The sequence below is a fragment of the Physella acuta genome, unplaced genomic scaffold (assembly GCF_028476545.2).
Source record: "Physella acuta isolate Inbredline_101_S28 unplaced genomic scaffold, ASM2847654v3 ptg000457l, whole genome shotgun sequence".
Taxonomy (NCBI): domain Eukaryota; kingdom Metazoa; phylum Mollusca; class Gastropoda; family Physidae; genus Physella; species Physella acuta.
The window spans coordinates 630,990-888,868 of NW_026731976.1; the positions used below are offsets into that span (position 1 = coordinate 630,990).

Consider the following 257,879-nt stretch of genomic DNA (forward strand, 5'->3'; position numbering starts at 1 on the left):
ACTAGAACATTTTTTTATGCTTGTAATGTAAATTATTGGTTTCTCTGTTTTACAGACCGCATATTCATTTGGCATTTTTGCATTGCATTTTTTTTACATCATAAATATGCAATTTGTGTGTGTGAATACTGACATTTGAGATGTACATGTCAATCTAGACTTTTTCTGGACAGTTGGATAACTATGGTGTCAGTGTTAGTATCAGCTGTAGTTTATGGCCAATAGTGGTGACATAAGGTCACAAGATGGCCAGTAGTGGTGACATAAGGTCACCTGATGGCCAATAGAGGTGACATAAGGTCACGTGATGGCCAGTAGTGGTTACATAAGGTCACCTGATGGCCAGTAGTGGTGACATAAGGTCACTTGATGGCCAGTAGTGGTTACATAAGGTCACCTGATGGCCAGTAGTGGTGACATAAGGTCACCTGATGGCCAGTAGTGGTGACATAAGGTCACCTGATGGCCAGTAGTGGTTACATAAGGTCACCTGATGGCCAGTAGTGGTTACATAAGGTCACCTGATGGCCAGTAGTGGTTACATAAGGTCACCTGGGGTTTATTGATGTTTAAGTTGACAATAAAGAAGACAGTCTTTGGTCATTTAATAACATTGACACAAAGCAAAACTGTAACATACACGACTTAAATTTTTGAAAACATTGTGAGTGTACATTAAAATACTTTTGTTGTTGAACCTATGTATCCATCCCCCCCCCCCCCCAGGTCTACCAGCCATTTGGTCCTGATCTTAATCCCAAGGTTGTGAACTACATACCCATGGTCAGCCTTTGATGGCTACAATAAAACAAGTGCTCTCTCATTTCACTAGGTGGATTGGGTTGAACTTAAAACTGTATTTACTTAATGAATCAATCCAACTTTTATAACTTCATGTTATCATTTGAATGTAGTCATTTGTCTGTCTCCCTTGATAATTGTGCAGAGTTTTGTCCCTTGTAAAGTGGTTATGTACAGCACTGAGATTTGAGATATACTTTGATCTTGTGGCATTGTGTAATTCTACTCTAGAGAACACATGAACACTGTAGCTAAACTATTCAATCAACATTACTGACTCAATTACTCTTCAAAAAGATCAATCTGATGCAGCCATTAGAAATTAAATCCTAATCAATGATGAAAATGAACAATTAAGTTAATAGAATGTTTAGATGAAAAGACTGACATTTTATCAACAGTTTCTAGATTGGACTAGGCTGGAGATCCAGTGGGCTGTCTTCTTACAGTGGTCTAGCAGTAGAAAGCTGGACTGCTAACCCGTAAGTCTCGAGTTCGAATCTGGGTTCAAGTCAGTAGACTGTCCCTAAGTCCACCCAACTCTGATGTAAAGGCGGCTGAGCATAGTACTGACCACACTATCTCTTCATATGCCGAGGTCACAGAAACAAGTGAACTGTACTTCACTTGCCCTATAGACCGTCAGGTTTGAAAAAGGGAATTTTACTATTTACATTATCGCTTTATTTATTGAAAGAACTCTTTGTATGTACATAGTGTACATTTTAAAATGATGTTAAAATGTACTGGTTATTGGTCTGGTGAGAAAATGTTTCTGTCTAAATCAAATGGCAGAAATATATTTGTTGTGTAACTTACAGGTGTAGGTAGGTGAATTCTTGTAGCCATACCACAGGTGGTGTAGATTGGTGAATTCTTGTAGCTATACCACAGGTGGTGTAGATTGGTCAATTCTTGTAGCTATACCACAGGTGGTGTAGATTGGTGAATTCTTGTAGCTATACCACAGGTGGTGTAGATTGGTGAATTCTTGTAGCTATACCACAGGTGGTGTAGATTGGTGAATTCTTGTAGCTATACCACAGGTGGTGTAGATTGGTGAATTCTTGTAGCTATACCACAGGTGGTGTAGATTGGTCAATTCTTGTAGCTATACCACAGGTCAACACAAGGTCATTCCATATGTAAACCAGAGCTAGTGTAACCAGAGATTGAATTTGTTGCCCACATTATTTGTTGCCTGTGTTTTTGGTATGCTTTATTTGTACAGGTCATTGAAAATATATTAGCCAGTAACGAAGGAATAAATGTTTATCAATCTGAGATTGTTGTTTCATTTTGTTTGGAATTTGCTAGTCAGTCACAACCTTCATCCCTCCTCAAGTCTGAGCTGGATCTAACTGGAAATTGTTGAGTCAGGCCATCCAGAGCTGTCAGAAGGATAGCTCAGAATGAAACAAATTGCATTGCTACATACAAACCTTCAGATTATTCCTATGTTGGCTTAGGGTCTGTAAAAATAAATATGATAAATAAGTCCTAATTATTCCAATTATTGATTCGCTGAAGTAAACTTTGACAGAATATGATCTTGCAGAAATCTTTTTTTAACATGTACACAATTATCATGTAATTGTTTGCTATCTAAAGAACTATGCACCAAATTATTATAAATTTGTAGGTATATTGTTTAGGTTTAAATGAGGAATACTTATGGAATACTGAAATGAAGTTGTAGAAAAGATTTTTGTTCTCCTGAAACTGAGTAAATAAAAGGAAGTCAGTCAAAGTGCCATAAGAGCCTAGCACTTGTCAATCAGCATTAGAAACATGTTGGCCTTATGACTTGTTGTGTTAGATGCAAACTATTTAAAAGTTGCTTTCCCAGAAAGTTTCTGGTAATTTTTAGTTATACTTATAATAGCCTGGAGATCTATATGTTCATTCTGGCTTCTGTTCTATGATTGTAACATCAGAGGCTCAGTTTTTTCTGGCTTCTTTTGTTAACAATAAATAGAGGTTTCATTCGCAACACAAAGTGATATTAAGTCTTTAAACTTTAAGAGTCAAAAACTTTTTAAAATTCAGATGGAGGCTCAAAATTTCTGGCTTCTGTTCTATGATTCTAATAACAGAGAATCATTGCATAAGAATTTCTTTTTAAATGCACTACATGGTGAGGTAAAAGAAAAATGTAAGCAATCTAATGATTCTTAGGACCCTGGAAAAGATGATTAAATATCAAGTAATTTACTAAGGCCAGCAGTGCTGTCCCTATATCAGCATCTGGTAGCATTTTGGGCCATCAGCTATTCCTAGATACTAAATGTACAAGTTTCTCTTAATTAGCACTTATTTAACTGATAAAAATGTCTGCACTACATTTTTAGGATCTTAGTTTTCGGGGTGTGAGTTTGTCCACACTACTTGATTACTTCCCAGATTCACTGGTAAGTGCAGTGTGAAAAGTGCACACCGATCACACTATGTAAGGGTGAGGCAGAACACACCTCGTTGACAGCCAAAGTGTAAGTGCATCACAAGGCACTAATGGGATCCACTGGTTACACTTCAGCAAGGGAGCAGAGTCACCCCTGGTTCGGTGTAATCATCTATTGAACTTGTAGTTGTAGTAAGGCATTCTTAAAAAAATCAAATGATCACATGTGCAGGACACCCAATCAGCAGACCCCAATATCCAAGGTAGCAGCTGTGGAAATAAGGACCCTCACATGCCACTATGACCAGAGCGCCGCCCCTCTGGTAAAGAAATACTTATGCCAGAAACCTTGGCGCGAATATAGGAGTGTATATTGGACAAAGGGGAATAACTTGATATTTTCCAAACATAATCTAAGCCTGGTTATAATTATATCCAATTATGATTTTTAAAAAAACATTTTTTAGAAAAATATTAATATAGGCAACAGGCCTAGATTTAGATTTGTATATCCTAATATATAAAAGCCCATGTGCACACTTCTCTCTCTCTCTCTCCGCAAAATATTTTCGCAGGATATCACGTCAGAATCTTCAGCAATATATGGAGAACTTGCTACGGACTTTTGTTGAAAATAATATGGTAGATGTTTTAAATGTATAACCACAATTTTATTTAAAGAAGAAAAATAAAAAATAAATGCGTATTCGAATGTAAAAAAAGTTTTAATTATGCAACCGGAAAAGCGTTTACAGTTGTGAAAAAGAATGCATAAAACAGTGACGTCACTAATGTTTATACATCAACTAATGAAATCTTAGGCTTAACAATGCATCGCGAGTTAACTCTGCATCATAAAATTCATATATAAAGTCTTCTGTGAGCCGCGCGTCCCGAGTTAACTTGTCTTGATACGAAAAAAGCATTGGAAATTAATAACAATGTAGAGGGAGGCTAATCTAACAGCAAGTTCAACAGCGGATGATAAAAATAGGTCATTACATGATGTCAAAAGTGAAAGTGAGAAGGGGACATGTACGACTTGTATGAAAATAAATGTAGGAAAGAAACAAATACTTTTTATTATGATTATAATTTGTGCATAGTATAGTTTGTGTAGATTTGAATAATGCATACAAATATGCGTAGGTAGGCACATTGGAGAAAAGCAATTTAGATACAATAATTGCAGCAAAAAAAATACCAAAAAATTACCTTCTTTATACTTTTCTCATTAATTCTAAAAAATGTCAACTCATTTTCACTCACAATAACATTTTATTTCGTCTAGACAACATAACAAATCAAATTATGAAAGAAAATAAACAGGGAGTGATCTCCCCTAAACTTTCTTGAATATTCTTATATAACAATACTGGGGATGGCACCTCAGGATATAGTCATGCTTTTTAATACTTTTTAATTAAACTTTTAAAAATGGAATAGAATCTCGTAGAAAAAAGAATTGCGCACTAAGTAAACGCCAAAAAACCTGTGTATAATAGAGCGGGATATTATTAGTACTAGGTATTCAAAATGAGCCGAAAAATTTAAGCCGGTTTTAAAAATTTTTGGTCGCGTTGCGGCATCGCGCGGCGGTCCGACCTCATAACACATACGCAATTAGAAACCACTGATTTTGAAAGAAGAATGGTAGCTCTGTAAGATGGTATAACTTTACCAGCTGTATAATATAATTAAATGCTAAAAATGTTCAATTTAAAATTTTAAAATTATTTTTTTCCATGAAAAAATAATTTTACAGCCGCCAAAGTTGTATATTCCGAAAGGGCATCCAATTTGCCATAATAGTACTTTATAAATTCACATGCATTTTTTGAAAAATCGGAAATAGAGAAAATTAAGGCTAATTAGTAATTAATGTGCATCCGAATATGCATTTCCACTAAAAATATTAGTAAATTTTGATTGGTAACTAGATCTAGATCTACTAACTATTGTAACTAGTAACAGTAACTATCCATAACCAGCTCCAGTCAACTGTCAAGCTTTTAATTTTAACTTTTACATATATTTTCTATTTGGAATTTATTTGCTCAGAGTTTATTTTTGTTGTTGTTGAGATTTTCATCAATATGCCTACTCGTCTTTTTTTAAATTTATAAATTTTAAACTGTGCAGATCTTGATTCTTCATTCTTTCTACTCTAGTCACTACAGACTACAGAATCCAGACAGATCTAAATCTAGATCTAGCTAATTAGTAACTAGACTAGATCTATTAGAATCTAGTAATTATTTATTAGGCCTACTAATTTTACTAATGGACACCAGGAAGAAAAGTCTCAAAGGTATTTGAGAGGTCCATAAATTAATTTAAATTTCGGTAACTAAATAAAAATAAAAAAAAAAGCAAAAACAATTTTGGTTTTCACGTGTAATGGCGACATAAACAATGGCATCCTGCTATTGGATAGGCCGCCATAAATTTTATTGTACACATTGTAAGCTAAAAATAGAAAACTAGGTCATGGGGTTTTAAATTTGCATTGTTATTTAAAAACTTGATCTGCAAAGTTTTGTAAACAAATCGTTATCGATCACTAAGTTACTGTACAGCCAATCAATATTTGTCTTACGAAAGTGAAACATCCGGTTATAACTTAGGCTTGATGAAAATAAATAGAAATGTAGCCTTAAACTCAACAAATTATTTTCAAGTTCTCTGGATTTGCAACTTTTATAGAATTTATTCTAAAAATATAAAATTTCTAAATTAATTTTAGGCTTAAGTTTTTATTTTTTTACGGTCTAAATCGCACGTTTTTTATTCCATGTCAACAACATTATGGAAGGAATCTCGTCAACTCGCTGGTGTCCATTATTAAAATGTTCATTAAAAGAGTAAAAGTAAAAAGTAAAAGAGTAAAAGAGTGATCTAGTTTATAATATAAACTAATATAACTATCATGTTCTTTAGCTTGTTATATTAGTTTTAAAAATCTAGATTCTAGAGTGCTAATGCTAGAATCTAGAAATAGATCTAGATCTAGATATAGATTTAGAAACTAAATCCAGAAATTTAGAATAAGTTTCCATTTCTAAGCTGCTGAAACTCTTGTACTGTTGGAAACTACTTTTTATGCTAAGCATGTTTGGGATGTGCCACAAAGCCAGTTTGTTTGAAGTGAAATAAAAATATTGCTAATGAAATACTGAATCATTTGATTAAACTCATATTATAAAAACTAACAGTTACCAGTTGTTTATTTGTAGAAAAAATGGCATGAAAATTTATTACAAACTGTATTCAATTTAAAATTCTTTTGTGTTAAAAATACAAAATAGCTCCAAATGTTAGCAAAGACTGGCAATCAAATATAGATCTAGAATTGCAATATGGCGTCTTTAGGCTAAGTTCTGCATAATTTTTCAATGTTGTAGAACTTTTCTACAGCGCAAACACGTATATCTTTAAGGTATTGGTTTTACTTGTTTACCTGTTTATTGAACAATATGGAAAAACTGTACTTACATTTTTATCTAGATCTAGTCGTCACGTTTTTGTTCTGAACTTCGAATTGTTTTGTGACCAGTTTTCAGAGTTTTGTGACTAAAGATTTTAAGAACTTCTGTTCTGGGATTAAAAAGTGGATTAAAATAATAAAATAAAAACTCAATTCCATCAATATTTTAACTAGTCAACTGAGAGTAGGCCAATATGCCTTTTCCCAGTTGAAACTGCTACTGCTATGAATAGGTTGAATATAAAAAGGCCAATTCTAGCCGGAATAAGATATGCATGCGATACGCATGCGCAATGGAGAGAAACTACGACTTGCCTTAGCGGCGATGATTTTGATGGTACTGCGCATGCATGTGTTTACAACCGCAGAACCCTAACACCAACCCTAATCCTATCCTTAACCCTATCCCTCATTCTAGCCCTAACCCTAGCCATAGGTCACTGCGCATGCGCAGAGCTATCTTTTGCCGACTAAGTGGAGACTTTGGGGAGAAAAATCTTCTTCCGTGTAGACACTTCGATATAAAAAACGAAGTGACTACTCAGAAAAAGATTTTTTGCCCCAGCATCTCCACCTGGTCGGTAAAAAGATAGTTCTGCACATGCGCAGTGACCTTAATAGCTGAGCTAGGGTTCTGCGGTTGGTAAAATTTCGATAAAGCGTCTGTTATTATTCCGGAATTGTACAGCAGCAAAAAAACAAACCATGGCGTATTCTGTCGAGCAGTTCTGGAAACCACAGAAATTACTGTAAACCATCATTTATTTGCTGCCATATTATTTTAAATACATAATGTTTAAAAATGTGCATGGATTGATTTTAGTTGCATTTTAAATACTGTTTTGCTAGGCTCTAGGCCTAATTATTTTGTATTTCTAATTATTTTAAGTGTATGTGCCAATTAGTGCTGCTACTAAACATTGTTCTAGTTCTTCTTACTACTTTTAACTTTATTAAATCTAATCATCTTATTTTACAAGATCTAGATCTAGTTGTTGCATATCTTCTGCAAGTTTTTTTTTCTGTGTTTCTTAAAAAAACATTAATTACTACACTCAACTTTATTAATAATATTTAGATTTAGGCCTACTAGGCCTAATTGTTGCTTATTTTCTGTCAATTAAACATTAAATTAAGTTAAAAATTTAATGTAATGCACTTGACTTTATTTGTATTACACCAGTCAAATAAACTATGGTTTACAGTAACGAATGTTACCGAAACTCAACAAAAATTACCAGATAATTTCCTTCGCTATATCGTGAGATTACCCTGCGGTTGGTTTGTAAACACACACATGCGCAGTACCATAAAAACATCCCAGCGAATGCAAGTCACAGTTTCTCTCCATTGCGCATGCATATCCTTTTCTGGCTAGAATCTGCCTTCTAGTTAAGTCTGTCAATTAAGAATTGTCAGGTGTTCTTTAGGACCTCATTTCTTTGTTTGTCTCGCAAGTGGCACTTTAGTATTAGTATCTCTCTGTATTCTTTTTTTCAAATCTTATAATTCCTATATACCATTGCTATATAAACTATATTAACCCTGGGTATGTGGATAATTTGCAAAAATCAAATCATTTGGCTAGATTTATGAATTTTTTTAGTGTCATATCTAAAAATAGAATATGCTTTACGCATTCTAATTATTCATTGGTGATCATTTTTATCTTAAACCAAGCAATGGCGAGGCAGGATATTTAAAATCAATAACCTGCTCCAGTCAACCATCTTCAAACTTTTAACTTTTACAAATATTTTCTATGAGGAATTTATTTGCTCATATTTCCCATTACATGCCCTAAATATTTTGAAAAAATCACCTGACGTGAGGTACACTGCTAGACATGTATTTGATCTTGGTTGGCTTATATTTGAATGGGTGGTGTCAGACCCACTTTCTAGGATTTTTTGGCCAAAAAATGAGTTAACAAATTTTAAAACTGTATTTTATAGAAATCTAAGTAGTGGTTCTGATTCCACTAATTTTTATCCCCACCCTATATAGCTGCACATTGTCATAAAAAGCTAGAAAAACAGAAAGACAAAAACTGCTTCTTCATTTGCTGAGAATGATACCTAATTCGTGCACTAGTTGTAAATCTAAATAGGAAAGTATGCCATTGTAGGTTCTGATAAATTTCTATAAATATTTCTTATAATCCTTCTCAGCTGAAGTATTCAAAAGCAGATTCTTTTGTTGTTATAAACAGAAATTAACATAGATCATCATGGCCACTGAGCAGTACAAACCAGGGGACAAAATATTCGCCAAGATGAAAGGCTATCCCCATTGGCCAGCTCGGGTAGGTTGCCTCTCTTTGTCTTCCTATTTAGAGGTGTTTGATCTTACTTACACTGTCTTCTGTGAAATTATATTAGGCTGAAAATATATTTTCTTATATTGAAGATAATCAGTTAAAAATATTTATCACAGTTTTAAAATTTATATTTCAAATTATTTCTATGTTTTTATTAATTTTTTTTCTGTTTAGATTGATTACATACAGGAAGGGTCGGTGAAGGCACCAAAAGGAAAATATCCCATATTTTTTTATGGAACGCATGAAACGTAAGTATTTAAAAATATATTGAGGCAATCTTTTTGGGCATATTGATCTGCACTTAAAGACAATTGACTTCTGAGAGATTAAATACTTAAAGAAATAACTTGAAACCTTGATTACACACTACACAGCCATTCTAATGGGGCTGGCACATGACACACTACACAGCCATTCTAATGGGGCTGGCACATGACACACTACACAGCCATTCTAATGGGGCTGGCACATGACACACTACACAGCCATTCTAATGGGGCTGGCACATGACACACTACACAGCCATTCTAATGGGGCTGGCACATGACACACTACACAGCCATTCTAATGGGGCTGGCACATGACACACTACACAGCCATTCTAATGGGGCTGGCACATGACACACTACACAGCCATTCTAATGGGGCTGGCACATGACACACTACGCAGCCATTTTAATGGGGCTGGCACATGACACACTACACAGCCATTTTAATGGGGCTGGCACATGACACACTACACAGCCATTCTAATGGGGCTGGCACATGACACACTACACAGCCATTTTAATGGGGCTGGCACATGACACACTACACAGCCATTCTAATGGGGCTGGCACATGACACACTACACAGCCATTCTAATGGGGCTGGCACATGACACACTACACAGCCATTCTAATGGGGCTGGCACATGACACACTACACAGCCATTCTAATGGGGCTGGCACATGACACACTACACAGCCATTCTAATGGGGCTGGCACATGACACACTACACAGCCATTCTAATGGGGCACACTACACAGCATCTTTCAATGTGTTCTTGAATTGACCATCTAAATGTATCTTTATCTTTCAGTGCCTTCTTGGGTCCCAAAGATATTTACCCGTATGAAAAGTTTAAAGAAAAGTATCACAAGCCCAACAGCAGGACAGCTTTCAATGCTGGCCTGTGGGAAATCATCAACAACCCAGATGTGGTGTTTCAACCAGCGGTCAGTAGCTTCATCATGTACCCATGTCTTATCCAGCCAGTAGTCCCGTCAGATTGTTATATTGCCATCATGTCACCTAGCTCTCCCTACTCACAAAAATGTAACTAGAGGCCAGTGCAGAAAGAAAGCTCCGCTTTAGGCCAGTGTAGAAAGAAAGCTCCACTTTAATGTTTTGAAACTTGACAAGTTCCCATTAGTTTCTTGAACGATAGGGTCAAATAGGTTACAAAAAGACTGTGAAATAAAGATTGTAAATTATAGTTTTCTTGGTGGCTTGATCACCAGCAGAAATATTATCTGAACTAATTGAATGTCAATTTTCCCTTAGGGATTGCATGTGACAAGCCCAAACTCTTGATGCACTGTCGCCTAGAGTTGCATTCATGGCCTAGTCAAAGTGTAGTTTTGGTGAAAGTTGAAGATTGGTGACTGAATCCAGATGTTGGAGGGGGGGGGGGGGGGGCAACACTTTGACTAGTAGCCATGCTCTGGTGGGGAGAGTTGTGTGGGCCCCCTATTGGCTGCTGTTGTTTTCACAGGTAACAAACATTGACTTGACCCAACCTGTTGATGATGTCGTTGTTGATGATGATGTTGTTGATGCTGATGATGTTGACCACCAGGCAGATGTTCCCGTTGTCAAAGGAAAAAAAGTAAATACTTTGGACCAATCTTCTCGTTACATTTTTAATCATGTTTTTCTATTAGTAAAAAATTATTCAGAATACATTTGTGTAGGACCAATTGTGTTGGCCACATAACCACACACACCATAAAATATGACTTGGTAATTTCAGATCTTTAACACACACTACATTAAAAAATGACTTTGTATTTTCAGACCCCAAAAAAAGCACAGAGCCAGAAACGAAAAAGAAAAGAAAGCACATCTTCTCTGGTAAAATGTTTCACCATTCTGCATGTCATTTTGTTGTACAACTCTTAAGCATTGTTGAGTTTTGTTTTATTTTAACTCACAAACCTTGATAAAAATAGGCAGCAAATCCTGTTCCATATTGTGTTCTGGTCCTGGTGTGGCCTTCTGATTGATCAAACAGTAATAGCTAATTTTATTTAACACAATTTTAAATAACTTGCAGATCTGAGTTCAAATCAATAAATAAAATGAACAAATTATGCAGCAATATAAAAATAGAAGTAGCAAAGATCTTTGTTAGTACATAAAGGCGTGTGGGACCGGTATATTATTTATTGGATTTCAGTCACTAATAAATCTGATTTATAAGCCAAATTTCATTAAAAGTAATGTCAACAAAAGATAATTTAGTAAAAGGGAATCAGAATATTATAAATTATAATGCAGCATAATTTTTAATTATTTCTGAACGCTAATGCGCTGTTTTTGTGTTTAAGGCTGAAAAACCAGCACCTAAGAGAGCTAGAGCTGGCCCCACCCCTAGAGCTAAGAAGAAAGCCCCAGGCTCCACCCCCAGCAGAGGTTCCAGCGTAGCATCATCAGTCAAAGCTGAGGAGGAAGAGGAAGATTTTGATGCCAGCGCACCTCCCACTGACGACTCTGGTGATGAGGTTAGAAGTGCTCTGGTAGTATCATTGGGGTAGTCAGGTAGTGTGACGTCATTGACATGGTCAGGTAGTGTGACATCATTGACATGGTCAGGTAGTGTGACGTCATTGACATGGTCAGGTAGTGTGATGTCATTGACATGGTCAGGTAGTGTGACGTCATTGACATGGTCAGGTAGTGTGACATCATTGACATGGTCAGGTAGTTTGAGGTCATTGACATGGTCAGGTAGTGTGATGGCATTGACATGGTCAGGTAGTGTGATGTCATTGACATGGTCAGGTAGTGTGACATCATTGACATGGTCAGGTAGTGTGATGGCATTGACATGGTCAGGTAGTGTGAGGTCATTGACATGGTCAGGTAGTGTGACGTCATTGACATGGTCAGGTATTGTGAGGTCATCGACATATTGTTGATTAGTTCTCTTTTCACTGGCCTCCTCTGACAGGATTTTGAAATGGAGTCTGATGAGAGAAAAGCCTCTGGTGGGAAAAAAAAGAAAAAAGGCAGCGATGATGCAGATGATGAGCAAGAGGAAGAGGATGGTGCTAGTGGGAGGAAGAAGAGGGTCACCAAGGTAGCAGTCAGGAGGCGGATACCAAAAGGTAGCAGATATCTGGTCTTGGTGATGGATGACATTTAGAACATGTTTTTATCCTGTGTTTGACAGTGTGAAACATGTTTTTATCCTATGTTTGACAGTGTGAAACATGTTTCTATCCTGTGTTTGACAGTGTGAAACATGTTTTTATCCTTCATCTGTGATTACCACGTAGAAATGACAGTACACACCTAGATGTCAGGTAGAAATGACAGTGCTGACCTAGATGTCAGGTAGAAATGACAGTGCTGACCTAGATGTCAGGTAGAAATGACAGTGCTCACCTAGATGTCAGGTAGAAATGACAGTGCTCACCTAGATGTCAGGTAGAAATGACAGTGCTGACCTAGATGTCAGGTAGAAATGACAGTGCTCACCTAGATGTCAGGTAGAAATGACAGTGCTCACCTAGATGTCAGGTAGAAATGACAGTGCTGACCTAGATGTCAGGTAGAAATGACAGTGCTCACCTAGATGTCAGGTAGAAATGACAGTGCTCACCTAGATGTCAGGTAGAAATGACAGTGCTCACCTAGATGTCAGGTAGAAATGACAGTGCTGACCTAGATGTCAGGTAGAAATGACAGTGCTCACCTAGATGTCAGGTAGAAATGACAGTGCTCACCTAGATGTCAGGTAGAAATGACAGTGCTGACCTAGATGTCAGGTAGAAATGACAGTGCTCACCTAGATGTCAGGTAGAAATGACAGTGCTCACCTAGATGTCAGGTAGAAATGACAGTGCTGACCTAGATGTCAGGTAGAAATGACAGTGCTCACCTAGATGTCAGGTAGAAATGACAGTGCTCACCTAGATGTCAGGTAGAAATGACAGTGCTGACCTAGATGTCAGATATAAATGACAGTGCTGACCTAGATGTCAGTTTAAAATCATGTCTCTGGTTTTGTCCCTAGCTGCTGGAGCCAACAAGTCCAGGGACATAAAGAAGGAGGAGGGTGAGGACAGCCTTGGTTCAATAAGCAGGTAGGGCCATGTACCTGTACATTTTGTTGTCCAGTCCTATTTCTTTATTCTTGCTTCATCAATGTCAATGTTTTTGGGAGCCGGACGTTTTCCCAAAAAACACTTGCCCTAATGCCGTTTGCCCAAAGACTGATTTCCTGAATGGACACTTGCCCGAATGCAACAAATGACCAAGGCCATTTGCCAGAAAAAAAAATGCTAATATTATATGATAAATCAAAATACCAGATAGACATTCTTTATCAATTCAAGTTTGACATTTTGATAATCAACACAATTCTAAGCATAAAAAGAAATTTGTTTATGTTTTTTAAAATTTAGCTTTTTATTTCTTGAAAATTGATATATAGCATTTATGACACTGTGTAGGCAGCATGGCACCTACCAACATTGAACAGAGGTGCGTTTGTTTGATTATCTTATTCTGCTTAACTCACGGGTTCCCAACCTGGGGGTCGCGACCCCCAGGGGGGTCGCGAAGGTCTTTCTGGGGGGTCGCCAACTGGTATACTAAACCTTAGTAATTTGAAACAAAACATAAATATTTAGAAGAATTTTTAAAATTCGGCTTCATTAACATCACTGGAAATGTAATAGAGAAGAAACAAAGCGCACTGTACAAAGTTGTTCTCAGTCACGAATCTATGAAATCTTCAAAACTAAAACGTCATTTGAGATGAGTCATTCGGAACACACAAAACAATATATGGAGTTCTTTCGTCTGTAAGAATCTAGATGCAAACGCCAGAGACTTGATCGAACAGGAAGTTTTCACCAGCATTAGTGCAAGCATCAAATGAAGTCGCGATAGACAATGCCAAGCAAAAAAAAAAACAATAGGAGAAAATCTCATCAAACGCTGCATGTACGTAAATGCTAAATAACACATTTTTATTGAAATTAAGCTTTCACCATTGTTTGCTTTTCAAGTTGATAAATCAACAGACGTGAGTTCGTGTTCGCAGTTGCTGGTCTGTGTCTATATTCATGCGGATGATAGCAAAGATAAAAGAGTTGCTCTTTTGTGAAGATAGCATGGAGAAAATAAATATCTTTTTTGAAACTGGATGATTAAAATGGGTTAGAACGGCTGTGGGGTTTGTACGGATGGTGCGCCATCTATGTTTAGCTCAAAATCGGGCTTTCAGAAAACAGAAAAGATTTAGCTCCCTAACCACTGCCCTAACCAATCGACATCAAGAGTCAATTGCTAGTATAAGTCGTAAATTATATAAAATCTGGAGCCTTCAAAGAACTAAGCAAAAACATTAATAAAGATCACGAGGTTCTGCTCTTCTACACTACAGTACGCTGGCTGTCAAACGAAATGTTGTAAATTGTGTTTTTGAATTGAAATCTAAAATCAAATTGTTCTTGGGAGTGCAAAGGAAACAAGACTTTTTTGGTATACTTTAAACGACATAGAATGATTGGAGAGAGTATCATATCTAACAGATGTGTTCAAACATCAAGATAAGCTTAACCTGAAGCTTCAGGGAAAATGAACGAATATTATAACTTTCCATGATAATATCGGGGCATTCTTATCAAAGCTGCAAAATCGGTAAAGAAAACAAATCTTGGAAATATTGTAAATTTGAGAAACTTTGCGGTGTGGTAGATGAATCTGATTGTGAGATAATTAAAATTTTGAAAGAAGCGATTTCTGGGCATCTTGAATCTCTTGAAAACGAACTGCATCGCTATTCCTCTGAGCTGAAAAAAGAAGAATCTGCATTTACGCATTACCCATTCTTTTCTTCCCTTGATGTTGCCAGTATTCCCGATGAATTACAAGATGAATTATTTGATTTGCAAAATGATTCTGTGTAAGATGAAAAACTGCAGACACAATTTTGGTGTAGTATTCACCATTCATACCCAAACGTAAAATTGATTGACTTTTCGAGAATATATTTTCAACACTATTCTTCGTTTAAAAACAAAATTAAGATAATTATAATGACATAGGTTGGCGTTAACAGTTTTTTTTTTTAAAATTAAAAACTTAACCACGAAGGTTTAGTGAATAGTATGCAATTTAACTCATGCTATTAAAACAGTTATCAAGAGTAGTTCATATTGAAAGTCTACTAGAAAATCTTATTTTAGTGCTTATTAATTTCCATACTAATTTCGGCTTTTTAATTCTATGGGGGGTCGCGGGTCACTTACTTTTTATAAAAGGGGGTCGCCACTCGAAAAAGGTTGGGAACCACTGGCTTAACTAGTGTGGTGGTCAATTCACAGAGATTGAGGCATGGTCTAGGCGGCGAATTTAAAAATTTAAGTTAGTCAATTATATTTGATCTTTATTTAATGCACCTTGTTTAGACAATGTGTTGGAGCGATTACTTTCCATTCTGGAATTCGACATTCAGGCAAGTGTCTTTTGGGAATAAGTCGTAGACCCAATGACCTTTGAACTTTGTTTCTGTAGTGACAATGATGAAGAGGAAGCTGAGGATGAAGGTGCTCTTAGCTCCTGGAAGAAAAAAGAGGAAGAACGTCAGAAGGAGATAGAGAAAAAACAAAGAGAAGAGGCTGCCAGGTAGCCTGATAATTTGGTCTACACATGTCATCTCTCATTCTTACTTTACCTGTCATCTGGGACCACCATTCTTACTTAACCTGTCATCTGGGACCACCATTCTTACTTTACCTGTCATCTGGGACCACCATTCTTACTTAACCTGTCATCTCAGGGACCACCATTCTTACTTTACCTGTCATCTGGGACCACCATTCTTACTTAACCTGTCATCTGGGACCACCATTCTTACTTTACCTGTCATCTGGGACCACCATTCTTACTTTACCTGTCATCTGGGACCACCATTCTTACTTTACCTGTCATCTGGGACCACCATTCTTACTTTACCTGTCATCTGGGACCACCATTCTTACTTAACCTGTCTTTGTACACAGAAAAGAGAAGGAAGAAAAAGAGCGCATACAGAAGGCTAAAGCTGAGCTGAAACTGGAGCGACAGAAGAAGCAGGAGGCTGGGGGGGAGGAGGAAGAGGACACGCCCAACAAACACAGCAAGAGGGAGAGGAAGAAGAAAAAATTTGATGACTTTGTCTTGGCCAAAAAGGTGAGATGATTCTTGTTAATGTGTTAGGCATACTCCCTGTGTGTGTGTGTGGGTTGTGTGGACCACTTCAGCTGCCATGGTGGTGTGCACTGTCCTCATATTATCTGTATGCTAAACTGTCCCAATTATTCATATGTTAAACTGTCCACATTATCTGTATGCTCAACTGTCCTCGTATTTTGTGCAGGCTACTCAGGATGATAGGGAGAAATCATCAGAGAGTGATAAGAAAAAGAAAGAGAAGAAAACAGAAGAGAAAGAAGTGAAAACAGAGAAGATTCAGCCAGTAGCTAAAGATAGCCCAGACAAAAAAGAAAATGATGAAGAAAAGAAAGATAACAAAGTGAGTGATAAAAAAGAAGAAGTTAGTGACGTGACTAAAGAGGCAGCTGAGGAGAGACTGAAAGAGGAAGTGAAGGAGTGTGTGGAGGAGCAGGCAGACAAGCCCGGCACACCTGTTGTGGCAGACAAACCCGGCACACCTGTGGTTGACAAACAGGACACTGCCAAACGGAAGCATTCCAAGGTCAGGATCTTTTTCACTGCTTTTTTAAAATCTGTTTTTTATCTACATCTTTGTTAACTTTTGTCTGTTTCCTTAATCATTTCCTATCATCAAAACTGTTTAACTTCCCCTACAGTCAGGTGTAAGGCAACACATTTTTCAACTTCGGCACTTTTAAAAAAAATTATTTACAATAATCACTTACGGTAAAACAAGGTAAAAAAGCTTTATGTATGAAGTAAAATAGCATCTTAATTTAATTATAATAAATATGAATTACACTAATCGCAAATATGCGTAAACAAACGCTAACTCGATTATTATTTCTGTAAAAATAAGTTACTTTAAAAGGCTACAAAAAAATTCACCATAGTCACTTAGCTAGGCCAATGCCGCTGCCGAGAAAATCGGACAAATCGGCTTTTCCCTACCCCCTGCATGTTTAACTCTGTTTTTTGCATGCTTTTATTGTGTTTATGTTAACATGTTATACATCATTCTGTTCGTAATTGAATAACCTTTTACACTGTATAAGTTTGATTTCTGTATTATTTCAGACGTTGAAGAAATCGCCGATTTAATCGCATTTTTTACCCCCCGCGGCGACGTGCCGATTAGGGGGAGGCTTTTTCACCTTTTTAAAAGAGGGGTGTTACTTAGAGTCTATAGACTCTTTGAGTTTTCGTACTACAACAGTGAAACTTGGTAGAAGAATAGATTAAATGTTCACGTATAACGCTCAAGGTTCTTGGGGAAAATATGTTAAATACTTTTGGAGATATCGAACGGCAAAGTTGAACTAAGTTATTTGGGCTATTAATGAACCGATTTTTAATTTGAACCTTGAGCTGTATTCCTGAAATCTCGACGTTTATTAATATGTATGATTTGTCATATTAGGCCCTATAATAAGGACGTCTATAGACTTTGAAGTGGACCGAAAATCAAAACATGACGCGCCGACCGCTGTCCGACTGAACCGCTCGGCTGTGCTTCGAATCGCTGTTTTAAATATGACGCGCTACAGTTTTTTTTATAGACTTATCGAGTTTACGTACTACAACAATCAAATTTGGCAGACGAACAGATTAAATGTAGACGTACAACGCTCAAGGTTCGTGGTCAAAATAAGTTAAATACTTCGGGAGATATCGGACCGCAAAGTTGAACTAAGTTTCCCGGTCTATTATTTGGCCTATTTTACATTTGAACCTTGAGCTGTATTCCTGAAATCCCGCCGATTATTTTAATGTATGACATGTATTATAACACCTCATAATAAAGCCGTCCATACATTTTAAGACGGAACGAAAATAAAAATTAACGCGTCGGCCGCCGTCCGACTGAATCGTGATCTACACATCGTGTAGCACAGCGAGTGTGTGGTCACGTGACGCTAGGCGGTTGATCCGATTGGATGAGACTATAATAAACAATTTCTAAAGATAGATAGGCCTACATGTGTTCCCGTGTTTGACTCGTCGGGTATTGCTATTTTATATTTAAGTAGACAGGCATGTTTCATAACTTTGTTTTAAACCATTGAAACGGCAAAAAAAGTCGTAATAGTATTTACTAATCGTCAAAATTAATCTTCTTTAGAAATTAATCCGGATAGCTGCGACCCGACCAAACAATGCTGACGTGATTCGTTTCATTATTGTGTACATTACTTTTTAGTAAAAATGGCTTTAAAAAATAAATTAAATTTTACCCCGGGCTCTTTTTTTCGGTTGACTAAAAATTTTATTTTTAAAACCCTTAACAACGTGGAGGTTACTAGCTTGCCAAATCGACCAAAATGGGATGGGGTGGGTATGGGGAGTCACTGACCATCCTACACGGTATGTAACTATTGTAACACCGTATGTAACATCCATAGCCTCACCCCGCCCCCACTACTCCGTGACGCGACAAGCCGAGGGTCGGCGCCTTTGATGTTGTGTAACACCCGTACGGTACCCGAGCGGCTCGCGGTGGTTTCATACCCCACCTCCCTCCCCCTTCACTTTGTGGAGTTGATGTTACTAACCCTCGGGCATAGATCAGGAAATCTTCCCAGACTTTTGTCTCTAAAATTACATAATATTCGTCTGACACGTTCATCGGGTTGGCCGACTAGCCTATCTAGCCTCGTGTTTACGTAATACGGCAATAAAATTCGTTGGTCAGAAAACCTGGTTACCCACGTCTGATTTCACTAAATCTAGGCAAATGCTGATGGTGATAAACGCCTCCGTGTTAAGCCAGACACGGGAAACTTAAAAAATGCCTAGCATCTGCTACACACAGTCAAGCACTCAAACACGTGCTTTTTTCCCCCAAAATACACAAGCTTACTACTAGCATAAACATTGGGCATATATAAATCTATGTTATAGACCTATAACTTACACTACCTTGTACAAGCTAAAAAAAAAACAATTTTCCTCCAATGTTTATGTTATTAAATTTGTAAAAATGAGCAATTTTTTTGCGTTTAAAAATATTACAAAATTGTCTTAAAGCACACTGATTCTGATAAGACACATTTGTAACAAGGCTAATTCTATAGAAGAAAGTTGTATCAATGGTATGACATTTAAAGTAACAAGAAATATAAATATAATAAGATATGCCTATATTTTTGGAATAGAGTAGGCCTGTAGGATTGCACATAGATTACATAACATATTTTAAGAAGTTACATCATCACAAATATACTGTTGTTATAGCATCCTTCTCTTTGTATTAAAACTGTATTAGTTATCTTTTCTTTAAGTAGGCTATTCACTTAAGTTAACTGACAATGAGCAAAAGAGATTTTAAAATAAATACATGGTAAATTATGAGCAAAAGGTGCGAATTACATAACCTGACCTTTATAGTTTTGTAATAATGTTCGACCATTTTAAATATCACCACTAGCTTCAGCATATACAAATGTCATATTATGGTTTAAAACAGTGTTTAATTTAAAGAATGACTTCTTATCACACGGATTATCAGATGTTGTAAAAAAAATTGAAGGGGGGTATTACATAATCCATGAAATAAGTCTGTTATGTAATCAAAAGACACTTTTTAAAATAGCATCATTGGATTCGGCATACAAAAATCTACAAAATATCATAAAATGACATCAATTGGTGAAGTCTGCTTACTTTTATACCACTTTTAGTGAAAAACTCTTAAAAATTTGGTCCATACCCTCCCAGTATTTTTCCTCTTTCAGGGTCTACCCCGGTTGTCTGAAAAAACTGCTGTTTTTTAATGACTAAAAAATTCATAACTTTTATGTTTATGGTCAGATTTTGAAAATTCAAACTGATCTGTAATCAGATTGACAGCCCCTATCTAAATATGTAACTATTATATTGTTTTACTGAAATTAAATTTTTGCATTGGCCTAGCTAAGTCACTGTAGCAACTTCCTGTTTTTGATATCACTGTATTAGTTTTATGTTTTGTTATCACTGTATTAGTTTTATGTTTTGTTATCACTGTATTAGTTTTATGTTTTGTTATTACTGTATTAGTTTTATGTTTTGTTATCACTGTATTAGTTTTATGTTTTGTTATCACTGTATTAGTTTTATTTTTTCTTATCACTGTATTAGTTTTATGTTTTGTTATTACTGTATTAGTTTTATGTTTTGATATCACTGTATAAGTTTTATTATAAATACAACTTGAATCAACTGCAGAAGTATTTTAATTAGATGTAATTTCACTTATTATAATATTGCCTGTAATTTCAAGAAAAAAAATTCTTAACTGTAGAAAAATCGTAGAAAACTAACGACAATGGATAGAACAAGGAAACAATGTCAATAAAATGTATAATTTCCCGCTTTGAACGATACTTTTAAAATATCGTTACCATTGAGACGTCCATTATTACACGTAAATAAATGTACTATACAAAGTTTGGGCAACTGCTGGCACACTGGACTCTACCACACAAAAACATTCTTGGGCGACCGAGGTGCATAGGACTGTAAAGGGTTGTTTACTTTCAGTTTGTGTCTATAAGCTGTTTACTTTTAGTTTGTGTCTGTAAGTTGTTTACTTTCAGTTTGTGTCTGTAAGTTGTTTACTTTTAGTTTATGTCTGTAAGTTGTTTACTTTTTGTTTGTGTCTGTAAGTTGTTTACTTTCAGTTTGTGTCTGTAAGTTGTTTACTTTTAGTTCGTGTCTGTAAGTTGTTTATTTTTTGTTTGTGTCTGTAAGTTGTTTACTTTTAGTTTATGTCTGTAAGTTGTTTACTTTTTGTTTGTGTCTGTAAGTTTACTTTTTGTTTGTGTCTGTAAGTTGTTTACTTTTTGTTTGTGTCTGTAAGTTGTTTACTTTTAGTTTGTGTCTGTAAGTTGTTTACTTTTAGTTTATGTCTGTAAGTTGTTTACTTTTTGTTTGTGTCTGTAAGTTGTTTACTTTTTGTTTGTGTCTGTAAGTTGTTTACTTTTAGTTTGTGTCTGTAAGTTGTTTACTTTTTGTTTGTGTCTGTAAGTTGTTTACTTTTTGTTTGTGTCTGTAAGTTGTTATTTTTAGTTTATGTCTGTAAGTTGTTTACTTTTAGTTTGTGTCTGTAAGTTGTTTACTTTTTGTTTGTGTCTGTAAGTTGTTTACTTTTTGTTTGTGTCTGTAAGTTGTTTACTTTTAGTTTATGTCTGTAAGTTGTTTACTTTTTGTTTGTGTTTGTAAGTTGTTTACTTTTTGTTTGTGTTTGTAAGTTGTTTACTTTTTGCCACCAGGAGAGGTCAGGCCATGAACACAAGTCTGAAGAGGAAAAAGTGAAAGAGGAGAAGAAAAAGACACACAACGAGGAAGAGAAAAGGAGAAAAGAGGAGGACAAAAGCAGAAAATTTGAAAAAGAAAAGAAAATGTAAGAAAGTATCTTGCTAGATCAAAATGTAAGAAAGTATCTAGCTAGATCTCTAGAAAGACTTGAGCTGCCTGAGTAGGATGATGATCTAATTAGAGAAGATTTTACATTTGTTGACACAGTGGGTGTATCCAATAGAATGTAGTTTTTGGTAGCTGACTTTTAAAATGTTAATAGCAAACAATAATGATAAAAAAAATATCTTATTACAATCACATTTTTTCCTAGACAACAAGAAAAGGAACGCAAGAAACAAGAAAAGCTGGAACAGAAAAAGCGAGAAAAGAAGGAACAAATATCCTGTAAGCTTTGATATCCCCATCATTTAGTGCTAGCCCCATCATTTAGTGCTAGCCCCATCATTTAGTGCTAGCCCCATCATTTAGTGCTAGCCCCATCATTTAGTGCTAGCCCCATCATTTAGTGCTAGCCCCATCATTTAGTGCTAGCCCCATCATTTAGTGCTAGCCCCATCATTTAGTGCTAGCCCCATCATTTAGTGCTAGCCCCATCATTTAGTGCTAGCCCCATCATTTAGTGCTAGCCCCATCATTTAGTGCTAGCCCCATCATTTAGTGCTAGCCCCATCATTTAGTGCTAGCCCTATCATTCAGTGCTGACCCCTTGTATTTGGTTGTTTACTGCCCTTGTTGTCATGGCAACAGAAAAATGTACTGATTCGTTTAGAAATGAATCATTCAGTTTCATCAGAAGTACATTCATTAAACTTTTTTTTTTTTTAAATTTCCATTTTGTTTTTCAGTTAGTTTAGCTGAAAACACTCTCATTAAAAATATTATTTCTTTAAATTGCCATTATGTTTTTCAGTTAGTTTAGCTGAAAACACTCTCATTAAAAATATTATTTTTTAAAATTTCCATTTTGTTTTTCAGTTAGTTTAGCTGAAAACACTCTCATTAAAAATATTATTTTTTAAAATTGCCATTTTGTTTTTCAGTTAGTTTAGCTGAAAACACTCTCATTAAAAATATTTTTTTTAAAAATTGCCATTTTGTTTTTCAGTTAGTTTAGCTGAAAACACTCTCATTAAAAATATTTTTTTTTAAAATTGCCATTATGTTTTTCAGTTAGTTTAGCTGAAAACACTCTCATTAAAAATATTATTTCTTTAAATTGCCATTATGTTTTTCAGTTAGTTTAGCTGAAAACACTCTCATTAAAAATATTATTTCTTTAAATTGCCATTATGTTTTTCAGTTAGTTTAGCTGAAAACACTCTCATTAAAAATATTATTTCTTTAAATTGCCATTATGTTTTTCAGTTAGTTTAGCTGAAAACACTCTCATTAAAATAATTTTTTTTAAAAAATTGCCATTATGTTTTTCAGTTAGTTTAGCTGAAAACACTCTCATTCAGATGGATGCAGAGATCAAGAAAGCCCTGAACATTGAGAGCTTGGTAAGTGGCTGTAAGGACTAATTTGATTGGTTTATAGTCAGGACTAGTCTGTCACACCTTACAGTGGATTGGCTAGCCTAGTTCATTGTGTGGCAGTTGGGAAGCCATGGATAAAAACTCTCTGCTTTCTCAATTAAATAACACATCTGTCTTATTAGATAATAAATGTCATAGATAACACATCTGTCTAATTAGATAATAAATGTCTTTGATAACACATCTGTCTAATTAGATAATAAATGTCTTAGATAACACATCTGTCTAATTAGATTATATGTCTTAGATAACACATCTGTCTAATTAATAAATGTCTTAGATAACACATCTGTCTAATTAGATAATAAATGTCATAGATAACACATCTGTCTAATTAGATAATAAATGTCTTTGATAACACATCTGTCTAATTAGATAATAAATGTCTTAGATAACACATCTGTCTAATTAGATTATATATGTCTTAGATAACACATCTGTCTAATTAGATAATAAATGTCTTAGATAACACATCTGTCTAATTAGATAATAAATGTCATAGATAACACATCTGTCTTAGATGAACATTTTTTTTTAGATATAATAACTTTAAAAAATAAATAAATACAAAAACATTTGGAAGCTTTTACTGAGGAAAGAAGAAATAGGGAAAATAGTGTTGTTTAGGTATTTGCATTAGTGATTTGGCAATCAGTTGAACGATCTACTATCAGTTGTCAATTCTACTATAGTAGGAAGGGTTTAGGTGTAGGCCTACTTAGTTTTTGTTTGATGTAGATCTTGATTAAATAATAAATAGGTCTAGTCCAGACACTAGCCGTATTGCACTAAAGACTTACAGAAATTGCTCATATTAAATAGTTTTGGTTGAACAAAGTAGCAGCAACTCTAATGGTCCTCTTTGATGCTAAAATTTCATGGTCAAGTTTGACTGTTTCTAGGGCAGGCATGTCTGGTCAATGTATGTCTATGGTAGCAATGATTGTGTTGAGTGGGAGCAATGATTGTGTTGAATGATAGCAATGATTGTGTTGACTGCTGGCAATGATTGTGTTGACTGTGACAATGATTGTGTTGACTGACAACGATTGTGTTGACTGTGACAACGATTGTGTTGACTGTGACAATGATTGTGTTGACTGTGACAATGATTGAGTTGACTATGACAATGATTGTGTTGACTGTAAAAATGATTATGTTGACTGTGACAATGATTGTGTTGACTGTGACAATGATTGTGTTGACTGTAAAAATGATTGTGTTGATTGTGACAATGATTGTGTTGGCTGCTGACAATGATTGTGTTGACTGTGACAATGATTGTGTTGACTGTGACAATGATTGTGTTGACTGTGACAATGATTGTGTTGACTGTGACAATGATTGTGTTGACTGTGACAATGATTGTGTTGACTGCTGACAATGATTGTGTTGACTGTGACAATGATTGTGTTGACTGCAAAAATGATTGTGTTGACTGTGACAATGATTGTGTTGACTGTGACAATGATTGTGTTGACTGTGACAATGATTGTGTTGACTGTAAAAATAATTGTGTTGATTGTGACAATGATTGTGTTGGCTGCTGACATTGATTGTGTTGACTGTGACAATGATTGTGTTGACTGTGACAATGATTGTGCTGACTGCTGACAATGATTGTGTTGACTGTGACAATGATTGTGTTGACTGTGACAATGATTGTGTATCCGCAGGACATAGACAAGTGTGTTGCCATCCTTGAAGACCTGGCAGCCATCCCCGTCAACCCGCCACTGTTGCGCAAGAATCCCAATATAATGGCCACGATAAAAAAATGTCGCAAGTTTAAAAAAAGTGCTGCCATCCAACAGAAGGCAGAAATTATTTATCATAAATTTAAATCTTTCTTCTTAGCAGAGGAGGCTGGAAAGGTAATGGTTGTTTGGCTCTACACATTTTAGATTTTAAACATTTAAAACTTTAAAAATACAGTTGCGTCATATATAGACACTATCTAACAGAATGTTTTGTGACTCCTAGAGTTTCTAACAGAATGTATTGTGACTCCTAGAGTTTCTAACAGAATATCTTGTGACTCCCACAGTATCTAACAGAATGTATTGTGACTCCTACAGTATCTAACAGAATGTATTGTGACTCCTAGAGTTTCTAACAGAATATCTTGTGACTCCCACAGTTATCTAACAGAATGTATTGTGACTCCTACAGTATCTAACAGAATATCTTGTGACTCCCCCACTATCTAACAGAATATCTTGTGACTCCCACAGTTATCTAACAGAATGTATTGTGACTCCTACAGTATCTAACAGAATATCTTGTGACTCCCCCACTATCTAACAGAATATCTTGTGACTCCCACAGTATCTAACAGAATATCTTGTGACTCCCACAGTATCTAACAGAATATCTTGTGACTCCCACAGTATCTAACAGAATGTATTTTGACTCCAACAGTAATCTAACAGAATGTATTGTGACTCCCACAGTATCTAACAGAATATCTTGTGACTCCCACAGTTATCTAACAAAATGTATTGTGACTCCCACAGCTCCCTGAACCCAAGTCCAAGTTGAGAGAAAACAAAGAGAACGAGCTGTCATCTAGTGGTAGTGTTCCATCCTTGCCTGCTGTCAATGGGGACCCCAGGAACAATAATCTGGCAGAGACAACAACAGACGCTGGACACCCCAGTCCATCAGGAACTCATGCAGCAACAGATGCTGGATGTAACAGCCCATCAAAAAGTCAGTCAGTGCCAAGTGCAGGCTGTAATGGCGCCAGTCCATCAACTCCTCCTGCAAGCAGCACATGCAGTCAGAGAGTGGCCAGCACTGACCAGTCCTCTCCAGCCAACCCCTCAGACCTCTCATCTGTTCAAGTGGACGACTCCCTGGTCACGCAGACTTCGGACCCCACGCTTATACCAGGCTTAAATTCTATCTTTAGAGATGGGCTGGACACTGGAGCTGACTCAGCCAGCCACGGGACTCAGCCTGAGTTGGAGAGTGCTGGTCTCAAGAAGGAACTGAGAACATCTCATGGGGAGCCAGTGACCTACGACCCCAGGAGGCCTCTGAGTCTGCCCCTGCCCCCAACAGTGGGTGAGGATGAGGTAGAGGAGGATGAAGCAGTCCCTGGGGGTGAGGCTGCCAGTCCAGTTATTCCTCACGTGGGTGGAGCGCTGGCTCAAGTTGGTCTCTACCTGTCCAATATGGTGACTAATGCTGTCAAGTAGGTCCAGTTGCTTACAAACTTTTCATTGATTCATCTTCATTCTTCTCACCTTTTTTGTCTTTTTCATTCAAGTCTTGCAATTTTTCACCCATTACTCCTTCTACAGGTATTTAATAACAATATTCTGTATATTTAGTGCTACTTAGATTTTTCATGAGTTTTTAGAAATCAATTATATATGGCTATGTACAGAAGTAAAGAAGGGAAGTAACTCAACTATCTTAGCCCAGAGTTTTCTTTTGACAAGGAGTCAGCTTTTATAAAGGGATGATAATTCTTATGACAAGTAAATTTTAAAAAGTTATAGTTGTGTTTATACACATAGATTGCAGTAGGCTAGCTGCAAAATGTAATTCTCCATTACATATAGGGCACTTATCCCAACTGGGCAAACATTTTTTGGTGGGAGAGGTTTTGACTATAACTTTTAAATTAACTTAAATAGATGAGCAAATACGTGCATATCTTTTCAAATCAGGGATTACACTAGGGCAGATGGTACTAGGTAAATATTATATCTAGGTCAAGATTTTGAATTTTTTCAAATGCACATTTTTAGTCTGAATTTTTCACTGACATTTCAGCAAAATATATTCCCAAAAAAATAATAATAAAATGTTGTAGGTCTTTAAATGAGGTGAATATCTCCCAGTCCTGGTTTCATTACAGTTAATCTCGCCATCATGTTAGTCAAGCTATAGCCTAATTTACTACCAGTACTTGAATTCACACTGTTTGTTAAAAGCAACCCCCTCTACCAGTTCTCTTTGCCTTACATTTATTTAGCTACCTCAAATTAATTTTGAAATCCCTGCAAAAGTTGACTATGAGGAATAAACTACCCGTCCCTCCTTGTAGCAATGGTCCCCATTGTATTTGATTCTACTTGTTTTGTCACCATCTCAAAATGTTCCTGCTATGACATAAGATATAGGCAGACTGGATTTCAAAACTAATTTGAACTCACCATGACCACTGGGCCTGTCTTGTTTGCAGGAGAAAATAAATGATTGAGACAATTTTTAATAGCAGCCCAAGGTTATTCTTGAAACATGAAGATGTGGCTTGGCTACAACTATGGATATGGTCCATGTTTTTACAAGTTCTAAACCTGTCTCACTGAGCTAATCTGGGCAATCAGATCTGGACTCTTTACTGTTGAAAACTTACCTTGCCCATCTTTAAGCCATAATATTAAATTGGAAACTAAAGTCTAACTAGATCAATAGTTTAACTCAATGATAAAACATAGGGTCCATGTTAGAAACTTCCTTTTTCTATGATCTGTTCACATCCTTGTGCTTACAATGTGCTTGTTCTGTTCAATTTATAACTAAAGTCCAACTGTGACATGTGCATGTGACCCAGTGACATGTAGAGCTTGCTTGTACCTATCTATCCTACTTTATTTGCCAGACAAATCACAGCACTGGACAGACTAGCCAACACCTACGGAACCTCCCCACCCCCAGCCACTAGATCCAGCACCTACAGCTCCTCACCCCCCAGTCACCAGTCTCCTGTGACTGGCAGCAACCACACAGTTGTTGGCCATGAAGACACGGCCGTACTCGAGTTGACCGAGGATGATGATGAAGAATTGTTAGAATCAAAGGTACACTCTAGTCTCTTTTTTAACTCGGTCAATATAGTATCTTCAAGTTGTTGTCTGTCTAGCAGAGAGTTAATTTGTTGTTGTCTGTCTAGCAGAGAGTAATTTTTTGTTGTCTGTTTAGTGAAGAGTTAATTTGTTGTTGCCGGTCTAGCAGAGAGTTAATTTGTTGTTGTCTGTCTAGCAGAGAGTAATTTTTTGTTGTCTGTTTAGTGAAGAGTTAATTTGTTGTTGCCGGTCTAGTGGAGAGTTAATTTGTTGTTGTCTGTCTAGTAGAGAGTAAATGTGTTGTTGTCTGTCTAGCAGAGAGTAATTTTTTGTTGTCTGTCTAGCGGAGAGTTAATTTGTTGTTGTCTGTCTAGCGGAGAGTTAATTTGTTTTTGTCTGTCTAGCGGAGAGTTAATTTGTTGTTGTCTGTCTAGCGGAGAGTTAATTTGTTGTCTGTCTAGTGGAGAGTTAATCTGTTGTTGTCTGTCTAGCGGAGAGTTAATTTATTGTTGTCTGTCTAGCGGAGAGTTAATTTGTTGTTGTCTGTCTAGCAGAGAGTTAATTTGTTGTTGTCTGTCTAGCGGGGAGTTAATTTGTTTTTGTCTGTCTAGCGGAGAGTTAATTTGTTGTTGTATGTCTAGTGGAGAGTTAATTTGTTGTCTGTTTAGCAGAGAGTTAATGTGTTGTTGTATGTCTAGCAGAGAGTTAATTTGTTGTTGTCTGTCTAGCGGAGAGTTAATTTGTTGTTGTATGTCTAGCGGAGAGTTAATTTGTTGTTGTATGTCTAGCGGAGAGTTAATTTGTTGTTGTCTGTCTAGCGGAGAGTTAATTTGTTGTTGTCTGTCTAGCGGAGAGTTAATTTGTTGTTGTCTGTCTAGCGGAGAGTTAATTTGTTGTTGTCTGTCTAGCGGAGAGTTAATTTGTTGTTGTCTGTCTAGCGGAGAGTTAATTTGTTGTTGTCTGTCTAGCGGAGAGACCTGAATGCCAGGATTGAAGAGCTGATGAGACAGGAGCAGGAAGGTGGGGGGTCAGATGAGGAGGTCTCAGGGGCAGGAGTGGCGGATGAGGTGATGGAAGAGGCCAAACAAGAGGAGGAAGAGGAACCACTGATTGATGATGATGAGCTGCATAATCTACTGGGGGTTTGACTGGTCAACAAGTTTGTGTGTGCATGTGTCAGACTGTGTGTGTGTGTGTGTGTGTGTGTGGGAAGAGCCTGTTGAGAGAGTTCTTTGTTCCATCATCAATTCGTTATCTCCATGTATGTTATTTTAATATGAACCAAATGAGGTTAGAAAATATTTCAACTACACCTATGTACCTAGTAGACATTATTCAGTTATATTTGTAATAACATTTTCCTAGTAAGAGTTTTTCTGCCCAACTCATTTGTACAAGTGTTTAACATGGTGGTGCTACTGTATGCCTGTCACATGGTGGTGCTACTGTAGGTCTCAGTCACATGGTGGTGCTACTGTAGGTCTCAGTCACATGGTGGTGCTACTGTAGGCCTCAGTCACATGGTGGTGCTACTGTAGGTCTCACATGGTGGTGCTACTGTAGGTCTCAGTCACATGGTGGTGCTACTGTAGGTCTCAGTCACATGGTGGTGCTACTGTAGGTCTCAGTCACATGGTGGTGCTACTGTAGGTCTCACATGGTGGTGCTACTGTATGCCTCAGTCACATGGTGGTGCTACTGTAGGTCTCAGTCACACGGTGGTGCTACTGTAGGCCTCACATGGTGGTGCTACTGTAGGTCTCAGTCACATGGTGGTGCTACTGTAGGTCTCAGTCACATGGTGGTGCTACTGTAGGTCTCAGTCACACGGTGGTGCTACTGTAGGTCTCAGTCACATGGTGGTGCTACTGTAGGTCTCACATGGTGGTGCTACTGTAGGTCTCAGTCACATGGTGGTGCTACTGTAGGTCTCAGTCACATGGTGGTGCTACTGTAGGTCTCAGTCACATGGTGGTGCTACTGTAGGTCTCAGTCACATGGTGGTTCTACTGTAGGTCTCACATGGTGGTGCTACTGTAGGTCTCAGTCACATGGTGGTGCTACTGTAGGTCTCAGTCACATGGTGGTGCTACTGTAGGTCTCAGTCACATGGTGGTGCTACTGTAGGTCTCACATGGTGGTGCTACTGTAGGTCTCTGTCACATGGTGGTGCTACTGTAGGTCTCAGTCACATAGTGGTGCTACTGTAGGTCTCTGTCACATAGGTGGTGCTACTGTAGGTCTCAGTCACATAGTGGTGCTACTGTAGGTCTCACATGGTGGTGCTACTGTATGCCTCAGTCACATAGTGGTGCTACTGTAGGTCTCAGTCACATGGTGGTGCTACTGTAGGTCTCAGTCACATGGTGGTGCTACTGTAGGTCTCAGTCACATGGTGGTGCTACAGCCACAAGGGGTAGATGTTTTATTTCAGTTACTGTCACATGAACAGGTGTGTTAGACTGCTCATTTAATCCAGGGCACAAGGTGCACAGGAGGGGGGGGGGGATATAACATCACCATTGACAAAATTGTTTGTGACTTTCACACGGCTTACAGTTCTGGAACTTTTCTACATTGGAGAAGTTCCTGCAACATTTCATCTGTTGGTCTACTGTTATGTATCACTTAACTGTTTGCTAGTTTCTCCAGGTCATTGGGTGCTGTACTTTCACATGTAAATAAACATTTTGCTAGTAAAATAAATTTGATGAAAATAACAAAGCCTTTCCTTTTTAACCATAAAACCCCATCTCATTATAAAGGTAGTTGGTGACCAGTACCAAACCCCATCTCATTATAAAGTTTAGTTGGTGGCCAGTACCAAACCCCATCTCAGTATAAAGGTAGTTGGTGACCAGTACCAAACCCCATCTCAGTATAAAGGTGACCAGTACCAAACCCCATCTCAGTATAAAGGTGACCAGTACCAAACCCCATCTCAGCGTAAAGGTGACCAGTACCAAACGCCATCTCAGTATAAAGGTGACCAGTACCAAACCCCATCTCAGCATAAAGGTGACCAGTACCAAACGCCATCTCAGCATAAAGGTGACCAGTACCAAACCCCAGCTGATACCCCAGTGTTCACCCCACTTGCCTGCCTGTACATGGCACCCTTACTGTTAAACCTTGTCCATTCTATCAATATATAACAAAAACCTGAGCAGTTCTTCCTTCAACATTTCTAAAGACTTCACTTAACTGGTGTAAATGTGTTTATAACTTTTTATTATTTGATAATACAAAAACAACAGAATATAATTCATTCCTCGCCTATACTTCAAAATGAAAATAATTTTCATCCCCACCCTCTGGTAAGTAAATCAACAACTAGTGGCAGGGTTAACACATGTACCCTTTGTACATTCAGATAGAAGTGGACACATCAACTATTGGCAGGGTTAACACATCAACAACTAGTGACAGGGTTAACACATGTACCCTTTGTACATTCAGATAGAAGTGGACACAACAACAACTAGTGACAGGGTTAACACATGTACCCTTTGTACATTCAGATAGAAGTGGACACATCAACAACTAGTGACAGGGTTAACACATGTACCCTTTGTACATTCAGATGGCAGAAGTGGACACATCAACTAGTGACAGGATTAACACATGTACCCTTGGTACATTCAGATAGAAGTGGACACATCAACTAGTGACATGGTTAACACATGTACCCTTGGTACATTCAGATAGAAGTGGACACACTGGCTAGGGATCATCCATTTAAAACATTCTCAAAACTACAACCCCCCCCCCCCCTTGCATGTGTACTTTTTATATTTCTAGCTAGGCTACCTTTTATGCTTATGTACCAGTTCATCTTTTCCAAACTGTTAATGGACCCGGAGGTGCTGGGTTAAGTTTTTAATCAGCCCAGGAGCTTAAAAAAAAATCAGGAGTGTAAAGAGATAGAAAACATATTTCATGGTCTGTGGCCATTTCTTATCACTGTGTAAATAACATTAAAAGATTTTCATCCTTACCCACAATAAACTAATATACTACATCCATTTTTGGTTGATATAGGGCTAAAAATTTCATTCCATAAAACTAGCACTACTATATTTTATAGTTAAAAATTATTGTATTCTACATGTAATATATTACCAAGCGTTCTATATGTAGTTCTTCTTCTTCTTCGTTCTTAATTATTAGTGTTGAAGGGGATCGAGATTTATCTGCCAGTGGGTTTAAACTCGAGACTTTGTTCGAATTTATCAACCATGAGCTTTTTGCCGACTCGACCACGCCTCCAACACAATTAAGTGTTACGTGTCAACTGGTTATGCGCCATTGAGGCCATTGACTCCGATTTCAGCCTGCTTTTCTTTTTGGATTTGCTTCCATAGCCTTTGTCCAACCAAGAACAAACTACAAGGCAGCAGTTGTTTAATTTTGGAGTTGTCTCTCCTAGAAGAGTGGCTGTCCCCAGCTAACGAGCCTCATCTGCCCGAGGGTTCGAACTCGAGACTTTTCGGTTTAGCAACCATGAGCTTTACCGACTCGACCACGCCGACCCCTTATATGTAGTTAAATTATCTTATATTCTATTTAATATTAAAGTATTTTGAAGCTAAATAATGGCAGTGGACTTGAACTCTGACCCCCTCCCAGTCTACACAGGTTTGTGAACATCATAAATGGATGATCCCATAACAAGGCTAATTGCAATTAGATCTAACCAGGCACCCAGACATGGCATACGTAACATGGTAAATAACAGACCTACTTGGGAAAGGGCAGTCATGAAAAAAAAATTAGCTTATTAAATTAGAATAAAAATAATACATTTTTAAAGATTTAAAGTTTTAAGAATTTTAAAATATGTAAATAGTAATTTCAAACAACAGTTATCTCCTCTTTAAAAAAAGCTGAAATAGTAGTGATCATGGGACCCATGTTACTGATTCCTAGTGAAGTCAATACTAGCATCAAGAGAAGTTTACTTGACATCAAGTAAAATTACATAAGTAATAACGACATCAATCAATCATAGCACTCTGGGAATAATGACATCAAGTAAAACTTATTAGTTACTTAAACAATGGCATCAAGTAAAACTTACTAGTTACTTAAACAATGATGACATCAAATGACACAATGCAATACTTCCAGTCACTATTGACCAAAGTTTGATTAGGCTCACCTGTTTGATTCACTCTAACAAATTCTTTCAATATTTCTAGTGGCTGTCCTCACACAACTTGTAGATCCACAAGTGTTAAAATGGCATTGTTATATAATACATAGACAGAATTGTTAGATTCTACATCAGGTTTTACTGTATGTTTTTGTTTGGTACTTAAGATGAAGTTCTTAGATATAAAAACATAAAATTTTAGTCCCAGCACTCAAATCATGACATCTTTTTTTCTCATCCTTCTAGAAATGAAAAATCTTTGTGTCTAGATGTATATAAGTTGTGTGACAGTGTTGAGGCATTAGTTTAGGTTGTATGATGGTGTGTTAGGTCCCTCATTGTCTGTCTGGCACATCTTTCAAAATGTCTTGCTTTCACAGGCATCAACAGCTGATCCTTGTCAACTGTTGATGTTAGATGAAATTGATGGGGGAAAAAAATTCAGTTAAAACTATCTAGGTAAAAAAGCATGCTGGCCCTTGCTTTTATAGTTCATCTGACCACTGGCCACCTGACCACTGGCCGTCTGACCAAGCAGTTAATGCAAGAAAGCTGGATATGTACATAGAAGAGGCAAGCTGGGAAAGAAAAAAACCAACCAAAAGTAAACCCACAATTTGATCAAGACAACAACTCAAGTTTGAGGGCAGGGAATAACCTAACATTAGAATGAGGTAACATTAATAACAAAACCTTTCAGTGATGGAACTGGTTGGGCTGCCGTTGGATTAGAACAGTGTAATACAGAGAGAGCAGGGTTGGCTCCTTACAGTTGACTCTCACAGTTCTTTCAGTACAGGCTTTGTTTTCACGTCCCAGCTATGTAATTTACACTACAAGTCTCATGTGGTTTGACAAGCAAGAACCTGACTGAATGGAGTAACACAGACACCACTTGCCTTCACACAAATAAACGTAAATCTCCGCAACCAAAATTAAAGCTATCAAATAATTTAAGGTTAAACCTTTAGAATTGTACATTATATACATGCAAGTTATCAAAAAGATTTGTTACTTGTTAGACTTCAAAAAGCAAGAGAAAATATTTTTCTTTTATGGCTTTGAAATAATGAACAGAAAAATGTCACAAATTGTTGGTCAATTTTTTCAATAGTAATGATCAACATTTGTAGACTTAAGAACAGCACGCAGCTTTTTCAAGTGATTAAAATTCTAATTCTATTAACTAAGGTCAATTAAATGAGCTTTGTTTACATGGCTAATTAGGATAATAAGGAGGACTCATGCAAGATGACCCCAGAAAACCAAAAAAACATTTAGGGCAGACAGACACGGGCACAAGATTTGATATAGACAGACACGGGCACAAGATTTGATATACTCAACTGCCAGCCTCCCTTCTAGGAAGCGCGGACACTGCAAGAAAGAAAACAAATGTTGACATGGTTTTACTTAGGGACACTGCAAGAAAGAAAACAAATTGTAACATGGTTTTACTTAGTTTTAATAAAGGAAAAAAAGGGAAAAATTCATTCAAATTGACATGAAATGTGATAATACAACTTTTAGAATTCTTAAAAAAAAAATGACACTTAAAATGTCAGCCATAGCAGATCAAAGTATAAAGTCATAAGCCAATACAAACACAGAAATAAGTCATAAGTCAATACAAACACAGAAATAAGTCATAAGCCAATACAAACACAGAAATAAGTCATAAGTCAATACAAACACAGAAATAATTTGATCTTTGACATCCACCTTCAGCTACTGCAGAACCATTCTGGGTGGGCAGCTGTTGGCATATTGCAACTAAAGAAGCAACTACACACCTTGCTGGTACAACACACACAACTACACACCTGGTTGGTACAACACACACAACTACACACCTTGCTGGTACAACACACACAACTACACACCTGGTTGGTACAACACACACAACTACACACCTGGTTGGTACAACACACACAACTACACACCTTGCTGGTACAACAAACACAACTACACACCTTGCTGGTACAACACAAACAACTACACACCTTGTTGGTACAACACACACACCTTGCTGGTACAACACAAACAACTACACACCTTGCTGGTACAACACACACAACTACACACCTGGTTGGTACAACACACACAACTACACACCTTGCTGGTACAACACACACAACTACACACCTTGCTGGTACAACACAAACAACTACACACCTTGCTGGTACAACACAAACAACTACACACCTTGTTGGTACAACACACACAACTACACACCTTGCTGGTACCAACAAAGAACTACAAAAAAAAATTTTTTAAAAGAAAAAGCTTTCATCACAAGAATACACCTCTCTCACAAACAGACAGACAGACAGACAGACAAAGAGCAGCCCTGTCCTCACGTTGAAGCTGATGTCTTGTGTGTGTTTGTGAAGAAACTCCGCAGGACTAGAATCTGACCAATACCAATGAGGATGACCACTAGGGACTCCCCTATGGACCAATACAGGACCCTCTCATTCAGGTCCTCAGCAAACGCCCGCCCCTGGGCCTCGCGCAGCCGGTGGTGCGTCTGGAAGTCCAGCACCACCTTCAGACTTTCAAAGATGGACACGCTGGACGTCTCCATCTGGTGGTCAAAAGAAAATGGATAAAAGCAAACTATCCATCCTACTGTTCTGCAGCCAAGGTGAGCCTAGGTGGTAGGGACCTATTGTCTGATGCATCCTGACTCTATCTATTTGTGTACTTAAAGTATTATTGTAAAGTTAGTGAAATAAAAAACAGATGCTGATATTTAAAAATAATTATTGAAAAAAAAAAGTTGTATCTTGCTTGGCTGTACAGGAAGTAATGTCTTACAATAGGAAAGGGGGATCAATGTCATGGCCGTCTGATGGTCACCACCCTCAGGACTTACCAATGTCAAGGCCGTCTGGTGCACCCCACCACTTACCAATGTCATGGCCGTCTGATGGTCACCACCCATCTCCTCCACCGCTGGTTTCTCCTCCCCTACGGTCAGGTCAAAGTAAACAATCTTGTGGGTAAAGGTGGAGAATTCATTAGAGAAACAGAAGGTGTGGATCCCTTTGGTCTGGGCCGTCCATGTGAAGGTGTCGTACTGCTTTTTGATGTCTTTGTACAGAACCTGGGGCAGGGAAATTATGGGATACATAGAGAAACAGGGAAATTATGGGATACATAGAGAAACAGGGAAATTATGAGATACATACAGAAACAGGGAAATTATGAGATATATACAGAAACAGGGAAATTATGAGATACATACAGAAACAGGGAAATTATGAGATACATACAGAAACAGGGAAATTATGAAATACATACAGAAACAGGGAAATTATGAGATATATACAGAAACAGGGAAATTATGAGATACATACAGAAACAGGGAAATTATGAGATACATAGAGAAAGAGGGAAATTATGGGATACATACAGAAACAGGGAAATTATGAGATACATACAGAAACAGGGAAATTATGAGCTACATACAGAACCTGGGACAGGGAAATTATGGGATACATACAGAACCTGGGGCAGGGAAATTATGAGATACATACAGAAACAGGGAAATTATGGGATACATACAGAAACAGGGAAATTATGAGATACATACAGAAACAGGGAAATTATGGGATACATACAGAAACAGGGAAATTATGGGATACATACAGAAACAGGGAAATTATGAGAAACATAGAGAAACAGGGAAATTATGAGATACATACAGAAACAGGAACATTATGAGATAGGGCCTACATACAGAAACAGGGAAATTATGAGATACATACAGAAACAGGAACATTATGAGATAGGGCCTACATACAGAAACAGGGAAATTATGAGAAACATAGAGAAACAGGGAAATTATGAGAAACATAGAGAAACAGGGAAATTATGAGAAACATAGAGAAACAGGGAAATTATAAGATACGCACAGAACCTGGGACAGGGAAATTATGAGATAAAGACTAAACACTCTACAAACAGACAAACACAGAAAAAAGACTGAATGTAACCCCATGGTTAAAACTGACCTGCCCATTTGGAGCTGTCAATTCCATGTCCACATCATAATTGCCTCCTGTAATGACCTAAAACAATTCTCAGTGTTAGTTGACTAAAAAAATGATCATGATATACACACATGATATAACATTTATCATGATATACACACATCTATCATGATATACACACATCTATCATGATATACACACATCTATCATGATATACACACATCTATCATGATATACACACATCTATCATGATATACACACATCTATCATGATATACACACATCTATCATGATATACACACATCTATCATGATATACACACATCTATCATGATATACACACATCTATCATGATATACACACATCTATCATGATATACACACATCTATCATGATATACACACATCTATCAAGATATACACACATCTATCATGACATAATATTTATCATGATATACACACATCTATCATGATATACACACATCTATCATGATATACACACATCTATCATGATATACACACATCTATCATGATATACACACATGATATAACATTTATCATGATATACACACATGACATAACATTTATCATGATATACACACATCTATCATGATATACACACATCTATCATGATATACCATCTATCATGATATACACACATCTATCATGATATACACACATCTATCATGATATACACACATCTATCATGATATACACTCATCTATCATGATATACACACATCTATCATGATATACACACATGACGTAACATTTATCATGATATACACACATCTATCATGATATACACTCATCTATCATGATATACACACATCTATCATGATATACACACATCTATCATGATATACACACATGACGTAACATTTATCATGATATACACACATCTATCATGACATAACATTTATCATGATATACACACATCTATCATGCCCTAATATTTATCATGACATATCACATCAAGGCATCTAATGTACTAATACAGTGGATGCTAGGAAAAAGTCTATGTATTGATGTTTGGGTTAGTGAGCTCAAGGCCTGGTTGTAAATATTTCAACTCAAGAACACAACAAATAATGGAAGCCAAAATCCTTTTATTGAAGGTATATCACCTATAACTCTGAAAAAAAAGGCTAAGTAATTGACTCCAAGAGCCCAACTGAGAAAAGCTATGTCCTGTATTATGACCAGTTTAAGTTTAGTTAGTAGTTCACATAGCTATTCAACTGTCAATTACAATTTTAAAATTCACACAGAATAGGCACTAAATAACACGTGGAATAGCATGTCCTTTATTATTCAAGTTTTTCCATTGCAATGGGTAAACATTTTGATGAAAATCTAAAAAAAAAAAAATTTTTTTAGGAAAAAAGTATCAGTAATAGCTAGCAAACAAGTAAACTAAGTCAATTTAGCATATATTAACTTTCTGTGCAAGCCATTATAACGGAATTTTTTTTCCAAAGTCAGGTTCAGCCTATTATGAGCTAATGAAGAAAAAACTAATAGTACAGTGACCTGATTTCATGGGTGGATTTCTTGATTATTTTTAAAGAATTTTCAATAAAACAGCACAGAAGCATATTTAAATATCTTAGAAATGAATTTAGATAGCTAAAATTTAACACAATCAATAAACAATTTTTAAAAATATAAATTAATGCCTTTATAATGTATAGGCATAGGGGTGGCGGATAGTGCGTATAGTGGTAGTAAAAAAAAAAAAATCGATCTGGTATTTCTGTGTTTTATGACAATATTTGTACATAATTAACATGCCATGCTTTGAACTTCTTAAAATATCGATATTTTTCCAAAATCTTGTCAGAACTCTGTCAACATAGAGTATTTCGATCAATTCCTATTACAATTTATTAAAACCCTTTTCTAAAACTCGTTTTCTAACATTTAATAATGCAAAAAAATGACGTCACACCATCTAACCCCCCCTCCTCCCCCTCATCACACACCGTCACAAAATTACAGACCCCCTCCACCCTACAAGTGTGACGTCATTTATGGACGACCCATTCATGTTTATGTCGTTTCTTAGAGGTACCTGAATTTTGTAAACTTAAATGAGCTTAATAGTAATTTTAACATTTTAGTTACATAAACAACTAGATCAACCGGAATAACTGAAACTAGATCTAGGGCCTATTTTTTTAATTTAAATCGTATTTTGAAGAGAAAAAAAAACCTTTCAAGCTAAGCAGACCCATACTTATGACAATAGTAAACACACCAATATGTATGATTTTCAAACAGCCTTGGACTGCAATTAAAAATTGAAGGTATGGCATCCCCCCCCCCCCCCCCCAAATAGACAACGTGGAGAGGTCATTGGGAAGGCCTATAGCATACCTTATAACATGAATAAATTGCTATTTGAGATAGCTGATAATGTCACTACTTACCCCCCCCCCCCCAAAAAAAAACCCACCACCATGCTGTATGAACGTGTGGGCCTACTTGGGGTCACATGTGTTCAAGAAAGCCTTATTTACTCCAGTTGTTAATAATTTTTTTTATCTCCCCTCCCCATGAAATAATTGTAGTTGACCCATACGCATTTAACATTGTTGGTGACGTAAGTAACCTTTAATTTTTTTTCTTCACAAATGCAAAAAATGCTGACTTTTGCAAATTTTTTTTTTTAAAATCTGTGTTTCTCACAAATTCAGTAGCGCTGGTCCGTGAAATAGTCTGCTAGAACGGTTATCATTAACATAGGTGATAATATTAAACAAGACTTTACTCGCGCGCGATCCTAGTCCTTCAATAAAGTTTATTTAGGTCCATCTCTAGACTACACTGCGAGTTCAAATAAGCCAAAAAAAAATAAGGTCACGCCAATGGTGGGTAACCCTAAGCTAGCATAGCAGTAGATGTACCATGTACGCTTGCATGATGGGCGGAAAACAGATCAATGGTAAAGAGGCACCACGAGAACCGGTGAGACTGGCGATTGGATAGGCCTATACCCGGTTCAAATCTCGCGAAACCCGAAAGGAAAAAAAAACTCTGGAAGCAAGATTTCCCGTTTTTTAAAGATATTTCCCAGTTATTCATCAAAATTCCCAGTTTTCACGCATAGAACTTTAGCTATTCTTGTTTTAGTGACTTAGGGGTCCTTACATGTGCGCGAACATTTTTTTTACATGTGTTCGGACACCTTTACCTGTCATTGAACATAGCATGTTTTGATCATTTAGAATAATTTATAGTCAATTTAATGAATAAAAACATAGGCCTATATTATATGAATTTATATTGTGTTATTGATTGTTTGTGAGGTAATTTTAATAGTATAAAACCTTTTTACGACACTCCCAAAGTTCATCCCATTCAGCTACTGCGGCTCAAGCAGTTCGCTGCTAAGCCAGCCAGGTCACATCATTTCCCCCACTCTTTCGCCTTCCACTGCCTTCTTGACATTATTTTGACCCTTTCCCTTCAATAACCAGCCCCTTTTATGCTCTAAATTCTTATTTAATAATATTTTTGTGTTGCTGTCCGCTCCCATGTAAGGCCAAAAAAGTTAGCCAACACCCCTTTTTTATTATTCAAGTACAAAAAAAACCCATTAACCTTGACATTTACGATGTTCCATACATATATATATAAGCTATTTAGGCCTATAGTGTAACCTTTTAGCTAAGCTTTGATTGGTTCAAGTTTTGCCCCTAAGTCCAACCCTAGGTCACTTCATCTGGCTGGTGTAAAATTAAAGTTTTTATGAGCCAAAAACTAAAACCGACAAAGTGTCTAGAAATCTAGACTAGATCTAAATAAAATTATATCTAGTTTTACCTGAAATTCTAAAGTAGCTTGCTCTCCCTGCTCAACACTTTCGTAGAAACACATTTTTTCATTATCAGGAAGCTCAAAAGTCAATTCACCACACACAGATAATTTAATGAGACAAAACAGCAGTATGTAAACAATGCTGCAGTGATCCATTTTAAAAGAGTTAAATTAAGTAGTTACGCTAGATATAAATAAAAATTTCAGAGAATATGTTTACAAATTGATTTAGAAAAACAAATACACTCGAGTCTAGATTATGACGTGGAGGAACCGGTGCCTTGGATCCTCAACAACAATAATTTTTCCGTTTCCGGTTGAAACGCAAAGTAAACTCTAAATACCGAAAACTTATAAAACAAAAGCATGCTCTAAAATAACTAAATACTAAATAAGGCGTACGATTTCCTTGGATTGGTTTTGTTTACAAACCTGTAACACCTAGTACAAATTTTGAATAATTTTAATTTATTCACAAAAAGTAAGTAAATATTCTTCTTTAGACCTAGAGATCCAATGGGAAGATGAAGTAGAGTTAGGTTTTTTTACCTCGATATACGAAGGGATTGTGTGGTCAACACTATACTCAGCCTCCTATACTTTTCCTAACGTTAATCAGGTACCCGTCAGAGCAAGGTTGCCTCAGCGACGACCTACAGTCACAAGACATCCGAGCTTACCCTTCAGACTAGCAGCCAAACGCTCTACCATTCGACCATGCCATCCCAATAATTTCTCCACATGCAAATGTAAAAAAAAAACCAATCTTTAAACATTTGAGTTACATATCTTAAAGCTTCTTTTTCTGTTTCTTTCAGGCATAGGTCCTAGAGAAGGCGACACTGCCCCCAGAGCATGTGTCCACCCCCTGCCGACATAATATAAACAATTTATATTATTTATAGAATATATATACTTTAATCAGTATCTGCTCCCGAAAGTTTCAATGCCGCATCCTCCCCCCTCACACAACCGGAAAAAAATGACTTAAATATATCGCCTGTAATATATCGAGCATCTATTTAAAAGCTGTAAAATTTGTATGCTCCGTCAATAATTTAGTGTATGTACGACTAAAACTTATCAACTAGCGTCTATATATTATGGACCTATATATGTGTCTATGTGTGTGTTCTATACACTTAAGCCTAGAGGTCTACTATATAAAGATCTAGACCTATATATCTGCCTTTGTGTGTATTCAATAAGGATATTAAGAACCTTATATTTTGGTGTTATGACATGAAATATTTTTAAACTAGGCTGAAAGCGACACCAACAGTTGCCAATAATCTCATTTTTTTTTCATTCAGTATGCCCTCCCTCCACCTGCGAGTGCAATAAGACCAAGACTAGTTATCATAGATGTGCTTTTATTCTCTGTTAAATATCAACATTGACTACATCTGTAACAAATCAAAGCACCTGAAGGCAATTTGCTAACAATATATTATGTAACGATTGTTTGACAAATTCGTTAATAAGAATAAACATTGTAAAGTTAACATTGTTGGCATTCGATTTAATACCACTGATGTAAGCGCAAACATTTTCTATGTCTGGCGGTAATTAATTAACCAACGTCTTTGGATATGTTCTGCCAACGACGTTAGCTTTATCGCAATAACTTTGACAGCAATGGACTTGACGATAACACATTTTCCCCCCTGTCATTCAATTGGTTTTATAACATTGTACAGCTCTCTCTCATGATGACTAGTTACATCACACCGACAGCTTTATATGCTGCTGGTGATGACTAGTTACATCACACCGACAGCTTTATATGCTGCTGGTGACAGCTTTATATGCTGGAAGTGATCACTAGTTACATCACACCGACAGCTTTATAAGTTGATGGTGACGTGCTTACAAACTCGAACACATCCGACTATTGTGAAATCTAAAAATACTGGGCTCCGCTACCCTCCACCACATCCTTGACATTGATGTTAATCACAATGCTACCACAGGTGTATGTAAGCTGTGAATGGTTAAGCTTTGAATGGTGTAAGCTGTGTGATGTAATCTGTGAATGGTGTAAGCTGGGAATGGCGTATGCTGTGTGTGTAAGCTGTGAATGGTGTATGCTGTGTGTGTAAGCTGTGAATGGTGTATGCTGTGTGTGTAAGCTGTGAATGATGTAAGCTGTGACTGGTGTAAGCTGTAAGTAGTGTAAGCTGTGACTGGTGTAAGCTGTAAGTAGTGTAAGCTGTGACTGGTGTAAGCTGTAAGTAGTGTAAGCTGTGACTGGTGTAAGCTGTAAGTAGTGTAAGCTGTGACTGGTGTAAGCTGTAAGTAGTGTAAGCTGTGACTGGTGTAAGCTGCTACATGCAGAACTTGCACACACAGCAACACGCGACGAGCATGATGATGGCGAAAACTACGGAGACGCCGGCCGCTATTTTTGGCGTCAGTTTCTCCATGGCCGATTCGTAGATGTCCTTGTACGAGTTGACCTGGGTGGTGCTGCTGGCTGACCCTCCCGTGGTCACATCTCCAGGGGTCGGGGCGGTTGACAGGGTCGGTTCATCCACCTTGGCTGGGGACGGTAGAGGCAACGTCGTCTGGTTAGTTTGGTGTGGTAGGAGTTAGGGTTAGCATAGGATTAGGATATGGGATTTAAAAAGATGACGACATACTGATGTCAACAAAAGAAACCTCGCATCGCCAAGTTGACAACTCCCCCCCACCCCATGCTTCACACACACACACTACACGCTCCATATACGGCCAACACACACACCACCCGCCCCACTCAGCCCTGACCTCCATAGAGTTTGATGTTACAGATTTCGACCCTGCCCACGGACTTGCTGACGGAGATGTCTGAGACGTGCGCCAGGAAGGGTAGGTTGGTCACCTGGTCCCCCAGCTCCAGAACCTCCTCGAAGATTTGCTGCGTCTGCTTCACGACCCCCTTCACTGCCAGACTCGACTTGTTGGAACCTGAGACGTGACGTCACATTGGTTCCACTCCAAGCTTCCACATGATTTTGTAGCTGTCTTTGTTTAACTGTCTATATAGCTGAGTCAGTAGCTGTCTTTGTTTAACTGTCTATATAGCTGAGTCAGTAGCTGTCTTTGTTTAACTGTCTATATAGCTGAGTCAGTAGCTGTCTTTGTTTAACTGTCTATATAGCTGAGTCAGTAGCTGTCTTTGTTTAACTGTCTATATAGCTGAGTCAGTAGCTGTCTTTGTTTAACTGTCTATATAGCTGAGTCAGTAGCTGTCTTTGTTTAACTGTCTATATAGCCGAGTCAGTAGCTGTCTTTGTTTAACTGTCTATATAGCTGAGTCAGTAGCTGTCTTTGTTTAACTGTCTATATAGCTGAGTCAGTAGCTGTCTTTGTTTAACTGTCTATATAGCTGAGTCAGTAGCCGTCTTTGTTTAACTGTCTATATAGCTGAGTCAGTAGCCGTCTTTGTTTAACTGTCTATATAGCTGAGTCAGTAGCTGTCTTTGTTTAACTGTCTATATAGCTGAGTCAGTAGCTGTCTTTGTTTAACTGTCTATATAGCTGAGTCAGTAGCTGTCTTTGTTTAACTGTCTATATAGCTGAGTCAGTAGCTGTCTTTATATAACCGTGCCTATATAGCTGAGTCAGTATCTTATATAAATGTGTCGATATAGCTGAGTCAGTATCTTCTTATATAAATGTGTCGATATAGCTGTGTCAGTATCTTATATAAATGTGTCGATATAGCTGAGTCAGTATCTTCTTATATAAATGTGTCGATAAAGCTGAGTCAGTATCTTACATAAATGTGTCGATAAAGCTGAGTCAGTATCTTACATAAATGTGTCGATATAGCTGAGTCAGTATCTTACATAAATGTGTCGATATAGCTGAGTCAGTATATAGCTGTCTTAGATCAGTATCTTATATAAATGTGTCGATATAGCTGAGTCAGTATCTTACATAAATGTGTCGATATAGCTGAGTCAGTATCTTATATAAATGTGTCGATATAGCTGAGTCAGTATCTTATATAAATGTGTCGATATAGCTGTGTGTGTTTAAAATAAAAATAGTCTTTACGTCGTGAGGTTCCCTTTCGCGATAGATTGAATCAAGTACTTGAATGGAATCGATACTACCTTTTGTATAGAAGACAAGACGTTCCATGCTCGTGTAATCGACTGTGATGAAGACGACGTTGGTATCGACACTGACACAATTGTTGGGGTCGACCCTCTCCTGTAACAGGTGACTGGGCTGGGCTGAGGCCGCGTCTTGACCAACCACAACACGTGCTGTCTTTATGGCGGTACCTGGGGGGGGGGGGTTGCTTCTTCATTACAGGGGAAAATCTTGCCAATTCTTGAGTTTTTAAGGGTTAAATTATGACTAATTGTTGACATTTCTAAAAGGTTTAACAAACTGTTTACATCCTTTCCCGCCATCACTACAAGAACTATTCGTGCTCCGGGGAGGCGGGGGTATCGCCCCGGGTGAGGTTCCCCTCAACGACACCGCCACGGATGTTGATGGAGCAGCCCCAGCTCCTACCCCACAACGATCCCCTCACGTTCTGAAAACGACCCCCCCCCCCCAGAAAGGTGTACCCAAACACAACGACCCCCCCCCACACACACACAACGAGCCCGCCCCACCTCCGTTGATGTTGATGGAGCAGATGGTGAGGTCGGGGTTGAGGTGGAGAGTCAGCTCAAAGCCTTCAGTCACCAGAGGACTTTGACAGGTGATGTCGACTTCCTCCTTGTTCATCGTCACCACGAGGTTGGTGCACCCTTCCTGCTGCTCTTGGCCCGTGTTGACCATGGGACTCAGCGCATCGCCGTGTACTGCAAGCAGAGACAGCATAAATCTACTGTATGGCAAGTAGAGTCAACATAAATCTACTTTATGGCAAGTAGAGTCAACATAAATCTACTTTATGGCAAGCAGAGTCAGCATAAATCTACTTTATGGCAAGTAGAGACAGCATAAATCTACTTTATGGCAAGTAGAGACAGCATAAATCTACTTTATGGCAAGTAGAGTCAACATAAATCTACTTTATGGCAAGTAGATACAGCATAAATATACTTTATGGCAAGTAGAGCCAGCATAAATCTACTTTATGGCTAGTCACCGTGAGAATAGCCTGTTACTGTTTACTGATACAAAAGATATGACGGTACAAAAACGAGGCTGGTGTAATCAACACATTGCTACAAATGTTCCCAAAAATTTGACTTTTTAAAACCTGACCCTCTTGGTTGAAGGTCATCCTAATCGCGGTCAAGGTGATGGTGCCCCTGAAGAGAAATTTGATTGGCTGTTCTCCCATGGGCGCGCAGGTCTCCCTGTTGTTGTCGTAGAAGACTGCAGGCTCACACCCCAGCAGTAATAGGGCAAGGTCACCTGGAATAGATGTCAGTAATATGGCAAGGTCACATGGAATAGACGTCAGTAATAGGGCAAGGTCACCTGGAATAAATGTCAGTAATAGGACAAGGTCACCTGGAATAGATGTCAGTAACATGACAAGGTCACCTGGAATAAGGGGACCCCCCCACTAGACAGACGACTTACCCCCTCCCCCCTACCAAACAGACTAGACTTACCACCTCCCCACTAGACAGACAAGACTCCCCCCCCACTAAACAGACAAGACTTACCCCCCCCCCCCCACTAGACAGACAATACTTACCCCCCCCACTAGACAGACAATACTTACCCCCCCCACTAGACAGACAAGACTCCCCCCCCCCACTTGTCAGACAATACTTACCCCCCCCCCCCCCGCTTGTCAGACAATACTTACCCCCCCCCCCCCACTAGACAGACAAGACTCCCCCCCCCCACTAGACAGACAAGACTTACCCCCCACTAGACAGACAAGACTCCCCCCCCCACTTGTCAGACAAAACTTACCCCCCCCCACTAGTCAGACAAAACTTACCCCCCCCCCCACTAGACAGACAAGACTTACCCCCCCCCCCACTAGTCAGACAAAACTTACCCCCCCCCCACTAGTCAGACAAAACTTACCCCCCCCCACTAGACAGACAAGACTTACCCCCCCACTAGTCAGACAAGACTTACCCCCCCCCACTAGACAGACAAGACTTACCCCCCCCACTAGTCAGACAAGACTTACCCCCCCCCACTAGACAGACAAGACTTACCCCCCCCCCCCCCACTAGACAGACAAGACTTACCCCCCCCCCCCCACCAGACAGACAAGACTTACCCCCCCCCCCCACTAGACAGACAAGACACCCCCCCACTAGACAGACAAGACTTACCCCCCCACTAGACAGACAAGACTTACCCCCCACTAGACAGACAAGACTTACCCCCCCCCCACTAGACAGACAAGACTTACCCCCCCCCCCCCCACTAGACAGACAAGACTTACCCCCCACTAGACAGACAAGACTTACCCCCCCCCCACTAGACAGACAAGACTTACCCCCCCCCCACTAGACAGACAAGACTTACCCCCCCCACTAGACAGACAAGACTTACCCCCCCCCCCACTAGACAGACAAGACTTACCCCCCCACTAGACAGACAAGACTTACCCCCCCCCCCCCCCACTAGACAGACAAGACTTACCCCCCCCACTAGACAGACAAGACTTACCCCCCCCACTAGACAGACAAGACTTACCCCCCCCCCCCCACTAGACAGACAAGACTTACCCCCCCCCACTAGACAGACAAGACTTACCCCCCCCCCCCCCACTAGACAGACAAGACTTACCCCCCCACTAGACAGACAAGACTTACCCCCTCCCCCCACTAGACAGACGAGACTTACCCCCCCCCCCCCCCCACTAGACAGACAAGACTTACCCCCCCACTAGACAGACAAGACTTACCCCCCCCCCCACTAGACAGACAAGACTTACCCCCCCCCCCCCACTAGACAGACAAGACTTACCCCCCCCCCCCCACTAGACAGACGAGACTTACTGATCTCACATGAGAGCCCATAGTAGCCCAGATCACAGCTGTGAGTGTAGCACGCGCTAGAGTGCCTGCACGTCATGCCCTGTTGACACTGACATAGCTGCTCACACGTCTCTCCGTACATGCCGGGCATACAGACTGGGGGAGGGGGGGGGAGGGAGTAGAGTACAATACTTCCTCTATACTTCTTATACGGGAGAGTAAAAATAAAGTTGATAAAAACGTTTTTAATAACAATATTCTGTCACTTGACCTACTTTTTTTACCGTCGTCATGGTAATGATGGCTACCGTGTTTAAACAATGTTTCATGGTCATTCCATAAATATATACTTATAATCGTTATTTTTGCGATACTGATCTAGTTTTAACAATAGACGATACGTGTTTCGAGATTTGTACATTTTTTTGGGGGTCTAATCGCTGAGAATATCGAGCAGAACATAATACAAGTAAACAAAACGCGAATTGCTGTATTTAATCTTGTAAAAATAATTTTAAAAATTGTCTAAACTAGTGAAAATTATATATAACGTCCATATTTTATTAATTAAAAAAATTGCGCAGGGTAAAACAAAAACCTTCTAAAAATAACTTTATCGAGACAACAGCTAACTAAGCTTTTTCTTCTTCTTCTTCGTTCTTAATTTTTAGTGTTGGAAGGGATCGAGCCTTATCTGCCAGAGGGTTTGAACTCGAGACTTCTTTTTCGAAATTATCAACCATGAGCTTTTTGCCGACTCGACCACGCCTCCATCACAATTAAGGATACGTGTCAACTGGTTTTCTTTTTGGATTTGCTTCCATAGCCTTTGTCCAACCAAAAACAAACTACAAGGCAGCAGTTGTTTCATTTTGGAGTTGTCTCTCCTAGAAGAGTGGCTGTCCCCAGCTAACGAGCCTCATCTGCCCGGGGGTTCGAACTCAAAACTTTTCGGTTTAACTTTACCGACTCGACCACGCCGACCCCACTAAGCTTTTTAAGCCAGCCTATTTCACCCGCCGTGTATTTGAATGGGAATAAATCTAGCAGACGACACATTTCTGCTCAACGGCAGTGATAGGTCAATCGCGTCACAACAACTATCAGTCATATCATCGTAGCCATTAAAAAACAAACGCATTTTTTTCACAAATCATTTTCTAGACTGCCGATTAATTTTGATGATTAAAATGGGTATCAAAATAAAGGTAAATAATTTTTTAATTGTTTGAGTCATTTTGAACAATAACAAAGTTTAAAATCTTAGGCCTCACCCGACATTTGGACTGTGAGCTAAGACAAAACAGACCTTAGGACTGTGAGCTAAGAAACAACAGACCTTAGGACTGTGAGCTAAGAAAAGACCGACCTATGGACTGTGAGCTAAGAAACAACAGACCGACCTATGGACTGTGAGCTAAGAAACAACAGACCTTAGGACTGTGAGCTAAGAAACAACAGACCTTAGGACTGTGAGCTAAGAAAAGACCGACCTATGGACTGTGAGCTAAGAAAAGACCGACCTATGGACTGTGAGCTGCACTGGGATGTCGGAGCTAACTTGATTGGAGCTTGGGTGGTTACTAAGCTTGACATCACCTGGGAATAAGTAGAATTACATGGTCAGTGATGTTGTGGTCAGTGATGTTGTGGTCAGTGATGTTGTGGCCAGTAATGTTGTGGTCAGTAATGTTGTGGTCAGTGATGTTGTGGTCAGTGATGTTGTGGTCAGTAATGTTGTGGTCAGTGATGTTGTGGTCGGTGATGTTGTGGTCAGTGATGTTGTGGTCAGTGATGTTGTGGTCAGTGATGTTGTGGTCAGTGATGTTGTAGTCAGTGATGATGTGGTCAATGATGTTGTGGTCAGTGATGTTGTGGTCAGTGATGTTGTTGTCAGTGATGTTGTTGTCAGTGATGTTGTTGTCAGTGATGTTGTTGTCAGTGATGTTGTTGTCAGTGATGTTGTAATCAGTGATGTTGTGGTCAGTGATGTTGTGGTCAGTGATGTTGTGGTCAGTGATGTTGTGGTCAGTGATGTTGTGGTCAGTGATGTTGTAGTCAGTGATGTTGTGGTCAGTGATGTTGTGGTCAGTGATGTTGTGGTCAGTGATGTTGTGGTCAGTGATGTTGTGGTCAGTGATGTTGTGGTCAGTGATGTTGTGGTCAGTGATGTTGTAGTCAGTGATGTTGTGGTCAGTGATGTTGTGGTCAGTGATGTTGTGGTCAGTGATGTTGTGGTCAGTGATGTTGTGGTCAGTGATTGTCATGGAATGTTTAGAAAAGAACCTTGACCTCTGACCTCTATAAATTGAAACTTGGCGGGGACTATGTAGACCGACTGGGTGTCGTCAAGTTGGGCCGGCCCAGAGCCGTAGACGCCGAGTTGGCTCTGCCGGTTGCTGGAGGTGACGTAGGCCTTGGGTGAGTCCAGCTTGACCTTGGCCACTGAGTAGTCGCTGGCTCCCCCTATTTCCTCCACCTGGGGCCTGGTGGGTAGAGAGACACGTGAGACACGTGAGATATTAAGATTTGAATGAAGACACGAGACTGGACTATCTACTGATTAGCCAGCCTAATTAAGATTTGAATGAAGACACGAGGTTAGACTATCTACTGATTAGCCAGCCTAATTAAGATTTGAATGAACACGCGGCTAGACTATCTACTGATTAGCCAGCCTAATTAAGATTTGAATGAAGACACGAGGCTGGACTATCTACTGATTAGCCAGCCTAATTAAGATTTGAATGAACACGAGGCTAGACTATCTACTGATTAGCCAGCCTAATTAAGATTTGAATGAACACGCGGCTAGACTATCTACTGATTAGCCAGCCTAATTAAGATTTGAATGAACACGCGGCTAGACTATCTACTGATTAGCCAGCCTAATTAAGATTTGAATGAAGACACGAGGCTGGACTATCTACTGATTAGCCAGCCTAATTAAGATTTGAATGAACACGAGGCTAGACTATCTACTGATTAGCCAGCCTAATTAAGATTTGAATGAACACGCGGCTAGACTATCTACTGATTAGCCAGCCTAATTAAGATTTGAATGAACACGCGGCTAGACTTACGCGAGTTGGCTTAACGGCTGGCCGTTGACCAAGATGTTGTCGTTCTCAGACGTTTGGTAGATGATGTGGAGAAACTTATCCATCGCCAGGGTCGCGATGCTGGCAGTAGCAGTGGGGGGGGGGGGGGGTTACATAGATTAGCAGGTGTTTAATAGGTGAGACACTCTAAGTTGAGACACTCTAAGTTGAGACACTCTAAGTTGAGACACTCTAAGTTGAGACACTCTAAGTTAAGACACACTAAGTTAAAACACTCTAAGGCGAGACACTGGAACTTATGGTTTATATGTTATGTTGAGAAACGTACGCCAAAATGACAACATCCGAATACAACTCTCTAGCAATGGCTGCCGTGTAGACCGAGAAGTTCCCTTGTTGAGTTTTACCCAGACAGCCCACAGAGACGCTAAACGAGGCGAGGTATGGCCCTTTTGTAGGGGGCATCTGCGGGCGAGAACAATTCAATGGGGCTTTTGTATAGGGCACATTGGGCATAAATATAACGATTTATAGGGCTTTTAGAGAGGATGACATTGAAAAAAAAAACCCAGACATAACCATTTGAATGATATGCTTGATTTGTAAAACAAAAGATGTTTTTTTTCTGATGGGATAACATTAACAAAGATGATGATCACAGAACGATGTAGATTTTGACAGTATGAAGATGATGTGACAATATGATGATGATGTAGCAGTATAATGGTGATGATGTGGCGCCACAATGAAGACACTAACATCAATGACGTAACCGTCGGTTTGGAGATAACCGTTGACAGAAAAACGGACCGAGATCCCAGGCGTCGCGGCGATACAGCGCAGCGATTGGATCGGATTGATCACGTGATACCCATTGCCAAAATACTTTGTGGGGAGGGCCATGTCTGAAATAGACGGGGATATAAATGGGAACTTAAAGTCTTAGGACAAACAGATGAACAAATGGGAACCTAAACAGATGAACAAATGGGAACCTAAAGTATTAGGACAAACAGATGAACAAATGGGAACCTAAAGTCTTAGGACAAACAGATGAACAAATGGGAACCTAAACAGATGAACAAATGGGAACCTAAAGTCTTAGGACAAACAGATGAACAAATGGGAACCTAAACAGATGAACAAATGGGAACCTAAAGTATTAGGAAAAACAGATGAACAAATGGGAACCTAAAGTATTAGGACAAACAGATGAACAAATGGGAACCTAAAGCTTAGGACAAACAGATGAACAAATGGGAACCTAAACAGATGAACAAATGGGAACCTAAAGTCTTAGGACAAACAGATGAACAAATGGGAACCTAAACAGATGAACAAATGGGAACCTAAAGTATTAGGACAAACAGATGAACAAATGGGAACCTAAAGTCTTAGGACAAACAGATGAACACTTTCGGGTTAAAATCTTCATTAAAATTTATTGAATACCACGTAAATAAAGCCTATTGCATCAGGCAGATATGCAAGCCCCAAGCCAACCTGTTATATAACAAGCCCATCAGTCACATAACAAACCCAAAGCCCACCTGTTATATAAAAAGCCCCAAGCCCACCTGTTATATAGTAAGTCCTAAGCCCACATGTTATATAACAAGCCCACCTGTTATATAGCAGGAACTGGCCTCACAGACACGGGTGATGACGCCAATCGGATTGCCGGCCTTGATCAGCACCCCTGTCAGAAGAGTTGTCGGTCCTACATGTTGTGTTTGTTATATGTCGAGTTGTCGGTCCTACATGTTGAGTTTGCTGTATGTTGAGTTGTCGGTCCTACATGGTGTGTTTGCTATATGTTGAGTTGTCGGTCCTACAAGTTGTGTTAGCTATATGTTGAGTTGTCGGTCAAGTTCTGTTTGCTATATGTTGAGTTGTCGGTCCTACAAATTGTGTTTGCTATATGTTGAGTTGTCGGTCCTACAAGTTCTGTTTGCTATATGTTGAGTTGTCGGTCAAGTTCTGTTTGCTATATGTTGAGTTGTCGGTCCTACAAGTTGTGTTAGCTATATGTTGAGTTGTCGGTCCTACAAATTATGTTTGCTATATGTTGAGTTGTCGGTCCTACAAGTTCTGTTTGCTATATGTTGAGTTGTCGGTCCTACAAGTTCTGTTTGCTATATGTTGAGTTGTCGGTCCTACAAGTTCTGTTTGCTATATGTTGAGTTGTCGGTCCTACAAGTTGTGTTTGCTATATGTTGAGTTGTCGGTCAAGTTCTGTTTGCTATATGTTGAGTTGTCGGTCCTACAAATTGTGTTTGCTATATGTTGAGTTGTCGGTCCTACAAGTTCTGTTTGCTATATGTTGAGTTGTCGGTCAAGTTCTGTTTGCTATATGTTGAGTTGTCGGTCCTACAAGTTGTGTTAGCTATATGTTGAGTTGTCGGTCCTACAAGTTGTGTTAGCTATATGTTGAGTTGTCGGTCCTACATGTTGTGTTTGCTATATGTTGAGTTGTCGGTCCTACAAGTTCTGTTTGCTATATGTTGAGTTGTCGGTCCTACAAGTTCTGTTTGCTATATGTTGAGTTGTCGGTCCTACAAGTTCTGTTTGCTATAATTATGTTGAGTTGTCGGTCCTACAAGTTCTGTTTGCTATATGTCGAGTTGTCGGTCCTACAAGTTCTGTTTGCTATAATTATGTTGAGTTGTCGGTCCTACAAGTTGTGTTTGCTATATGTTGAGTTGTCGGTCAAGTTCTGTTTGCTATATGTTGAGTTGTCGGTCCTACAAGTTGTGTTTGCTATATGTTGAGTTGTCGGTCCTACAAGTTCTGTTTGCTATATGTTGAGTTGTCGGTCCTACAAGTTCTGTTTGCTATATGTTGAGTTGTCGGTCCTACAAGTTCTGTTTGCTATATGTTGAGTTGTCGGTCCTACAAGTTCTGTTTGCTATATGTTGAGTTGTCGGTCCTACAAGTTCTGTTTGCTATATGTTGAGTTGTCGGTCAAGTTGTGTTTGCTATATGTTGAGTTGTCGGTCCTACAAATTGTGTTTGCTATATGTTGAGTTGTCGGTCCTACAAGTTGTGTTTGCTATAATTATGTTGAGTTGTCGGTCCTACAAGTTCTGTTTGCTATATGTTGAGTTGTCGGTCCTACAAGTTCTGTTTGCTATATGTTGAGATGTCGGTCCTACAAGTTGTGTTTGCTATATGTTGAGTTGTCGGTCCTACAAATTATGTTTGCTATATGTTGAGTTGTCGGTCCTACAAGTTCTGTTTGCTATATGTTGAGTTGTCGGTCCTACAAATTATGTTTGCTATATGTTGAGTTGTCGGTCCTACAAGTTCTGTTTGCTATATATTGAGTTGTCGGTCCTACAAGTTCTGTTTGCTATATGTTGAGTTGTCGGTCCTACAAATTATGTTTGCTATATGTTGAGTTGTCGGTCCTACAAGTTCTGTTTGCTATATGTTGAGTTGTCGGTCCTACAAGTTGTGTTTGCTATAAATATGTTGAGTTGTCGGTCAAGTTCTGTTTGCTATATGTCGAGTTGTCGGTTGACACCCCCACCCACCCGCCTGTCTTTGGCAACGGACGCTTTTGCTTTGGTTGCCTAGCAACAGCAGACAACAGGCTCACCCTTGACGTCCGTGGAAGCGAACTGGCTCTCTACTTTTATGAGCGTGGGTTCCAGACTGCAAGAAATGAAAACACCAGTGTTAGTTTCCTGGTTAATTCATCTCAGATGACAACGTAAGAATATCTCATTTTTAAAAATCTAAGTTGGGCATACAATTGTCAGGTTACTGATATGGTTTAAATTCAAATAATTTTAGTCGGGTGTTGGTTTGATGAACATCAATGATGATAGAGAACATCGATGATGATCGAGAACATCAATGATGATAGTGAACATCAATGATGATAGAGAACATCGATGATGATAGAGAACATCAATGATGATAGAGAACATCGATGATGATAGGGAACATCAATGATGATAGAGAACATCAATGATGATAGAGAACATCGATGATGATAGAGAACATCAATGATGATAGAGAACATCGATGAAGATAGAGAACATCGATGATGATAGAGAACATCGATGATGATAGAGAACATGAACATCAATGATGATAGAGAACATCGATGATGATAGAGAACATCGATGATGATAGAGAACATGAACATCAATGATGATAGAGAACATCGATGATGATAGAGAACATCAATGATGATAGAGAACATCGATGATGATAGGGAACATCAATGATGATAGAGAACATCAATGATGATAGAGAACATCGATGATGATAGAGAACATCAATGATGATAGAGAACATCGATGAAGATAGAGAACATCGATGATGATAGAGAACATCGATGATGATAGAGAACATGAACATCAATGATGATAGAGAACATCGATGATGATAGAGAACATCGATGATGATAGAGAACATGAACATCAATGATGATAGAGAACATCAATGATGATAGGGAACATCGATGATGATAGAGAACATCAATGATGATAGAGAACATCAATGATGATAGAGAACATCAATGATCGCTGGACAAGCGACTTACAACTCCTGGACTGGAACAAATGCGCCAAGCCAAGCACATGACAAACAAATGACAAACAAATGACAAACAAATGACAAGCATTTCTTTGTTTAGATACATCGTCGAAACAGTTGATGGCGATCTGACACAGAGCGATCAGTGTATTGCAAGAGTAGCACAGCCCTAAAGTGTCTTGCAAGAGTAGCACATCCCTAAAGTGTCTTGCAAGAGTAGCACATCCCTAAAGTGTCTTTAGTCCTATGCCGTGTATTCCATTGAAAAAGCTTAAAATGGTAAAAGTTTGAATAATTTTAAAATGCCATTGAGAAGTGACGTCACTAGTGGTGTTACCGACTTAGCGTGAGGGTATTTTGCCCTTGGGGTGAGGCTTGGTCTGTCAACAGCTCCACCCTTAGCTCCGTCTGTTCCAGGGACAACACCAGCAGGTATCTGAGCTCTTGGCTGCAACACATCGAGAATACACAGTAGGAGGTGGGGCTGGGGCTGAGGGTGGGGTGGGGCTGTCTGTGGGGTGGGGTGGGGCTGTGTGTGGGGTGGGGCTGTGTTTGGGGTGGGGCTGTGTGTGGGGTGGGGCTGTGGGTGGGGTGGGGCTGTGGGTGGGGTGGGGCTGTGTGTGGGGTGGGGCTGTGGGTGGGGTGGGGCTGTGGGTGGGGTGGGGCTGTGTGTGGGGTGGGGCTGTGTGTGGGGTGGGGCTGTGGGTGGGGTGGGGCTGTGGGTGGGGCTGTGGGTGGGGCTGTGGGTGGGGTGGGGCTATAATGGGGTAGTGGGTTAAAATATTAGACTCGTGTGAACGAGCAACAAATCCACAAAAACTCAACACACAAAAAACCACCTGGATAAAAAATCTAGTGTCAACGATAGCGTATAAAACAAGGACCGATGGACAAAAGCTTCACGGTCGACTTTGTTCCTAATGTTTGTAAGACTGTCGAGTTTGTTCCTAATGTTTGTAAGACTGTCGAGTTTGTTCCTAATGTTTGTAAGACTGTCGAGTTTGTTCCTAATGTTTGTAAGACAGTCGAGTTTGCTCCTGAATACAAACATTAGCAAGCACAGCACAAAACATTTGAATACCAAACACAACACATTTGAATAACAAACACAACACATTTGAATACCAAACAACACATTTGAATAAAAAAATGAGCAAGCAACTGCAGAGCGGCGTGGTTGGGTGATAGAGCGCAGACTACTACAGACTGAGGCCAAGAGTTCCAACCTGAGTCTGTAGGACGTCCTTAAGTCTGGCCAGGCATAAAATGATGAGCACACAATCCATTCATATCTCGAGGTCAGAGCAACAGCTGAGCTCTACTTACAGCGTTGATCATGTGACCGTCAACTTACAGCATTGATCATGTGACCGTCAACTTACAGCGTTGATCATGTGACCGTCAACTTACAGCATTGATCATGTTACCGTCAACTTACAGCGTTGATCATGTGACCGTCAACTTACAGCATTGATCATGTGACCGTCAACTTACAGCATTGATCATGTGACCGTCAACTTACAGCATTGATCATGTGACCGTCAACTTACAGCATTGATCATGTGACCGTCAACTTACAGCGTTGATCATGTGACCGTCAACTTACAGCATTGATCATGTGACCGTCAACTTACAGCATTGATCATGTGACCGTCAACTTACAGCGTTGATCATGTGACCGTCAACCTACAGCGTTGATCCAAACTTACTTTGGAGCCACCACGAACATTGATCCAAACTTACTTTGGAGCCACCACGAACATTGATCCAAACTTACTTTGGAGCCACCACGAACAAACTTACTTTGGAGCCACCACGAACATTGACCCAAACTTACTTTGGAGCCACCACGAACATTGATCCAAACTTACTTTGGAGCCACCACGAACAAACTTACTTTGGAGCCACCACGAACAAACTTACTTTGGAGCCACCACGAACATTGATCCAAACTTACTTTGGAGCCACCACGAACAAACTTACTTTGGAGCCACCACGAACAAACTTACTTTGGAGCCACCACGAACATTGATCCAAACTTACTTTGGAGCCACCACGAACAAACTTACTTTGGAGCCACCACGAACATTGATCCAAACTTACTTTGGAGCCACCACGAACATTGATCCAAACTTACTTTGGAGCCACCACGAACATTGATCCAAACTTACTTTGGAGCCACCACGAACAAACTTACTTTGGAGCCACCACGAACATTGACCCAAACTTACTTTGGAGCCACCACGAACATTGATCCAAACTTACTTTGGAGCCACCACGAACAAACTTACTTTGGAGCCACCACGAACATTGATCCAAACTTACTTTGGAGCCACCACGAACAAACTTACTTTGGAGCCACCACGAACAAACTTACTTTGGAGCCACCACGAACAAACTTACTTTGGAGCCACCACGAACAAACTTACTTTGGAGCCACCACGAACAAACTTACTTTGGAGCCACCACGAACAAAATTACTTTGGAGCCACCACGAACAAACTTACTTTGGAGCCACCACGAACAAACTTACTTTGGAGCCACCACGAACATTGATCCAAACTTACTTTGGAGCCACCACGAACATTGATCCAAACTTACTTTGGAGCCACCACGAACATTGATCCAAACTTACTTTGGAGCCACCACGAACAAACTTACTTTGGAGCCACCACGAACATTGACCCAAACTTACTTTGGAGCCACCACGAACATTGATCCAAACTTACTTTGGAGCCACCACGAACAAACTTACTTTGGAGCCACCACGAACATTGATCCAAACTTACTTTGGAGCCACCACGAACAAACTTACTTTGGAGCCAGCACGAACAAACTTACTTTGGAGCCACCACGAACAAACTTACTTTGGAGCCACCACGAACAAACTTACTTTGGAGCCACCACGAACAAACTTACTTTGGAGCCACCACGAACAAACTTACTTTGGAGCCACCACGAACAAACTTACTTTGGAGCCACCACGAACAAACTTACTTTGGAGCCACCACGAACATTTCTTTCGCCCAATTTTCGGCGGCAATCAGCGGCATGACCTCCACGACGTCGTCTGCCTTCAGCATCAAGGCCACGAGGTGAACATGTCGCTCACACCTGACCCAAACCAAGGTCAAGGTCGAGTTGGTATTCGGCATGATACTGGATGTCAAAGATTAGGTGACACTTGAAGTGAAGTGAGACATGAAGTAAGACTTGAAGTGAGACATGAAGTGAGACATGATGTAAGACTTGAAGTGAGACATGAAGTGAGACATGAAGTGAGAAATGAAGTGAGACATGAAGTGAGACATGAAGTGAGACATGAAGTGAGACATGAAGTGAGACATGCAGTGAGACATGAAGTGAGACATGAAGTGAGACATGAAGTGAGACATGAAGTGAGACACGGAGTGAAGTGAGACATGAAGTGAGACATGAATCGAGACATGAAGTGAAGTGAGACATGAAGTGAGACATGCAGTGAGACATGAAGTGAGACATGAAGTGAGACACGGAGTGAAGTGAGACATGAAGTGAGACATGAAGTGAGACATGAAGTGAGACATGAATCGAGACATGAAGTGAAGTGAGACATGAAGTGAGACATGAAGTGAGACATGAAGTGAGACATGAAGTGAGACATGAAGTGAGACATGAAGTGAGACATGAAGTGAGACATGAAGTGAGACATGAAGTGAAGTGAGACATGAAGTGAGACATGAAGTGAGACATGAAGTGAGACATGAAGTGAGACAAGAAGTGAGACATGAAGTGAGGCATGAAGTGAGACATGAAGTGAGACATGTAGTGAGACATGAATTGAGACATGAAGTGAAGTGAGGCAGGAAGTGAAGTGAGACACCACCTTGAAAACTTACCCTTCATCAGGAAAGATTTTGCTCTCCATGGCCTCAATGGTCAACTCCTGGCTGGAGTTTGTGTTCACTCCCAGCTGGTGAGGTACAGGTATAGGTTGTCATGGTACAGGTGTAAGTTGTCATGGTACAGGTGTAAGTTGACATGTACCAGGTGTAAGTTGTCATGTACCAGGTGTAAGTTGTCATGGTACAGGTATAAGTTGTCATGTACCAGGTGTAAGTTGTCATGGTACAGGTGTAAGTTGTCATGGTACAGGTGTAAGTTGTCATGGTACAGGTGTAAGTTGTCATGGTACAGGTGTAAGTTGTCATGTACCAGGTGTAAGTTGTCATGGTACAGGTGTAAGTTGTCATGTACCAGGTGTAAGTTGTCATGGTACAGGTATAAGTTGTCATGTACCAGGTGTAAGTTGTCATGGTACAGGTGTAAGTTGTCATGGTACAGGTGTAAGTTGTAATGTACCAGGTGTAAGTTGTCATGGTACAGGTATAAGTTGTCATGTACCAGGTGTAAGTTGTCATAGTACAGGTGTAAGTTGTCATGGTACAGGTGTAAGTTGTCATGTACCAGGTGTAAGTTGTCATGTACCAGGTGTAAGTTGTCATGTACCAGGTGTAAGTTGTCATGGTACAGGTGTAAGTTGTCATGTACCAGGTGTAAGTTGTCATGTACCAGGTGTAAGTTGTCATGTACCAGGTGTAAGTTGTCATGTACCAGTTGTAAGTTGTCATGGTACAGGTGTAAGTTGTCATGGTACAGGTGTAAGTTGTCATAGTACAGGTGTAAGTTGTCATGGTACAGGTGTAAGTTGTCATGGTACAGATGTAAGTTGTCATGTACCAGGTGTAAGTTGTCATGTACCAGGTGTAAGTTGTCATGGTACAGGTGTAAGTTGTCATAGTACAGGTGTAAGTTGTCATGTACCAGGTGTAAGTTGTCATGGTACAGGTGTAAGTTGTCATGTACCAGGTGTAAGTTGTCATGTACCAGGTGTAAGTTGTCATGTACCAGGTGTAAGTTGTCATGGTACAGGTGTAAGTTGTCATAGTACAGGTGTAAGTTGTCATGGTACAGGTGTAAGTTGTCATAGTACAGGTGTAAGTTGTCATAGTACAGGTGTAAGTTGTCATGGTACAGGTGTAAGTTGTCATAGTACAGGTGTAAGTTGTCATGGTACAGGTGTAAGTTGTCATAGTACAGGTGTAAGTTGTCATGGTACAGGTGTAAGTTGTCATGGTACAGGTTGTCATGTACCAGGTGTAAGTTGTCATAGTACAGGTGTAAGTTGTCATGTACCAGTTGTAAGTTGTCATGTACCAGGTGTAAGTTGTCATGTACCAGGTGTAAGTTGTCATGTACCAGGTGTAAGTTGTCATGTACCAGGTGTAAGTTGTCATGTACTAGGTGTAAGTTGTCATGTACCAGGTGTAAGTTGTCATGTACCAGGTGTAAGTTGTCATGTACCAGGTGTAAGTTGTCATGGTACAGGTGTAAGTTGTCATGTACCAGGTGTAAGTTGTCATGTACCAGGTGTAAGTTGTCATGTACCAGGTGTAAGTTGTCATGGTACAGGTGTAAGTTGTCATGTACCAGGTGTAAGTTGTCATGGTACAGGTGTAAGTTGTCATGTACCAGGTGTAAGTTGTCATGGTACAGGTGTAAGTTGTCATGGTACAGGTGTAAGTTGCCATAGTACAGGTGTAAGTTGTCATGTACCAGGTGTAAGTTGTCATGTACCAGGTGTAAGTTGTCATAGTACAGGTGTAAGTTGTCATAGTACAGATGTAAGTTGTCATGATACAGGTGTAAGTTGTCATAGTACAGGTGTAAGTTGTCATGGTACAGGTGTAAGTTGTCATGGTACAGGTGTAAGTTGTCATGTACCAGGTGTAAGTTGTCATGTACCAGGTGTAAGTTGTCATGGTACAGGTGTAAGTTGTCATAGTACAGGTGTAAGTTGTCATGTACCAGGTGTAAGTTGTCATGGTACAGGTGTAAGTTGTCATAGTACAGGTGTAAGTTGTCATGTACCAGGTGTAAGTTGTCATGTACCAGATGTAAGTTGTCATAGTACAGGTGTAAGTTGTCATGGTACAGGTGTAAGTTGTCACGGTACAGGTGTAAGTTGTCATAGTACAGGTGTAAGTTGTCATGGTACAGGTGTAAGTTGTCATAGTACAGGTGTAAGTTGTCATGGTACATGTGTAAGTTGTCATGTACCAGTTGTAAGTTGTGATGTACCAGGTGTAAGTTGTCATGTACCAGGTGTAAGTTGTCATGTACCAGGTGTAAGTTGTCATGTACCAGGTGTAAGTTGTCGTGGTACAGGTGTAAGTTGTCATGGTACAGGTGTAAGTTGTGATGTACAAGGTGTAAGTTGTCATGGTACAGGTGTAAGTTGTCATGTACCAGGTGTAAGTTGTCATGGTACAGGTGTAAGTTGTCATGTACCAGGTGTAAGTTGTCATGGTACAGGTGTAAGTTGTCATGTACCAGGTGTAAGTTGTCATGGTACAGGTGTAAGTTGTCTAGGTACAGGTTGTCATGGTACAGGTGTAAGTTGTCATGTACCAGGTGTAAGTTGTCATAGTACAGGTGTAAGTTGTCATGTACCAGGTGTAGGTTGTCATGTACCAGGTGTAAGTTGTCATAGTACAGGTGTAAGTTGTCATGGTACAGGTGTAAGTTGTCATGGTGCAGGTTGTCATGGTATAGGTGTAAGTTGTCATGGTACATGTGTAGGTTGTCATGGTGCAGGTTGTCATGGTATAGGTGTAAGTTGTCATGGTACAGGTTGTCATGGTATAGGTGTAAGTTGTCATGTACCAGGTGTAAGTTGTCATGCACCAGGTGTAAGTTGTCATGGTACAGGTGTAAGTTGTCATGGTACAGGTGTAAGTTGTCATGGTACAGGTGTAAGTTGTCATGGTACAGGTGTAAGTTGTCATGGTACAGGTGTAAGTTGTCATGTACCAGGTGTAAGTTGTCATGTACCAGGTGTAAGTTGTCATGGTACAGGTGTAGGTTGTCATGGTACAGGTGTAAGTTGTCATGTACCAGTTGTAAGTTGTCATGGTACAGGTGTAAGTTGTCATGGTAAAGGTGTAAGTTGTCATGGTACAGGTGTAAGTTGTCATGGTACAGGTGTAAGTTGTCATAGTACAGGTGTAAGTTGTCATGTACCAGTTGTAAGTTGTCATGGTACAGGTGTAAGTTGTCATGTACCAGGTGTAAGTTGTCATGGTGCAGGTGTAAGTTGTCATGGTACAGGTGTAAGTTGTCATGTACCAGGTGTAAGTTGTCATGGTACAGGTGTAAGTTGTCATGTACCAGGTGTAAGTTGTCATGTACCAGGTGTAAGTTGTCATGTACCAGGTGTAAGTTGTCATGGTACAGGTGTAAGTTGTCATGTACCAGGTGTAAGTTGTCATGTACCAGGTGTAAGTTGTCATGTACCAGGTGTAAGTTGTCATGTACCAGTTGTAAGTTGTCATGTACCAGGTGTAAGTTGTCATGTACCAGGTGCAAGTTGTCATAGTACAGGTGTAAGTTGTCATGTACCAGGTGTAGGTTGTCAAGTACCAGGTGTAAGTTGTCATGTACCAGGTGTAAGTTGTCATGTACCAGGTGTAAGTTGTCATGTACCAGGTGTAAGTTGTCATGTACCAGGTGTAAGTTGTCATGGTACAGGTTGTCATGTACCAGGTGTAAGTTGTCATGGTACAGGTGTAAGTTGTCATGGTACAGGTGTAAGTTGTCATGTACCAGGTGTAAGTTGTCATGTACCAGGTGTAAGTTGTCATGTACCAGGTGTAAGTTGTCATGGTACAGGTTGTCATGTACCAGGTGTAAGTTGTCATGGTACAGGTGTAAGTTGTCAAGTACCAGGTGTAAGTTGTCATGTACCAGGTGTAAGTTGTCATGTACCAGGTGTAAGTTGTCATGGTACAGGTTGTCATGTACCAGGTGTAAGTTGTCATGGTACAGGTGTAAGTTGTCATGGTACAGGTGTAAGTTGTCATAGTACAGGTGTAAGTTGTCATGTACCAGGTGTAGGTTGTCATGTACCAGGTGTAAGTTGTCATAGTACAGGTGTAAGTTGTCATGGTACAGGTGTAAGTTGTCATGGTACAGGTGTAAGTTGTCATGTACCAGGCGAAAGTTGTCATAGTACAGGTGTAAGTTGTCATGGTACAGGTGTAAGTTGTCATGGTATAGGTGTAAGTTGTCATGTACCAGGTGTAAGTTGTCATGGTACAGGTGTAAGTTGTCATAGTACAGGTGTAAGTTGTCATGGTACTGGTGTAAGTTGTCATGGTACAGGTGTAAGTTGTCATGTACCAGGTGTAAGTTGTCATGTACCAGGTGTAAGTTGTCATGGTACAGGTGTAAGTTGTCATAGTACAGGTGTAAGTTGTCATGGTACAGGTGTAAGTTGTCATAGTACAGATGTAAGTTGTCATGTACCAGGTGTAAGTTGTCATGGTACAGATGTAAGTTGTCATAGTACAGGTGTAAGTTGTCATGTACCAGGTGTAAGTTGTCATAGTACAGGTGTAAGTTGTCATGTACCAGGTGTAAGTTGTCATAGTACAGGTGTAAGTTGTCATGGTACAGGTTGTCATGTACCAGGTGTAAGTTGTCATGGTACAGGTGTAAGTTGTCATAGTACAGGTGTAAGTTGTCATGGTACAGGTGTAAGTTGTCATAGTACAGGTGTAAGTTGTCATAGTACAGGTGTAAGTTGTCATGGTACAGGTGTAAGTTGTCATAGTACAGGTGTAAGTTGTCATGGTACAGGTGTAAGTTGTCATGTACCAGTTGTAAGTTGTGATGTACCAGGTGTAAGTTGTCATGTACCAGGTGTAAGTTGTCATGTACCAGGTGTAAGTTGTCATGTACCAGGTGTAAGTTGTCATGGTACAGGTGTAAGTTGTCATGGTACAGGTGTAAGTTGTCATGGTACAGGTGTAAGTTGTCATGTACCAGGTGTAAGTTGTCATGGTACAGGTGTAAGTTGTCATGTACCAGGTGTAAGTTGTCATGGTACAGGTGTAAGTTGTCATGTACCAGGTGTAAGTTGTCATGGTACAGGTGTAAGTTGTCATGTACCAGGTGTAAGTTGTCATGGTACAGGTGTAAGTTGTCTAGGTACAGGTTGTCATGGTACAGGTGTAAGTTGTCATGTACCAGGTGTAAGTTGTCATAGTACAGGTGTAAGTTGTCATGTACCAGGTGTAGGTTGTCATGTACCAGGTGTAAGTTGTCATAGTACAGGTGTAAGTTGTCATGGTACAGGTGTAAGTTGTCATAGTACAGGTGTAAGTTGTCATGTACCAGGTGTAAATTTTCATGGTACAGGTGTAGGTTGTCATGTACCAGGTGTAAGTTGTCATGTACTAGGTGTAAGTTGTCATGTACCAGGTGTAAGTTGTCATGTACCAGGTGTAAGTTGTCATGTACCAGGTGTAAGTTGTCATGGTACAGGTGTAAGTTGTCATGTACCAGGTGTAAGTTGTCATGTACCAGGTGTAAGTTGTCATGTACCAGGTGTAAGTTGTCATGGTACAGGTGTAAGTTGTCATGTACCAGGTGTAAGTTGTCATGTACCAGGTGTAAGTTGTCATGTACCAGGTGTAAGTTGTCATGGTACAGGTGTAAGTTGTCATGTACCAGGTGTAAGTTGTCATGGTACAGGTGTAAGTTGTCATGTACCAGGTGTAAGTTGTCATGGTACAGGTGTAAGTTGTCATGGTACAGGTGTAAGTTGCCATAGTACAGGTGTAAGTTGTCATGTACCAGGTGTAAGTTGTCATGTACCAGGTGTAAGTTGTCATAGTACAGGTGTAAGTTGTCATAGTACAGATGTAAGTTGTCATGATACAGGTGTAAGTTGTCATAGTACAGGTGTAAGTTGTCATGGTACAGGTGTAAGTTGTCATGGTACAGGTGTAAGTTGTCATGTACCAGGTGTAAGTTGTCATGTACCAGGTGTAAGTTGTCATGGTACAGGTGTAAGTTGTCATAGTACAGGTGTAAGTTGTCATGTACCAGGTGTAAGTTGTCATGGTACAGGTGTAAGTTGTCATAGTACAGGTGTAAGTTGTCATGTACCAGGTGTAAGTTGTCATGTACCAGATGTAAGTTGTCATAGTACAGGTGTAAGTTGTCATGGTACAGGTGTAAGTTGTCACGGTACAGGTGTAAGTTGTCATAGTACAGGTGTAAGTTGTCATGGTACAGGTGTAAGTTGTCATAGTACAGGTGTAAGTTGTCATGGTACATGTGTAAGTTGTCATGTACCAGTTGTAAGTTGTGATGTACCAGGTGTAAGTTGTCATGTACCAGGTGTAAGTTGTCATGTACCAGGTGTAAGTTGTCATGTACCAGGTGTAAGTTGTCGTGGTACAGGTGTAAGTTGTCATGGTACAGGTGTAAGTTGTGATGTACAAGGTGTAAGTTGTCATGGTACAGGTGTAAGTTGTCATGTACCAGGTGTAAGTTGTCATGGTACAGGTGTAAGTTGTCATGTACCAGGTGTAAGTTGTCATGGTACAGGTGTAAGTTGTCATGTACCAGGTGTAAGTTGTCATGGTACAGGTGTAAGTTGTCTAGGTACAGGTTGTCATGGTACAGGTGTAAGTTGTCATGTACCAGGTGTAAGTTGTCATAGTACAGGTGTAAGTTGTCATGTACCAGGTGTAGGTTGTCATGTACCAGGTGTAAGTTGTCATAGTACAGGTGTAAGTTGTCATGGTACAGGTGTAAGTTGTCATGGTGCAGGTTGTCATGGTATAGGTGTAAGTTGTCATGGTACATGTGTTGGTTGTCATGGTGCAGGTTGTCATGGTATAGGTGTAAGTTGTCATGGTACAGGTTGTCATGGTATAGGTGTAAGTTGTCATGTACCAGGTGTAAGTTGTCATGCACCAGGTGTAAGTTGTCATGGTACAGGTGTAAGTTGTCATGGTACAGGTGTAAGTTGTCATGGTACAGGTGTAAGTTGTCATGGTACAGGTGTAAGTTGTCATGGTACAGGTGTAAGTTGTCATGTACCAGGTGTAAGTTGTCATGTACCAGGTGTAAGTTGTCATGGTACAGGTGTAGGTTGTCATGGTACAGGTGTAAGTTGTCATGTACCAGTTGTAAGTTGTCATGGTACAGGTGTAAGTTGTCATGGTAAAGGTGTAAGTTGTCATGGTACAGGTGTAAGTTGTCATGGTACAGGTGTAAGTTGTCATAGTACAGGTGTAAGTTGTCATGTACCAGTTGTAAGTTGTCATGGTACAGGTGTAAGTTGTCATGTACCAGGTGTAAGTTGTCATGGTGCAGGTGTAAGTTGTCATGGTACAGGTGTAAGTTGTCATGTACCAGGTGTAAGTTGTCATGGTACAGGTGTAAGTTGTCATGTACCAGGTGTAAGTTGTCATGTACCAGGTGTAAGTTGTCATGTACCAGGTGTAAGTTGTCATGGTACAGGTGTAAGTTGTCATGTACCAGGTGTAAGTTGTCATGTACCAGGTGTAAGTTGTCATGTACCAGGTGTAAGTTGTCATGTACCAGTTGTAAGTTGTCATGTACCAGGTGTAAGTTGTCATGTACCAGGTGCAAGTTGTCATAGTACAGGTGTAAGTTGTCATGTACCAGGTGTAGGTTGTCAAGTACCAGGTGTAAGTTGTCATGTACCAGGTGTAAGTTGTCATGTACCAGGTGTAAGTTGTCATGTACCAGGTGTAAGTTGTCATGTACCAGGTGTAAGTTGTCATGGTACAGGTTGTCATGTACCAGGTGGAAGTTGTCATGGTACAGGTGTAAGTTGTCATGGTACAGGTGTAAGTTGTCATGTACCAGGTGTAAGTTGTCATGTACCAGGTGTAAGTTGTCATGTACCAGGTGTAAGTTGTCATGGTACAGGTTGTCATGTACCAGGTGTAAGTTGTCATGGTACAGGTGTAAGTTGTCAAGTACCAGGTGTAAGTTGTCATGTACCAGGTGTAAGTTGTCATGTACCAGGTGTAAGTTGTCATGGTACAGGTTGTCATGTACCAGGTGTAAGTTGTCATGGTACAGGTGTAAGTTGTCATGGTACAGGTGTAAGTTGTCATAGTACAGGTGTAAGTTGTCATGTACCAGGTGTAGGTTGTCATGTACCAGGTGTAAGTTGTCATAGTACAGGTGTAAGTTGTCATGGTACAGGTGTAAGTTGTCATGGTACAGGTGTAAGTTGTCATGTACCAGGCGAAAGTTGTCATAGTACAGGTGTAAGTTGTCATGGTACAGGTGTAAGTTGTCATGGTATAGGTGTAAGTTGTCATGTACCAGGTGTAAGTTGTCATGGTACAGGTGTAAGTTGTCATAGTACAGGTGTAAGTTGTCATGGTACTGGTGTAAGTTGTCATGGTACAGGTGTAAGTTGTCATGTACCAGGTGTAAGTTGTCATGTACCAGGTGTAAGTTGTCATGGTACAGGTGTAAGTTGTCATAGTACAGATGTAAGTTGTCATGTACCAGGTGTAAGTTGTCATGGTACAGATGTAAGTTGTCATAGTACAGGTGTAAGTTGTCATGTACCAGGTGTAAGTTGTCATAGTACAGGTGTAAGTTGTCATGTACCAGGTGTAAGTTGTCATAGTACAGGTGTAAGTTGTCATGGTACAGGTTGTCATGTACCAGGTGTAAGTTGTCATGGTACAGGTGTAAGTTGTCATAGTACAGGTGTAAGTTGTCATGGTACAGGTGTAAGTTGTCATAGTACAGGTGTAAGTTGTCATAGTACAGGTGTAAGTTGTCATGGTACAGGTGTAAGTTGTCATAGTACAGGTGTAAGTTGTCATGGTACAGGTGTAAGTTGTCATGTACCAGTTGTAAGTTGTGATGTACCAGGTGTAAGTTGTCATGTACCAGGTGTAAGTTGTCATGTACCAGGTGTAAGTTGTCATGTACCAGGTGTAAGTTGTCATGGTACAGGTGTAAGTTGTCATGGTACAGGTGTAAGTTGTCATGGTACAGGTGTAAGTTGTCATGTACCAGGTGTAAGTTGTCATGGTACAGGTGTAAGTTGTCATGTACCAGGTGTAAGTTGTCATGGTACAGGTGTAAGTTGTCATGTACCAGGTGTAAGTTGTCATGGTACAGGTGTAAGTTGTCATGTACCAGGTGTAAGTTGTCATGGTACAGGTGTAAGTTGTCTAGGTACAGGTTGTCATGGTACAGGTGTAAGTTGTCATGTACCAGGTGTAAGTTGTCATAGTACAGGTGTAAGTTGTCATGTACCAGGTGTAGGTTGTCATGTACCAGGTGTAAGTTGTCATAGTACAGGTGTAAGTTGTCATGGTACAGGTGTAAGTTGTCATAGTACAGGTGTAAGTTGTCATGTACCAGGTGTAAATTTTCATGGTACAGGTGTAGGTTGTCATGTACCAGGTGTAAGTTGTCATGTACCAGTTGTAAGTTGTCATGGTTCAGGTGTAAGTTGTCATGGTGCAGGTTGTCATGGTATAGGTGTAAGTTGTCATGGTACAGGTTGTCATGGTATAGGTGTAAGTTGTCATGGTACAGGTGTAAGTTGTCATGGTACGTGTGTAGGTTGTCATGGTGCAGGTTGTCATGGTATAGGTGTAAGTTGTCATGGTACAGGTTGTCATGGTATAGGTGTAAATTGTCATGTACCAGGTGTAAGTTGTCATGCACCAGGTGTAAGTTGTCATGGTACAGGTGTAAGATGTCATGGTACAGGTGTAGGTTGTCATGGTACAGGTGTAAGTTGTCATGTACCAGGTGTAAGTTGTCATGTACCAGGTGTAAGTTGTCATGGTGCAGGTGTAAGTTGTCATGGTACAGGTGTAAGTTGTCATGTACCAGGTGTAAGTTGTCATGTACCAGGTGTAAGTTGTCATGGTACAGGTGTAAGTTGTCATGTACCAGGTGTAAGTTGTCATGTACCAGGTGTAAGTTGTCATGTACCAGGTGTAAAATGTCATGTACCAGGTATAAGTTGTCATGTACCAGGTGTAAGTTGTCATGTACCAGGTGCAAGTTGTCATAGTACAGGTGTAAGTTGTCATGTACCAGGTGTAGGTTGTCAAGTACCAGGTGTAAGTTGTCATGTACCAGGTGTAAGTTGTCATGTACCAGGTGTAAGTTGTCATGTACCAGGTGTAAGTTGTCATGTACCAGGTGTAAGTTGTCATGGTACAGGTTGTCATGTACCAGGTGTAAGTTGTCATGGTACAGGTGTAAGTTGTCATGTACCAGGTGTAAGTTGTCATGTACCAGGTGTAAGTTGTCATGTACCAGGTGTAAGTTGTCATGTACCAGGTGTAAGTTGTCATGTACCAGGTGTAAGTTGTCATGGTACAGGTTGTCATGTACCAGGTGTAAGTTGTCATGGTACAGGTGTAAGTTGTCATGTACCAGGTGTAAGTTGTCATGTACCAGGTGTAAGTTGTCATGTACCAGGTGTAAGTTGTCATGGTACAGGTTGTCATGTACCAGGTGTAGGTTGTCATGGTACAGGTGTAAGTTGTCTAGGTACAGGTTATCATGTACCAGGTGTAAGTTGTCATGTACCAGGTGTAAGTTGTCATGGTACAGGTTGTCATGTACCAGGTGTAAGTTGTCGTAGTACAGGTGTAAGTTGTCATGTACCAGGTGTAAGTTGTCATAGTACAGGTGTAAGTTGTCATGTACCAGGTGTAGGTTGTCATGTACCAGGTGTAGGTTGTCATGTACCAGGTGTAAGTTGTCATGTACCAGGTGTAAGTTGTCATGGTACAGGTTGTCATGTACCAGGTGTAAGTTGTCATGTACCAGGTGTAAGTTGTCATGTACCAGGTGTAAGTTGTCATAGTACAGGTGTAAGTTGTCATGTACCAGGTGTAGGTTGTCATGTACCAGGTGTAAGTTGTCATAGTACAGGTGTAAGTTGTCATGGTACAGGTGTAAGTTGTCATAGTACAGGTGTAAGTTGTCATGGTACAGGTGTAAGTTGTCATGGTACAGGTGTAAGTTGTCATGGTACAGGTGTAAGTTGTCATGTACCAGGTGTAAGTTGTCATGTACCAGGTGTAAGTTGTCATGTACCAGGTGTAAGTTGTCATGTACCAGGTGTAAGTTGTCATAGTACAGGTGTAAGTTGTCATGGTACAGGTGTAAGTTGTCATGTACCAGGTGTAAGTTGTCATGGTACAGGTGTAAGTTGTCATGGTACAGGTGTAAGTTGTCATGGTACAGGTGTAAGTTGTCATGGTACAGGTGTAAGTTGTCATGTACCAGGTGTAAGTTGTCATGGTACAGGTGTATGTTGTCATGTACCAGGTGTAAGTTGTCATAGTACAGGTGTAAGTTGTCATGTACCAGGTGTAGGTTGTCATGTACCAGGTGTAAGTTGTCATAGTACAGGTGTAAGTTGTCATGGTACAGGTGTAAGTTGTCATGGTACAGGTGTAAGTTGTCATGTACCAGGTGTAAGTTGTCATGGTACAGGTGTAGGTTGTCATGGTACAGGTGTAAGTTGTCATGGTATAGGTGTAAGTTGTCATGGTACAGGTTGTCATGGTATAGGTGTAAGTTGTCATGGTACAGGTGTAAGTTGTCATGGTACATGTGTAGGTTGTCATGGTGCAGGTTGTCATGGTATAGGTGTAAGTTGTCATGTACCAGGTGTAAGTTGTCATGCACCAGGTGTAAGTTGTCATGGTACACGTGTAAGTTGTCATGTACCAGGTGTAAGTTGTCATGGTACAGGTTGTCATGGTATAGGTGTAAGTTGTCATGGTACAGGTTGTCATGGTATATGTGTAAGTTGTCATGTACCAGGTGTAAGTTGTCATGCACCAGGTGTAAGTTGTCATGGTACAGGTGTAAGTTGTCATGTACCAGGTGTAAGTTGTCATGGTACAGGTGTAAGTTGTCATGTACCAGGTGTAGGTTGTCATGGTACAGGTGTAAGTTGTCATGTACCAGGTGTAAGTTGTCATGTACCAGGTGTAAGTTGTCATGTACCAGGTGTAAGTTGTCATGTACCAGGTGTAAGTTGTCATGTACCAGTTGTAAGTTGTCATGGTACAGGTGTAAGTTGTCATGGTACAGGTGTAAGTTGTCATAGTACAGGTGTAAGTTGTCATGTACCAGGTGTAAGTTGTCATGTACCAGGTGTAAGTTGTCATATACCAGGTGTAAGTTGTCATGTACCAGGTGTAGGTTGTCATGGTACAGGTGTAAGTTGTCATGTACCAGTTGTAAGTTGTCATGTACCAGGTGTAGGTTGTCATGGTACAGGTGTAAGTTGTCATGTACCAGGTGTAAGTTGTCATGTACCAGGTGTAAGTTGTCATGTACCAGGTGTAAGTTGTCATGTACCAGTTGTAAGTTGTCATGGTACAGGTGTAAGTTGTCATGGTACAGGTGTAAGTTGTCATAGTACAGGTGTAAGTTGTCATGGTACAGGTGTAAGTTGTCATGGTACAGGTGTAAGTTGTCATGGTACAGGTGTAAGTTGTCATGTACCAGGTGTAAGTTGTCATGGTACAGGTGTAAGTTGTCATGTACCAGGTGTAAGTTGTCAAGTACCAGGTGTAAGTTGTCATGTACCAGGTGTAAGTTGTCATGCACCAGGTGTAGGTTGTCATGGTACAGGTGTAAGTTGTCATGGTACAGGTGTAAGTTGTCATGTACCAGGTGTAAGTTGTCATGTACCAGGTGTAAGTTGTCATGTACCAGGTGTAAGTTGTCATGTACCAGGTGTAGGTTGTCATGGTACAGGTGTAAGTTGTCATGTACCAGGTGTAAGTTGTCATGTACCAGTTGTAAGTTGTCATGGTACAGGTGTAAGTTGTCATGGTACAGGTGTAAGTTGTCATAGTACAGGTGTAAGTTGTCATGGTGCAGGTGTAAGTTGTCATGGTACAGGTGTAAGTTGTCATGTACCAGGTGTAAGTTGTCATGGTACAGGTGTAAGTTGTCATGTACCAGGTGTAAGTTGTCAAGTACCAGGTGTAAGTTGTCATGTACCAGGTGTAAGTTGTCATGCACCAGGTGTAGGTTGTCATGGTACAGGTGTAAGTTGTCATGGTACATGTGTAAGTTGTCATGTACCAGGTGTAAGTTGTCATGTACCAGGTGTAAGTTGTCATGTACCAGGTGTAAGTTGTCATGTACCAGGTGTAGGTTGTCATGGTACAGGTGTAAGTTGTCATGTACCAGGTGTAAGTTGTCATGGTACAGGTGTAAGTTGTCATGTACCAGGTGTAAGTTGTCATGTACCAGGTGTAAGTTGTCATTTACCAGGTGTAAGTTGTCATGGTACAGGTGTAAGTTGTCATGTACCAGGTGTAAGTTGTCATGGTACAGGTGTAAGTTGTCATGGTACAGGTGTAAGTTGTCATGTACCAGGTGTAAGTTGTCATTTACCAGGTGTAAGTTGTCATGTACCAGGTGTAGGTTGTCATGTACCAGGTGTAGGTTGTCATGTACCAGGTGTAAGTTGTCATGTACCAGGTGTAAGTTGTCATGTACCAGGTGTAAGTTGTCATGTACCAGGTGTAAGTTGTCATGTACCAGGTGTAAGTTGTCATGTACCAGGTGTAAGTTGTCATGGTACAGGTTGTCATGTACCAGGTGTAAGTTGTCATGGTACAGGTGTAAGTTGTCATGTACCAGGTGTAAGTTGTCATGTACCAGGTGTAAGTTGTCATGTACCAGGTGTAAGTTGTCATGTACCAGGTGTAAGTTGTCATGTACCAGGTGTAAGTTGTCATGGTACAGGTTGTCATGTACCAGGTGTAGGTTGTCATGGTACAGGTGTAAGTTGTCTAGGTACAGGTTATCATGTACCAGGTGTAAGTTGTCATGTACCAGGTGTAAGTTGTCATGGTACAGGTTGTCATGTACCAGGTGTAAGTTGTCGTAGTACAGGTGTAAGTTGTCATGTACCAGGTGTAAGTTGTCATAGTACAGGTGTAAGTTGTCATGTACCAGGTGTAGGTTGTCATGTACCAGGTGTAGGTTGTCATGTACCAGGTGTAAGTTGTCATGTACCAGGTGTAAGTTGTCATGGTACAGGTTGTCATGTACCAGGTGTAAGTTGTCATGTACCAGGTGTAAGTTGTCATGTACCAGGTGTAAGTTGTCATAGTACAGGTGTAAGTTGTCATGTACCAGGTGTAGGTTGTCATGTACCAGGTGTAAGTTGTCATAGTACAGGTGTAAGTTGTCATGGTACAGGTGTAAGTTGTCATAGTACAGGTGTAAGTTGTCATGGTACAGGTGTAAGTTGTCATGGTACAGGTGTAAGTTGTCATGTACCAGGTGTAAGTTGTCATGTACCAGGTGTAAGTTGTCATGTACCAGGTGTAAGTTGTCATGTACCAGGTGTAAGTTGTCATGTACCAGGTGTAAGTTGTCATAGTACAGGTGTAAGTTGTCATGGTACAGGTGTAAGTTGTCATGTACCAGGTGTAAGTTGTCATGGTACAGGTGTAAGTTGTCATGTACCAGGTGTAAGTTGTCATGGTACAGGTGTAAGTTGTCATGGTACAGGTGTAAGTTGTCATGTACCAGGTGTAAGTTGTCATGGTACAGGTGTATGTTGTCATGTACCAGGTGTAAGTTGTCATAGTACAGGTGTAAGTTGTCATGTACCAGGTGTAGGTTGTCATGTACCAGGTGTAAGTTGTCATAGTACAGGTGTAAGTTGTCATGGTACAGGTGTAAGTTGTCATGGTACAGGTGTAAGTTGTCATGTACCAGGTGTAAGTTGTCATGGTACAGGTGTAGGTTGTCATGGTACAGGTGTAAGTTGTCATGGTACAGGTGTAAGTTGTCATGGTACAGGTGTAAGTTGTCATGGTACAGGTGTAAGTTGTCATGGTACAGGTGTAAGTTGTCATGTACCAGGTGTAAGTTGTCATGGTACAGGTGTAAGTTGTCATGTACCAGATGTAAGTTGTCATGTACCAGGTGTAAGTTGTCATGGTACAGGTGTAAGTTGTTACAACTGTTTAATTCCCAAATTTAAAAACTGTTCAGTTTCATCCTATATATAAGTTTACTCTGACCATCATCCCCACTGCGTTAGGTCCCATACCAATGGACGTGTGAGTGACTAATGGACGTGTGAGTGACTAATGGACGTGTGAGTGACTAATGGACGTGTGAGTGACTAATGGACGTGTGAGTGACCAATGGACGTGTGATTGACCGATGCACGTGTGAGTGACTAATGGACGTGTGAGTGACCAATGCTAGTGTGAGTGACTAATGGACGTGTGAGTGACTAATGGACGTGTGAGTGACCGATGGACGTGTGAGTGACAAATGGACGTGTGAGTGACTAATGGACGTGTGAGTGACTAATGGACGTGTGAGTGACTAATGGACGTGTGAGTGACTAATGGACGTGTGAGTGACTAATGGACGTGTGAGTGACTAATGGACGTGTGAGTGACTAATGGACGTGTGAGTGACCGATGGACGTGTGAGTGACTAATGGACGTGTGAGTGACTAATGGACGTGTGAGTGACTAATGGACGTGTGAGTGACTAATGGACGTGTGAGTGACCGATGGACGTGTGAGTGACTAATGGACGTGTGAGTGACTAATGGACGTGTGAGTGACCGATGGACGTGTGAGTGACTAATGGACGTGTGAGTGACTAATGGACGTGTGAGTGACTAATGGACGTGTGAGTGACTAATGGACGTGTGAGTGACTAATGGACGTGTGAGTGACTAATGGACGTGTGAGTGACTAATGGACGTGTGAGTGACTAATGGACGTGTGAGTGACTAATGGACGTGTGAGTGACTAATGGACGTGTGAGTGACCGATGGACGTGTGAGTGACTAATGGACGTGTGAGTGACTAATGGACGTGTGAGTGACTAATGGACGTGTGAGTGACTAATGGACGTGTGAGTGACTAATGGACGTGTGAGTGACCAATTGACGTGTGAGTGACTAATGGACGTGTGAGTGACCGATGCACGTGTGAGTGACCAATGGACGTGTGAGTGACTAATGGACGTGTGAGTGACCAATGCTAGTGTGAGTGACCAATGGAATTGGGAGGGACTAATGGATGTGTGAGTGACTAATGGATGTGTGAGTTACTAATGCTAGTGTGAGTGACCAATGCTAGTGTGAGTGACCAATGGAATTGGGAGTGACTAATGGATGTGTGAGTGAGTAATGGACGTGTGAGTGACTAATGGATGTGTGAGTGACTAATGGATGTGTGAGTGACTAATGGAGGTGTGAGTGACTAATAGACGTGTGAGTGACTAATGGATGTGTGAGTGACCAATGGACGTGTGAGTGACTAATGGACGTGTGAGTGACTAATAGACGTGTGAGTGACTAATGGACGTGTGAGTGACCAATGGACGTGTGAGTGACTAATGGACGTGTGAGTGACTAATAGACGTGTGAGTGACTAATGCTAGTGTGAGTGACTAATGGATGTGTGAGTGACTAACGGACGTGTGAGTGACTAATGCTAGTGTGAGTGACTAATGGATGTGTGAGTGACCAATGGACGTGTGAGTGACTAATGGACGTGTGAGTGACTAATAGACGTGTGAGTGACTAATGCTAGTGTGAGTGACTAATGGATGTGTGAGTGACTAATGGACGTGTGAGTGACTAATGCTAGTGTGAGTGACTAATGGATGTGTGAGTGACCAATGGACGTGTGAGTGACTAATGGATGTGTGCGTGACCAATGGACGTGTGAGTGACTAATGGATGTGTGAGTGACTAATAGACGTGTGAGTGACTAATGGATGTGTGAGTGACCAATGGACGTGTGAGTGACCAATGGATGTGTGAGTGACTAATGGACGTGTGAGTGACTAATGGACGTGTGAGTGACTAATGGACGTGTGAGTGACCAATGGACGTGTGAGTGACCAATGGACGTGTGAGTGAGTGACTAATGGACGTGTGAGTGACTAATGGACGTGTGAGTGACTAATGGACGTGTGACTAATGGATGTGTGAGTGACTAATGGACGTGTGAGTGACTAATGGACGTGTGACTAATGAACGTGTGAGTGACTAATGGACGTGTGACTAATGGATGTGTGAGTGACCAATGGACGTGTGAGTGACCAATGGACGTGTGAGTGACTAATGGACGTGTGAGTGACTAATGGACGTGTGACTAATGAACGTGTGAGTGACTAATGGACGTGTGACTAATGGATGTGTGAGTGACCAATGGACGTGTGAGTTACCAATGGACGTGTGAGTGACCAATGAACGTGTGAGTGACCAATGAACGTGTGAGTGACCAATGGACGTGTGAGTGACCGATGCACGTGTGAGTGACCAATGGACGTGTGAGTGACCAATGGACGTGTGAGTGACCAATGCACGTGTGAGTGATCAATGGACGTGTGAGTGACCAATGCACGTGTATCTCTACTCACCACAATTGTTGTCTGTAGCATGGAGAAAGCGTTGAACCTGGGCTGAGTGACGTCAGCATTTGCCCAAAACAGGTAGTAGGTCACCTTATTACTGGGTGGGCTTTCGGCGTCGGTCAACTCATCTTTGGGCGCGGCTTGGGTCACCTGATCACCGGGCGGGGCTACGGTCACGTTACCTGCGGCCTGCCCCACGTCGCGGGTCAGCCTGTCTCTGGGCTGGTATTCGGATTTTTGCATATATATGTCTGGCAAACGGATGCGGTCACGTTAAACATGTATGATTAGGTTGGTTTCAAGCACGTACTAATTAGATTATAGGAAAAAAAAACTCATAGGAAAAAACAAATCAGAGAGGAAAAAACAAAGGAAAGTCATAATTGTGTATTAGCATGGAATTCGATAATATTTTTATGATTTCAGAAAGACGAATCTGACTTTTTTCCGAGCAAAAAGTGACTTTTTTCTGGGGTTTTTTTTCTTTTGACTTTTCCCATCCGCACACCACTAACTATACAGTATACCAGAGGCGTAGCGACCTTTTCGATTTGCACCCACCCCTCAAGATTTGGATTTGCACCCTCCCCCCCCTCAAACTTTCGATTTCCCCTCCCCCCACCCCTCAGCCTTTCAATTTATTTTTCCAACCCATTTTGGCGCCCCCTATGGTCGGCGCCCGGGGACGTATGTCCCCACCCCCTCTCGCTACTGCAGTATACACTATACTGACAGTATACACTGCACTAGGTGTGAAAACAAAACGTCGTCTATTATTACAATGTTGATAACTCAGCTTCTTTCAACATTGATCTAGATCTAGATTAGATCTAGCTGTAGCTAGATTTACTTCTATATCCAGTCATCTTCTTTCAACATTGATCTAGATCTAGCTGTAGCTAGATTTAATAGATCTAGATCTAGATCCAGTCATCTTCTTTCCATCCCCCAACTGACCTGTGGCTCCCAGTAGCAGCAGACCAAGACACAGATGTATCAAGTACATGATGTCAACTCTAGCTGGGGTTGGGTTCGTTTCAAAGATGTTCACACAAAACCCAACAAGCTGACAGTCATCATGTGAAAGACGTTTGAAAACAAAGTTAGCCAATGAAGTAGAGAGGTACCTACTCCATCTTTTGCTAAACTTTGTGACGGTGGTGTATTTTTGTCCCGACACGCTATTTTTAGTGCGCAGTTTTTGGTGCGCAACTAGTCTTTAAAAGGACATCGAATTATAATTTGGTTTATTGCTTCATGCATCAATAAATGTATCTTTCATTAGCGCAATTTCCATTCTGGAGAATTGCGTTTATTAACCCGTCATTTCTGGATGTATGAATGTATGAATGAATGGATGTGTGTCCGCAGCTTTAAGTCGTATCTCCTCCTCAACGAAGCAATATCGATGACTAGTTCCAAAAGCAATTATGTTTAGCAAGTTACTAGGATGAACATAGGCCAAAACAATTCCGGGTTTCTTTCATGGATTTTCCGGAAAAGCCAAAAAAAAAAACTCGAAAAAATGCAGTTTTTGGCCCATATCTCGGCAACTAGACCACTTAGCGACTTGAAACATTTACCAATCGATTTTCCATAATTTAGAACAATATTGCCGAAGAAAGTTTTCAAAAATATCCTTTCGTTCGGTCACAAATTTTTTTTTGAATTAATTAAAATTTGGACCGAATTAGTAGGCATTTTTATCCAACCACACCACACGCGTCATCACGTTCAATAGCTGCGCCATCATGTTCAGTGGCTGCGACATCACGTTCGGTAGCTAGGCGCGCAATGGTTTTTAGTCATGTTACTCTATTGTAAATAAAACATGTAAAATACTGAAAAAAAAAATTGATAAAAAACGTTTTAATAACTAACCAATGGTTTTACTAACCCTGCTCTTGATTTACGCTACGACAGAGCTATTTTTAGATAACATAAGGAAATTGCGCTAAAATTGTCACTAGACTTTTTTTAATTACTTGTTTTTCTTATTTACTACAATTTGCACCAACATTTTCCTGTTTTATGTTGACATTCGGTGGCCCAGTGTTCAATTCGTTATACGGCACAATTTTGAGTCTGTCGTTCTATGGACAGTTCGTTCTACAGACAGTTCGTTCTACGGACAGTTCGTCCAGCGGGGTAGCATAGTTCCTTATTTAATCCTATTGCTGACTTTTAATCACGACTGACATTGGCTGACTGCAGTGTTTCTTCCAGACTTTTTTCTCCGGGGGGGGGGGGGGACTTGATATTTTCAGGGGGGGGGGGGAGGGGGGCGAACACTGGTAAAAGTATGTTTTCTATATAAATTTAATTTCTTTCGGGAGGGGGGAGGAGGAGGTAGACTTTTTCGGAGGGGCGGAGCTCCCCCCCCCCTGAAGAGATGCCTGGAAGAAACTCTGGCTGACTGACGCTTAGCCACGACTGACATTGATCTGACTGACAGTGCCACACTTGACATGTATGGAGTTTCTCAAGTTTTACCCAACAAGTTTTTAGTCTCAGCTTCTGCCTCACCAAGAATGTCTACAACCCAGAGGCGTAGCGACCCTTCCCGGCGCCCGGGGACAAACTTTTCGATTTGCACCCCCCCCCCTCGAGATTTTGATTTGCACCCCCCCCCCCTCAAACTTTCGATTTGCCCCCCCCCCTCGAGATTTTGATTTGCACCCCCCCCCCTCAAACTTTCGATTTGCCCCCCCCCCTCGAGATTTTGATTTGCACCCCCCCCCCTCAAACTTTCGATTTGCACCCCCCCTCGAGATTTTGATTTGCACCCCCCCCCCTCAAACTTTCAATTTGCACCCCCCTCAACCTTTCAATTTATTTTTCCAACCCATTTTGGCGCCCCCTAAGCTCGGCGCCCGGGGACATATGTCCCCCCCCCCTCGCTACGCTACTGCTACAACCTCACTGCGCTCTACGGCGGCTAATTTATCCATCCCTCACCCGAAAATGACGTCACACTTAAGTACCCTCTATTATTTTTGTCTTAATGGGACTACGCTAGGAAGATTTTCCTGAAAATATTAGTCGATTATTGGCTTTTGGTGATTTATAAAAACGTTTTAATAGCAAGCTTTTATGTAATCTATATACTACTAAAAGTCAAGTTTGTTTACATGTTTGAATATTTTTTTTTTTTTGTTTGGCTGATTGACTATTGTACATGGTTGCACTCATCGTGGAGAGCTGTAAAATAGTATGTAGGTAGAGAAAATTTTTTTGTTTTAAGACAGACTGTTAATCACACATTTATTTAAAGACGTTAATTAATTTATTGATTGATTCATAGGTAGATTAACCCTATTTTTTTAAAAAAGATTAGAACGACCACTACATTCGGCGGGACCGTGACGTCACAGTTTTTTGTTTACTCTTTAGTACAATAAAATGGCGGCGTCTATCGAAGAAAATTGTGTTCCCATTCAAAAGTTTAACGCGTTCTAAATCTAATTTTCTGTCGGTCATAACTTTAACAATACGTCCGTTTGCTGTATTTATTATGTTCCAACACTTATATCAATTTTCAACTCTCTTTTTCATTTAGTTTTACGATAAATTTCTCTAGATCTACAATCTGTCGAAGAAAGTTATTTATAGATCTAGATCAAGATCTAGAATCTAGGTCAAATCAAAGATTTATTAGTTGTAAATACAATAAAAAAAAACGAGACTTAAGCAAACCAGTCGTAGATCTAGAATATAGATAATTCTATCTAGATTTAGATAATAAAATGAGTTTCTATATACTAAACTATTTTAGACCTTTATTATTTTGTATAAATCTTTGTTTGGAATATGGTAATTTTGAAATGCTGGATCCGGGCCTATTTGCGTAGCTTAAGATTCATACGCGGCTTCGATGCCGGTAATTTTGCTAAATTATAAACGTAAATTCTAAATATAGCTCAGTCGTAGATCTAAAATATAGATTATTTTCTATCTAGATTTAGATAATAATGATTTTCTATATACTAAACTATTTTAGACCTTTATTATTTTATATAAATCTTTGTTTGGAATATGGTAATTTTGAAATGCTCGCTCCGGGCCTATTAGCGTAGCTAATGATTAAATCTAGATCTAGATTCCAGATCTAGCAAGAAAAACTAAACTTAAGACTTAAGCAAGCGAGTCGTAGAATCTAGATCTAGATAATTCTATCTAGATCTAGATAATTTCAGACCTTCTTTATTTTATATAAATCTTTGTTTGGCTAATTTAAGATAAAAATTTAATTTGAAAGTCACTGCTACTAGACTTAGTTCTAGATCTATGCGCGTAAATCAAGTTGCATAAGGAGACTCAAAGTATAGTATAAAAGTTCACTTGTGACGTCACGAGTAAATAGCTAAGTTGGTAGTGTAGTCGGCTCTAATGCGGGTGGCACAGGTTCTAGACCAATATGTCAATGATATTTTTTTTCAGTTTTTTTTTTAGATGTGAATGATAAAGTTGCCTATCTGAACTTGGCAGGATACAGGGCAGGTGAAGTAGAATTAATCTGTTTCTTTGTCCTAAGCATATGAAAAGATAGTGTGGTCAGAGACATGCTCGGCTGGAATCGTTTTTTAAACGATAAAAACATGTTGTCTGAGACTTGGCGGGACACTGGGCAGGTGAAGTAGAGTTGAGTAGGTCACATGTGACGTCAGTATATGAAGGGATAGTCCGAAATCGGTGTTTTCGGTGTTTTTAAAAGAAAAAAAAAACATATTTTTGAATGTGGGGTTGGTTTTTTTGTGGGGGGTGCAAATCGAAAGTTTGAGGAGGTGCAAATTGAAATCTTGAGGGGGGGGGTGCAAATCGAAATCTTGAGGGGGGGGGGGGTTCAAATCGAAAAGTTTGTCCCCGGGCGCAGGGAAGGGTCGCTACGCCTCTGAGTGACAGACGTGATGTTTTTTGATGGATGACCCCCGAAACCCACAGTTATCCAACGGATGACGGGTAGTCTAGTAATGCACTAAAAAGGAGAAAATAAATAATTTTCTTTCTTTTGGTGATTTATAAAAACGTTTTAATAGCAAGCTTTTATGTAATAATGCACTAAAAAGGAGAAAATAAATAATTTTCTTTATATATATATATATATATATATATATATATATATATATATATATATATATATATATATATATATATATAATTCTCTTCTGGGAGACGCTAGAAAACAAGCTGTAAGCGCGCTCCCTACCATCCCACCCCTACATGGTCTGGTGAGCTTTGGTTCACGCTAAATGTTTACCGTCGTAGAGCCGGGTTTAGTGACGGCTATTAGGGCCAGATAATTTAGTTTGAAACGATTTTATACTTAGGGGAGGTAACTAAGAGGAGGTGTAGGATAGGGGTTGGGGGAAAGGAGGGTGGGGGTAGTATCGTCCTTAACGACCTACATTGGTACTGTCGAATTCACAAATTATGAATTACTGAAAAGTAAAAAATAAAACAACTAAATAGCGGCGAATGATATGCCGCGGGTCGGCTCGTATATAATAACACTCTACGGTTTCAGTAACTATAAAGAAAAGCGTTGGTCGCTAAAATTAAGTATTGAATACTTTTAGTAGGATTTTAAAAAGCTTCCAACGTATTTTAAAAATAATTTTTTTTTACTGAGAAAAATTATTTTAAAAAACATTTAAATAACAAGCTTAATGCACTAAAAAGGCGAAAAGAAATTATTGCCTGCAAATATAGTGTACTACTTAAGAAAAGTGTTGGTCGCTATTAATTAATATGTATTGACAACCTTTACTAGAATTTAAAAAGCGACCCACGCATTTTAAAATTTATTTTTATACTGATTTTTTCCGCACTCAAGTTGCTTGTGTATAGACTCAAGTGAAGTATTGTAAAAAAAAAAAATGGTTGTAAAAATTGATCAATTTGACGATTACCTTATAAAGGGGAATTACCCAATTAATATATTTGGCAAATATCCAAAGCTTGATTATGCCCCTTAGCCAAATGAATAATATATCTATAATATAAGCGGGCTGTGTCTGTCCTTCCTTCCTTCCTTCCTTCCGTCCGTCCGTCATCGCTATAGATTTTGGGACTATAAAAGTAAGCTACGCACCATGCTGTGCTTTTCAGTGCACCGCAGTGTCTTATTATAAGAATAAGAGTAGGGTTTGTTTATATAGCGGCATAGAGCTATTTTATAATTTCCACTGTTTGTACAATTTTGCATAACGTAAAGAGAATATTAAATACACGCACATTGCTAAAACATATTAAAAGGATCAATGTCAAATATAGTTTTCGTTAATATTCCTAGAAAAAGTGGATACATTTTAATAACATAATAACTGTAGGTTAGAAAAATCAAATGAATTTAACTCTTTTCTAATTTTGGCAAAGGAGGTAATTTAAAAATACATTAAACTCACGCTAATAAAAAATGTGACTGCAAATATACGTTCGTCATAGAAGGAATTAGTGTTGCAATAGTATAATTAGCAAAATGTGAATGCAAATTATGTGGATGTGTAAGAGGAAATTATTGTTAGAAAATTATAATTAGCATGGATTGATAAAAGGCAATCTTTTATTTATTTTATTCACTGAATGTAGGCCCTACTGTTTATTACTTATAATTTTTAATCAACTATTCAGCACTATTATAGACGCGTCATTACGTTCATTAGGTGCGCAATGGTTTTAGTTATGAAACTCTATTGTAAGTTTTTAAAATTTAAAGCACTGGAAAAAAAAATGCGTGAATGGATAAAGTGAAATATTTTAGGTAAACTACGGATATTTTAAATACTGCCTATTATTTATACTGTTTACTAATTATTATTCTATCTTTCGGTTTGCGGATTTGCGGACAAGCTAGGGGTTTTATAGGAGAGGCTTAGCGAGGGGGGGGGGCATGTGTCCCCGGGTGCCAACCTTAGGGGGCGCCAGAGTGGGTTGGAAAAAATTGCGCGAGGGGGGGGGGGGTGGAAATCGAAAGTTTTAGGGCGGGGGGACAGGGGTGCAAATCGAAAGTTTGAGGGGATGCAAATCACCGGAAAGGGCGCGATTTGGCGCTACGGGCTAGACTGTGAGCAATATGCCTATATGATTGCATTTAAATTGTGTTTGTTATGAGTGTTGTGTTTGTTTTTTCGTTTGTGTTTTTTTTTTGCGTTCGTTTGTGTTGTGTTTAGTTTTGTTCTGTTCCCAAGTTGGTACATTTAAAAAAGATTTACCGTGGCGGAGCACGGGATGCAGCTAGTGATAATATAAGCGGGCTGAGCGTGTCCTTCCTTCCTTCCTTCCGTCCGTCATCGCTATAGATTTTGGGACTATAAAAGTAAACTGCGCACCACGCTGTGCTTTTCAGTGCACCGCAGTGTCTTATTATAAGTATTAGAGTAGGGTTTGTTTATATAGCGGCATAGAGCTATTTTATAATTGCCACGGTTTTTACTCTTTCGCATAACGTCAAGAAAATATTAAATACACGCAAACTGCTAAAACGTATTAAAAAGATTAATGTCAAATATCATTTTAGTTTATATTCCTAGAAAAAATGGATACATTTCCATAAAAGTAGGTCGAAAAAGCTAATTAATTCCACTTTTTTTTGTGGTAATTGTTTCAAGGGAGGTAATTTGAAAATATATTTAACTCAACAATAATTTAAGTTAATCTTTTTTTTATTACTACCGCATTGATTAGTCTATGTTAAGGTTCATAATTAAAAGAGAAAAATGTTAAGATTATTTATATTATTTTCTAATTAGTCTATGATTTCTCAAAATCACTATTTTTTGTTTTTGTTTTTTGGTGCTAACAGATGGTGAAATTTTATAATTATAATATAGAGAATGGCGGAAAGACTCTCTCTGGGCGCGGACGCCTGGGAAAAGCGTGATTTTCGGTGGTAATTCTAATTACATTGCCAATGTGTTTTCTTAGAACCATAAAAGTAAACACCACTTGCCGTACATTCATTTGCATCGCATTGTTTTATTGTAAGTTATGGAGTAGGATCTATTTATGTGACTTAAATGTTTAATGTTGGAAAGGGTCTCTTTGGGCGCGGACGCCTAAAAAGCGTGTTGTTTGGTGGTGATTCTAATGTTGTGGTTGTGTTGTTTTTTTTTTTTTTGGTTGTGTTGTGGTTGTGTTGTGGTTGTATTGTGGTTGTTTTTTGGTTGTGTTGTGGTTGTGTTGTGGCTGTGTTGTGGTTGTGTTTTTGTTGTGGTTGTGTTGTAGTTGTGTTGTGTTGTGTTTGTGTTGTGTTTGTGTTGTGGTTGTGTTGTGGTTGTGTTGTGGTTGTGTTGTGGTTGTGTTGTGTTTGTGTTGTGGTTGTGTTGTGGTTGTGTTGTGTTTGTGGTTGTGTTTTTTGTGTTTGTGTTGTTTTTGTTTGTTTTGTTCTGTTCCAAAGTTGGTACATTTAAAAATGATTTACCGTGGCGGAGCACGGGATGCAGCTAGTATGATTTGGGTCGGCTGAAGTATGGCGTCATCTCTTGGGAAGGGTGGGAAAGATGCGTTTCTTTTGCGACGCCTTCTGGGGTGGTGAAAAAAAGTGTGGCGTCGTTAATGGCTCAGAGTTTCTTACAGCTTCCCTGGGGGGGGGGGGGGGGGGGCAAGAAAGTCGACCGCCCCCCCCCCCACCGAACAAAATTGTATTTATATAGAAAACATACTTTAACCTGTGTCCGCCCTCCCCTCACCCCCAGGAAAACAAATGGTAGCTGAATGTGCATATAAATACAGTAGCCCTATACAGGCTGGTGTAATTGTAATCGCAGACTTTGAGGTCTTGTTTGTAGCAACTAGATTCTATAAGACTATACCTAGATCTTGGGTAATATAGCTTAGAGATGACAGTTACACACACACACACACACACAAATACAAGTATGATTCTATTTTTGGAAAGGTGCATTCACAGTCACAGGGTGTGTGACGCGTTTGTAGTCCTAAAAATGGGAGGTTTCATTGTTTTAGTTTTAGTTAGTTTTACATATTGAGAAAAAATACATTACGTTTAGCTTGCTGTCATAACTAAAATATTCATAGAAGCAAAATTAATTTAAAAGTAATACAAATAAAATTAGTAAAATGTCTTTAACACTTGAGCAGCATGATTTTTATTTTAATAACACTGACAATAAAATAAATAAATAAATATGATATCATCCCGGAAGTCAACAGGACTTCCTGAATGAATTTTGTAAACACAACAGTAATATTTTTTATCAACCGGAGTTCGTCATCCGTCTTTTTGTCTCCAATTTAGATCTAAATTTTATTCTAATTATTTTTATTTTCTTTTTAACCAAAACCTGTAAAAATGAATCGTCTTTTCGGAAGAGGAAAGCCCAAAGAACCTCCACCAAATCTAAATGACTGTATTTCTAATGTAAGTGTTGGTACCCTAACTGTTAGTAACTGAGCCTAACTCAACTGAAAATTTGAACTGATGAACTCATTCATTGATTAAACTGAGCCTAACAACTCTAGATCTAGATTCTAGATCTATATTATATAATGGTAAAATCACGTTATAGCGTCGGAAATTATTGGGTAATGTTCGTTGAGTTTCGGTAACATTCGTTACTGTAAACCATAGTTTATTTGACCGGTGAAATAAAAATAAAGTCAAGTGCATTAAATTAATGTTTTAACTTAATTTACAGTTTAATTGACAGAAAATTAATAACAGATAGAAAATCTAAATATTATTAATAAACTCGAGTGTAGTAATTAATTATTTTTTTTTAAGAAACAGAAAAAACCTGCAGAAGATTTGCGACAACCAGCTCTTGTTCTGTTAGTAAATAAGACGATTAGATTAACTAAAGTTAAAAGTAGTAAGAATAACTAGAATAATGTTTAGTAGCAGCAATAATTAGCACATACACTTAAAATAATTAGAAATACAAAATAATTAGCAAAACAGTATTTAAAATGCAACTAAAATCAATCCTTGCACATTTTTAAACATTATGTATTAAAAATAATAATTTAATATGGCGGCAAATAAATGATGGTTTACAGTATTTCCGGTGGTTTCCGGAACGGCTCGACAGACTACGCCATCGTTTTACTGTTTTTTACTGCTGTACAGTTCCGGAATAATAACCGACGCTATATCGTGATTTTACCTATGGCAGGAAACAGATTCAACCCTCAAGCATCTACTTTTAGGGTCGATTTTCGCCAATTTTCAAAGTAACAAATATTGACATATTATATATCAATTTTGTTGCTTAACAATCGAGGAATTCAAAAATATAAAAATTAATAGCACTAGACATTTACATCACGTTCAAAATGTAGATTAACCACACTCACTCAACTGAGATTTTTTTTTACATCTTAATGTAGTGAGGTCCAAAAATCCACGAAATTCACAAAATTAACGATATAATTACACAGAAATGTCACTTAGGCATACATTTATTTGTAATTATGTCAAACTTTACAAAATATACCAGTTTATAGCTTATTTCTATAATTATTCTTGAGAAAAAAAACGACCGCCCTCCCCTTTAAAATTCTGGCTTTTAGAAACACTCTGGGGAAGAAAAAAATAACAGAGTTAAATATAGAAGGTCTATATAAAAAACATAATTAATAAAATATGTCTATATGCCAATTTTTAATATAGTTGCAGCATTTACATGGCTAATTATAATTGTTTAGTACTTTGAACATTAATTTAAAGTTACGACTGTCTGTGGCGTCATTCAAGTGTAGTGTCAGTGTAGGTGAACAGGGTGTTAGGGCCTGATACGATTTCATTAGAATTGGTAATGAACAGAATGTATAATTAGAACTGGCATATAAAAACAATGTTGATAATAGATGCAGTTGTTTTAATGCTACTTATAATAGATCAAAATGACAAACATAATTAAAACCTAAGAATCTGGAAGCGGTGACCTCATTTTACTGACACGGTTGTCAAATAGTAAGTAAATAGATCTAGATTTAGAATCTACGTAATTTTGAAAATACGCTAGTTCTAGAAGCAAAATCACTTTTAAAAACTGAAGTTAGTGATTAGATCTATAATGAAATTGAAATCAACAACTGATATGTAAGTATCTTTTGATTTTAAAAAAAAATACGCTTAGTTCTAAGAAAAAAATTCTATGGTGTACTCGATCCCTATCCCAAAACGTGCCAGCCATATCGCATGCGTAGTCAGCTACTCAGCTGCTTATCAAATCGATGAATTTTAAAATTATATAATAAAAGTAGGTCACCCTAAAAAAAAGCGTAAAATGGCTCCCGTTTTCACGACAGCCGTCACTCGATTCATAATTTACAGAGTTATAAAGTTCTACTTTCTTTTGGCTATAGATTTAAAGAAATATTAATTTGTTATTTCTCATGCGTTCCAACAATTGTACCTAATTTTAATAAACATTAGATTAGTAAGGACTCGATTCTTTTTAGAATTAGCCCTCGACACTAGTGACTATACAGACTATTGCGAAGAAACAGACTCGCGCGAATGTCGTGCGTAGGCTGGTTCAGTGGCGAAGGTTAGAACCCAATTTGCGACGGAAAACTTTTACTTTGAAATAATTACATTATCAATTAATTTCGATTTAAAACAAATGGCTTAAAGTCAAAAGTAAACTAACATTTAAAAACTTTGTTATTCGCAGTGTACTCAAGATTCTCGTGTTTTAAAGATAAGTCTAGTTTTACTACGTGTGCGTGCATGGTGCGAATACCGATTTTCCGCGACAGAAAATCATTAAAAATATAAAAAAAAGTATCTACGGCAAAATAATAATTATATTTTACAGAATTAAATAGATTTAACTCAACTGTTATTTAAATACATGCTTCGGAGTAAAAAAATACAATTTTATATCCGTAAAAAATTAACTGAAATTCCCGCTTTCAGCGACGCCGATGTGTCGTAATTTTCGGCAGTCATTTTGTTCAAATTAAAGTAAAAAACGCATTCAAATATACTTTTTTTTACTTTCATAATTTACAGCAATCATTTCTAATGAAAAATCCATAAAAAAATAATAGTTATTTTTACAAAATATTATTTCTTACCTCATTAGTGCAGTACACGTACTTTCCAAGTAGATCCATTCCGTCTAGATTTGCATACTTCGCATCCTTCGCCGCGGCACAAAATGTCATAAAAAACGAATTCCACAAAAATGTTGCTAACGAAGCTTGTAAAAACCTTGCTCTATTTATCAGTATAAACAAAATCCCCGAACGATGTCTGGTTAGAAAGTTTATGAACTTCGAAGACCGAATATGCATTTTGCGGTACCAATCTGTTTCCTGCCATATATAATATATTACTCTAACACTAACTTAAACTTAATTAATAATTAAACTCTTAAACTAACTTAAAAAAAACTTCTAACCTAGATCTAGTTTTTAGTAAAACTCCATTTTTAGGCATTTTAGCTTATTTTATTCTCCGCTTCTTGTTTACCTCCAGTTGAGCGTCCGAAACACACCAAAACATTAGGAAAACACGTATTTGTATTGTATTTTTGTTTTAACAAATGAATAAAAAAACAAAGAGACTAGATTCTAGATCTAACTTTGTTTAAGATTTTGATAATTAACTTTTGTCAAAACTTGAGAAAAATCCAAATTTAGAGTATTGAATGTGCTATGTACTATGTATACGTGTGTCAGAATTTTCATGGCAATGGGTGAAGTACGTAAACGTAGCTCACAATTGAAAGGCAGTTAAGTTTGTATTGTTACAAGTATCTCCCAGGCATGATACTATAAATAAACATTAATGAACTGACAATGACCCCAAAACTGAGGCCAACACAATTTCAAACAGCTATTGCCCGAGCTATGACATATGCTGATAATTAAAATCAATGTGAACTCATGGTGAACCCTTGACTGTGTAAGGATTTTTCTCCCGCTGACGATCACACCCTATGTAATTGAAAAGTTCTAATGCTTTTTAAATGTTTTTACCTTTTCTAATTAAAAATCACATTCATAAAAAAAATAAGTAGATCAAGTTTTTTCCTAATGTTTTTGTGTGTTTGGTTGTGTTAATAATAATATACGCTCAACTGGAGGTGAACGTGAAACGGGGAATAAAATACGCTAAAATGGAGTTTTATCCCAATAAGTACTACTAAATTGTGAATTACTAGTATCAGTAGATAGTATCAGACTATCAGTAGACCGTTTGATTCAACGCTTCCGGGTTTGTCATTTTCATGGCATCTCACGACTCATGCGCTTACTAAAATGGCGACCAGTTTCGCTTTCACTAAGTGGTAGAGGGATAAAACTATTGATTACGATCCCATCGTTAATTTTAGAAAACGGAACTATCCGTTTCTATTTCAGTCTGTTATTTAAGAATTCCCAGAATTTCTTTGTTTGTCTCGCAAGCGGCGCATAAGTGAAAAGAGCTCTATGTATTCTTGTCTTTTAAATCAAATAACTCTGAAATATCGCTTGGCCCGCAAACCAGCTTATGGGGTTTATGAGATGTGTTCATGGGTAATGATCACCCCTCAATAATGCCATTTTATTATAATCTTTTTTGGTGAAAACGAGGCGCGGAAAAATAATTGTGCTGTGCAAGAATCCAATCATTTGGCTAGATTTATGACTGTTTTTTATGTCATACCTAAAAATAGAATGTGACAGATGACCATGTGTGGGGTGACAGATGACCAGTTGTGGGTGACAGATGACCAGTTGTGGGGTGACAGATGACCAGTTGTGGGGTGACAGATGACCAGCTTTGGGGTGACAGATGACCAGTGGTGGGGTGACAGATGACCAGTTGTGGGTGACAGATGACCAGTAGTGGGGTGACAGATGACCAGTTGTGGGGTGACAGATGACCAGTTGTGGGGTGACAGATGACCCTGTGTGGGGTGACAGATGACCAGTAGTGGGGTGACAGATGACCAGTTGTGGGGTGACAGATGACCAGTTGTGGGGTGACAGATGACCAGTTGTGGGTGACAGATGACCAGTTGTGGGATGACAGATGACCAGTTGTGGGGTGACAGATGACCCTGTGTGGGGTGACAGATAGCCAGTTGTGGGGTGACAGATGACCAGTTGTGGGTGACAGATGACCAGTTGTGGGTGACAGATGACCAGTTGTGGGGTGACAGATGACCAGTTGTGGGGTGACAGATGACCAGTAGTGGGGTGACAGATGACCAGTTGTGGGGTGACAGATGACCAGTTGTGGGGTGACAGATGACCCTGTGTGGGGTGACAGATGACCAGTTGTGGGGTGACAGATGACCAGTTGTGGGGGTGACAGATGACCCTGTGTGGGGTGACAGATGACCAGTTGTGGGGTGACAGATGACCAGTTGTGGGGTGACAGATGACCCTGTGTGGGGTGACAGATGACCAGTAGCGGGGTGACAGATGACCAGTTGTGGGGTGACAGATGACCAGTTGTGGGGTGACAGATGACCAGTGGTGGGGTGACAGAATGAATAGATGTGAAATTTTGTGATCAACAGATTGACAGTAGGGGTGAGTCTATGGATAAAAAGATTGCCCGACTGGATGCAGAGCTGAAGAAATACAAGGACCAGATGAAGAAGATGAGGGAAGGCCCAGCTAAGGTGGGTAACACTTACAGTAGATATGACACCAATGGTATACACATCAGGGAAATATCACAGTAACTATGGCATAATTTGACACCAATGGTGGTATACACATTAGGGAAACATCGCAGTAACTATGGCATAATATGACACCAATGGTGGTATACACATTAGGGAAACATTGCAGTAACTATGGCATAATTTGACACCAATGGTGGTATACACATTAGGGAAACATCGCAGTAACTATGGCATAATATGACACCAATGGTGGTATACACATTAGGGAAACATTGCAGTAACTATGACATATGACACCAATGGTGGTATAAACATTAGGGAAACATCGCAGTAACTATGACAGATATGACACCAATGGTGGTATAAATACAGGGAAACATCGCAGTAACTATGACACGACATTTTACAAGCTAGTCAGCAAAGTTTGAGAGTAACACAGTAGTAGGTATAACTTGACCTGTGTTATTTTTTACCCATCAGGAAATACATAATTATTTGATATTTAAAAAATGTCATTTGCCTGCCTCTAACAGAATCTGATATTTAAAAAATGTCATTTGCCTGCTTCCAACACAATTTGATATATAAAAAATGTCATTTGCCTGCTTCTAACAGAATCAAGTGAAGCAGAAAGCCATGCGTGTATTAAAGCAAAAGAGAATGTGAGTATCAGACTTTTGTTGTTTGGTTTCTTTGTCTGTCTGGACTGGTTTTGTTCCCAGATTCTAGCTGTTGTTTGGTTTCTTTGTCTGTCTGGACTGGTTTTGTTCCCAGATTCTAGCTGTTGTTTGGTTTCTTTGTCTGTCTGGACTGGTTTTGTTCCCAGATTCTAGCTGTTGTTTGGTTTCTTTGTCTGTCTGGACTGGTTTTGTTCCAAGATACTAGCTGTTGTGAAGTGACCCTAATGGTCCTGTTGTAATTGGGGGGGGGGGGAGAGAATGACAGGGGGGGGGGGAGACTATTGGATTTTTCTGCTTTCTGTACTAAGCATTGTGGTGAAAGATTTTATTTTCTCAGTCTGTGACCTTTGCCCATGTTGACCTCTGCCCCCTGTTGACCTCTGCCCCCGTTGACCTCTGCCCCCTGTTGACCTCTGCCCCTGTTGACCTCTGCCCCCTGTTGACCTCTGCCCCCTGTTGACCTCTGCCCCTGTTGACCTCTGCCCCCTGTTGACCTGTACAGGTATGAGAACCAGAGAGACCAGCTGAGCCAACAGTCCTTTAACCTGGAGCAACAAAATTACGCCATACAAAGTCTCAAGGACACAAAAACCACAGTGAGTTAATTGCTCAAAGATATACATCAGTAGCGTAGCGAGGGGGGGTTACATGTCCCCGGGTGCCGACCTTAGGGGGCGCCAAAATGGGTTGGAAAAATAAATTGAAAGGTTGATGGGGGTGCAAATTGAAAGTTTGAGGGGGGGGGGGTGCTAATCCAAAGTTTGAGGGGGGGGGTGCAAAATGAAAAGTTTGTCCCCGGGCGCCGGGAAGGGTCGCTACGCCTCTGATATACAAAGAGTTATTTCCTTTTAAAATATCCAGTTATTGCCATATAAAATAGTCAGTGATTTCCTTTTATAAAACTTCGCTTTGAAATGTTGTTTAGTGATCTCACTTATGTTTACTACACAAATTTATGTTTTAAAAAGAAATTAAAATGTGTATAGGCAAGTTATTAAAAAATATTATTAATGCACCTGAATTTTACTTTCTCTGTGAACACGATAACTTGAGTACCGTTGCATCTAGGTTGATGAAATTTCATATGCAAGTATTACATCAAATTTGTAGTTCTATATAAACGTTTCAGCAATTTCCAGTAACCGGAAGTGGAACTTATTCTACTTTAAATTTTTCGAAATCCTATAACTTGAGTACTGTTTCAGATAGATAAATGAAATTTCACATGTAAATGATCTAAGTAAATGATCTAATTATCTGCCTTCTGTCAAATTTTGAGTAATTTCTGTTGACCAGAAGTTCTAATATACGCTAATTCTGATTTCTCAAAAAAACGCAAGTGAATTTATAAAGTACTAATAATATTCCCCACTATTATACACATCATTTGGTGTGCAATTATTTTTTCTACGAGATTCAATTCTATTTTTAAAAAGTTTAAGTATATAAAATGAATTAAAAATCATGTCTATATCCCGAGTTGTCATCCCCTGTAGTGTTATATAAGAATATATATATATATATATATATATTAATATATAAGAAAATTAGGGGAAATTACTCCCGTTTTATTTTTAAATGATTATTTCATCGATTATGTATTTTTCTCAATTTAAACATTTTTGTTTTTAATAAATATTTTGGGCAGTTAAATTTTAACACTAAGGCCCCACAGTTCATGAAAAAATATGGCGGGGGGTCTCACAGCTCACATTTTTTTATCTTAGGCCAATACAATAAAAAGAAATGATAAGCAACAGACACCCAAACTCATCAAGTTTTTCCTGCCCTATAGTCATTGTTTTGTTTCAACCTGAATTAGATTAAATGTAGATTTTCCTGTAGTTTTCTTTCAACTTATCAAGGTGATTCTGTCAACCTGTTTCTGTCAACCTGTTTCTGTCAACCTGTTTCTGTCAACCTGTTTCTGTCAACCTGTTTCTGTCAACCTGTTTCTGTCAACCTGTTTCTGTCAACCTGTTTCTGTCAACCTGTTTCTGTCAACCTGTTTCTGTCAACCTGTTTCTGTCAACCTGTTTCTGTCAACCTGTTTCTGTCAACCTGTTTCTGTCAACCTGTTTCTGTCAACCTGTTTCTGTCAACCTGTTTCTGTCAACCTGTTTCTGTCAACCTGTTTCTGTCAACCTGTTTCTGTCAACCTGTTTCTGTCAACCTGTTTCTGTCAACTTGTTTCTGTCAACCTTTGTATCGCTGGTCCAGTTTTGATTGACCTGTTGTGTGTTTCAGGTGGATGCTATGAAAATTGGGGTCAAAGATTTCAAGAAAGCTTACAAACATGTCAATATAGACCAAATAGAGGTGAGTCTGTGGCTCCTATAATTATTTGCTCAAGATGCTTTCTGAAATTGTAAACAGAAAGCACACCTTAGTCAGCCTTTTAAATTAGTTTTAACGTTGTTCATTATAAAGTGTTAAATAGCTCTATTTATTTCTATCATTTTTCTTTGTTGTCAAAATATTTGCAGTTTTCTGATTTTTTTTTAAGCTTAAAAATTCAAAGCTGTGTTTGCTAATTTGTTGCCAGAGTTGGGTTGGGCTAGCATAGTTTATACATTTATCATCCTATAATTTGTTGCTACAGCAATGTTGGGTAGGGTTGGGTTGGGCTAGCATAGTTTATACATTTATCATCCTATAATTTGTTGCTAGAGTAATGTTGAGTAGGGTTGGGTTGGGCTAGCATAGTTTATACATTTATCATACTGCTATTGATCGTGTACAGACCTTTGACCTTTTTCTAGTCATAAATTGGCATAGTTTTGTAATTCTACAGAATATGCAGGACGACCTTGAAGACCTTATGGAACAAACAAATGAAATTCAAGAGGTCATGGGGCGGAGCTACGGCATGCCTGAACTTGATGATGACGAGCTGGAGGCGGAGCTTGATGCCTTAGGAGATGAGCTAGGCCTGGATGAGGACGCCTCGTACCTGGATGACGCGGTGGCCGCGCCTTCAGCTCCAACTAGCGAGCCTGGCGGGGAGAGTAGTCGGGTAAAGGCTCCGCACATGTCTCATGTTTTCCTCAGCACATGTCTCATGTTTACCTCAGCACATGTCTCATGTTTACCTCAGCACATTCAGATATCTCATGTTTACCTCAGCACATATCTCATGTTTACCTCAGCACATATCTCATGTTTACCTCAGCACATGTCTCATGTTTACCTCAGCACATGTCTCATGTTTACCTCAGCACATGTCTCATGTTTACCTCAGCACATGTCTCATGTTTACCTCAGCACATATCTCATGTTTACCTCAGCACATGTCTCATGTTTACCTCAGCACATGTCTCATGTTTACCTCAGCACATGTCTCATGTTTACCTCAGCACATGTCTCATGTTTACCTCAGCACATGTCTCATGTTTACCTCAGCACATGTCTCATGTTTACCTCAGCACATGTCTCATGTTTACCTCAGTACATATCTCATGTTTACCTCAGCACATTTCTCATGTTTACCCCAACTAACATGTTCCCTTGTTCCCCCAGGGCGATGTTCCCGTGGATGAGTTTGGGCTGCCACAGATTCCTCAAGGCGCCAAATAAAATTAGCTGCTCCACCATTTCATCATTAGCCTGTCCTCATTAGTGGCTGTAATTATCTCTATTGATTGCTCTATCCATCCCTGATCATAAATTATTTTGTATTTATTGTCATCTGTTTTTTGTTGCAGTAGTGTGGGTGTGTGGATGTTCTCTGTGTGTGTGGGGGGGGGGGGGGAGTCAACTGGCATGTCTCTCATTGTGTGTGAGTGGTTGTGTGTGTGTGTATGACATAAGGGCAGGAGTAACCTTGACCCACTAACCTTGACCCACTAACTTTGACCCACTAACCTTCAACTTGACCATCCCAGGGTTCAGGAGGCTGGTACATTTCTGGATGTCATGATGACATTTAGCTGGATGACATTTATCTGCATGGCATTTAGGTACCTCACATTGTTTTAGCAATCAACCCCCCACCAGGTGTGGTCCAGTGAGGCCCCCGGGAGGTGGGGTGGGGCCCAGTGGGTAGGGTGGGGCCCAGTGGGTAGGGTGGGGCCCAGTGGGTAGGGTGAAATAAAAATTTGAATCTTAAAATTGTTCTTCAATTTTATTGTGTATGAATTGGGTAAAATTGTAGGGTAACATTAAAATTGTAAGGTAACATTAAAATTGTAAGGTAACATTAAAATTGGAACAACATAAGGTAATTCAAGGAAGTTAACCCAGTGGACATTTAACTTTGTTAAGCTGAATGTTTGTAACTGAATACCACTATCATAATTAAGGGGAGGTAACATGTCACTTGTCAAACTATTATTAGTTGTCAGTGATCTCCCTTAGGTTATGGCTAAGCTGGTCTAAAATAAACATAATAAAAACCTTTAAAATAACAATTTTTTTAGTACACTGAAAGAACAAAAGAAAATTAAAGCAGTTTCTTAAATAAACGCTTAGGTCGCTTGTAAAATCTCTCAATACATTTTTGCGACCAAAGCTTTTGTTAAAGATCTCAAATTATTTCAATATTTTCAGTGCAGTTGAAAGCTTTTTATTAATTATTATAAAGGTTTTTTGTTTTCTTCTTGTTTTATTTTCCACTTCTTAGTGATTCGTTCTTAAAAAATCGACACCACCTAGGCTACGACTGAAAATATTTGAGTTAAAACCCGATCAGTAGCTTGCAATCTCTAAAAAAAAAAATATTAAAAGAAATCACTGCATTAGAAGTAGGTCAAAGTTGAGTTCTGAGATTTGTTACAAACCCACAGACAGACATGGTGAACTAAAAAAAAAAATAATTTTTTTTTATCTTTAGATAAAAAGTGAAACAATGCTAACTAGAAGAGCGGTTTAAAGAGTTGATAGTGAAACATTACTAGAGAGCGGACTAAAGAGTTGATAGTGAAACATTACTAGAGAGCGGACTAAAGAGTTGATAGTGAAACATTGCTAGAGAGCGGACTAAAGAGTTGTTAGTGAAACATTACTAGAGAGCGGACTAAAGAGTTGATAGTGAAACATTACTAGAGAGCGGACTAAAGAGTTGATAGTGAAACATTGCTAGAGAGCGGACTAAAGAGTTGATAGTGAAACATTGCTAGAGAGCGGACTAAAGAGTTGATAGTGAAACATTACTAGAGAGCGGACTAAAGAGTTGATAGTGAAACATTACTAGAGAGCGGACTAAAGAGTTGATAGTGAAACATTGCTAGAGAGCGGACTAAAGAGTTGATAGTGAAACATTGCTAGAGAGCGGACTAAAGAGTTGATAGTGAAACATTACTAGAGAGCGGACTAAAGAGTTGATAGTGAAACATTGCTAGAGAGCGGACTAAAGAGTTGATAGTGAAACATTGCTAGAGAGCGGACTAAAGAGTTGATAGTGAAACATTGCTAGAGAGCGGACTAAAGAGTTGATAGTGAAACATTGCTAGAGAGCGGACTAAAGAGTTGATAGTGAAACATTACTAGAGAGCGGACTAAAGAGTTGATAGTGAAACATTGCTAGAGAGCGGACTAAAGAGTTGATAGTGAAACATTACTAGAGAGCGGACTAAAGAGTTGATAGTGAAACATTACTAGAGAGCGGACTAAAGAGTTGATAGTGAAACATTGCTAGAGAGCGGACTAAAGAGTTGATAGTGAAACATTGCTAGAGAGCGGACTAAAGAGTTGATAGTGAAACATTACTAGAGAGCGGACTAAAGAGTTGATAGTGAAACATTGCTAGAGAGCGGACTAAAGAGTTGATAGTGAAACATTGCTAGAGAGCGGACTAAAGAGTTGATAGTGAAACATTGCTAGAGAGCGGACTAAAGAGTTGATAGTGAAACATTACTAGAGAGCGGACTAAAGAGTTGATAGTGAAACATTGCTAGAGAGCGGACTAAAGAGTTGATAGTGAAACATTACTAGAGAGCGGACTAAAGAGTTGATAGTGAAACATTGCTAGAGAGCGGACTAAAGAGTTGATAGTGAAACATTACTAGAGAGCGGACTAAAGAGTTGATAGTGAAACATTGCTAGAGAGCGGACTAAAGAGTTGATAGTGAAACATTACTAGAGAGCGGACTAAAGAGTTGATAGTGAAACATTACTAGAGAGCGGACTAAAGAGTTGATAGTGAAACATTACTAGAGAGCGGACTAAAGAGTTGTTGATTCTATTTTTGACGTGCCATGTGGCAATGACTTACAGTAGCCCTAAAACAAAATACATTTGTGCTACGTGTAGCTAGTGCTACCAATAGATAGCATCCACCACACGCCCCCACACACCCCTCTCACACATGACGAGATTCCACCTTCAAGACGAGAAGTGCATTATTAGTAACGCCTTTAGATAAGACAGGTCATTGAACGGGGCGGGGGACTGTTAACAGGGGCGTCGATCATGGGAGGGGGGGGGGGGGGGTTAACGTCAGACATTGAAAAAATTGTTACAGGAGCAGACGATAGCTCATGTCAGCTCTGCTAAAAGGATATGTAGACATACAAACAATGTCTGTAATAAATCGGGAGTGATCTCCCCTAAACTTTCTCGAATATTCTTTTATAAAAAAAACAGGAGATGGGAACTCGGGATATAGACATGAATTTTAATCCATTTTAAATACTTAAACTTTTTAAAATAGAATAAAATCTCGTAGAAAAAAGAATTGCACACCTGTGAACGCCAAATAAAACGTGCATAATAGCAGAGGCGTAGCGACCCTTCCCGGCGCCCGGGGACATACTTTCAATTTGGCGCCCCCCTCGGGAGCAAATTTTCGATGAAATAGCGTAAATTAGTACTTCCAATCAACGGAAATTACTCAAAATTTGACAGAATGTAGAGAATTAGATCTTTTACTTACATGTGAAATTTCATTTATCTACCTGAAATAGTACTCAAGTTATAGGCTTTTGAAAAATTCAAAGTAGAAAAAGTACCACTTCCGGTTATCGGAAATCGCTCAAAAGTTGATACGGATCTACGATTTTGATAAAATACTTATATATGAAATTTCATCAACCTAGCTGTAACGGTACTCAAGTTATCGTGTTTACACACAGACAGACACACAGACATACGGACAGAATTGCAAAGTCCAGTTTTTACGACTCGATAACGCATAAAACGCCAAAATGTTTATATTTATATATTTGTATTTATAATTTTTGTCTGATTAAAATAAGTCCTCTATACTCCGGATGTGATGAAGGACTGAGGAGTAAAACGGTGAAAACTGTCAAAATTTTTGTGCACGATAACAATACTTTCTCTATACTTCGTATATACGAGAAAGTAAAAATACAAACATATGTAAACAATATATGTGAACGTACAAACAATATATATGAATATACAAACAATATATGTGAACATACAATCAATATATGTGGTGGTGAGACAGTTTATATTTGTGTACACCTGTGGTGATGTGTACACCTGTGGTGATGTGTACACCTGTGGTGATGTGTACACCTGTGGTGATGTGTACACCGCTATGATAAGGCGAGTGAGATGACGAGAGATCTGACAGACGAAAGATTAAGGGAGATAACGATGGAGCCAACAGGTCAGTATATTGTTCTAGTAGACTTGTGGTCCTCCTGTAACCAACTACTTTGTAACTTTAACCGTAGTACTCTAACTGCGACTTTTGTCAAGCTTGAGGTTAGGTGTAAGTTTTAGGGTTATGACTACGACATTATTTAATATCAATGGGTAGTTACCAGAGACATGGAAATTAAAAGCCTAGTTTTAATAGTCTAATTTTAGAAGTGAATGTAGATATAGAGTCTACAAAACAAATACCGGAAAAGTAACCAAAATATAAAGCTCAAACGGATTCTGTGTCACTGTATGTGGCGGACAGTGGAAGGATGGACACTTGGCAAAAGAGCCACATAGTAAAAGAAAATAGAGCTTTTATTATCTAAATGAATGGTTAAAAAAACAAGTAATGTGGAAGATTTCGTAAAACAAGTTTCATTTTCCAAACTTACCATTTTAACTAACGTCATAAGAAATGAACAAAGTCAAAGAAAATAGTATCATCTTTCACAAATGTTTTAAAAGTGTGCACATTATTCCACTTTGTTCTTTTATTGTCGATTACTTCCCTTGATAAATCACACATTTTTTACTTCCCTTTAAAAAAATTTCATCGGGGGAAAAATCTTTTTATTAGTTGGTTTTGGTGTTGGAAAAAAAATAATGATGTAATTAGCGTGAATTGATAAATTGCAATTTGATAGGTAAAACACGGATATTTTAAATACTGCCTTTTTACTTTCTCGTATACGAAGAATAGAGAAAGTATTGTAATCGTGCAAAAAAAAATTATTTAAAAATCGAGATTTTTGCAAAACCTCGACGTTTTACATCTTCCCTGAGTTGCAATGTTTTTCGTAAGTCAGTGTGTGTATGTTTGTGTGTGCTTGTGTGTGTGTATAAACACGATAATTTGAGTACCGTTACAGCTAGGTTGATGAAATTTCATATATATATGTATATATATATATATATATATATATATATATATATATATATATATATATATATATATATATATATATATATATATAATATCACATCAAATATGTAGTTCTGTAACAGTTTTTTAACGATTTCCGGTAACCGGAAGTGGAATTTACTCTACTTTCAATTTTTCAAAAGCCTATAACTTGAGTACTATTTCAAATAGATGAACAAAATTTCACATATAAGTAAAAGATCTACTTTTCTGCCTTCTATCAAATTAGGGTAATTTTCGTTGACCGAAAGTAGTTATTTAAGCTATTTTCGATTTCTCAAAAAAAAAAAAAAAACAACGCTTGTGAATTTATAAAGTACTAATATTAATTATTATTCCGCACTATTATACACATATTATTTAGCGTTCACTTGGTGTGCAATTCTTTTTTCTACGAGATTCTATTCTTTTTTCAAAAAGTTTAGTAATTTAAAATGGATTTAAAATATGGCCGATTCTAGTCGGAATAAGATACGCATGCGATACGCATGCGCAATGGAGAGAAACTACGACTTAGCGGCGATGTTTTCGATGGTACTGCGCATGCGTGTGTTTACAACCGCAGAACCCTAATACCAACCCTAATCCTATCCTTAACCCTATCCCTAATCCTATCCCTAACCCTAGCCCTAATCCTAACCCTAACCCTAACCCTAGCCCTAATCCTATCCCTAACCCTAGCCCTAATCCTATCCCTAACCCTATCCCTAATCCTATCCCTAACCCTATCCCTAATCTTACCCCTAACCCTCATTCTAGCCCTAACCCTAGCCATAGGTCACTGCGCATGCGCAGAACTATCTTTTGCCGAAAAATCTTATTCCGAGTAGACACTTCGTTAAAATATTGTCTATATCCTGAGTTGCCATCCTCCGTAGTGTTATATTAGTTTACTAATTATTATTTTAAATCAATAACAGTTTAGAAGCCGCTCCTAAATGTCCTCTATCTTTCGGTTGGCGGATAAGCTGTGGGTATTATAGTCGTTCACTAAATTGAATCAGGCACGTCCGCCGACGCTCCGGCAGGGTTTGATTTGGCGCCCTGTGTTATCCTGTGAGCGTTCTGTTGCATACGTTCGTGTTAAACAGTGCGATAGACTAAGGATAAGAAAGGTTACTATAGTCCCGTGAGCGCTATGGCGCCTTCGTTCGGTTTAGTGAGTTCAATAGACTATGGATGAGATGGGGTATTGTGGTCGTTTACTAAGTTGAATCAGGCGAGTTGACGCCACGGGCTATACTGTGAGCACTATGTGTTTATGTTTGCATTTAAATTTGAGTTTATGTTCTGCGTTATTGCTTTTCTAATTGTGTTATTGTTTGCGTTTTTTGTGTTTGTGTTTCCTTTGGTGTTTGTGTTTGTTTTTGGGTTTTAGTTTGCGTTTGCATTTGTGTTATGTTTGCGTTTGTTTTTGTGTTTCGGTTACGGTTGGTTTTTGTTAAGTTTAATGTTAGTGTTAAGTTTTGGGTTGTGTTCTTTTGTCAAACGTCCTTGTCGGGTATATGCTGCTTAATAAACACACAAGTCATGTTCCTTTAACGATAAGTTTTTTAATTGTAAGCGTTAGTATCAGGATTACAGTTGGGGTTATTAGGTGTTTTATTTCAAGTGTAATTTCCGGATCCGGTTAAAATGCCGATTCGGATGAAAATCTGTTTTCATCGCCGTTTTTCGTTTCCAGTTAAATTTGAAGTTAAGGTGGTGCTTTTGGTTTCGGTTTAGAGAAAAAGATAACACTATCAACCTAGAGACGGTTGTATGTCTCCCTCAACGGCCCATTAATCTAGTAGGGTTAGAATTAGGATTAGGGTTGTTTAGGATTTGAGATATGGAGCTAGTTATGAAGGTAGATAGGAATAGGTATAATTTATACTCTAAAAGGGTGATGGGTGGAAGGGGGTGGGGCATTACACGTGGACATGACAGAGAGATACTTGACAGATTGTAGTAAAAAAAACCCAGAAAACAAAGCGGGAGTGATCTCCCCTAAACTTTCCCGAATATTCTTATATAATACTACGGGGACGGCAACTCGGGATGGAGACATGATTTTTTGATGTGGTGACCCTGGCACCACTCCGCTCCCACCATCTCGTCACCCTCACTAATTCCATCAATTGAGTTGCAACACACAGCGGCACCGTGTTAAGATTCGACACAGTCAACTTGACACACTTTAACTGCCCAACGTTGTGGAAACAGTTCTTGCCATGAAGGGCGACCACTCAGTCTCGTCAACACACCGGAGCAGACCGTGTACACAGCTAGAGATACAGTGTCTGGTCGTGGAGATATGGTTCAACATCGAGTTTAACATTTTGTTGTCTTGGTTTAACTCTAGCCAGCGTTTAACTTGCTTTAACTCTAGCTAGCGTTTAACTTGGTTTAACTCTAGCTAGCGTTTAACTTGGTTTAACTATAGCTAGCGTTTAACTTGGTTTAACTATAGCTAGCGTTTAACTTGGTTTAACCATAGCTAGCGTTTAACTTAGTTTAACTCTAGCTAGCGTTTAACTTGGTGCAGTAATTGTGCCAAGCTTTAGTCAGCGCAGGGTAAGATGTCTTTGTGTTTGTAGATGTGTTTGTAGATGTGTTTGTAGATGTGTTTGTCGGTTTGTTTATGTTCATTTTTGTAAATGTGTTTGTATTCATGTGTTATAATTATTAATTTGTGTTTTTAGACGTGTTTGTGTTTGTAGATGTGTTTGTGTTAATGTGTTGCGGTTCTGTGTTTATGTGTTTTTGTTTACATGTTATAAATCATTGATGCGAGAATTTTATTCATGCAAAGTGTCACAATTTTTATGTAAACATTTTCCATTTACATATATTTGCGAGGGGGTAGGGGCAATAATTTAATTTAGATTTCAGTACAAATATTGTGAGAAGCCTTAAATGTAGCTGTTGGCACATTACCGTGAACAACATTATTTCTAAAAATTGTTTTGGATTCGTGAGAATAAAAAGTTAACCATCTACATTCGACAGACCGACTGACCTAATTAGGCTACCGACAGCTGGTTCAGTGTTACATATGCACACGTAATGCACGAGAAATGCATCGGGAAAACTAGGTCAACCGTGACGGGAAATTACCTTGTCGTCTGCCGGCTGGTGTGTGTGTGTGTGTATGTGTGTATGTGTGTACTCACAGAGCTGCATCAAACATGAGGGAGGGGGAGGGGTGGTGTGTCACTTACCACGTCCTTGACCCCATGGTAGAATGTGCTCCAACTAATGTGACGTGAGATGTCTGTCATGCGGCATCCAACATGCGGCATCCAACATGCGGCATCCAACACGTTAACAGATGATTGTTAACTGGCCATGTGTACACTGCCCGTTAAACTTCACCTACCCAACGGTTGGGTCTCAGGTTCAACACACCACTGAACACATAACTGAACACAACTCACCAACTGAAAACATAACTGAACACAACTCACAAATTGAACACATCACTCAACACAGGTCACCAACTGAACACATCACTCAACACAGGTCACCAACTGAACACATCAACATAATGTAGCGCTTCTCCGTTGTCTTCTCCCTGTTAGTTAATTAATTAGTTCATTAATACAGTTATCCTTATACTAATGTTTTATGTCTAGTTACATTTCTAAGTATATCATAAGAACAGTTCCCCTTCCAAACCTGACGGTCTATGGGGCAAGTGAAGTAGAGTTCACCTGTTTCTGTGACCTCTGCATATAAAGAGATAGTGTGGTCAGCACTATGCCCAGCCGCCTTTACTTTCCCTAACGTGAGTTAGGTACCCATCAGAGTTGGGTCGACTCAGGTCTACTGACTTGAACCCGGATTGAAACTCGAGACTTACGGGTTAGCAGTCCAGCTCTCTACCCACTGGGGCCCAAATAAAAGTTTGTAAATTTTTGCCTTTCATTTTCTGCAGACAACCTGCCCAGCACAGAAGGTCGACCCCCACCCCTCACAGAAGGTCGACCCCCACCCCTCATAGAAGGTCGACCCCCACCCCTCACAGAAGGTCGACCCCCACCCCTCACAGAAGGTCGACCCCCACCCCTCACAGAAGGTCGACCCCCACCCCTCACAGACGGTAGACCCCCACCCCTCACAGACAGTCAACCCCCACCCCTCACAGAAGGTCGACCCCCACCCCTCACAGACAGTCAACCCCCACCCCTCACAGAAGGTCAACCCCCACCCCCAATGGCACCACCCAGCAGACGATTCAAGATATTTATTACCGTGTGGGCGTTTTTCGAAAACCTCCTCTTTTCCGGTCTCCGAGCCGGCTGGCCGGCACTGACCTACATTCTCAAACAGGAGAGGATCTACTCACACCTGTGCACGTCTGCTGACAACGAGACGACCGTGACCTTGGCCGTGGAGAAAAGAGTTCCGATAGACCCGGGGTTCGTGGATGTCAAGGTCAACAGTTTGAACTTGACGACAAGCTACACACTCGACCACCCGTCTTCCGCGGGTCTGAACGGGACTCGAACCTGCGCCGAGCAGGACGCGGTGTTCCACCAGTGTTTCACGGTGGCCACAGCCCTAATGGCCCTCAGCGCCCTGCTCTACGGTCAGCTCAACTACAAGTACGGCATCCGCACCCCGCGTCTAGTGTCTGTGTGAGTAGCACTTCATGTAGGTCTGTGGGTCTGTGTGTCTGTGTGTCTGTGTGTCTGTGTGTCTGTGTGTCTGTGGGTCTGTGTGTCGGTGTGTCTGTGGGTCTGTGTGTCTGTGTGTCTGTGGGTCTGTGTGTCGGTGTGTCTGTGGGTCTGTGTGTCGGTGTGTCTGTGTGTCTGTGTGTCTGTGTGTCTGTGTGTCTGTGGGTCTGTGTGTCGGTGTGTCTGTGGGTCTGTGTGTCTGTGTGTCTGTGGGTCTGTGTGTCGGTGTGTCTGTGGGTCTGTGTGTCGGTGTGTCTGTGTGTCTGTGTGTCTGTGTGTCTGTGTGTCTGTGGGTCTGTGTGTCGGTGTGTCTGTGGGTCTGTGTGTCGGTGTGTCTGTGTGTCTGTGTGTTCTTATGTCTGTGTGTCTGTGTGTTCTTATGTCTGTGTGTCTGTGTGTCTGTGTGTCTGTGTGTTCTTATGTCTGTGTGTCTGTGTGTCTGTGTGTCTGTGTGTCTGTGTGTTCTTATGTCTGTGTGTCTGTGTGTCTGTGTGTTCTTATGTCTGTGTGTCTGTGTGTCTGTGTGTTCTTATGTCTGTGTGTCTGTGTGTCTGTGTGTCTGTGTGTCTGTGTGTCTGTGTGTTCTTATGTCTGTGTGTCTATGTGTCTGTGTGTTCTTATGTCTGTGTGTCTGTGTGTCTGTGTGTCTGTGTGTCTGTGGGTCTGTGTGTCTGTGTGTCTCTGACTGTGTGTCTGTGTGTCTGTATGTCTGTATGTCTGTATGTCTGTGTGTCTGTGTGTCTATGTGTAAGTACCACATCATCCGTCGCTTCTGTTACTTTCCCCCTCCCCCACCCATAGACTGTGTACCAACTACATTGTGTGTAAGCTGTAGCCAATGTATGGTAAAGTTATGCTAGACCTAAACCTTGCATATCTAATTAATTAATTAATTAATCACACACGATATAGTTGCTACCCAGTCTCCGTAATGGCTCTCAAATGCAAGTCAAGGTCAACAATGTTAGATTTGAATTTTAAAAACAATTGGATAAAATAAGTCAAATACAGACTTATTCTGTAAATAAACTTGTTCAAAAGGATTCCAACACATATAAAATACCTTTATAATAAATACAACAAATATAACATACCTTCATAATGTTTAACTTTTTACTGCCCTGAAAATAATGGAACTTGATTTCTTGAAATAAACCAGGGGACGCTCGAGGTTGTTGGTGAGACTTTTGAGATATTCTACCGGAGTAACTCCCCCCCCCCCACCCACCCAACTGTCTTCTCCACAGATTTGTCTTCTCATCGGGATGTCTCTGTATAGCTTTCATCCAGCCAGGTACGTGACACGTGACAGTCAGGTACGTGACACGTGACAGTCAGGTACGTGACACGTGACAGTCAGGTACGTGACACGTGACAGTCAGGTACGTGACACGTGACAGTCAGGTACGTGACACGTGACAGTCAGGTACATGACACGTGACAGTCAGGTACGTGACACGTGACAGTCAGGTACGTGACACGTGACAGTCAGGTACGTGACACGTGACAGTCAGGTACGTGACACGTGACAGATATGTTACGGAGACAAACCTAGTTGACCTTGTTAAGAGAAAGTTTTGGCCTTATGAGGACAAATAGTTGACCTTCTCCTGGCAAATATTTGACCTTGAGAGAACGATATTTGACCTTGAGATAACAAATATTTGACCCCGAGAAAACAAATATTTGACCTTGAGAGAAGGATGTTTTGACCTTGAGAGAAGGATGTTTTGACCTTGAGAGAAGGATGTTTTGACCTTGAGAGAAGAAATATTTGACCTTGAGAGAAGAAATATTTGACCTTGAGAGAAGAAATATTTGACCTTGTCTCCAGACAGCGCCTGGCTGATATTCCCCGGTTACCTGCTCATCAGTGCTGGCGGGATGGCGCTTTACCTGACCAACAACCAGGTGGGTTGTCTGTCTGAACGCCAACCACCAAACACTAAAACACCACACTACCACCAAACACCAAACACCCCACCCAACACCCCACAAAACACTAAAACACACCACCACCTACAACCACCAAACACCACCACCAAACACCAAAACACCCCACCACCACCAAACACCTAAACAACCCGACCACCACCAAACACCAAAACACCCTACCAAACATCAAAACACCACCACCAAACACAAACACACCCCCACCCAACCCCAAAACGCCCCAGCAAACACCTGACCATCACCTGGCTCACGTGCTCAAGTTTCCCGCCAGATTTCCTACCTGTACTCCACCGGAAGTGCCGGAGTTGTGGGTCTGTTGTGTGGAGCTCTGGAGGCCTCGTCCTTCATACAGACTCTTATCAAGGTAACGGTCAAGGTCATGGGGTGGAGGGTCATCAAGGTCATGGCGGTGGTGTGGGTGTGTATGTGTGTGTGGGGGGGGGGGGGGTCATCAATGTAACAGTCGAGTGGTGTGTGTGTGTGGGGGGGGGGGTCATCTATGTAACAGTCGAGTGGTGTGTGTGTGTGTGGGGGTCATCAATGTGACAGTCGAGTGGTGTGTGTGTGGGGGGGGGGGTCATCTATGTAACAGTCGAGTGGTATGTGTGTGTGTGGGGGGGTCATCAATGTAACAGTCGAGTGGTGTGTGTATGTGTGTGTGTGTGTGGGGGGGGTCATCAATGTGACAGTCGAGTGGTGTGTGTGTGGGGGGGGGGGAGGGTCATCAATGTGACAGTCGAGTGGTGTGTGTGTGGGGGGGGGGAGGGTCATCTATGTAACAGTCGAGTGGTGTGTGTGTGTGGGGGGGGGGTCATCAATGTAACAGTCGAGTGGTGTGTGTGTGTGTGGGGGGGGGGTCATCTATCTAACAGTCGAGTGGTGTGTGTGTGTGTGGGGGGGTCATCAATGTAACAGTCGAGTGGTGTGTTTGATGGTCTCGTGATGTGTCTATTTCTCCCCGCCAGATGGCGTATGAGCATGACGTCAGCCTGCGCGTGTCCTACCTGACCCTGTCCGCTCTCTACCTACTCACGTTGGTCAGCACCTTCTGCCTCCTCCCCAAAAAGTTTATCCCCACCCCAGGGGACTCGGCCACGCCCTCTACAGCCGAGGAGCAGCAGTACATTGGGGCTGACGTCATCAGAAGTTTGGACAGCCCGCACGACTGTTGCCAGGGTAACCGACGCATGGATGACGCGGCGTCAGGGGCTGACTCGCCTCAGTCTGGTTTGGTCCAGCACGTGATCGAAGGAAGTGACGTCACCAATCCCAGGCCGGCGCGCGAGGGGTCAGACAAGACGGCCCCACCCACACCTGACCGGCCAATCCTCCCCGGGACCCCCATCAGTCACGTGACCGACCCCAGCAGCCCGACCCCGGATTACTGCCAGCTGGAGGACCACGTGACCTCGCTGACCCCAGGCGACCCCCAGAAGAAGACGCTGCTCCAGTGCCTCGGGTCAAGGACGTTCATCCTGTACCTGTTCTGGGCGTCCGTCGTGCAGGTCATCCTGTCCATGTGTCTGGGGACCTTTAACCCCTGGCTCGAGTTTGTCACCCACAACAGAGGCGATCAAGGTCAGTGGCACAGTCCCCTCTCTCTTCATGTTGACCTCAAGTTGACCATACTGACCTTCTTTTGACCTTCTGTTGACCTTCTGTTGACCTTATGCCCCGACCCTCCCCGCCCCAGTACATTGACTTATGTTGATCTTATCTTGACTGTTGACACAGTTCTGCCGCTTTGAGTAAGGTCACTGACCATTAATGACCGATGATGACCTACCGTTGACCTTTTGACGCCCCATTCACTGATCTATTATTGACCTTCTGTTGAAATAATACCCTTCTAGCCCAATGTTGACCTAATGGTGACCTACTGTTGACCTAGTGTTGACCTAATAGTGACCTAATGTTACCTAATGTTAACCTAATGTTTACCTAATGTTTACCTAATGTAGACCTAATGTAGACCTATTGTAGACCTAATGTTGACCTAATGTTGACCTAATGTTGACTTATGTAGACCTAATGTTGACCTTATGGTGACCTAATGTTGACCTAGTGTTGACCTAATAGTGACCTAATGTTACCTAATGTTGACCTAATGTTTACCTAATGTTTACCTAATGTAGACCTAATGTAGACCTAATGTAGACCTAATGTAGACCTAATGTAGACCTATTGTAGACCTAATGTTGACCTAATGTTCAGCTAATGATGACCTAATATTGACCTAATGGTGACCTAATGATGACCTAATGATGACCTAATGTTGACCTAATGTAGACCTAATGTAGACCTAATGTAGACCTAATGTAGACCTATTGTAGACCTATTGTAGACCTAATGTTGACCTAATGTTCAGCTAATGATGACCTAAAATTGACCTAATGGTGACCTAATGATGACCTAATGATGACCTAATGTTGACCTAATGTTGACCTAATGTTGACCTAATGTTGACCTAATATTGACCTATTGTTGACCTATTGTTAACCTATTGTTGACCTAATTGTGATCTAATGATGACCTAATTATGACCTAATGATGACCTAATGTTGACCTAATGTTGACCTAATGTTGACCTAATGTTGACCTAATATTGACCTATTGTTGACCTATTGTTAACCTATTGTTGACCTAATTGTGACCTAATGTTGACCTAATGATGACCTAATGTTGACCTAATGATGACCTAATGTTGACCTAATGTTGACCTAATGGTGACCTAATGTTGACCTAATGTTGACCTAATGATGACCTAATGTTGACCCAGTCAGCAGGTTCACTGACCTACTCTTCTACTCAATGCTGGCCAGTCCCGTCCTGTCGCTGCTAATTGGGCTTGGGATGGACGCCATTAAGAGGAGGAAACAGAAAGGTTCATTAATTTGGTAGTTAATTAAGTTAATGAAGGCTTGGTATCACGTGACCACTACCCCCTCTCTCCCCCACCAAAAAAAAGGGAATACACGTGATAAACGGCATTAAATTTTAATGGTAAGGGAGGTAATCAGAAAAAAACCAATTGTTTCATAATTTCTACGGTAACCTCCCCTGTGTTGTAAACCGTTGATGGGATCTTGAAATCAGGGGATCGTCTAATAAATGGGATCAGGCAAGCAAATGGGATCGTGCACGTATTAGGGATCGTAAAATACACAGTCATATAAAATAAAACAGCACACCATGTAATATGTGGGATGATACCCCCCCCCCCCCCGCCTGATATCCCCCCCCCCCCCACCCGCCTAAAATCAGCCAGTGACTGACACGTGACTGTCCCACATTGCAGGCCACAAAGACGCGGGAACTCTCTACACGTCAATCATTTCCCTGGCCGCCACCAGCGTCCTGGGCGTGGTTATGTGTGCTCTTGTCATCACGTGCCAGCATGACGTCATCATTCTCGCCAGCGTTTTCCTGGTTATTTTTAGAACAGCTCTCTACAGCTGCGGCACCGCCTTCCTTCGCATCATGTAAGTTGTGACGTCACATGAGCATCATGTAAGTTGTGACGTCACATGAGAACAATAGAAAAATGTATGTTACGTAGCCTCTAACACCTGACGTTTATCACGTGACGTCCCACCTGTTACAGGTATCCCACTGAATACTTTGGCATCCTGTGCGGCATCATGTCTGTGATGTCTGGCGGCTTCAGCTTCCTCCAGTACCCTTTGTTTCTGTGGGTGCAGGTTCGAAACCAGGCCTGGATGGAGGTTTGTTTTACTTTTACTCTAGTATGTCACACTGTGACAACACTGTGACAACACTGTGACAACACTGTGACAACACTGTGACAACACTGTGACAACATTGTGACAACACTGTGACAACACTGTGACAACACAACACTGTGACAACACTGTGACAACATTGTGACAACACTGTGACAACACTGTGACAACACTGTGACAACACTGTGACAACATTGTGACAACACTGTGACAACACTGTGACAACACTGTGACAACACTGTGACAACACTGTGACAACACTGTGACAACACTGTGACAACACTGTGACAACATTGTGACAACACTGTGACAACACTGTGACAACACTGTGACAACACTGTGACAACACTGTGACAACACTGTGACAATACTGTGACAACACTGTGACAACACTGTGACAACACAACACTGTGACAACACTGTGACAACAGTGTGACAACGCTGACAACACTGTGACAACACTGTGAAAACACAACACTGTGACAACACTGTGACAACACTGTGACAACACTGTGACAACACTCTGACAACACTCTGACAACACTGTGACAACACAACACTGTGACAACACTGTGACAACACTGTGACAACACTCTGACAACACTGTGACAACACTGTGACAACACTGTGACAACACTGTGACAACTTTGTGACAACACTGTGACAACACTGTGACAACACTGTGACAACACTGTGACAACACTGTGACAACATTGTGACAACACTGTGACAACACTGTGACAACACAACACTGTGACAACACTGTGACAACACTGTGACAACACTGTGACAACACTGTGACAACACTGTGACAACACTGTGACAACACTGTGACAACACTGTGACAACACTGTGACAACACTGTGACAACATTGTGACAACACTGTGACAACACTGTGACAACACTGTGACAACACTGTGACAATACTGTGACAACACTGTGACAACACTGTGACAACACTGTGACAACACAACACTGTGACAACACTGTGACAACACTGTGACAACGCTGACAACACTGTGACAACACTGTGAAAACACAACACTGTGACAACACTGTGACAACACTGTGACAACACTCTGACAACACTCTGACAACACTGTGACAACACAACACTGTGACAACACTGTGACAACACTCTGACAACACTGTGACAACACTGTGACAACACTGTGACAACTTTGTGACAACACTGTGACAACACTGTGACAACACTGTGACAACACTGTGACAACACTGTGACAACACTGTGACATCACTGTGACAACACTGTGACAATACTGTGACAATACTGTGACAAAACTGTGACAACACTGTGACACCACTTACAACACTGTGACAACACTGTGACAACACAACACTGTGACAACACTGTGACAACACTGTGACAACACTGTGACAACACAACACTGTGACAACAGACAACACTGTGACAACACAACACTGTGACAACACTGTGACAACACAAAACTGTGACAACACTGTGACAACACTGTGACAACACTGTGACAACACTGTGACAACACTGTGACAACACAACACTGTGACAACACTGTGACAACACTGTGACAACACAACACTGTGACAACACTGTGACAACACAAAACTGTGACAACACTGTGACAACACAACACTGTGACAACACTGTGACAATACTGTGACAACACTGTGACAACACTGTGACAACACTGTGACAACACTGTGACAACACTGTGACAAAACTGTGACAACTTTGTGACAACACTGTGACAACACTGTGACAACACAACACTGTGACAACACTGTGACAACACTGTGACAACACTGTGACAACACTCTGACAACACTGTGACAACACTGTGACAACACTGTGACAACACTGTGACAACACTGTGACAACACTGTGACAACACTGTGACAACACAACACTGTGACAACACAACACTGTGACAACACTATGACAACACTGTGACAACACAACACTGTGACAACACTGTGACAACACTGTGACAACACAACACTGTGACAACACTGTGACAACACTGTGACAACACTCTGACAACACTGTGACAACACAAAACTGTGACAACACTGTGACAACACTGTGACAACACTGTGACAACACTGTGACAACACTGTGACAACACTGTGACAACACTGTGACAACACAAAACTGTGACAACACTGTGACAACACTGTGACAACACTGTGACAACAATGTGACAACACTGTGACAACACTGTGACAACACTGTGACAACACTGTGACAACACAAAACTGTGACAACACTGTGACAACACTGTGACAACACTGTGACAACACTGTGACAACACTGTGACAACACAAAACTGTGACAACACTGTGACAACACTGTGACAACACTGTGACAACACTGTGACAACACTGTGACAACACTGTGATAACACAACACTGTGACAACACTGTGACAACACTGTGACAACACAACACTGTGACAACACTGTGACAACACTGTGACAACACTGTGACAACACAACACTGTGACAACACTGTGACAACACTGTGACAACACTGTGACAACACTGTGACAACACTGTGACAACACTGTGACAACACTGTGACAACACTCTGACAACACTGTGACAACACTGTGACAACACTCTGACAACACTGTGACAACACTGTTACAACACTGTGACAACACAAAACTGTGACAACACTGTGACAACACTGTGACAACACTGTGACAACACAACACTGTGACAACACTGTGACAACACTGTGACAACACTGTGACAACACTGTGACAACACTGTGACAACACTGTGACAACACTGTGACAACACAACACTGTGACAACACTGTGACAACACTGTGACAACACTGTGACAACACTCTGACAACACTCTGACAACACTGTGACAACACAAAACTGTGACAACACTGTGACAACACTGTGACAACACTGTGACAACACTGTGACAACACTGTGACAACACAAAACTGTGACAACACTGTGACAACACTGTGACAACACTGTGACAACACTGTGACAACACTGTGACAACACTGTGACAACACTGTGACAACACTCTGACAACACTGTGACAACACTGTGACAACACTCTGACAACACTGTGACAACACTGTGACAACACTGTGACAACGCTGTGACAACATTGTGACAACACTGTGACAACACAACACTGTGACAACACTGTGACAACACTGTGACAACACTGTGACAACACAACACTGTGACAACACTGTGACAACACTGTGACAACACTGTGACAACACTCTGACAACACTGTGACAACACTGTGACAACACTCTGACAACACTGTGACAACACTGTGACAACACTGTGACAACACTGTGACAACACTGTGACAACACAACACTGTGACAACACTGTGACAACACTGTGACAACACTGTGACAACACTCTGACAACACTCTGACAACACTGTGACAACACTGTGACAACACTGTGACAACACTCTGACAACACTCTGACAACACTGTGACAACACTGTGACAACACTGTGACAACACTGTGACAACACTGTGACAACACTGTGACAACACTGTGACAACACTGTGACAACACTGTGACAACACTGTGACAACACTGTGACAACACAAAACTGTGACAACACTGTGACAACACTGTGACAACACTGTGACAACACTGTGACAACACTGTGACAACACTGTGACAACACTGTGACAACACTGTGACAACACAACACTGTGACAACACTGTGACAACACTGTGACAACACTGTGACAACACTGTGACAACGCTGTGACAACATTGTGACAACACTGTGACAACACAACACTGTGACAACACTGTGACAACACTGTGACAACACTGTGACAACACAACACTGTGACAACACTGTGACAACACTGTGACAACACTGTGACAACACTCTGACAACACTGTGACAACACTGTGACAACACTCTGACAACACTGTGACAACACTGTGACAACACTGTGACAACACTGTGACAACACAACACTGTGACAACACTGTGACAACACTGTGACAACACTGTGACAACACTCTGACAACACTCTGACAACACTGTGACAACACTGTGACAACACTGTGACAACACTCTGACAACACTCTGACAACACTGTGACAACACTGTGACAACACTGTGACAACACTGTGACAACACTGTGACAACACTGTGACAACACTGTGACAACACTGTGACAACACTGTGACAACACTGTGACAACACTGTGACAACACTGTGACAACACTGTGACAACACTGTGACAACACTGTGACAACACTGTGACAACACTGTGACAACACTGTGACAACACTGTGACAACACTGTGACAACACTGTGACAACACTGTGACAACACTGTGACAACACAACACTGTGACAACACTGTGACAACACTGTGACAACACTCTGACAACACTGTGACAACACAAAACTGTGACAACACTGTGACAACAATGTGACAACACTGTGACAACACTGTGACAACATTGTGACAACACAACACTGTGACAACACTGTGACAACACTGTGACAACACTGTGACAACACTCTGACAACACTGTGACAACACTGTGACAACACTGTGACAACACTGTGACAACACTGTGACAACACTGTGACAACACTGTGACAACACTCTGACAACACTGTGACAACACAACACTGTGACAACACAACACTGTGACAACACTGTGACAACACTGTGACAACACAACACTGTGACAACACTGTGACAGTGTGACACCTGATGACACCTGCCTGTGACAAAACTCACGTGTGTTGCAGGTGTTTGGATTTCTCGGTATACTGGGTCTTGTCTCCCTCATCCAGCCCGCCTACCTGCTGTGGAAGTATAAACAGCTGAAGCAGTAAACAGCTGAAGCAGTAAACAGCTGAAGCAGCAAACAGCTCAAGCAGCAAACAGCTCAAGCAGCAAACAGCTCAAGCAGCAAACAGCTCAAGCAGCAAACAGCTCAAAAAATAAAGACAGCATTGGCTGTCTGAACTGGAACTCTGTGATTGATCTTCAGAAAACCCCAAGTTGTTGTCATTCGTTCTTCAAACTTTTCCGTTTTATTTTTTTAAATAAAATGATACTTTTTAAAAAATCACCTGCTAGTTATGTCATGTTTATTTACTTTTTGAGTAATGAAATGTAAACAACCTAATTGTTTTTAAATTTTGTTGCCGAAAATACTTTAAAGAAATGCATCTTAGATTCTAATAGACCGACAAAAGGCAAACAGTCACGTTTTTCTTACACTGTTTATCTTGAATCATCTTTCACGATTAAAAGTGGTGCCCATTAAGGAGTTTAAAACACCCTCATTTCCTACACAACTGAGCTGTAGGTTGCGCACCAAACTTTGGTGCAATACTGTGTGCACTGTCGGCAACTAATCAGTCCGACGTCACAAAGATGGCGGATTAGCTCACGACATTGTTCCCGCTACATCAGGTGCCAATGTTTGTAGTCCTGCTCGCATTCAGCTGCCTCGTCGTGCTACCCACACACGGTGAGTGGGGGGGGGGGGGGGCTACCCACACACGGTGAGTGGGGGGGGGGGGCTACCCACACATGGTGAGTGGGGGGGGGGGGGGGGCTACCCACACACGGTGAGTGGGGGGGGGGGGCTACCCACACATGGTGAGTGGGGGGGGGGGGGGCTACCCACACATGGTGAGTGGGGGGGGGGCTACCCACACATGGTGAGTGGGGGGGGGCTACCCACACATGGTGAGTGGGGGGGGGGGACTACCCACACACGGTGAGTGGGGGGGGGGCTACCCACACATAGTGAGTGGGGGGGGGCTACCCACACATGGTGAGTGGGGGGGGGGGGTACCCACACATGGTGAGTGGGGGGGGGCTACCCACACACGGTAAGTCGGGGGGGGGGGGGCTTCCTACACACGGTGAGTGGGGGGGGGGCTACCCACACATGGTTAGTCGGGGGGGGGGGGGGGGGTTACCCAATGAGTTAGAATGTTACCACAGGTGGGGGAGGGCTATCCCTATAACCAGGTAGTGACATCCAACCCCCCCCCCCCCCCCCCCCCCCCAATAGAGTAGAAAGGAATTTTCCGGAAACATGGAGTGACAATTGAAAAAGAAAAAGATTTAAATTGCATAAACTATTTAAAACGCCAACCGGCCGAACGGTCGACCGAAAAGAAATCAAGCAATTCTCCATCCCCCCCCCCCCCGGCATTCTTCCTCCCAGCAGGCGAGCATGACGTCAGCAAATACTTCATCGTCTGGAAAGATCCTCCGGATTTACCACCAGTTCATAGAACTTGCGTCATAGCAACCCAGTCGCAGACACTCGTCAAAGTTAGTATCATCGGCCCATCCATCACTCCACCCATCCACCCATCCACACACACACACCCATCCACTCATACACCCACCCATCCACACACACACACCCATCCACCCATACACTCACCCATCCACACACACACACCCATCCACCCATACACCCACCCATCCACACACACACACCCATCCACTCATACACCCACCCATCCACACACACACACCCATCCACTCATACACCCACCCATCCACACACACACACCCATCCACTCATACACCCACCCATCCACACAAACCCATACACCCACCCATACACCCATCCACACACACCCATACACCCACCCATACACCCATCCAAACACACACCCATACACCCACCCATGCACCCATCCAGATTTCCACCCATACACCCATCCACACACACCCCCATACACCCCCCCCATACACCCATCCACACACACACTCATCCACCCATACACCCACCCATCCAAACACACACCCATACACCCACCCATACACCCACCCATCCACACACACACACCCATACACCCACCCATCCACACACACACACCCATACACCCATACACCCACCCATCCACACACACACACACCAATACACCCGCCCATACACCCATCCACACACACACCCATACACCCACCCATCCACACACACACCCATACACCCACCCATACACCCATCCACACACACCCATGCACCCATCCAGACTTCCACCCATACATCCACCCATCCACACACACACACCCATACACCCATCCACACACACACACCCATCCACCCATACATCCACCCATCCACACACACACCCATACACCCATACATCCACCAATCCACCCATCCACCCACCCATCCACACACACACACCAATACACCCGCCCATACACCCATCCACCCATCCACCCACCCATCCACACACACACACCCATACACCCATACACCCATACACCCACCCATCCACACACACACCAATACACCCGCCCATACACCCATCCACACACACACCCATACACCCATACACCCGCCCATACACCCATCCACACACACACACACCCATACACCCACCCATACACCCATCCACACACACACCCATCCACCCATACACCCACCCATCCACACACACACACACCCCCATACACCCACCCATACACCCATCCACACACACACCCATCCACCCATACACCCACCCATCCACACACACACACCCCCATACACCCGCCCATACACCCACCCATACACCCATCCACACACACACCCATCCACCCATACACCCACCCATCCACACACACACACCCATCCACCCATACACCCACCCATCCACACACACACCCATCCACCCATACACCCACCCATCCACACACACACACCCATCCACCCATACACCCACCCATCCACCCATACACCCACCCATCCACACACACACACACCCATACACCAACCCATACACCCATTTACCCATTCAACCAACTACCTACTAACACATTCACCCACCCACACATCCACCCTCCAATCCACCCACTCATCGATCCACCCACTCATCCACACATCCACCCACACATCCACCCATCCACCCACCAATCCACCCACACATCGATCCACCCACTCATCCACCTATCCACCAACACATCCACCCACCCACCCATTCACCCACCCACACATCCACCCATCCACAGCTCTGCTCCTATGTGTGGGGTATAGAAATCGTGGATAGACAATCCAACATAAGTCGCACCGTACACAAGCATGATTGGTGTTCATTACACAAAAGGTAATTTTCTACATGTAGGCAAGGATGATTGTGAATTACACAAAAGGTAATTTTGTACACACTAGCAAGATTCTTGTACACACTGCATATGTTCTAGTACAGGGGTCGGCAACCTGCGGCTCGAGAGCCGCATGCGGCTCTTTTGATATCAAGATGCGGCTCTCCAGCTCCTTGCACAAATTTTAATAATCTTAATAAAAAAATAAAGTATTTGAAATAAAAAAAAATGTTAGTGGCTCTTTAAAACCAGGGAAATTTTGAAAATTGTAACTTTTGGCTCTTCCGCTTCAAAAGGTTGCAGACCCCTGTTCTAGTATACAGTTATTATTAGCTGTCATCGCTTGTCCTGAGATCCCTGACTGTGACCGTGACCTGAATGACGTATTGACCTTGACCTACAGGGAGAGCTGGAGCAACGCGTCAGTAAAGCTGATCAAGCTGGAGTCGACGAACCCCGTGACTCTCAGCGTCGTGCTGAGGTTTGGGATCGTCCTGGGTTCGTTCCTGGTACCTCCACGGGCAGCCTGGGACAACACGTACTACACAGTGCTGACCGCGTGAGTACACAGTGCTGACCGCGTGAGTACACACATCGTGTGTACACACAGTACACACAGCGAGAGTACACACAGTGCTTATATATATATATATATATATATATATATATATATATATATATATATATATATATATATATATATATATATATATATATATATATATATATATATATATATATATATATACTAGACTACCCGTTATCCACGGATAACTATGGATCTCGGGGGTCATCCATAAATGACATCACGTATGTCACTTATCGTCACAAAAAAACATACCACACATTCAAAAAGACGTCACACCTCAGACGTTTTTGTCTTTTGAAAACATCTATTTCGGTTGAGCATGGGTCTGACCACACTATCCCTTCATACGGTGAGGGCACAAATACAGGTCAACTCTACTTCACCTGCCCAGTGTCTTCCCAACTCAGACATGTTTTTGTCTTTTAAAACACATTTCGGCTTAGCATGGATCTCACGACACTATCCTTTCATATGCTGACGTGAGCTCTACACCTACCCAACTCTACTTCACCTGCCCAGTGTCCCGCTAAATCTCAGACATGTTTTTATCGTTTAAAAAAAAACGATTTCGGCAGAGCATGTCTCTGACCACACTATCCCTTCATATGCCGAGGACAAAGAAACAGCCAAACTCTACTTAACCTGTCATGTGTCCCGCCAAGTTCCGATAGGCAACTTTATCATTCACATCTAAACAAGTTAATAAAAAGTCTAGTGACAATTTAAGCGCAATTTCCTTATGTTTCCATAACAATTTTAAATCCAGATAAATCATATATTCAGCAAATAAATAATGCAACACAAGTAGTTTTAATAATTCAAAACAAAATAGAAAAAATATTTATTAACGAGATTTAAAAAAATATGCGGACATGTAGGGGGTATTTAGTTGTCGCGCTCTCTATATTGCTATATAGTACTGTAGTGTATTATGTATAATGTAATTTTAAAACAAAATAGAAAAAAATATTTATTATTTAATAGGGTACAAAAATAACGTTTGAATTAATAAGTAAAAAATAAAGACAACTATATTAACATATATCAACGGAAATAGTTTTATTTTAACGAGTAGGCCTACACGATGCTCATTTTAAACAAGTAGACGTTACCTCTCACTAGCGACTGCCTCAGCCGGTGTGCTTGGTTTGTAACTTCACCGCTTCGCTTCTTCTAGTGGTGAGACGCGAAGGGATTAGGGTGGTAGAAATATTTGTATATTCTTAGTAATCTTAGCCAATACAAATTAGAAGAAATTAATTTTTTGTGACCGAACGAAAGGATATTTTTGAAAACTTTCTTCGGGAATATTGTTCTAAATTATGGCAGGAATCGATTGGTAAATGTTTCAAGTCGCTAAGTGGTCTGGTCGCCGAGATATGGGCCAAAAACTGCATTTTTCCGAGGTTTTTTGGCTTTTCCGGGAAATTCATGAAGAAATTCCGGGAATTTTTTCGGCCCACAATCATCATCGTAACTTGCTTAACATAATTGCTTTTGGAACTAGTCCTCGATATTGCTTCGTTGAGGAGGAGATACGACTTAAAGCTGCGGACACACATCCAGACATGACGAGTTAATAATCGCAATTGTCCAGTATGGAAATTGCGCTAAATTTTTTTTAACATTGACATGTTTTGTTTCGAACCCATGCCACCCGCAAGGTAACATATATACTAACATCTCAGCTAACTGGTTAGGCTTTATCTATTATATGTAAATTTAGTGGTATTTTACTTTGAGTCTGCGTAAGAAACTTGATTTACGCGAATAAGCCCTAGTATTATTTCAAATAAAATTATATCCCAAATTAGCCAATACCATAGCTAAACAAACAAAGATTTATATAAAAAAATTAAGACCTGAAATAGTTTCGTATAGAAAATCATTATTGGCATACATTCTAGATCTAGATAGAGGTATATCTATACCTAGATGTAGAATCTACGGCTTGCTAAGTCGAGTTTTTCCGAAACTAGATCTAGAACATTAGAAAGATAAATCCCATGTATTTTCATATTAGATGACCCTTAAAGCTAAAAATCAAAGATTTATATCGAATATTTAAGGACTAACATAGTTTAATAAAGAAACTCAATAATTTAATTTGATTTTATAATGGTTTTTATTTTTAGCTCATTAATTTTGATTTGACCTAGATTCTAGGTTTTAGATCTAGGATTCTTTCTCTTTGGCTGACCGCTGACCTCTAGACCTAGAGAAATGTATTGTATACTCAAATTAGAAGAAAAGCTTTTTTTGTCCATTCAAAAGTTTAATGCGTTTTTAAGCTAACTTTCTGTTGGCTCTAGCTTTAACGATACGTCGGTTTGCTATTTTTATTAGGTTCCAACGCTATTATCAATTTGAAATTAATCACGTCAGTGTCGGCCTGTACTGGAGGTCAAGGTTAAGTTAGTGAGGTCAGTGTCGGCCTGTCCTGTAGGTTAAGGTTAAGTTAGTTAGGTCAGTGTCGGCCTGTCCTGTAGGTCAAGGTTAAGTTAGTGAGGTCAGTGTCGGCCTGTCCTGTAGGTTAAGGTTAAGTTAGTTAGGTCAGTGTCGGCCTGTCCTGTAGGTCAAGGTTAAGTTAGTGAGGTCAGTGTCGGCCTGTCCTTTAGGTCAAGGTTAAGTTAGTGAGGTCAGTGTCGGCCTGTCCTGTAGGTCAAGGTTAAGTTAGTGAGGTCAGTGTCGGCCTGTCCTGTAGGTCAAGCCCCAGCCTGCTGTTACTCAGTGATGACGACATTTTGGTCAACGTGGAGGAGCTGGAGAGAGATGACGTCATACAGCAGGACAAAACGTCAACCACTAGTCTATCGAGGTAAGCAGTGCTGGGGGTTGGGTAGGGCCGGGGGGGGGGGTGGGGGGAGCTTGGTGGTGGAGTGGAGCTAGAGGTGGGGCTTGGTGGGGTGGGTCTAGGTGTGGGCCTTGGTGGGGTAGGTCTAGGGGTGGGAGCTTGGTGGTGTGGGGCTAGGTGTGGGCCTTGGTGGGTAGGTCTAGGGGTGGGCCTAGGGGTGGGGCTTGGTAGTGGAGTGGTGTGGGGCTAGGGGTGGGGCTTGGTGGGGTGGGTCTAGGGGTGGGCCTAGGGGTGGGGCTTGGTGGTGGGGTGGTGTAGGGCTAGGGGTGGGGCTTGGTAGTGGAGTGGACTACACATTGCAGAGTGCTACAAGTGTGTGGGGGAGGGGAGATGGGCTGGTAAGAGAAACACAAGATGTCATTTTACACACAGAAAAAAAATGACCAAAATTGTATGGACGAAGAAATTGACTACATTTTTTTGACAGAGATATTGACCACATGTGTTTTGACAGAGATATTAACCACATGTGTTTTGACAGAGATATTAACCACATGTGTTTTGACAGAGATATTAACCACATGTGTTTTGACAGAGATATTAACCACATGTGTTTTGACAGAGATATTAACCACATGTGTTTTGACATACATATTGACCACATGTGTTTTGACAGAGATATTGACCACATTTGTTTTGACAGAGATATTAACCACATGTGTTTTGACAGAGATATTAACCACATGTGTTTTGACATACATATTGACCACATGTGTTTTGACAGAGATATTGACCACATTTGTTTTGACATGGATATTGACCACATGTGTTTTGACAGAGATATTGACCACATGTGTTTTGACAGAGATATTGACCACATGTGTTTTGACAGAGATATTGACCACATGTATTTTGACAGAGATATTGACCACATGTGTTTTGACAAAGATATTAACCACATGTGTTTTGACAGAGATATTGACCACATGTGTTTTGACAGAGATATTGACCACATGTATTTTGACAGAGATATTGACCACATGTCTTGCTCCGTCCAGGTATTTGCCGAGTGAGTTAACTTTCACGAACGTGCAAAAGTTGGGTGAGTAAAGTCCGTGTAAATATTTACATGACATCACTATGTTTAGAAGGAAGGTAAAAAGCCGAGACGGTACAAAGGCCGATATTGACGCAAAACGTCAACAATTTCATATATAAAATACATTTTAGTTTAAGAAATTATTTTTCCAATGTAGCAAGTTTCGTGGTGACGCTGTCAATTATATCTTGATTGGGAGATGGGTTAACGAATTACTTGAGCTAATGATGTGACGTAAACCACCTGGCGTGACCCACCTGACGTGACCCACCTGACGTGACCCACCTGACGTGACCCACCTGACGTGACCCACCTGACGTGACGCACCTGACGTGACCCACCTGGCGTGACCCACCTGGCGTAACCCACCTGACGTGACCCACCTGGCGTGACCCACCTGGCGTGACCCACCTGACGTGACCCACCTGACGTGACCCACCTGACGTGACCCACCTGGCGTGACCCACCTGACGTGACGCACCTGACGTGACGCACCTGACGTGACCCACCTGACGTGACCCACCTGACGTGACGCACCTGACATGACGCACTCGACATGTGTCCATCTATTGCTATCTCTGCTCAGTTGTGTCGCTCAAGTCTGAAGGTCAGTTCATGGTGGCTGCTGTTAGCTGTACCAAGCACGACAAATACACGGGATGTTACACCTCAGGTCAGTCATGTTACACCTCAGGTCATGTTACACCTCAGGTCAGTCATGTTACACCTCAGGTCATGTTACACCTCAGGTCAGTCATGTTACACCTCAGGTCATGTTACACCTCAGGTCATGTTACACCTCAGGTCAGTCATGTTACACCTCAGGTCATGTTACACCTCAGGTCAGTCATGTTACACCTCAGGTCAGTCATGTTACACCTCAGGTCATGTTACACCTCAGGTCAGTCATGTTACACCTCAGGTAATGTTACACCTCAGGTCATGTTACACCTCAGGTCATGTTACACCTCAGGTCATGTTACACCTCAGGTCATGTTACACCTCAGGTCAGTCATGTTACACCTCAGGTCAGTCATGTTACACCTCAGGTCAGTCATGTTACACCTCAGGTCAGTCATGTTACACCTCAGGTCAGTCATGTTACACCTCAGGTCATGTTACACCTCAGGTCAGTCATGTTACACCTCAGGTCATGTTACACCTCAGGTCATGTTACACCTCAGGTCAGTCATGTTACACCTCAGGTCAGTCATGTTACACCTCAGGTCAGTCATGTTACACCTCAGGTCATGTTACACCTCAGGTCAGTCATGTTACACCTCAGGTCATGTTACACCTCAGGTCAGTCATGTTACACCTCAGGTCATGTTACACCTCAGGTCATGTTACACCTCAGGTCAGTCATGTTACACCTCAGGTCATGTTACACCTCAGGTCATGTTACACCTCAGGTCAGTCATGTTACACCTCAGGTCAGTCATGTTACACCTCAGGTCAGTCATGTTACACCTCAGGTCATGTTACACCTCAGGTCAGTCATGTTACACATCAGTTCAGTCATGTTACACCTTAGGACATGTTACAACTCAGGTCAGTCATGTTACACCTCAGGTCATGTTACACCTCAGGTCATGTTACACCTCAGGTCAGTCATGTTACACCTCAGGTCATGTTACACCTCAGGTCAGTCATGTTACACCTCAGGTCAGTCATGTTACACCTCAGGTCAGTCATGTTACACCTCAGGTCATGTTACACCTCAGGTCAGTCATGTTACACATCAGTTCAGTCATGTTACACCTCAGGTCAGTCATGTTACACCTCAGGTCATGTTACACCTCAGGTCATGTTACACCTCAGGTCAGTCATGTTACACCTCAGGTCATGTTACACCTCAGGTCAGTCATGTTACACATCAGTTCAGTCATGTTACACCTCAGGTCAGTCATGTTACACCTCAGGTCATGTTACACCTCAGGTCATGTTACACCTCAGGTCATGTTACACCTCAGGTCAGTCATGTTACACCTCAGGTCAGTCATGTTACACCTCAGGTCAGTCATGTTACACCTCAGGTCAGTCATGTTACACATCAGTTCAGTCATGTTACACCTCAGGTCAGTCATGTTACACCTCAGGTCATGTTACACCTCAGGTCATGTTACAACTCAGGTCAGTCATGTTACACCTCAGGTATTGTTACACCTCAGGTCAGTCATGTTACACCTCAGGTCAGTCATGTTACACATCAGTTCAGTCATGTTACACCTCAGGTCAGTCATGTTACACCTCAGGTCAGTCATGTTACACATCAGTTCAGTCATGTTACACCTCAGGTCAGTCATATTACATCTCAGTTCAGTCATGTTACACCGCAGGTCAGTCATGTTACACCTCAGGTCATGTTACACCTCAGGTCATGTTACAACTCAGGTCAGTCATGTTACACCTCAGGTCATGTTACACCTCAGGTCAGTCATGTTACACCTCAGTGTATATATATATATATATATATATATATATATATATATATATATATATATATATATATATATATATATATATATATATATATATACATATATATATATCCACCCACCATGTGTCCAGCTAATGTTCCTTCCATCCAGCAGAAGTGTATCTAGGCCGGCGTCACTACGGCCTGAGTCACGTACTGCTCGAGGCGTCAGCTGACACGGAGTCATTCTACCTGACATCCCCCACCCGGGGTAACTTCCTGTTGGACCGTCAGGTCGTGGGCCATCTGACGCAGCTGGTGAGTCATGGGCGGCCATCTGACGCAGCTGGTGAGTCGTGGTCGGCCATCTGGGGTCAGGTGACACGCAGACACAAAGACACACGTGCTGACAGAGACACATTGAGACACATCCACACAGACACACAGGACACAGACACACAGGACACATAGACACACTTGACACATAGACACACAGGGCACATAGACACACTTGACACATAGCCACACAGGACACATAGACACACTTGACACATAGACACACAGGACACATAGACACACTTGACACATAGACACACAGGACACATAGACACACAGGATACATAGACACACAGGACACATAGACACACAGGATACATAGACACACAGGACACATAGACACACAGGATACATAGACCCCTGACTCTCCACAGACATGGAGTCAGACCCACAGCGTCATAAGCAGGGAGCTGAGTCAGTGTATGCTCCAGATCCCACGGGCCGCCCTCGATCTCTGCACCGTCATCCCCGTCAGGCTCTGGTCCATGCGATATCTAGTCATGTAAGTTACACAGCTTACACACAGCTTACACACAGCTTACACACAGCTTACACACAGCTTACACACAACTTACACACAGCTTACACATGACTTACACACAGCTTACACATAACTTACACACAGCTTACACACAACTTACACACAGCTTACACACAGCTTACACACAGCTTACATATAACTTACATACAGCTTACACATAGCGTACACACAGCTTACACACAGCTTACACACAGCTTACACACAACTTACACACAGCTTACACATAGCGTACACACAACTTACACACAGCTTACACACAGCTTACACACAACTTACATACAGCTTACACATAGCGTACACACAGCTTACACACAGCTTACACATAACTTACACACAGCTTACACACAGCTTACACACAGCTTACACACAGCTTACACACAGCTTACACACAACTTACACACAGCTTACACACAGCTTACACACAACTTACACACAGCTTACACACAGCTTACACAGCGTACACACAGCTCACACACAATTGCAGACAGACAACACAACAGACAACATAACAGACAGCATAACAGAACAGACAACAGCAGGCGGACAGATAACATGACAGACAACACGACAGACAACACGACAGACAGACATCACGACAGACAACACGACGTAGAGATGATGTTTGTATGAATCCCCCAGAGTTCCAGTGGTACCGGAAGCGGACAGTCAGGCATTTCTCCACGTGACATTCAAAAAGGGCTGCCAGGAGAAGATCATTTTAGGGACCAACAATATAACCAACATATTGTAAGTGTTGGTGCTTTCATTGTTACACCAAGAAAATAACCAACATATTGTAAGTGTTGTGTGTTGTCTGGTGTTGTGTTGTCTGCTGTTGTGTTGTCTGGTGTTGTCTGGTGTTGTGTTGTCTGGTGTTGTGTTGTCTGGTGTTGTGTTGTCTGGTGTTGTCTGGTGTTGTGTTGTCTGGTGTTGTGTTGTCTGGTGTTGTGTTGTCTGGTGTTGTCTGGTGTTGTGTTGTCTGGTGTTGTGTTGTCTAGTGTGGTCTGGTGTTGTCTGGTGTTGTGTTGTCTGGTGTTGTGTTGTCTGGTGTTGTGTTGTCTGGTGTTGTGTTGTCTGGTGTTGTCTGGTGTTGTCTGGTGTTGTCTGGTGTTGTGTTGTCTGGTGTTGTCTGGTGTTGTCTGGTGTTGTCTGGTGTTGTCTGGTGTTGTGTTGTCTGGTGTTGTCTGGTGTTGTCTGGTGTTGTCTGGTGTTGTGTTGTCTGGTGTTGTGTTGTCTGGTGTTGTGTTGTCTGGTGTTGTGTTGTCTGGTGTTGTCTGGTGTTGTCTGGTGTTGCCTGCTGTTGTGTTGTCTGGTGTTGTCTGGTGTTGTGTTGTCTGGTGTTGTCTGCTGTTGTCTGCTGTTGTCTGGTGTTGTGTTGCCTGGTGTTGTGTTGTCTGGTGTTGTCTGGTGTTGTGTTGTCTGGTGTTGTGTTGTCTGGTGTTGTCTGGTGTTGTCTGGTGTTCCAGCCTGCCTGTGGTCCCCAGGTCGGACAGGTCCGAGACACCAGAGCTGGGCATGGTGTCCGGCTTCCTGAAGCTGGAGGAGCCGTCAGTGGATGTGTACACGGAGGAGCCCGGCTGTAACTTTATCGTCTACCTATTGGGCAAAGAGGACAACAACACAGTCTACATATTCCCGCTTGGCTTTGAGGATACCGGGGTGGAGGTGGGTGGATGGTGGGTGGGTGGATGGATGGTGGGTGGATGGTGGGTGGGTGGATGGTGGGTGGATGGTGGGTGGATGGTGGGTGGATGGTGGGTGGATGGTGGGTGGATGGTGGGTGGATGGTAGGTGGATGGTGGGTGGATGGTGGGTGGATGGTGGGTGGGTGGTAGGTGGATGGCGGATGGTGGGTGGATGGTGGGTGGGTGGATGGTGGGTGGATGGTGGGTGGATGGTGGGTGGATGGTGGGTGGATGGTGTGTGAATGGTAGGTGGATGGTGGGTGGATGGTGGGTGAATGTTGGGTGGATGGTCGGTGGATGGTGTGTGGATGGTGGGTGGATGGTGTGTGAATGGTAGGTGGATAGTGGGTAGATGGTGGGTGGATTGTGGGTGAATGTTGGGTGGATGGTGGGTGGACGGTGGGTGGATGGTGGATTGTAGGAAAAAAAGTCACATGGAAAAAAAAAACACAGGAAAAAAAAAACACAGAAAAAAAGTCACAGGAAAAAAAGTCACAGGGAAAAAAGTCACAGGAAAAAAAGTCACAAATATATATTTGCATGGGATTTGTTAATACTTTTATGTATTAAAAATTCAGAGAGTGCAAATTAACTTAGGATTAATTAAATGTAATGTAATGTGTGTAGGTTGTATACGTATAGTAATTTTTATAATTCAGCTAAAATTATTTAGTATGAATTATGTAGATTGTAATTATGTTAAACATAATATTTATACCATTTAATAGAATGTCCACGGTTTTCATCGTGTTTTTAAAAAAAATTAAATTACCGTGAAATGGTAAGGTCATCTGAATTACTGCCCTAAACTCATCGCAACAATAGTTATGCTTAGTTCAACCACCTTTACTGCCCACATTTATCACGCTCATTACATAACAAAACTTAGGATCAAAACAGAGAGCCGACAAGGTTCATAGGCTGTCATTGACACAAAACGTCAACAACACAAAATATGTTCGGACAATGCCGACTGAGGAGAGGCCGACCATAGAATAGCTTGCGGCAAAAGCTATGCAAAACACAATGATGTGCCTAAATTTCTTTTATAGTTAACTTTTCTACCGCGTATGTAACTAAATACGTAACAAAAGTTAAGATTGTTGTGTAAATTATCTTAGAGTATTTTTACTTACAATTTGTATAAACCATAATGCTTTTAACGTCTATAAATAATTTAAGCTATCAAAAAATACTACCCACAACAATAAACATACACAATTTTACAATTCTTAACAAATAAATCAAAGTATTTCTAAAAAGATTTGTGTGACTTTTTTTCTGTGACTTTATTTCTGTGACTTTTTTCCGATAAAATTTTTTCATTGTGACTTTTTTTCCGTGACTTTTTTTCCTAGCAAAAACAGTGACTTTTTTTCTGTGTTTTTTTTCCCTGTGACTTTTTTTCCGTTTACCGGATGGTGGGTGGATGGTGGGTGGATGGTGGGTGGATGGTAGGTGGATGGTGGGTGGATGGTGGGTGGATGGTGGGTGGATGGTGGGTGGATGGTGGGTGGATGGTGGGTGGATGGTGGGTGGATGGTGGGTGGATGGTGGGTGGATGGTGGGTGGATGGTGGGTGGATGGTTAGTGAATGGTAGGTGGATGGTGGGTGGATGGTGGGTGGATGGTGGGTGGATGGTCGGTGGATGGTGGGTGGATGGTGGGTGGATGGTGGGTGGATGGTGGGTGGATGGTCGGTGGATGGTGGGTGGATGGTGGGTGGATAGTGGGTAAATGGTGCCAATAGCGGGGTGGAAGTGGGTGAATGGTGGGTGGATGGTGGGGTGATGGTGATGGAGCCAATCGTGACTCCCCCCCCCCACCTCCACTGCTACACATTCTACTGTACCCCTCCCACTCTCTAGCCATCCAATTGTAGCACACTCTACTATTGACCCTCCCCCCATTTCATAGCCCCACCCCCACCACCTCTCTAGCCCCTCTAGCTGACCTATCGGTGTGTTTCAGCCATTTACCATGAAGCCTGCTCCCACCACTACAGAAAGTCTAATGACCAGCCGGAGCGATGGAGGAGTTACAACTTCAGTTACAGGTGTCTAGTTGTGGGCGTGGCTTGTCTAGTTGTGGGCGTGGCTTGTCTAGTTGTGGGCGTGGCTTGTCTAGTTGTGGGTGTGTCTATTTGTGAGTGTGGCTTGTGTCTAGTTGTGGGCGTGGCTTGTCTAGTTGTGGGTGTGTCTATTTGTGAGTGTGGCTTGTGTCTAGTTGTGGGCGTGGCTTGTCTAGTTGTGGGTGTGTCTATTTGTGAGTGTGGCTTGTGTCTAGTTGTGGGCGTGGCTTGTCTAGTAGTGGGTGTGTCTATTTGTGAGTGTGGCTTGTGTATAGTTGAGGGCGTGGCTTGTCTAGTTGTGGGTGTGTCTATTTGTGAGTGTGGCTTGTGTCTAGTTGTGGGCGTGGTTTGTCTAGTAGTGGGTGTGTCTATTTGTGAGTGTGGCTTGTGTCTAGTTGTAGGCGCGGTTTGTGTCTACTTGTAGTCGAGACTTGTGTCTGTTTGTGAGTGTGGCTTGTGTCTAGTTATTGGTGTGTCTGGTGTCTAGTTATTGGTGTGTCTGGTGTCTAGTTGTGGGTGTGTCTGGTGTCTAGTTGTGGGTGTGTCTGGTGTCTAGTTGTGGGCGTGTCTGGTGTCTAGTTGTGGCTGTGAGTCAGAACCTTGTCATCCACTTGTTGCCGATGCCACTCCCTAGTTTAGCTGGGCCACCTCTAACTGATTGTGCGGCTCCTGTCCCCACGCCCCCAATGTCCCGCCCTAGTTTAGCTGGGCCACCTCTGGCTGATTGTGCGGCTCCTGTCCCCACGCCCCCAATGTCCCGCCCTAGTTTAGCTGGGCCACCTCTAGCTGATGTGCGGCTCCTGTCCCCAATGTCCCGCCCTAGTTTAGCTGGGCCACCTCTGGCTGATGTGCGGCTCCTGTCCCCAGGTCCTCAGCTCTGCATGCCAGGCATGTACGGGCCTACATGTCAAGACGAGTGCCAGTGTGACGGGCAGGCCTGTCGTCAGGACGGTAAATGCTCCAACACCGGCTGTGGGGTCGGGCAATACTCGGGGTCATGTCTCTCAGGTGAGTTGGCTGGCTGTGGGGTCGGGCTAGTGACTGGCTGTGGGGTCGGGCTAGTGACTGGCTGTGGGGTCGGGCTAGTGACTGGCTGTGGGGTCAGGCAATACTCGAAGTTACCTTTGTGATTATGTTACCTGTGTGATGGTGTTACCTGTGTGATGGTGTTACCTGTGTGATCGTGTTACCTTTGTGATTATGTTACCTGTGTGATGGTGTTACCTGTGTGATCGTGTTACCTGTGTGATGGTGTTACCTGTGTGATGGTGGTACATTTGCGATGGTGTTACCTGTGTGATGGTGTTACCTGTGTGATGGTGTTACCTGTGTGATGGTGTTACCAATGTGATGGTGTTACCTGTGTGATGGTGTTACCTGTGTGATCGTGTTACCTGTGTGATGGTGTCACCTGTGTGATGGTGGTACATTTGCGATGGTGTTACCTGTGTGATTGTGTTACCTGTGTGATGGTGTTACCTGTGTGATGGTGTTACCTGTGTGATGGTGTTACCTATGTGATGGTGTTACCTGTGTGATGGTGTTACCTGTGTGATGGTGTTACCTATGTGATGGTGTTACCTGTGTGATGGTGTTACCTGTGTGGTGGTGTTACCTGTGTGATGGTGTTACCTGTGTGATCGTGTTACCTGTGTGATGGTGTTACCTGTGTGATGGTGTTACCTGTGTGATGGTGTTACCTGTGTGATCGTGTTACCTGTGTGATGGTGTTACCTGTGTGATGGTGTTACCTGTGTAATGGTGTTACCTTTGTGATGGTGTTACCTGTGAGATAGTGTTACCTGTGTGACGGCGTTACCTTTGTGATTATGTTACCTGAGTGATGTGTTACCTGTGTGATGGTGTTACCTTTGTGATTATGTTACCTGTGTGACGGTGTTACCTTTGTGATTATGTTACCTGTGTGATGGTGTTACCTTTGTGATTATGTTACCTGTGTGATCGTGTTACCTGTGTGATCGTGTTACCTGTGTGATGGTGTTACCTGTGTAATGGTGTTACCTGTGTGATGGTGTTACCTGTGTGATGGTGTTACCTGTGTGATGGTGTTACCTTTGTGATGGTGCTACCAGTGTGACGGTGTTACCTTTGTGATTATGTTACCTGTGTGATGGTGTTGCATGTATGATGGTGTTATCTTTGTGATGGTGTTACCTGTGTGATGGTGTTACCTTTGCAATGGTGTTACCTGTGTAATGGTGTTACCTTTGTGATGGTGTTACCTTTGTGATGGTGTTACCTATGTGATGTTGTTACCTATGTGTAGGTTAAAATCACCTAATCTTATCACGAAACTGACAAGTTTACAATTTTAAGAGCTTTCCTAACGACAAAATGATTTCACGACCTTTTGACCTCCCGACCTTTTGACATCTTGACCAGCCGTTCACTGACCCTGGTATTTTGCCAGCCGACGCTCTGATCTTCGCGAGCTCCGTCTCACCTGCGGCCCTGGCTGACTGGGACAAGTCCACCTGCACCCACCTGGTCGCCGACACCATCCACATCCGGTTCCCAGAGGTCTTCCCCCTCGAGTCTTTCACGCTGGTCTTCCAGAGTCAAGGTCAGTTACAGAACACTTTTGGGGTCAAGGTCAGTTATAGAAGAACACTTTCAGGGTCAAGGTCAGTTATAGAAGAACACTTTCAGGGTCAAGGTCAGTTATAGTTCTGGATATAATTGTAGCCAACATGGATATAACTGTAGGCAACATGGATATAATTGTAGCCAACATGGATATAACTGTAGCCAACATGGATATAACTGTAGGCAACTTAGAGTTTTACTAAATATTGGTTGATATTATGTTACATTATTATATTGGTTCACATTATGTATTGTCGGCGGTGCTCTCGTGTATGCTATTTTTTCTGAAAAATTTGGGGCCTCGGGCTGGCGCCATCTCAGCCCCACCTCGTAATCCGCCACTGTTGTTTTTTCCTAACAGCCCATGTGACACAAATGTCGCTCAAGTTCGATTTAAACAGTAAGGACGAGTACCGGGGGGACATGGAGACGGCTGACCACACCCGCGTGACCTTCAAGTTCTACCCCACCCTCCTCAGCTCGCAGTACTTGATCACAGTTCGCACCGACACGATGCTCTGCTCCATGCACGTCTACGGGGGTGGGTTGGACTGGTTGTCAGGATTGGACTGGTTGTCTGTGTGGTTGGACTGGTTGTCTGTGTGGTTGGACTGGTTGTCTGTGTGGTTGGACTGGTAGTCTGTGTGGTTGGACTGGTAGTCTGTGTGGTTGGACTGGTTGTCTGTGTGGTTGGACTGGTTGTCTGTGTGGTTGGACTGGTTGTCTGTGTGGTTGGACTGGTTGTCAGGGTTGGACTGGTTGTCTGTGTGGTTGGACTGGTTGTCTGTGTGGTTGGACTGGTTGTCTGTGTGGTTGGACTGGTTGTCTGTGTGGTTGGACTGGTTGTCTGTGTGGTTGGACTGGTTGTCTGTGTGGTTGGACTGGTTGTCTGTGTGGTTGGACTGGTTGACTATGTGGTTGGACTGGTTGTCATTCAGGGTTGGACTGGTTGTCTGTGTGGTTGGACTGGTTGTCTTTGTGGTTTTACTGGTTGTCAGGGTTGGACTGGTTGTCAGGGTTGGACTGGTTGTCTGTGTGGTTGGACTGGTTGTCTGTATGGTTGAACTGGTTGTCTGTGTGGTTGGACTGGTTGTCTGTGTGGTTGGACTGGTTGTCATTCAGGGTTGGACTGATTGTCATTCAGTGTTGGACTGGTTGTCTGTGTGGTTGGAATGGTTGTTATTAAGGGTTGGACTGGTTGTCATTCAGGGTTGGATTTGATGTCTGTGTGGTTGGACTGGTTGACTGTGTGGTTGGACTGGTTGTCGATGTGGTTGGGCTATTTGTCTGATGATTGGACTGGTTGTCTGTGTGGTTGGACTGGTTGTCTGTGTGGTTGGACTGGTTGTCTGTCTGGTTGGACTGGTTGTCTTTGTGGTTGGACTGGTTGTCTGTCTGGTTGGACTGGTTGTCTTTGTGGTTGGACTGGTTATCTGTGTGGTTGGACTGGTTGACTGTGTGGTTGGACTGGTTGTCTGTGTGGTTGGCCTAGTTGTCTGTGTGGTTGGCCTGGTTGTCTGTGTGGATGACTGGTTTTCTGTGTGGTTGGACTGGTTGTCTGTGCGGTTGGACTGGTTGTCTGTGTGGTTGGACTGGTTGTCTGTGTGGTTGAACTTGTTGTCTGTGTGGTTGGACTGGTTGTCTGTGTGGTTGGACTGGTTGTCTGTGTGGTAGGACTGGGTGTCTGTGTGGTTGGACTGGTTGTCTGTGTGGTTGGACTGGTTGTCTGTGTGGTTGGACTGGTTGTCTGTGTGGTTGGACTGGTTGTCCGTGTGGTTGGACTGGTTGTCTGTGTGGTTGGACTGGTTGTCTGTGTGGTTGGACTGGTTGTCTGTGTGGTTGGACTGGTTGTCTGTGTGGTTGGACTGGTTGTCTTTGTGGTTTGACTGGTGGTTGTCAGGGTTGGACTGGTTGTCTGTGTGGTTGGACTGGTTGTCTATGTGGTTGGACTGGTAGTCTGTGTGGTTGGACTGGTTGTCTGTGTGGTTGAACTTGTTGTCTGTGTGGTTGGACTGGTTGTCTGTGTGGTTGGACTGGTTGTCTGTGTGGTTGGACTGGTTGTCTGTGTGGTTGGACTGGTTGTCCGTGTGGTTGGACTGGTTGTCTGTGTGGTTGGACTGGTAGTCTGTGTGGTTGGACTGGTTGTCTGTGTGGTTGGACTGGTTGTCTGTGTGGATGAACTTGTTGTCTGTGTGGTTGGACTGGTTGTCTATGTGGTTGAACTTGTTGTCTGTGTGGTTGGACTGGTTGTCTGTGTGGTTGGACTGGTAGTCTGTGTGGTTGGACTGGTTGTCTGTGTGGTTGGACTGGTTGTCTGTGTGGTTGAACTTGTTGTCTGTGTGGTTGGACAGGTTGTCTGTGTGGTTGGACTGGTTGTCTGTATTGTTGGACTGGTTGTTAATAAGGGTTGGACTGGTTGTCATTCAGGGTTGGACTTGATGTCTGTGTGGTTGGACTGGTTGACTGTGTGGTTGGACTGGTTGTCTGTCTGGTTGGACTGGTTGTCTTTGTGGTTGGACTGGTTATCTGTGTGGTTGGACTGGTAGTCTGTGTGGTTGGACTGGTTGTCAGGGTGGGACTGGTTGTCTGTGTGGTTGAACTGGTTGTCTGTGTGGTTGGACTGGTTGTCTGTGTGGTTGGACTGGTTGTCTGTGTGGTTGGACTGGTTGTCTGTGTGGTTGGACTGATTGTCTGTGTGGTTGGACTGGTTGTCTGTGTGGTTGGACTGGTTATCTGTGTGGTTGGACTGGTTGACTGTGTGGTTGGACTGGTTGTCTGTGTGGTTGGACTGGTTGTCTGTGCGGTTGGACTGGTTGTCTGTGTGGTTGGACTGGTTGTCTGTGTGGTTGGACTGGTTGTCTTTGTAGTTGGACTAGTGGTTGTCAGGGTTGGACTGGTTGTCTGTGTGGTTGGATTGGTTGTCTGTGTGGTTGGACTGGTAGTCTGTGTGGTTGGACTGGTTGTCTGTGTGGTTGGACTGGTTGTCTGTGTGGTTGGACTGGTTATCTGTGTGGTTGGACTGGTTGTCTGTGTGGTTGGACTGGTTGTCTGTGTGGTTGGACTGGTTGTCTGTCTGGTTGGACTGGTTGTCCACCATGACCCAATTATATCTCCAGGTCATGAGGTAACAGGCCTGACGGCAGACATTTTGACCAATGGGGTCAAGGCCGAGCATCTGGAGAGCCAGGCAAACAAACTAGTTAAGGACACGCCAACCTTGGCACAGTGTATTGACCTTGACCCCAACATTTTCATGGTGACCATGCCCTCATGGACACACATCATAAGAATCGTCGTCTACACTAAAGGTAGTATCGATACTAGCAGTGTGAACAACCTAAATGAAATCATAAGCTAAGTTGATTTTCTAGCTAGACTAACCGGACACTTCTAGCTAGACTAACCAGACACTTCTAGCTAGACTAACCAGACACTTCTAGCTAGACTAACCGGACACTTCTAGCTAGATTAACCGGACACTTCTAGCTAGACTAACAGGACACTTCTAGCTAGACTAACCGGAAACTAACCGGACACTTCTAGCTAGACTAACCAGACACTTCTAGCTAGACTAACCGGACACTTCTAGCTAGACTAACCGGACACTTCTAGCTAGACTAACCAGACACTACCGTCTCTACAGAGCCTAGCTCAGCTGAAGCGGCGCTGCGTGGCTTCAGGGAGATGGATGTTGTACTCCAACTGAGCCGGACATTACGTCACCAGGTCAACCACATCTACGTCATGACCGCATTGGATCACCTCGAGATCTCGGTGACGTCAGGAAACGTCACCTTGTGCGGGGTCAAATTTTTCCAAAGTGAGTTAATCAGGCTAATTAGGTTAATTGGCGACTCACGCACTGTTAGTTAATCAGGCTAATTAGGTTAATTGGTGACTCACTGTAAGTTAATCTGGATAATTAGGTTAATTGGTGACTCACTGTAAGTTAATCTGGCTAATTAAGTTAATTTGCGACTCACGCACTGTAAGTTAATATGGCTAATTAGGTTAATTGGTGACTCACGCACTGTTAGTTAATCAGGCTATACTACGCACTGTTAGTTAATCAGGCTAATTAGGTTAATTAGTGACTCACGCACTGTAAGTTAATCTGGCTAACTGGCGACTCATTGTTAGTTAATCTGGCTAATTAGGTTAATTGGCGACTCACTCACTGTGAGTTATTCTAGCTAAGTAGGGGGGACATGGGTAGTCGGGGGGGTAGTCTGGGGGGGGGGGGGGAACTACATGGGTAGTGTAAAGATTCGTATCACCAAACGCCATGTTGACCTTTGAACCCCAGGTGCTGCTAATCATGTCGAGGTCAACACAACTGACCTCTACACCACTGACCTCTGGCGACAGACGAACACCGCCACCGCCCCCCAGATCTTCCACTCCACGGCCAAAGACGCGATGACCTTGGAGCGGATCATGGCCTACTTCTCCATAGCTTTCGCGATGGCCATCTTGGTGTTCGCCTGCCTGGTCTGGTATTTCAGGAATCGATTCGTTTGATCGCTGTATCGATACTGTTTTATATGGGGCGAATATTGTGATCGCCGTATCGATACTGTTTTAAATGGGGCGAATATTGTGATCGCTGAATCGATATTTTTATATATGGAGCGATTCGTCTGAGTGCTGCATCGATACTGTTTTAATTGAAGCGATTGGTCTGATCATCGTAGCGATACTGTTCAAGTATCCGAACATCGTGTATTAAATAACATCTTAGAATCAAAACCAGTGCTTTGTGTTTATTCTGTGTGGTTATGTGGGAATATATGGTATGTATGTGTTTGTGTGTGGATGTGTCGGATTGTGTGGGAAGATATGGTATGTGTTTGTGTGTGTGTATGGATGTGTAGGATTGTGTCTATCAACATCCGGTCTACCAACATCCGGTCTACCAACATCCGGTCTACCAACAGGACCCAAAGATACACACACAACAACAAAAGGCTCTGAGATTTTAAAAGTATTTATTAAAAAAATTACTGGACATAAAAATTGTCATATCCACTTTGTCACACAACATAGTAACACAAATACCGCCTCACCAATCCACCGTCTCACCAATCCACCGTCTCACCAATCCACCGTCTCACCAATCGTCTAGTTGTCCGAACTTTCTTCAATGCTCGAGTCACTCATTTCTCCTGCCTCTTGATCCACTCTTGTCTTATCCACTCTTGCCTTATCCACTCTTGTCTTATCAACTCTTGTCTTATCCACTCTTGTCTTATCCACTTTTGTCTCATCCACTCTTGTCTTATCCTTTTTTGTCTTATCCTTTTTTGTCTTATCCTTTTTTGTCTTATTCACTTTTGTCTTATCCACTTTTGTCTTATCCACTTTTGTCTCATCCACTCTTGCCTTATCCTTTTTTGTCTTATCCACTTTTGTCTTATCCACTTTTGTCTTATCCACTTTTGTCTTATCCACTTTCCTCTTTCCCTTGTGTTTTGAGTTTTTGAGATCCTGGGCCTGCTTGATTGCATATAATCCTGGATACGCCTCTGCAAGAATTGAAACAATACACGGTACAACGTTCAACCTTGACCTCACAAAGAGGTCATTTACTCTTGCGGTCACCCCAACTTAAAGGTGAGCGGTGAAGATAAAGGTGATGCGAAAAAAACATGGTTGATGTTCAAACCAATACACAAGTACTACAGATGAAGTAGAGTGCATGTGTTTGGAGTAGGTAGATGGGCAGTAGATAATTGGAAGATTTCTAAAAAAACTTACCTTTGACGCCTTTTAGTCCTTTAATTTCTAAAAGTAAGAAAACAAATTGACACAAGGTAAGCCACATGTCACTCAGGTTAATTGGACCTGTCTCACACACCTGACAGACAAATGACAAGACACCTAACAAACACTACTGGCCAGACAACAGACACACCTGGCCAGACAACAGACACACCTGGCCAGACAACAGACACACCTGGCCAGACAACAGACACACCTGGCCAGACAAATGACAGACACACCTGACAGACATACCAGGCCAGACAAATGACAAGACATCTAACAGACACACCTGGCCAGACAACAGACACACCTGGCCAGACAACAGACACACCTGGCCAGACAACAGACACACCTGGCCAGACAACAGACACACCTGGCCAGACAACAGACACACCTGGCCAGACAACAGACACACCTGGCCAGACAACAGACACACCTGGCCAGACAACAGACACACCTGGCCAGACAACAGACACACCTGGCCAGACAACAGACACACCTGGCCAGACAACATACACACCTGGCCAGACACAACTTGCCAGACAACAGACACACCTGGCCAGACAACAGACACACCTGACAGACATCAGACACACATGACAGACACACCTGGCCAGACAACAGACACACCTGGCCAGACAACAGACACACCTGACAGATAACAGACACACCTGACAGATAACAGACACACCTGACAGATAACAGACACACCTGGCCAGACAACAGACACACCTGGCCAGACAACAGACACACCTGACAGATAACAGACACACCTTATAAACAACAGACACACCTGACAGACACACCTGGCCAGACTACAGACACACCTGGCCAGACAAAAGACACACCTGGCCAGACAACAGACACACCTGTCGGCATGAAGTTTTTGGCCAGACACACACACAGGACCATAAGGATGGCCAAGACGAAGACGACGATGGCCACCACGGTTGGCCAGGCGAAGTTGTCCTCCAACGTCATCTGATGGTCGTCCTGGACACGCCCACCGCCCCGCCTCTCCACCCGCCCTTGGGTGGTCTCTTCCTGCTCGTTGCCTAGGAAACAAGCGGTTGCTTACTTATGACGTCACGTCCTGTGGGTCGCGTGACATGGACACCAGGTAGACTGACTACATCTGGACAGGGGCAAGACATTGACACTACGACACTTGCTAGATGTGGACAAGACACTACGACACTTGCTAGATGTGGACAAGACATTGACACTACGACACTTGCTAGATGTGGACAAGACATTGACACTTGCTAGATGTGGACAAGACACTACGACACTTGCTAGATGTGGACAAGACATTGACACTACGACACTTGCTAGATGTGGACAAGACACTACGACACTTGCTAGATGTGGACAAGACATTGACACTACGACACTTGCTAGATGTGGACAAGACACTACGACACTTGCTAGATGTGGACAAGACACTACGACACTTGCTAGATGTGGACAAGACATTGACACTACGACACTTGCTAGATGTGGACAAGACATTGACACTACGACACTTGCTAGATGTGGACAAGACATTGACACTACGACACTTGCTAGATGTGGACAAGACACTACGACACTTGCTAGATGTGGACAAGACACTACGACACTTGCTAGATGTGGACAAGACACTACGACACTTGCTAGATGTGGACAAGACACTACGACACTTGCTAGATGTGGACAAGACATTGACACTACGACACTTGCTAGATGTGGACAAGACACTACGACACTTGCTAGATGTGGACAAGACACTACGACACTTGCTAGATGTGGACAAGACATTGACACTACGACACTTGCTAGATGTGGACAAGACATTGACACTACGACACTTGCTAGATGTGGACAAGACATTGACACTACGACACTTGCTAGATGTGGACAAGACATTGACACTACGACACTTGCTAGATGTGGACAAGACATTGACACTACGACGCTTGCTAGATGTGGACAAGACATTGACACTACGACACTTGCTAGATGTGGACAAGACATTGACACTACGACACTTGCTAGATGTGGACAAGACATTGACACTACGACACTTGCTAGATGTGGACAAGACACTGACTTTGATCAAATTGTACTGTCACATGTGAACAAACTATATACGGGAGACACGTGACCACTAAAACTTTTCATTCGCCAGCCTCTCCCTCTCTCTTCAATCATTCAAGGACCACGTGATCACATCCTCCCTAAGCTCCTCCCACCCTCCCTAAGCTCCTCCCACCCTTTGTGGCCACACCCACTTGTATGTTTAAACTACCCTTACCCCCGCTCAAACCCCACCCAACTGAAGCAGAGGTGACCCCCCATCCCCCTAATAAACTCACATACTGAATCAACCCCCATACCTTCACCACGTCTTATTCAATTTCTCACCCACACCACACCCTCGTAAATATAACCCACCCCACACCAGATTAAATATGCCCTACCCCACCCAAATAAATATGCCCCACCCTAATAAATATGCCCCCCCCAACCAGACCCCACCCTAATAAATATGCCCCCCCCCCCAACCAGACCTCACCCTAATAAATATGCCCCCCCCCCACGAGACCCCACCCAAATAAATATGCCCCCACCCCACGAGACCCCACCCTAATAAATATGCCCCCCCCACGAGACCCCACCCTAATAAATATGCCCCCCCCAACCAGACCCCACCCTAATAAATATGCCCCCCCACCCCACGAGACCCCACCCTAATAAATATGCCCCCCCCCCAACCAGACCCCACCCTAATAAATATGCCCCCCCACCCCACGAGACCCCACCCTACCCATCGTGAAGACGTTGAGGACCTCATCCTCCAACTGCTGGGACTTGTATATTGCTGAGGTGCTCAGAAAATCTAAACACGAGAGACAGAAATCAAGCATATTTTTATAAGCTGTTTGTTTGTGGGTGTGTGGGTTTGTGGGTGTGTGGGTTTGTGGGTGTGTGGGTTTGTGGGTGTGTGGATTTGTGGGTGTGTGGATTTGTGGGTGTGTGGATTTGTGGGTGTGTGGGTTTGTGGGTTTGTGGGTGTGTGGGTGTGTGGGTTTGTGGGTGTGTGGATTTGTGGGTGTGTGGGTTTGTGGGTGTGTGGGTTTGTGGGTGTGTGGGTTTGTGGGTGTGTGGGTTTGTGGGTGTGTGGGTTTGTGGGTTTGTGGCCAATTAAAACTCAATGTGTTGAACCACTTCTAATTGTTTGGGGAGAACGCAAAAATATTTAATTATTCAATCAAATTAGATTGACAGATAATCCTTAAAATTTAAATTACACATTTCTAATTTTAGTAACAAAAGAGGGTGCGGAGGGTGATGCCAACAGTCGATCAGCTGTTTACATCGGTCAGCTGATCGTCACGGGCTGCTGATTGCCTCAACACAAGGGCAGATAACTGTCTTTAACAGATCGCGAGCTACTGATCGGGTTTTAAAGCACCAATTACTAGCCGTGTGTTGTGTCGAGTTTATTGAGAACCGGACATAAAATGAATATTAAAACATTTTATAATGACAAGCTTTTAACAGCACTTAAAATTTATAATGAATAAATTAAGATTCCTTTATAAAAATGAAAGCTTTGGTCGTAAAAATCTATCAACTTTTAGCAAACAATGCTCTAATGAAAGAAAATAAGTTTTATTCAATTAACCGTATTTAAAACACTATTATTATGTTTTTTTATTTATCGATTTCACTTTACAAACCAAATGAACACCATCCCACACCATCCCACACTATCCCACACTATCCCACACTATCCCATACTATCCCACACTATCCCACACTATCCCACACTATCCCACACTATCCCACACTGGCCACACTATCCCACACTATCCCACACTATCCCACACTATCCCACACTATCCCACACTATCCCACACTGGCCACACTATCCCACACTATCCCACACTATCCCACACTATCCCACACTATCCCACACTATCCCACACTATCCCACACTATCCCACACTATCCCACACTATCCCACACTATCCCACACTATCCCACACTATCCCACACTATCCCACACTATCCCACACTATCCCACACTATCCCACACTATCCCACACTCCCAGCTTTGACCGTTATGTTAATTTAAACGCACCATTTTCCCTGAGCTCGCTACTTATAGCAGAGAGAGAACGGATCCCAATTAGTGGCAACAATTAATTTAAAACCACCAAACCAGTGTCAACAAACATGACAACTAAAAAAATGTGACAACGAATAAACAAGTTAATAAAAAGTCTAGTGACAATTTAAGCGCAATTTCCTTATGTTATCTAAAAATAGATAGTGATCAAGTTTGTTTTTAAAAAATGTGAAAAAATGATTAGGCCTAGCGAAACAAAACCATGTAATTGTAACTCCCTATCACTCTCATATAAATTATAAATAAATTAATAGGGTACAAAAATAACGGTTGAATTAATAAGTAAAAAATAAACTTATAGCAAGATCTAAAAGACAGCGAATAAAATAGATTATTTTGACACATTCCTTTCCCCATAGATCTATATCTATATATTGCTATATAGTACTGTAGTATATTATGCTCATAACCCGTAGCTCTGTCGTAGCGTAAAGCACACACGGGGACAAAACACAAGACGTATAATGCTGGGGTACGTTCAAGCTAGGAGAACGATCGGTTTGTAGGTGTTTATGTAATTAAAAAAAAAATTTGTGACCGAACGAAAAGATATTTTTGAAAACTTTCTTCGGCAATATTGTTCTAAATTACGACAGGAATCGATTGGTAAATGTTTCAAGTCGCTAAGTGGTCTGGTTGCCGAGATATGGGCCAAAAACTGCATTTTTTCGAGGTTTTTTGGCTTTTCCGGGAAATCCAGGAAGGAATTCCGGGAATTTTTTTGGCCCACAATCATCCTCGGAACTTGCTTAACATATTTGCTTTGGAACTAGTCCTCGATATTGCTTCATTGAGGAGGAGATACGACTTAAAGCTGGGGACACACATCCATCCAGAAATGACCAGTTAATAATCGCAATTCCTGTAAGGCAATTGCGCTAAAAATGACTGCAGATAAAAAAATGTGACAACCAACAAAAAATGACTGCAGATAAAAAAATGTGACAACCAACAAAAAATGACTGCAGATAAAAAAAATGTGACAGCCAACAAAAAATGTGACAACCAACAAAAAATGACTGCAGATAAAAAAATGTGACAACCAACAAAAAATGACTGCAGATAAAAAAATGTGACAACCAACAAAAAATGACTGCAGTTAAAAAAATGTGACAACCAACAAAAAATGACTGCAGATAAAAAAATGTGACAACCAACAAAAAATGACTGCAGATAAAAAAATGTGACAACCAACAAAAAATGTGACAACCAACAAAAAATGTGACAACCAACAAAAAATGTGACAACCAACAAAAAATGTGACAACCAACAAAAAATGTGACAACCAACAAAAAATGTGACAACCAACAAAAAATGACTGCAGATAAAAAAATGTGACAACCAACAAAAAATGACTGCAGATAAAAAAATGTGACAACCAACAAAAAATGACTGCAGATAAAAAAATGTGACAACCAACAAAAAATGACTGCAGATAAAAAAATGTGACAACCAACAAAAAATGACTGCAGATAAAAAAATGTGACAACCAACAAAAAATGACTGCAGATAAAAAAATGTGACAACCAACAAAAAATGACTGCAGATAAAAAAATGTGACAACCAACAAAAAATGACTGCAGATAAAAAAATGTGACAACCAACAAAAAATGACTGCAGATAAAAAAATGTGACAACCAACAAAAAATGTGACAACCAACAAAAAATGTGACAACCAACAAAAAATGTGACAACCAACAAAAAATGACTGCAGATAAAAAAATGTGACAACCAACAAAAAATGTGACAACCAACAAAAAATGTGACAACCAACAAAAAATGTGACAACCAACAAAAAATGACTGCAGATAAAAAATGTGACAACCAACAAAAAATGACTGCAGATAAAAAAATGTGACTGACCTCCCATGACTTCGATCTCACACAAGGAAAAACTGGACAGTTGTGACGTCATGTGAAGCTTGGTGACGTCAGACTGCACGTGAATGTGGTGCACCCGCTGCGTGACATTGATGGGGGTCCGCTGAATGACGTCACCGGTGGCTGAGATTCCCAATACTGCCAGGCCGGATTCTTCTGTGTGGGGAGAGTGTGGGGATGGTGTGGGGAGAGTGTGGGGATGGTGTGGGGAGAGTGTGTGGATGGTGTGGGGGAGAGTGTGTGGATGGTGTGGGGAGAGTGTGGGGAGAGTGTGTGGATGGTGTGGGGAGAGTGTGTGGATGGTGTGGGGAGAGTGTGGGGAGAGTGTGGGGAGAGTGTGGGGAGAGTGTGTGGATGATGTGGGGAGAGTGTGTGTATGGTGTGTGGATGGTGTGGGGAGAGTGTGGGGAGAGTGTGGGGAGAGTGTGTGGATGGTGTGGGGAGAGTGTGTGGATGGTGTGGGGAGAGTGGGTGGATGGTGTGGGGAGAGTGTGTGGATGGTGTGGGGCGAGTGTGTGGATGGTGTGGGGAGAGTGTGTGGATGGTGTAGGGAGAGTGTGTGGATGGTGTGGGGAGAGTGTGTGGATGGTGTGGGGAGAGTGTGTGGATGGTGTGGGGAGAGTGTGTGGATGGTGTGGGGAGAGTGTGTGGATGGTGTGGGGAGAGTGTGTGGATGGTGTGGGGAGAGTGTGTGGATGGTGTGGGGAGAGCGTGTGGATGGTGTGGGGAGAGTGTGTGGATGGTGTGGGGAGAGTGTGTGGATGGTGTGGGGAGAGTGTGTGGATGGTGTGGGGAGAGTGTGTGGATGGTGTGTGGAGAGTGTGTGGATGGTGTGGGGAGAGTGTGTGGATGGTGTGGGGAGAGTGTGTAGAGGGTGTGGGGAGAGTGTGTGGATGGTGTGGGGAGAGTGTGTGGATGGTGTGGGGAGAGTGTGTGGATGGTGTGGGGAGAGTGTGTGGATGGTGTGGGGAGAGTGTGTGGATGGTGTGGGGAGAGTGTGTGGATGGTGTGGGGAGAGTGTGTGGATGGTGTGGGGAGAGTGTGTGGATGGTGTGGGGAGAGTGTGTGGATGGTGTGGGGAGAGTGTGTAGAGAGTGTGGGGAGAGTGTGTAGATGGTGTGTAGAGGGTGTGTAGAGGGTGTGTAGAGGGTGTGTAAAGGGTGTGTGGAGGGTGTATTTCCGTTAAAGCTTAACTGCCGTCAAAAAAAGGCCTAACTTGTGTGTACAGTCTATAAATAGCACACTATTTAGCCCACCGTGTGTGTAGTCTATAAATAGCACACTATCCGCCCACCTTGTGTGTACACGATTACGTGGAAGATAAAAATATCTCCGGGAAAGTCCACGTGCAAAGAGTCGGCCAAGGTCGTGTGGATACAGCCAGCGGCCTTGAACTCTCCATCGGTCGCCCTATAAGCCAGATGTTCAAGGTCAACGATAGGTGAGTTCTGCTTGTACAACGTTAGGTGAAGGTCGTCTTGAATGACCTTCCCTGAAATAGACGTTAGGTCATGTAGAGCAGGTCATTGACTCTGTGATTAAGATATACACAATTCAGTACAGTTGAAGAACTATAAATCTGTATTAATATGTATAAATCTGTATTAATCTGTATAAATATGTATAAATCTATATAACTGTATACATCTGTATAAATGTGTAAATCTGTATAAATCTATATAAATCTGTATAACTTTGGATAACTGTATAAATCTGTATAAATCTGTATACATCCGTATAAATCTGTATAAATCTGTAAAAATCTGTAAAAATCTGTATAAAGCTGTATAAATCTGTATAAAGCTGTATAAATCTGTATAAAGCTGTATACATCCGTATAAATCTGTATAAAGCTGTATACATCTGTATACATCTGTATACATCTGTATAAATCTGTATAGAGCTGTATAAATGTGTACAAGCTGTGATACAAAAACCAGTTTCTGACCGCCGTCAATGTGCAGCGAGCAGACGACAGTGTCCAGCATAAAGCGGACCTGGATGTCCTTGACCTCTCCATCTGCTGCTACCAGCAGCTCCAGGCTCTGGTTGCCCCTGACGACGGAGTTGGCTTGTGAGACACGTGACTTGTCGCCCTGTGACCACGTGACCAGCGAGACCTCGATTCCATTGGCTGGGAGAGAAAGGTCAAGAAATGACGTCACGTCTTAACACCACGAATCTAGCATAGTCTAATTAGAAACTGCATCTAATTAATTAAACCGATCCCATACCGTCATCTTGAAAGGTCAAGGTCACGCCAAGGACACGAAAAGGTCGACTGAGTGATATCTCGAGCTTGTCAGTTGTGACACAGGTCGTATCATCCATGTCAACCAGAGCACTGACAGTTGTGTCACTGGCAGTTGTGTCACTGGCAGTTGTGTCACTGGCAGTTGTGTCACTGACATACACTGACAGATCACCTGGCAAGTTAGTCAACATGTACTGACATAAACTCTCATGACTTGGGACATGACTTAGAGACAAAGATGACTTAGAGACAATGTTGACTTAGAGATAATGTTGACTTAGAGACAAAGATGACTTAGAGACAATGTTGACTTAGAGACAATGTTGACTTAGAGACAAAGATGACTTAGAGACAATGATGATAAAAATAAACTATGATGATTTTTTTCAACTTTATTAGTTAATTAAATCCCGAAAGCCACACTTCTAAAAGGGTGTAGGACAAAAGGCCGACAGGACAAAAGGCCGACAGGACAAAAGGCCGACTGGACATAAGTCCAACAGACAAAATTGCCGACAGACTAAAAGGCCGACAGCCAAAAGACCGACAAATAAAACAAAATCCTAAAAAAAGAGGAACATACATACAGACGCTACTTTACTAAGAAAAAAAAATTAATTAGAAATTAGTCTAATGACATTAGTAGGCTTCTAACTAAATATAACTGGTCTCTAGGCTACATTTAAATCCTGCTAACGTCAGCTTACAATTTTTTTTTTAAAGTTAACCGGAAGCCTGAGCACCCCCCCCCCCCCCCCAAATAAAACCCATAGCTTTAACACAACTCATTATTGATTTGATTATTTATGCCTTGCTATGTTCTAGGCTATATGAATAACAAATGCTAAAGGCTTTGTATGTAACATAAAACATAAGTTAAGAGCTAAGACCTAGATCTAACTAGTGGTAACTAGTTAAAGTCCTATAGTCCTATAGTTCTTATCTTAATAATAGTAGTTACTAGTTGCAGCTTACACGATAGATCATTATCTAGTTCTAGTAGATCTATCTATCTCTAGATCTAGAAATTTTCTCTTTACGTGTTATTTAATGCATAATTTAAATCTACAATTCAGTTAAAATTTTTAAAAAGAACGTTCAAAAGCTAGATAGTCCACAATATCTATTAAAAGAACTAGTATGAGATGATACTTGTAAATATTGTAAGTAAACTAGGAAACAGAAAAAGGAAGACAATCGCTTTTCCTTCCTTTTTTAAATTCGATTTATTACTTTTCTTTATTAATAATTTTTCAAGAAATTCAGAAAAAATTTCGACGAACACATGACGGTAAAACAGGACACGATTTTTCGTAAAAAAAGTGGAACAATTTCGTTTTTGGCGGGACGGTAGGTTTGTCTGCTGCAGTTTCTTCCGGCTCCCCCCCCCCCCCCCGAACGAGATGGAATTTATATAGTAAAATATACTTTCACTAGTGTCCGCCCCCCCCCCCACCCGAAAAAAGGTCTGGAAGAAACACTGGTCTGTTGCTATCCTTATAAGGTGAACAATGTGATCCATGCGACTGGGGATGACGGGAGTGTACAACGGATGCACAGATAGGTGACAATACTATCATACGCCGTGACATCATATGTCGTGACATCATATGTCGTGACAATACTATCATATTAGCTGGATTACTTGAAACAAATTGTATGCTATATTCGTTTGACTGTTTGTAAGTTGTTTTTAATTAACATTAAACAAGTCTATCATTGGAATTTGTTGTTTTATAAAACTTGCCGGTTTTTTTTTATGTCGGGCTTATGGTCTGTCTTTCTTTTGTCCGTGTCGGCCTTTAGATGTTGGCCATATATCCGTGTCGGGCTTTTGTCCGGATCCCCCCCCCCAACCTACTGTGGAGACACCTGTCCTTGAACCTGCCCCCCAACCTACTGTGGAGACACCTGTCCTTGAACCTGCCCCCCCCAACCTACTGTGAAGACACCTGTCCTTGAACCTGCCCCCCCCCAACCTACTGTGAAGACACCTGTCCTTGAACCTGTCCCCCCCCCAACCTACTGTGGAGACACCTGTCCTTGAACCTGCCCCCCCCCCAACCTACTGTGGAGACACCTGTCCTTGAACCTGTCCCCCCAACCTACTGTGGAGACACCTGTCCTTGAACCTGTCCCCCCAACCTACTGTGGAGACACCTGTCCTTGAACCTGTCCCCCCAACCTACTGTGGAGACACCTGTCCTTGAACCTGTCCCCCCAACCTACTGTGGAGACACCTGTCCTTGAACCTGCCCCCCCAACCTACTGTGGAGACACCTGTCCTTGAACCTGCCCCCCAACCTACTGTGGAGACACCTGTCCTTGAACCTGCCCCCCCAACCTACTGTGGAGACACCTGTCCTTGAACCTGCCCCCCCCCCAACCTACTGTGGAGACACCTGTCCTTGAACCTGCCCCCCCCCCAACCTACTATGGAGACACATGTCCTTGAACCTGCCCCCCCCAACCTACTGTGGAGACACCTGTCCTTGAACCTGCCCCCCCCCCAACCTACTGTGGAGACACCTGTCCTTGAACCTGCCCCCCCAACCTACTGTGGAGACACCTGTCCTTGAACCTGCCCCCCCACAACCTACTGTGGAGACACCTGTCCTTGAACCTGCCCCCCCCCAACCTACTGTGAAGACACCTGTCCTTGAACCTGCCCCCAACCTACTGTGGAGACACCTGTCCTTGAACCTGCCCCCCAACCTACTGTGGAGACACCTGTCCTTGAACCTGCCCCCCCAACCTACTGTGGAGACACCTGTCTTTGAACCTGCCCCCCCCCAACCTACTGTGGAGACACCTGTCCTTGAACCTGCCCCCCCCCCCCCAACCTACTGTGGAGACACCTGTCCTTGAACCTGCCCCCCCAACCTACTGTGAAGACACCTGTCCTTGAACCTGCCCCCCCCCAACCTACTGTGGAGACACCTGTCCTTGAACCTGCCCCCCCCCCAACCTACTGTGGAGACACCTGTCCTTGAACCTGCCCCCCCAACCTACTGTGGAGACATATGTCCTTGAACCTGCCCCCCCCCCCAACCTACTGTGGAGACACCTGTCCTTGAACCTGCCCCCCCCCAACCTACTGTGGAGACACCTGTCCTTGAACCTGCCCCCCCCCCAACCTACTGTGGAGACACCTGTCCTTGAACCTGCCCCCCCAACCTACTGTGGAGACACCTGTCCTTGAACCTGCCCCCCCCCCAACCTACTGTGTAGACACCTGTCCTTGAACCTGCCCCCCCCCCAACCTACTGTGGAGACATATGTCCTTGAACCTGCCCCCAACCTACTGTGGAGACACCTGTCCTTGAACCTGTCCCCCCAACCTACTGTGGAGACACCTGTCCTTGAACCTGCCCCCCCCAACCTACTGTGGAGACACCTGTCCTTGAACCTGCCCCCCCAACCTACTATGGAGACACATGTCCTTGAACCTGCCCCCCCCAACCTACTGTGGAGACACCTGTCCTTGAACCTGCCCCCCCAACCTACTGTGAAGACACCTGTCCTTGAACCTGCCCCCCCCCAACCTACTGTGGAGACACCTGTCCTTGAACCTGCCCCCCCCCAACCTACTGTGGAGACACCTGTCCTTGAACCTGCCCCCCCCCAACCTACTGTGGAGACATATGTCCTTGAACCTGCCCCCCCCCAACCTACTGTGGAGACACCTGTCCTTGAACCTGCCCCCCCCCCAACCTACTGTGGAGACACCTGTCCTTGAACCTGCCCCCCCAACCTACTGTGGAGACACCTGTCCTTGAACCTGCCCCCCCCAACCTACTGTGTAGACACCTGTCCTTGAACCTGCCCCCCCCCCCAACCTACTGTGTAGACACCTGTCCTTGAACCTGCCCCCCCAACCTACTGTGGAGACATATGTCCTTGAACCTGCCCCCAACCTACTGTGGAGACACCTGTCCTTGAACCTGCCCCCCCAACCTACTGTGGAGACACCTGTCCTTGAACCTGCCCCCCCCCCAACCTACTATGGAGACACATGTCCTTGAACCTGCCCCCCCCCAACCTACTGTGGAGACACCTGTCCTTGAACCTGCCCCCCCCAACCTACTGTGGAGACACCTGTCCTTGAACCTGCCCCTCCTGCAGGTTGACCTGTAGCACCTGCCGTCAGGTAGACACCTGTCGTCTGGACATAGACACAAACATTGACAATCCCTGCCATATGTCTGGTATGGACAACCTGTCAAAAACATTGACCAGCGGTCAGTCGTAGAACACACACGTGTCGGAGTGTGTAGCTGTGTTACACATGTGTTGTTGTCATGTGTTGTGTGGTTGTCACGTGTGTTATCTGGGTGCTGAGTGTTACAAGTTTTGGTGTTAAACATTAAGTGTTTTGTTTAGTTCTGTTATCCCTGCGTTACCCATATATTACCTCTGTTTTACCCGTGTTGCCCCTGTTACCCTATGTTACACCTGTGTTACCTATGTTATCCCTGTTACCCCTGTGTTACCCCTATATTACCTGTTTTACCCGTGTTGCCCCTATGTTACCTGTTATCCCTATGTTAACCCTGTGTTACCCTATGTTACCCCTATGTTACCCTTGTGTTACCCCTATATTACCCTATGTTACCTCTATATTACCCCTGTTACCCTATGTTGCCCCTGTGTTACCCCTGTGTTACCTATGTTATCCCTATGTTACCCCTGTGTTACCCCTATGTTACCCTTGTGTTACCTGTGTTATCCCTGTTACCCCTATATTACCCTATGTTACCTCTATATTACCCCTGTTACCCTATGTTACCGTGTTACCCCTGTGTTACCTATGTTACCCCTGTGTTACCCTATGTTACCTATATTACCCCTGTGTTACCCATATGTTACCCCTGTGTTACCCCTATATTGTTACCCTATGTTACCCTATGTTACCTGTTACCAGAACATTCTTCACACACTCGACATGTTTATCTCGCGGCTGTAGATTTAAAGAAAGGCCGTTATCATGTCCAAAGATGACATTCAAATGTCATGTCATAAGAAATGTCATTGGTCGAGTTTAAAATGTCTAACTACAATCTGAACCAAAGCCCTGCCTTCTCTTCTCTAGACTTGTGCGCGGCTAGGCTCGTGAAGACGAGGGGGTGGCGTGGGTTCGAATCCACCGCCAGGATGGTGGGAGAGAAGAGAATTCCATCAGGGGCGATGACGTCATGTAGGGTCTTGTCCACCGGCACCAGACCAACGCGCATGTCCGGGGAGTCTGCGCATTCGTGCAGAAAACTGGGGCAGGAGAACATATTAGAGGAGTGAGGTGGATGGGGGATGTTTGGTGGATGTTGGGTGGATGTGTAGTGGATATGTGGTGTGTGGGTGGATGTTTGGTGTGTGGGTGGATGTTTGGTGTGTGGGTGGATGTTTGGTGTGTGGGTGGATGTTTGGTGTGTGGGTGGATGTTTGGTGTGTGGGTGGAAGTTTGGTGTGTGGGTGGATGTTTGGTGTGTGGGTGGATGTTTGGTGTGTGGGTGGATGTTTGGTGTGTGGGTGGGCATGTGATGAGTCTGGTAGACGGTGGAGCATGGTGGATCGGTGGTAGAAGTAGGGTAAATGTGTGGTGTATGTGTGGTGTGTGTGTGGTGTGTGTGTGGTGTGTGTGTGGTGTAAGTGTGGTGTAAGTGGGGTGTAAGTGTGATGTAAGTGTGGTGTAAGTGTGGTGTAAGTGTGGTGGCTGTGTGGTGTGTGTGGTGTGTGTGTGTGGTGTGTGTGTGGTGGCTGTGTGGTGTGTGTGGTGTGTGTGTGTGGTGTGTGTGTGGTGTGTGTGTGGTGTGTGTGTGTGGTGTGTGTGTGTGGTGTGTGTGTGTGGTGTGTGTGTGGTGTGTGTGTGTGGTGTGTGTGTGGTGTGTGTGGTGTGTGTGGTGTGTGTGTGGTGTGTGTGTGGTGTGTGTGGTGGCTGTGTGGTGTGTGTGTGGTGTGTGTGGTGTGTGTGTGGTATGTGTGTGGTGTGCGTGTGGTGAGACACCCACATGAAGTTGTCCAGCAGCGTGAAGTCTGGCACCAGGCTGGCACCTGTCATGACGAGCAGCAGGAAGTACGTCACGTTGTCCAGATCTGGAAGTCTGGGATAGACAAAATATTTCTTACCAGATTTGTACATACGTCACCAGCTATAAATAGATGGCAACACGCTATGTACTCACAGTAACGTCACGTGACTGACGAACAGATCAGGGGGCGGGGCTAAAACCATGCTGGGATACTTGGTTCTGCTGTTGTAAACACAGCTCAGCGCATGCGCACCGGACGTGCAGTTTGGTTGGGACGTGTGCTCTGTGACGACAGGCTGGAGAGTAAAAGATTAGGGGGTGTGGCTTGTGTGAGGGGGTGTGGCTTGTGTGAGGGGGTGTGGCTTGTGTGAAGGGGTGTGGCTTGTGTGAGGGGGTGTGGCTTGTGTGAGGGGGTGTGGCTTGTGTGAGGGGGTGTGGCTTGTGTGAAGGGATGTGGCTTGTGTGAGGGGGTGTGGCTTGTGTGAGGGGGTGTGGCTTGTGTGAAGGGGTGTGGCTTGTGTGAGGGGGTGTAACTTGTGTGAGGGCGTAGCTTGTGTGAGGGAGGGCGTGGCTTGTGGGGGGGTGTGGCTTGTGGGGGGGGGCGTGGCTTGTGTGAGGGGTGTGGTTTGTGTTTGAGGGGGGTTGTGGCTTGTGTGAGAAAGTGTAGTTGTGTGCTTGTGTGTCAAGTCAAAGTCAGTTCGGGGGATGGCAGCTCTAAATGTGGACATGATTTTTAATCCATTTTTAAAGTACTTAAACTTTTTAAAATAGAATAGAATCTCGTAGAAAAAAGAATTGCGCAACAAGTGAGCAGCAAACGATGAGTAAATTAGTGCGGAATATTAGTTCTTCATAAATTCATATGAGAAATCGGAAATAGCGTAAATTACTACTTCCGGTCAACGTAAATTACTCAAAATTTGAAAGAAGTCAGATAAATCTCACTTATATTCATTTATCTATCCCAAACAGTTCTCAAGTTATAACTTATTGAAAAACTGAAGAATAAGTTCCTCTTACGGTTACCGGAAATCGCTGAAAAGTTGACCCATAACTAAAATTTGAAATACAAATTTGTATATATAACTACAAACTTAATATTATAATTATATATAAAATTTTGTCAACCTAGCTGTAACGGCACTCAAGTTATCGTGTTTACACACACACACGCACACACATAAGACAGACACACACAGACATGCTTATAAAATTGCAAAACTAAGATTTTCCGACTCAGGGAGGTGTAAAACTTTGAGATTTGTGAAAATCTCGATTTCGAATTTGTGCACGCCTACAATATATCCTCTGTGTCTGATCCTTGAACATTTTAAGTGCGACCCTCGGACCCCCCCCCCCCCCCCCACCACCTAAACACGACCCAACTCCCAACGTGACCTAGCCCTAGCCAATGCACATAAAGTGAGAAAAGCAGCCAGAACTCACGTGATACGGGTGGGTGAGGTTCGAATCCCGGTAGGGAGATGGCCAGAGGTCGCTGGCAGGTGTGAGGTGATCCGACATGCAGTAGGCGGTGGGTGAGACAGCAGCGCTGGCGTCACCTGGTGGCCGGAAGTACCCCACGTGCAGGAGCATTTCTTCAAGCCGGAAAAAACCGGTTACAATACAAATAGACCGGCTTGTTTGTTTCAACATCTATTGGGACTAACTAAAGTTTTCAAATTAGGACAGGCAGACGATGGTAGGAAAATGTTGGATTAAACCTTAAGATAAACCTTAAGTTAAACCTTAAGTTAAACCTTAAGTTAAACCTTAAGTTAAACCTTAAGTTAAACCTTAAGTTAAACCTTAAGTTAAACCTTAAGTTAAACCTTAAGTTAAACCTTAAGTTAAACCTTAAGTTAAACCTTAAGTTAAACCTTAAGTTAAACCTTAAGTTAAACCTTAAGTTAAACCTTAAGTTAAACCTTAAGTTAAACCTTAAGTTAAACCTTAAGTTAAACCTTAAGTTAAACCTTAAGTTAAACCTTAAGTTAAACCTGTCAATATCTATACAACAGCCGATGTTGCTCACATAAAGGTCAATGACCTGCTTAAGGTCAATGACCTGCCTACAGTCAATGACCTGCCTAAGGTAAATGACCTGCTTAAGGTCAATGACCTTCAATGACCTGGTTAAGGTCAATGAACGGACTGTTGACATACGTCACCTGAAGGATAGCACCAGACGACAGTGCACGTGACAACCGTCACCCCCACGGGCTCCATGGACTCAAGACGGGCACCTGGGTGTGGGGAGGAATGGGGGAGGGTGATTAGGTTGTATAGTCATTGGACGGTTACATCATAAGCACATCACCAGCACATTAGCACATCATAAGCACATCACTACGACATCACCAGCACATTAGCACATCATAAGCACATCACTACGACATCACCAGCACATTAGCACATCATAAGCAGTGTTTCTTCCAGACTTTTTTCTCCGGAGGGGGGGGGGGCACTTGAAATTTTCGGGGGGCGGTTGACTTTCTTCGGGGGAGGGGGCGGACCCCCCACCCTCCGAAGAGATACCTGGAAGAAACTCTGATCATAAGCACATAATTAGCACATTACCAGCACAAAACCAAAACATTAGCACATCACTAACACATCACCAGCACATAACACAGGACATGCCAAGCACTAGCACATAAATAGCACACGACTAAAACACCTCTCACCATTAACCGGAAGTGACGTAGCAGTCTCGCGAAATTTGAGGGTGTATGGCTGGAGCCTATAAAGTAAAAAATCCGGCAACAATTTACGTCATACAATTTACGGTATACAACTTAAACTATATAATATAGACCTACGTCATACAATTTACGATATACAACTTAAACTATACAATATAGACCTACGTCATACAATTTACGATATACCGCTTAAACTATATAATATAGACCTACGTCATACAATTTACGGTATACAACTTAAACTATATAATATAGACCTACGTCATACAATTTACATCGTACAATTGAATAATAATTTACACCAAAGAAAACATTTACATTCTTTATGACTTTGATTAGATCACATAAATACTGGATGGCGTCCCACCCTATCTAGTGATTGAGTTACCCTCACCGCCCCACCCCATCCAGTGATTGAGTTACCCCCCACCGCCCCACCCCACCCAGTGATTGAGTTACCCCCCACCGCCCCACCCCATCCAGTGATTGAGTTACCCCCCACCGCCCCACCCCACCCAGTGATTGAGTAACCCCCCCTCACCGCCCCACCCCATCCAGTGATTGAGTTACCCCCCACCGCCCCACCCCATCCAGTGATTGAGTTACCCCCCACCGCCCCACCCCACCCAGTGATTGAGTAACCCCCCCTCACCGCCCCACCCCATCCAGTGATTGAGTTACCCCCCACCGCCCCACCCCATCCAGTGATTGAGTTACCCCCCACCGCCCCACCCCATCCAGTGGTTGAGCTACCCCCCCCCCTCCCCCACCGCCCCACCCCATGCAGCATAGACTACGGTAGACTACCCATGCATCATACATTCATACCTGTGCTACCTCTATTCTTACCTGTGCTACCTCTATTCTTACCTGTGCTACCTCTATTCTTACCTATGTAAACTTACATCATGCCTGGTGGGATAGGGCGCCCCAACCGGAAGTAGTGTATGTGGGTCAAAGGTCAGGACAAGGTTGAAGTTAGTGTCAGTCAGACTCACGACCAGGAGGGTGGCGAATGACCTAATTGCCAGAAACTAATTATTAACAAATGACCTACTTGCAAGAAACTAATGATTAACAAATGACCTAATTGTAAGAAACTAATTATTAACAAATGACCTAATTGTAAGAAATTAATTATTAACAAATGACCTACTTGCACGAAACTAATTATAAACAAATGACCTAATTGTAATAAACTAATTATTAACAAATGACCTAATTGTAAGAAATTAATTATTAACAAATGACCTACTTGCACGAAACTAATTATAAACAAATGACCTAATTGTAAGAAACGAATTATTAACAAATGACCTAATTGTAAGAAATTAATTATTAACAAATGACCTAATTGCAAGAAACTAATTATTAACAAATGACCTAATTGTAAGAAACTAATTATTAACAAATGACCTAATTGCAGGAAACTAATTATTTACAAATGACCTAATTGTAAGAAACTAATTATTAACAAATGACCTAATTGCAGGAAACTAATTATTAACAAATGACCTAATTGTAGGAAACTAATTATTAACAAATGACCTAATTGTAAGAAACTAATTATTAACAAATGACCTAATTGTAAGAAACTAATTATCAACAAATGACCTAATAGCAAGAAACTAATTATTAACAAATGACCAAATTGTAAGAAACTAATTATTAACAAATGACCTAATTGTAAGAAACTAATTATTAACAAATGACCAAATTGTAAGAAACTAATTATTAACAAATGACCAAATTGTAAGAAACTAATTATTAACAAATGACCTAATTGTAAGAAACTAATTATTAACAAATGACCAAATTGCAAGAAACTAATTATTAACAAATGACCAAATTGCAAGAAACTAATTATTAACCATAATTTTAAGTATTTCTTTAAAAAATAAACCGGGAGTGATCTCCCCTAAACTTTCTCGAATATTCTTATATAAAATAACAGGGGATGGGAACTCGGGCTATAGACATGATTTTTAATCCATTTTAAATACTTAAAGTTTTAAAAATAGAATAAAATCTCGTAGACAAATTAATTGCACACCAAGTGAACGCCAAATAAAAAAGCGCATAATAGTGCGCAATATTATTATTACTTTTAAAATTTACATTAGTTTTTTGAGAAATCGGAAGTAGCGTAAAGTACTACTTCCAGTCAACGGAAATGACTCAACATTTTATAGAAGGTAGAGAATTAGATCTTTTACTTACATATGAAATTTCATTTATCTATCTGAAATAGTACTCAAGTTATAGGCTTTTGAAAAATTCAAAGTAGGAAAAGTACCACTTCCGGTTATCGGAAATCGCTCAAAAGTTGATACGGATCTACGATTTTGATTAAATACTTATATATGAAATTTCATCAACCTAGCTGTAACGGTACTCAAGTTATCGTGTTTACACACGGACAGACAGACAGACACACAGACACACAGACAGACACACAGACATACGGACAAGATTGCAAAATTATGACCACAATTAAAACAGAAATTACTGTAAAAAAAATGACCACAATTAAAACAGAAATTACTGTAAAAAAAATGACCACAATTAAAACAGAAATTACTGTCAGAAAAATGACCACAATTAAAACAGAAATTACTGTCAGAAAAATGACCACAATTAAAACAGAAATTACTGTAAGAAAAATGACCACAATTAAAACAGAAATTACTGTCAGAAAAATGACCACAATTAAAACAGAAATTACCGTTAGAAAAATGACTACAATTAAAACAGAAATTACTGTCAGAAAAATGACCACAATTAAAACAGAAATTACTGTTAGAAAAATGACCACAATTAAAACAGAAATTACTGTCAGAAAAATGACCACAATTAAAACAGAAATTACTGTCAGAAAAATGACCACAATTAAAACAGAAATTACTGTCAGAAAAATGACCACAATTAAAACAGAAATTACTGTCAGAAAAATGACCACAATTAAAACAGAAATTACTGTAAGAAAAATGACCACAATTAAAACAGAAATTACTGTAAGAAAAATGACCACAATTAAAACAGAAATTACTGTCAGAAAAATGACCACAATTAAAACAGAAATTACTGTCAGAAAAATGACCACAATTAAAACAGAAATTACTGTCAGAAAAATGACCACAATTAAAACAGAAATTACTGTCAGAAAAATGACCACAATTAAAACAGAAATTACTGTCAGAAAATGACCACAATTAAAACAGAAATTACTGTCAGAAAAATGACCACAATTAAAACAGAAATTACTGTCAGAAAAATGACCACAATTAAAACAGAAATTACTGTCAGAAAAATGACCACAATTAAAACAGAAATTACTGTCAGAAAAATGACCACAATTAAAACAGAAATTACTGTCAGAAAATGACCACAATTAAAACAGAAATTACTGTCAGAAAAATGACCACAATTAAAACAGAAATTACTGTCAGAAAAATGACCACAATTAAAACAGAAATTACTGTCAGAAAAATGACCACAATTAAAACAGAAATTACTGTCAGAAAAATGACCACAATTAAAACAGAAATTACTGTCAGAAAAATGACCACAATTAAAACAGAAATTACTGTCAGAAAAATGACCACAATTAAAACAGAAATTACTGTCAGAAAAATGACCACAATTAAAACAGAAATTACTGTCAGAAAAATGACCACAATTAAAACAGAAATTACTGTCAGAAAAATGACCACAATTAAAACAGAAATTACTGTCAGAAAAATGACCACAATTAAAACAGAAATTACTGTTAGAAAAATGACCACAATTAAAACAGAAATTACTGTCAGAAAAATGACCACAATTAAAACAGAAATTACTGTCAGAAAAATGACCACAATTAAAACAGAAATTACTGTCAGAAAAATGACCACAATTAAAACAGAAATTACTGTCAGAAAAATGACCACAATTAAAACAGAAATTACTGTCAGAAAAATGACCACAATTAAAACAGAAATTACTGTTAGAAAAATGACCACAATTAAAACAGAAATTACTGTCAGAAAAATGACCACAATTAAAACAGAAATTACTGTAAAAAAAATGACCACAATTAAAACAGAAATTACTGTAAAAAAAATGACCACAATTAAAACAGAAATTACTGTAAAAAAAATGACCACAATTAAAACAGAAATTACTGTCAGAAAAAATGACCACAATTAAAACAGAAATTACTGTCAGAAAAATGACCACAATTAAAACAGAAATTACTGTCAGAAAAATGACCACAATTAAAACAGAAATTACTGTCAGAAAAATGACCACAATTAAAACAGAAATTACTGTTAGAAAAATGACCACAATTAAAACAGAAATTACTGTCAGAAAAATGACCACAATTAAAACAGAAATTACTGTCAGAAAAATGACCACAATTAAAACAGAAATTACTGTAAAAAAAATGACCACAACTGAAACAAAAAGCAGACGACGAGGTCAGTACTGACGTCTGCACCACGTGACGGTACGTCCGTCCCCATTGGTGGACGGGGACAGGGGTCAGCGCCTCAAGGACGGTCGTCTGGTGTAAGGTCAAGGCCAGCAGATGGACGTTGGTGTGGGCCTGGAGCGTGACGACCAGTGGCGACCTCTGGGTCACGTGGTTTCTGTGGTGGAGGGGGGGAGTGGTCAACATGACGGGTGACATTGGGGAAGGGGGGGAAAGCTATTGTGACAGTTGGGGTGAAAGCTATTGTGACAGTTGGGGTGAAAGCTATTGTGACAGTTGGGGTGAAAGCTATTGTGACAGTTGGGGTGAAAGCTATTGTGACAGTTGGGGTGAAAGCTATTGTGACAGTTGGGGTGAAAGCTATTGTGACAGTTGGGGTGAAAGCTATTGTGACAGTTGGGGTGACAGCTATTGTGACAGTTGGGGTGACAGCTATTGTGACAGTTGGGGTGAAAGCTATTGTGACAGTTGGGGTGAAAGCTATTGTGACAGTGGGTGTGAAAGCTATTGTGACAGTGGGTGTGAAAGCTATTGTGACAGTGGGTGTGAAAGCTATTGTGACAGTGGGGGTGAAAGCTATTGTGACAGTTGGGGTGAAAGCTATTGTGACAGTTGGGGTGAAAGCTATCGTGACAGTTGGGGTGAAAGCTATCGTGACAGTTGGTGTGAAAGCTATTGTGACAGTTGGTGTGAAAGCTATTGTGACAGTTGGGGTGAAAGCTATTGTGACAGTTGGGGTGAAAGCTATTGTGACAGTTGGGGTGAAAGCTATTGTGACAGTTGGGGTGAAAGCTATTGTGACAGTTGGGGTGAAAGCTATTGTGACAGTTGGGGTGAAAACTATTGTGACAGTTGGGGTGAAAGCTATTGTGACAGTTGGGGTGAAAGCTATTGTGACAGTTGGGGTGAAAGCTATTGTGACAGTTGGGGTGAAAGCTATTGTGACAGTTGGGGTGAAAGCTATTGTGACAGTTGGGGTGAAAGCTATTGTGACAGTTGGGGTGAAAGCTATTGTGACAGTTGGGGTGAAAGCTATTGTGACAGTTGGGGTGAAAGCTATTGTGACAGTTGGGGTGAAAGCTATTGACTCCGATTTCAGCCTGCTTTTCTTTTTGGATTTGCTTCCATTTCCTTTGTTCAACCAAGAACAAACTACAAGGCAGCAGTTGTTTAATTTTGGAGTTGTCTCTCCTAGAAGAGCGGCTGTCCCCAGCTAACGAGCCTCATCCGCCCGAGGGTTCGAACTCGAGACTTTTCGGTGTAGCAACCATGAGCTTTACCGACTCGACCACGCCGACCCCTACCCATGTGACCAACCCACCTGTGTGTCAGGTACAATGAGAAACTCGAGTTCGCCGCTAAACTGTGTCTCTCCTGCTGACCCGTCCTGCCGTCAGGTTTGATGTACGAGATCTGCAGAGGTTAGGGTTGGGATTAGCGTTAAGTGAGGGGGGGGGGGGGGGGTAAGCTTTGATGTAACAGATCTGCAGACGTTAGGGTTGGGATTAGCGTTAAGTGGGGGGGGGGGGGGTAAGGTTGGGATCAGCGTTAAGTGAGGGGGTGGGGTAAGGTTTGATGTGTGAGATCTACAGAGGTTTGGGGTGGGATCAGCGTTAAGTGAGGGTGGGGGGGTTAAGGTTGGGATCAGCGTTAACTTTATAGTGAGGGGGAGGGTAAAGTTTGATGCACCACGCTCTTTTAGGCTCATCTTCATAAGAAGGGGGGGGGGGCATTGCTTCCCCAAGCAGATCCACCGTGCTCCACGAACGAAACATTATAGGCTATATATATATATATATATATATATATATATATATATATATATATATATATATATATATATATATATATATCTATATCTATATCTATATCTATATATATATATATATATATATATATATATATATATATATATATATATATATATATATATATATATACATACTTTTAACTTTAACCATTGCCCCCCCCCTTCCCCCCAACAATGAGTTGATCAACCTGTGAACATGTGTTGACCGAGACCTCCCCCCCCCTCCCCCAACCTGTGAACATGTGTTGACCTATAAAGGGGGAGGGGGTGAATTCTTAGTCACGTGATCGGTGAGAAAAAAAATCACCCTAATGATGTCATCAAACTGAGACCTGACCGTCAGGTGCGGGGTCAGCTGCGTGTTCAAACGGGAGTCACGTGGGCTTGGCCAGCACAGGACGTACTTGTACTCGTCGTACACATTCACGGCTGGAAAATACACACATTGTACACGTTTCAGTCTAACTAATACACATATTGTACACATTTCAGTCTAACTAATACACACATTGTACACATTTCAGTCTAACTAATACACAAATTCTACTTATTTAACACTAAAAAAGAAAAAAAATCTACCTAAGAACTCAATAACCTATTTAATTGTTTTAACTACGTTTTTAAACATTGTGTACACATACACATTCATACACGTATATATACACATTCATACAAACATGTACACATAATTAAAATCTTGTACTAGATCTCTAGATGTGTCGACCTATCAACCTCTGCCCGATATTTAGCCCTACTAAAGTCTAGCAAACTTTCATCAAGAACCTTGAAATCTAGATCTCGAACCCTAATCTAACTCAACGCACTAGTAATTAACATAATATACAACAATGCTGTTGACACATGTTAGTTTCAAAAATAGATATGACGAAAGTTTAGTTAAAACGGTTTGTGAAAATTTTAGGATTATCTAAAATGTACCCATGAACTGAGGAATGATCAAGATTAGAGAAATGAAGCAAGGCAGCGCCATCTTGTGTTGAAGTGCTATGTCGTGTAGTTGTGTGCTGGTGCGCACGTGAGGTGTGTGAATATAACATCTAATCAAATGTGTAGTGTTCAGTATGCACCAAATTGAGACCATTTACCCGGCTATCAACAGAACAATACAATTGTGTGTCACTTTCCTAAATGTTTTCCTGAGCCCGTGTTTTTTCTTGATGGTTCTGTCGACCCGACCCTACCAATTTTTGTTAACCATAATTCAGGTGGTGACGGGGGGGGGGGGGGGGGGGAGAGGGGGGGTGGTGGATAAAAACAGCCTTCAGTATGACATCAACAGCACCAATAACATCAACATTACCCCAAGAGCACAGTATCAAATGATCCCAACAAAAATAATGTTGTGAACTACAGTTAACCGAAGCTGAGTTCTTCTCCCGTGTCTGTGTGTGTATGTGTGTGTGCGTGTGTTGTTTGTTTGTTTACGTCTTGTGTGTTTAAATCTTGCTGAGATAGTCCTACCATTTTTTGACATCACAGTTCATCCTGATGGTCTGCTGACTTTGAACACTTGAGACTAGTTGGTGCAGAGTCTGTTGTGTTGTAGTTGTAGCATGTGTTGTGTGTTATTTTTGTTGTGTATTTTTTACGATCGCTGTTTGTGTTGCTAAAATAACTTTTTATATTTAATCTGTCTTAAGATTTTATTGAATCTGCCCCCCCCCCCCCCCCCAACTTGACAGAAACGACCTGGTATCTAATCCAGCCGAGACGGTAGCGTCTAGTCCACCAGGTAGCCAAAAATCATGACCGTGGTAGCCTCAATGTACATGGTAGCCGTGCTGGGTCTTCTAGCTGTGGCTAGCCTTGCTCAAGGTAAGGGTCAGTTAGTAGCAGATTTACTAGTCTAGCTAGCCATAATGTTAGCCATAATGTTAGCCATAATGTTAGCCATAATGTTAGCCATAATGTTAGCCATAATGTTAGCCATAATGTTAGCTATAATGTTAGCTATAATGTTAGCTATAATGTTAGCCATAATGTTAGCCATAATGTTAGCCATAATGTTAGCCATAATGTTAGCCATAATGTTAGCCATAATGTTAGCCATAATGTTAGCCATAATGTTAGCCATAATGTTAGCCATAATGTTAGCCATAATGTTAGCCATATCCCAGAGGATTTAAGTATCTATAAATGTCATTAATGAAAGTTTTTTAACGGAAGTAGTGTCATGACAGATGTGTGTGACACGTGACAGATGTGTGTGACAGGTGTCAGGTGTGATGTGACAGGTGTCAGGTGTGATGTGACAGGTGTCAGGTGTGATGTGACAGGTGACAGGTGTGATGTGACAGGTGACAGGTGTGATGTGACAGGTGTGATGTGACAGGTGTCAGGTGTGATGTGACAGGTGTCAGGTGTGATGTGACAGTTGACAGGTGTGATGTGACAGTTGACAGGTGTGATGTAACAGTTGACAGGTGTGATGTGACAGTTGACAGGTGTGATGTGACAGTTGTGATATGACAGGTGTGATGTGACAGTTGACAGGTGTGATGTGACAGGTGTGATGTGACAGTTGTGATGTGACAGGTGACAGGTGTGATGTGACAGGTGTCAGGTGTGATGTGACAGTTGACAGGTGTGATGTGACAGTTGTGATATGACAGGTGTGATGTGACAGTTGACAGGTGTGATGTGACAGGTGTGATGTGACAGTTGTGATGTGACAGGTGACAGGTGTGATGTGACAGGTGGCAGGTGTGATGTGACAGGTGGCAGGTGTGATGTGACAGTTGACAGGTGTGATGTGACAGGTGTAGTGTGACAGGTGTGATGTGACAGGTGACAGGTGTGATGTGACAGGTGACAGGTGTGATGTGACAGGTGACAGGTGTGATGTGACAGGTGACAGGTGTGATGTGACAGTTGTGATGTGACAGGTGTGATGTGACAGGTGTCAGGTGTGACGTGACAGGTGACAGGTGTTATGTGACAGGTGTCAGGTGTGATGTGACAGGTGACAGGTGTGATGTGACAGGTGTGATGTGACAGGTGACAGGTGTGATGTGACAGTTGTGATGTGACAGGTGACAAGTGTGATGTGACAGGTGTCAGGTGTGATGTGACAGGTGTCAGGTGTGATGTGACAGGTGACAGGTGTGATGTGACAGGTGACAGGTGTGATGTGACAGGTGACAGGTGTGATGTGACAGGTGTGATGTGACAGTTGTGATGTGAGAGGTGACAGGTGTTATGTGACAGGTGTCAGGTGTGATGTGACAGGTGACAGGTGTGATGTGACAGGTGTGATGTGACAGGTGACAGGTGTGATGTGACAGTTGTGATGTGACAGGTGACAAGTGTGATGTGACAGGTGTCAGGTGTGATGTGACAGGTGTCAGGTGTGATGTGACAGGTGACAGGTGTGATGTGACAGGTGACAGGTGTGATGTGACAGGTGACAGGTGTGATGTGACAGGTGTGATGTGACAGGTGTGATGTGACAGGTGTGATGTGACAGGTGTCAGGTGTGATGTGACAGGTGTCAGGTGTGATGTGACAGTTGACAGGTGTGATGTGACAGTTGACAGGTGTGATGTAACAGTTGACAGGTGTGATGTGACAGTTGACAGGTGTGATGTGACAGTTGTGATATGACAGGTGTGATGTGACAGTTGACAGGTGTGATGTGACAGGTGTGATGTGACAGTTGTGATGTGACAGGTGACAGGTGTGATGTGACAGGTGTCAGGTGTGATGTGACAGTTGACAGGTGTGATGTGACAGTTGTGATATGACAGGTGTGATGTGACAGTTGACAGGTGTGATGTGACAGGTGTGATGTGACAGTTGTGATGTGACAGGTGACAGGTGTGATGTGACAGGTGGCAGGTGTGATGTGACAGTTGACAGGTGTGATGTGACAGGTGTAGTGTGACAGGTGTGATGTGACAGGTGACAGGTGTGATGTGACAGGTGACAGGTGTGATGTGACAGGTGACAGGTGTGATGTGACAGGTGACAGGTGTGATGTGACAGTTGTGATGTGACAGGTGTGATGTGACAGGTGTCAGGTGTGACGTGACAGGTGACAGGTGTAACGTGACAGGTGACAGGTGTAATGTGACAGGTGACAGGTGTAATGTGACAGGTGACAGGTGTGATGTGACAGGTGTGATGTGACAGTTGTGATGTGAGAGGTGACAGGTGTGATGTGATAGGTGTCAGGTGTGATGTGACAGGTGACAGGTGTGATGTGACAGTTGTGATGTGAGAGGTGACAGGTGTTATGTGACAGGTGTCAGGTGTGATGTGACAGGTGACAGGTGTGATGTGACAGGTGTGATGTGACAGGTGACAGGTGTGATGTGACAGTTGTGATGTGACAGGTGACAAGTGTGATGTGACAGGTGACAGGTGTGATGTGACAGGTGTGATGTGACAGGTGTCAGGTGTGATGTGACAGGTGACAGGTGTGATGTGACAGGTGACAGGTGTGATGTGACAGTTGTGATGTGACAGGTGTGATGTGACAGGTGTGATGTGACAGGTGTGATGTGACAGGTGTGATGTGACAGGTGTCAGGTGTGATGTGACAGGTGTCAGGTGTGATGTGACAGGTGACAGGTGTGATGTGACAGGTGTGATGTGACAGGTGTGATGTGACAGGTGACAGTTGTGATGTGACAGGTGACAGGTGTGATGTGACAGGTGACTGGTGTGATGTGACAGGTGACAGGTGTGATGTGACAGGTGTGATGTGACAGGTGACAGGTGTGATGTGACAGTTGTGATGTGACAGGTGACAGGTGTGATGTGACAGGTGACTGGTGTGATGTGACAGGTGACAGGTGTGATGTGACAGGTGACAGGTGTGATGCGACAGTTGTGATGTGACAGTTGTGATGTGACAGTTGTGATGTGACAGTTGTGATGTGACAGTTGTGATGTGACAGGTGTAGTGTGACATGTGTGATGTGACAGGTGTGATGTGACAGGTGACAGGTGTTAGGTGACAGGTGTGATGTGACAGGTGTGATGTGACAGGTGTGATGTGACAGTTGTGATGTGACAGGTGTGATGTGACTGGTGTAGTTTTACAGGTGTGATGTGACAGGTGACAGGTCTGATGTGACAGGTGACAGGTGTGATGTGACAGGTGACAGGTGTGATGTGACAGGTGACAGGTGTTAGGTGACATGTGTAGTGTGACAGGTGTAGTGTGACAGGTGTAGTGTGGCAGGTGTAGTGTGGCAGGTGTAGTGTGACAGGTGTAGTGTGGCAGGTGTAGTGTGACAGGTGTAGTGTGACAGGTGTAGTGTGACAGGTGTAGTGTGACAGGTGTAGTGTGACAGGTGTAGTGTGACAGGTGTAGTGTGACAGGTGTAGTGTGACAGGTGGGATGTGACAGGTGGGATGTGACAGGTGTAGTGTGACAGATGTAGTGTGATCACAAAATGTGACACAGGAAGAAGTTATTTGATAAGTTTGATTAAAGAATGTTTCCATTTCTTTTTTCACCCCAGACCCCCGAGAACACAGCACACGAGCTGAACACGTCACACACGAGACACACAGCACACCAACACCGGAAGAGACCCAGACAGAGACACCGGAAGAGACCCAGACAGAGACGAGTTGTGACACCGACGACCCAGACAATTCGCCTCGGGGGGAGACTGGTGGGCCCACCACGCGGGGGGAGACGGGTGGGCCCACCACGGTCCGCGGCAAACACCCAGCCCAGGACACCCGTCTAATAGGGGAGGATCGAGGCGAACCCGAGTACACACCTAAAGACGAGCCCGAGTACGTGATCAAGGCCCGTCAACAAGACGTCCACAACACGTTCGCGGCCATCGTCGGGATTCTGGTACCACAGGTGGTCGTCTTCTGTACGCTTGTCTACTACAGGTGTAGGTAGAGGACCAGGACCTCTCACACAGGACCTCTGTCACACAGGACCTCTGTCACAGGACCTCTTTCACTCAGGATTTCTGTCACTCAGGATTTCTGTCACTCAGGATTTCTGTCAACTGACATGTGTAGGTACTTTAACTATAGCGACCTGAGTCTAACGTGTACAAAATTATGAATTTTTTTTAAGTGAAAATGTTTTCAAAATATCCAAATGTTTTTAGAGGACTAATTTTTAATTAAAAACGAAATAAAACTGTTTTAAATGTATTGACAATTTATTTTTATTTTTTGTGTTTGTATGATGTTATTAATTAATTAATTAAAACGAACATAATTAATTAATGGTAATCTATCGCTTTAGGTACGTAAAATCGCCCGCGACTAGTAATGTGAAAAACAGTCGACTCCTTAAATTTTAGTAATTATTTCACATTTTTAGGAGGATTTTATGTTTTGAAATTTACAAAAATGTTTCAAAGTTTCATTTATGTAGACCTACATGTTTTTAAACAATTGTATAAAAACTTTTCAGTAATAAATAAGACTAGCGATGTTTCCAACAGATGCAACCATGCTCATTTACTGTAGCAGCCATCTTGTTTTTTTTTTGTAACCTTATAGCGCGAGATTCAGGGGAAGCCACTATATTTTACAAACGGCTGATGTTTATATAGCAAATCTTGCTTTTAAACACTGCTGTTTAAAGTTAATTTCTGGCCTATATTGATATATTTAGCCATTGATTTTGGTTAATTATTCAGTTATCTATATTTGACACAAATATATCAGAATATACTTCTATTAAAGCCTTGACAATGAGGTAACTTATTCGTACATTACTAGCCACTGCCGATTTTACATACATAAAGCGATAGATTACCTAATTAATTATCTGTAATCAGTTTGTGAAACACAAGAGTAGGTTTTTTAATGTCAACACGAACCAACTCTACTTCACCTGTATATAATCAAATAAAGCGGGAGTTTTATATAGAATACAATCAAGTAGAATAAACCAAGAGTGATTTCCTTAAACTTTCTCGAATATACTTACATAACACTACGGCGGATGGCAACTAGGGATGTAGACAATATTTTAAATTCATTTTAAATCAAACTTTTAAAAATAGAATAGAATCTCGTAGAAAAAAGAATTGCACACCAAGTGAACGCCTAATAAAATTTGTATAATAGTGCGGTATATTATTACCCCCCCCCCCCCCCCCCCACAACCCATTAAAAAATAAGCAAGGGGATATAAAGCTTGTACTCTTAACTTTTATTAAAGACGGTGATATTGGGACATGTCATAAATAATTTGTTTGTGGGACAAGGTGGTCAACGGAAAAAGTCACAAGAGAATTTTTATTATAGGAAATAGTCACAGAAATAAAGTCTCGGAAATAAAGTCACAGAAAAAAGTCTTAGAAATCTTCTACGAAATATTTTGAGCTAATTGTTGAGAATTGTAAAATTTGTGTTGCAAGTTGATAGAATTACAATCTGTACTAATTTCTTAAACGAGCCGACCGCGCGGCGTATCATACGCCTCTATTTAGTTGTTTTATTTTCTACATTTCAGTAATTCATAATTTGTGATTTCGACAGTACCAATGCTGCCACTGAAAATATTTGCTTTAAAACACTATAAGTAGCTCGTTAAGGACGATAACCCTCCCCCCCCCCTCCTTTCCCCAACCCCTACCCTACACCTCCACCCTTGAAAGCAGCCTCCTCTTAGTTACCTCCCCTAAGTTTAAAATCGTTTCAAACTAAATTATCTGCCCCTAATAGCCGTCACTAAAACCGGCTCCACGAATGTAAACATTTAACGTGAACCACAGCTCACCAGAACATGTAGGGGTGGGTGTGATAGGGAGCGCGCTTACAGCTTGTTTTCTAGCGTCTCCCAGAAGAGAATTATATATATAGATAGATAGCTGGTTGACATAATTACAATCTGTTGACATTCTAAAACCTACAATATTTTTCTACAGCTGGGAGATAGTGTGGTGATGTGTATGACAGGTGTGTTACGTGGGACGGATCACTGCGTGTGTGTGTGTGTATACGGTAGTATTGCACGACGCCGGGTGTGTTGATGCGTGTATGTTGTTGTACGGAGTGATGCAGGGTAACAAGGGAAGCGACTGGTCGAGTGACAGCGTGTGTGTTGTGAACTGGAGAATGTTTTTTTTTAAAGATGAACGCTGATGTGGGTTGGAGGTGGCAGTTGGTTGTGAGGAGGACGAGATATGAAACCGACTTATGTTACTCTAACTTTGAGTTTTGTTGACAGCATTAAAAGCTAAAACCTACCTGCGCTTGGGCCACAAAGAGACAATGGACGATTTTCTTAGAAAAGTGCGGCCTGTTTATTTGCTAGTTCCTAATGAACTGAAAGGGGGGGGGGGGGGGGGGGCTTAAAGGACGGGAAGGAGGCTATGGTTTTATCGGGTCGTGTTTTTCAAAAAAAAAAAAAAAAAAAAAAAATCAACCTTGCACTTTTAACCTTGTGGTATTCCTAGAAATTTGAGAGACCTTTTTCTGCAATTTTGGTATCAGTTTCTGTGGATAATGATACTTTGTTTATCAGAAAGTCACTGGTATAAATGTCTGTTTTCTTAAGGTTAGAGTCACTTGTGTAAATGTCTGTGTCTGGCTAAAGTCACTAGAATCAGCTGTCTGATTAAACGTGTATGTGTCAACAACAAAAACACAACTAGAGGACACTCGTGTTCTCACACACTCAACTATAAAACACAATCCACCAACAATCCACCAACAATTTTCCAACAATCCACCAACAATCCACCAATATGTTCGTAAAACGAATCACCGTTTTAACCCGAGACACTCACACAATGTTTTTACATTTCTTTTCCAGAGCTATTTGTGGGTGCTCCTCACGTGCAAGCTGACGTCACATGCTTCATGCAGACGTCATCTAGGTCCCCTCCCCCTAACTTTGTTTTCAAAAGACGGACAAAAAAATCTGGCAAACTATGGCGGAAATGACGTGGAGCCGCAGAATGTTTAGATGGTAAATTTTTGTTGACCTCATGCTCTTGTGTCTCACATTAAACACATGTCAAGATGTTTTGAACGTGTCACACTTTGTCACAGCGTGTCACATATTGTCACAACGTGTCACACTTTGTCACAACGTGTCACATTGTGTCACACTTTGTCACAACGTGTCACATTGTGTCACACTTTGTCACAACGTGTCACAACTTGTCACATATTTCAGCCTGCCCGTTGCACTGTCACTGACGTCACTATGCCTGTGTGTAATCGTCTTCGTGTGGATCGTCCACCTGAGATCTGACCAGTCGCCCCAGGTAAGTTATGTGACCAGTCGCCCCACGTAAGTCATGTGACCAGCCGCCCCAGGTAAGTCATGTGACCAGCCGCCCCAGGTAAGTCATGTGACCAGTCGCCCAGGTAAGTTATGTGACCAGTAAGTCATGTGACCAGTAAGTCATGTGACCAGTAAGTCATGTGACCAGTAAGTCATGTGACCAGTAAGTCATGTGACCAGTAAGTCATGTGACCAGTAAGTCATGTGACCAGTAAGTCATGTGACCAGTAAGTCATGTGACCAGTAAGTCATGTGACCAGTAAGTCATGTGACCAGTAAGTCATGTGACCAGTAAGTCATGTGACCAGTAAGTCATGTGACCAGTAAGTCATGTGACCAGTAAGTCATGTGACCAGTAAGTCATGTGACCAGCGGCCCCATGTAAGTCATGTGACCAGTAAGTCATGTGACCAGTAAGTCATGTGACCAGTAAGTCATGTGACCAGCCGTCCCAGGTAAGTCATGTGACCAGTAAGTCATGTGACCAGCCGCCCCATGTAAGTCATGTAACCAGTCGCCCAGGTAAGTCATGTGATCAGTAAGTCATTTGACCAGTAAGTCATGTGACCAGTAAGTCATGTGACCAGTCGCCCAGGGTAAGTCATGTAATCAGTAAGTCATTTGACCAGTAAGTCATGTCACTTGTAAGTCATGTGACCAGTAAGTCATGTGACCAGTCGCCCAGGTAAGTCATGTGACCTGTACGTCATGTGACCAGCCGCCCCAGGTAAGTCATGTGACCAGTAAGTCATGTGACCAGCCGCCCCAGGTAAGTCATGTGACCAGTAAGTCATGTGACCAGTAAGTCATGTGACCAGTAAGTCATGTGACCAGCCGCCAAAGGTAAGTCATGGTGTTCCTGTTTGTACGTTTTGTTACATATTATATTAATGTGTTATTTCTTCTATAAAACAAGACTTGTAATTTCTTGCTATAAAACAGGGGTCTCCAAACTTTTCAGCCCGAGGGCCGCATTAACTATCAAATATAAGTTCGGGGGCCAGAATTTCTCCCGGGCATCTATTTGGGGTGGCATTCTTCTTCAGCCACCTACAACAAACATTTTTTTCGGTGGTCAAAAAGATCTCCGAGGGCCGGATGAGAGAACCTCGCGGGCCGCATACGGCCCGCGGCCCGTAGTTTGGAGACCCCTGCTATAAAACAGACTTGTCATTTCTTGCTATAAAACAAGACTTGTCGTTTCTTAACGTCTGTTCATTCTTCTGATCTTAAACTTAAACGCTAGTATTTAATGTCACGTGACTTGATAGTCCTTCAATCAAACAAGGATCTCTAAAATCTGTTCTCTAGATCAACACTAATGAGACAGACGCTCTGCTGGGGTCAGTGTGTCACTCCTGCGACAGGTTGTGTGGCAGTGACATCGCCTGCAGGGACCTGTACACGCAGGCAGCACAGTTTGGGCGCCATTTTTGTTGTGCTCGCACGTATCAACAGGCGGCCGCCATCTTAAGTCAGGTAACTGTCCTGTCTGACTGTCCTATCTGACTGTCCTGTCTAACTGTCCTGTCCTGTTTGACTGTCCTGTCTGACTGTCCTATCTGACTGTCCTGTCTAACTGTCCTGTCTAACTGTCCTGTCCTGTTTGACTGTCCTGTCTGACTGTCCTATCTGACTGTCCTGTCTAACTGTCCTGTCTAACTGTCCTGTCCTGTATAACGTAACTTTCCACCCGACCAAGCTCCACCCTGTGACCCCAGGTTGTCAAATGTTTCAGATTTTATCACAGTCCAGGTACCCAGGGAAAGGTAACTCAGGCTAACCAGTTAACCAGTTGTTAACCAGTTGTTAACCAGTTATTAAACAGTTGTTAAACAGTTAACTAGTTGTTAACCAGTTATTAAACAGCTGTTAAACAGTTGTTAAAAAGTTAACCAGTTGTTAACCAGTTATTAAACAGCTGTTAAACAGTTGTTAAACAGTTAACCAGTTGTTAACCAGTTGTTAAACAGCTGTTAAACAGCTGTTAAACAGTTAACCAGTTGTTAAACAGTCATTTAACCATTATTCGACAGCCTACTCGACGAAATGATATGACATTAGATGACATGAGTAGATGACTTGAGATGACATGACTAAATGACATCATTAAATAACAGGACTGTGTGACATTAGATGACATGGGTAGATGACATGATAGGCTGTACACAGCTCAATTTGTACACAATAATTTACTCACTTTCAGACGGGTCAAACCAAACCAACACGACCTTGACATTGGGTAACGTACTGGCACACAAACATGTTGCTAGGCAACTGGAGACAACGGAAGGTAAGTTGGTACATGTTTGGGTTTTTGTCAATTGTCGAGATTTTGACACGTTTCCGGTTTTTGTAAATTTTTGGGTTTTTTTTTTGTCGAAATTCAAGCCTTTGTCAAGTTTTGGGTTTTTGTCGTTTTAATTTTTTACTGAAGGTGTGTGTCTAGGAACGTGTTTTTATATCGCTGACAGAGCGATAGACTGTAAGAGAACTTTGATTTTAAAAAATAGGAGATCGCGTGTTCGGGCTTTTATGACTTAACAAAAAAATCTCGTGTGCTTTTAATCAACAAGTAGTCCGCGCTATTAATTAACATATTCCAAGTACCCCCCCCCCCCCCTGTTGTGTTATCGACTTACCCGAATGCTAGAGACGAGACAAAACACGACCACATTTTGGTCTAAACGTTTTCGACAATCGAGTTTTTTTTCCTCGAAAATTTTGTTATCTGTTTTCAGCGGAAATTACCGTTTCATGAAAAATTGAGCCCAAGTACGCATAGAATTTTAGCTGACACGGTATTCTCAGAAAAAAAAAACACCTTGATCAATGCCCTTGACCGGGCCATGATATCAGGCGCTTTACTGATTGTTATTACCTGTGAAGTGTTAACTGAATCGTATTAGTGTCAACAACTAAACCAGATCAACGATCGAACGCGTTTTGTTCACATCATTTAAAACAAATCAAATGTTAAGCATTTTTAAAGAAAAGCTTTTACATGCTCTAGGCGTAAGAAAATACATTTTTTAATACTATTTTATTCAACAGGCATGCAGGTATTTTAAACCAAGTTAGAACTTGTAAACATGTATTACCTTTCACAGACATACAGGTATTTTAAACCAAGTTAGAACTTGTAAACATGTATTACCTTTCACAGACATACAGGTATTTTAAACCAAGTTAGAACTTGTAAACATGTATTACCTTTCACAGACATACAGGTATTTTAAACCAAGTTAGAACTTGTAAACATGTATTACCTTTCACAGACATACAGGTATTTTAAACCAAGTTAGAACTTGTAAACATGTATTACCTTTCACAGACATACAGGTATTTTAAACCAAGTTAGAACTTGTAAACATGTATTACCTTTCACAGACATACAGGTATTTTAAATCAAGTTGGAACTTATAAACATGTATTACCTTTCACAGACATACAGGTATTTTAAACCAAGTTAGAACTTGTAAACATGTATTACCTTTCACAGACATACAGGTATTTTAAACCAAGTTAGAACTTGTAAACATGTATTACCTTTCACAGACATACAGGTATTTTAAACCAAGTTAGAACTTGTAAACATGTATTACCTTTCACAGACATACAGGTATTTTAAATCAAGTTGGAACTTATAAACATGTATTACCTTTCACAGACATACAGGTATTTTAAATCAAGTTGGAACTTATAAACATGTATTACCTTTCACAGACATACAGGTATTTTAAATCAAGTTGGAACTTATAAACATGTATTACCTTTCATAGACAGATAAAAAATTTTAAACCAAAAATTTACAAGAAAATTCGAAGGGTAGAAAAAACAAGGACAAATAAACCGGGAGTGATCTCCCCTAAACTTTCTCGAATTTTCTTATATAACACTACGGGGGATGGCAACTTGGGCTATAGACACGATTTTTAATCAACTTTTAAATAGAACAAAATCTCGTAGAAAAAAGAATTGCGCACCAGGTAAACACCAAATAAAATGGGTATACTAGTGCGGAATATTATTAGTACATTATAAATTCACGTACGTTTTTTGAGAAATCGTGAATAGCGTAAATTACTACTTCCTGTTGACGCTTGATTTCAAGGAAAATTTGATCCCATTCGATTCAGTTTTTTTTTTTTAAAAACAAATTCTGGGCCTCAGAATATTTTTTTTGTACTTGGTATTTTTGAAACCAGAAATCTTCTGTTACGCTTGACTGACCGTTATGTCTACGCCAGTTTTTTATAAGTAGGTCATTGCTGTAGGTCATTTTTTTACCCCCTCCCCCCCCCCTACCTACCTGGCCTACCTAATAAGTTAGAATCTCCTTTCATTAGTTGCTATCGTTTATCTAAACATAAGTCAACATATCTAAACATAAGTCAACGTACAGTCACACATGTCAACATATCGTCATATGTCAGTATGAAGTGACATAATTTATGATGACCAGATATTTCGCTTCTAACCGTTCTGAAATCACTTGTTTTGGGCCGTAGATAATCTAGTTGGATACATAAACACGAAAGCCTGTCCATCTGTCTGTTTGTCATTTTGTTTGTCCACCCGATCGCCATCAAACTTCGGGAAGTTGTTGAGATTACTTTATGGAAGTTTCTGCTAAATGATTTGGCGCCCCGGCAGGCTGCGATTTGGCGCCCCGGGCTCCCATGTGAGCACTCTGGCTCCAGTGTGTTTTAAAGAGTGCCATACACTCTGGGTGCGGTGTGTTTTAAAGAGTGCCATACACTCTGGGTGCGGTGTGCATTAAAGAGTGCCATACACTCTGGGTGCGGTGTGTTTTAAAGAGTGCCATACACTCTGGGTGCGGTGTGTTTTAAAGAGTGCCATACACTCTGGGTGCGGTGTGTTTTAAAGAGTGCTATACACTCTGGGTGCGGTGTGCATTAAAGAGTGCCATACACTCTGGGTGCGGTGTGTTTTAAAGAGTGCTATACACTCTGGGTGCGGTGTGCATTAAAGAGTGCTATACACTCTGGGTGCGGTGTGTTTTAAAGAGTGCCATACACTCTGGGTGCGGTGTGTTTTAAAGAGTGCCATACACTCTGGGTGCGGTGTGTTATAAGAGTGCCATACACTCTGGGTGCGGTGTGTTATAAGAGTGCCATACACTCTGGGTGCAGTGTGTTTTAAAGAGTGCTATACACTCTGGGTGCGGTGTGTTTTAAAGAGTGCCATACACTCTGGGTGCGGTGTGTTTTAAAGAGTGCCATACACTCTGGGTGCGGTGTGTTTTAAAGAGTGCTATACACTCTGGGTGCGGTGTGCATTAAAGAGTGCCATACACTCTGGGTGCGGTGTGTTTTAAAGAGTGCCATACACTCTGGGTGCGGTGTGTTTTAAAGAGTGCTATACACTCTGGGTGCGGTGTGCATTAAAGAGTGCCATACACTCTGGGTGCGGTGTGTTTTAAAGAGTGCTATACACTCTGGGTGCGGTGTGCATTAAAGAGTGCTATACACTCTGGGTGCGGCGTGTTTTAAAGAGTGCCATACACTCTGGGTGCGGTGTGTTTTAAAGAGTGCCATACACTCTGGGTGCGGTGTGTTATAAGAGTGCCATACACTCTGGGTGCGGTGTGTTATAAGAGTGCCATACACTCTGGGTGCAGTGTGTTTTAAAGAGTGCCATACACTCTGGGTGCGGTGTGTTTTAAAGAGTGCCATACACTCTGGGTGTGGTGTGTTTTAAAGAGTGCCATACACTCTGGGTGTGGTGTGTTTTAAAGAGTGCCATACACTCTGGGTGCGGTGTGCTCTAAAGAGTGCCATACACTCTGGGTGTGGTGTGTTTTAAAGAGTGCCATACACTCTGGGTGCAGTGATCTACAACAGAGGGTGATTAACGTACACTCAAAGATTTCACCAAAAGGACCAAAGATTATTTTCAATAAAATTATTTTAAAAATGGAGAGGTTACTCCCCTTGCAATTTATATTTTAAATGGTTGGGACCTAAGTAATCCAAAGTAAAGTCTCTGGCTTATGGAATGTATCTGTTTTAGATACCTCAGCATACAAGGGATAGTGTGTTCAGTTCTATAGACCTACCTCAGCATACAAGGGATAGTGTGTTCAGTTCTAGAGACCTACCTCAGCATACAAGGGATAGTGTGTTCAGTTCTAGAGACCTACCTCAGCATACAAGGGATAGTGTGTTCAGTTCTAGAGACCTACCTCAGCATACAAGGGATAGTGTGTTCAGTTCTAGAGACCTCAGCATACAAGGGATAGTGTGTTCAGTTCTAGAGACCTACCTCAGCATACAAGGGATAGTGTGTTCAGTTCTAGAGACCTCAGCATACAAGGGATAGTGTGTTCAGTTCTAGAGACCTCAGCATACAAGGGATAGTGTGTTCAGTTCTAGAGACCTACCTCAGCATACAAGGGATAGTGTGTTCAGTTCTAGAGACCTACCTCAGCATACAAGGGATAGTGTGTTCAGTTCTAGAGACCTACCTCAGCATACAAGGGATAGTGTGTTCAGTTCTAGAGACCTACCTCAGCATACAAGGGATAGTGTGTTCAGTTCTAGAGACCTCAGCATACAAGGGATAGTGTGTTCAGTTCTAGAGACCTACCTCAGCATACAAGGGATAGTGTGTTCAGTTCTAGAGACCTCAGCATACAAGGGATAGTGTGTTCAGTTCTAGAGACCTCAGCATACAAGGGATAGTGTGTTCAGTTCTAGAGACCTACCTCAGCATACAAGGGATAGTGTGTTCAGTTCTAGAGACCTACCTCAGCATACAAGGGATAGTGTGTTCAGTTCTAGAGACCTCAGCATACAAGGGATAGTGTGTTCAGTTCTAGAGACCTACCTCAGCATACAAGAGATAGTGTGTTCAGTTCTAGAGACCTACCTCAGCATACAAGGGATAGTGTGTTCAGTTCTAGAGACCTACCTCAGCATACAAGGGATAGTGTGTTCAGTTCTAGAGACGTACCTCAGCATACAAGAGATAGTGTGTTCAGTTCTAGAGACCTACCTCAGCATACAAGAGATAGTGTGTTCAGTTCTAGAGACCTACCTCAGCATACAAGAGATAGTGTTCTAGAGACCTACCTCAGCATACAAGGGATAGTGTGTTCAGTTCTAGAGACCTACCTCAGCATACAAGAGATAGTGTGTTCAGTTCTAGAGACCTACCTCAGCATACAAGAGATAGTGTGTTCAGTTCTAGAGACCTACCTCAGCATACAAGGGATAGTGTGTTCAGTTCTAGAGACCTACCTCAGCATACAAGGGATAGTGTGTTCAGTTCTAGAGACCTCAGCATACAAGAGATAGTGTGTTCAGTTCTAGAGACCTCAGCATACAAGGGATAGTGTGTTCAGTTCTAGAGACCTACCTCAGCATACAAGAGATAGTGTGTTCAGTTCTAGAGACCTACCTCAGCATACAAGAGATAGTGTGTTCAGTTCTAGAGACCTACCTCAGCATACAAGGGATAGTGTGTTCAGTTCTAGAGACCTCAGCATACAAGGGATAGTGTGTTCAGTTCTAGAGACCTCAGCATACAAGGGATAGTGTGTTCAGTTCTAGAGACCTACCTCAGCATACAAGGGATAGTGTGTTCAGTTCTAGAGACCTCAGCATACAAGGGATAGTGTGTTCAGTTCTAGAGACCTCAGCATACAAGGGATAGTGTGTTCAGTTCTAGAGACCTACCTCAGCATACAAGGGATAGTGTGTTCAGTTCTAGAGACCGACCTCAGCATACAAGGGATAGTGTGTTCAGTTCTAGAGACCTCAGCATACAAGAGATAGTGTGTTCAGTTCTAGAGACCTCAGCATACAAGGGATAGTGTGTTCAGTTCTAGAGACCTACCTCAGCATACAAGAGATAGTGTGTTCAGTTCTAGAGACCTACCTCAGCATACAAGAGATAGTGTGTTCAGTTCTAGAGACCGACCTCAGCATACAAGGGATAGTGTGTTCAGTTCTAGAGACCTCAGCATACAAGGGATAGTGTGTTCAGTTCTAGAGACCTACCTCAGCATACAAGGGATAGTGTGTTCAGTTCTAGAGACCTCAGCATACAAGGGATAGTGTGTTCAGTTCTAGAGACCTCAGCATACAAGGGATAGTGTGTTCAGTTCTAGAGACATACCTCAGCATATGTTCAGTGCTCGACTGGCTGTACCTTCCCCTGAGTCAGGTACCCGTCAGAGCTGGGTGAACTCAAGCATGTCCTACCGTCCAACCATGTCCCTCCTATAAAAAGGGCGTGTCCGTACTACCGCCCAACCATGTCCCTCCTATAAAAAGGGCGTGTCCGTCCAACCATGTCCCTCCTATAAAAAGGGCGTGTCCGTCCTACCGTCCAACCATGTCCCTCCTATAAAAAGGGCGTGTCCGTCCTACCGTCCAACCATGTCCCTCCTATAAAAAGGGCGTGTCCGTCCTACCGTCCAACCATGTCCCTCCTATAAAAAGGGCGTGTCCGTCCAACCATGTCCCTCCTATAAAAAGGGCGTGTCCGTCCTACCGTCCAACCATGTCCCTCCTATAAAAAGGGTGTGTCCGTCCTACCGTCCAACCACGTCCCTCAGCGAGAATTACTTCCCTCGAATAATGTCCCCAGACGCAGACGACTCAGTTGTTTTAGGATTTGACCCAAACACAACACAGGAAGGCAGCGAGCACGTCAGCAAGGTCAAGGTCACTACAGAGGGTTTCATCATCCAGCACAGCGGTACTTAGATCTTTCTTGGCTTGCGACCCATCATCCATTTTACATTCACCCATCATCTACCCCCATTATCCACAACCTTACATCAACCTCATTATCCACGTTGCATCCGCCGATCATCACCCCATTATCCACCCATTATCCCCCCATCATCCACCCCTTTATCCACCTTGCATCCACCGATCATCACCCCATTATCCACCTTACATCCATCCCATTATCCACCCCATTATCCACCCCATTATCCACCCATCATCCACCGTACATCCACCCATCATCCCCCCCCCATCATCCCCCCATCTCTCACGTCACGTGACCACATCTGACCACCAGGCGCCTACTACACCTACAGCAGCCTTCAGTTTAGCTCCAATACAGCCTGCACAGAGAATAATTTAACGGTAAACTTTTCCTACACAGAGAAGAATTTAACGGTAAACTTTTTAACCTGAGACCATCGGCAATGACGAAACTATTTTAAACATTCTTTATGTCCATTGGTTGACGTGTTCTATGACGTCATTTCCTCAACAGACCTGGGGTCACGAGGTACGACGGTTGAGTATTTCCGGTTCCTACAGTCAAGTCTTGGTCAAGTCTAGACACACTTGCTTCTCTCTCAAGGACAACCAGACGGCTTTCTCTGGTGTGTGTGGGTGTCTGTGTGGGTGTCTGTGTGTGAGAGTCTGTGTGGGTGTCTGTGTGGGTGTCTTGGTAGTGTGGCTGGGTAGTGTGGGTGTCTGTGTGGGTGTCTGTGTGGGTGTCTGTGTGGGTGTCTGTGTGGGTGTCTTGGTAGTGTGGCTGGGTAGTGTGGGTGTCTGTGTGGGTGTCTGTGTGGGTGTCTGTGTGGGTGTCTGTGTGGGTGTCTTGGTAGTGTGGCTGGGTAGTGTGGGTGTCTGTGTGGGTGTCTGTGTGGGTGTCTGTGTGGGTGTCTGTATGGGTGTCTGTGTGGGTGTCTTGGTAATGTGGCTGGGTAGTGTGGGTGTCTGTGTGGGTGTCTGTGTGGGTGTCTGTGTTATGTGGGTGTCTGTGTGGGTGTCTGTGTGTGAGAGTCTGTGTGGGTGTCTGTGTGGGTGTCTGTGTGGGTGTCTTGGTAGTGTGGCTGGGTAGTGTGGGTGTCTGTGGGGGTGTCTGTGTGGGTGTCTTGTTAGTGTGGGTGTCTGTATGGGTGTCTGTGTGGGTGGCTGGGTAGTGTGGGTGTCTGTGTGGGTGTCTGTGTGGGTGTCTGTGTGGGTGTCTTGTTAGTGTGGGTGTCTGGGTTGTGTGGGTGTCTGTGTGGGTGTCTTGTTAGTGTGGGTGTCTGTATGGGTGTCTGTGTGGGTGTCTGTATGGGTGTCTGTGTGGGTGGATAGTGTGGGTGTGTGTGGATGTCTGTGTGGGTGTCTGTGTGGATGTCTGTGTGGGTGTCTGTGTGGGTGTCTGGGTTGTGTGGGTGTCTGTGTGGGTGTCTATGTGGGTGTCTGGGTTGTGTGGCTGTATGTGTGGGTGTCTAGCCTGGGCTAATGTCACTCAATCAACTCACCTATTCCGGCACGTTTTGAAATCTTCAGGCGGTGTTTTCTACCTGCTGGTAGATGACGTCATACAGCTACACATTACACACAAGGACACAGTGAAATTCCTTCATACGTCATCATACATGGGCGTGTACAAGTTGTCTACTTGATTGTGTACATTGTATACATGTTGTCTGTTGATTGTGTGTACATGTTTTGTGTTGATTGTGTACATGTTGTCTACTTGATTGTGTACATGTTGTCTGTTGATTGTGTACATGTTGTCTGTTGATTGTGTACATGTTGTCTACTTGATTGTGTACGTGTTGTCTACTTGATTGTGTACATGTTGTCTTTTGATTGCGTACATGTTGTCTACTTGATTGTGTACATGTTGTCTACTTGATTGTGTACATGTTGTCTACTTGATTGTGTACATGTTGTCTTTTGATTGCGTACATGTTTACTTGATTGTGTACATGTTGTCTACTTGATTGTGTACATGTTGTCTGTTGATTGTGTACATGTTGTCTGTTGATTGTGTACATGTTGTCTGTTGATTGTGTACATGTTGTCTACTTGATTGTGTACATGTTGTCTACTTGATTGTGTACATGTTGTCTACTTGATTGTGTACATGTTGTCTACTTGATTGTGTACATGTTGTCTACTTGATTGTGTACATGTTGTCTAATTGATTGTGTACATGTTGTCTAAATGATTGTGTACATGTTGTCTGTTGATTGTGTACATGTTGTCTACTTCATTGTGTACACATCTGTTGACATCAGGCAGCATTGAAACGTATCCAGGACGAACAAAGGGGGATGTGGAGGGGGGGGGGGTTGATATATGCAATTAAATTTTGTTGTATTACCTTCACAGAGTTTATAGAATGTTCTAGAATGTCGATCGTTCATATTTTATGGCGAATAAATTCAAACAATTTACTGCTGTTTATTTTATTGTCGTCTAGACTAATTAAAAAAAGATACAATTATCAGCAATATCAAAATACTGAATAGAATACATTAAAAACATATCTCATTACAGTCATAAAGTTTAAATTTTTTAGATGAGGTTCATTACACCTGACCCTAACTGTAGTGACCTAAAACTGTCCCCAGATGTCCCTAACCGAGTGACCTAACTCTTAGAGTTTGTGACCTTAACCTTAACCAACTCCAGTGACCTTAACCTTAACCAACTCCAGTGACCTTAACCTTAACCAACTCCAGTGACCTTAACCTTAACCAACGCCAGTGACCTTAACCAACTCCAGTGACCTTAACCTTAACCAACTCCAGTGACCTTAACCAACTCCAGTGACCTTAACCTTAACCAACTCCAGTGACCTTAACCTTAACCAACTCCAGTGACCTTAACCATCTCAGTGACCTTAACCAACTCCAGTGACCTTAACCAACTCCAGTGACCTTAACCATTTCCAGTGACCTTAACCTTAACCAACTCCAGTGACCTTAACCAACTCCAATTACCTTAACCTTAACTAACTCCAGTGACCTTAACCTTAACCATCTCCAGTAACCTTAACCTTAACCAACTCCAGTGACCTTAACCAACCCCAGTGACCTTAACCAACTCCAGTGACCTTAACCTTAACCAACTCCAGTGACCTTAACCTTAACCAACTCCAGTGACCTTAACCTTAACCATCTCCAGTAACCTTAACCAACTCCAGTGACCTTAACCAACTCCAAAGACTTTAACCAACTTCAGTGACCTTAACCAACTCCAGTGACCTTAACCTTAACCAACTCCAGTGACCTTAACCAACTCCAGTGACCTTCACCTTAACCAACTCCAGTGACCTTAACCAACTCCAGTGACCTTAACCAACTCCAGTGACCTTAACCAACTCCAGTGACCTTAACCAACCCCAGTGACCTTAACCAACTCCAGTGACCTTAACCTTAACCAACTCCAGTGACCTTAACCTTAACCATCTCCAGTAACCTTAACCAACTCCAGTGACCTTAACCAACTCCAGTGACTTTAACCAACTCCAGTGACCTTAACCAACTCCAGTGACCTTAACCAACTCCAGTGACCTTAACCAACCCAGTGACCTTAAACTTAACCAACTGCAGTGACCTTAACCAACTCCAGTGACCTTAACCAACTCCAGTGACCTTCACCTTAACCAACTCCAGTGACCTTAACCTTAACCATCTCCAGTAACCTTAACCAACTCCAGTGACCTTAACCAACTCCAGTGACTTTAACCAACTCCAGTGACCTTAACCAACTCCAGTGACCTTAACCTTAACCAACTCCAGTGACCTTAACCAACTCCAGTGACCTTCACCTTAACCAACTCCAGTGACCTTAACCAACTCCAGTGACCTTAACCAACCCCAGTGACCTTAACCAACTCCAGTGACCTTAACCTTAACCAACTCCAGTGACCTTAACCTTAACCATCTCCAGTAACCTTAACCAACCCCAGTGACCTTAACCAACTCCAGTGACTTTAACCAACTCCAGTGACCTTAACCAACTCCAGTGACCTTAACCAACTCCAGTGACCTTAACCAACCCAGTGACCTTAAACTTAACCAACTGCAGTGACCTTAACCAACTCCAGTGACCTTAACCACCTCCAGTGACCTTCACCTTAACCAACTCCAGTGACCTTAACTAACTCCAGTGACCTTAACCAACTCCAGTGACCTTAACCAACCCCAGTGACCTTTACCAACTCCAGTGACCTTAACCTTAATCAACTCCAGTGACCTTAACCTTAATCAACTCCAGTGACCTTAACCTTAACCAACTCCAGTGACCTTAACCAACCCCAGTGACCTTAACCTTAACCAACTCCAGTGACCTTAACCAACCCCAGTGACCTTAACCTTAACCAACTCCAGTGACCTTAACCTTAACCAACCCCAGTGACCTTAACCTTAACCAACTCCAGTGACCTTAACCATCTCCAGTGACCTTAACCAACTCCAGTGACCTTAACCAACCCCAGTGACCTTAACCTTAACCATCTCCAGTGACCTTAACCAACTCCAGTGACCTTAACCTTAACCAACTCCAGTGACCTTAACCTTAACCAACCCCAGTGACCTTAACCTTAACCAACCCCAGTGACCTTAACCTTAATCAACTCCAGTGACCTTAACCTTAACCAACCCCAGTGACCTTAACCTTAACCATCTCCAGTGACCTTAACCAACTCCAGTGACCTTAACCTTAACCAACTCCAGTGACCTTAACCTTAACCAACCCCAGTGACCTTAACCTTAACCAACCCCAGTGACCTTAACCTTAATCAACTCCAGTGACCTTAACCTTAACCAACCCCAGTGACCTTAACCTTAACCAACTCCAGTGACCTTAACCTTAACCAACCCCAGTGACCTTAACCTTAACCAACCCCAGTGACCTTAACCAACTCCAGTGACCTTAACTTTAACCAACGCCGTCAGTCAATACAACCAGATGCCGCTGTAGTTGTTGGACTTTGCCTTTGAGCCGCTGTGTGGGTGGTTGTATCTGACCCCACCCTCCCTGCCTAGAACAAAGACTGGACCCCCGCTCGACCCCGGGCAGGTGCAGGTGTTGTACCAGTACTTGACCCCTGTTGACCCGACCTCCATTTTGCGGGTCCAGTGACCCACGCTGACGTGCTTGACGTTGCCATGGGGATGAGACGCGATGGCCGCGAGTTTTGTCTCGTCTGCCACGTCCTGATGTCTCTGGACCAGCTGCTTGTCTCGTCTGCCACGTCTTGATGTCTCTGGACCAGCTGCTTGTCTCGTCTGCCACGTCCTGATGTCTCTGGACCAGCTGCCGCGAGTTTTGTCTCGTCTGCCACGTCTTGATGTCTCTGGACCAGCTGCCGCGAGTTTTGTCTCGTCTGCCACGTCTTGATGTCTCTGGACCAGCTGCCGCGAGTTTCGTCTCGTCTGCCACGTCCTGATGTCTCTGGACCAGCTGCCGCGAGTTTTGTCTCGTCTGCCACGTCTTGATGTCTCTGGACCAGCTGCTTGTACAGCTCCGTGTAGACCTTGACCTTGCTCTCAACGTCCTTCAAGAGCTTCAGGTTGTGGCTGGCGCAGACGATCTGGCACCTGTCGTCCTTGACCTCTGCCCACTTTAGTTCTACACCGGTCAAGGTCAGCTCCGGTCTTTCCTTGACATCGTCGTCTTGAAAAAAGAAAACTTTGACATCCCGCGCCTCGTCGTTATCGAAGACGACGTGAGTGGCCGAGTTGACGAGTGGCCGAGTGGCCGAGTTGACAAACACCTGACCCCATTCCGCTGCCGGACTTGTCGAGTGCTCACACTCCACGCACGTGCACGTCTGCTGGTCGTTCTGGAAGATTCTCACCTCCCTGACCACCCCGCTGCCAAACCGGAGGCAGTTGCTGCCCCGGAACTTGCTGAGGAAGTAGCTGGACGTCGTGTCGGGGATGACGTCAGGTCTAGCCGGGCTCACACGTCTGAGTGAGATTCGAACCGTCACCGACGACATGGCTTTGATGACGTCAAATATCTCTTTCCGAAATTTGCATTTTGGAATGTTCTTTAGTTTAAATTTAGTAACAGGTATGAAATCCACGTGACCGGGGTGCTTCGGGCACGTTCTCCATGCGTCATCAATGGCCGCTTCACCCTCGGGGTACAGGGCACACTCGGGAGTGCCTGAGGACAAAACATTTTTACAGGTGTCTTTAAAAATCTCGCGTTGAATCCAGTGGTTCAGAATTTTCCTAAGAGGTTTTGCACGGTACTGAAGAAGCTACTTAAACCACTTCAGGTTTAGTGACGGGCTGATGGAGCAGCAGCTGAGGGCCCAATATATTTAAAGGGACGAAATATTTTGAATAATATCTTCTTTTACTCTCCAGTCAACTTACTGATATCTACTGATCAAATAGATGTTGCTGTAATGCTCTACTCACCGGCGTTTGGTTTTTAAACACATTAAATATAATTAAAATAGCAAGCAAAAATTATTGAAATTAGTGCACGTTTTTGTTACTGAGAGCATATTAGCAGACCCCTACAAAATAATCAGCCATAGTATGGTGTCACTTTGGTAGACTGGTGTCATGGTGTCACTTTGATTGACTGGTGTCATGGTGTCACTTTGATAGACTGGTGTCACTTTGGTAGACTGGTGTCATGCGGTCACTTTGGTAAACTGGTGTTCCTCTGTCCCCAGTGGCAGGGTATCACGAGAGCCTCAAGTAAAAATTGTTAAGAAAATGTAAAGGAACATTTGCTTACCAAGTTCAAGGCTAGAAACATCCGGGTCTAGAGCGAATGGTTGTAGGTTTTGTTTACTTTGTGATTTCCCTGGGGAAAAAAAAGTGTACCGTTATCACTTAGAAAATATGGGGAAAATATTTGGACCAACATTAAAGCATTATAATCCAGCTACTCAACGTTAGCTGGGGCTAAGCTCAACTCACGAGTCTAAGCTCAACTCACGGGTCTAAGCTCAACTCACGGGTCTAAGCTCAACTCACGGGTCTTAACTCACGAGTCTAAGCTCAACTCACGGGTCTTAACTCACGGGTCTAAGCTCAACTCACGGGTCTCAACTCACGGGTCTTAACTCACGAGTCTAAGCTCAACTCACGGGTCTTAACTCACGGGTCTAAGCTCAACTCACGGGTCTCAACTCACGGGTCTTAACTCACGAGTCTAAGCTCAACTCACGGGTCTAAGCTCAACTCACGGGTCTTAACTCACGGGTATAAGCTCAACTCACGGGTCTAAGCTCAACTCACGGGTCTAAGCTCAACTCACGGGTCTTAACTCACGGGTATAAGCTCAACTCACGGGTCTAAGCTCAACTCACGGGTCTAAGCTCAACTCACGGGTCTTAATTCACGGGTCTAAGCTCAACTCACGGGTCTAAGCTCAACTCACGGGTCTTAACTCACGGGTCTAAGCTCAACTCACGGGTCTTAATTCACGGGTCTAAGCTCAACTCACGGGTCTCAACTCACGGGTCTCAACTCACGGGTCTTAACTCACGGGTCTAAGCTCAACTCACGGGTCTTAATTCACGGGTCTAAGCTCAACTCACGGGTCTAAGCTCAACTCACGGGTCTTAACTCACGGGTCTAAGCTCAACTCACGGGTCTTAACTCACGTGTCTCAACTCACGGGTCTTAACTCACGGGTCTAAGCTCAACTCACGGGTCTAAGCTCAACTCACGGGTCTCAACTCACGGGTCTAAGTTCAACCCACGGGTCTAAGCTCAAGAACTCACAATCCTTGTGTTCTATGCTAACGGAAATGAATTTAATAACCTACATTTAAATGTTTGGAGCCTGTTAGTTTAATTATTTAAAACTCAAAGAAAAGGAATTTCAGCACACCCTATAGGAAACATTCTAGATGTTAGCAGATGTTGATTTGTTAAATCTATGGGGACAAATTCTAGATGTTAACAAATGTTGACTTACCCATCGGAGAGTCTGAGAACGAAAATATTCGCCGTTTGCAAGACTGTCATCTTTACCCCAGCTAGTCCCCTCTCTCACCCCTACCCCTCACCCCTACCCACCCCACGTTAGCACCATCATTTCTATTTTAATCCCAGATTCAGGGTAATTCCCGAATTCTTGTTGAGTCACGGAATTACAATCTAAAAATAGCCTGCCTAATTATATAAGTATTGTCGCCGGATCAGATCATCGGAATTTTAATGTGATCGATTTTTTTCGGGTGATCGATGTCAGGAATTTGACACATTGTCGCGATTCATATCGAATATTCGATATCGATCCATTATTGATAATCGAAATTGAATAGATTGGTAAGTAAACAAGTTTTAACAGCCACACCATAGAGAGGAGGGTCAATGTTTAGTTTGTTGTGGGTCTTAGGGTCACATCACATCTAGACACAGCAATATTTAGACACCTGTCTACACCCACATCTAGACACCTGTCTACACCCACATCTAGACACCTGTCTAGTGTCTACACCCACATCTAGACACCTGTCTAGTGTCTACACCCACATCTAGACACCTGTCTAGTGTCTACACCCCCATCTAGACACCTGTCTACACCCCCATCTAGACACCTGTCTACACCCCCATCTAGACACCTGTCTACACCCCCATCTAGACACCTGTCTACACCCACATCTAGACACCTGTCTACACCCCCATCTAGACACCTGTCTACACCCACATCTAGACACCTGTCTACACCCACATCTAGACACCTGTCTAGTGTCTACACCCCCATCTAGACACCTGTCTACACCCCCATCTAGACACCTGTCTACACCCACATCTAGACACCTGTCTACACCCCCATCTAGACACCTGTCTACACCCACATCTAGACACCTGTCTACACCCACATCTAGACACCTGTCTAGTGTCTACACCCCCATCTAGACACCTGTCTACACCCCCATCTAGACACCTGTCTAGTGTCTACACCCCCATCTAGACACCTGTCTACACCCACATCTAGACACCTGTCTACACCCCCATCTAGACACCTGTCTACAGCCACATCTAGACACCTGTCTACACCCACATCTAGACACCTGTCTACACCCCCATCTAGACACCTGTCTAGTGTCTACACCCCCATCTAGACACCTGTCTACACCCACATCTAGACACCTGTCTACAGCCACATCTAGACACCTGTCTACACCCACATCTAGACACCTGTCTACACCCACATCTAGACACCTGTCTACACCCCCATCTAGACACCTGTCTACACCCCCATCTAGACACCTGTCTACAGCCACATCTAGACACCTGTCTACAGCCACATCTAGACACTTGTCTACACCCACATCTAGACACCTGTCTACACCCCCATCTAGACACCTGTCTACACCCACATCTAGACACTTGTCTACACCCACATCTAGACACCTGTCTACACCCCCATCTAGACACCTGTCTACACCCCCATCTAGACACCTGTCTACAGCCACATCTAGACACCTGTCTACACCCACATCTAGACACCTGTCTACACCCCCATCTAGACACCTGTCTACACCCCCATCTAGACACCTGTCTACACCCCCATCTAGACACCTGTCTACATCCACATCTAGACACCTGTCTACACCCACATCTAGACACCTGTCTAGTGTCTACACCCACATCTAGACACCTGTCTACACCCACATCAAGACACTTGTCCACAGCCACATCTAGACACCTGTCTACAGTCACATCTAGACACCTGTCTACACCCACATCTAGACACCTGTCTTCACCCACATCTAGACACCTGTCTACACCCCCATCTAGACACCTGTCTACAGCCACATCTAGACACCTGTCTACACCCACATCTAGACACCTGTCTACACCCCCATCTAGACACCTGTCTACAGCCACATCTAGACACCTGTCTACACCCCCATCTAGACACCTGTCTACACCCCCATCTAGACACCTGTCTACACCCCCATCTAGACACCTGTCTACACCCCCATCTAGACACCTGTCTACATCCACATCTAGACACCTGTCTACACCCACATCTAGACACCTGTCTAGTGTCTACACCCACATCTAGACACCTGTCTACACCCACATCAAGACACTTGTCCACAGCCACATCTAGACACCTGTCTACATCCACATCTAGACACCTGTCTAGTGTCTACACCCACATCTAGACACCTGTCTAGTGTCTACACCCCCATCTAGACACCTGTCTACACCCACATCTAGACACTTGTCTACACCCACATCTAGACACCTGTCTACACCCCCATCTAGACACCTGTCTACATCCACATCTAGACACCTGTCTACACCTACATCTAGACACCTGTCTACACCCCCATCTAGACACCTGTCTAGTGTCTACACCCACATCTAGACACTTGTCTACACCCACATCTAGACACCTGTCTACATCCACATCTAGACACCTGTCTACAGCCACATCTAGACACTTGTCCACATCCACATCTAGACACCTGTCTAGTGTCTACACCCACATCTAGACACCTGTCTACACCCACATCTAGACACTTGTCTAGTGTCTACACCCACATCTAGACACTTGTCTAGTGTCTACAGCCACATCTAGACACTTGTCCACATCCACATCTAGACACCTGTCTAGTGTCTACACCCACATCTAGACACCTGTCTACATCCACATCTAGACACCTGTCTACACCCACATCTAGACACCTGTCTACACCCCCATCTAGACACCTGTCTAGTGTCTACACCCACATCTAGACACCTGTCTACACCCACATCTAGACACCTGTCTACACCCACATCTAGACACCTGTCTACACCCACATCTAGACACCTGTCTACACTCACATCTAGACACCTGTCTAGTGTCTACACCCACATCTAGACACTTGTCTACACCCCCATCTAGACACCTGTCTAGTGTCTACACCCCCATCTAGACACCTGTCTACACCCCCATCTAGACACCTGTCTACACCCACATCTAGACACCTGTCTAGTGTCTACACCCCCATCTAGACACCTGTCTACACCCACATCTAGACACCTGTCTACACCCACATCTAGACACCTGTCTACACCCCCATCTAGACACCTGTCTAGTGTCTACACCCCCATCTAGACACCTGTCTACATCCCCATCTAGACACCTGTCTACACCCACATCTAGACACTTGTCTACACCCACATCTAGACACCTGTCTACAGCCACATCTAGACACCTGTCTACACCCACATCTAGACACCTGTCTACACCCCCATCTAGACACCTGTCTACACCCCCATCTAGACACCTGTCTACACCCACATCTAGACACTTGTCTACACCCACATCTAGACACCTGTCTACAGCCACATCTAGACACCTGTCTACATCCACATCTAGACACCTGTCTACACCCACATCTAGACACCTGTCTAGTGTCTACACCCCCATCTAGACACCTGTCTACACCCCCATCTAGACACCTGTCTACACCCACATCTAGACACCTGTCTAGTGTCTACACCCCCATCTAGACACCTGTCTACACCCACATCTAGACACCTGTCTACACCCCCATCTAGACACCTGTCTACACCCACATCTAGACACCTGTCTACACCCCCATCTAGACACCTGTCTACACCCCCATCTAGACACCTGTCTACACCCACATCTAGACACCTGTCTACACCCCCATCTAGACACCTGTCTACACCCCCATCTAGACACCCGTCTACACCCCCATCTAGACACCCGTCTACACCCCCATCTAGACACCTGTCTACACCCACATCTAGACACTTGTGTTCACTAATGTTTGCAGAAAGCAGCCGAGGGCGAGCCGGATGTAAAAACACTCGAATAAAAAAATGTTTTCTTTAGATATATATAAGAGCACTTCTATTTTTATAATTTCGAAAGAAACGCGTTGGTCGCTTCATTGTGTAAGTTGAATAGTGTTGCAGCTACCCATGCAGGGGTGGGGGGGGGGAGTATCAAACTTGCGGCCTCCCCCACCCCCCTCTCACCATTTATCAAGTTATTCACGGTAGCGAAAAAGCGACCCCTCCCCATTTTTGAAGGGTGGGGAGCGCCTTTTACTAGTCACTGTCCCCCAACACTTTCTATTTTGCTGTTACAAAATCAATAAAGCAACCGTTCATCAGCCCGGAATGCAGTTGTCTATTCTCTTATCTTTCCCCTAGCTACGCCTCTAGAAAACAAATTGTAAATCGGTGGGCGCATTTGTAAATAGCTAGACTAAAAATGAGATAATCTTGTATTATTACCGGAGACTAATGTCTCTTGAAAGATAAAAAATTGCAGCATCCCACAAACAAACGCTGCTGAATTTATACAAGCTTATTATTAAACAAACAACAATCCAACATAATAGTAATAATAAACAAATCTAAACTTCCTTTGTTTAGTGAAGTATTGGTTGCTCACTGTGTTAGAGATTTCATGAGTTTGTGTTGATGTGTACACTTGCTATCTATCTATAATAATAGTTTCGCTGTCTGTCTGTCTATCTGACAAGAACGCTCTGTCTGACAAGAACGCTCTGTCTGACAAGAACGCTCTAGAGAAAACACAAGCAAAATAAAAACATGCACAGTAATTCGAAAAACGAAATATGACGTCGCCACATTTAGCATAGAGTAGAACATAATCTCAAACCAGAGAGTGCACACAGTCATATGACGTCATTGATTCTCGCGTTAACATTGAAAACAAGGAAATTTTGTCTAATCTAAATGGTTTGCGTGAAGAGTTTCTTGCATATAATTCTTCGGGTAGGGGCGAAGCCCCACCCCCCGCGTAAGAACGTCTGAGCCCCCCCCTCCTTAACTCAAAAGAAATTTCTTCATCGATACTCTATAATAAAATTACCGCCTAATTAATGTGTCTAATCTAAAAAGTGGTTTTCTTGCAATTTCTTTAATGCAATTCTTCGGGTAGTGGCTAAGCGCGACACCAGTGTTTCTTTCAGACTTTTTCCTCCCCGGAGAGGGGTGGGGGTAATTGAAATTTTCGGGGGCGGGGGTAGAATTTTCGGGGAGGGGGGCGGACACTGGAAAAAGTATATAATTATATTTCGTTGAATGGGACGGTAGACATGTTTTTTTTGGGAGTGGGGGGTGGGGGTGGGGGGTGGGGGTGGGGGGTGGTGTGTGTGTGGGGGGGGGGGGTGGGGTGGTTTCCTCATCGATACTCTATAATAAAATTACCGCCTAATTAATGTGTCTAATCTAAAAAGTGGTTTTCTCGCAATTTCTTTAATGCAATTCTTCGCGTAGAGGCTAAGCGCAACACCAGTGTTTCTTTCAGACTTTTTCCTCCCCGGAGAGGGGTGGGGGTACTTGAAATTTTCGGGGGCGGGGGTAGAATTTTCTGGGAGGGGGCGGACACTGGAAAAAGTTTATAATTATATTTCGTTGAATGGGACGGTAGACATGTTTTTTTTGGGGGGGGGTGGGGGGGTGGGGGGTGGGGGGCGGTGTGTGGTGGGGGGTGGGGGTGGTGTGTGGGGGTGAGGGGTGGGGGTGGGGGTGGTGTGTGGTGGGGGGTGGGGGTGGTGTGTGGGGGTGAGGGGTTGGGGTGGGGGTGGTGTGTGGTGGGGGGGTGGGGGTGGGGGTGGTGTGTGGGTGTGGGGGGGGTGGGGTGGGGGTGGTGTGTGGGGGGGTGGGTTGGTTTTAGTTTAGAGAAAAGAGACAGCACTATCAGCCTAGCGCCCGTTGTACCCTTCCTCAACGGGCCATTTTTCTCGTCTATAATAATAGTTTCGCTGTCTCTCTATCTATCTATCTGTCTGACAAGAACGCTCTAGAGAAAAGACAAGCAATTTAAAAACATGCACAGTAATTCGAAAAACGAAGTATGACGTCGACACATTTAGCACAGAGTAGAAAATAATCTCAAACCCAGAGAGTGCTCACAGTTATATGACGTCATTGATTTTCGCGTTAACATTGAATAAAAAGGAAATGTTGTCTAATCTTAATGGTTTGCGTGAAGAGTTTCTTGCATACAATTCTTCGGGTAGGGGCGAAGCCCCACCCCCCGCGTAAGAACGTCTGAGCCCCCCCCCCCCCTCCCCAACTCAAAAGAAATTTCTTCATCGATACTCTATAATAAAGTTACCGCCTAATTAATGTGTCTAATCTAAAAAGTGGTTTTCTTGCAATTTCTTTAATGCAATTCTTCGGGTAGTGGCTAAGCGCGACACCAGTGTTTCTTTCAGACTTTTTCCTCCCCGGAGAGGGGTGGGGGTAATTGAAATTTTCGAGGGCGGGGTTAGAATTTTCGGGGAGGGGGGGCGGACACTGGAAAAAGTATATAATTATATTTCGTTGAATGGGACGGTAGACATGTTTTTTTTGGGAGTGGGGGGGGGGGGGGAGTGTTGGGGGGGGGGGGTGGGGGGGGAGGTGTGAGTGGGGGGGGGGGTGGGTGGGGCGGTGGTTTCCTCATCGATACTCTATAATAAAATTACCGCCTAATTAATGTGTCTAATCTAAAAAGTGGTTTTCTCGCAATTTCTTTAATGCAATTCTTCGCGTAGTGGCTAAGCGCGACACCAGTGTTTCTTTCAGACTTTTTCCTCCCCGGAGAGCGGTGGGGGTACTTGAAATTTTCGGGGGCGGGGGTAAAATTTTCGGGGAGGGGGCGGACACTGGAAAAAGTATATAATTATATTTCGTTGAATGGGACGGTAGACATGTTTTTTGGGGGGTGGGGGTGGGGTGGGGGTGGGTGGCGGTGGGGGGGGGGGGCTGGTGTGTGGGGTGGGTGTGGGGTGGGGGTGGGTGTGGGGTGGGGGGTGGGGGGGGTGGTGTGTGTGTGGGGGGGGGGGGGGGTGGGTTGGTTTTAGTTTAGAGAAAAGAGACAGCACTATCAACCTAGCGCCCGGTGTATCCTTCCTCAACGGGCCATTTTTCTCGTATCTATAATAATAGTTTCGCTGTCTGTCTATCTGTCTATCTATCTATGTATCTGACAAGAACGCTATAGAGAAAACACAAGCAATTTAAAAACTTTCACAGTGAAACGAAAACGAAATATGACGTCATATAGTAGAAAATAATATCAAGCCGGAGAGTGCACACAGTAATATGACGTCATTGATTCTCGAGTAAACATTGAATAAAAAGGCAATTGTGTTTAATCTAAGTGGTTTGCGTGAAGAGTTTCTTTCATACAATTCTTCGGGTAGGGGCGAAGCCCCACCCCCGCGTAAGAACGTCTGAGCCCCCCCCCCTCCCCAACTCAAAAGAAATTTCTTCATCGATACTCTATAATAAAATTACCGCCTAATTTATGTGTCTAATCTAAAAAGTGGTTTTCTTGCAATTTCTTTAATGCAATTCTTCGGGTAATGGCTAAGCGCGACACCAGTGTTTCTTTCAGACTTTTTCCTCCCCGGAGGGGGGAACGTTTTCTAATCTAAAAAGTGTTTAGCGTGCAGTTTTTTTTTCAAGCATCTCTTCCGGTAGGGGCGAAGCCCCGCCCAGATTCTTCCTTTAGTTTGTATGATCTATAAATGCGACAAGTGTTTCTTTCAGACCTTTTCCTCCCCGGAGAGGGGTGGGGGTACTTGAAATTTTCGGGGGCGGGGGTAGAATTTTCTGGGAGGGGGGGCGGACACTGGAAAAAGTATATAATTATATTTCGTTGAATGGGACGGTAGACATGTTTTGGAGTGTGTGTGTGTGGGGGGAGGGGGGGGGGGGGGGAAGGAGCGAAGCCCCCTCCTCCCAAGTAGAGTTGCCTGAAAGAAACTCTAAATGCGACTTTTGTCATGAATGAGATTAGGTGCATGGTTTAGGGATATGCCTATGACTATATTTTGTAAAAATTAAAGTACCGAGAAAATATACAGCACTATCAACCTAGCGCCCGTTGTATCCTTCCTCAACGGGCCATTTTTCTCGTCTATCTATAATAATAGTTTCGCTGTCTGTCTATCTGTCTATCTATCTATGTATCTGACAAGAACGCTATAGAGAAAACACAAGCAATTTAAAAACTTTCACAGTGAAACGAAAACGAAATATGACGTCACATTTAGCATATAGTAGAAAATAATCTCAAGCCGAGAGTGCACTTTGTAATATGACGTCATTGATTCTCGAGTAAACATTGAAATAAAAAGCCAATTTTGTCTAATCTTAAAAGTGGTTAGCGTGAAGAGTTTCTTTCATACAATTCTTCGGGTAGGGGCGAAGCCCATCCCCCGCGTAAGAACGTCTAAGCCTACCCCCCCCCCCCCAACTCAAAAGAAATGTCGTCATCGATACTCTATAATAAAATTACAGCCTAATGCATGTGTCTAATCTAAAAAGTAGTTTGCGTGCAGAGTTTCTTTCATGTAATTCTTCGGGTAGTGGCTAAGCGCGAGACCAGTGTTTCTTTCAGACTTTTTCCTCCCAGGAGAGGGGTGGGGGTACTTGAAATTTTCAGGGGCGGGGGGTAGAATTTTCTGGGAGGGGGCGGACACTGGAAAAAGTATTTAATTATATTTCGTTGAATGGGACGGTAGACATAGTTTGGTGTGTGTGTGTGGGGCGGGGGGGGGGGGGGGGAGATTGGTTTTAGTTTAGAGAAAATAGACAGAAAATAGACAGCACTATCAACCTAGCGCCCGTTGTATCCTTCCTCAACGGGCCATTTTTCTCGAAGTTGTAAGAATAAGCATGTAGGCTACAGTAGATGTAAAAGGTTGGAATGAAAATGTTTTGCACACTTTGTCACAATCTCATTACACAGTCGTTTTGCACACTTTGTCACAATCACATTACACAGTCGCACTGTTGCGCACTACACAGGAACAAAAGTATTTTTTTCTGCAAGAAGATTACTCGGTGCATTCAACTTTCATTTCCACAGCAGGTCAATCGTACATGTGGGAGAAACATTCAATTAGGTACACGGAATGTGTGGGAGACTGTGGGTTTGTGTGGTGGGACTGTGTGGTGGGACTGTGTGGTGGGACTGTGTGGTGGGGGGGGGGGGTTCTTCCCGTTTAATGTGAGCAAGATTTTTGTTATAAAACAAAACTACGGGAGGGTGAAGGTAGGGGTAGACATGGATTCTAGTTTGGGTTAGGTCATATCCAGGTCAGACCTAACCTGAACTTAATGCACTTAAACACCAATCTCTATCCTATAGTGAAATTCGTGATTCGTGAACTGGGTCAGCGAAAGGCCAAGGTCAGGTGAAAGATGACCCAAGGACTCGGTCAGTATGCACGTGAACCAATGGCCAGGCTGTTGGTGACCTTGATGACCTTTCAAATGATGCCAGGTATTTGTTCGTAGAACGTGTAATTAGGTCAATTAGCTTTACACGGACGGTTAGTGTGTCTTCAGACAGGCAATACACTGAGACAGGTGAGACACTGAGACAGGTGAGACACTGAGACAGGTGAGACACTGACAGGTGAGACACTGAGACAGGTGAGACACTGAGACAGGTGAGACACTGAGACAGGTGAGACATCCATAGTTCTGATTTCAGTCAGCTCCAGGAATTGCGCTTCGATGAACGGTTTGACCTTGGGTCGCACGTGCTACATACTGGTTGGACTGGAGCGAGACTGGGCCTCTGCATTGGTTAGTGGCAGGTGTTAGTGGCAGGTGTTAGTGGCAGGTGTTAGTGGCAGTTTGTTAGTGGCAGTTTGTTAGTGGCAGTTTGTTAGTGGCAGTTTGTTAGTGGCAGTTTGTTAGTGGCAGTTTGTTAGTGGCAGTTTGTTAGTGGCAGTTTGTTAGTGGCAGTTTGTTAGTGTCAGTTGTTAGTGGCAGGTGTTAGTGGCAGTTTTTAGTGGCAGTTTTTAGTGGCAGTTTTTAGTGGCAGTTTGTTAGTGGCAGTTTGTTAGTGGCAGTTTGTTAGTGGCAGTTTGTTAGTGGCAGTTTGTTAGTGGCAGTTTGTTAGTGGCAGTTTGTTAGTGGCAGTTGTTAGCGGCAGTTGTTAGTGGCAGTTCGTTAGTGGCAGTTCGTTAGTGGCAGTTTGTTAGTGGCAGTTTGTTAGTGGCAGTTTGTTAGTGGCAGTTTGTTAGTGGCAGTTTGTTAGTGGCAGTTTGTTAGTGGCAGTAGTTAGACGTTAGTGGCAGTTGATAGTGGCAGTTAGTGGTGGCTAGGGATAGTTCGTTTTCTTATATGTAAATGTATGGGGGTTTATGGCACTTAGCGGCACTAAGGCACATTTAAATGTCAGCATTATTCAATGTCATCATTATTTAGTGTCAGCATTGGTCAGTGTCATCTTCTGTCAGTGTCATCATTGCTCAGTGTCATCATTGGTCATCATTGATCAGTGTCAGCACTGGTCAGTGTCATTTTCTGACAGTGTCATCATTGGTCAGTGTCAGCATTGGTCAGTGTCATCATTGGTCAGTGTCAGCATTGGTCAGTGTTATCATTGGTCAGTGTTATCATTTGTCAGTGTCAGCATTGGTCAGTGTCATCATTGGTCAGTGTCATCATTGGTCAGTGTCATCATTGGTCAGTGTCATCATGTGTCAGTGTCATCATTGGTCAGTGTCATCATTGGTCAGTGTCCACTCCCCCCCCCCCCCCAGCAAACGTGCATCAAACACGGCATGCAGCCCGTCATGATCAGTGACGTCATTCAGCTCGGGCAAGTCGTGGATTTTCTCAAAAATAAATGTGAGTCATTGATGGCGCCAGTGTGTCACGTGTGTGGTGGAGTCAAGGAGTGTAGTGGAGTGTGTGTGGTGGAGTCATTGATGGCGTCAGTGTGAAGTGGAGTGTGTGTGGTGGAGTCAGTAATGTGTGTGTGGTAGAGTCAAGGAGTCATGTGTGTAGTGGAGTGTGTGTGGTGGAGTCAGTAATGTGTGTGTGGTAGAGTCAAGGAGTCATGTGTGTAGTGGAGTGTGTGTGGTGGAGTTAGTAATGTGTGTGTTGTAGAGTCAAGGAGTCATGTGTGTAGTGGAGTGTGTGTGGTGGAGTCAGTAATGTGTGTGTGGTAGAGTCAAGGAGTCATGTGTGTAGTGGAGTGTGTGTGGTGGAGTCAGTAATGTGTGTGTGGTAGAGTCAAGGAGTCATGTGTGTAGTGGAGTGTGTGTGGTGGAGTCAGTCATGTGTGTGTGGTAGAGTCAAGGAGTCATGTGTGTAGTGGAGTGTGTGTGGTGGAGTCATTGATGGCGTCAGTGTGTCACGTGTGTGGTGGAGTCAGGAGTCACGTGTGGAATCCTTCCTCAGCAAATTCTGGCGTCTGGACTGGAGGCAAAAGTTTACCGGATATGACGTTCGTGTGGGACGTCAACAACATTCCCGTCAACCTTGAGCTGGTGCATGACGTCACCAACACCACGCGTGAGGCCAACTATTGTCTGGCCTTGACCTTGAACTCAACTCTGGTCAAGCGCCCGTGCGAGCAGCAGCTTGACGTGCTCTGTATGAAAGACGGTTAGTTGGCCCAGACCTGTTGGCCCAGACCTGTTGGCCCAGACCTGTTGGCCCAGACCTGTTGGCCAGACCTGTTGGCCCAGACTGTACTAGACCTGTTGGCCCAGACTGTACTAGACCTGTTGGCCCAGACTGTACTAGACCTGTTGGCCCAGACCTGTTGGCCCAGACTGTATTAGACTTGTTGGCCCAGACCTGTTGGCACAGACTGTACTAGACCAATTGGCCCAGACTGTACTAGACCTGTTGGCCCACACCTGTTGGCCCAGACCTGTTGGCCCAGACCTGTTGGCCCAGACCTGTTGGCCCAGACCTGTTGGCCAGACCTGTTGGCCCAGACTGTACTAGACCTGTTGGCCCAGACTGTACTAGACCTGTTGGCCCAGACTGTATCAGACCTGTTGGCCCAGACCTGTTGGCCCAGACCTGTTGGCCCAGACTGTACCAGACCTGTTGGCCCAGACCTGTTAGCCCAGACTGTATTAGACTTGTTGGCCCAGACCTGTTGGCACAGACTGTACTAGACCTGTTGGCCCAGACTGTACTAGACCTTTTGGCCCAGACCTGTTGGCCCAGACCTGTTGGCCCAGACCTGTTGGCCCAGACTGTACTAGACCTTTTGGCCAGAACTGTTGGCCCAGACCTGTTGGCCCAGACTGTACTAGACCTGTTGGCCCAGACCTGTTGGCCCAGACTGTATTAGACTTGTTGGCCCAGACCTGTTGGCCCAGACCTGTTGGCCCAGACCTGTTGGCCCAGACTGTACTAGACCTGTTGGCCCAGACTGTACTAGACCTGTTCGCCAGACCTGTTGGCCCAGACTGTATCAGACCTGTTGGCCCAGACCTGTTGGCCCAGACTGTACTAGACCTGTTGGCCAGACCTGTTGGCCCAGACTGTATCAGACCTGTTGGCCCAGACCTGTTGGCCCAGACTGTACTAGACTTGTTGGCCAGACCTGTTGGCCCAGACCTGTTGGCCCAGACTGTACTAGACTTTTTGGCCAGACCTATTGGCCCAGACTGTACTAGACCTGTTGGCCCAGACCTGTTGGCCCAGACTGTATTAGACCTGTTGGCCAGACCTGTTGGCTCAGACTGTACTAGACCTGTTGGCCAGACCTGTTGGCCCAGACCTGTTGGCCCAGACTGTACTAGACTTGTTGGCCCAGACTGTACTAGACCTGTTGGCTCAGACTGTACTAGACCTGTTGGCCCAGACCTGTTGGCCCAGACCTGTTGGCCCAGACCTGTTGGCCCAGACTGTACTAGACCTGTTGGCCCAGACTGTGCTGGACCTGTTGGCCAGACCTGTTGGCCCAGAGAATTAATTTCTTCAGACCACAAAGGTTTTTTGCTAAATTTTTAAAATTCTAGTACATCTCGTATAGTTAATTTGTCCGTGTCTAATGAGCATAATGAATCTGTATCTAATTAACCTAATGAATCTCTCCTTATCTAATTAACCTAATGAATCTCTCCTTATCTAATGAAGCTAATGAATCTGCCCGTATATAATTAACCTGATGAATCTGTATCTAATTAACCAAATGAATCTGTATCTAATTAACCAAATGAATCTGTATCTAATTAAGCTAATTAATCTGTATCTAATTAACCTAATGAATCTGTATCTAATTAAGCTAATTAATCCGCCCAGATCCCGTGTGGCTAGGAGAGAAGGTCGTGTGCCGGTGTAAACGTGGCCAGTGCAACTCTAGCGGGGAGTGTATCGCAACCACATGCCAGGCTGGATGGTTCGGCCCGGCTTGCCAGATAAGTAAGTGGCCAGATAAGTGAGGGGCCAGGAAAGTGAGTTGTCAGATAAGTGAGTTGTCAGATAAGTTGCCAGATAAGTGAGTGGCCAGATAAGTAAGTGGCCAGATAAGTTGCCAGACAAATGAGTTGCCAGATAAGTAAGTTGTCAGATAAGTAAGTGGCCAGATAAGTTGCCAGATAAGTTGCCAGATAAGTTGCCAGATAAGTGAGTTGTCAGATAAGTAAGTGGCCAGATAAGTTGCCAGATAAGTTGCCAGATAAGTTGCCAGATAAGTGAGTTGCCAGATAAGAGAGTTGCCAGATAAGTGAGTTTCTATATTAGTGAGTTAAAAGCTTGCCACGTTAGCTAAAAGATATTTGTCAGAACGTTGAGAAAACTTTTGGTTTCCATGGACGTCCGGATAATTCCTCTGTCATTTAGAAGACCACGTGCACGAGGGTACATTCGTCCCACGAGAGCTCATGGACGATAACGTCACGACCTGCATCCAGACCAACTACCTCAAGGTCCAGTTTGGTGACGTCAAGTTCATCGCTTGGGTCAGCCTAGTGCACAATAACAAAGGTAAGTTGCGACCCCGCCCCGACCCCCGCCCCGACCCCCGCCCCAACCCCCAAACTCCGGGGCTTAGACTAGTGCAACAATACAAAAGTAACCTGCATGACCTTCCGATGACCTTATGACTATCCCCAGATAGCCTGCATGACCTTCCGATGACCTTGTGACTATCCCCAGATAGCCTGCATGACCTTCAGATGACCTTGTGACTATCCCCAGATAGCCTGCATGACCTTCTGATGACCTTATGACAATCCCCAGATAGCCTACATGACCTTACGATGACCTTATGATTATCCCCAGATAACCTGCATGACCTTACGATGACCTTGTGACTATCCCCAGATAGCCTGCATGACCTGACGATGACCTTGTCAAATGACCTAGAGACCTCCTACAACTGCACCGAGCTGCGGCTGCTGAATGTGGAGGAGACTGTGGTGGATGTCCGGTGTGGGCGTGGCATCCACTACGTGCAGCGGGTGGAGCTGAGGTGGAGCACCAACAAGACGCTGTGCTCGCTCCACGTGGCAGGCGGTAGGTCACGTGATTCCCGGCTCATCTGAGCCGCCATCCTAGATTTGTTTATATAAAGATATGACCTTCACCTTCACGTGAAGATTGACCTTCATCTTTGACCTAGGCGTGAACTCGGCCTTGCGGCAGAAGACGGAGATGTCCCGTACGGGCGGGGTGGAGCTGTCCCACTACTCCGTGGACGGGGAGACGGGGCTGGGGGCGGAGTGCGCCAGGACCCAGGAAGAGGACCCCACAGCCTACTGGAAGTTGACCTTTGACAAGCCACGCCTCGTCTACGAGATCATCGTCCACAGGGCGTCACGTGAGCTGCGTTACCCATCACTAAATTCTACACCACGCCCTTGACCTTCCCATGACGTCACAATTTACCCAGCCTGACCTGAATTTTTTACCTTTACACAATCCAAAAACAATCCCGACCTGACCTTGACCTTTCCGTGACGTACCAAAATACACGCTCTATCTGACCTTGACCTTGCAATGACCTCACAAAACACCACACCCACTCTGACCTTGACCTTCCGGTGACGTCACAGGTCGGCACGACTGGAGCTTCATGGACGGCTTCCTCCTGGAGAGCTATGACGTCAGCGGCCGGACGGTACACACCGCCAGAGGGGTGGGGCACACCACGCATCTCCAGGCCCACATCCACACCTGCTCTACTGCACCTGTACTTACCATAGTTATGAACGTCATGGGTCTGCACAACTCGCTAGAGATTTGCGAGTTCGAAACCTACGGCGGTAAGTCGCTATGTACCGTCTGTCTATCTAAAGTCGCTCTGTACCGTCTGTCTATCTAAAGTCGCTCTGAACCGTCTGTCTGTCCAAAGCTTGCAGTTTTTTAGGCTTTATAATCTAGTGTTCTAGTTAATTAATTAGGCTTTATAATCAGTTTTGGTGAATTAGGTATTATAATCAATGTTTTAGTTAATTAATTAGATTTTATAACTAAATGCTTTAGTTTATTAGGTTTTATATCCTTTTTTTTTCTTTTTGTTAGGTTTTTTAACCACACCACTAACCCAACCACTAACCCAACCACTAACCCAACCACTAACCCAACCACTAACCCAACCACTAACCCAACCACTAACCCAACCACTAACCCAACCACTAACCCAACCACTAACCACTAACCCAACCACTAACCACTAACCCAACCACTAACCCAACCACTAACCCAACCACTAACCCAACCACTAACCCAACCACTAACCCAACCACTAACCCAACCACTAACCCAACCACTAACCACTAACCCAACCACTAACCCAACCACTAACCCAACCACTAACCACTAACCCAACCACTAACCCAACCACTAACCCAACCACTAACCCAACCACTAACCCAACCACTAACCCAACCACTAACCCAACCACTAACCCAACCACTAACCCAACCACTGACCACTAACCCAACCACTAACCCAACCACTAACCCAACCACTAACCCAACCACTAACCCAACCACTAACCCAACCACTAACCCAACCACTAACCCAACCACTAACCCAACCACTAACCCAACCACTAACCCAACCACTAACCCAACCACTAACCCAACCACTAACCCAACCACTAACCCAACCACTAACCCAACCACTAACCCAACTACTAACCCAACCACTAACCCAACCACTAACCCAACCACTAACCCAACCACTAACCCAACCACTAACCACTAACCCAACCACTAACCACTAACCCAACCACTAACCCAACCACTAACCCAACCACTAACCCAACCACTAACCCAACCACTAACCCAACCACTAACCCAACCACTAACCCAACCACTAACCCAACCACTAACCCAACCACTAACCCAACCACTAACCCAACCACTAACCCAACCACTAACCCAACCACTAACCCAACCACTAACCCAACCACTAACCCAACCACTAACCCAACCACTAACCACTAACCCAACCACTAACCCAACCACTAACCCAACCACTAACCCAACCACTAACCCAACCACTAACCCAACCACTAACCCAACCACTAACCCAACCACTAACCCAACCACTAACCACTAACCCAACCACTAACCACTAACCCAACCACTAACCCAACCACTAACCCAACAACTAACCCAACCACTAACCCAACCACTAACCCAACCACTAACCCAACCACTAACCCAACCACTAACCCAACCACTAACCCAACCACTAACCCAACCACTAACCACTAACCCAACCACTAACCCAACCACTAACCCAACCACTAACCCAACCACTAACCCAACCACTAACCCAACCACTAACCACTAACCCAACCACTAACCACTAACCCAACCACTAACCCAACCACTAACCCAACCACTAACCCAACCACTAACCCAACCACTAACCCAACCACTAACCCAACCACTAACCCAACCACTAACCACTAACCCAACAACTAACCACTAACCCAACCACTAACCCAACCACTAACCCAACAACTAACCCAACCACTAACCCAACCACTAACCCAACCACTAACCCAACCACTAACCCAACCACTAACCCAACCACTAACCCAACCACTAACCCAACCACTAACCACTAACCCAACCACTAACCCAACCACTAACCCAACCACTAACCCAACCACTAACCCAACCACTAACCCAACCACTAACCACTAACCCAACCACTAACCACTAACCCAACCACTAACCCAACCACTAACCCAACCACTAACCCAACCACTAACCCAACCACTAACCCAACCACTAACCCAACCACTAACCCAACCACTAACCCAACCACTAACCCAACCACTAACCCAACCACTAACCCAACCACTAACCCAACCACTAACCCAACCACTAACACAACCACTAACCCAACTACTAACCCAACCACTAACCCAACCACTAACCCAACCACTAACCCAACCACTAACCACTAACCCAACCACTAACCACTAACCCAACCACTAACCCAACCACTAACCCAACCACTAACCCAACCACTAACCCAACCACTAACCCAACCACTAACCCAACCACTAACCCAACCACTAACCCAACCACTAACCCAACCACTAACCCAACCACTAACCCAACCACTAACCCAACCACTAACCCAACCACTAACCCAACCACTAACCCAACCACTAACCCAACCACTAACCCAACCACTAACCCAACCACTAACCCAACCACTAACCCAACCACTAACCCAACCACTAACCCAACCACTAACCCAACCACTAACCCAACCACTAACCACTAACCCAACCACTAACCACTAACCCAACCACTAACCCAACCACTAACCCAACCACTAACCCAACCACTAACCCAACCACTAACCCAACCACTAACCCAACCACTAACCCAACCACTAACCCAACCACTAACCCAACCACTAACCCAACCACTAACCACTAACCCAACCACTAACCCAACCACTAACCCAACCACTAACCCAACCACTAACCCAACCACTAACCCAACCACTAACCCAACCACTAACCCAACCACTAACCCAACCACTAACCACTAACCCAACCACTAACCACTAACCCAACCACTAACCCAACCACTAACCCAACCACTAACCCAACCACTAACCCAACCACTAACCCAACCACTAACCCAACCACTAACCCAACCACTAACCCAACCACTAACCCAACCACTAACCCAACCACTAACCCAACCACTAACCCAACCACTAACCCAACCACTAACCCAACCACTAACCCAACCACTAACCCAACCACTAACCCAACCACTAACCCAACCACTAACCCAACCACTAACCCAACCACTAACCCAACCACTAACCCAACCACTAACCCAACCACTAACCCAACCACTAACCCAACCACTAACCCAACCACTAACCCAACCACTAACACAACCACTAACCCAACCACTAACCCAACCACTAACCCAACCACTAACCCAACCACTAACCCAACCACTAACCACTAACCCAACCACTAACCCAACCACTAACCCAACCACTAACCCAACCACTAACCCAACCACTAACCCAACCACTAACCCAACCACTAACCCAACCACTAACCCAACCACTAACCCAACCACTAACCCAACCACTAACCCAACCACTAACCCAACCACTAACCCAACCACTAACCCAACCACTAACCCAACCACTAACCCAACCACTAACCCAACCTGTCATCCCTCTATGTATGTAAATATATGTGTGTATGTATGTCAGACTGTGCCCCGCCCTACTACGGCTACGGATGTGCATCTGAGTGCAACCAACTCTGCCTTGACCGGAAGTGCCACTACAACGGCTTCTGCTACGATTGTGAACTGGGTAAATCAGGGGACTACTGCGAGACAGGTCTGTTTGTCTGTTAGTCTGTTTGTACCTTTGAGTGGTCAGTTTGTCTGTTTGTACCTTTGTATGGTCAGTTTGTCTGTTTGTTCATTTCGTTGCTAGTGCATTAACCAAGTTATGCAATTTTGTTTCTGCATGGCTTATCATGTCGTGGCGATTTTTGTAAATGTCATGTCCAGGTTTGTAAATGTCATATTTTCTGAATATCATGTTACAGTATCGTGTCATCTATATACTACTAAAAGTCAAGTTTGTTTACATGTTTGAATATTTATTTGTTTGTTTGCCTGATCAAGTATCCTGATATGTTCGGCTCTATCTGGAAAGCTGTAAAATAGTATGTAGGTAGAGAATAATTTTTTAATGCAGACAGACTGTTAATCACACATTTATTTAAAGACGTTAATTAATTTATTGATTTATTCATAGTTAAATTAACCGTATTTTTTTAAAAATGTTAATACTTTGAATAAACTTTGTGGGGATAGTGACGTCCCTTGATAGTGACGTCAGAGTTTTTTGTTGACTCTTTAGTACAATAAAATGGCGGCGCGTCTATCGAAGAAAATTGTGTTCCCATTCCAAAGTTTAACGCGTTCTAAATCTAATTTTCTGTCGGTCATAACTTTAACAATACGTCCGTTTGCTGTATTTATTACGTTCCAACACTTATATCAATTTTCAACTGTCTTTTTCATTTAGTTTTACGATAAATTTCTCTAGATCTAAAGATCAGCTGTCGAGAATCTAGCCTAGGGCCTAGAATCTAGATCTAGGTCACTAGAGTCATAGATCTAGACTTAATGTAAATTCTACATCTAGAATCTATTTCGGGCCTTAATTATTTTATATAAATCTTTGTTTAGCTTCAATGATCATCTAATTCGAGAATACATGGGATTTTTTTGTTATCTAGGTTTTATATCTAGATATAGTAGGATTACTCACTAACTTGGAGGCGTGGTCGGCTGCTAACAACAATATGGCGTACGGACCGGACGAATGACTTCCTAACATTTTTAGGCCATGTTTACCACGAGCAAAATGGCGGGTGTTCACATTATTTAAACATGGTATAGGTGGCCAGGGCTAGATATGCCAGAAAAGCATTTTAAAATTTGCTTTGGAGAATGAAGGCTAAATTTTAAAGCCAGTGTCATAAACATTAATAGAACTTTTTTTTTTTTTACGTTTTCAATTATTTTTTCTTAAGCCCTATATGTGAATGATAAGGTTGACTATCAGGACCTCGCGGGGCACAGGGCACGTGAAGTAGGGTTCATCTGTTTCTTTGTCCTAAGCAAATGAAGGGATAGTGTGGTCAGAGACATGCTTGGCTGGAATCGTTTTTGTTGTCTCAGACTTGGCGGGACACTGGGCAGGTGAAGTAGAGTTGAGTAGGTCACCTGTGACGTCAATATATGAAGGGATAGTCCGAAATCGTTGTTTTCGGTGTTTTTAAAAGATAAAAAACATATTTTTGAATGTGGGTTCTGTTTTTTGTGACGATAAGTGACACTGCAGTAGCGTAGCGAGGAGGGGGGGGGCGGGAGGGAAGGGGAGGCGGGGGGAGGTGGAGGGGGGGGGGGGACATGTTGGGGCGCCAAAATAATTTGGAAAAATAAATTGAAAGGTTGAGGGGGGTTCAAATGGAAATTTTGAGTGGGGGGGGGGGGGGGTGCACATCAAAAGTTTGAAGGGGGTGGGGGGGGGGGGTTGAAAATCGAAATCTTGGGGGGGGGGGGGGTTCAAATCGAAAAGTTTGTCCCCGGGCGCCGGGAAGGGTCGCTATGCCTCTGAGTGACAGACGTGATGTTTTTTGATGGATGACCCCCGAAACCCACAGTTATCCAACGGATGACGGGTATTCTAGTATATTTTGAAAGTCATATCATATTTTTATATCATGTCGCATTTTCAAATTATGTTTTCAAGATTTTTAATGTCGTATTACATTTGATGAATGTCATTGGACATTTGATGAATGTTATGGGACATTTGATAAATGTCATGGGTAATATTATAAATGTCATGGGTAATATTATAAATGTCATGTGACATTTGATGAATGTCATGTGACATTTGATGAATGTCGTGTTACATTTGATGAATGTCATGTGCGGAGATCAGCCACGCCTATGTCATCTCGCCCACAGACCCCAGATCGAACCCCACCCAGCCCCTGAGCTCCTACTTCTGGGATATCGTGACCTTGCTGGGTTACCTGGTGACCTTTGGCCTCGTCATGTGGCTCCTCTTCTACCTGAGCCAGCGCTACAGCAAGAAGCGGGCCAGGAGACGGCTCTGTAGGTTGGGGGAGGGCCATCACAGAAATCTTGCCAACCACACCACCATCCACATCACCATCCACATCACCAACCACATCACAACATAACCAACCACCTCACCAACCACACCACCATCCACGTCACCAACCACATCACAACACCACATCCCCAATGTGACCTACTTAGGTCGAGTCAGGTTCCATTTTTATTTTGACATTGTATAATACCTTATATGGAGTGATGGTGCGACTACCGGGGATTTTCCACTGTCTTATTAAGGGTGTCTAAGACTAAGAAATTTTCCATTAAGATCTGATTGATTGATTCTGATCAGATGACCATCCCAACCAATGGCTACATGAGTTGAGGATAACCTCCCCTGTTGCATAAGTCTTTAACTGCACCGCACACTCGCAACACGTGGCAGTCTACCTTGATCAAACGGTCCATTGAGACCAGGCCGTCCATATTGTCCGGCAATAGATTCTGACCATTTGAACGTGAGAGAACTTAAGTCCTGTGTGTGCTATGCTTTCTTAAGTTGATTTAGTCTTCTAGTATGATATTACTTGTCGCCAAGTGATTCATGAAGCTATAGCAGTGTTGTGTGACCTGTGGCTATTTTTATACAGTGTTGAAATCTGTGATAGTGTTTTTTCTTACACTTTGTAAGTTGGGTTTTGATATTTTATAAATTAAATATTTTATCTAGTTTAACCTTGTGTTCTGCCACAACTGTGTTCGCTTATTAAAGGTTGTATGCAGATTGGATGAGTGTTAATTTCAATAGTATCACTAGTTTTCCCTAGACATCGGATTCGAGCCCTAGTGTGTTGTTGAGTTAGTGTTCATCCATTTAGGCTTTAAGTCATTTGCATATTACCCCGAAAAAAGAATCCGGGGACGTTCACCATCTATCTGGCTGATAGATAGGTAAACGTTACACCAACCTCAACACAAACCACACCCACACCACCATCCACGTCACCAACCACATCACAACATAACCAACCACCTCACCAACGACATCACCAACCACGTCACAACACCACATCCCCAACCTCAACACAAATCACACCACCGACTACACCACCAACCACATCACCATCTACATCACCAACCATACCACATCATCACCAACCACACCACCAACTACACCACCAACCACATCACCATCTACATCACCAACCACATCACCAACCACATCACCAATCATACCACCAAACACATCACCAACCACACCACCAACCACATCACCAACCACACCACCAACCACACCACCAACTACACCACCAACCACATCACCAATCACATCACCAACCACATCACAAACCACATCACCAACCACATCACCAACCACACCACCAACCTCATCACAAACCACATCACCAACGACATCACAAACCACATCACCAACCACACAACCAACCTCATCATAAACCACATCACCAACCACATCACAAACCACATCACAAACCACATCACCAACCACATCACCAACCACATCACCAACCACACCACCAACCACACCACCAACCTCATCACAAACCACATCACCAACCACACCACCAACCACACCACCAACCACATCACCAACCACACCACCAACCACACCACCAACCACACCACCAACCGCACCACCAACCACACCACCACAACCCTTTTATTCTACCACTTCCAGCACGACGAATGAGCACTGGACGTAAACCCCAAACCCCGCCCAAACCCCCCATCGAGCCCCACCCTGACGAGAGCGGCCTCTCCCTCGGGAAGACAGAGTCAAAGGCAACGGAAATGACGTCAGCAACAACTAGCACACAGTCTTCTGAAGGGACGGGAACTTCAGCCTAACTGTGTGACACACCTGGAGCAGGACTGTGTGACACACCTGGAGCAGGACTGTGTGACACACCTGGAGCAGGACTGTGTGACACACCTGGAGCAGGACTGTGTGACACACCTGGAGCAGACTGTGTCACCTGGAGCAGACTGTGTCACCTGGAGCAGGACTGTGTGACACACCTGGAGCAGGACTGTGTGACACACCTGGAGCAGGACTGTGTGACACACCTGGAGCAGGACTGTGTGACACACCTGGAGCAGGACTGTGTGACACACCTGGAGCAGGACTATGTGACACACCTGGAGCAGGACTGTGTGACACACCTGGAGCAGACTGTGTCACCTGGAGCAGGACTATGTGACACACCTGGAGCAGGACTGTGTGACACACCTGGAGCAGGACCATGTGACACACCTGGAGCAGAGTGACACACCTGGAGCAGGACTGTGTGACACACCTGGAGCAGGACTGTGTCACCTGGAACAGGACTGTGTGACCTGCAGCAGGACTGTGTGACACACCTGGAGCAGGACTGTGTGACACACCTGGAGCAGGACTGTGTGACACACCTTGAGCAGGACTATGTGACACACCTGGAGCAGGACTGTGTCACCTGGAGCAGGACTGTATGACACACCCGGAGCAGGACTGTGTCACCTGGAGCAGACTGTGAGACACACCTGGAGCAGGACTGTGTGACACACCTGGAGCAGGACTGTGTGACACACCTGGAGCAGGACTGTGTGACACACCTGGAGCAGGACTGTGTGACACACCTGGAGCAGAGTAACACACCTGGAGCAGGATTGTATGACACACCCGGAGCAGGACTGTGAGACACACCTGGAGCAGGACTGTGTGACACACCTGGAGCAGGACTGTGTGACACACCTGGAGCAGGACTATGTGACACACCTTGAGCAGGACTATGTGACACACCTGGAGCAGGACTGTGTCACCTGGAGCAGGACTGTATGACACACCCGGAGCAGGACTGTGAGACACACCTGGAGCAGACTGTGTGACACACCTGGAACAGGACTGTATGACACACCCGGAGCAGGACTGTGTCACCTGGAGCAGACTGTGAGACACACCTGGAGCAGGACTGTGTGACACACCTGGAGCAGGACTATGTGACACACCTTGAGCAGGACTATGTGACACACCTGGAGCAGGACTGTGTCACCTGGAGCAGGACTGTATGACACACCCGGAGCAGGACTGTGAGACACACCTGGAGCAGACTGTGTGACACACCTGGAACAGGACTGTATGACACACCCGGAGCAGGACTGTGTCACCTGGAGCAGACTGTGAGACACACCTGGAGCAGGACTGTGTGACACACCTGGAGCAGGACTATGTGACACACCTTGAGCAGGACTATGTGACACACCTGGAGCAGGACTGTGTCACCTGGAGCAGGGCTGTATGACACACCCGGAGCAGGACTGTGTCACCTGGAGCAGACTGTGAGACACACCTGGAGCAGGACTGTGTGACACACCTGGAGCAGGACTGTGTGACACACCTGGAGCAGGACTATGTGACACACCTTGAGCAGGACTATGTGACACACCTGGAGCAGGACTGTGTCACCTGGAGCAGGACTGTATGACACACCCGGAGCAGGACTGTGAGACACACCTGGAGCAGACTGTGTGACACACCTGGAACAGGACTGTATGACACACCCGGAGCAGGACTGTGTCACCTGGAGCAGACTGTGAGACACACCTGGAGCAGGACTGTGTGACACACCTGGAGCAGGACTATGTGACACACCTTGAGCAGGACTATGTGACACACCTGGAGCAGGACTGTGTCACCTGGAGCAGGACTGTATGACACACCCGGAGCAGGACTGTGAGACACACCTGGAGCAGACTGTGTGACACACCTGGAACAGGACTGTATGACACACCCGGAGCAGGACTGTGTGACACACCTGGAGCAGACTGTGTGACACACCTGGAGCAGGACTGTGTGACACACCTGGAGCAGGACTGTGTGACACACCTGGAGCAGGACTGTGTGACACACCTGGAGCAGGACTGTATGACACACCTGGAGCAGGACTGTGTGACACACCTGGAGCAGGACTGTGTGACACACCTTTAGAACCTCTTATCTCTATATATCTTGGTACCCAGTATGCACCTAATGCTTTGAATGTATACCGTTAGAAAATTGCTATTTATGTATATGATTGTGTGAATAAAGCGAAATGATTTTTTTTCTTTTCGTGATTTTTAATTAATTGAATAATTAATTAGCGTTTGTGGTTTTGTTATCATGTTTACTTCATGTGTTTACTTATGTGTTTACTTTATGTGTTTACTTCATGTGTTTATTTCATGTGTTTATTTCATGTGTTTACTTCAATTGTTACTTCATGTGTTCACTTGATGTGTTTACTGCTTGTGTTTAATTCATGTGTTTACTTTATGGGTTTACTCCCCTAGCACTGACTCTTGCACTGACTCTAGCACTGACTCCAACCCTAGTCCTAACCCTAACCCTGACTCATTAGCCGTGCACCACCACCAGAGTTTCTTCCAGAAAAAATTCGACCCCCCCCCGAACGAAATGAAATTTATCTAATTTATATAGAAAATATTTACTTTAAACAGTGTCCCCCCCCCCCCCCCCAAAAAAATTTCAAGTGCCCCCCCCCCCCCCCCCCCCGGAGAAAAAAGTCTGGAAGAAACACTGACAACTTCTCATAAGTAATTTACAAACGTCAACAAAAAATTGCGCATCATATTTCGCACGATCAGTGCTATTTTTAACTCATGAGGATCATTTCCTGTTGGCCATTTTGTTGTAAACAAAAAAAATATATTTTACCATCTGGTCAGATCGGAGTTCACTTAACGACCAGCGTATGTTGATGTGTGACGTCATGGTCAGCTTGATATCATTGACCACGTGACGGCATGAACAGGTCACTATGAGACGGCTGGAACCTTGTCAGCCCTAGTTGGCATTAGGACTCCACCAATCAGGCATGGGGCTAGACCTCCCAGAGTAGAACTAGACCTAGAGTAGACCTAGAGTAGACCTAGAGTAGACCTAGACCTAGAGTAGACCTAGACTCCTAGAGTAGACCTAGAGCTAGAGTAGACCTAGAGTAGACCTAGACTTAGAGTAGACCTAGACCTAGAGTAGACCTAGAGTAGACCTAGAGTAGACCTAGAGTAGACCTAGACTTAGAGTAGACCTAGAGCTAGAGTAGACCTAGACTTAGAGTAGACCTAGACCTAGAGTAGACCTAGAGTAGACCTAGACCTAGAGTAGACCTAGACTTAGAGTAGACCTAGAGCTAGAGTAGACCTAGAGTAGACCTAGAGTAGACCTAGACCTAGAGTAGACCTAGACTCCTAGAGTAGACCTAGAGTAGACCTAGAGTAGACCTAGACCTAGAGTAGACCTAGACTTAGAGTAGACCTAGAGCTAGAGTAGACCTAGAGTAGACCTAGAGTAGACCTAGACCTAGAGTAGACCTAGACTCCTAGAGTAGACCTAGAGTAGACCTAGAGTAGACCTAGACCTAGAGTAGACCTAGACTTAGAGTAGACCTAGAGCTAGAGTAGACCTAGAGTAGACCTAGACCTAGAGTAGACCTAGACCTAGAGTAGACCTAGACTCCTAGAGTAGACCTAGACCTAGAGTAGACCTTAGAGTAGACCTAGAGCTAGAGTAGACCTAGAGTAGACCTAGACTTAGAGTAGACCTAGACCTAGAGTAGACCTAGAGTAGACCTAGAGTAGACCTAGACCTAGAGTAGACCTAGACTTAGAGTAGACCTAGAGCTAGAGTAGACCTAGAGTAGACCTAGACTTAGAGTAGACCTAGACCTAGAGTAGACCTAGAGTAGACCTAGAGTAGACCTAGACCTAGAGTAGACCTAGACTTAGAGTAGACCTAGAGCTAGAGTAGACCTAGAGTAGACCTAGAGTAGACCTAGACTCCTAGAGTAGACCTAGAGTAGACCTAGAGTAGACCTAGACCTAGAGTAGACCTAGACTTAGAGTAGACCTAGAGCTAGAGTAGACCTAGAGTAGACCTAGAGTAGACCTAGACCTAGAGTAGACCTAGACTCCTAGAGTAGACCTAGACCTAGAGTAGACCTAGAGTAGACCTAGACCTAGAGTAGACCTAGACTTAGAGTAGACCTAGAGCTAGAGTAGACCTAGAGTAGACCTAGACTTAGAGTAGACCTAGACTCCTAGAGTAGACCTAGAGTAGACCTAGAGTAGACCTAGACCTAGAGTAGACCTAGACTTAGAGTAGAACTAGAGCTAGAGTAGACCTAGAGTAGACCTAGACCTAGAGTAGACCTAGACCTAGAGTAGAACTAGAGTAGACCTAGAACAGAACCTAGTCTAGAACATAACCTAGTCTAGAACCTAGTCTAGAACAGAACAGAACCTAGTCTAGAACAGAACCTAGTCTAGAATAGAACAGAACCTAGTCTAGAACCTAGTCTAGAACAGAACCTCGTCTAGAACATAGAACCTGGAACCTATTGAGTGCCTGGCTTAACAGAAGGACTGTCTGAGTCAACCCAGTAGTTTTAAGTACCCATACACCAGTCGGACGAGTTTATTTGGTGACTTGAAGGGTTCATTTGGCAGGTTAAAACCTCCATGTTGCAAGTTAAACCCTCTATGTTGCAAGTTAAACCATCTATGTTGCAAGTTAAACCCTCCATGTTGCAAGTTAAACCCTTCATGTTGCAAGTTAAACCTATTCCTATCGTCTTGCAGGTTAAACCCTCCATGTTGCAAGTTAAACCCTCCATGTTGCAAGTTAAACCCTCCATGTTGCAAGTTAAACCCTCCATGTTGCAAGTTAAACCTATTCCTACCGTCTTGCAGGTTAAACCCTCCATGTTGCAAGTTAAACCCTCTATATTGCGGTTAAACCTATTCCTACCGTCTTGCAGGTTAAACCCTCCATGTTGCAAGTTAAACCCTCCATGTTGCAAGTTAAACCCTCTATATTGCGGTTAAACCTATTCCTATCGTCTTGCAGGTTAAACCCTCCATGTTGCAAGTTAAACCCTCTATGTTGCGGTTAAACCTATTCCTATCGTCTTGCAGGTTAAACCCTCCATGTTGCAAGTTAAACCCTCTATATCGCAGTTAAACCTTTTCCTGTCGTTTTGCAGGTTAAACCCTCCATGTTGCAAGTTAAACCCTTTATGTTGCGGTTAAACCTATTCCTGTCGTCTTGCAGGTTAAACCCTCCATCTTGCAGGTTAAACCCTCCATCTTGCAGGTTAAACCCTTTATGTTGCGGTTAAACCTATTCCTGTCGTCTTGCAGGTTAAACCCTCCATCTTGCAGGTTAAACCCTCCATCTTGCAGGTTAAACCCTTTATGTTGCGGTTAAACCTATTCCTATCGTCTTGCAGGTTAAACCCTCCATGTTGCAGAGTGTTCCCTATGTCGGCATGTTCCTCATGCTTGCTGGTGTACACATTATTACAGGTATGTCACTGTTGTCAGTCTCACCACAATTGTGTACAGTCTCACCACAATTGTGTACACAGTCTCACCACAATTGTGTACACCGTATCACCACTGTTGTGTACAGTCTCACCACAATTGTGTACACCGTATCACCACAATTGTGTACACAGTCTCACCACAATTGTGTACACCGTCTCACCACAATTGTGTACACAGTCTCACCACAATTGTGTACACCGTCTCACCACAATTGTGTACACCGTATCACCACAGTTGTGTACACAGTCTGACCACAATTGTGTACACCGTATCACCACAGTTGTGTACACCGTATCACCACAGTTGTGTACACAGTCTGACCACAATTGTGTACACCTTCTCACCACAGTTGTGTACAGTCTCACCACAGTTGTGTACACAGTCACCACAATTGTGTACACAGTCTCACCACCATTGTGTACACCGTCTCACCACAATTGTGTACACATGACGTACAAAAACTTTTTTTCGCTGGTGGATTAGAACAATGTTTATTAATTGATATTCATGGTGTGTGGCTTGGTGTGTGGTTTGGTGTGTGGTTTGGTGTGTGGTTTTATGTGTGGTTTGGTGTGTGGTTTGGTGTGTTGTTATATGTGGGCTTTTATGTGTGGTTTGGTGTGTGGTTTTATGTGTGGTTTTATGTGTGGTTTTATGTGTGGTTTGGTATGTGGTTTTATGTGTGGTTTTATGTGTGGTTTTATGTGTGGTTTGGCGTGTGTTTTTATGTGTGGTTTGGTGTGTGGTTTTATGTGTGGTTTGGTATGTGGTTTGGTGTGTGGCTTGGTGTGCGGTTTGGTGTGCGGTTAAGTGTGTGGTTTTATGTGTGGTTTGGTGTGTGCTTTTATGTGTGGTTTGGTGTGTGGTTTGGTGTGTGGTTTGGTGTGTGGATTAGTGTGTGGCTTAGTGTGTGGTTTGGCGTGTGTTTTTATGTGTGGTTTGGTGTGTGGTTTTGTGTGTGGTTTTGTGTGTGGATTAGTGTGTGGTTTGGTGTGTGGATTAGTGTGTGGTTTGGTGTGTGGGTTGGTGTGTGGGTTGGTGTGTGGTTTATCATCTAGTTGAGCGACTCCCCCCCCTCCCTCCCCTTACGTTTCAGTGACGTCACGGAGCTGTAACTTTACAAACAGCTTCCACAGCGACGGGGTCTGCTACAGCCGCATGGGGGATGACCTCAATTACACCGATGCCAAGGTCGGTCTACGTCATGACATGCTGTCACCTGGCCTCTCCTTTCTTGTCTGACGTCATGTGACAACCCCACTGACCCACACCATAGAGCACCCTACTGACCCCACTACCTCAATGACCACACTGACCACACAACCCCACTACCCCACTGACCACACTACCCCACTGACCACACTACCCACCTGACCAAACTACCCCACTGACCCCACTACCCCACTGACCACACTACCTCAATGACCACACTGACCACACTACCCCACTACCCCACTGACAATACTACCCCACTGACCACACTACCCCACTACCCCACTGACCACAATACCCCACTGACCCCACTACCCCACTGACCACACTACCCCACTACCCCACTGACCACACTACCTACTGACCACACTACCTACTGACCACACTACCCGACTGACCACACTACCTACTGACCACACTACCTACTGACCCCACTACCTCACTGATCCCACTGACCACACTACCCCACTGACCACACTACCCCACTGACCACACTACCCCACTGACCACACTACCCCACTGACCACACTACCCCACTGACCACACTACCCCACTGACCACACTACCCCACTGACCACACTACCCCACTGACCACACTACCCCACTGACCACACTACCCCACTGACCCCACTACCCCACTGACCACACTACCCCACTACCCCACTGACCACACTACCCCACTGACCACACTACCCCACTGACCACACTACCCCACTGACCACACTACCCCACTGACCACACTACCCCACTGACCACACTACCCCACTGACCACACTACCCCACTGACCACACTACCCCACTGACCACACTACCCCACTGACCACACTACCCCACTGACCACACTACCCCACTACCCCACTGACCACACTACCCCACTGACCACACTACCCCACTGACCACACTACCCCACTGACCCCACTACCCCACTGACCACACTACCCCACTGACCACACTACCCCACTACCCCACTGACCACACTACCCCACAGACCACACTACCCCACTGACCACACTACCCCACTTACTACACTACCTCACTGACCACACTACCCCAATTGACCAACTGACCCCACTGACCCCACTACCCCACTGACCACACTACCCCACAGACCACACTACCCCATTGACCACACTACCCCACTTACCACACTACCTCACTGACCACACTTCCCCAATTGACCAACTGACCCCACTGACCCCACTACCCCACTGACCACACTACCCCACTGACAACACTACCCCACTGACCACACTACCCCACAGACCACACTACCCCACTGACCACACTATCCCCACTGACCACACTACCCCACTGACCACACTACCCCACTGACCACACTACCCCACTACCCCACTGACCACACTACCCCACTGACCACACTACCCCACTGACCACACTACCCCACTGACCACACTACCCCACTGACCACACTACCCCACTGACCCCACTACCCCACTGACCACACTACCCCACTGACCACACTACCCCACTGACCACACTACCCCACTGACCACACTACCCCACTGAGCACACTACCCCACTGACCACACTACCCCACTGACCACACTACCCCACTACCCCACTGACCACACTACCCCACTGACCACACTACCCCACTGTCAACACTACCCCACTTACCACACTACCTCACTGACCACACTACCCCAATTGACCAACTGACCCCACTGACCCCACTACCCCACTGACCACACTACCCCACTGACCACACTACCCCACTGTCAACACTACCCCACTTACCACACTACCTCACTGACCACACTACCCCAATTGACCAACTGACCCCACTGACCCCACTACCCCACTGACCACACTACCCCACTGACCACACTACCCCACTGACCACACTACCCCACTGACCACACTACCCCACAGACCACACTACCCCACTGACCACACTACCCCACTTACCACACTACCTCACTGACCACACTACCCCAATTGACCAACTGACCCCACTGACCCCACTACCCCACTGACCACACTACCCCACACTACCCCACTGACAACACTACCCCACTGACCACACTACCCCACTACCCCACTGACAACACTACCCCACTGACCACACTACCCCACTACCCCACTGACCCCACTACCCCACTGACCACACTACCCCACTGACCACACTACCCCACTGTCCACACTACCCCACTAACCCCACTGACCTTTAACCCTTCTGACCCTAGGCCCTCTGTGTCAACAATGCCATGAGACTGGCCACTTTCTCCTCGCCTGAAAGCCTCACTCTGGTTCAAAACAAATTGTTCATAGGTAAATCATCCTCACTCTGGTTAAAAAAAAATTGTTCACAGGTAAATCACCCTTAATTACTGATTCATGAGACGTGTTAGGTTACTTTCTTATTTCAGTGCATATAAAAGTTTGTAGTTATAACGTTTTTTTTTTTAAATAAAGACGTCGAACCTAAGTATGACTAAATCTGATTTTAAAATCGAATTCACAAATTATGAACGAGTGAAAAGCAGAAAATAAAACAACTAAATAGCAGCGTAAGGCGAGAGTCGGCTTGTGAAATGGTACATTTTAAGACATTTTAACATATTTAATACTAAGAGTAGTGAATGAGAAGTTAATGAGTAGTGATTGAGTAATGATTGAGTATGAAAAATAAAAAACTCAGTCCCAGCTAATGATAATGCTAGTCGTGTATGCGTGTGTCTATGTGTTATAACAAATCAAGCCATTAATATTGTTATGTGTTGTCCACAGAAAGCGACAGAGGCGCGTGGGTGGACGCCACGGACCTGACGGGAGAGGGAACGTTCCATTGGGGGTACACGGGGCAGGCCTTACACCCGGCCATGTGGGGGTCCACTGTGCCCGGGGGTGGGCTGGGGAGAAATTGCGCCGTTGCCAAGATGGAGAAGCTGGAGGATGAGAGATGTAGCCGCATCTTCCAGGCGCTCTGCATGTACGAAGGTGAGTCATGTGACCTGTCTCTTATGTGACCTGTCCCTCATGTGACCTTTCTCTCATGTGACCTGTCTCTCACGTGACCTGTCAGTCATGTGACCTGTCAGTCATGGCTTCACCTGTTCCTACAGACCAGCAGTGGTTAAGCAGCGATCTGGGCCTCTTGTGTCACTGTAAGGACAAGTGCCGGGAGTCATGTGACCGGTGCAGGGTCGGCTGGTTTGGTCCTTCGTGTCAGTACAGTGAGTTTTGAGGACTTCTAGAGGGCTACGTGTGGGGGATTCTAGAGGGCTACGTGTGGGGGATTTTAGAGGGCTACGTGTGGGGGATTCTAGAGGGCTATGTGTGGGGGATTCTAGCGGGCTATGTGTGGGGGATTCTAGAGGGCTATGTGTGGGGGATTCTAGCGGGCTATGTGTGGGGGATTCTAGAGGGCTATGTGTGGGGGATTCTAGCGGGCTATGTGTGGGGGATTCTAGAGGGCTAGATGTGAGCTAATTGGGGGCTTCTAAAGAGCTATTGCTGGGCTAATTGGGGGTTTCTAGTGGGCGACTTATAGCCTAGTGGGGGGGGGGGCTTATTACATCTTGTTAGGTTACAATTTTGTCTGGTCAGTAAAAATATACCTTCGGACTAATTAATTGAAGTGATTAATTAAATTAATTAATGAAGTTCTTTCTCCCCTGGCTAGGAAACTTGGCAGCAGATGACGAGTCACTGGAGAGACTCCTGACAGACAGCGATGACGTCACTTGTCTTGCGAAGACGAAGATAAAAATAGAATTCCCGATCTCGCATTCAGTGAACTGGGTCATGGTCATCGCCCCCAACAACGGTTTGTCTTGACGCTTTACGCACGTCATAATTAGACACGTCACGCACGTCAACTTTAGACACGTCACACACGTCAACTTTAGACACGTCACACACGTCAACTTTAGACACGTCAACTTTAGACACGTCACACACGTCAACTTTAGACACGTCACACACGTCAATTTTAGACACGTCACACACGTCAACTTTAGACACATCACACAAGTCAACTTTAGACACGGCACACACGTTAACTTTAGACACGTCAACTTTAGACACGTCACACACGTCAACTTTAGACACGTCACACACGTCAACTTTAAACACGTCACACACGTCAACTTTAGACACGTCACACAAGTCAACTTTAGACACGTCAACTTTAGACACATCACACACGTCAACTTTAAACACGTCACACACGTCAACTTTAGACACGTCACACAAGTCAACTTTAGACATGTCAACTTTAGACACGTCACACACGTCAACTTTAGACACGTCACACAGGTCAACTTTAGACACGTCAACTTTAGACACATCACACAAGTCAACTTTAGACACGGCACACACGTCAACTTTAAACACGTCACACAAGTCAACTTTAGACACGTCACACAAGTCAACTTTAGGCACATCACACACGTCAACTTTAGACACGGCACACACGTCAATTTTAGACACGTCACACACGTCAACTTTAGACACGTCAACTTTAGACACGTCAACTTTAGATACGTCACACACGTCAACTTTAGACACGTCACACACGTCAACTTTAGACACGTCAACTTTAGACACGCACACACGTCAACTTTAGACACGTCACACACGTCAACTTTAGACACGTCACACACGTCAACTTTAGACACGTCACACACGTCAACTTTAGACACGTCAACTTTAGACACATCACACAAGTCAACTTTAGACACGTCAACTTTAGACACGTCAACTTTAGACACGTCACACACGTCAACTTTAGACACGTCACACACGTCAACTTTAGACACGTCAACTTTAGACACGTCAACTTTATATACGTCACACACGTCAACTTTAGACACGTCAACTTTAGACACGTCAACTTTAGATACGTCACACACGTCAACTTTAGACACGTCAACTTTAGACACGTCAACTTTAGACACGTCACACACGTCAACTTTAGACACGTCAACTTTAGACACGTCAACTTTAGATACGTCACACACGTCAACTTTAGACACGTCACACACGTCAACTTTAGACACGGCACACACGTTAACTTTAGACACGTCAATTTTAGATACGTCAACTTTAGACATGTCAACTTTAGACACGTCACACACGTCAACTTTAGACAAATCACACACGTCAACTTTAGACACGTCAAGAAAATATATTTTAGCCTACAAATCTAAAGACTGTCCACCCCACCCCCTTCCCCTTCCAGAAGCCATGAAAAACGTGGAGATCGTGTTCTATCAGTCGGACGGTCAGACGGTCACCTGCCCCCACCCCCGACAGTTGTTCCTGACCAATTACATCTACAACCACCTGTGTCAGGTGAACTACGTCAGCACCATCACAGTCACAGTCGACTCCAGCAGCATTTGTTCCGTGTATGTCTCACAAGGTAAAGTTTTACAATGTCTCGAAAGGTAAAAAATAAAAACAATATAGTGCGAGTGAACTCTCCAAAACTTTTATTTTCTACCTACATTAAAAATAAACCGGTAGTGATCTCCCCTGAACTTTCTCGAATATTCTTATATAAAACAACAGGGGATGGTAACTGGGGATATAGTTATGATTTTTAATCCATTTTAAATACTTAAACTTTTAAAAATAGAATATAATCTCATAAAAAAAACATTGCGCACCAAGCAAACGCCGAATAAAAACGCGTATAATAGTGCGCAATATTATTAGTACTTTAAAAATTTACATTAGTTTTTTGAGAAATCGGAAGTAGCGTAAATTACTACTTCCAGTCAACGGAAATTACTCAAAATTTAACAGAAGGTAGAGAATTAGATCTTTTACTTACATGTGAAATTTCATTTATCTATCTGAAATAGTACTCAAGTTATAGGCTTTTAAAAAATTCAAAGTAGGAAAAGTACCACTTCCGGTTATCGGAAATCGCTCAAAAGTTGATACGGATCTACGATTTTGATAAAATACTTATATATGAAATTTCATCAACCTAGCTGTAACGGTACTCAAGTTATCGTGTTTACACACGGACAGACACACACACAGACACACACACAGACATACGGACAGAATTGCAAAGTCCAGTTTTTCAGACTGGATTACGCATAAAACCTCTTAATTTTGATAAATCTGGATTGATAATTTTTGCCCGATTAAAATAAGTCCTCTATACTTCGGATGTGATGAAGGACTGAGGTGTAATACGGTGAAAATTGTTAAAATTTCAAATGATTTTTATGCACGATTACAATACTTTCTCTATACTTCGTATATACGAGAAAGTAAAAAACAAAAAAAAAAACAATTTATTTAAAAAAAAATTTCAATACTTCATTTTTTGCAGTACACTAGCTTAGCATAATTAAAACAATTGCACACCCAATGAACACAAATAATGTGCGTACAATTGCGCGGAAAATGTGTACTTAAATTAATTCTTTAATTAATTATTTTTTCTCTCTCTTTCTCTCCCCCCCCCCCCCCCCCCAGGTCGCAACGTTGCGCAGAATCAGACCACGTTGTGGACGGAGGCTGAGAGCAATGCCGCTCCCCCGGGGGTTTTGTTTGACGGGGAGTGGGGTCCGGGGTCAAGCTGCATCAACGCCTCGGACATGGCCACTGGTCAGCAGCTGCAGATCGTATTCCAACATCCGGTGCTTGTGCATGAGTTCTACTTTCACAGGTCAACAAGTAACTAGATCGCTTTCTTTTCATTAGGCAGCCACACACACACCAGCCACACACACACCAGCCACACACACCTGCCACACACACACCAGCCACACACACACTAGCCACACACACCAGCCACACACACACCTGCCACACACACACCAGCCACACACACACACACCATCCACACACACACCAGCCACACACACATACCAGCCACACACACACACACCAGCCACACACACACCAGCCACAAACACACACACACACCAGCCACACACACACCAGCCACACACACACCAGCCACACACACACACACCAGCCACACACACACACCAGCTACACACACCAGCTACACACACCAGCCACACATACACTTACTAATGATTCATAATTATTGTCTAACGAGTAATTGTCTAGCGACTAATTATGAAATGACTAATTATCAAAGGACTAATTTTCAAACGTCTAATTGTCTAATGACTCTGTATCCCTCTAGCAGCCCAAGAATTTCCGCTTGCGATTCAGTTCCACGTTGTCTCACAAAACGGCTCCATTCTGTTCAAGACATCTTTGACCTTTAAGTCCGACCTTGAGATGACCTTGACCCTGCAGATGGAGCTAGATGAGGCGGTTTCTGCGGCTGTCGTGACCCTCGACAACGACGTGGAAAGTGCTGGAACTATTTGTGAGATCGAGGCTTACGGGGGTGTGTCAGTTGGTTGTCAGATCATTGGTTGTTTTTTTTTACATGCTTCTATTTCTTTTGGAACGTCTGTTTGTGGGTTTGTGGCATATTTTGTCACTCAAATTTGCCACACTTCCAATGCAGCGATTTTGTTCAAACTTTCCAGATCGTTCCACTTCAATGACGATACAGGTCTACTTATTTTTAATTAAATTAGACGTTTAATTAGTCATTAAAATTAATCAAACGGTTTCGAAACTAAGGGAGATAACAAAGTTAAATACAAGATGGATTACTATATTCAATAACGGAAGGGGAGATAACAAGCTAGACGCGATCACCATAACAGTCTGGTGAGCTGTCGTTCACGAGAATGTTTACAATCGTACAGGCGGTCGATCTAGTGAAGGTTATTAGGGGGAGATAATAAAGTTTTTTTTAAAGATTTGAAACTAAGGGGAGGTAAAAAAAAGAACTTGCTCTCGTCTGTTAAATATAGTCACGGACGGCTGCTTTCACGGGACAGATAATCGTCTTTTAGACATCGCGATCCGCTAATGGTGTTTTAAAACAAATATTTTTGGTCGTGTCGACTTCATAAATTAGAAATGACTAAAACCTTTACAGCAATAAGGTGCTGAAAATAAGAAAATCTGCCGTATTTCATAAACGTTTTGTCGCACATGAGATTCTCTACAGAATTTAGTCGTTGCTTGCCTCGGGTTTTTGTAACTTTGTTGTTCTTTGATACAACATTCTGTGCTCAATTTGTTGTTCTTTGATACAACATTCTGTGCTCAATTTGTTGTTCTTTGATACAACATTCTGTGCTCAATTTGTTGTTCTTTGATACAACATTCTGTGCTCAATTTGTTGTTCTTTGATACAACATTCTGTGCTCAATTTGTTGTTCTTTGATACAACATTCTGTGCTCAATTTGTTGTTCTTTGATACAACATTCTGTGCTCAATTTGTTGTTCTTTGATACAACATTCTGTGCTCAATTTGTTGTTCTTTGATACAACATTCTGTGCTCAATTTGTTGTTCTTTGATACAACATTCTGTGCTCAATTTGTTGTTCTTTGATACAACATTCTGTGCTCAATTTGTTGTTCTTTGATAGAACATTCTGTGCTCAATTTGTTGTTCTTTGATACAACATTCTGTGCTCAATTTGTTGTTCTTTGATACAACATTCTGTGCTCAATTTGTTGTTCTTTGATACAACATTCTGTACTCAATTTGTTGTTCTTTGATACAACATTCTGTGCTCAATTTGTTGTTCTTTGATACAAGATTCTGTGCTCAATTTGTTGTTCTTTGATACAACATTCTGTGCTCAATTTGTTGTTCTTTGATACAACATTCTGTGCTCAATTTGTTGTTCTTTGATACAACATTCTGTGCTCAATTTGTTGTTCTTTGATACAACATTCTGTGCTCAATTTGTTGTTCTTTGATACAACATTCTGTGCTCAATTTTTTGTTCTTTGATACAACATTCTGTGCTCAATTTGTTGTTCTTTGATACAACATTCTGTGCTCAATTTGTTGTTCTTTGATACAACATTCTGTGCTCAATTTGTTGTTCTTTGATACAACATTCTGTGCTCAATTTGTTGTTCTTTGATACAAGATTCTGTGCTCAATTTGTTGTTCTTTGATACAACATTCTGTGCTCAATTTGTTGTTCTTTGATACAACATTCTGTGCTCAATTTGTGTTTATATGAATGGCAAGATGGCCAACCATTAAATAAGATGGCCAGCCAATAAACAAGATGGCCAACCATTAAATAAGATGGCCAGCCAATAAACAAGATGGCCAACCACTTGATAATATCATCAACCACTGGACAAGGTGGCCAACAAAGATGTCTACGTGAGACACTGAACTGCACCCAATCAGCAAACAACAAACAAACAAACAAGCAGACATTGATAACTTAATTATAAGCTTATAATAAGGTTGTAGGAAGCGTTTAAGCGGATATGACGTCATGTTTCAGACTGTTACCCTCTGTACTACGGCCTGGGCTGTGAGGCCAAGTGTCTGAGCGACTGTGTTGACGAAATGTGTGACGTCAACGGTTACTGTCTCAGGTGTCCACCAGAGAAGGCGGGGCTCTTCTGTGAGATAGGTGAGGGAGTGGTCAGTTGAGGGAGTGGTCAGTTGAGGGAGTGGTCAGTTGAGGGAGTGGTCAGTTGAGGGAGTGGTCAGTTGAGGGAGTGGTCAGTTGAGTGGTCAGTTGAGTGAGTGGTCAGTTGAGTGGTCAGTTGAGTGGTCAGTTGAGTGAGTGGTCAGTTGAGGGAGTGGTCAGTTGAGGGAGTGGTCAGTTGAGTGGTCAGTTGAGTGGTCAGTTGAGTGAGTGGTCAGTTGAGGGAGTGGTCAGTTGAGTGGTCAGGTGAGGGAGTGGTCAGTTGAGTGGTCAGTTGAGTGGTCAGTTGAGTGAGTGGTCAGTTGAGGGAGTGGTCAGTTGAGGGAGTGGTCAGTTGAGTGGTCAGTTGAGTGGTCAGTTGAGTGAGTAGTCAGTTGAGTGGTCAGTTGAGTGGTCAGTTGAGGGAGTGGTCAGTTGAGGGAGTGGTCAGTTGAGGGAGTGGTCAGTTGAGTGGTCAGTTGAGTGGTCAGTTGAGGGAGTGGTCAGTTGAGGGAGTGGCCAGTTGAGGGAGTGGTCAGTTGAGGGAGTGGTCAGTTGAGGGAGTGGTCAGTTGAGGGAGTGGTCAGTTGAGTGGTCAGTTGAGGGAGTGGTCAGTTGAGGGAGTGGTCAGTTGAGGGAGTGGTCAGTTGAGGGAGTGGTCAGTTGAGGGAGTGGTCAGTTGAGTGAGTAGTCAGTTGAGGGAGTGGTCAGTTGAGGGAGTGGTCAGTTGAGGGAGTGGTCAGTTGAGGGAGTGGTCAGTTGAGGGAGTGGTCAGTTGAGTGAGTAGTCAGTTGAGGGAGTGGTCAGTTGAGGGAGTGGTCAGTTGAGTGGTCAGTTGAGTGGTCAGTTGAGTGAGTGGTCAGTTGAGTGAGTGGTCAGTTGAGGGAGTGGTCAGTTGAGGGAGTGGTCAGTTGAGTGGTCAGTTGAGTGGTCAGTTGAGGGAGTGGTCAGTTGAGGGAGTGGTCAGTTGAGGGAGTGGTCAGTTGAGGGAGTGGTCAGTTGAGGGAGTGGTCAGTTGAGGGAGTGGTCAGTTGAGGGAGTGGTCAGTTGAGGGAGTGGTCAGTTGAGGGAGTGGTCAGTTGAGGGAGTGGTCAGTTGAGTGAGTAGTCAGTTGAGGGAGTGGTCAGTTGAGGGAGTGGTCAGTTGAGTGAGTAGTCAGTTGAGTGGTCAGTTGAGTGAGAAGTCAGTTGAGTGGTCAGTTGAGTGAGTAGTCAGTTGAGTGAGTATTCAGTTGAGTGGTCAGTTGAGTGAGTAGTCAGTTGAGTGAGTGGTCAGTTGAGTGAGTAGTCAGTTGAGTGAGTAGTCAGTTGAGTGAGTGGTTAGTTGAGTGAGTGGTCAGTTGAGTGAGTAGTAAGTTGAGTGAGTAGTCAGTTGAGTGAGTAGTCAGTTGAGTTGTCAGTTGAGTGAGTGGTCAGTTGAGTGAGAGGTCAGTTGAGTGAGTAGTCAGTTGAGTGAGTAGTCAGTTGAGGGAGTAGTCAGTTGATTGAGTAGTCAGTTGAGTGAGTAGTCAGTTGAGTGAGTGGTCAGTTGAGTGAGTGGTCAGTTGAGTGAGTAGTAAGGTGAGTGAGTAGTCAGTTGAGTGAGTGGTCAGTTGAGTGAGTGGTCAGTTGAGGGAGTGGTCAGTTGAGGGAGTGGTCAGTTGAGGGAGTGGTCAGTTGAGGGAGTGGTCAGTTGAGGGAGTGGTCAGTTGAGGGAGTGGTCAGTTGAGTGGTCAGTTGAGGGAGTGGTCAGTTGAGGGAGTGGTCAGTTGAGGGAGTGGTCAGTTGAGGGAGTGGTCAGTTGAGGGAGTGGTCAGTTGAGTGAGTAGTCAGTTGAGGGAGTGGTCAGTTGAGGGAGTGGTCAGTTGAGGGAGTGGTCAGTTGAGGGAGTGGTCAGTTGAGGGAGTGGTCAGTTGAGTGAGTAGTCAGTTGAGGGAGTGGTCAGTTGAGGGAGTGGTCAGTTGAGGGAGTGGTCAGTTGAGGGAGTGGTCAGTTGAGGGAGTGGTCAGTTGAGTGGTCAGGTGAGGGAGTGGTCAGTTGAGTGGCCAGGTGAGGGAGTGGTCAGTTGAGTGGTCAGTTGAGGGAGTGGTCAGTTGAGGGAGTGGTCAGTTGAGTGGTCAGGTGAGGGAGTGGTCAGTTGAGTGGTCAGTTGAGGGAGTGGTCAGTTGAGGGAGTGGTCAGTTGAGTGGTCAGGTGAGGGAGTGGTCAGTTGAGTGGTCAGGTGAGGGAGTGGTCAGTTGAGTGAGTAGTCAGTTGAGTGAGTAGTAAGTTGAGTGAGTAGTCAGTTGAGTGAGTAGTCAGTTGAGTTGTCAGTTGAGTGAGTGGTCAGTTGAGGGAGTGGTCAGTTGAGTGGTCAGTTGAGGGAGTGGTCAGTTGAGTGGTCAGTTGAGTGAGTGGTCAGTTGAGTGGTCAGGTGAGGGAGTGGTCAGTTGAGGGAGTGGTCAGTTGAGTGAGTGGTCAGTTGAGTGAGTAGTCAGTTGAGTGAGTGGTCAGTTGAGGGAGTGGTCAGTTGAGGGAGTGGTCAGTTGAGGGAGTGGTCAGTTGAGTGAGTGGTCAGTTGAGTGAGTAGTCAGTTGAGTGAGTAGTCAGTTGAGTGAGTAGTCAGTTGAGGGAGTGGTCAGTTGAGGGAGTGGTCAGTTGAGGAAGTGGTCAGTTGAGTGAGTAGTCAGTTGAGGGAGTGGTCAGTTGAGGGAGTGGTCAGTTGAGGGAGTGGTCAGTTGAGTGAGTGGTCAGTTGAGTGAGTAGTCAGTTGAGTGAGTAGTCAGTTGAGTGAGTAGTCAGTTGAGTGAGTGGTCAGTTGAGGGAGTGGTCAGTTGAGTGAGTAGTCAGTTGAGTGAGTAGTCAGTTGAGTGAGTGGTCAGTTGAGTGAGTGGTCAGTTGAGGGAGTGGTCAGTTGAGTGAGTAGTCAGTTGAGTGAGTGGTCAGTTGAGGGAGTGGTCAGTTGAGGGAGTGGTCAGTTGAGGGAGTGGTCAGTTGAGTGGTCAGTTGAGGGAGTGGTCAGTTGAGGGAGTGGTCAGTTGAGTGAGTAGTCAGTTGAGTGAGTAGTCAGTTGAGTGAGTAGTCAGTTGAGTGAGTGGTCAGTTGAGTGAGTAGTCAGTTGAGTGAGTGGTCAGTTGAGGAAGTCGTCAGTTGAGTGGTCAGTTGAGGGAGTGGTCAGTTGAGGGAGTGGTCAGTTGAGTGAGTAGTCAGTTGAGTGAGTAGTCAGTTGAGTGAGTAGTCAGTTGAGTGAGTGGTCAGTTGAGTGAGTAGTCAGTTGAGTGAGTAGTCAGTTGAGTGAGTGGTCAGTTGAGTGAGTGGTCAGTTGAGGGAGTGGTCAGTTGAGGGAGTGGTCAGTTGAGTGAGTAGTCAGTTGAGTGGTCAGTTGAGTGAGAAGTCAGTTGAGTGGTCAGTTGAGTGAGTAGTCAGTTGAGTGAGTATTCAGTTGAGTGGTCAGTTGAGTGAGTAGTCAGTTGAGTGAGTGGTCAGTTGAGTGAGTAGTCAGTTGAGTGAGTAGTCAGTTGAGTGAGTGGTTAGTTGAGTGAGTGGTCAGTTGAGTGAGTAGTAAGTTGAGTGAGTAGTCAGTTGAGTGAGTAGTCAGTTGAGTTGTCAGTTGAGTGAGTGGTCAGTTGAGTGAGAGGTCAGTTGAGTGAGTAGTCAGTTGAGTGAGTAGTCAGTTGAGGGAGTAGTCAGTTGATTGAGTAGTCAGTTGAGTGAGTAGTCAGTTGAGTGAGTGGTCAGTTGAGTGAGTGGTCAGTTGAGTGAGTAGTAAGGTGAGTGAGTAGTCAGTTGAGTGAGTGGTCAGTTGAGTGAGTGGTCAGTTGAGGGAGTGGTCAGTTGAGTGAGTAGTCAGTTGAGTGAGTGGTCAGTTGAGGGAGTGGTCAGTTGAGTGGTCAGTTGAGGGAGTGGTCAGTTGAGGGAGTGGTCAGTTGAGTGAGTAGTCAGTTGAGTGAGTAGTCAGTTGAGTGAGTAGTCAGTTGAGTGAGTGGTCAGTTGAGTGAGTAGTCAGTTGAGTGAGTGGTCAGTTGAGGGAGTCGTCAGTTGAGTGGTCAGTTGAGGGAGTGGTCAGTTGAGGGAGTGGTCAGTTGAGTGAGTAGTCAGTTGAGTGAGTAGTCAGTTGAGTGAGTAGTCAGTTGAGTGAGTGGTCAGTTGAGTGAGTAGTCAGTTGAGTGAGTAGTCAGTTGAGTGAGTGGTCAGTTGAGTGAGTGGTCAGTTGAGGGAGTGGTCAGTTGAGGGAGTGGTCAGTTGAGTGAGTAGTCAGTTGAGTGGTCAGTTGAGTGAGAAGTCAGTTGAGTGGTCAGTTGAGTGAGTAGTCAGTTGAGTGAGTATTCAGTTGAGTGGTCAGTTGAGTGAGTAGTCAGTTGAGTGAGTGGTCAGTTGAGTGAGTAGTCAGTTGAGTGAGTAGTCAGTTGAGTGAGTGGTTAGTTGAGTGAGTGGTCAGTTGAGTGAGTAGTAAGTTGAGTGAGTAGTCAGTTGAGTGAGTAGTCAGTTGAGTTGTCAGTTGAGTGAGTGGTCAGTTGAGTGAGAGGTCAGTTGAGTGAGTAGTCAGTTGAGTGAGTAGTCAGTTGAGGGAGTAGTCAGTTGAGTGAGTAGTCAGTTGAGTGAGTAGTCAGTTGAGTGAGTGGTCAGTTGAGTGAGTGGTCAGTTGAGTGAGTAAAAAGGTGAGTGAGTAGTCAGTTGAGTGAGTAGTCAGTTGAGTTGTCAGTTGAGTGAGTGGTCAGTTGAGTGAGTGGTCAGTTGAGTGAGTAGTCAGTTGAGTGAGTAGTCAGTTGAGTGAGTAGTCAGTTGAGTGAGTGGTCAGTTGAGTGAGTAGTCAGTTGAGTGAGTGGTCAGTTGACTGAGTAGTCAGTTGAGTGGTCAGTTGAGTGAGAAGTCAGTTGAGTGGTCAGTTGAGTGAGTAGTCAGTTGAGTTGTCAGTTGAGTGAGTAGTCAGTTGAGCGAGTAGTCAGTTGAGTGAGTAGTCAGTTGAGTGGTCAGTTGAGTGAGAAGTCAGTTGAGTGGTCAGTTGAGTGAGTAGTCAGTTGAGTGAGTAGTCAGTTGAGTGAGTAGTCAGTTGAGTGAGTGGTCAGTTGAGTGAGTGGTCAGTTGAGTGAGTAGTCAGTTGAGTGAGTATTCAGTTGAGTGAGCGTTAAGTGTTATATGTAGTGAGCGTTTAAGTGTTGTATGTAGTGAGCGTTAAGTGTTGTATGTAGTGAGCGTTAAATTGTTGTATGTAGTGAGCGTTAAGTGTTGTATGTAGTGAGCGTTAAGTGTTGTATGTAGTGAGCGTTAAGTGTTGTATGTAGTGAGCGTTAAGTGTTGTATGTAGTGAGCGTTAAGTGTTGTATGTAGTGAGCGTTAAGTGTTGTATGTAGTGAGCGTTAAGTGTTGTATGTAGTGAGAGTTAAGTGTTGTATGTAGTGAGCGTTAAGTGTTGTATGTAGTGAGCGTTAAGTGTTGTATGTAGCGAGCGTTAAGTGTTGTATGTAGTGAGAGTTAAGTGTTGTATGTAGTGAGCGTTAAGTGTTGTATGTAGTGAGCGTTAAGTGTTGTATATAGTGAGCGTTAAGTGTTGTATGTAGTGAGCGTTAATTGTTGTATGTAGTGAGCGTTAAGTGTTGTATGTAGTGAGCGTTAAGTGTTGTATGTAGTGAGCGTTAAGTGTTGTATGTAGTGAGCGTTAAGTGTTGTATGTAGTGAGCGTTAAGTGTTGTATGTAGTGAGCGTTAAGTGTTGTATGTAGTGAGCGTTAAATGTTGTATGTAGCGAGCTTTAAGTGTTGTATGTAGTGAGCGTTAAATGTTGTATGTAGTGAGCGTTAAGTGTTGTATGTAGTGAGCGTTAAGTGTTGTATGTAGTGAGCGTTAAGTGTTGTATGTAGTGAGCGTTAAGTGTTGTATGTAGTGAGCGTTAAGTGTTGTATGTAGTGAGCGTTAAGTGTTGTATGTAGTGAGCGTTAAATGTTGTATGTAGCGAGCGTTAAGTGTTGTATGTAGTGAGCGTTAAATGTTGTATGTAGTGAGCGTTAAGTGTTGTATGTAGTGAGCGTTAAGTGTTGTATGTAGCGAGCGTTAAGTGTTGTATGTAGTGAGCGTTAAATGTTGTATGTAGTGAGCGTTAAGTGTTGTATGTAGTGAGCGTTAAGTGTTATATGTAGTGAGCGTTAAGTGTTGTATGTAGTGAGAGTTAAGTGTTGTATGTAGTGAGCGTTAAGTGTTGTATGTAGTGAGCGTTAAGTGTTGTATGTAGTGAGCGTTAAATGTTGTATGTAGTGAGCGTTAAGTGTTGTATGTAGTGAGCGTTAAGTGTTGTATGTAGCGAGCGTTATGTGTTGTATGTAGCGAGCGTTAAGTGTTGTATGTAGTGAGCGTTAAGTGTTGTATGTAGTGAGCGTTAAGTGTTGTATGTAGTGAGCGTTAAGTGTTGTATGTAGTGAGCGTTAAGTGTTGTATGTAGTGAGCGTTAAGTGTTGTATGTAGTGAGCGTTAAATGTTGTATGTAGTGAGCGTTAAGTGTTGTATGTAGTGAGCGTTAAGTGTTGTATGTAGCGAGCGTTATGTGTTGTATGTAGTGAGCGTTAAGTGTTGTATGTAGTGAGCGTTAAGTGTTGTATGTAGTGAGCGTTAATTGTTGTATGTAGTGAGCGTTAAGTGTTGTATGTAGTGAGCGTTAAGTGTTGTATGTAGTGAGCGTTAAATGTTGTATGTAGCGAGCGTTAAGTGTTGTATGTAGTGAGCGTTAAATGTTGTATGTAGTGAGCGTTAAGTGTTGTATGTAGTGAGCGTTAAGTGTTGTATGTAGCGAGCGTTAAGTGTTGTATGTAGTGAGCTTTAAATGTTGTATGTAGTGAGCGTTAAGTGTTGTATGTAGTGAGCGTTAAGTGTTATATGTAGTGAGCGTTAAGTGTTGTATGTAGTGAGAGTTAAGTGTTGTATGTAGTGAGCGTTAAGTGTTGTATGTAGTGAGCGTTAAGTGTTGTATGTAGTGAGCGTTAAGTGTTGTATGTAGTGAGCGTTAAGTGTTGTATGTAGTGAGCGTTAAATGTTGTATGTAGTGAGCGTTAAGTGTTGTATGTAGTGAGCGTTAAGTGTTGTATGTAGCGAGCGTTATGTGTTGTATGTAGTGAGCGTTAAGTGTTGTATGTAGTGAGCGTTAAGTGTTGTATGTAGTGAGCGTTAAGTGTTGTATGTAGTGAGCGTTAAGTGTTGTATGTAGTGAGCGTTAAGTGTTGTATGTAGTGAGCGTTAAGTGTGGTATGTAGTGAGCGTTAAATGTTGTATGTAGTGAGCGTTAAGTGTTGTATGTAGTGAGCGTTAAGTGTTGTATGTAGTGAGCGTTAAGTGTTGTATGTAGCGAGCGTTATGTGTTGTATGTAGTGAGCGTTAAGTGTTGTATGTAGTGAGCGTTAAGTGTTGTATGTAGTGAGCGTTAAGTGTTGTATGTAGTGAGCGTTAAGTGTTGTATGTAGTGAGCGTTAAATGTTGTATGTAGCGAGCGTTAAGTGTTGTATGTAGTGAGCGTTAAATGTTGTATGTAGTGAGCGTTAAGTGTTGTATGTAGTGAGCGTTAAGTGTTGTATGTAGCGAGCGTTAAGTGTTGTATGTAGTGAGCGTTAAATGTTGTATGTAGTGAGCGTTAAGTGTTGTATGTAGTGAGCGTTAAGTGTTATATGTAGTGAGCGTTAAGTGTTGTATGTAGTGAGCGTTAAGTGTTGTATGTAGTGAGCGTTAAGTGTTGTATGTAGTGAGCGTTAAGTGTTGTATGTAGTGAGCGTTAAGTGTTGTATGTAGTGAGCGTTAAGTGTTGTATGTAGTGAGCGTTAAATGTTGTATGTAGTGAGCGTTAATTGTTGTATGTAGTGAGCGTTAAGTGTTGTATGTAGTGAGCGTTAATTGTTGTATGTAGTGAGCGTTAAGTGTTGTATGTAGTGAGCGTTAAGTGTTGTATGTAGTGAGCGTTAAGTGTTGTATGTAGTGAGCGTTAAGTGTTGTATGTAGTGAGCGTTAAGTGTTGTATGTAGTGAGCGTTAAGTGTTGTATGTAGTGAGCGTTAAGTGTTGTATGTAGTGAGCGTTAAGTGTTGTATGTAGTGAGCGTTAAGTGTTGTATGTAGTGAGCGTTAAGTGTTGTATGTAGTGAGCGTTAAGTGTTGTATGTAGTGAGCGTTAAGTGTTGTATGTAGTGAGCGTTAAGTGTATGTAGTGAGCGTTAAGTGTTGTATGTTGCGAGCGTTGTGTCCGGCACTGACCTGTTGATGCACGTGCCAGATGTGTACACGGAGCTAGCACGTGACGAGAGCAGCAAGAGCAACTACGTCATCGCCATTATCATCGTCGTCATCGCCACCATCTCGATCGTTCTATGGATGATGATAAGGCCGCGCTCAAAGCACAAGAAAAAACATAGAAGTAAGTGTCTGCTCAAACATGTGCCAGTAAGTGTCTGCTCAAATACGTGCCAGTAAGTGTCTGCTCAAATACGTGTCAGTAAGTGTCTGCTCAAATACGTGCCAGTGAGTGACTGCTCAAATACGTGCCAGTGAGTGTCTGCTCAAATACGTGTCAGTAAGTGTCTGCTCAAATACGTGCCAGTGAGTGTCTGCTCAAATACGTGCCAGTGAGTGTCTGCTCAAATACGTGCCAGTAAGTGTCTGCTCAAATACGTGCCAGTAAGTGTCTGCTCAAACATGTGCCAGTAAGTGTCTGCTCAAATATGTGAGAGTAAGTGTCTGCTCAATAACGTGCCAGTGAGTGTCTGCTCAAATACGTGCCAGTAAGTGTCTGCTCAAACATGTGCCAGTAAGTGTCTGCTCAAACATGTGCCAGTAAGTGTCTGCTCAAACACATGTCAACGTCTGGTTGCTTTTTTTATTGGGCTCCAACACTATGGTCAATTTCAATAGGAGACGCTTGGTAGTTCTTCTAGTTAGAGTATACAATTCAAAAACAAGTATAACAAGTATAACAACACAATACATTATTGAGTTTCTTTTTAAACTATTTTAGTCCTAAAACATTTTATATAAATCTTTGCATTTTAGCTTCACAGATCAGCTAATTCGAGAATACAAGAAATTTACCTTGATCTATATCTATACCATCTATTTCAACTATACCATCTATACCATCTATAACATCTATACCATCTATACCATCCATACCATCTATACCATCTATAACATCTATAACATCTATACCATCTATACCATCTATAACATCTATAACATCTATACCATCTATACCACCTATACCATCTATACCATCTATACCACCTATACCATCCATACCATCTAGTCCATCTATACCATCTATACCACCTATACCGTCCATACCATCTAGTCCATCTATACCATCTATACCATCTACACCATCTATACCATCTATACCACCTATACCATCCATACCATCTAGTCCATCTATACCATCTATACCATCTACACCATCTATACCATCTATACCACCTATACCATCTATACCATCTATACCATCTATACCATCTATACCACCTATACTATCTATACCATCTATACCATCTATACCATCTATACCATCTATACCATCTATACCATCTATACCATCTATACCATCTATAACATCTATACCATCTACACTATCTGTACCATCTATTTCAACTATACCATCTATACCATCTATACCATCTACACTATCTATACCATCTATAACATCTATACCATCTATACCACCTATAAAATCTGTACCACCTATACCATCTACACTATCTATACCACCTATACCACCCCACACCTGAGTTTCCCCTCCCCCTACAGGCACTGTACCCTGGGAGAGTGACTCCAGTCACGAAGGTTCGACACGAAGGTTCCCGCCCCATCCAGCGCCCCACGAGCCGCCCCCCGACACCCCGGGCGACAGTAGCTCTAGCAGTGAGGACAGCGTCAGGCGTGACTCGGCTGTCGACAAGAAGATTGTGCCCGCCCAGCGCCAGGGTCTGGTCGAGTTATTTGACGTCACCTGACATGTGGCATTTGGTTCATTGATGACATGTGGCATTTGGCTCATTCATAACATGTGGCATTTGGTGTATTGATGACATGCGGTATTTGTTTCATTCATGACATGTGGTATTTGGCTCATTGATGACATGTGGTATTTGGGTCATTGATGACATGTGGCATTTGTTTCTTTTAATAATATGTACTGTTTATTTTAATCCTGAAATGTAACAATTACTTTATCATGACATGCGGCGTTTGTTTCTTTTAATGACATATGTCATTTATTGATGATATGTATCGTGTTGAGCCTAAGCCTTGAGCGAAAAATTTTCCCTGATGTCTTGTAAGACTAAGAGTAAATTAAATCTTGTTGTATTCAAATGCCAGAAGTTTTTTGTCCAAGTTATTCACGGGCACAGAAGGCACAATGTTGGTGCGCAAGAAATGTTACACTTTAATGCAAACCATAAAGCACCGGTCTAAACCCAGGTACCCACTGTTTACTTCCTAGATTAGATTGTTTTAATGAAAAAGTTATTCCAACCATGTAGGTACTACATTGGCCAACCCTCTAGCCTATAGGTACTACATTGTCCAACCCTCTAGTCTGTAGGTACTACATTGGCCAACCCTCTAGCCTGTAGGTACTACATTGTCCAACCCTCTAGCCTGTAGGTACTACATTGTCCAACCCTCTAGCCTGTAGGTACTACATTGTCAAACCCTCTAGCCTGTAGGTACAACATTGTCCAACCCTCTAGCCTGTAGGTACTACATTGTCCAACCCTCTAGTCTGGTCTGTAGGTACTACATTGTCCAACCCTCTAGCCTGTAGGTACTACATTGTCCAACCCTCTAGACTTTAGGTACCACACTGTCAAACCCTCTAGCCTGTAGGTACTACATTGTCCAACCCTCTAGCCTGTAGGTACTACATTGTCCAACCCTCTAGCCTGTAGGTACTACATTGTCCAACCCTCTAGACTGGTCTGTTGGTACTACATTGTCCAACCCTCTAGCCTTTAGGTACTACATTGTCCAACCCTCTAGCTTGTAGGTACTACATTGTCCACCATCTAGTCTGGTCTGTAGGTACTACATTGTCCAACCCTCTAGCCTGTAGGTACTACATTGTCCAACCCTCTAGTCTGTAGGTACAACATTGTCCAACCCTCTAGTTTGTAGGTACTACATTGTCCAACCCTCTAGACTGTAGGTACTACATTGTCCAACCCTCTAGCCTGTAGGTACTACATTGGCCAACCCTCTAGCCTGTAGGTACTACATTGTCCAACCCTCTAGTCTGGTCTGTAGGTACTACATTGTCCAACCCTCTAGCCTGTAGGTACTACATTGTCCAACCCTCTAGTCTAGCCTGTAGGTTCTACATTGTCCAACCCTCTAGCTTGTAGGTACTACAATTGCCAACCCTCTAGCCTGTAGGTACTACATTGTCCAACCCTCTAGCCTTTAGGTACTACATTGTTCAACCCTCTAGCCTGTAGGTACAACATTGTCCAACCCTCTAGTCTGGTCTGTAGGTACTACATTGTCCAACCCTGTAGTCTGTAGGTACTACATTATCCAACCCTCTAGTCTAGCTTGTAGGTAGTACATTGTCCAACCCTCTAGCATGTAGGTACTAAATTGTCCAGCCCTCTAGCTTGTAGGTACTACATTGTCCAACCCTCTAGCCTGTAGGTACTATATTGTCCAACCCTATTGCCTGTAGGTACTACATTGTCAAACCCTCTAGTCTAGCTTGTAGGTACTACATTGTCCAACCCTCTAGCCTGTAGGTACTACATTGTCCAACCCTCTAGTCTGGTCTGTAGGTACTACATTGTCCAACCCTCTAGCCTGTAGGTACTACATTGTCTAACCCTCTAGTCTAGCTTGTAGGTACTACATTGTCCAACCCTTTAGCCTGTAGGTACTACATTGTCCAACCCTCTAGTCTAGCGTGTAGGTACTACATTGTCCAACCCTCTAGCCTGTAGGTACTACATTGTCCAACCCTCTAGCCTGTAGGTACTACATTGTCCAACCCTCTAGCCTGTAGCTACTACATTGTCCAACCCTCTAGTTTGTAGGTACTACATTGTCCAACCCTCTAGTCTGGTCTGTAGGTACTACATTGTCCAACCCTCTAGCCTGTAGGTACTACATTGTTCAACCCTCTATTCTAGCCTGTAGGTACTACATTGTCCAACCCTTTAGCCTGTAGGTACTAAATTGTTCAACCCTCTATTCTAGCCTGTAGGTACTACATTGTCCAACCCTCTAGCCTTTAGGTACTACATTGTCCAACCCTCTAGCCTGTAGGTACTACATTGTCCAACCCTCTAGCCTGTAGTTACTATATTGTCCAACCCTCTAGCCTGTAGGTACTACATTGTCCAGCCCTCTAGCTTGTAGGTACTACATTGTCCAAACCTCTAGCCTGTAGGTACAACATTGTCCAACCCTCTAGCCTGTAGGTACTACATTGTCCAACCCTCTAGCCTGTAGGTACAACATTGTCCAACCCTCTAGCCTGTAGGTACTACATTGTCCAACCCTCTAGCCTGTAGGTACTACATGAAGGGCTCAGTGGAAAAAGTACTTAAGTTACATTTTTTTCAAAAATGAGTTAAGACCGGTATATCATTTGATTACCTACCCTTAACCATCCCTGTAAATTTGGGCCATGAGAAATGTACCGAAGTAGCTTAATTCGAATACTTTGCATCAGCTGTTTTGGTATTTCAGCTTCAATTTAAAAAATTTGCACTCATTTTTCTCAAAACTCTCAAAATACACTTAAGTACTTTTTCCACTGAGCCCTTCACATTGTCCAACCCTCTAGTTTGTAGGTACTACATTGTCCAACCCTCTAGCCTGTAGGTACTACATTGGCCAACCCTCTAGCCTGTAGGTACTACATTGTCCAACCCTCTCGTGTAGTATGTAGGTACTACATTGCCCAACCCTCTAGCCTGTAGGTACTACATTGTCCAACCCTCTAGCCTGTAGGTACTACATTGTTCAACCCTCTAGCCTGTAGGTACAACATTGTCCAACCCTCTAGTCTGGTCTGTAGGTACTACATTATCCAACCCTCTAGTCTAGCTTGTAGGTAGTACATTGTCCAACCCTCTAGCATGTAGGTACTAAATTGTCCAGCCCTCTAGCTTGTAGGTACTACATTGTCCAACCCTCTAGCCTGTAGGTACTATATTGTCCAACCCTATTGCCTGTAGGTACTACATTGTCAAACCCTCTAGTCTAGCTTGTAGGTACTACATTGTCCAACCCTCTAGCCTGTAGGTACTACATTGTCCAACCCTCTAATCTGGTCTGTAGGTACTACATTGTCCAACCCTCTAGCCTGTAGGTACTACATTGTCTAACCCTCTAGTCTAGCTTGTAGGTACTACATTGTCCAACCCTCTAGCCTGTAGGTACTACATTGTCCAACCCTCTAGCCTGTAGGTACTACATTGTCCAACCCTCTAGCCTGTAGCTACTACATTGTCCAACCCTCTAGTTTGTAGGTACTACATTGTCCAACCCTCTAGTCTGGTCTGTAGGTACTACATTGTCCAACCCTCTAGCCTGTAGGTACTACATTGTTCAACCCTCTATTCTAGCCTGTAGGTACTACATTGTCCAACCCTCTAGTCTGGTCTGTAGGTACTACATTGTCCAACCCTTTAGCCTGTAGGTACTACATTGTTCAACCCTCTATTCTAGCCTGTAGGTACTACATTGTCCAACCCTCTAGCCTTTAGGTACTACATTGTCCAACCCTCTAGCTTGTAGGTACTACATTGTCCAACCCTCTAGCCTGTAGTTACTACATTGTCCAACCCTCTAGCCTGTAGGTACTACATTGTCCAGCCCTCTAGCTTGTAGGTACTACATTGTCCAACCCTCTAGTCTGGTCTGTAGGTACTACATTGTCCAACCCTCTAGCCTGTAGGTACTACATTGTCCAACCCTCTAGATTGTAGGTACTACATTGTCCAACCCTCTAGCCTGTAGGTACTACATTGTCCAACCCTCTAGATTGTAGGTACTACATTGTCCAACCCTCTAGCCTGTAGGTACAACATTGTCCAACCCTCTAGCCTGTAGGTATTACATTGTCCAACCCTCTAGCCTGTAGGTACTACATTGTCCAACCCTCTAGCCTGTAGGTACTACATTGTCCAACCCTCTAATCTGGTCTGTAGGTACTACATTGTCCAACCCTCTAGCCTGTAGGTACTACATTGTCTAACCCTCTAGTCTAGCTTGTAGGTACTACATTGTCCAACCCTCTAGCCTGTAGGTACTACATTGTCCAACCCTCTAGCCTGTAGGTACTACATTGTCCAACCCTCTAGCCTGTAGCTACTACATTGTCCAACCCTCTAGTTTGTAGGTACTACATTGTCCAACCCTCTAGTCTGGTCTGTAGGTACTACATTGTCCAACCCTCTAGCCTGTAGGTACTACATTGTTCAACCCTCTATTCTAGCCTGTAGGTACTACATTGTCCAACCCTCTAGTCTGGTCTGTAGGTACTACATTGTCCAACCCTTTAGCCTGTAGGTACTACATTGTTCAACCCTCTATTCTAGCCTGTAGGTACTACATTGTCCAACCCTCTAGCCTTTAGGTACTACATTGTCCAACCCTCTAGCTTGTAGGTACTACATTGTCCAACCCTCTAGCCTGTAGTTACTACATTGTCCAACCCTCTAGCCTGTAGGTACTACATTGTCCAGCCCTCTAGCTTGTAGGTACTACATTGTCCAACCCTCTAGTCTGGTCTGTAGGTACTACATTGTCCAACCCTCTAGCCTGTAGGTACTACATTGTCCAACCCTCTAGATTGTAGGTACTACATTGTCCAACCCTCTAGCCTGTAGGTACTACATTGTCCAACCCTCTAGATTGTAGGTACTACATTGTCCAACCCTCTAGCCTGTAGGTACAACATTGTCCAACCCTCTAGCCTGTAGGTATTACATTGTCCAACCCTCTAGCCTGTAGGTACTACATTGTCCAACCCTCTAGCCTGTAGGTACTACATTGTCCAACCCTCTAGCCTGTAGGTACAACATTGTCCAACCCTCTAGCCTGTATGTACTACATTGTCCAACCCTCTAGCCTGTAGGTACTACATTGTCCAACCCTCTAGCCTGTAGGTACAACATTGTCCAACCCTCTAGCCTGTAGGTATTACATTGCCCTACCCTCTAGCTTGTAGGTACTACATTGTCCAACCCTCTAGTCTAGCGTGTAGGTACTACATTGCCCTACCCTCTAGCTTGTAGGTACTACATTGTCCAACCCTCTAGTCTAGCGTGTAGGTACTACATTGTCCAACCCTCTAGTCTAGCGTGTAGGTACTACATTGCCCTACCCTCTAGCTTGTAGGTACTACATTGTCCAACCCTCTAGCCTGTAGGTACTACATTGTCCAACCCTCTAGCTTGTAGGTACTACATTGTCCAACCCTCTAGTCTAGCGTGTAGGTACTACATTGTCCAACCCTCTAGTCTAGCGTGTAGGTACTACATTGCCCTACCCTCTAGCTTGTAGGTACTACATTGTCCAACCCTCTAGCCTGTAGGTACTACATTGTCCAACCCTCTAGCCTGTAGGTACTACATTGTCCAACCCTCTAGCCTATCGTGTAGGTACTACATTGTCCAACCCTCTAGTCTAGCGTGTAGGTACTACATTGCCCTACCCTCTAGCTTGTAGGTACTACATTGTCCAACCCTCTAGCCTATCGTGTAGGTACTACATTGTCCAACCCTCTAGCCTGTAGGTACTACATTGTCCAACCCTCTAGCTTGTAGGTACTACATTGTCCAACCCTCTAGCCTGTAGGTACTACATTGTTCAACCCTCTAGCTTGTAGGTACTACATTGTCCAACCCTCTATACTGTAGGTACTACATTGTCCAACCGTCTAGCTTGTAGGTACTACATTGTCCAACCCTCTAGCTTGTAGGTACTACATTGTCCAACCCTCTAGCTTGTAGGTACTACATTGTCCAACCCTCTAGCTTGTAGGTTCTACATTGTCCAACCCTCTAGCCTGTAGGTACTACATTGTCCAACCCTCTAGTCTAGCCTGTAGGTACTACATTGTCCAACCCTCTAGCCTGTAGGTACTACATTGTCCAACCCTCTAGCCTGTAGGTACTACATTGTCCAACCCTCTAGCCTGTAGGTACTACATTGTCCAACCCTCTAGCCTGTAGGTACTACATTGTCCAACCCTCTAGCCTGTAGGTACTACATTGTCCAACCCTCTAGCCTGTAGGTACTACATTGTCCAACCCTCTAGCCTGTAGGTACTACATTGTCCAACCCTCTAGCCTGTAGGTACTACATTGTCCAACCCTCTAGCCTGTAGGTACTACATTGTCCAACCCTCTAGCCTGTAGGTACTACATTGTCCAACCCTCTAGCCTGTAGGTACTACATTGTCCAACCCTCTAGCCTGTAGGTACTACATTGTCCAACCCTCTAGTCTGTAGGTACTACATTGTCCAACCCTCTAGCCTGTAGGTACTACATTGTCCAACCCTCTAGCCTGTAGGTACTACATTGTCCAACCCTCTAGTCTAGCCTGTAGGTACTACATTGTCCAACCCTCTAGCCTGTAGGTACTACATTGTCCAACCCTCTAGTCTGTAGGTACTACATTGTCCAACCCTCTAGCCTGTAGGTACTACATTGTCCAACCCTCTAGCCTGTAGGTACTACATTGTCCAACCCTCTAGCCTGTAGGTACTACATTGTCCAACCCTCTAGTCTGTAGGTACTACATTGTCCAACCCTCTAGCCTGTAGGTACTACATTGTCCAACCCTCTAGCCTGTAGGTACTACATTGTCCAACCCTCTAGTCTAGTCTGTAGGTACTACATTGTCCAACCCTCTAGCCTGTAGGTACTACATTGTCCAACCCTCTAGTCTGTAGGTACTACATTGTCCAACCCTCTAGCCTGTAGGTACTACATTGTCCAACCCTCTAGCCTGTAGGTACTACATTGTCCAACCCTCTAGCCTGTAGGTACTACATTGTCCAACCCTCTAGTCTGTAGGTACTATATTGTCCAACCCTATTGCCTGTAGGTACTACATTGTCCAACCCTCTAGCCTGTAGGTACTACATTGTCCAACCCTCTAGCCTGTAGGTACTACATTGTCCAACCCTCTAGCCTGTAGGTACTACATTGTCCTACCCTCTAGCCTGTAGGTACTACATTGTCCAACCCTCTAGCCTGTAGGTACTACATTGTCCAACCCTCTAGCCTGTAGGTACTACATTGTCCTACCCTCTAGCCTGTAGGTACTACATTGTCCTACCCTCTAGCCTGTAGGTACTACATTGTCCTACCCTCTAGCCTGTAGGTACTACATTGTCCTACCCTCTAGCCTGTAGGTACTACATTGTCCAACCCTCTAGCTTGTAGGTACTACATTGTCCAACCCTCTAGCCTGTAGGTACTACATTGTCCAACCCTCTAGCTTGTAGGTACAACATTGTCCAACCCTCTAGCTTGTAGGTACTACATTGTCCAACCCTCTAGCCTGTAGGTACAACATTGTCCAACCCTCTAGCTTGTAGGTACTACCTTGTCCAACCCTCTAGCCTGTAGGTACTACCTTGTCCAACCCTCTAGCCTGTAGGTACAACATTGTCCAACCCTCTAGCCTGTAGGTACTACCTTGTCCAACCCTCTAGCCTGTAGGTACAACATTGTCCAACCCTCTAGCCTGTAGGTACTACATTGTCCAACCCTCTAGCTTGTAGGTACTACCTTGTCCAACCCTCTAGCCTGTAGGTACTACATTGTCCAACCCTCTAGCCTGTAGGTACAACATTGTCCAACCCTCTAGCCTGTAGGTACTACCTTGTCCAACCCTCTAGCCTGTAGGTACAACATTGTCCAACCCTCTAGCCTGTAGGTACTACATTGTCCAACCCTCTAGCTTGTAGGTACTACATTGTCCAACCCTCTAGTGCATGATGCCCTCGGGTGCCCACTTACCTGTTGTGACCTTGAAACACCTGGCAGTAGTGACCTGCCTAATTATGTCTGGTATGTTTCATGAAAATCAATGATGAACACGTGCTAATTAAATGCTTTAACTAGAAATTAGACATTATTCACTCAATAATTTCATTTAGTAATAAAGGAACTCTCACAAATACAATCAACATGCAAACAATTGACTTAACGTAATTGATATTTGACAAAATATTTGACAACAAATTTAACAAGAAAAAAATATTAGAAATGTTAATTAAAAAGAAAAAAAATGTAAATTAAAAAAGTAAAAAAAAAATGTTAATTAAAAAAGTAAAAAATCAATGTAAACTAAAAAAGTAAAAAAAAAATGTAAACTAAAAAAAGTAAAAAAAAATTAAGGATACGTAAGTTGGACAAAACATTTGGATACGAAATGATAAAAATAGAATATTCAGCTGACCTAGTTTCGTGTCCTAGTTTCTGGAAGACGCTGCACGTTCCCCGGGGGCTTTAAACTAGGTCGTGCCTGCTACCTGTATGACAAGTTAATGGCAGGCTGGCAAACAGCACAGGTGAGCATCGTTAGCTGACAGGTAGATGTGACATACAGCACAGGTGAGCATCGTTAGCTGTGACAGGTAGATGTGACATACAGCACAGGTGAGCATCGTTAGCTATGACAGGTAGATGTGACATACAGCACAGGTGAGCATCGTTAGCTATGACAGGTAGATGTGACGAATAGTGTTGATTACCCGACTCGCCCCTGTCATGTGACCCACTCCTGTCATGTGACCCACCCACCTGACTCACGAACCTGACCCACTCCTGTCATGTGACCCACCCCTGTCATGTGACCCACCCTGTCATGTGACCCACCCTGTCCTGTGACCCACCCAGCTGACCCACCCCTGTCATGTGACCCACCCACTTGACCCACCCTGTCATGTGACCCACTCCTGTCATGTGACCCACCCACCTGACTCACGAACCTGACCCACCCCTGTCATGTGACCCACCCCTGTCATGTGACCCACCCCTGTCATGTGACCCACCCCTGTCATGTGACCCACACCTGTCATGTAACCCACCCACCTGACTCACCCACCTGACCCACCCTTTCATGCGACCCACCCACCTGACCCACCCTGTCATGTGACCCACCCAGCTGACCCACCCTGTCATGTGACCCACCCCTGTCATGTGACCCACCCTGTCATGTGACCCACCCTGTCATGTGACCCACCCTGTCATGTGACCCACCCTATCATGTGACCCACCCTGTCATGTGACTCACCCACCTGACCCACCCTGTCATGTGACTCACCCACCTGACTCACCCACCTGACCCACCCAGCTGACCCACCCCTGTCATGTGACCCACCCCTGTCATGTGACCTCCCCCCCCTGTCATGTGACTCGCCCACCTGACTCACCCACCTGACCCACCCACCTGACCCCTCTGTCATGTGACCCACCCCTGTCATGTGACCCACCCCTGTCATGTGACCGACCCACCTGACCCACCCACCTGATACACCCTGTCATGTGACCCACTCTGTCATGTGACCCACCCCTGTCATGTGACCCACCCCTGTCATGTGACCCACCCTGTCATGTGACCCCCCCCCCCCCCTGTCATGTGACCCACCCACCTGACCCACCCTGTCATGTGACTCACCCACCTGACTCACCCACCTGACCCACCCAGCTGACCCACCCCTGTCATGTGACCCACCCCTGTCATGTGACCTCCCCCCCCTGTCATGTGACTCGCCCACCTGACTCACCCACCTGACCCACCCACCTGACCCCCCTGTCATGTGACCCACCCCTGTCATGTGACCCACCCCTGTCATGTGACCCACCCCTGTCATGTGACCCACCCCTGTCATGTGACCCACCCCTGTCATGTGACCCACCCCTGTCATGTGACCCACCCACCTGACTCACCCACCTGACCCACCCACCTGACCCACCCCTGTCATGTGACCCACCAATGTCATGTGACCCACCCCTGTCATGTGACCCACCCCTGTCATGTGACCCACCCTGTCATGTGACCCCCCCCTGTCCTGTGACCCACTCAGCTGACCCACCCTGTCATGTGACCCACCCAGCTGACCCTCCCTGTCATGTGACCCACCCCTGTCATGTGACCCACCCTGTCATGTGACCCACCCCTGTCATGTGACCCACCCCTGTCATGTGACCCACCCTGTCGTGTGACCCACCCACCTGACCCACCCACCTGACCCACCCCTGTCATGTGACCCACCCCTGTCATGTGACCCACCCCTGTCATGTGACCCACCCTGTCGTGTGACCCACCCCTGTCATGTGACCCACCCACCTGACCCACCCACCTGACCCACCCACCTGACCCACCCTGTCGTGTGACCCACACCTGTCATGTGACCCACACCTGTCATGTGACCCACCCACCTGACCCACACCTGTCATGTGACCCACCCACCTGACCCACCCACCTGACCCACACTGTCATGTGACCCACCCCTGTCATGTGACCCACCCAGCTGACCCACCCCTGTCATGTGACCCACCCCTGTCATGTGACCCACCCCTGTCATGTGACCCACCCACCTGACCCACCCTGTCATGTGACCCACCCCTGTCATGTGACCCACCCACCTGACCCACCCACCTGACCCACCCACCTGACCCACCCCTGTCATGTGACCCACCCCTGTCATGTGACCAACCCCTGTCATGTGACCCACCCCTGTCATGTGACCCACCCCTGTCATGTGACCCACCCTGTCATGTGACCCACCCACCTGACCCACCCTGTCATGTGACCCACCCTGTCATGTGACCCACCCACCTGACCCACCCCTGTCATGTGACCCACCCTGTCATGTGACCCACCCCTGTCATGTGACCCACCCCTGTCATGTGACCCACCCCTGTCATGTGACCCACCCTGTCATGTGACCCACCCACCTGACCCACCCTGTCATGTGACCCACCCCTGTCATGTGACCCACCCACCTGACCCACCCTGTCATGTGACCCACCCTGTCATGTGACCCACCCTGTCATGTGACCCACCCTGTCATGTGACCCACCCCTGTCATGTGACCCACCCCTGTCATGTGACCCACCCACCTGACCCACCCACCTGACCCACCCACCTGACCCACCCTGTCATGTGACCCACCCACCTGACCCACCCCTGTCATGTGACCCACCCACCTGACCCACCCACCTGACCCACCCACCTGACCCACCCTGTCATGTGACCCACCCACCTGACCCACCCCTGTCATGTGACCCACCCCTGTCATGTGACCCACCCCTGTCATGTGACCCACCCACCTGACCCACCCTGTCATGTGACCCACCCACCTGACCCACCCACCTGACCCACCCACCTGACCCACCCCTGTCATGTGACCCACCCCTGTCATGTGACCCACCCACCTGACCCACCCACCTGACCCACCCACCTGACCCACCCCTGTCATGTGACCCACCCCTGTCATGTGACCCACCCACCTGACCCACCCACCTGACCCACCCTGTCATGTGACCCACCCACCTGACCCACCCCTGTCATGTGACCCACCCCTGTCATGTGACCCACCCCTGTCATGTGACCCACCCACCTGACCCACCCTGTCATGTGACCCACCCACCTGACCCACCCCTGTCATGTGACCCACCCTGTCATGTGACCCACCCCTGTCATGTGACCCACCCTGTCATGTGACCCACACCTGTCATGTGACCCACCCCTGTCATGTGACCCACCCACCTGACCCACCCTGTCATGTGACCCACCCACCTGACCCACCCCTGTCATGTGACCCACCCTGTCATGTGACCCACCCCTGTCATGTGACCCACCCCTGTCATGTGACCCACCCACCTGACCCACCCTGTCATGTGACCCACCCCTGTCATGTGACCCACCCCTGTATCTCCCCAGAACCGATGTTTGGCAGACGGCATGCAGCTTGCACGTGTCATCACAGCAGACGACCTCCACCGCTTGCATGAGCTTGTTTCCGTCAACGGAAGTAAACAAATCAACTTCGTTTTTAAAAAACAGACTTTAAAAATAACTTTAAAGCTTTTAAGTTTTCAAATCGAAATATTAACTCTCGTTAAGACAATATTACCTCTTTATCCCCCCCCCTCCCCCACCCCGTTTCTCCTCATTTTATTTTATACCGTCGTGTGCTATTTCCCTATAGTAAAAGGGATGTAACGAAGCAAATTTAATTTTGTCCAAAAAATTGATTGGGTTTGTTCCCTTTGACAAAGAAAAGTAAACCTTTAGTAATGGGATGTAACAAAGCAAATTTTATTTTGTCCGAAAATTTGATTGGGTTTGTTCCCTTTGACAGTAAAAGTAAATCTATGGCAATCGATCTCTGCAGGGTTAGCAAAAAACAAATCCAGTCTTAAGGTTCAGATCCTGATTGTGAAATTAGCAAAACTGGGTCAAGATTTGATCAATTCACAAAACAAATAATTAACAAATTTAAGCTAACTCTAAAAAGAGATTCTTAAGTACCTTTTTAAAAACAAATAACTACCCATGTAAGGAAAATATGAAAAAAAAAATCTTCACTTGTAATGCATAATTTAAACAAGTTTTGTGTAATTAATGTTTATTAGTAACGTTTTAATATAATTTTTGAATTCGCTATAATTACATACATAAATAAGAAATCATTTGTCTCGTTTTTTTTTTTTTTTTTTTTTTTTTTTTTTGATGAATCAAATCTCAGTGAAATAATACTTGATTAACTCATCTACCCCCCACCCCCCCCCCCCCACCCCACCACTGACAGCTCCGACAGCCGCCTGGGTGGGGGCGATTGACGTCTGGAGGGAGGGACACTTCGTCTGGGTGGACAACCGGGCAAAAGTCAACCCCGGCCTGTGGGGGGCGGGGGAGCCCAACGGTCACGTGACTGAGAACTGCACGTACACAGACAACAGGAGGAAGCTTTATGACGACAGGTGTAGCAGCCTGCACAGTGTGCTGTGCTCTCAGGCAGGTGTGTTGTCACACAGGTGTGTTGTCACACAGGTGTGTTGTCACACAAGTGTAGCAGTCTACACAGTGTGGTGTGCTCTCAGACAGGTGTGTTGTCACACAGGTGTGCTATCACACAGGTGTGTTGTCACACAGGTGTGTTGTCACACAGGTGTGTTGTCACACAAGTGTAGCAGTCTACACAGTGTGGTGTGCTCTCAGACAGGTGTGTTGTCACACAGGTGTGCTATCACACAGGTGTGTTGTCACACAGGTGTGTTCTCACACAGGTGTGTTGTCACACAGGTGTGTTGTCACACAGGTGTGTTGTCACACAAGTGTAGCAGTCTACACAGTGTGCTGTGCTCTCAGACAGGTGTGTTGTCACACAGGTGTGCTATCACACAGGTGTGTTGTCACACAGGTGTGTTCTCACATAGGTGTGTTGTCACACAGGTGTGTACGGAGTGCTCATGGTCAGTTGTGACGTCTGTCTGGTGTGTAGTCTAATCTTACACAGCTGTTGAATGACGTCTTTTTAGACATGCTGTGTTGAGATGTGTTTAGACCTGATGTGTTTAGACCTGATGTGTTTAGACCTGATGTGTTTGGACCTGATGTCTTTGGACCTGATGTGTTTAGACCTGATGTGTTTAGGCCTGATGTGTTTAGACCTGATTTGTTTAGACCTGATGTGTTTAGGCTTGATGTGTTGTGTTTAGACCTGATGTGTTGTGTTTAGGCTTGATGTGTTGTGTTTAGACGCCACGTATTTCACGCTGGCCAATGAAGAGTTCCAGTGCCACTGTTCGAGCGTGGAGTGCGACAAAGGTCAATGCCCTTTTGACACGTGTCACGTGGACTGGGTCGGACCGTTCTGTCAGTATAGTAAGTCATGTCATCTGTGATGTCATCCCTTATGTCATCTCTCATGTCATCAATACAGTAAGTCATGTCATCCTTATTTCATCCCTAATGTCATCCCTGGTTATCCCTGATGTCATCAGTACAGTAAGTAATGTCATACTTATGACAACCCTTGTGCGAAGTAAACTTGTGACGTCACACTCCCCCCCCCCCTCTGTGTGCAGGAAACGTGGCCACCGAAGCCAGGGGAATTCCCTATGACGTCACAGACAAGGGTGACGACACGTGTGTAGACGTCACCGGCTCGCCCCTGCTCATCCAACTGGAGAGGTTCGAACCCTTAGCCTGGCTCCGTCTCCGTCTGAAAGAGTCAGGTACCCGACCAGTCCATTCCGTTCTGTAGGTTTAATGCTGGCCGCATGCCACTAGGCATTCGCCGGTCATCACAGGTACATGCAACATACATCCAACATACATACAACATACATCCAACACACATCCAACAAACATCCAACACACATCCAACATACATCCAACAAACATCCAACATACATCCAACAAACATCCAACAAACATCCAACATACATCCAACAAACATCCAACATACATCCAACAAACATCCAACAAACATCCAACATCCAACATACATCCAACAAACATCCAACATACATCCAACAAACATCCAACAAACATCCAACAAACATCCAACATACATCCAACATACATACAACATACATCCAACATACATCCAACATACATCCAACATACATCCAACATACATCCAACATACATCCAACATACATCCAACAAACATCCAACATACATCCAACAAACATCCAACATACATCCAACTCATTTTATAATGTTAAACTTGTGCCTCTACAGATGTCAGATTCCATATGTCAGATTCCATAGATTCCATATGTCAGATTCCAAATGTCAGATTCAGCCAATGACATCTGACATCTGATTAAAACCTGGCACTAACAATTGTGTTTTAACCTCAACCTTGTACCGTCAATATAGTCGCTACCTACAGCTACACACGGCTACCTTGTATTCCCCAGCTACATACGGCTACCTTCTATTCCCCAGCTACATACAGCTACATGACCTTGAAGCTACACACCAGTAGTGGGGAGGTCTTGTGTGACCAGCTGAGGACACACTCCATCACCGACCTCCTGCAAGACGTCACGTGTGGCCCTGACCTTCTCTATGTCAAGGCCATCGAGCTCACCTGGACCGGAAGTCAAATTTGTTCCATTTACATCGTGAAAGGTAGCTGGCGGGCCCGTGGGCTTGTCGGACCACCACTGACCTAAGCCCACCACCATCCTCGGCCCGTCGTATCCTTAAGGGTCATCTATTTATGACTAAGCTACTACACCAAGCACACCACTACACTAAGCCCACCACTACACTAAGCCTACCACTACACTAAGCCCACAACTACACTAAGCCCACAACTGCAGTGAGCCCACCACTACACTAAGCCCACCACTACACTAAGCCCACCACTACACTAAGCCCACCACTACACTAAGCCCACCACTACACTAAGCCCACCACTACACTAAGCCCACCACTACACTAAGCCCAACACCACACTAAGCCCACCACTACACTAAGCCCACCACTACACTAAGCCCACCACTACTTTAAGCCCACAACTGCAGTGAGCCCACCACTACACTAAGCCCACCACTACACTAAGCCCACCACTACACTAAGCCACCACTACACTAAGCCCACCACTACACTAAGCCCACCACTACACTAAGCCCACCACTACACTAAGCCCACCACTACACTAAGCCCACCACTACACTAAGCCCACCACTACACTAAGCCCACCACTACACTAAGCCCACCACTACACTAAGCCACCACTACACTAAGCCCACCACTACACTAAGCCCACCACTACACTAAGCCCACCACTACACTAAGCCCACCACTACACTAAGCCCACCACTACACTAAGCCCACCACTACACTAAGCCCACCACTACACTAAGCCCACCACTACACTAAGCCCACCACTACACTAAGCCCAACACCACACTAAGCCCACCACTACACTAAGCCCACCACTACACTAAGCCCACCACTACTTTAAGCCCACAACTGCAGTGAGCCCACCACTACACTAAGCCCACCACTACACTAAGCCCACCACTACACTAAGCCACCACTACACTAAGCCCACCACTACACTAAGCCCACCACTACACTAAGCCCACCACTACACTAAGCCCACCACTACACTAAGCCCACCACTACACTAAGCCCACCACTACACTAAGCCCACCACTACACTAAGCCCACCAATACACTAAGCCCACCACTACACTAAGCCCACCACTACACTAAGCCCACCTGCACACTAAGCCCACCTGCACACTAAGCCCACCACTACACTAAGCCCACCACTACACTAAGCCCACAACTGCACTAAGCCCACCACTACACTAAGTCCACCACTACACTAAGCCCACCACTACACTAAGTCCACCACTACACTAAGCCCACCACTACACTAAGCCCACCTGCACACTAAGTCCACCACCACACTAAGCCCACTACTACACTAAGCCCACCACTACACTTAGCCCACAACTGCACTAAGCCCACTACTACACTAAGCCCACCACTACACTAAGCCCACCTGCACACTAAGCCCACCACTACACTAAGCCCACAACTGCACTAAGCCCACTACTACACTAAGCCCACTACTACACTAAGCTCACTACTACACTAAGCCCACCACTACACTAAGCCCACCTGCACACTAAGCCCACCACTACACTAAGCCCACAACTGCACTAAGCCCACAACTGCACTAAGCCCACTACTACACTAAGCCCACTACTACACTAAGCCCACCACTGCACTAAGCCCACAACTACACTAAGCCCACCACTTCACTAAGCCTACCACTACTCTAAGCCCACCACTACCCTCCCTACTAACGCCAGCCCCTCACCTCCCCAGGGAGGAACCTGGCGGTCAAGCAGAAGACCTCAATGTCTGTGCAGTCTCAGGGTCGGGGCGTGTCAGCCCGTGCGGTGGACGGGGAGTGGGGGGTGGGGGCCGAGTGCGTCAACACCAGCGGTCACGTGGGGTTGAACCACTGGCAGGTGCTCTTTTCGGGGAATGCCCGGATCGTGCATGACGTCATCATACACACGTCACGAGGTATTTCGTCTACTTGTTCATCCTCATCACTTAAATATTGTCTCCCCTGCCCCGGGTGTAAAATATTGTCTCCCCTGCCACAGGTGTAAAATATTGTCTCCCTGCCCCAGGTGTAAAATATTATCTCCCCTGCCCCAGGTGTAAAATATTGTCTCCCCTGCCCCGGGTGTAAAATATTATCTCCCCTGCCCCAGGTGTAAAATATTGTCTCCCCTGCCCCAGGTGTAAAATATTGTCTCCCCTGCCCCAGGTGTAAAATATTGCTCCACGTGTAAAATATTGTCTCCCCTGCCCCAGGTGTAAAATATTGTCTCCCCTGCCCTAGGTGTAAAATATTGTCTCCCCTGTCACAGGTGTAAAATATTGTCTCGCCTGCCCCAGGTGTAAAATATTGTCTCCCCTGTCACAGGTGTAAAATATTGTCTCGCCTGCCCCAGGTGTAAAATATTGTCTCCCCTGTCACAGGTGTTGACGTCATGAAAACCTTCACCTTGGAGGCGCTGGACAGGCAGATGGCCGTGACCTATAAACACAGTGTGGGCTCCACAGGTCACGTGACCAGGGTACTGACCGGAAGCTCTGAGCCGGTTGCCGGTCTCCGGTTATCCGTCAATCAAGTGACCGGAACTTACCTGGATATTTGTGAAGTTTTGGCCTTTGGAGGTTTTTGGCTTGTGTCTTGGTATTCGTAGCTTTTCGTCGTTTATTTTTTAATTGGGTGACATGTTGTGTCCCCCCCCCACCCTACTTTAATTTTGTTACAGACTGTGCCCCACCAGACTGTGCCCCACCCCCCCCCCCCACCCCACTCTACTTTAATTGGGTGACATGTTTGTTCCAGACTGTGCCCCACCCTACTACGGGCTGGAGTGTCGGACCGTCTGCGACTCACGGTGTCCTGACCGCATGTGTCACATCAACGGGGAGTGTCTGGCCTGCCCGCGGGGGAGGGCTGGGCCGTTTTGTCAGCGATGTGAGTAGAGGTCAGCTAGGTTAGAGGTCAGTTAGGTTAGAGGTCAGCTAGGTTAAAGGTCAGCTAGAGGTCAGCTAGGTTAGAGGTCAGTTAGGTTAGAGGTCAGCTAGGTTAAAGGTCAGCTAGAGGTCATCTAGGTTAGAGGTCATCTAGGCTAGAGGTCATCTAGGTTACAGGTCAGCTAGGTTAGAGGTCAGCTAGGATAGAGGTCAGCTAAAGGTCATCTAGGTTAGAGGTCAGCTAAAGGTCAGCTAGGTTAGAGGTCAGCTAGGTTAGAGGTCATCTAGGTTACAGGTCAGCTAGGTTAGAGGTCAGCTAGGATAGAGGTCAGCTAAAGGTCATCTAGGTTAGAGGTCAGTTAGGTTAGAGGTCAGTTAGGTTAGAGGTCAGCTAGGTTAAAGGTCAGCTAGAGGTCAGCTAGGTTAGAGGTCATCTAGGCTAGAGGTCATCTAGGTTACAGGTCAGCTAGGTTAGAGGTCAGCTAGGATAGAGGTCAGCTAAAGGTCATCTAGGTTAGAGGTCAGCTAAAGGTCAGCTAGGTTAGAGGTCAGCTAAGTTAGAGGTCATCTAGGTTACAGGTCAGCTAGGTTAGAGGTCAGCTAGGTTAGAGGTCAGCTAAAGGTCATCTAGGTTAGAGGTCAGCTAAAGGTCAGCTAGGTTAGAGGTCAGCTAGGTTAGAGGTCAGCTAGGTTAGAGGTCAGCTAGGTTAGAGGTCAGCTAGGTTAGAGGTCAGCTAAAGGTCAGCTAGGTTAGAGGTCAGCTAGGCTAGAGGTCAGCTAGGTTAGAGGTCAGCTAGGCTAGAGGTCAGCTAGGTTAGAGGTCAGCTAGGTTAGAGGTCAGCTAGGTTAGAGGTCAGCTAGGATAGAGGTCATCTAGGTTAGAGGTCAGCTAGGTTAGAGGTCAGCTAGGTTAGAGGTCAGCTAAAGGTCAGCTAGGTTAGAGGTCAGCTAGGCTAGAGGTCAGCTAGGTTAGAGGTCAGCTAGGTTAGAGGTCAGCTAGGTTAGAGGTCAGCTAGGATAGAGGTCGGCTAGGTTAGAGGTCATCTAGGCTAGAGGTCAGCTAGGTTAGAGGTCATCTAGGTTAGAGGTCAGCTAGGCTAGAGGTCAGCTAGGTTAGAGGTCAGCTAGAGGTCAGCTAGGTTAGAGGTCAGCTAGGTTAGAGGTCAGCTAGGTTAGAGGTCAGCTAGGCTAGAGGTCAGCTAGGCTAGAGGTCAGCTAGGTTAGAGGTCAGCTAGAGGTCAGCTAGGTTAGAGGTCAGCTAGGTTAGAGGTCAGCTAGAGGTCAGCTAGGTTAGAGGTCAGCTAGGCTAGAGGTCAGCTAGGTTAGAGGTCAGCTAGGTTAGAGGTCAGCTAGGCTAGAGGTCAGCTAGGTTAGAGGTCAGCTAGGTTAGAGGTCAGCTAAGCTAGAGGTCAAGCTAGGATAGAGGCCAGCTAGTTTAAAGGTCAGCTTGGCTAGAGTCTCGAGATGATTAGTTGGGGTCCGTATTGGCGAGTGGATGACATTTGGATGACATGTAGATGACATGTGGATGACATGTGGATTCAATGGTCTGCAGATGTCAGCTGGAGGGACCCGGAAGAGCCGAGAGAGAGCGGCTACAATTTTCTCAGCATCGCCTTTATCCCGCTCGGCATGGCCTCGTTCTATTGCTGCTTGATTGTGTGTAAATACGTCATGGTTCGGCGTCAGAAGGGCGGTGACGTCATTGGCACTTACAGTAGGTTGAGGCGGAATACAGGATGTGGCAGTGTGGGTGTGGCCGTGTAGGTGTGGTAGTATGGGATTGGTAGCTTAGATGTGGTATAGTGTTGCAGTGTATGTGTGGCGGTGTGGGCGTAGCATGTTGGAGTGGGCGTGGCATGTTGGTGTGTTCGTGGCCGAGTATAGCACCATCAACGAGCTGTGACTGTCCCCAGGTCTATCAAGGCTTGTGGCCCGGACTTCCCCTTCCGGTATGTCGGAAGTCCGGACTTCTCCTTCCGGTATGTCGGAAGCCCGGACATCCCCTTCCGGGATGTCGGAAACCGTTACAAAAAGCGTTACGACTATGACCAGCGGCGTGACGGACGAGGGCGGGACGGATGTGGACGTGGCAACAAGTGCCGCTAGTGGACCCAGCGATGTGAGCGGTCGCTAGATGGGCGATGGTCAACTGGGCGGTGGTAAACTGGGTGGTGGTCAACTGGGCGGTGGTCAACTGGGCGGTGGTCAACTGGGCGGTGGTCAACTGGGTGGTGGTAAACTGACCTAGCTTGGATAATTACAGTCAAACAAAAGTTGTTTTAATTCACGTGTTCATGTATTGTAATAAAAGTATATCACACCTAACTGGAATATTTTGTCATCATTGAGTGTGTGGACCACTTGTCACTATTGTCAAGGGGCGGAGCTATATCTTAAGTGTGTGGGGGAGGGGCGGGCTATATCTTAAGTGTGTGGGGGAGGGGGCGGAACTATATCTTAAGTGTGTGGGGGAGGGGCGGGCTATATCTTAAGTGTGTGGGGGAGGGGCGGGCTATATCTTAAGTGTGTGGGGGAGGGGCGGGCTATATCTTAAGTGTGTTGGGGAGGGGCGGAACTATATCTTAAGTGTGTGGGGGAG

The 257,879-nt window shown here is 43.3% G+C and overlaps 13 protein-coding genes, 1 long non-coding RNA gene and 1 pseudogene across 22 annotated transcripts; 10 read left to right on the forward strand and 5 right to left on the reverse strand.

Annotated features, from left to right (window-relative positions):
• The first annotated feature begins 6,490 nt into the window (after positions 1-6,490).
• Positions 6,491-29,278, forward strand: LOC131943470 (hepatoma-derived growth factor-related protein 2). 2 transcript variants are annotated; one of them, XM_059303628.1, is made up of 19 exons: positions 6,491-6,641; positions 8,861-8,994; positions 9,184-9,260; positions 10,095-10,230; positions 10,854-10,883; positions 11,072-11,128; positions 11,605-11,778; positions 12,228-12,384; positions 13,296-13,365; positions 15,806-15,916; positions 16,294-16,462; positions 16,650-16,988; positions 21,700-21,830; positions 22,059-22,132; positions 23,180-23,250; positions 24,963-25,160; positions 25,803-26,485; positions 27,905-28,103; positions 29,057-29,278. In XM_059303628.1, the coding sequence occupies exons 2-19, from the start codon at positions 8,920-8,922 to the stop codon at positions 29,234-29,236; spliced, it is 2,931 nt and encodes a 976-aa protein (XP_059159611.1). In that variant the 5' UTR covers positions 6,491-6,641; positions 8,861-8,919; the 3' UTR covers positions 29,237-29,278. The 2 variants fall into 2 exon arrangements, with proteins under 2 accessions (XP_059159611.1, XP_059159610.1); XM_059303627.1 differs by having other exon boundaries at positions 6,495-6,641; positions 10,770-10,883.
• Positions 29,279-32,630: 3,352 nt separating this feature from the next.
• Positions 32,631-41,369, reverse strand: LOC131943472 (transmembrane emp24 domain-containing protein 7). Of its 6 annotated transcripts, XR_009386896.1 has the most exons (6): positions 41,065-41,369; positions 37,263-37,319; positions 36,158-36,352; positions 35,297-35,830; positions 35,215-35,246; positions 34,691-35,126 (listed from the first exon to the last, which is right to left on the reverse strand). XR_009386896.1 is itself a non-coding variant. In XM_059303630.1 (5 exons), the coding sequence occupies exons 1-5, from the start codon at positions 41,212-41,214 to the stop codon at positions 34,605-34,607; spliced, it is 645 nt and encodes a 214-aa protein (XP_059159613.1). In that variant the 5' UTR covers positions 41,215-41,369; the 3' UTR covers positions 32,631-34,604. The 6 variants fall into 6 exon arrangements, 1 of the variants encoding a protein (XP_059159613.1); XM_059303630.1 differs by lacking the exons at positions 34,691-35,126; positions 35,215-35,246 and adding an exon at positions 32,631-34,620 and having other exon boundaries at positions 35,604-35,830; XR_009386897.1 differs by having other exon boundaries at positions 34,691-35,298; positions 35,387-35,830.
• Positions 41,370-43,310: 1,941 nt separating this feature from the next.
• LOC131943489 (uncharacterized) lies at positions 43,311-78,019 on the reverse strand. Its single transcript, XM_059303649.1, has 18 exons — positions 77,840-78,019; positions 76,889-77,133; positions 59,458-59,531; positions 58,577-58,738; positions 55,917-56,027; positions 54,633-54,688; positions 52,656-52,730; positions 51,791-51,936; positions 51,360-51,496; positions 51,053-51,151; positions 50,269-50,455; positions 49,493-49,568; positions 47,991-48,125; positions 46,279-46,431; positions 45,678-45,869; positions 45,162-45,335; positions 43,828-44,007; positions 43,311-43,600 (listed from the first exon to the last, which is right to left on the reverse strand). The coding sequence occupies exons 1-18, from the start codon at positions 77,886-77,888 to the stop codon at positions 43,386-43,388; spliced, it is 2,466 nt and encodes an 821-aa protein (XP_059159632.1). The 5' UTR covers positions 77,889-78,019; the 3' UTR covers positions 43,311-43,385.
• An 8,038-nt stretch (positions 78,020-86,057) lies between these two features.
• LOC131943477 (charged multivesicular body protein 5) lies at positions 86,058-95,843 on the forward strand. Its single transcript, XM_059303638.1, has 7 exons — positions 86,058-86,261; positions 91,366-91,470; positions 92,092-92,138; positions 92,659-92,752; positions 94,404-94,475; positions 94,951-95,172; positions 95,676-95,843. Exons 1-7 carry the CDS (start codon positions 86,193-86,195, stop codon positions 95,730-95,732), a joined length of 666 nt encoding a protein of 221 aa, XP_059159621.1. The 5' UTR covers positions 86,058-86,192; the 3' UTR covers positions 95,733-95,843.
• On the reverse strand, positions 87,285-87,950 carry LOC131943478 (uncharacterized). The gene is made up of 2 exons (XR_009386899.1): positions 87,551-87,950; positions 87,285-87,419 (listed from the first exon to the last, which is right to left on the reverse strand). It is a non-coding gene; the product is annotated as an uncharacterized LOC131943478 (long non-coding RNA).
• Positions 95,844-104,877: 9,034 nt separating the features above from the next.
• On the forward strand, positions 104,878-116,039 carry LOC131943490 (large neutral amino acids transporter small subunit 4). Its single transcript, XM_059303650.1, has 9 exons — positions 104,878-105,314; positions 106,601-106,647; positions 107,188-107,264; positions 107,578-107,670; positions 108,272-108,884; positions 110,086-110,190; positions 110,605-110,788; positions 110,911-111,031; positions 115,834-116,039. Exons 1-9 carry the CDS (start codon positions 104,890-104,892, stop codon positions 115,918-115,920), a joined length of 1,752 nt encoding a protein of 583 aa, XP_059159633.1. The 5' UTR covers positions 104,878-104,889; the 3' UTR covers positions 115,921-116,039.
• Positions 116,040-116,456: 417 nt separating this feature from the next.
• Positions 116,457-138,025, forward strand: LOC131943462 (uncharacterized). 2 transcript variants are annotated; one of them, XM_059303608.1, is made up of 18 exons: positions 116,457-116,564; positions 117,273-117,382; positions 119,057-119,151; positions 119,553-119,708; positions 122,443-122,556; positions 123,591-123,634; positions 124,218-124,304; positions 126,226-126,368; positions 126,761-126,888; positions 127,567-127,674; positions 128,412-128,592; positions 130,584-130,668; positions 131,551-131,691; positions 133,115-133,267; positions 133,652-133,831; positions 136,407-136,598; positions 136,934-137,110; positions 137,597-138,025. In XM_059303608.1, the coding sequence occupies exons 1-18, from the start codon at positions 116,513-116,515 to the stop codon at positions 137,809-137,811; spliced, it is 2,361 nt and encodes a 786-aa protein (XP_059159591.1). In that variant the 5' UTR covers positions 116,457-116,512; the 3' UTR covers positions 137,812-138,025. The 2 variants fall into 2 exon arrangements, with proteins under 2 accessions (XP_059159591.1, XP_059159592.1); XM_059303609.1 differs by having other exon boundaries at positions 117,276-117,382.
• Positions 138,026-138,272: 247 nt separating this feature from the next.
• On the reverse strand, positions 138,273-152,319 carry LOC131943479 (uncharacterized). Its single transcript, XM_059303639.1, has 10 exons — positions 152,280-152,319; positions 151,453-151,584; positions 147,346-147,537; positions 147,060-147,245; positions 146,406-146,603; positions 145,094-145,267; positions 141,863-141,934; positions 139,923-140,108; positions 139,048-139,074; positions 138,273-138,815 (listed from the first exon to the last, which is right to left on the reverse strand). The coding sequence occupies exons 3-10, from the start codon at positions 147,440-147,442 to the stop codon at positions 138,412-138,414; spliced, it is 1,344 nt and encodes a 447-aa protein (XP_059159622.1). The 5' UTR covers positions 147,443-147,537; positions 151,453-151,584; positions 152,280-152,319; the 3' UTR covers positions 138,273-138,411.
• Positions 152,320-152,419: 100 nt separating this feature from the next.
• LOC131943491 (uncharacterized) lies at positions 152,420-161,973 on the reverse strand. The gene is made up of 9 exons (XM_059303651.1): positions 161,892-161,973; positions 160,569-160,727; positions 156,988-157,116; positions 156,079-156,134; positions 155,563-155,637; positions 154,838-154,989; positions 153,545-153,687; positions 153,371-153,463; positions 152,420-152,630 (listed from the first exon to the last, which is right to left on the reverse strand). Exons 5-9 carry the CDS (start codon positions 155,618-155,620, stop codon positions 152,420-152,422), a joined length of 657 nt encoding a protein of 218 aa, XP_059159634.1. The 5' UTR covers positions 155,621-155,637; positions 156,079-156,134; positions 156,988-157,116; positions 160,569-160,727; positions 161,892-161,973.
• A 2,116-nt stretch (positions 161,974-164,089) lies between these two features.
• On the forward strand, positions 164,090-171,610 carry LOC131943476 (uncharacterized). Of its 2 annotated transcripts, XR_009386898.1 has the most exons (4): positions 164,090-164,216; positions 167,873-168,391; positions 171,154-171,309; positions 171,520-171,610. XR_009386898.1 is itself a non-coding variant. In XM_059303637.1 (2 exons), the coding sequence occupies exons 1-2, from the start codon at positions 164,147-164,149 to the stop codon at positions 168,268-168,270; spliced, it is 468 nt and encodes a 155-aa protein (XP_059159620.1). In that variant the 5' UTR covers positions 164,090-164,146; the 3' UTR covers positions 168,271-168,463. The 2 variants fall into 2 exon arrangements, 1 of the variants encoding a protein (XP_059159620.1); XM_059303637.1 differs by lacking the exons at positions 171,154-171,309; positions 171,520-171,610 and having other exon boundaries at positions 167,873-168,463.
• Positions 171,611-172,480: 870 nt separating this feature from the next.
• Positions 172,481-182,803, forward strand: LOC131943492 (uncharacterized). The gene is made up of 8 exons (XM_059303652.1): positions 172,481-172,495; positions 172,942-173,109; positions 173,369-173,399; positions 173,837-173,923; positions 180,250-180,360; positions 180,691-180,758; positions 180,892-181,003; positions 181,908-182,803. Exons 1-8 carry the CDS (start codon positions 172,481-172,483, stop codon positions 182,021-182,023), a joined length of 708 nt encoding a protein of 235 aa, XP_059159635.1. The 3' UTR covers positions 182,024-182,803.
• A 14,704-nt stretch (positions 182,804-197,507) lies between these two features.
• Positions 197,508-211,095, forward strand: LOC131943493 (uncharacterized). The gene is made up of 14 exons (XM_059303653.1): positions 197,508-197,627; positions 197,841-197,935; positions 198,901-198,988; positions 199,544-199,750; positions 200,075-200,254; positions 200,430-200,849; positions 201,410-201,529; positions 201,950-202,093; positions 202,433-202,624; positions 202,731-202,928; positions 203,164-203,373; positions 206,828-206,959; positions 209,113-209,262; positions 210,926-211,095. The coding sequence occupies exons 1-14, from the start codon at positions 197,546-197,548 to the stop codon at positions 211,093-211,095; spliced, it is 2,388 nt and encodes a 795-aa protein (XP_059159636.1). The 5' UTR covers positions 197,508-197,545.
• Positions 211,096-215,742: 4,647 nt separating this feature from the next.
• On the forward strand, positions 215,743-216,474 carry LOC131943495 (uncharacterized; annotated as a pseudogene).
• Positions 216,475-224,405: 7,931 nt separating this feature from the next.
• On the forward strand, positions 224,406-237,218 carry LOC131943496 (uncharacterized). The gene is made up of 5 exons (XM_059303654.1): positions 224,406-224,484; positions 224,966-225,175; positions 227,165-227,296; positions 235,493-235,633; positions 237,013-237,218. Exons 1-5 carry the CDS (start codon positions 224,406-224,408, stop codon positions 237,216-237,218), a joined length of 768 nt encoding a protein of 255 aa, XP_059159637.1.
• Positions 237,219-250,208: 12,990 nt separating this feature from the next.
• LOC131943497 (uncharacterized) lies at positions 250,209-257,386 on the forward strand. The gene is made up of 9 exons (XM_059303655.1): positions 250,209-250,272; positions 250,997-251,122; positions 251,326-251,475; positions 252,197-252,382; positions 254,102-254,305; positions 254,771-254,968; positions 255,147-255,278; positions 256,833-257,040; positions 257,194-257,386. The coding sequence occupies exons 1-9, from the start codon at positions 250,209-250,211 to the stop codon at positions 257,384-257,386; spliced, it is 1,461 nt and encodes a 486-aa protein (XP_059159638.1).
• Positions 257,387-257,879: the final 493 nt, after the last annotated feature.

Excerpts from the sequence above, each read along its gene's own strand:
- LOC131943491 (XM_059303651.1), bottom strand. The coding sequence starts at position 155,620 with ATGGAGCCCGTGGGGGTGACGGTTGTCACGTGCACTGTCGTCTGGTGC. Across the intron at positions 154,990-155,562 it reads CGTCTGGTGCTATCCTTCAG|AAATGCTCCTGCACGTGGGG; the intron begins GTGACGTATGTC and ends TCCGGCTTGAAG. Across the intron at positions 153,464-153,544 it reads GTCAGTCACGTGACGTTACT|ACTTCCAGATCTGGACAACG; the intron begins GTGAGTACATAG and ends TGTCTATCCCAG.
- LOC131943470 (XM_059303627.1), top strand. The coding sequence starts at position 8,920 with ATGGCCACTGAGCAGTACAAACCAGGGGACAAAATATTCGCCAAGATG. Across the intron at positions 12,385-13,295 it reads CAGGAGGCGGATACCAAAAG|CTGCTGGAGCCAACAAGTCC; the intron begins GTAGCAGATATC and ends TTTTGTCCCTAG. Across the intron at positions 15,917-16,293 it reads CAAAGAGAAGAGGCTGCCAG|AAAAGAGAAGGAAGAAAAAG; the intron begins GTAGCCTGATAA and ends CTTTGTACACAG.
- LOC131943477 (XM_059303638.1), top strand. The coding sequence starts at position 86,193 with ATGAATCGTCTTTTCGGAAGAGGAAAGCCCAAAGAACCTCCACCAAAT. Across the intron at positions 86,262-91,365 it reads TAAATGACTGTATTTCTAAT|ATTGACAGTAGGGGTGAGTC; the intron begins GTAAGTGTTGGT and ends TGTGATCAACAG. Across the intron at positions 94,476-94,950 it reads TCAATATAGACCAAATAGAG|AATATGCAGGACGACCTTGA; the intron begins GTGAGTCTGTGG and ends GTAATTCTACAG.
- LOC131943472 (XM_059303630.1), bottom strand. The coding sequence starts at position 41,214 with ATGGATCACTGCAGCATTGTTTACATACTGCTGTTTTGTCTCATTAAA. Across the intron at positions 37,320-41,064 it reads AAGCTACTTTAGAATTTCAG|GTCATTACAGGAGGCAATTA; the intron begins GTAAAACTAGAT and ends GAATTGTTTTAG. Across the intron at positions 35,831-36,157 it reads ATCAGACGGCCATGACATTG|ATGGAGACGTCCAGCGTGTC; the intron begins GTAAGTGGTGGG and ends TTTGACCACCAG.
- LOC131943492 (XM_059303652.1), top strand. Across the intron at positions 173,110-173,368 it reads CGGCCGCCATCTTAAGTCAG|ATTTTATCACAGTCCAGGTA; the intron begins GTAACTGTCCTG and ends CAAATGTTTCAG. Across the intron at positions 173,400-173,836 it reads GTCCAGGTACCCAGGGAAAG|ACGGGTCAAACCAAACCAAC; the intron begins GTAACTCAGGCT and ends ACTCACTTTCAG.
- LOC131943489 (XM_059303649.1), bottom strand. The coding sequence starts at position 77,888 with ATGTACTTGATACATCTGTGTCTTGGTCTGCTGCTACTGGGAGCCACA. Across the intron at positions 49,569-50,268 it reads CCAAGTTTCAATTTATAGAG|GTGATGTCAAGCTTAGTAAC; the intron begins GTCAGAGGTCAA and ends ACTTATTCCCAG. Across the intron at positions 45,870-46,278 it reads GATGACCTTCAACCAAGAGG|TACACGGCGATGCGCTGAGT; the intron begins GTCAGGTTTTAA and ends CTCTGCTTGCAG.
- LOC131943497 (XM_059303655.1), top strand. The coding sequence starts at position 250,209 with ATGACGACAGGTGTAGCAGCCTGCACAGTGTGCTGTGCTCTCAGGCAG. Across the intron at positions 254,306-254,770 it reads CATCATACACACGTCACGAG|GTGTTGACGTCATGAAAACC; the intron begins GTATTTCGTCTA and ends CCCCTGTCACAG. Across the intron at positions 255,279-256,832 it reads TGGGCCGTTTTGTCAGCGAT|ATGTCAGCTGGAGGGACCCG; the intron begins GTGAGTAGAGGT and ends AATGGTCTGCAG.
- LOC131943493 (XM_059303653.1), top strand. The coding sequence starts at position 197,546 with ATGACCCAAGGACTCGGTCAGTATGCACGTGAACCAATGGCCAGGCTG. Across the intron at positions 202,625-202,730 it reads CTCGCTCCACGTGGCAGGCG|GCGTGAACTCGGCCTTGCGG; the intron begins GTAGGTCACGTG and ends TCTTTGACCTAG. Across the intron at positions 202,929-203,163 it reads CATCGTCCACAGGGCGTCAC|GTCGGCACGACTGGAGCTTC; the intron begins GTGAGCTGCGTT and ends GTGACGTCACAG.
- LOC131943496 (XM_059303654.1), top strand. The coding sequence starts at position 224,406 with ATGGCCACTGGTCAGCAGCTGCAGATCGTATTCCAACATCCGGTGCTT. Across the intron at positions 225,176-227,164 it reads TGAGATCGAGGCTTACGGGG|ACTGTTACCCTCTGTACTAC; the intron begins GTGTGTCAGTTG and ends GTCATGTTTCAG. Across the intron at positions 227,297-235,492 it reads GGGGCTCTTCTGTGAGATAG|ATGTGTACACGGAGCTAGCA; the intron begins GTGAGGGAGTGG and ends TGCACGTGCCAG.
- LOC131943479 (XM_059303639.1), bottom strand. The coding sequence starts at position 147,442 with ATGGATGATACGACCTGTGTCACAACTGACAAGCTCGAGATATCACTC. Across the intron at positions 147,246-147,345 it reads CTTGACCTTTCAAGATGACG|CCAATGGAATCGAGGTCTCG; the intron begins GTATGGGATCGG and ends TTTCTCTCCCAG. Across the intron at positions 145,268-146,405 it reads CGTAATCGTGTACACACAAG|AAGAATCCGGCCTGGCAGTA; the intron begins GTGGGCGGATAG and ends CTCCCCACACAG.
- LOC131943490 (XM_059303650.1), top strand. The coding sequence starts at position 104,890 with ATGGCACCACCCAGCAGACGATTCAAGATATTTATTACCGTGTGGGCG. Across the intron at positions 107,265-107,577 it reads TTTACCTGACCAACAACCAG|ATTTCCTACCTGTACTCCAC; the intron begins GTGGGTTGTCTG and ends GTTTCCCGCCAG. Across the intron at positions 111,032-115,833 it reads GAAACCAGGCCTGGATGGAG|GTGTTTGGATTTCTCGGTAT; the intron begins GTTTGTTTTACT and ends CGTGTGTTGCAG.
- LOC131943462 (XM_059303608.1), top strand. The coding sequence starts at position 116,513 with ATGTTTGTAGTCCTGCTCGCATTCAGCTGCCTCGTCGTGCTACCCACA. Across the intron at positions 123,635-124,217 it reads CACGAACGTGCAAAAGTTGG|TTGTGTCGCTCAAGTCTGAA; the intron begins GTGAGTAAAGTC and ends ATCTCTGCTCAG. Across the intron at positions 124,305-126,225 it reads CACGGGATGTTACACCTCAG|AAGTGTATCTAGGCCGGCGT; the intron begins GTCAGTCATGTT and ends TCCATCCAGCAG.
- LOC131943476 (XM_059303637.1), top strand. The coding sequence starts at position 164,147 with ATGACCGTGGTAGCCTCAATGTACATGGTAGCCGTGCTGGGTCTTCTA. Across the intron at positions 164,217-167,872 it reads TGTGGCTAGCCTTGCTCAAG|ACCCCCGAGAACACAGCACA; the intron begins GTAAGGGTCAGT and ends TTTTCACCCCAG.